The following is a 288358-nucleotide window of genomic DNA, read 5'->3' as shown; positions in this document are numbered from 1 at the left end:
CATGCAGAGGGGAAACAAGCAAACAAAACAACTGGACTGCCCTAATCTAATTTGGTGATAGGAAAAGAAATAGACATTGTTTGTGTGTTTAGTCATTGTTTACAATTACTGGCTGAGGCTGATGGGAGTTGTAGTTTTAAAACGTAACTTCTCCAAGCTCTGCCCCTGCCCAAGCAAGGTCAATACATGGATATCTGCTTGCAGATAGGCTTCCTACTGGGTAAGGGACGTCACATCTTCCCATTTCACTTGCCATCAGTTTCATATTTTCCCAATAGAGTTTCAGTTCATCACATTTCCACCTCAGTTTGTGATTTTTGAGGAAAAAAACTCCTCACAAAAATGTATGTGTTTTAATGCACATTTCTCCTAATTTATACATTTTGCATGCAATTTTTTGCAAGCAGTTTTCCCAATGTAATGCCCTTTTGAAATCTGTTTTCATTAAAATTTCCCCCAATACATTCAATTTATTTGTTGGAGAACTGCATCACAGAATTCAGAGAAGTGTTAATTTCAAAGGATAACTGTGTTTCAGTTGACCTATTCGTTTGGGAAGTGCAAATTAGGTAGGTTTGCTTTAAAATGCAAATCAAAATAAATTTCTATCTCCATCCCTACTAGAGGACAACCCTAAGGTCCCATATCCAACAGACATACAAAGGAGGTATGGTCTAAACATTATTCCCCATGTACTGTAATGGCTTACAACAACATAACAAATGCATCAAAATGATGATTTCCCCCCCAATAAAACCTCAGTTTCTCAATGCTTTACAAAAACCACTGTTCCATTTACAGCTAAGGTGGACATACCTGTCTATTTCCAGTCACATAGTTCTCTTCTGTTCAATTGTTCTGTATTTTTTTAAAAAGTCAAACTACATATTTAAGTACATATGCTTTCTCACAATGCACTTTAAATATGTATTCTGTCTCAAAATCTAATTTTAACTTGTGTTCTGATATTGTTAAAGTCAACTCCAAAGAAATGCATTTCTCTATATTGCATTTAGAGAAATGTGAAATCTCTTGGATAGTTAAGTGCCATCTATCTATCTATCTATCTATCTATCTATCTATCTATCTATCTATCTATCTATCTATCTATCTATCTATCTATCTATCTATCTATCTATCTATCTATCTATCTATCTACATCCCTTCCTCCCAGTGGGAATTATTATTATTACAATTTATATACCACTTATATTTATATACCACTTATATTTAACTGAAATTCTAAGTGGGTTACAACACAAGTTAAAACATCGTAAACATCAAATTCAAAAAACATTACAGTCTACAATCTATGAAACACAACTAATAACTGAACAGAACATCTTCTTTGTTATGAACAATTTAATACAAACATTGCAAAACAATTAAAACTTATTGCCCCTTTATAATAGCAAACAGACCTTCATCGAACTGCATTTGAAAACAGATATCATTCCATTTACTCAAGCACACTCTTACAAGATCAGCACACATTAATCAAACATATCAAATTGATCAACTTTCTAAAACAATGCACTCAAAATTGCTATTTTAGCAAGCACTCACATACTTCAGTCTCACATCCTAAAAACACTACTCTCATCTCCACACCATGAGAACCAGTCAAATCTAAATACATACAAACAACACACATTTGTATGTTAGCAGCTGATGAAGGCGGAAGCTGAAATGTTTTGTTAATATAATAAAAAACTCTGTTTTATTAATCACAATTATGTTTATATATATATATATATATATATATATATATATACATTCATACCAAGCATTCTCCCTCACCTCTCAAGAGGGCAGAAACTATCCCCTTCAGGTTCTCACCATGGACGTATAGAAACCATTTTTTCCAACATGGTAGGCAATGACACTTCCCTCATCTCGCACCTAACTATTCAAGTATCAAGCTTTCACCCTAAAAAGGGGAAGAGGCTTTCATTACAACAACCTGTCAATTTGCCTGTTTCTCTCCAGCACTTGCAAGGTGTAGTAATGATTTCTCTTGGATGGGAATGGATTCCAAACTGACTCCAAGACGATTCCAAGTGCAATGCCAAGTGTGCACTTGGCATCACACTTTCTGTGATGTCAAGGCACACGGTGAGGCACTGCCTCAGGCAGTGGCATTCCCTTTACATACCTTTTACATACTCCCTTTTACATACTGAGGCACTCCCTTTTACATACCTGGAGTAGAAAGAAGATGCGGCAAGGTGTAGGTCCAAAAGATGCAGATTTCAGGACATCTCAGAACATGAACCTTCCTACTTCTTGTCTATGTCAATTTCACATATATATCCAGGTCATGCCTCTTTAATCATAAACCTCTGCTTGCAATATATCTGGAACAATGCATGCATGGACAGTGGAGGACCAATTGCCTCTCTGCCTATGCATCCATCCAAACTGTATACTCATATGTGCATAGGCTCTGCTCACCAGTTTAGATCAAGACAAAAACAAGAAGGTAGGACCAATGGATTTGATCCTGCTTCCCTGCCCATGTGTTCATATCAGAGTTGTTGTTTTTTTCCTCTTTTCTCTTCCTCCTCTGACAGATTGGCATCACTGACATACACAAGAAAAGGAAGGGAATAAACACACACAGAGGACAGGGGAACTAGAAGAACAGAACTGAATCCTGGTTACTGAGTAGGCGTTTAGTCAAAACATTCTAAAACTGGATTGCAGATTTCTTCGAAATGATTGTGCAGAGTGGCAGGCTTTTGCAGTAATCAAGTGACAAAACCTGTGTGTGTAACAAAGGCATACTTTGAGATTTTTGTGGGTAGGATGAATGTGCCATCACATAGTGAGTCTTTCAGTGGGCTATACATTTTGATTCAAATACTGGCATTTCGTTGTTGCTTTTACATGGCAAAGTTGGTTCCTTCCTTTCTTCCTTTCACCCACCTCTTTTCTCAACTATTGTTATCACTAAGCCATTACTGTATATTTACTTTTCCTGGTACAACCAATATGGTGGAGGGGTTCAGCTGAAGGGGCATCACCCTTGTGTGGTGAGGACAGAATGTTCCTTCCTTCCATCACACACCTGCCATCAGGGGTGAACCATCTGAACACTCAACTGAATGGCAAAGCAATCTCCATCTCGTTTTTTCCAAAGGTGAATGTATCCATATATAGTAGTGCTGTGCTGAAATCCGCCCTCCAGTTTCTCAAATGTTTTCTTTCCCTGGGAAAGAAACTTCCAGTTTTCTGACTCATTCTCAAGGCATTTCAGCATTTCTTTAGAATTATGGTGGGTATGGTTTTTTGTGCTTTCCTTAATGTTGCAAGGTGGCCGAGGGTGGTGCAATATTTATGAAAATGCATATGTTTGGGGAAAGTGTGCATAAAATGAATATATGAGTGAAAATAACATACAAAGATGCATTGTATGAGAAATTGCTTGCAAAAATGTGCACATCAGTCAAAACCGCTGACAAAAATGTGTTTATTAGAATAAATTCACACTAAAAGGCTGGAGAATTTTCATGAGAATTTTTTTTTAAAAAAAATGCAAATTGCTGCAGAAATGTTAAATAAATTAAATTTTAAATTTTTATACCGCCCCACTAGCATAGCATAATGTGGAGAACTGAATTTAAGAAAACTTTCCATCCCTAGCGGGGAAGGCACAGTGCTTTGCAATCCCTGGCAATCTGCTGACATCAATTATTGACATAATTATTCTTTTTTAAAAAAATAAGGAGAAAAAATATAATAATAATAATAAATTTTATTTTTCAGCCGCCTATCTGTCCGGGTTAGGGACACTCTAGGCGACGAACAGCAAGAATAAAAACAATACATATAGATCAACATAATCAAATTTTAAGCTAAAAAACCATTCATTAATTCAGTTGTAACATAAATTAATCTGTCCCAATCTTGTAGGCCTGCCTGAACAGCCAGGTCTTCAAGGCTCGGCAATAGCTGGACAGGGAGGGAGCATGTCTGAGATCGAAAGGGAGAGAGTTCCAGAGGGTGGGGGCCACAACAGAGAAGGCCCTCTCTCTGGTCCGCACCAGCCTTGCTGTTCTCACCGGTGGGACCGAGAGAAGGTCTTGGGAGGCTGATCTCGTCAGGCGGCACAATCGGTGATTCTGGAGGCGTTCCTTCAGATATACTGGGCTGAAACCGTATAGGGTTTTAAAGATCAACACCAACACCTTGAATTGGGCCCGGTAGACAACTGGTAGCCAGTGAAGATCTAATAACACTGGGGTGATATGATCCCAGCGACAGCTATGCGTAATCAAGCGTGCCACCACGTTCTGTACCAGCTGTAATTTCCGGACCGTTTTCAAGGGTAACCCCACGTAGAGCGCATTGCAGTAGTCTAAGCGAGAGGAGACCAGGGCATGTATTACCTGAGGGAGCAGGTGAACAGGAAGATAGGGACGCAGTCTCCGTATCAGATGTAATTGATACCAAGCTGCCCGGCTCACTGCTGTAATCTGAGCCTCCATGGACAGCTGGGAGTCAAGTGTGACCCCAAGACTGCGGACCTGGTCCTTCAGGGGTAAACTTACCCCATCAAGCATCAGGTCAGTAATTCCTAACTTCCTTTTATCTTCCACAAGTAATACCTCAGTCTTGTCGGGGTTCAGCTTCAGCCTATTCTCTCCCATCCATCCACTTACGGATTCTAGGCACTTGGACATGGTATTCACAGCCAACTTCGGTGAGGACTTAAAGGAGAGATAGAGCTGAGTGTCGTCTGCGTACTGATGGCACTGCAACCCAAAACTCCTGATGATTGCCCCCAGCGGTTTCACATAGATGTTGAATAGCATGGGAGAAAGGATAGAACCCTGTGGCACTCCACAATGAAGAGGCCAAGGGTCTGAAACCTCATCTCCCAATGCCACCCGTTGCTGCCTATCCGAGAGATAGGAACGGAACCACTGCAAGACAGTGCCTCCTATTCCTAATCCCTCTAGGCGGTTTAAAAGGATACCGTGGTCAACGGTATCGAAAGCCGCTGAGAGGTCCAGGAGGACAAGGAAGGTGTATTCACCCCTATCCAATGCCCTCCGCATATCATCTACCAGAGCGACCAAGGCTGTTTCCGTACCATGACCAGTCCTAAAACCCGATTGGTATGGATCTAAATAATCTGTTTCCTCCAAGTGTGTCTGTAATTGCGCAGCCACCACCCTCTCAATCACCTTGCCCAAGAATGGTAAATTAGAGACTGGGCAAAAGTTGTTTAACTCTTGGGGATCCAAGGACGGTTTTTTTAAGATGGGCTTTATTACCGCTTCCTTGAGGGCTGATGGCATTGCACCCTCTTGCAAGGATGCATTCACCACCGCCTTGATCCCTTCACCCAGTCTCTCTTTACAGCTCATGATAAGCCATGATGGGCAAGGATCAACCAGACAGGTGGTCGGCTTCACAGTACAGAGCACCTTGTCCACTTCCTCAGAGAGAAGAGGCTGAAACCGATCCCAACAGACCGGAATGCAACTGGCCGACTCTGGCCCACTTCCTGTCTCCACGGCGAGCGGAAGCGTGCTCTTCAGACGTTCAATTTTATCGGCAAAGTGTTTAGCAAAAGTATCACAGGAGATTTTAGAATGTTCCATGGGTTCCTGAGCAACCGGACCGACCAGGCTTTGGACCACTTGGAACAATCTCCTGGGACAACACTCTGCCGATGCAATAGAGGCAGCAAAGAAATTTTTCTTTGCTGCCTTTGTTGCCACCTGGTAGGCAGCTATTGCTGCTCTAACCCGTGTCCGATCGTCTTCAGTGCAAGATTTCTGCCACCGGCGCTCAAGTCGTCTCACCTCCTGTCTCAGACCCCGCAGCCGTGGTGTATACCAAGGTGCTGTCTGAGTTCTGTTCAGGGGGAGAGGACGTTTCAGAGCCACCCGGTCCACCGCCCTGGCGATCTCCTTATTCCACTCCATCACCAGGGTTTCGACCGGGCAACCTTCAGTCAGCTCCATATCCCCCAGCGCACTCAGGAATCCTTTGGGCTCCATCAGGCGTCTGGGGCGGACCATTCTAATAGGTCCTTGTCCCCTGCGGAGGGCGTGCGGCATCGAGAGATCTATATTCACCAGATAGTGATCTGACCATGACACGGGGTTAGAAAAATGGTGGTAATCCTTCCCATTGAACCAGATGACATGAAACAACCACTGCATTCAGGAGATATTGAAACAGATCCCTACAGAATGTAAAGCTAATCCGGCATTGTACCTTCTGAAGCTCAGATCTTGAAGAGAGCTACAACTTCAATGTCCCCTTAAGCCAATGTCTGTTCACTTGTAAATATACTTAAGGGTCTTCCCTACCCCCTGTTCTTTTTTATTTTTTAAAGAAATTTCATTCTTCTCTGATGTGTTTCATCTCCATTTCAGTTTCCCATAAACGGAAATTAAAAGTAAATTGCACTTCTTTAAGTGGGCGCACTTGAACAGTTTTTGAAACCCTGAATTGCCTTGGAAACCAGAGCTTTGTCTAAGGGTTTTCCTCTTATTTGACAATGGAGCAATCTAATTATATAGAGTTCTGATTAGTTCCAAATTATGATTGGATAAGAATTTGAGGGATATGAATAGGCTGGTGATTAAATACAAAATTATCTGGGGGGGGTGTTTAAATGAAAGACCTTGTAAGTCCAGAAAATATATGAATGAGCTACAAAAGAAACTTCTCTGAAATTGTGCATTTAAAAAGTATGCATGTTGGCATAAGAGCATCAAGCAATTTCAAAGGTGTTCCATCATAGTCATATACTTTGTTCATATCTATTGCCACAGTGCATGATATTTTGAATAGGCATGGCTTATTCAGTTATCCACAGGACACAAGATAGGAAGCTGCCTCCTACCGTGTCAGACCATTTGTTCAATTAGTCCCACATCATCTACTCTGCTTAGTAGAGCTTCTTCTTAAACAGCGGAGTCTAGTCCATTAGGGCAAATGGGGCACTGTCCCACCAATCACAGCCTGTCCTCAGCCAACCTCCACCTGCCCACCTTCTGGTTTACAACTGGGGGTAGTATCAGCTGTTGGCTTCCTCCTGCTTAGTCTCAGTGTTGCTCCTGCTTAGCCTCAGCCAGGGCCCAACCTGGCTGCCTTTTGGTGCCAGCCCTGAAAGCTAGTAGCCACTGAATTGAGCCCAAACCAGTATGGCCAATGGTCAGGGATGATGGCAGTAGTAGCCCAATTGTCAGGATTGTTTGGGGTAAGTCATGTGCTTTAAATGTACGATGTGGATGTGACCTTGGATGGAGGTCTTTCATATCATTTGTTACCTGATGCTTCTTAACTGGATTGAACCTAGGATCTTTTGCATGCTGTTCCACTGATCTATGGCCCCTTTCCACATGAGAGCTACTATAGTGTAGTGTCTTAAGATAGGGATGGGGAACTCCATAGCTCTTGAGCCCCAGCCAGCATGGCCAGAGGTCAGAGATGAAGGGAGCAGTAGTCCAATAACACACCCCTAAAGAACTTGGGCCCAAAGTATCTTAAGGGCCACCTGGCTCCTTATGTTCTACCTCAGTCACTGAGATCTTCTGGTGGGGCATTTTTGATGGTTCCCCCATGCCAGCCTTTCCCAACTAGTGTGCCTCCAGATGTTGTTGGACCACAACTCCCATCTTTCCTGACCATTGGCAATGCTGGCTGAGGCTGATGGGAGTTGTGGTCCAACAACATCTGGAGGCACACTGGTTGGGAAAGGCTGCCCCATGCCCTTGAGATTTAGTTGGCCTTTGCAAGGGATTGAGCATTTACTGAGGCAGGCTGTGTCCTGTGGAACTCCTTGTCCAGTATGAGTCATCCCTACTTTCTCTTACTTTAACAACTGTGCTGCTCAGACAGTTCTTTGGAACCTAGGAAGCTGTGTTATACTACTGATTCAGACCACTGGCTCGTCTAGTTCAGTATCATCTGCACTTTTAAAAATAAATCATGAGAAAATGTTGGGGTTATTTTTTCCAGCAAGCCTCTTTAGTCACTCCCATAAAATGTTCCCAGTTTTTAGCCATAACCCTGTGAGTCACTACAAAGAGAAACCAAACTGATATATCGTCTCTACACTGACTGGCAGCAGCTCTCCAAGGTTTCAGAGAGAAGACACTCCCCACCTTCCTGCAAATGCTGGGGACTGAGCCTGGAACTCCCTGCCTGCAGAGCAGATGCTCTGCCGCTGAACTATGGTCCTTCCTCCTTCCAGTACCAGCTACTGAAATAGCAGCCAATCGAGTGGTGGACAGGTGACATGAAATTCAAACAAAAGGTAGGATTGAGCTTATGAGTTGTAAAACTCACTTCACATTAAATGAGAGAGTTGCTAAGTCACTGAGGTTTTATATTCTGAACCACACAGTCATGTACAGCTCCAGATTTTGGAGTGCCCTTCTGCAAGGCACCCTCCATGGGCACCCCTCCAAGAATATAGGAAGCTGCCTTATACTGAGTCAGACCATTGGTCCAGCTAGCTCAGTACTGTCCAATCTCTCCAAGTTTTCAGGCAGGGTGTCCCTCCCATCTGTACCAGATGCCGGGGATTGAACCTGGGACCTTTGCATGCAAAGCACGTGCTGTTCCTACTGGGCCCCCCTGCTAGGGCGTGGGCCTTTGGCAGATGCCTGGCCATGCTACCCTATTGACAGCAACTCTGCAAGCAATTATGAACTTTGTGATTCAAGGATATGATTTTTCCCCATGGTAAATAAGAGACAGTTTATTTTTCCCCTCTTCACTTAAGCTCCAATTCTCCTGACTCCATGGGAAATTTCCCTTTTACCCTGTTGCATCTGCTGGGGAAAATCATGAGCATAAAAAAAAGGAATGAATTTAAATGTTCCAAAATAGCTCTATGGTAAAATGAAGATTGCAATGAAACTCACAAAAGTGAGAAAATGGAAAGTGAATTTATGTTCTCTCCTGATATCTTTCTGTGGTGATCCCCCTCCTCCGTCCACCAACATGGGCCTCAGTGCATTCCCCCAATAAAACAGCAGAGTCAGCTGGCTCTTCAAAAGAGGAATAATATAAAACTTCCAGCCAGAAAATTAAAGGACAATTTCAACCCTATGGCAGCAAAGACAAACTGAGTGAAGACAAATGTAACATTTAAGACAGAGCAGAGATGCTTTGAGAATTTTTTTCAGACCATAAAGTGCATATTTTTAAAAAACCAAAACACCTCTGCACATACCCAGGAAAGCAACAGCTGTAGTGAGCATCTATTGCCTAGCACTACTACTACTACTACTACTACTACTACTACCACTACTACTACAACTTCCCATGAAAACATCTTGAAGCAATAAACAATAAAAACATCAACATCAACAACAAAATCAACAAAACAAATAATTTCAAATCCAACACAGATATTGACTAGGATGAAAATCAACATGTAAAAGGATTGTTGAAAAAGGAAAGTCTTTATTGGATACTGAAAACACAATAAAGCTTCCCATAGGCATTTGGTTGGCCACTGTGAGAACAGGACTTTGGACTAGATGGACCACTGGTCTGACCCAGCAAGCTCTTGTTACGTTCTTAGGTAGAAACAGTGCCTGTCTGATATAAAATGGGATGGAGTTCCAAACAGTAGGTGCCGCCTCCTTAAAGGTCTGATTCCTATGTCATATGAAATGGACCTTCTGTTGAGATGGAATCTGCAGGAGATCCTCCCTCCCGCAAAGTACAGTGACTAGTTGGGTAAAAAAGGGGTAAAATGGCCACCCCACCTCCCTGATCCTGGACCAGTTTTGCAAATTTTTTTAAAAAAAGTTGTGGATTTTTTTCTTTGTTAAGATAAAAAACATATACAGATGCATGGACATAAAGTGCTTTGAAATCATTCAACACAAAGGGGAACAGCCCATCTGAATCATGAGGAAAGGTGGGAGAGATGACCCAGTGTATGATGTGTGTAAAAGTGTGTGTAAGGGAGAAGACAGACATAGTGTATGGGGAAAGTGGTGTGCTTTTCCATTCACTGCATACCAAGGCATTTCTTTCCAAGGTAAAGAATGTACAAAACCTTTTTGCCATCCTTTGGGATGTCTGCTGAACCCTACTTGAGTGTTCTAATTCCCTGTGTGATCAAAATCCCATGAGGGAGAGCAGGAACAAGCTGGTTCCATGAGATGAAAGCAAGCATTTGCACAGAGGAACCTACTCCAGTCATGGACACTCCCTGTGTGATGTAGAACCCTAGAACTAGGGTGGGAGGCCTCAGGCTCAGAGGACAAATATGGCCCTCTAGGCCCCTTAGGACTCTCCCCAGGCCACACCCTTCCTCAGCCACACCCCTCACATCCCCAAATAATATCTCCCCCCAGGTAGTTTTGCCTGACTGAAATGTGTCCTTGAACACTACTTACATGGATAGGGGAGAAAGAGGTGTGTGTGTGTGGTGTGTGTGTGAGTGAAGTAACCTACTGTGCAAAGGTGAAACTGGCATTTGTTGTTCTGTCCACTTTTGTCTTTGGGCCTGTCCCACCAGTAGTGCATGCCCCCTGCCCGGACAGTTTCCCAGACAGGAATAGAACCATTGGGCTGAAATAGGCTCATCATCTATTATTCCCTAGAAGATCAGGGTTCTATATCATGTGAGATGTTTAGGCCCTCTTCAGGCCTTGGCATGTGAAGACAAACCTTTGCAGAGGGATGAGGGTGCATGTGTAGGACCCCTTGCAATCTCTCTGGGTACTCTGGGAATGCCCATTTCACCCCTCCTCTTTAGGGTGAAGGTCTGCTGGAGGCTTGCAAGTGCATTTGCCTGAATGCGCTGACCCACCTCCCCGTGGTCAGGAACCCTGATTGTGAGAAGGCTTGTAATTCAGACAAACATGCCTAAAGCCCCCTTCAGACCTTCATGACAAACAAGAAAGTGTGCAGTGGACGGGATGTGCCTGGTGAGATTAGGGTTGGGGCTGATTGCCCCCTCCTGAAGCCCTCCATACACTTTTTTGCCATCATGTGACTAGGCTGGATGCCTGCAGAGGTCTCTGTACAAATGGAAAAGGCTGCCTGCATCAGATGGTATCCCTCCAACTCATTGAGGTCAGTGGGAATGGCAACAGAGACACAGCTAGGAAACTTGCACCTCTCCCTCATCGCATGAGGGATTAGAACACCTGAATAGAGCTTTTGTTTCTAGCGAGGGAGGGAAGGATCTGTCCATTTCATTTATCTCAATTTTGCCAGACGTTTATTCAGTTCTCCATATTTCTGCAGCAATATGTGAACTGCCTTTTTTAAAAAAATCCTCAGGAAAATTCTTCAGCACTTTAGCACAATAAACACATTTTGGTATGCATTTTTGACAAATGTATACATTTTTGTGAACAATGTCTCTGAATATAATGCATTTTTGTGTGTCATTTTCACTAATATATTCATTTTATGCACACTTTCCCCTCATATACGCATTTTTAAACTACATCCAAAATTTGAAGATGTGCAAACTTCGACGTATGGCTGCATGACCATTCCCATTTGTTTTGGAAAGTGTGGACTTGATAAAAATGGCTTCAGATGTGATTCAAATTGCTCCCTCACCCCTATTCCACCTCAGGCAATTCGAGGATCCATGTCCACAGTGGGAACAAAGTGCTGTAAAGTTAAGAATGTTAACGTCCATCATAAAATCATAGTATACATAGTAGAGTTGGAAGGGGCATATAAGGCCATCAAGTCCAATCCCTTGCTCATTGCAGGAATCCAAATTAAAGCATATCTGATAGATGGCTGTCTAGCTGCCTCTTGAATGTTACCAGTGTTGGACAGCCTATCATCTCCCTAGGTAATTGGTTCCATTGTTGTAACCCTCTAACAGTTAAGAAGTTTTTCCTGATGTTCAGTTGAAATCTGGCTTCTGTTACGAGGCAGGGCCATGGAGCCTGCTAAATCTACAATTCCCACCCCACACCCCTTCTTACGAGACTCATCATGCAATCCAGAGGTAGTGTGCAAAGGATAACAAGGACAGCTGTTGAGACATAAAAGTAACTAACTGTAAAGGTTCTGCATAAATATTATCTCTTCCTTTGGCAAACTTCCCTCACCCACAGTGAATCCCATTGTTCGTTAGGAGCCTTAGTTTTCAGGGTCAGAGATACACACACATACATAAAATCACCAGATTTTCATACTCTCCTTGGCAGGAGGGAGAGAGAGGAAAAAGTCTTTTAAAACCGAGGCTCGAATCTAGAAGGAAAAAAGAGGAAGGGGGGCCGAGGAACATCAGAGCTCCCACACACGTGTACGACGCTCTCAAGGAACGCATCAAGGACTGCAGGGACAGAACCGGGGAGACTCTGGGTCTTGGTGCAAAACCTTGAGATCAAGAGTTTCCTTCCTGGTTTTGGATCAGAGCTCTTCCACATAGCTTCAGCTGTATTCAACCACCCACTCTGGGCATAGGATAGGTAATCTCTCCTACCTTTCTCCTCTTATAGTAATAGGGTCCTTTCATTTCTTTAGTTTAAAGTTATGAATGGGTTAGGATATTAATGATTAATGCTGCCATGCACCCAAAGAATTCTGTAATGCTTTTGTACTCTTTCTCTCAATAAAAGAAAGCTTTGGTTTATTTTGGTTTGGACCTGCACTTCTTGGGGAAAATATAGATACACCATTTAGGCACATTTCAGGGCAAAGCGCTTGTTTTATCCCTAGCAAAAGATCCCCTCCTCTCAAGGAGGTGTGTTTCATGGGACATGAGGATGGCAAGTTCACACACTTAGGTTCCCAAGGGCACGTGTTGTAACACTTCCTATCACTTGGGCTTATTATTCTGTATCCTGCACTCTGGAATGATCAAGAAGAGACCCTGCCCCTCTTTTGTGTGGCAACCTTTCAAGTACTTGAAGAGTGCTATCATATCTCCCCTCAGTCCTCTCTTCTCCAGGCTTAACATGCCCAGTTCCTTCAGTCTCTCCTCATAGGACTTTGTTTCCAGTCCCCTGATCATCCTCATTGCCCTCCTCTGAACCTGTTCTGGTTTGTCTGCTCCACTACTGGATCCCTGGTGTGGCCAAGAGGGAGATGCCCACAGTGACCCAAGATGAACTACCCCAGGTCCGCCGGTGTGGCAGCGATTCAATTGCAACAACACCAGGATGGAGTGGAGAGAGCTTGCGGAGTCTGGTGAGGCCAGTCACGATGGGTTCATTGCCATGGTTGTGAGGAATTACCAAGCAGAGGTTCAGATGTTTCGTGATGCTGAGAAAAACTCCTTTCCTGAAATCTTGGCAATCCATTGCCACTCACTATCAATAATACGGAGCCAGATGGACTGATGGTCTGACTCAATATAAAACCGCTTCCTGTGTTCCTACATTCTTCTCCAAACTGGATGCTTCTGCTATGCTTTTGTGTGATTCATGGCGGTGTTCTCATTTCCTTCTAGTCAGCATCCATTGGGGGTGGGGTGGCGGCGGCCATGTTCTTCACTGGGTGCAATTTGTAGATTTGTCCATCCTCCGAGGAGTCTCATCACCGGTCTCTGCTGTGAATTTCCATTCTTCCAAGTAAGAGCTGTGCCTACATAAGCAAATCATTGGCAACACAGGGGAGGTGGCAATCAGCATTACACATCAGAAGAAAATATTTTCAACTTTGTAAGCGAAGTGCATTCAGAACGGAGAAAAAAGTGCTGAAAAAAGTCAGAAATTTGGGGTGGGTGGAAGCTGAGCTAATAGTTTGCTATAGAGTTTGGAGCATTAGAACTTTCACTGTCAGTGGATGAGATTTCTAACTTGCATGCTCCGAATAACGAGCCAATCTTAATGCATTTTTAGTGCAGGAGAAAATGGATACACAAATAGGGATATTTATGGAAACTGCACGTGCCTGTATGATGATGAGCTGCTATAGGATATTATGGATAAACTGATCTTTTGGGAAGCTGAAAAGAAGCTAATCACCAGAGAAAAGAGCAGTCCATTGCATCTGTGTGATGTTAGCAAAACAATTTAGGATGTGCCTTCAATTGCAATTCCAGCTACATATCAGTGAGGCAGAGAACACGGAGGGTGTGACATCTTCAGATTCAGAGAAATTACTAATCAGGACTGAAAACCATGAAAATGGCAGACACAGTGACAATAAAACAGTTAATGTTCTGGAGAGGAGTGTCACACAACTCCCGAGGTGACTAAGGAGTTGTGTTGTGAAAGTGGAATATGAAGGAACACTAAGTCTGTGTGCCACATCTTGCTGAAGCCTGCATACTGAACTGAATCAACTGGATTTGGGCCAATCTGGGCTTCAGCGGAATCAGCTCAAGACAACCCTGGTGCACCCCAAGTCAGGTTGGCCCACCTGCAGTGATCCAGGGCTGTCAAAATGTGGGGTGGGAAGGTGGCAGTCAACAAGAAGGAGAGGCAGGGAGTCTCTGGAGGAAACATGCTGGCAACACAACACCTAGTAGGGTTTAAAAGCCTGATTCAACATGTGGTTGGGGGAGGGGAGGAAGGAGACTTAATGTTTCCTTCTCCCCTCACTCCATTACCAATAAGGTTTTAAAACCTTAATTAAACATTAGGCCTCCCTTGACCCTGAATCAATTCAAGTCATAGATCCGTGTTGGGCCCAGTCCGTCCCAAATCATTCAGGATTAGATTGGGGCCACTCCAAAGTGTTGGTTCAGGCCCCAAATTGGATCGGGGGGGCATACACAGCCCTAGGGTACACAACTCTGGGACTTTTAAAATTTATTTATCTTAGAGTAACAGCAATTATGTCATCTGCCAGAGAACCAAGGAAAGTCACGAATACTCCTTGGTCTGGCAAGTGAAGGAGGTGATAACGAGATTCTTTGTGTTTATAATTAAAAGCTAAAAGTTGTAGTTCAACCGGCTGAAGGTCTTTTGGTGAAGCTCAGTATGTTTTACAAACTGATCCCACCCACACACAAACATCTATTCTGTGACTGTGTATTGATCCTATCAACCCAGCGGGTTTCTGAAATTCTCTTTCTTGAATGAATGCATGCATGAGTTTAACAGCAGCCCCTATACTAAACAGAAAATGGATACTGAAACTCAAGTGGAAATTCAAATGTAAATTTGTGACACAGCATGACTATCTGCTGTTCCACAGGAGGAAAGCCACCATGGTAAGCAATGGGTCAAACAGGTTGAATAATGTGCATAAACAATGTCAGACATTTGAAGACCTTAGAGAGCCAGCTATGAGAGCAGACTGGGTTCTAGACAGAAGGAGAAAGTTTTGATGGATGTAAAGTTTAGGAAGTGGGTGGGAGCAGGGTGTAAGCTTAGTATAAAGGTACAGCATCAACGGAAACATTAAAGATGAATGGATCTTTAATCATTGTCCCTCAGGAAATATTTAAAGTTTAGAAATCAGGGCTCCATGCTCATTCAACAAAACAGCAGTTTGTATTACAAGCAAGTGGAGCTGGCCCTGTTATTAGACTGAATCTGGTGGTTGGTGCTGGGAGGTGCTGAGCAATGGAGAGATGTTCTGTGTCCCATGCAGGGCTGCTTGCACCCTCTGAGCTAGCATACTGCCCTCAGATGTGATGGAGGATGCTGATCCTTCACCACAGTTGATGCCCAGCCATTTGGGTTTTGTATGGCCATATCTGCACCTTACATTTAGAGCAGTGCTATGCCACTTTAATAATAATGGCTTCCTCCCAAAGAATCCTGGGAATGGAAGTTTGTTAAGGGTGTTGAGAGTTGTTAGGAGACTCACTATTCCCCTCACAGAGCTACAATTCCCAGAGTCCCCAGGAAGAAAGACTGACTGTTAAACCACTCTGGGAATTATAGTTCTGTGAGGGGAACAGAGCATCTCCTGACAACTTTCAGCACCCTTCACAAACTGCTGTTCCCAGGATTCCTTGGGGGGAAGCCATGACTGTGAAAGTGGTACAATACTGCTTCAAAAGTAAGGTGCAGATGTGGCCCATGTAGAATTGGGGTATAGCATTAGCATTGCAGATGAATATGGCTCTCAATTTGGCTACTGGGTTTACTTCCAGTTGCTGAAGAAAAAAAAGGGGGGGAGTATCAAGAACACTGATTATTTATCACCTCTGTGCAGAGAAGAAATATATATATTTGAGTGTTCCTGAAGACAATGATCACACACTCTGCAGACAAAAAGGGGAGGAGGAATAAGGTGGAAGAAAATGAAGAAAGTTATCACATCCCAATAAAATTATCCCCACTGCATTATTTATTATTATTGTTGTTGTTGTTGTTGTTATTTAAATTTATACCCCGTCTTATGGTCAAAAGGCCCTCAAGGCAGCTTACAGAAACACAAATATAGCAACATACATCAATAAAATAATGCAATTCTCAAAATTAAATAACATTATTAAAAGAAAAGAAAAAAAACATTTAAATGAGTCACAATGAGAGAACCGCATTCAACCAGATTTTTTATACTAGATATGCTCTGCTTTGGAGGTAGGACAGTCTCAATTTGAAAAAAACACAAATTGGCTCTTCTTCAGCTTTTTCTTATTATTTATAAGATTTATATCCCACCATTCCTTCCAGTAGGAGCCCATTACACATTACACAATTGTGCATTTACACATTAGACAAATATGTATTACACAAATGATTGCTATCATCAATAAATCCAAACAGGATTTCAGTGATATTCATCAACTTTGAAACTCCTGTGAGATGACTGCTAGAAACTGTAACTCACGTTGCTTCCATACACCAAAAATAATTAAAAAAAACTTTTTGGGAGGAGGAAAATAATCCTTCATTTTGCCCCGAAGTTCTTGTAACTTAAAATTATAGCTGCATCTTTCTGTCTCTCCAAAACCTTTCTCTCTCTCTCTCCATATCTGATGAATGGGAAATGAGGCAGTGTTCTGAACTTCTGTAGCGTTTATAGATGCAATGATTCACCCTTTGAGCCATTGCTGTGTGATAATAAAAGATAAATAGGAGATTGCAAGAAACAACAAAACAAGCAAATATATTTGAGAAGTAGTCATCTGCTTCAAGGCTCTTCTTAAAGTTTGTAATTTGAGCTTATTGTGCATCCAGGGTGGACTTATTTTTCCCATTCTTCCCCTATGGTAGCAGCAGCCAACCTTGTGCCCTCCAGATGTTGTTGGACTATAACCACCATCATCTCTGACCATTGGCAATGTCGGCTGAGGTGGGTGATGGGAGCTGCCATCCAGCAGCATCTAGAGGTTACCACACTGGCTATCTCTGGCCTCTGGTGTTGTCTGAGTGTGAGCCTTTGATCAGTGGGAATGAGGGCTGCCTGTAGACTAAGTTCTGTGACGGAGAATGCTGGCTGAATAAGACTCTGCTTGTGCTACAGGCATTGGGTTATACATCAGAGAATGTAAGATCAGGTCATTGGCCTATCTAGTCCAGCATCTTATTCTCACAGTGGCCAACCAGCTGTCCATGAGAAGGCTCCAAGCAGAACCTGAGTGTAATAGCACTCAGCTAGAAAAATATTGGGCAGGGAGGAACCAGTACGCCTTTGAGGTCTATTAATTTATTTATTACATTTATATCTCTCCTTTTCTCCAAGTGGCAACATGTGTGGCTCTTCCCCACTTTAGGAAACAACAACCAAAACCATTCTGTGAGATAGATTAGGCTAAAAAGTTATGACTGGTCCAAAGTTGTCCTGTGTACATTTATGACCATGGGGGGTATTGAATTTGAATCTTCCTGACCCAAGCCCAATGCTCTAACCACTGACTGTATCTCTGTTTCTGGACTGTACTATTTCCAACAGCTGAATGTTCCTGTATATGATCATCATCATCATCATATGTGCTAATGGAAAATAGATTTAATGCATTTAATGCATTAGAGTTCTGATTTAACCTGGCATGCAAGTTTTATTATCTACTGTTGGTGGAAAGGAAACTAGGCCCAGTGGCGTACTTACATAACTTTAAACTTAATGTTCTTGTGCTCCATTCCTCTCTGGACTTAATGTTCATACAAAGTCCTCTGTAGATAATAATGTGTGTAACTTCACTTCAACATGTGGCATGACAGTCTTGCTGCATTTGGGACCCTAGTGCTCATTCTTCTGAGTGGGCCACTCAATTTCTGCCCCAAAGTCCTGACCTGACAGCACCGTGGACTAGACCTGGATACTATATGCTGGAGACAAGCAACAAGAGTTGGCATCCCCTTTAAGTTATGCTTCTGAGCTGTCAAAGGCGATTGGCTTATGGCTGCTGGAACCCAAATGCTGGAGAGATAAGATGAATGGGACCTTGTGCTAGAGTTGCTACTGCACTTCCCCTAAAATTAAAAATGCAAGAATTTGAGTGTTCTCATTCAATCGGATGCTTGCATTTCCTGCTCAAGTTAGCTACCAACTTGGATGGCATTAACAGAGGATTGGACAAATTCATGGAAGATGAGGCTATCAATGACTACGAGCCATGGTGGCTATGTTCTGCCTTTTGTTCTCGAAGGCAATATACCTGTAAATACCAACTGATGGGAATCACAAGTAGGGAGAGTATTGTTTCAATCAAATCCTACTTGCAGGCTTCCAATGGCAGGCCGTTGTAAGAATAAGACATTGGACCAGATGAGCCTTTGGCCTGATCTGGCAAGTTACCAAATATACACATATACATATATACATATACATATATATAAAAGAGAGAGGAATTTCAAAATCCTTCTTTGGTCTGATCCAACAAGTGAGTTCTGATGTTCTTAATTTCTTCCTAACACAAAGCTAACACAAAGGCCCAAGAACAGCCATTCCAAACCACATGTTGACCACACTATTCTATACATCCAGATTGGTGGGGGAAACAGGAATGGTAATGATGCATGGACATCAATCAGGGATGGGAAAGAAATTAGATTCAGTTCACATTTAAAGCCAAATCTATTAAATTTGCACTTTCTGAAAAAATTCAAGGACTGAAACATCCATCCTTCAAAATTCACATCTGTCCAAATTTTGTGATGCAATTCTCCAGCCAAGTAAGGTTTCAAAAAATGCATACATTAGCGGAAAGCGTGCATAAGATGCATACATTCATGAAAATAATATACCAAATGCGTTATATCAGGAGAAAGTGCCTGCAAAAATGTTTACATTAGTCAAAATTGGATACAAAAATATGTTTATTAGGAGAAATTCACTCTAAAATGCTGAATAATTTTCATGAGGATTTTCTTAAAAAACTTGCAAATTGCTACAGAAATATGGGTAACTGGATTTAAAACTGTAAAAATGAGAAACTGAGATCAATGGATGTTTCTCCACTAGATTACTTCCTGCTTGGTGACTAGCAGTTGAATGTGTGAACCAACTCCACAGAGAAGCATTGGACTTGAACTGATATTGGTTGATGTTGTTGGAACTCGAGATGGTCCATTCACACAGGCAAGTCATCCCTTGAAGGGGCTGCTGTTGGTAGATGTCTTCTTGGGAAGTAATCCAAAAATATATTGAGTGATATTTTCATACTTTACAGAAGTTATGAGCAGTAGTGTAATGGCAAATTCAGAAGTGCAGGGTCCCTTCATTTATTTATTTATTTTATTTAATTAAGCTTATATACCGCCCGACTAGCAACAGCTCTCTGGGCGGTGAACATTAAAAATACAATAAAAATAACACAAAACTGTACACAAAACTGTACAGTCTAAAATCAAATAAATTATAATAATTTAGAATTAACGGGAATTAAAATGCCTCAGAGAAGAGAAAGGTTTTAACCTGGCGCCGAAAAGATGATAGTGTCGGCGCCAGGCGCACCTATGTTAGTCATAGCCACGCCCCTTCCCCTTTTTTGCTGCAGGGTTAAGTATGAGGTCCTTGTTAATGCCTTCTCTCACAACAGAAATCCCTAGGAGCCAATAAGCATGAAAGGGGACTGTGTTAGCTCCTCAGAAGAGTCTTCTCAGCGGCTGACTCACCTCCTTTCACTCTGATTGGCTCCAAATCAGAAAAAGGCAAGGAAGCATATTAGAAGATTCTTCTCAGTGGCTAAGACACTCCCCTTTTATGCTCACAGGATGCTGGAGACATAGGGGCAATGCTGGGACCATGGTCCTCAAAAAGTAAAGGGTCTAAGATCCCCTGAGACCCTGGATGACTGCACCCCTGGATATAAGATTAAACTTTGCCTCCAATGCTCAAATGATCTCTTCACAACTCTGATTCTGAGCACAAGGAAACTTTTGAAAGAATCTAAAGCCAAACTTGGCAGATCAGGGCTCTTTTACCTTACCCTCCCTTCTGGTCTGCCAATCAAGATAAAAGACAAGCTATAAACAGGCAATAAATAGGCTTTAAAATGGGAAATTCCTGAAAATTTTATGCTTCAGCTGTGTCAGGTAGTTTAGCACTAATTAAATTTTGCTCCAACCTGCCTGAGGTTATGCCAGTAATAGCGCTAACATATATCTAGATATAAATAAATACATCCTGGCACCCTAATGTGTAAGGAAAGCAAAAGTATTTTTGATGATACAATATAATCTAATTTATGCTCATTTATAAATACTTTAAGCTACATTAGATTGTTTGCTGTACTGAAATAGATTCTCAACAAAATGTTATATGAGCTCTCCCAAAGGTTTACTGCACAGCGGAAAAATGTTGAGCTCATTAACTATCACAAATACATTTTCTCTACCTTTCAAAGAACAACATTTGCAATTTGGTTCCATGCTTATCCGTACTATGGCAAGGTTCCCAAAGTACCAGACCAAAAAATGTCAATACAAAGGAGACAATTCACTAACATATCTATATAAAATTACTGACTGCAATATTATTAAGATTGTGATCTTTAAAACCTTTATAGTCCAGTCCTAACCCTGTCTATTCAGAAGTAAGTCCTATTTAATTCAATGGGACTTACTCCCAGGCAAGTGTGGTGTGGACTGCAGTGTTAGTTGGCAAATGAGTCAACTAAGGGAGCAATCCAAACCCAAGATCCACCAGGATGAGTGAGTAAGGATGTGGTGGATCTCTGACACAGCCAGCTGAACCTCAGCTGAACTGGAGCTACACTGGTGTAAGTCACTCATCATGGCTCAGCTGAAGCTGGCTCACCAAGGCTGGCACTGGGTCCAAAAAAGGGTGCATTCTGGGGGGGTGTCAGGTAGTGGAACTGACAGGGGGGGCTTATGCTAGATCCCAATGCTGTTCAGCTCAGTCATGTGACCTGGCAACCTGATGAAACTTACACAAAGGGTGGTGTAAGTCAAACTTGATTTTAAAGGTTTGTTTTCCCTCCGCCAGGCTTGGGCCAGTTCAGCTGCCAGTAGCCTTGCACCCAAACCTGCTGTGGATCTGGTGTAGTTTATGCTGACAGTTTAAGCTGGTTTGTGTTATGCTGCCTACCCATAGTCAAGATCACTCCTTTAAGCTGTAATTGATTGCGGCCAGGGTGTATGTATGATTTTCATAAAATGGGGGGAAATTTCTAATCAGCGGAACAGATGAGGCATGGGGTGGAAAATAAAAATGGACTTGGCTCGTGACAGTGACTGGAAGAAGTCTTACACAATGCAAATGAGAAAAAGGTAGTCAATGTATTGTCTGAGCACCGAAAACAACAGCAAATCCTGATTATATTTGGTGGATTGATTCCCATTCCAGATACAGGACAAATAAGGGAACAATGCCAATTTCCCCTCCCAATGTGTTTTTGTTGGAATTCTCCAACATTCCTCCTCACTATACCACACTGTTTCCCATGGCAGTTTTATACCTGGTAGAGAATCATCAAACTTTTTATTGACCCATGCATTTTTTTTCTCTGAATGACAAGACAGCAAAGTAAATAAATATGAGACGCCCCTTTCATGCCCAGCTTTACTGATTTGTTGAGTTAATTTCGATTCAAAGCACCTCTTACATGATAAATATCCTTGTTTCCCAAGAGCAAAGACCCCCAATAGCATCTTGTTGGTCCAGGAACCATTTTCCAGTGATTTACAGAAGTTACAGCCTGCATATCTGATAAACTCCTATTGCCTTAGCAGCATTCCTACTTAATCGAGTGACAGAAAGCTGGCAGATCTAAGATCCCCATTCATGGGAACTCAGCTAGAATAATAATTCAGGCTTCTGTAGCATTTAGCCTATCTTCTCCAGGACATGCTCTGAAAGCAGATGACACAGGAACTCTTGCTGAATCTGAGCAGGTTTAGGTCTTATAAGTCCTTCCATGGGAGACCGCCTGAGAATTTAATGCCACCTTTAGTGCCCCAGAGAAAAAATGAGATACAAATATATTCACATACTGTATCTATAAAGGGGAAAATAAACTCCAGATCTATTCTTGACATCTGACTGCATGATGAAACTGTATTGAAGAAGGTTTTATCTATCTATCTATCTATCTATCTATCTATCTATCTATCTATCTATCTATCTATCTATCTATCTATCTATCTATCTGTCTGTCTGTCTGTCTGTCTGTCTGTCTGTCTGTCTGTCTATCTGTCTGTCTGTCTGTCTGTCTGTCTGTCTGTCTGTCTGTCTGTCTATCTATCTATCTATCTATCTATCTATCTATCTATCTATCTATCTATCTATCTATCTATCTATCTATCTATCTATCTATCTATCTATCTATCTCCTGCTCTTTCTCTCAGAAGGAGCCCAGGATGGCAAACAAGCAAAACAAACAAAAAACACTAAAAACACTCTAAAACATCTTAAAAACAAAAGAATTTAAAACATGTTAAAACAAAACATATTTAAAAACATATTAAAACAAAAGATCTTTAAACACACATTAAAACAAAACTTCTTTTAAAATATCTTTAAAGGGGGGGAATCTTTAAAAACATATAAAAAAGTAATTCCAACACAGAGGCAGACTGGGATAAGGTCTCTATGTAAAAGGCTTGTTGAAAAAGGAAGGTCTTCAGTAGGTGCTGAAAAGATAATAGAGATGGCACCTGTCTAATATTTAAGGGGAGGGATGGTATCTGCAGGAGGCTCTCACCTGGAGAGCATAGTAATCAACTGAGTATATAAGGGGTAAGACAATTTTTCAAGTATGCTGGTCCCAAGCTGCATAGAGCTTTGCACATCAAAAACAGAATATTGGTCCAGTTACCAAATGGACCATCCATGGAGACTGCTGCAGCACTGTATAAAATGTATTAATTCCCATTTGTCTGTACATTTGATGGAGGAAACAGTACATCAGGTATTTAGTAAGATCTTTGTGATAGAAGTAGCCATATCTATAGGCTTTTGGATAAATACAAAGCTTATGCAGGCTTATAGAACAAGGGGGTGATGCCTAGACCAGGGGTAGCTAACTCATGGTTCTACCAAGTTTGTTGGACTCCCAACTACCATCAGACCCAGCCAGCATGGCCAACGGTCAGTGATGGTGGGAGCTGGAGTCCAACAATTAGACTCCAGCTCCCACCATCTGGGGATGCTAATGGTCAAATCCCCACTTAGTCATGAAGCTCATTGGACGTGAGCTGGTCATTTTCTCCCTCTCAGCCTTACCTACCTTATAGGGTTGTTGTAATGATAAAATGTATTCCACCTTGAGATCCTTGGATGTTGGCTGTAAGTATTAATTAATTAAGTATAATTAAGTAAGCAGAAAGCCAGTGTGGTGTAGTGGTTAAGGTGTCGGACTACGACCTGGGAGACCAGGATTTGAATCCCCACACAGCCATGAAGCTCACTGGGTGACCTTGGGCCAGTCACTGCCTCTCAGCCTCAGAGAAAGGCAATGGTAAAGCCACCTCTGAATACTGCTTACCATGAAAAACCTATTCATAGGGTCGCCATAAGTTGGAATCTACTTGAAGGCAGTCCATTTCATTTCAAGTAAGTAAGATTAACTTTCATATTCTAGAGATATGTATGTCAGTTGCAGCAATAAAAACCGGCTCATTAAAGTTCTATTTTTGAAAGAGGCTAATTGTGGGCCCAGGCATGATTGCATCCAAAGTGAAACTACGAGGCTGGAGACAGATATGGGAAAAAACAAGGCCAAAACTCTTTATTAATTACAGCAACTAGAGAGTTTGGCATGGCCGAGGGCAGGATCTCCCATCACCCAGCCCATCTGCTAGAGGATGTCTGAGCCACCGTCCCCCCAACCCTGAATGCCGGGTGAAGAATCCAGGGAGTTGGTTTTCCCCCATGGAAAGGGGAAAGAGGGGAGATTGGGGCCTTTCTCAGTGTGAACCAGTGATGGAGGCCCCTTGCCCACCAGGGTGCCTCCGCCCACCATGTCCCCTGAGCTGGGACACTGGGAATAAAGATCCACATCCCTTAAGGGGACCACCTGACAGGGAAGCTGGGGCCCATGTTCCTCGCTTTCCTAATTCCAGATTCTGCCTGATGCCAAATTTCTACTACAAAAGCCAGATGGATAACCAGCTGGCTTCTGCCAAATCCTAAAGTGATTGCAACCAACTGGATAGGACCTTGTGATAGGGCCTCAGTTATCCAGGCATCCATGCCAGAAGGGGAAGGTGGACCCCATCAAGCCTGTAGAGATCACAGTTCTTGTAGAAGGTGGCAGGATGTTGAACAATGCTTCCCTCTAGGGACCACGTGGAACGTCCCACCACCTTATTGATTTTTTGCTGGGCACTGTCCAGCCATGCGAGGTCCTCTGTGTTTCACCAGTGTATACATTCCAAGAGGTTGGACCAGATGATTCCCATGCATGGAAAGCAGGTATGGAGATGTGTGAGGTGCCATGGGGCAGATGCTGATGCCTGTTCATCCGCCCAGGTCATTCTCACCTAACGGCAAGACCAGAACATCCAGCAGGCCAGCCACTGAAACCTGCTCCTGGAATCGAGGCAAGAGCTCCCAGAGAATTAGAGAAGCCAAACCACTTGATATGAATGGGAGGTCCAAAGACTAGGTGATGGCACCAACCTGAAAGCTTTGCAGGCCAGCAGGCCCAGAAAACAATAACTTGTGACCTGGGTAGAAAGAGATGGAAAAGTGAGAACATGTTTGTGGAGACATAGAAGTAAGCATGGGCAGATATATGTGTGGAATGTGGCCGATCTCCACTTACCAGTGGCCCCAACACATTTCTGGGGCAACCCCCATTCAGTGGCCATTGTTGCCATTCCAATTCAAAAGGAGTGAGAACCAAAGCCAACTTCCCATCTTCATGGATTAGGAAGATACCTGGATGTTCTGGATGGATTGTCATGTAGGCCTGTGTATCTCATCTAGGGCATGGGCCTGGCAGTTGGGACATCTTGAGCTGCAATATGAAACTCTGGCCTTTTTAGTCAATTTTCAAATGCCTATTGCAAATTTGGGGGGGGGGGACCCATGCCACCATTGACTCATCTCAGATATGCAAACCCTGCTCCCCTAGGTCATTGCAAGATGCACTCCTGATTCTGCTTACTCTCAGAGTGCCCAAGAATGCTGGTGAGAAGGCAGCCCTGAAGAGCTGCCCCTTGAATTTTGGCCAGCATAGAGCGGGTAAAGCCTAACGCATTGCTCCAGGAAGGTGAGGTGCCAGCTGTGATGCATTGAGCTGGCCAGTGTTGCACACACCATTCGCCCCAAAAGAACACTCCAAACCACAGACTACCAGAAGCATCTGACTGGACCTGGTGATTGGTGCCAGCCAATAGGAGGTCTTCCCACAGAGATACCCCATTATAGGATGACAACAAAGGCAACCAAGACTGCATGTCTTCTTTCAGTGCCCTTGATCTTCTAATGTGGTGGTGAGGGGCAGGCATGCCAGCCATAGAGCATGCTAGATGGGCACAGAAGGCTCTGCCCAGGGAGACAGACCACTCTGCATGCAACGCTCAAATGCCCCAACAAGAAGCTGAAGCTGAACAGTAATGGCATCTGGCTGCTGCCCCCTCCAAAGAGGTGGGGGGATGGCTCCCATTGCCACTTGCTGTTGAAAGTTATGCTGCTGCATTGCTGCCAGGCGGTAATGGCATCCAGCTGTTGCAAACTCAGAAGTAGGGTGGGGTTGCCTCCCATAGTTGCCTGCTGTCCCAGTTCTTCAGTGATTTCAGCTTCTTCATTCCTCGAGGCCTTCACTCCTCAACGTCTTCGCTGGACTGGCTGGGAAGAGCAGGTGGCACGCCCGCTTAAATAGCCTAAGAGTGGCCATTGCCAGAGCAGTTCTCCCCTAGGCCTGCTCTGGTGCGATGCTCTTGCAAGAGCCAAACAACTAGCTGATTGGTTCCCACAATCCCCGCCTCCCCTTTCTGGTGCCACATAGTGGGATGCCCTCCTCCTTCCCCTGCCAAAGTCCATCACACCACAACTCAGACTCCTGGAGAGCCGGAACCTTGATTTAGGAAAGAAGGTGATTAGGTTACCTTCTTTCCATTTTTGTTCTTTCCACCTAATTGCAAGACTTTTTAAGCGATTTCCGGAAAGAAACCAGACATCCTCAGAATACATGATTTATTTAAGTTTGTGAAGTAGGCTGCTACCTGAGAATGTTACAGTGCATTATCGTGGGGCAAACGTCAGCAGCTGAACAGGCGTAAACGGCATGATGGGAGTTTTTTTTAAAAAATCCTGAAATGAATATAAAACACAGCAGTGCAATGCTCTATCTCTGAACAAAGATATTTCCCTTGATCTGTACACATGGAATTAAATTGTTATTAAAGAAAATGTGTTGAGATAGTCAAATTATATATACCTTGAGGGAACTGACTACATTTTTGAGATAAGGCACAGACTTGAGGTATATGTAAAAGTTAATCTGAATATAGTCAGCTCATTAAAGTTTATATTCTGAAAAAGACTAAAATACCCATATGGTTTCAACAACTCATTATATTTGTTAATGAAATTCTTATTTTTTTCCCCGTTCAATATTTCTGCCTAATGGGTTGCACATTTGTTTTTGTTGTTGTTGCTCAGTTCGCTTTGGTTTTGTTCTCCAAGCCGTGCAATCCAGTTTATCTGCAATGGGACTTTGGTGCTTTGATTCATCCTGATTAGAAGATATATGAGTTGGGAAGAGTCATGATCAACAACTGCAGACCAACCTTCCCCAAACTGGACCCCCCCTCAGATGCTTTGGATTGCACAGCTCCTCATCCCTCACCACTGGACATGCTAACTGCTGCTGATGGGACCTGTATTCCAAAATGTCTGAAGAGCACCAGGTTTGGGGGAGCAAGTGACAATGTTGCACACCTCTATGCCCTTGTGTATCTCAAGAGGACTCCAAGACCTGAGCGCATACATCCCTGGTCATGTCTGATGAAGCTGAAAAAGTAGAACAGAATTCTGTTATGGCTCACAGGGCAAGCAGACTATAGCAGAGTCCCCATTGGTAGGACAGAGTCATGTCAGCAAAAGCAGAGTCATGGAAGGTATGGCAGAGTGACACTAGGCAAGACAGAATCACATTCAGTATAGCAGTTGTGTCTAGGCAAATCAGAGGGTGTGTCAGCACCTTGGACACAGCACTGTGGGATGTTCTGACTGCAGCATTCTTACCCACACAAGGGGAAAGTGTTGTTGCAGCAAGATGCAGAGGCCATCTGGTCTTTCTGTTGACTCCCTCCATTTTGAGAAGCCTGCAGTCTTAAAGGCACATGTCCCAATTCTTCAGCTGTGAACCCTTTCAGTTTTTTGAGTCTGAGGTAGGGATGGGATCTGTTCAAAAGCATTCCGTCAACCTAGCAGGCTAGTATCAATTTGAGTTCATTCTTTATCCACAAGGCGCTGCTTTTACCAATCTGATTTTCTTCCCCCTCAGAAAAATATTGATAGTAATATCAATATTTTTAAAGGAAATATTGATATTTTAAAGGAAATATTGACAAATAACGATAAATGGAAGGAAACATCAATAAAATTATCAATATTAATATCTATATTTCAGACACCATTTTTTTTAAAAAAAAACTGTTTCCAAAAATAGCTGTGAAAAATCACTACATAAAAATCTGATCCACAACAATAGTGAACAAGGAAATTAATGGGAAATTTGGTCCCAAATCTGAATTGGGTGGAATTCTAGTCAAGTCAAGTGTCCTTTATTGTTTTAACCAATGGCCATGACAATATAAAACATGCAAGTAACATATTTGTAAACAATTATAAAATGTTGGATTTCAGTCCAATTTACATGAATAAAACCCTGAAACTTTAAAAGAAGAAACTAAAATGTTCTACATTCATTTACATTAGAAGCACAACCAAATGAGCTCCCCATTGTTTTAAAACTAGTGTGTTTAAGAAAAGCCATTCTGATCTTTGCTGCGGCTAATGCAAACAGAGCTACTCTGTAGGTGACAAAGTTGTCTGTATCTGCCAGCAGCCATCTGATCTTAATCTCGTCTGGCTGGCTTTCTAGGGAAGTCAGAAGAGGAAGGATGAACTTGACCCTTGGAGAATTATATAAAGGGCAATATAAAATATAATGTTCCATGCTTCAATTTGTCCTGATCCACATATACACAAGCGATCTTTTGATGGTTTTTTTGCATATCTACCAGCCAGATATTGAGTAGGCATTGACTGAAACCTGAGCTGAGTAAAAGCGCACCTTATAGGGAAGAAAGTTAACTCCCGCAAATAAGTAGCTCTTTCGTGGTCCAGTTTGATTTTAGCGTACCAAATGGCAGACTTACAGTTCTTTATATATTCAAGATCTTTTTTTTTTTTTTCAATAATTTTTATTCAGATTTTCATAAAACACACAAGACAAAATCATAAAACATTCGAAGACAAAAAACAAAATCAAAAATAATTAAACAAAAAGAAAAAAAGAAAAGAAGAAAAAAAAAAAAACAAAAATAAAAAATAAAGAGTAAAATATTGACTTCCCATTTGTCAAAGATCAAATCAGTTATAAGTCTATAATATATAGCAATCCTGTCTCTTAAGTCATATTATAAAATCACTTTCCTCCAGTAGTTATCTTACTTGATCATCAAATCTCATAAACATTACTTTATTCTTTCCACAAAAAGTCAAAGAGAGGTTTCAATTCTTTAAGAAATATATCTATCAATTTTTTTTTTCCAGATAAGCATATCGATTAATCCATCTCATTACTAATTATGATAATCTTATTGTCATAACCATAGTCAAAATAAACATTTCAATTAATCCATCACATCAGAATCTGTTAGGTTCAGTAATTTCAGTAGCCATTGTTCTATTATCTCTATTAGTTCCATTTTCCATCTTCCATCTTCAGTAGTCTTGTTAAGTCCAGTAATTTCAATATCCAATCTTCCATTATCAGTATTCCATAATAATCTTGCTGTCAAAGCCATAGTCATATAATAAGAGTCTGATGGGAATTACCTCTATCCCAAATATTTTCTTGCCATCCATTCTGAATAAGTTGCTGAAATACTGCTGTAAAATCATATCTCTGTTCTTTTTTTCAAAATACACTGGGTCATCTCTTAAAAGTTTTTCCATTGTCACATGGCTGCAGTTAATTCCATAGATTTTCTCTATATTGGGCTCCATCACATCATTCCAGTCCAGAAGATAATCCATGCCATTGATAACTTTATCTCTAGAGTCTTCATTAATTTCTTCAGAGATAACATTGAGTTCCAAACAATAGATTTTATTTCTAAAGTCCATAGACTCCAAATCTTGTTCCTGTTCCACGTTTGTTCCAATCTCCGGGATCTCCTCTCTCACAGGGACCCCTATTCCAGTCTCCAGGGTCTCCTCTCTCACAGGGACCCCTATTCCAATCTCCGGGGTCTCCTCTCTCACAGGGACCCCTTCCAGGGTCACCTCTCTCACAGGGACCCTTATATCTTTAATCTCCTGCTTCATTTTACTCAATTCAATTTTCGTTATCTCAATCTCATTCATTATTCTCTGAAACATAGTTATTTCCAGATTCTCAGCCACTTTCTTAATTGCCATTTTAAAAGAAAAATATAGGAAAACCACTTCTTATTTCAGCAACAATTGGGTTAATACTCCAAACTTGGTGACATCACAGTATAAACAGAGCAGACAGCCTTATCTCTCCAATAGTTAAGTAAACAAAATGCAGTTCCCAGGATCGAAGCAATTAATGGCAATCGTCAAGAAACAGATTCGTCAAAATAAAATAGACCAAAAAGAGAGTAGTCTCAAAACAGTATAATATTTTTCAAAATAAAAATCTGGAATAGAAATCCCTCTTCTGTGTGTATCTTTAGAATGCAAATCCAGGACAGCTTTTTGCAACAAAAACAGAGATAAGCTATTAATTAGTGCGTAGCAGAGAGAAGTTACGGCTCCCCAGTGAGATGTCAAAAACCGATCAATCTGGCAAATCTCTTTTAAACAGCAACAATTTAAGTCAAGTAAAAGAAAAATATAGAAAGAAGGGTGCTTGCCTGTTAGTGCGTTCTCTCTTAGAAGATAAGATGAACGTTCGCTTTAACAGATAGAGCTTGCTGTTGAAAATCCGTCCCACCTTCGTCGGCTGGACCTCGTCCCATAAATTAATGAGATCTGGTCGTCCCAACAAAAATAGGCTTTGAGGTTAATCTCTTCGTTTCTCCCTACCCGGGAGAAGTTTAATCAGTCAAAAAAAAAAGAAAAAACTGACTGATATATCTGAATAAGCTTCTTTTGAGGCAGGAGCCCGTCTCAAAAGCAGGCACAGGCTAAGTCACCCTTCCCGGAAGTCTATATATTCAAGATCTTTTTGAGCATCTTTACCAAAAACTAGATCCCAAATCTCATGTCTGGGTAAATTCTGCGTTATCACAGTTAAAGGGATCAAGTAACTGAGCATCAGGCCGCTACAATATTGTGCCCAACCTTCTCAGTTTTGTAGTTCCAAGAAGAAAATTTTTGCTAAATGATGTTCTGGCATCACTGATAACTTTTTCCAATACGATATAATGGATTTGTGTATGCGTGCTTTTAGGGAAGAAAGGCCTACCTCACTCCTTAACAGTACACTGGATGTACCATGTGGTACAGATAGGAGCAGGCGCAGAAACTTGTTTTGAATTACATCCAATTGGTCTCTGCAGTGTTCCTCCCAAATTGCAGCTCCATATAAAAGATGGGTGACAATCTTGGCCACAAAAAATTTCAACGTTGGTTCTACTAAACGGTAACCTACAGTATAATAAAGTTTCTTTATAGGCCCCAGTAAACGAGCAGCTGAAGATGTAATTGCCTCAAGATGGGTACGCCACAGGGTGTTTTCAGAAAAATGGAGCCCCGGGTATTTAAATGAGCGGCATTGTTCTATTATGTGCCCATCCAGAGACCATATATGCTGCTCATGCCTCTTAGCAAAAACAACTACTTTCATCTTATTATAATTAATAGATAACCCTTCATGCTTACAGTATGTTTCAAATCTGGTAAGCAATCTCCTCAGGCCCACACAAGTTAGAGAAATGAGGGCCATGTCATCTGCATAAAGCAGAACTGGGATCTTCTGTTTTGGTGGAATTCTAGCACATCAGCTAGTTTGCGGGGGCTGTCACGGCAGCATCTTCCAGCCTAGGAAGTCCAGAAGTGTGTGCTGATTGCTCTCCAGGCCTCCTCCCCATTTGTGTCTTCTTCTAAGCTTGAGGGGGTGAGGCTGAGAGTGGAAAACCTGGTAAGGACTGAATGGGTCCTTGTCTAATCCAGCAAGGGTGTTCTTATGGGTTTTATTATTATTATTATTATTGGCTAGTATCCATTATCACTAAAAATTGATACTTTCCATTCTGAGACAGTGTACCTCTCAGTATCAGAAACTGGGGATAAGAACAGTGGGTGACCATTGCCTTACAAGACCCTTACTCTTCAGAAGAGAATGATGGATGATCTTTGGTAAGATCTAGCAAGGATTTTTTTTCCCCTGCTGATATATAGTTATTTTCCACAAAACACCTAGGACTTTGATACAGTATTCCATTTTCATCCAAAATACACCTATGGAACAAGGATGAGAATAGACACTTCATGTTGAGGCTGGTGGGTCCAATTGCAGTGGAGCAGTGAATCCGTTCTGGATTTTAGTCCAAACTTTCAAGGAGCTGTCCAAGGCGCTCAGCATTGGAGGCTACCCTCCCCCAAATTTATTTCCACATGGTAAGTTTTTCACCTGTAAAACACCATGGAATGCAATTTAATTCAATCAAAGCCGCAACAGAATTATAACAAAAACGTGGTGCTAAGAAATTGAGTTTGTCAATTTTGATTACATGCAATTTGGCTCTAATTGATTCAGTGCTAATGTTGGGAGGCTTCGTGCAGAAATCCTGCTGAAATATTTCTGTTGCTTTTCTGTAACCTACTGAGAGTTTCCCTAGTATTTGAGATGTAAACATTTACATATATGCATACTATTTGTTTTTGCTCAAGTGGGTTGGCTAAGTGAGTCTTGCTTTATCGGCAACATATGGAATGCCATCTGATTGTCTGTACCTCACTTTCCTTAGCTGGATCTTTTTTATATAGAGAGAGTGGCCAGATAATTCAAATACCTCTGAGATCCCATTCAGAGCTGTCATAGCCCTTTGCAAGCAGGGAAGGGGGAAATGGATTTGCACCTGCTGTCCCTATGCCTAACAGTCATGCACTGATTGGCTCTTTGTAAGATCATGTCTCCCCCAATCCTTACTTCTGCATATAGAACTTGGGGGGTGGGGAGGAATCTTCTTTTCCTCAGGCAGCAAAACCTCTTGGGCCTGTTGTCAAAGCATCTGATAGGAGGACACAGGACACAGCTCTGGGGCTGTATTGGCCTTGCTCGGCTACAAGTTGCAAAAGTCTGCTGCATCATATATCATGGACGAGTGTTTGATAAAATGTGATGAGGAGTGTTGCTTCATTCCTCCTCACCCACCCCATTTGAATCTGAGCATCATGGCTGAAGGCAGGCAGCAGCTTAACGGACTGAAGGAGAAGCTTCATGAAACATTACAGAGACTCTCCACAAACTCCCCCAGTCCACTACTCTTTTTTCACTTTTATTGAATGACACTACATCACAATGAATTACGAGTGTGCTGCTTCTCACTGCAGTTATGGTGCGGTTAAAGTGAGCTGAGTTTTATGGGGGAAATAAGTCTAGTACTCTCTGCACCTGTGGACAATTATGTTGCTTACTTTTCATCCAGTGGATGCAGCACAAGCCAATCTTGAGACTTTACATCTGAAAGCAAAGTAAATCTACTTAAGGGAGAGGGCTATGCATCTAAGCTAGTCCCCAGAATTTCAGCAGTGTACTTGTATATATGACACTAAAGCATGACCAGCAAACTGCCTCCCCTCCCCAAATTTGCTGCCCCCTTTCTAAGTGGCAAAGTTTAAGCTTAATGAGGGTAAAAGAAGATAGACAGAGACAGCAATCTCATAGACATATGGAGTTTGTTTAGTCATTACAAGATCTAATAAACTCTCTGAAGGTAGACTATTGTTGTACTCAGTTCGAACTACTGTCCCCTTGAGGCTCCTGAAACATACATATAAAAAAGTTCTTATGGAAAAGGATTGGGTGGAATAATGAAGGATCATGGTGCATGATAGCTAAATGGAACCTCTATGTCCAGGGGCAATGCACCTCTGAAGAACAGGGGAGGGCTATCACCTTCAGGCCTGCTTCTGCACTTTTCTCAGAAGGTTCTTGTTGGCTCACTGGTAGGCCATCTGTTTCACATGCAGAAGGCCCCAGATCTGGTCCCCAGCATCACCAGGTAGGACTGGGAGAGACCGCTGCTAAAACTCCTGGAGAAACACTGCCAGTCAGTGTAGACAGTACTGAGCTAAAAGGGCCAGTGATCTCACCCATGCTGAGTGGCTTCCTATGTTCCACTGTGGATTCAGTGGCAGGAAGCTAGATTAGATGGATGTTGAGTCTCATGCAGCAAAGCTCTCCTTATGTCCTATAATGATGCTCTGGGTTTTTTCTATACCGGCTTCCACCAATGCAATCTGACTCATCTACACCTGTAAGCAATCTTTTAGCTACAATTTCAATTAAGGTGAATCATAAGAAAATGAAAGGCAGCAGAGAGCAATTAATGTGGCATCTCCAATACTGTGAATGATAGATTTATATGAGGAGCTTAAAACAGCTGTCTGACTGAACGAAGGTGCATTTCAACCAGGAGACTATGGTCAGGGTGGAAGGAAGCAACTAAAAGCACAGTCACTTCAAAGTGCATTTCCCAATAAATGTGTTCCCTTGATGCCTGTAGATGAGTCTGCTGCGGAGGAAACTGACTTCAATATGAGGTGGCTTGGGAGCTCTGAACATGCTCTTTCACGCCTTGATGTCCCTTCAGCATCAGTCTCAAGATGACAATATGGAAATCCCTATGCCGAAGAAAGAATCACAAACCACACCACTGTGGATCAAGGCTATTTTCTGTCTGTCAAATAATTCACAGCATGAGTTTGATAGTTTTGAAGACTACAGAAGCCTATATGAATAACAATGAATTGTATCCTTAGGTGAAAACAGTAGGAATCTTGAGTTACTGCTTTGTTTCCATTGAAGAAAATGTTTATTTTGATGGGCACTGAATCTCCTCTACATATTTATAGTGAAGGAGGAAGAATGAGGAGACGCAGGGGAAGGAGGAAGGTAAGGAGGAGGAGGAGGAAAGTGAAATCCAAATTATTGAGCTACAGAGTGGCAAGGTGCCAGTTTGCCTACATTCAGTGACTGAAGCCTCCTACCATCATGGTGGTTGTACATACATACATTTTTATTTGGGAAAAAACCCTATACCACCAACATATTTTTTGTTAAATATCATGGTGGTGAACCACTTACAATCAATGATAAAATTACATCAATAAAACAAAACCCATATACATCACAAATCAGTGGATCAAATTAATACATCAGCATGACTGCATCACCCTTTAGGAAAAGTTTGGAAGCACATCCCAAAGGCCAGATGCTACCACACTGAAGGTCTTGGTTTCAGTGGACATAAGGTGAACCCTGGGAGCATATGACTCTAGTAACAGAGCAATCCAAACTATAGGAAGCCAGGATAATTTCAGGAAGTAACCACAGCAAATAGCAATCATATTTCCATTCCAAGCATGGGACAAATAAGCGAACACTGGCAATTTCCCCTCCCATTTCTGTTTTCAGTTGGATCCTTCAACATCTCTAGTCAAGAAGAAAAGCATATTGGGAGGGGATGTAAGGGGTGGGGAGCGACAGCATGTGGAGAAGGGGTTAAGAACACCCCCGTCATTTTGCCTCCCCTACAAATGGTGCTTTTCCACCAGCCATTTTGCAGCTGTGTGGATCCACATATAGTTGCTGAATATCCAGTTCTGTTCAGGACCTGCATGTAATTATGGGAATAGGCAGCAGAAGTTGAGCATGTGCATGAACAGGGCAGGTGAGCGTTCTGTCTTTACCTGGGGGATATAAATACTGTGTGTAATGTGGTAAGATACCAGCCAGATAGCTGATGAATAGCTTGAAGGAACCTTCTGTCAAGCCATACCATCAAGCCATATGAGAGGGGAGGAGGTGAATGACTGGTGGTGGCAGAATCATTCAGGGCTCTGACGCTTGAAGTGCTGGTGGCAGCAGGCACCTGGAAGGGTCCTTTCGGTGGTACCCTGCCAAGGGCACACTGAAGTCTGGCTTTGTCCCTACTCAAAGCATCGCCCCACTTTCTGACTCACAGTGAAAACAAAACAGCCATGTGATTTGGATACAAGCCTGTCATAAGAACTTGCTGGATCAGGCCAATGGCCCATTTAGTCCAGCATCCTGTTGTCACCATGGCCAGCCAGATGCCCCAGTGGGAAGCCCAAAAGTAGGATCTGAGCACAACAGCACTCCCCCCACTTGTAATCCTCACCAGCAACTGGCATTCAGTGGCATACTGCCTCCAACAGTGGAGGTAGAACACGGCCAGCATGGTTAGTAGCCATTGATAGCTTTATCCTCAATGAATTTGTCTAATCCTTTTTAAAAAGTCATCCAAGTTGGTGGCCATCACTACTTCTTGTGGTAGTGAGTTCCTTAGTTTAACTGTGTGCTATGTGAAGAACTCCCTTTTGTCCGTCCTGAATCTTCCAACATTCAGCTTTATCAAATGATAGCCTGCTCATCCTAACTTTTCAGAGCTATGTATCGTGATGCATAGTAATCACCCAAAGTCTTCTTGATTTGGAAACACACACATTCTCTGACCAAAGAGGATGTGTTTGTTTTCACTTGAAGGAATACTTGGCTTTAATGCATTCATTGATTTTCCAATTGAGACTTATCAAATGGCTTTGCATCCCATAGTGGCAGTTGTTTGCTTTGAAGGACCACTTTGACATGGAGAAACATCATTTCTCATTCCAAGTTCTGATGCCACCACTCGCCAGCAATTAAGGTGAATCAGAATGTGTTTCCCCAGCTCCTGTTGTCACCATAGAAACCTCTGTTGAACATATATCTTGTAACATTGCATAATTAACGGGTTTTTAATTTTTTTTTTAAAAAAATCTCAATTTGGATATGGCTTGGTCAAAAGAATGCAATTTCTTGTCTCATTGCCACATGAATGTCATCCGTTGGCTTTTCATTTTCAATGTGAAGGAAGCAAGCCAGCTGACTTTAGAAAGAAAACATGTCAAATTTATATCCTTTTGACTTTTAGAACTGGCCATATTTATCCCAATTTAGAGCCAGTAACACAGATTGGATGTAAGCTCTAACTTTTTTCATTGGCCATTAAAATTTATCTCATTATCACAGGTTATTCAGGGAGAAATCAACAAACAAAGCCCACATTACAGATCTGTTGATTAATGCCATGAAGTAAAATATTCCCAATAATGCAAAATTATTTTTTAAAACAAGGCTATATCTATTTGTTATATTTATATCCCTTTGCCCTCACGCCCACAAAAAAAGACTCATGAGACACAACATTGGAATAAAGGTTATACAGTATTTGGAGGAACTGCAGAGAAACACAAACAATTTACCAAATTCAGAAAATATGGGCAGGTGAGGGTTTTAGTAATACAGGTGGAGAAGCATCTATCCAGAGCCCAGGGCATAAATTGTTAGCTGTGGTTCCCCAACAAAGGATAGGGAAGAAATTCCTCCCTCCTTGCTAGGTAAGCCTTGGGTATGGACTAGGGATGGGCAAATCTGTCGATTTTGGTTCTCTCAGTTTCTCATTTTTCTAATCTTAAATTCAGTTCTTCACATTTCTGCAACAATTTTCATTTTTTTAAAAAAATCCTCATGAAAATTCTCCAGCATTTTAGAGCAAGTTTCTAATTAAAACATTTTTATAGGCAATTTTGGCTCATGCATACATTTTTACAAGTCTTTTCTCGTATAATGCATTATTATGATATTTTCATTCATATATTCATTTTTATGCACGCTTTCCCCTAATATATGCATTTTTGTAAACATTAATTATTTGGTGAAATGCATCACAAAATTTGAGTAAGTGCAAATTTTGAAGGGTGGCTGTCTTTTGGTTCTTATATTGTTTCGGAATTTGAAAAAAATGGCTTCAAATGTGAACTGAATTTAAATTCTCATCCATCCCTAGTATGTATCCAACCCAACTTGTGCACCCAGGCCCACTGTACCCATGTTCAACCAAAATGATCATGTCAGGGCAATGGGCAACCCCCCAGGTCCTGGCAGGCATAGTAGACAGGCAGATCCCTAAAGGGTGCCCTTAACGCAATAATGACTCAGTATACCTAATGATTTTTCTCCTCACTTTCTTCACCTGCCTTGATATACATATATATCCTACTTGGCCCCTGCAACAGGCAACCAGCAATGACCACACTGTAAGTAGGAGAGTAGGGCACAGCAGAAACACCAAGGAGGAAGACTTGGGGGAGGAGCTGGTTTATAAACCCTGCTCCATCTTCCAATTGGCTTATAGGCCACCACATGTCCCTCTCCTCAATCCCCTCCCTTCAAAAGACAACATCTTGAGTCATGTTTGGAGAAGAGAGGGTTTAGGGCAAACCCACCCTCACTGGGAATGATATTCCTCCAAGAAGCTCAAAGCAGCATGCATACCCCCTGCCCCTGTTTTAATCTCATAGCAATCCTGTAAGGTGATCTTATGTCTACCAGACTCTATGTCTATTAATATGCACAATCTGTTGAATTCAGTGGGGTAAGTAGGGTCAGAATTGCAGCCTAAAATATTTTACAGAGATTCGGGGTCACTTTTCTCACATTCTTTCCCACTAGGCCAGAAACAGGCTCATCTGTCAACAGAAGGGGTTTTCCATGAGCAGAAGGACATCTTTGGAACTTAGCTGTGTATTGGGAGGGTTCAAAGAGGAGATGGTGCAATCTCTAGCAATATATACATTGACATCAGGTGAGGGAAACCTTTGGCCCTCCAGAAGTCACTGAATTGTAACTTCCATCAGCCCCAGCAAAGATAGAAGATGGCCATGTCTGATGGGAGTTGCAGTCGAGCAACATCTGGAGGTCCAAAGGTTCCCCACACCTGAACTACATGTAGATAGACTCAGAAACAATCACCAGGCAATCTGAAGCCCAGGAAGGAAAACATCTTTTATTTAAAAAAAAAATATTCGAAGTCAACTGCAACAGGATGATTATTGGGACAGCTATCTCTTAATTTGGTTCCTTGGGTCCCTTTACAGAAAAAGGAAAGGATCAATATGTGTTTAGAAAGGACTCAGTATGCACCAGCAAACTGATGATAAACTGGTAGAGAAACAACTTAGACAACATGTTGGATCTGTGTGTGTGAATGTGTGTTTTCCAAAAATATATTTATAGATTTATTTGTTTGGAAAAACAGTATATTATCTATCTCTGTCCTTGAGGCAATGCAAAAGGAAAAAAAAGGGGGGGAGAGAACAGTTTTATATTTTGTTTTCATTTAAAATATTCATATTCTGTTTTTACACAGTACTTTGTACAAGGCAGCTAGCTGAAATATCAGTGATATAATCCAGATTTTTTTTAAAAAAATGAAAACACCCCAAAAAGCAGATTAATGTAATTAAATCCACACAAGCAGCACATAGCAAATGAATGTATAACAGCAGCAAAAGGATCCTCAAGTTGCTGGACAAATAAAGCAGTTATAAACTTGGCACCAAAATTAGCAAAGAGCAAATACCAAGTAAATTTCTTTGAGGGCCTGGGAGCCACCGCCAAGAAGGTCATGTCACTGGTAACCACACATAACACATCCAAACTCAATGCCCATACCAAGGCCTCAAATGACAACCTCAGCAAGTTCAGATGGTGCACCCTAGACCATGTACCTTTAAAGCTTTACAATTCTATGCCTTCCTTTTTTCTGGAGTCATCTTTTTTCAGGAGAACCAAAGGCATGGTCCCAGAGAGCAGATAATTAAGCCCATTGGGTATGATCCAAAATACTGCTGGATGATCCAGTATGGAGAAATGTGAATTATTAAACAGCATATAAATATCTGCTATAATATATACCTAAGGATGTCATTACACAGCAATTCACTTGGCTGCCAACAGATGGTGCTGCAAACTACAGTGTAACAACAGACTTCTGAGTGCTGCTGGGCCAACATAGAAGGGAGATGGAGATGGATGTAGGCAGAAGATTGTTGGGGTGTAGGTGGGGTTGGTGAGCAAATAAATAAATGCAATGAATGAGAAAACATGGAGAGAGGAGACGAAGTGGAAAGAAGCCACAAAATTTATGAAGTCTGGCCATTGATTCAAAATATAACCAGCCACATTTTCTGGGTACCAGGTGTCTCCTTTACAGCTTCTAGAACTGTATTCCAATTTCATGAAATGTTTTGTTTAAAATAAAATATTTTTGACTGATGGGGGGGAATGGTATAGCTTTGGTTGGTTTCAAACAAAATCCTCTACAGTCTTGTTTCTTCAACTAGGTGCTGCTTTCCAGTCTCAAGTACGCAGCGGCAGAAAATGAATTTGTGCATACAGATCTGAAAAATAAAGTAAAATATAAGACCAGGAATTACACATCTAATTTTAAGGGATAAGTAAAATCTTGATTCTTTCAAATCCCATTACTTCAGGGGGGCAAGGTTAAGACCTCTTCCAAGTCACAAGTGAAAACTAATTTAGGCCAGGCCAAAAGTAATCTGTATTTGATATTTGCTTGACTTGTAATACTGTGTGAGTGACACCTTATCCCCATGTGCAGTTCAAGATGCTAAGCTTAATGATGGTGCAAGACTGGTAATTGGGAGAATTCAAAATGCACATTCGCCTTGCTCAAAATACCATGTCAGGGCCAGCTTTAAATGTGGTCTCCACCCAGCATTCATTGCACCCCTCCCCATGGGTTTACTTGCAGTGACAGTGGTGGTGCTACTGTGGCAGGTGGCATCTGCACCACCATGATCAGCCTGTGATCAGGATGCTTTTTTTTTACATTCCTACAATGGCCCAATATAGCATTACTCTAAAACCATTACGCTAATCCAGAGATAGCCAATGTGGTACCTTACAGATATTCTTGGATTCCATCTCCCATCAGCCCCAGCCAGCATGATTCAGGGATGATAATAATTGCAGTCCAACAACATGTGGAATGTATCACATTAGTTACTTCCTAACTGTGTGTCACTGCTGCTCGGCAAATGTTGATCTGTGGAGGTGGGTAGGTTGGAGGGGCCGATATAGTCATCAATGCTGGTGAGATATGTTGGAGTGCTGAGCGTCTACTTCTGTCAAAGAGTACCAAGAGGTGCTGCTGGCCCTAGAGATGGTCCTAGAGCTGACTTGAAATTGAGTTTTCACCATGCATCCTCCTCCCATTAACAAACAGGGGCAGAGGGCACTTAAGGCTTGCCCAAAAGAAGAAATGCATCATTAAAAAAAGAAGAGACAGATTTGCTGAGAATTTGGACATTCTGATGTATATGTATAGATGCACATCTGAAAATAATTCCTACAATTTAAAGAGGTTGATTGCAAAAAATATGTCCATTAGTCCAAAACTGTTTTTAAAAATGTGTTTTATTAGGAGAAATTTGCACTAAAATGCTGGAGAATTTTCATGAGGATTCTTTGAAAGAAAATTCCCAAGTTGCTGCAGAAATGTTAAGAACTGAATTTAAGATTGGAAAAATGGGAAACTGACAGAACTGAAACTGACAGATCTTCCCATCCCTACTGTGCACACATGCACATACACTCCTGTAGGGTTGCCACATCGCAGCTTTGCTCCTGGGACACACATGCATGCATGTACACAGGCATGTGAAACACTGCACAGCCCCCAGTGTATGAGTGATGTGCTGCATTCATCTTGTCACATCACAAATTGTGCACAGGCCTGGAATATCGACATACATAGAACATTTTGGTTTTTTTCCCACTGAGTGGACCTCTAGACACAGCTGAGGACTGGTTTCTTTACATTTAGTAGCACTGTGGTTCATTTAAGGGAGTCTCACTCTGCAAGGTGATCATTATTCAGTGTTGCCAATTAACCTACGTAAAGGTCACCCAGGTAATTGACACTAATCATGTCAAATTTCATTATTGGGATAATAATTTAATCATCCAGTCTATAGACAGAAGACCAGTGACTCTGAAGAGCTAATTGAACTGCAAAAGAAAACCAACATCTTAGCAAGGATAGCAACCAGACAACACCCTTCTTATACCATGCTATATAAAACCCAGATAAATTTAACATTTTGAAAGCAGCTAAATATCCAAATTAGGATCTGCCTAAAATTCAACAGGTGTACAACCTATGTACCTGTGTACACAATAGCTGAGCTGTACACTTATACAATTATTCACATGTAACAGTGAACAAGCATATAAACTGTGTGCACAATAGTAAAGCTATACAAATCAACAAGTGTACACTCTTTCACACAAATTATTGTACATGTGTAGAGACACTGTATACAGTATAATGAAGGAACAAGTCTATAATGTTGCAGTGTAGAGTGATCCTTCTCAGGCTTCCAGCCAGCCACACCCTCTTCCATGATACTCCATTCCATGGTTTCTCTCCCCCCCCCCAATTTAGGAATTGAGACTGGGAGAAAGAGGAAACCTTGGAGTTCTCCCAAGCCTGCCTGCTGATGGTGTCTTTTTGGTTACATTTGTGTGTAGATGGTGTCATTCTGGCTACATAAAAACCAGGCGCTTGGAGAACTGGTATTATTTATTTATTTATTAAATTTATATCCCACCCTTCCTCCCAGAAGGAGCCCAGAGTGGCACACAATAATCCTAAAACCACTCTAAAACATCTTAAAAACAAAATAATTTAAAACCTATTAAAACAAAACATCAATGTTAGTATATGCTGTTAATTCCTGTTACAATACTAAAGTAAGGGATTAGTGAGTGGAATAATAGTGGAATATATGCATGGTGTGAATGTGCTCTCTCTCTCTCTCTCTCTCTCAAAAATGTCCATCTTTTCTTCTTAGGCCCAACCTATATTTAAAAACAAACTAAAATAAGCAATTTACAACAAAATCTTCATACACATTGTATCATGGCAAACGATGACACCGGGTGATATTATTTCATTCACACACACAGAGAGACACAGACACAGACACACACACACACACACACACACACACACCCCGCTATGTAAGCATAGTTTGTGAATGGAAGAGAAGCGGAAACTGTAATGCCTAAAGACTCCACGGAGGCCAGCTAGTCGTCATCTGAATCTAATATCGTGAACCCTGCATGCGTTCCTCCTTTGACGAGGACTGGCAAGACCAGGCGGGTTCTGCAAAACCTCTCTGATGTGTGGAAGTGACTGTGAAGTTGGCAGAGATTCAAGAACCCTTGACTGCTGCTTTCCATATATGGGCATAGGCAAAGCATGTTTTCATGTATCCAGAGAGGCAGGAATCCAAGCACGATGGGAAACACGGCCAGCTATTTATACACTTGAATCAAGTGTAGGTGAACGAACTTGCGGTTGGCTGGATCTGAAAGCCCCTCAGCTACAGTGCCTCAGGCTATTATTTCCTTCCATTCCCAAACAAGATGTAAACATCTAAAAAATAAAATAAAATTCTCATTGAGCCCTGGAGTCATGCAACTACTGAGCTGTGACTTAAATAAAGAAATTTTTAAAATCACAGTGGACTGTACACTAATGCTTATTGGAAGTGGTGCATAATGCATTAGAAGACATGGTTGAATCTGATGACATTTGCATTTAATCTATAAGAATCTATAAGAACTACCATGCTATATTAGCCCCCAAAGTCCATCCAGTCTGGCATTCTCCTCCCAACAATAGATGCTTCTGAGACATTTAGAAGGGCATGAAAGGAATAGCCCTCCCCTGTTGTTTTCTTGGCAGCTAGGACTCAAGAGGTATGCTGCTCCTGAACTGGAGGCTCCATTGATAGACATATTGTCCTCTGTTAATTTGCAGACTGTTTACTTATTTTTACAAACCAATCTGGCTGGTCTAAACTAGCCATTTATGAAGATTAAGGTGATAAATTAAAATGATGAGGAAAACAAAAGGAAAAGAGAATGCAAAATACAGTTTTGTTTGTTTTAAAGTCAGAGATCAACTCTATTTAGGTTCTTAGGAGAATCTAATTAACGTCTCCAGGTCATTGAAATGCTACAGGGGAGAGGAATCTACAAAATGGTTAGCCATGTTCTGAACATGCTGTGTAAGTAGAACTATTTATTTTATTTTGTTTGTTTATTTTAAATATGTAATGAAATGAACTGCCTTCAAGTCAATTCCGACTTATGGCGACCCTGTCAATAGGGTTTCTGTGGTAAGCAGTATTCAGAGGTGTTTTACCATTGCCTTCCTCTGAGGCTGAGGCAGTGACTGGCCCAAGGTCACCCAGTGAGCTTCATGGTTGTATAGGGATTCGAACCCTGGTCTCCCAGGTCATAGTCCAACACTCTAACCACTATGCCACACTGGCTCTTTCAATGATTTACATGCCACTTAATTACAATGTCTCAAAGCGGTGTACAAGTAACTCAGTACAATGGAGATTAAAAAACAAGGAGATAAAACTGCAAAATCAGAATTCAGTTAACATGCTCGAATAAAAAAACGTCTTCAGTAGGTGCTGGAGTTTCACCAGGGAACTCATCTGGAAGGGAGTTCCAGAGGCTTGGGCCCACAATACCGTATGCATGGTTCCTGGTGGATATGAGTCATGCATCCAAGCCACAGGGGAACCACTAATAGTAACTCACTTTAAAATGTCTGTGATCAGGCAGTAACATAATGAATCAGGTGCCCCTTGAGGTATCCTGAAGCCATGCTGTTAAGGACGTGTTCATTAATATGAAAACCCTCCACTTGTCTTGATAACATATGATCATTTTATCCCCAAGCTACAGTTTGTGTCTAGCCCCAGGAAAGGCTGTGGCTCAGTAGCAGAGCATCTACTTTGCATACAGAAGGTCCCAGGTTCAATTCCCCAGCATCTTCAGGTAGGGCTGAGAACATACCCTGCCTGAAAACCTGGAGAGCTGCTGCCAGTCAGTGTAGACAATACTGAGCTACATGGACCAATGGACACAGCTTCCTATGTCCCTATGATGGACCTTGGGGTGGTACAGTTGATCCCACACACTCAAAGACTATAGATGGCTTCTTGGATGCTGCCTAGAAGCTTCTACAGCACACAGGGTTTCTGCAACTGAAAAGTCAACACACTAGTGTATTGTGCCAAAAATTTCTTTCACATTTTTCTCAACAATTCTCCATCAATTACACTAGCAATGTACATTCAAAGTTGAACATTTGTAGATATATATGAAAGAACATATGACCATCTACTGGAGAGGCAGCCAATGTTGTCCCCTCTGTATGTTGTGTGGGGCACCAATGACTAAACCCGTCTTGACTGGGGCTAAAGGAAGCTGCATTCCAACAACATTTGGAAGGCACTGGGTTTATCTACAGTATTTGAAGCTGCTTAGTCAGATCATCTAGTTCAGTATTGTCTATTCGGGATTTGCAGCAGAATTTTAGTCAGGAGTCTTTCTGAGCCTTAGCTGGAGATGCCTGAATATGAACCAGGAGTTGTCTGCATCAAAGAATGTGCTCTGCCACTGAACTATGGCCTCCCCCCAGTTTACTTGACCCATTGTGTCCCTCAAGTAACTAAAAGAAGTCCTCTTATATCGGCACAGGTGGCATCAGTTTGTTCAAGACATACCCGCCATTTGCAATCCTGGAGGTCACTTTCTCTCAATGACGTTGCCTGAGTCCATCCTTGAATGCCTTTCAAAAGGCTGTGAGATGAAAGAACGAGGCAATATGGAGAAAAGCCTCTGAAATATATTATTTATTTCATCCCATGTACGAATCACTTCCCATGAGGCATCCCAAAGTGGTTTACAAAATAACAACTTATATAAAACAGTAACATATATAGAAACAGTGAAAACAATTGCATATATAAAGACATTTTACAAATATATATAAAAAGTTTTAATTAAACAACAGCACAAACATACAATTAATTCAAATCTGAGACAGGCACTAGGATTTATATACAGGGTTTCCCTCTTCCCACCACCATCCCACCTGCAGATATAATAGCAGCATCACACCCTTAGGACATCCAGAACAGAAATTCAACTAACCACATCAATCCAGGGAGATCTTTTCAACGGATTGCCTGCACCCAGAGCATTGCCTCCCTGACCAGTCTTGACACATTCTAAGTTGCTTTAAAAAAAAAACACCACCACCCCCTCCTCAGTCTGCCTGCCAATTACCTCTGAACATCAAACAGATTTTGGTAGCCTACAAGAAATTAGAAATGAGATATGCTGCCACCTTGATGGAAGTCTAAGAAACTTACAGTCACTCACATCTCGTTTGGCAAAGGTTGTTGTTTGTTCTCGCTGACACTAAGCTGAAACATTCAGGTTCCAAAATATCCTCCTGGCCCATATTCATTCTGTTCCAGCCCAGATTATCTTGGTGTAACACCAAAACCTTATATAAAATCAGATGTGAATGGGCTTCTCCTCCCCCTCTCTCTTCCTTTAGGGCTACATCTTCTGCAATTGTGTATGTAAAGAATTCCTGCTATCACTTGTGGGAGCTCTGCAAGAGCGTTGATGGCATTTCATTAAATTCAGGTCAGGTTACCTGGGATATTTGGGTTTTCTTGTCTCTTAAACGCCTACCTGTTACTATTTTTGTCTGCCAGAGAGTTCCCTTCTAGAGGTTGTCCTAAAAAGTCGACACAGTGTCCCCTTACAGTGCTGAGCTCAATAAATCATAACCCGCCTTCTGTGTTTGGAGCAGGATCTAGATAGTGGGGCTGGCTTGGCTTTGTAAAGATTTTAGAGCTGCACAAACAAATTAATTCTTCAGAGATGTAGCAAGACCTCTTGGTCAGAAAAGACTGTATTTCAAAATTGTCGGGAACTATAGTATTGAGCACGGCACTTGCCTGTTGAAGCCAAGGTGGAAATTTCTCTCTGTGTGTCTGTGTGTACATACCAGAGGTGGAAAATTGGATTCAGCGGACCTGATCCTTACCTCCCTCACCCCAAGTCACAATGACATAATGCAATCTATTTATCATTTTATTTATTTATTAAATATATATCCTGCCCTTCCTCTCTGAAGGAACCAAGGCAGCAAACAATTGACAAAACACTAAAAACATCTTTAAAACATCTTTTAAAAAATGAAATCAAACCATGTAGGCAAAGGCACAGTGCTCTGCAAGTCCCAGCAATGACCAGCTGATCCTCAGCGCTTGCAAAGCCCCATGTGCAGCATTTTGCAATCCCTGATGATCAGGCTGCTCCTTGGCACTTGCAAAACCCATTGTACAAGCCTTTGCTGAAACTGCAGTTCAGCTGATGATCAGTGCCGGCAAACTACATCTTTACTTGATTCCCACCTAACGTTATGTGTCAGGGTAGAGCAGCAGGTGGCTGTGGCTTGGCTGGCACGCCCTTGCAGGCCCAGTGGGCAGGCCTGGTGGGCCTAATTAATTGTAGGCCTTAGGATCCTTCAGTGGAGGCTGGTGCCTCCGATGTCAGCGGAGGAGCAAATCTGATCTGGGTTTCAGTCTGAACTTTCAAAGAACTGTCCAAGGTGCTTTCAATGGCCCTTTGCACACACCGCCCATGGCTACTACTAACTGGATGGTTTAGTGAGGTCCTCAGATCCCTTGGACAGTGCCTTGAAAGTTCATACAAAAACCCGGAGTGGATTCACTGCCTTACTGACATTGGCATCACCAGGTTCCACAGGGATCCTTTGGAATGCCAGAGATGTCTCTGCTCAAAACTAACCCCCACTGAGCTCAACAGGATTTATTCCCCAGCTAAGGTTACATCCACACCATTCATTTAAAGTGCATTGCTTCCCCAAAAGAATCCTGGGAACGGTAGTTTATCCCTCACAGAGCTACCATTTCTAGCCCCCTTAGCAAATTACCATTCACAGGATTCTTTGGGGAAAACCATGTTCTTTAAATGTATGGTGTGAATGCAACCAAAGTGTGTATAGGATTTCATGCCTTTAATTGATTGAATGTAAGCCAGTGGCCAGAGTACCCAAAACTGCAAAACAGATTTTTGTGATAGCAAGAGAGAAACTCGGCAGTGTAATAAGGAAGGCATGTGTCAAAGACAGGAGAATAAAATGACTTTCAAAGATCATGTTCTGCTTTATTAAAATAACAAGTGAGACCTGCAACAAAATGTTGCAACATGGAGTACTCATGTTCAAGCTTCCAGCCAGCCAGTCATGCATGCCCTTTTCCAGCATACTCTATTTCATCCCCTTTCTTCCATTTTTTCCCACTCTCCCGCAATCTCCAGACACTCAGTATTCTATGGCCATGAAGCATGCTCAAGCTTGTTGGTCTGTTTGAATCATCATCATCATCATCATGATCACCCCCTGAAGTTTTTTCACCCCTGAAGATTTGTGTTGTTGTTTTTTTAGTTTCTGCAAACCTTGGCTCTCTTTTGAGGATTTCTCCCTCATGTGTATCTTTAGTGCTGTTTGTGCCACGCAACGATTATCAGTCAGAAAATGTGCTTGCTACTACTATATAGGATGGTTCCTTTCACAATGTTTTCAGTATGGAGTAAATTCAGTGAAAACAACAGTTGAAAAGCCTTACATGGGCTTGCAGAGGGCGCAGCAAAGGCCTCTGGCATTGTCACCAGAGAGCAGTGGCAGCTAGTGGCTCTATGTCAGTAGGGCAGTTTTAGCACCTTGGACAACTCCTTGAAAGTTCAGACTAAAAGCGGGACCAGATTCCACTGCCCCACTGGCAAACAGCCTCATGTCAAATGCTTCCCAATAATGCATTTCCTAAATGGGAGAGTGAAAACCCCCTTCATTGCAGTAGGGAGAGAGCGCACTCCCAGGGTCGGGTGAGTCGTCAGTCTCTGGTGAGTTGATGGATAGGATTAGCCGCTTCCGAGTTTCTGCCTCCACCCCTGGCGTCTCATCCAGGAGGAGCACATACATCCTGCAATGCGACCGCTGAGCGCCAGATGTTGTGACAAAAGCAAGGATTCAGTGGCATCAGCAGGCGAGGTGGGCATCCTGCCAGCTCTCTGCTCTCTTTGCCCTTCACGTCGCCTTTCACACACCCCTCCCGCTCTCCCAAAGGATGCCAGTGACAACAAGGTCCACCTCTCGCTCTCCACCCCCTTCTGTGCATTCAGACTGTGTGCCTTTCCTTCTGTCTGGCACAGAGCTTGCTCCGCTCTGTACAATTACACTGCAGGCTGTTTACAGCTAAATGCAGTAACTGTTGATTTTCTTAACAATCATGGTGGGTGAGGAATAAAAATATCTCACCGTGCAACAATGGCAATGCCACCTACAAAGGGAGATGGGCACGCAGGCTCCTGGAGATGGTGACAGCGGCAAGGCACGTCCTGCACCTTTGAAATATGGGAGGAAGTACTGGCTGAGCACACACAGAGAACTGGAGGGATGTGCAAACCACAGCAATATGCTACCAGTGACATGCACAGGCCATTAGAGGGACAAAATAGCAACATGGTTTTTCCAAACATACAGAGAGCAAGAGAGAGAGCGTGGTTGCACAATCAAACACCGAGTGCTGTTAACACTATTTATGTCCATAGTGCCCTACAAGTAATAGAAGTTACTTCATTAACAGAACTAAAAAAGAAGTCCCCTGCACACGGAGAACACGCAATTTAAAAGTTGACAATAGGGGGAGACAACAAAGGGTGAGAAAGGGAAGGAGAAGAGTGGAAAACATGGAGTGGTCACAGAGCTTGGAAAAGTTACTTTTTTGAACTACAACTCCCATCAGCCCAATCCAGTGGCCATGCTGGCTGGGGCTGATGGGAGTTGTAGTTCAAAAAAGTAACTTTTCCAGGCTCTGGTGGAGGTATATAAATGCAATGATGTACATTTAGGAACATAAGAACACAACTCGGGGCCCTCAAGTCAAGCTGAATGTTGGAAGATTTAGGACAGAAAGATTCACATTCCTGAAACATGCATACAGCCCAGAAACTCGGTCAATGTTTTTTGAAGCTTGCAAGTGCCTTGAAGCGCTGAACTTCTCTGCATGCCCTTGGATATGAGCACTCACAATACCCAATGTATTGTAATGCCCTTCCTTTAAAGCAGGGACAGGAAACCTTTAGTCATCAGAAGCTGCTGAACTACAACTCCCAACAGCTCTCGCAAGAATGGCCAATGGCCAGAGATGATGGGAGTTGCAGTTCAGCAACATCTCAAGGGCCAAATGTTCCCCACACCCGCTTTAAAGGAAGGTACATGCTGCAGCAGTCAAAGCTGCCTGTCAAAGGGCACAACAGAAACCTTAGGCTGCAGGCACAGGCTAAAGAGAAGCCCCTTGGATACTTTGTCTGACCTGCTGCCCTAACTAAGCCTCCAAACAAACTTATATCTGGCTTCAGAGTGTGAAGGTGAGCTCTCATTCCTTTGAGTTTAGCATGATCACACACGGAGAGCTTTTATCTGCTGCAAAGAAGGTTTGGCTTGCCATGTATGGGATGAGGAGAATATAAGCACTTGCTGAAATCCCCTTTTATACAATTATGTTTAAGTACCAACGTTCTATCTCCCTTTGCATATGGCCCTTGGGGACATGGGGATTCTCCTTTTCACCATAAAGCTAAACACCATATTGTTCTGAGCTCAGTGTGGGCAGTGCACCAAGCAAAGGGCAGCTGCCCCTTCTGGAGCTCCTATGCACCCCAGTTCAAGTCTTACCTCTGCTTGGAATTCTTTACATGGCCACAGCCTTTCATCTCCACTATGGAGAAGAGGATAATCTTGGCCTACTATACCGGGCTGCTGTTGTACAGAACCTTGAGCTAGCACAGGTGAAAGAGATACAGTTGCAGACTATTATGCTACTTATTAAACTGAGGCTCCAGTCTGAAACGACATCCCCTCTTGCTTTGCCTGTCAGAAGAGGGACCGTAGATCAGTGGTAGAGGACATGCTTTTTTGCATGCAGAATGCCCCAGAGTCTCAATCCCTGCAATCTCCAGGTTTAAAAAAGAAAGATCAGGGGGTGGGAAAATCATATGCCTAGAGAGCTAGCATGAGTCTGAATAGATAACACTGAGCCAGACTGGGGTGGGGAACCTCAATTCTGAGACCTCTCTATCCAACTCTCAGCACTCCGCCCAGGCCACACCCCTCATTGGCCTTGTCTCCACCATCCATCCATCCATCCATCCATCCATCCTCCCACAAGGAGCCCAGGGCGGCAAACAAAAACACTAAAAACACTTTAAAACAAAAGACTTTAAACCACATTAAAACAAAGCATCTTTAAAACACCTTTAAACAAATCTTTAAAAAATCTTAAAAGGCAATGCCTCCACGCAGGCCCTCCCTTAGCATGTGTGGGGCCCGGGGCAAAAGCATAGTTGGGGGCCCCCCACATTTGCTCCGGGTCACCGTCTTGGTCTTGGCCGAATCGCTGTAGGTGAGCAGGCACCAGTCCTGGAACTGCCAGCCCAGCTCACTGTCCCCGGGGCGGCTACCGCTTGCTGACCACAGCAGGAACAGCTGTGGTGGTGGCGGCTTTGGCATGGCAGGCGGGTGGGCAGGTGAGCGAGCCCATCCCGGGTGGAGAGAAAGAGAGCGAGTGAGTGCTGCGCCCTGCCTGGCATGGCAAAGGCGAGCAGGCAGACAGGGAGGAGCCAGCTGGTGAGCAGATTGCCAAGCACGGGGGGGGCAAACTGTGGGGCCCGGGGCAACTGCCCCACTTCTCGGTGCCTAGGGGCGGCTCTGCTTCCATGGACACAGACTGGGATAAGGCCTCTATTTAAAAGGCTTGTTGAAAGAGGAAGGTCTTTGGTAGGCACCAAAAAGATAACAGAGATGGTGCCTGTCTAATATTTAAGGAGGGGGAATTGTGAAGTGTTGGTGCCACAGCACTAAAGGTCCGCTTCCTATTTTTTGCAGAGTGGTCTTCCTGTTAAGAAGGTTGTCTAGCAAGGAATGTGGCCCTCACACTGAAAAAGATTTCCCATCCTGGGTTAGATGAACAAATGCTGAGGTAGATGAACTTACCTGGTATAAGGCAGTTGCCTGTGAATATCTCTCACCAGCTGAAAGCCTGCAACCTCTTCCATCTCTTCTCTTCTGATCTCACAGGGATTTGGTGCAGTGACTTCAGAAGTGACACTGAGCTCAATGGAAATGGCTACCTAGGAGGTCATAGGTTTGCAGCCTAAAGCTATGCTCCTCAAACTGCATTTCCACTCCACAGGGCCTAAAAAATGCTCTGGAAAAATGTAAATGGGACTATACTGACAACAACATAAGAGCCTCGCTAGATCAGACTGACTGAACGTCCATCTAGTCCAGTGTCCTGTTCCACAATATTCAACCAGGAACTCACAAACAGGGCTTGAAGACAATAGCCCTCTCCAGCTGTTGCTCCCCTGGTATTAGTCAGTGGTATGCTGCCCCGAATGTGGAGGTTCCACCTAGCCAACCCATCCTCTATTGATTTGTGTTGTCCCTTTTTGATGTCATCTAAGCAAGTTACATCTTGTAACTTAATAATGTGTCGTGAAGCATTTTCTCTTGCCTGTGCTGAATCTATCTGCCCATCAATTTAACTGGCTGGGCATAGGATTATGAGAAGTGGGGGCTCCTCTCTATCCACTTTCTCCACCCGAGGCATAATTGTATAAACCTCAATCATGTTCCCTTTTCTTCTAAGTTATAAAACTGCAAATGCATCAGTGTTTTTTTTCCCCTTGCAGGGATGCTAATTTTCCTGGTTGCCCTGTTCTGCATCTTTCTCAGGCAGCAGAGACTACAATTCACTAATAGGCAAAAAAAAAACACTTGCAGTTTACATACCTATAGCCAACAGATATTTCTATCAAATTTTAAAAAGCAGGGAAATTGGGCAGCTATGGTGAATGCACCAGGGGACCAGGAGTCCTGACCTCCTCTCTGACATATTGTGAAAGGTACTAAGATGCCCTAGTCCCTTCCCAGAGCTTCAGTCAGAGCCTCTGACTGTTAAAGCATTCTGGCCACTTAATGGCTGTACTTAGAATGATCCTCTGCCACATCCATCAGCCAAAAGGCTAGGGGCTGCTAGGTTGCATGTTTGTGTGTTTGTGCACGTGTGTGTGCATGAACTATCACAATCTATTGTAAACTGCCTTGGGGATCTTTAGAAGGAAAGGTGGGGATTAATTCTTCTAAATGAATGAATAAATGATGCAAGTGCGAACTGCCTCCTTTCAATAGCTTACAAAGATCTCCTATAGCCCAATTCATGCGCATGTGATACTTTAGCCCTGAAGTGATTGGCACTTACATGTGAACAATTCCTTCCAGTTAACAGTAGAACAGGAGCCATGGAGGAGGAAACAGAAAATAGAGATGGAAAATGAGAAGTGAGGAAAAGAACTAAGAGGGTGGTGGTGGCAGAAAGGTGCAGCAGAGCACCAGATAGTAACAAAATCAATCAACAGTAGTTTCAGGATAGACAAAAGAACAGACTGATCCATGCAATGCATAATTCAAGTATGGAATTCACTGAGATGTGGTGATAGGCTGTAAGGCACTGGCATAGAGGCCCCAAAAAGAATGTTAGACAAATGCACAGAAGACAGGCCTGCATCAGTGGCAATTAACAGCAACACTTTAATGGAGTCTCCAGTTTCAGTGGCAGCATACCACTGAGACCGAGGCACTGAGGGGCAGCAGCTACTGTCTTCAAGCCTTGATTGTAAGCTCATTGGAAGGGAGGGGCAGTAGTTCAGGGGTAGGACATCTGCCTTGTACACAGGAGGTCCCAAGTTCAATTTCTGGCATCTCCAGATTAAGGAAGGAAATTTCTATCAATGTTGGTCCTCTCAGTTTCTCATTTTTCCAGTCTTAAATCCTGTTCTCCACATTTCTGCAGCAATCTGCATTAAAAAAAAAAGAAAAAAAACCTCATGGAAATTCTCTAACATATTAGTGTGAATTTCTCCTAACAAACACAATTTTGTAGGCAGTTTTGACTAACGTACACATTTTTGCAAGCAATTTCTCATCATGTAAAATGTTATTTTCACTCATATATTCATTTTCATGCGCGCGCGCACACACACACACACCCAGGTCTTTTTGTAACCATTGCTTGGTTGGCGAACTGCACTGCAAAATTACTAAGCGCGAATTTCAAAAGATGGCTGTCTGTCGGTTCTCTTATTGTTCCGGAAAGTGCGAGTTTGATAGATTCAGCTTCAAAGGTGAACTCCATGGAATTTCTCGCCCATCCTCACTCCAGATGGGACTGGGAGAGGAACCTGCCTGAAACCCCGGAGTGCCGCTGCCAGTCAGAGTAGACAATATGGAGCTAGATGGGCCAGTGATCGGACTCGAGATAAGGAAGCTGCCTATTGCGCTTTCCTGGCTGGCCGCTGTAGGGAAAGAGCAGGCTGTGAGGCACCACAAGTTTAAAGCACATTTTGAAAAGCACATTCTCACTCCCTCAGGAGAACCCTGGGAACCGCAGCTTAACCCTCCCGGAGCTAAGTTTCCCGGCCCCCTTAAGAAAATACAGCTCCCAGCAGGGCGCTTCCGAAGGCTCTTTCAGAGCCGCCCCCGAATCCTACCAACCAAGCAGAACTGGCGTCGTAAGAGAGGTGGGCTGGGGTTTCTACCCCTCCCCCCATGCTCGGGACCCTTAATTGGCTTGCAGTACCTGTCTCCTCCCGCTCCCGGAGGAGCGATGGGGTGCGCACGACGAGGGTCTTCAAGAGGCGTGTAGGAGCGCCGGAGCAGGGAGACGTGCCGTCGTGTGCCAGCCCGGAAAAGCGGCCGCGACGAGAAGCCAGAGTTGATGTTTCTTTTTTCCAAAGAGTCTCCGCCCCGCGTTTCCCCCAGCTGCCCCAGCAATCCCACCCCCGCGCGTGACGTCAGCTCCCAGCTCGGTCCAAGGCGAGCCTGCCCAGAGGCTGCCCGTTCAAAGTGTTTGGGCAGCCGTCGGAGCCGGAGCAGGGCGAGAGGAGCCGGCGGCGCTGCCTACTCCCGGCGCCCACGCCTCGCCTCGCTTCCCCCCCTCCCCAGCCTTCCCTCGCGGCAGCTTCAGCCCGTGGGGTGGGCGGCTTTGCAAAGGTCCCGCCGAGCGGCTCTCGGAGGGAGAGAGAAGCGCGCGGGCGGCCGGGCGCGCGCCCCGAGGAGGCAGGAGGCTCCGGCTGGGGTCCTCTGGTCCTTCTCCGCGGCGCTCTTCTGCCTTCCTCGGGGGAGGATGCCGCTGAAGTCGTCGTCTTGGTGGTGGCTGCGCGCAGAGGCGACGGAGGGCAGCCTCCGCTCCTCCTGATGAGTGAGTACCGCATCCCTGGCGGGCTTGCCAGCCAGCCTGCCTGCCCCCTTCGAGCCTTCCCCCGCCCGGACTCTTTTCATCCCAAGCTCTGTGGGAGACGCGCTTTGGTAGTGGCGGGGAAGGACTAGCGCTGACCTTGCCCACCTTTTGGAGAAGGGCAACGGACAGGGACCTGAAGGAAGTGGTGGTTCTGGCGGGGGAGGGCTTTCATAGGGTTCCGTGGGGAGCGAAGAGGGTCTCGAGGCGTCGCTGATCTCTTCCCCGTAGAACCCCTCTTTTCCCAGCCCAAGAGGGTCCGAGCAAGGGCTCGGAGAAAGAGGAGTTCAGGGAGAGAAAGGGATGAATTTTTTTGGAGGGGGAGGGATGAGTCACAGTTCTGGATGCCTGGAGCAGACTTTGGTACATTGAGGTCTTCTCAACCCCCCCCCAAATTTGCTATGTTTAAATTGTCTAGGAATTGGGGGGCATAGGAGAGTTTAGGGGCACAATGATCGGAATTCCCAGATTGAGAGGGAGAGGAAATTCTAGTTGCGTTGGATCTTCCTTCCTTTTCTATCTTTTCCTCTCAGCTATCCCTGTCGAGCAAGGTGCAAAATATGAGACAGAGTGTATTCCCCCCCCCCAAAAAAATAACCCCACAACATTGAGCCAGACAGCAAAGAAGGTCAAAAGATTTACAGCGGCAAGGTCTACCGACATCAAAGGTGGGGTGGGGATGGAGAGGGGGAGAGACTTCAGTTCCCTTATGAATTCCCCCCTCCCCCCAACCCCAGCCTATCTCAGGCACAGTAAGACTGATTGGGATCATACTCCAAATGTGTGGGGGGGGGAGAGTGAAGATGTTCAAGGGACCTGAGCCTGCTAGGTTCATAGATTGTTTTTGTAAAAGTGTGTGTGAGAGAGACAGCATTAATTCCATTACACTCACGTACCCCCCCCCCGTCATCCTTCCCATTGGGCGAAACAGTAAGTGATTGAATTATACAGAAAGAAGGAGAGACGGAGAAAAAGAGGAGCGGGCGTCTCTCTTCTCCGATTCAGTGTTTTCTGCTCTTCTGGAAGATGACAGGACCCAACCGAGGCTTTGGTTACCACTCTTGATCCCTTGATGGGATCGGCAATGAGTGAGCGGGTGGAAAGCAGGGGGCAGCAGCAGTGCGGAGAGCATTGGATTACTGTGGAAAGGGAATGAGCTTAGCTCCTGACTTGGGCAAAAAAAAAGGCTGAGGTGGGTTGCCTAGATAGGGTTTCCATGGTAGGGGAGGGCAGGGGAAAAATGGGGCTGGGGGCAGGGGGAGAGACAGAGGTGAGCTCCAGAGATGAAGGGTCATGCAGGTCAGGCATGCAGGAGGACGGAGAGCAGGGATGCGAGAGGGAAGCGGGACATGGGCTGATGCTTCTTGCGTCTTTCCCCTCACCTTCCCAGGAGTTTAGGGGTGGCAGGCAGAGCAGGCGTTGAACAGGGAAGCTGGGTTGGGAAGAGGGAAGAGCGGAAGGAGCTGCTTGAGAGGGTGTGGGATCAAGGAGACGGAGTGAAGAAACCGAGTAGGAGATGACAGGGGAGATGTGAACAGTGGAGAAGGTCCTCTTGGAGGGCGGAGGCTCTGAGATGCATTCCAAGTGGGGCTGTGAGCATGTTTCTATCGCGCTGCGCGTCTTCAGCTTCTACCTTCTGGTTGTTTGTAACCAGGGTTCTGCTTTCCTCCCTCTGCACTTCCCTCCAGGTTTGACAGTCCCTGCAGGAGTTGGGCTGGACGGGGCATAAAGATGCTGAAGGGTGCTTGGCTGCTCAGTGTCTTTACAGTGGCTGGGATCTGGCCGACGGAGAGCCGCAAGCCTACCAAAGACATTTGCAGCAAAAGCCGCTGCCCTTGCGAGGAGAAGGAGAACGTGTTAAACATTAATTGCGAAAACAAGGGATTTACGACTGTCAGCCTCCTCGTGCCTCCGCCATCCAAGATCTGCCAGCTCTTCCTCAATGGCAATGCCTTCACCCGCCTCTACCCCAATGAATTTGTCAACTACTCCAATGCGGTGACCCTGCACTTGGGCAACAACGACATGCAGGAGATCCGAGCTGGGGCGTTCGTAGGCCTTCGGACCCTTAAGAGGTTGCACCTCAACAATAACAAGCTGGAGACCCTACGAGAGGACACTTTCCTAGGCTTGGAGAGCTTGGAGTACCTCCAGGCTGACTACAACTACATCAGTGCCATCGAGGCTGGAGCTTTCAGCAAGCTCAACAAACTGAAAGTGTTGATCCTCAATGACAATCTCCTGTTGTCGCTCCCTAGCAATGTGTTCCGTTTTGTCCTGCTCACTCATTTGGACCTCAGAGGGAACAGGCTGAAGATGATGCCTTTTGCTGGGGTCCTGGAGCACATTGGAGGCATCATGGAGATCCAGCTGGAGGAGAATCCGTGGAACTGTACCTGTGACCTTCTGCCTCTCAAGGCTTGGCTGGACACCATCACAGTCTTCGTTGGGGAGATAGTTTGTGAGACCCCTTTCAGGCTGCATGGCAAAGATGTCACGCAACTCACGAGGCAGGATCTCTGCCCACGGAAAAGTGCAGGAGACTCTGGCCAGAAGGAGAAGCACCCTTCCCACTCTGACACACATTTCCAGAGATTCCCCCCAACTGCTAACTCTGCTGTAGGTGCCACCAGACCCCCCAAATCCAGTCGCCCGCCCAAAACAAGGAACCGTCCAACCCCACGGGTCACAGTGTCTAAAGACAGACAGATTTTTGGGCCTATCATGGTTTACCAGACTAAGTCCCCTGTGCCATTCACTTGTCCAACCGTCTGTGTCTGCACCTCTCAAAGTGCCGACAATGGGCTGAATGTCAACTGCCAAGAGAAAAAAATAGTCAACATCTCTGATCTCCACCCCAGACCCACCAGTCCAAAGAAACTCTATCTCACAAGTAATTACTTGCAAACTGTCTATAAAACAGATCTCTTGGAATACAGCTCCTTGGATTTGTTGCATTTGGGAAACAACAGGATTGCAGTGATTCAGGAAGGTGCCTTCTCTAACCTCACTAGTTTACGGCGACTCTATCTCAATGGCAATTATCTTGAGATCCTGCACCCTTCTATGTTTGAAGGACTGCACAGCTTGCAGTACCTCTATTTAGAGTATAATGTGATTAAGGATATCATGCCACACACCTTTGATGCACTGGGAAACCTTCACCTGTTATTTCTGAACAACAACCTGCTGAGGTCCCTGCCTGACAATGTGTTTGGGGGCACGACTCTGACCAGACTCAACCTGAGGAACAACCATTTCTCCTACTTGCCTGTGCGAGGGGTCCTTGACCAGCTTTCGGCTCTGATCCAGATTGACCTTCAAGAAAACCCTTGGGATTGCACTTGTGACATCATGGGGCTGAGGAACTGGATTGAACGAGTCACAGAGCAAAACAACCAGCAGTCGGGGCCCCCTGTTGTTATCAATGAAGTAATCTGTGATTCTCCAGCCAAGCACGCTGGAGGACATCTCAAGACCCTGAGCAAGGAGGCAGTCTGCCCCGAGAACCCCAACCTCTTAGATTCTTCTTTCTTGTTGCCAAATCTGAACACAGATGTGCCACAGGCCTTCAGCATCTTTCCCAGCTCCTATCCAGAAATGCGCACCGAAGTCCCTCTTTCGGTCTTAATTTTGGGCCTGCTGGTTGTGTTTATTTTGTCTGTCTGTTTTGGGGCTGGTCTGTTTGTCTTTGTCCTCAAGCGTCGCAAGAGCATGCCAAGCGTGCCCAGCAGTGCCAACAACCTCGACGTAAGCTCCTTCCAGTTGCAGTACGGGTGCTACGACAGCGAGGCTCACGATAAAGCGGAAGGGCATGTGTATAATTACATCCCACCCCCTGTTGGCCAGATGTGCCAGAACCCCATCTACATGCAGAAAGAAGGAGACCCAGTGGCTTACTACAGGAATCTCCATGAGTACAGCTATAGCAATCTTGACCCTAAGAAGGAGGACTCTGCTGGCCTAGCATTTACAATCACGGCAGCCGAAATGCTGGAGAAACAAGCCTTTTCAAGGGAACCAGAGCTGTTGTATCAAAACATTGTGGAGAGGGTCAAAGAGCTGCCCAGCGGAAGCCTGGTCCATTATAACTTTTGTACCCTCCCCAAAAGGCAGTTCACCCCTTCCTTTGAGTCGAGGCGACAAAGCCAGGACAGGATAAATAAAACAGTTTTGTACGGGACTCCCCGGAAATATTTTTCAGAACAATCCAAACCGGAGCTTCCTTTATTGCAAGGGAAACTTCAGACTGAACCAGACTACCTCGAAGTTCTGGAAAAACAAACTGCAATTAGCCAGCTGTGAAGGGAGTGGAGAGGGCTGGGGGATTCATTTACTGGGGGAGAAGTTTTCTTTTTTTAAAACACACACACACACACAGAAAAACCCAATTCTGAACTTGACAAACCAATGCGATTTATTCAAGTTTACTCGAGTTTCCCCGTTTTGAATCCTCAGATCTCCTATGATGCCAGGGCTGTAATGGGTGCTTTTTGCTCTCTTTCCTTTAAGTTATTTCTTGCATTGCACATCCCATCGCTCAGCCCTTTAGGAATTGGGGCTGAACAAATGTTTCTACAAGAGCGTTTGTCTCATCCCCCCCCCTCGGGGTGGCACAGAGGGGAGTAGGACAGCGGAAGGATGTTAGGGAAATGGTTCTCCTCTCATCCACACTTATAAGGGAATAGATTATCTCCAGAAATTCTCTCCTCCCTCTCCTCAGAACCTCTCTCCGGCTCCCTGTTCCTCTTTTTTTCTTTTGTAAATATTGTCAGTCAGTACAGCTCTTTCAGTTACCAAGTGCAGCCACTGGGCGTCACTTTCCCTCCCTCCTTTGGCATTAAAGTGCCTTTGCACTTTAAGTAGCTTATTACTGAAGTGTTGCGCTTTGCTTTGAGAAATCTGAATCTATTTTAATGTATTGTATTTTTTTTTTTTTTGGAAATTGAAAAAAAAAAGAATTGTAAAATAGGTCTCCGTGTGTCAGCCGCATTCACTTGGAAGGGGCAGCTGCTACATTGACGGCAACAATCAGCCCACCTTTATGAAGGAGAGTCTAGCTGACTTTTTTTATAGACTGAATTGTAAATTGTATAAGTTTCACCCTTTCCCCTCCTCTCCTAGTCCCCATCTTCATCTTCTTCTACTCCATCCCCAACCCTAGCCTTTTTTTTTTTACATGAAATGTTGCAAAGGACTAAGAATTTAGCAGTGAATTGGGGTACTGAGCTGCCTCTGCTGGGATGTGATAGTTCATTAATAAAAAGGCATTTAACATGAAATCAAAGCAGCCTGATAATCCAATATCCCACCTTCGCTATGCTGCAACTCCTAACACCATCGTAATGCTCAGTGATATTTTTTTTCAGGTTATTTGCCTAATTAAGAGAACATGACTCTCTACCTGTAATATATTTTTTCTGCATTAAAATTAGATATTTTTATACGTTTAATGAGAAGAGCTTACCTTACTCATGCTGGAGGATAACAATGAAGGGGGGGCTTTCCCCCCCATTTTTTCCTCAGGCATAATATTTTATTTATGCCAAACAGATCTACTAATAGGATTTTCCATATATTGCCCTGAATAAGGAAAGTACTTGTTTAATCTTAAACAACCTTGCAGAGGACTTTGGAGTCTGGGCTAGAACTGAGTTAAAATCCTTCTCTCTGCAAAAAAACTATATAGGGTCTTGTATTTAATTCCCTTGTTTTAGATTTGAACAAATATAAATATTCCTATCCCCAACCCACAATCGTCAGAAAAAATGACAAGTGATAAACAGATATCCAAGGTGGCAATTCTGTATTCCCCGGGGGGGGGCGTGCGAGGGGCCAATAGGGTTATAACTAATGTTAGTCTTAGGAACATTGCAAGCTGCCTTATACTGAGTCAGTTCATCTATCTCAGTGCTGTCTACACTGACTGGCAGAAGCTCTCTAGAGTTTCAGGCAGGGGTCTTTTCTAACCTTGCTTGGAGATGCTGGGGATAGAACTTGCAACCATCTGCAGATGCTCAACCACTTCCCATTTTACCCTCTTACTTAGACTTAGGGTAGACCCCCTGAAAGCAACAAGCATGGCTAGCTTTAGTGCATTCCTTTCAGTGGGCCTACTCTAGCTCCGTTGGATACAACCCATAGGATGCTCTGAATTTCCCTCTCTGAGTGTGGAGTGAGAGGTCTGCTCACAGAGACAGAGATCACATCTCGTGAGGCCTCTCCTCACTGCTGCCAAATGCTGCAGATCGGTCTCTTGCCCTTACCAGCGCTGACGTTTGTAGAGGCCAAAAGGCCATATGTTTGGGGTGGTTCAGTGATCCTTTGGATCTGAAGCCTTCCCATTCTCCCAACATGCCCCCAAAATTGGAGGGGGGGGAGGTTATATCTATCCTGGAGCTGAAACATGTCTTTTCCCTCCTCTTAAAATGGAAGTCCTCCCTTCTGCTATGCTCCTGGGTGTATGGGTGGGAAATTTGGATCCTCTGTCTTATTTTTCCACCCACACACCCAGCAGCGGATTGGCCTTGGGCAGAGCAATCCAAATGCTGGGAAGACGGCAGACTGGGGGCTGGCAGAGGAGGAGCCGGCAGAAAGCTCTGTGGGATCTGAACCCTGGTTCTACCAGGAGTTGCACACACGAGCCGGCTGGGAAGCACTGGCTCCCACAAATCAGCCTCCCAGGGAGTAAGCACTCCCTGTAGAGGCCCATCACAATTTTTTTTTACTGTGTCGGCCTTTTGGCCGGCAGAGTGTCCAGATGGAGTAGGGCCCAGGGGAGGGCTCTGAATGCAAGGAGGATCTCGCATAAGTCCCCCACCACAACACCAAAACACCCCATTTTGGGGGCTTCTACTGGCCCTCCTTCTGCTGGGCTAGCCATGCCTGGTGGACTCTCAAAGGCACTGGTAGGCTCCTGGTGGCACCATGGCTCAGCCATGGCAGAGGGCTGCTGGTGGTAGAGCCCAGAGCAGCTGGTACCTTTCGGTGCAGCTGGGAATCTGCAGCATCTATTCCAGTCTGGCAGAAGGGTGAGTTGGATTGAGCCCTGAGGCTGCAATCCAATACATGTCTACTCAGAAGTAAGCTGCATCAGGTTCAATGGGGATTACTCCCAGATAAGTGTGTATAGGATTGCAGGCTAAGGCTGTAATCTTATACCCGCTTCTCTAGGACTAATTATTGTCGTTATTATTTTAATTTATTACCAGCACTTCACCCTGGAGTCCCAGGGTGGGTTACAACAGTTTAAAATACATCATTAAAAACAAAAGGCAACTTAAAATCACAAAAATTAGAGTGGGTCCTAAAAATGTGCACCTCAGGTGTCAAAGGGCCATATACTATGGGTTGTATTCAACTAAGTCCTACTTAGGATAGGCCCATTGAAATTAATGAACCTAAATTAGTAATGTTTATTAACTTCAGTGGGTGTACTCTGAGTACAACTAGCAATGAATACTACCCAGTGTTTTTAATAAGTAGGGGTGTGTGATCCAACCCAAAGTTCAGCATTTATAAAGTCCCATTGATTCCCACAGGAGGGAATCATACACTTTGCTTCATTCTCCCAATGACATCAAAGGATTCTATCAAAATCCAGTTGCTATCCACTCACGGCTAACACCGAAAAAAATGGTCATGGTGCTGCAGTCACTAGACAGAACAGAAAGCAGGTTTGCACCCTCTGGGTACTTAAAAGACTCGTCCCCCCTCATTCTTTTTCTCAACAAATTGCTCTTATTTACAACACAACCAGTTTTGTATTGGCCCATTGTAAATAGGGATGGCGGGGATGGATTCAGTTTACATTGAAAGGTGAATTTACCTAATTTGCACTTTTCAAAACAAGAAATGAACTGAAACGCAGCCAACCTCCAAAATGTGCCCTTCTCCATATTTTGCAGTGCAGTTATCCAGCCAAGGAATGTGTACAAAAATGCACAGATTCATGTAAATTGTGCATATAAATGCGTATATTAGTAAGAAATAAAATACGAGCATGCACTATTAGGCACAGGTGCACAGAAAAAATGTGTATATAAGGAGAAATTCACAGTAACATGCTGATGAACTTTCATGAGGATTTTTTTTTTTAATGCAGCTTGATGTAGAAATAATGGACAACTGAAGTTAAGATTTTTGGGGGGGGGGTGAGAAACAGAGAGAAACCAAAAATTGACGGATTTACCCAGCCCTAACTGTAAATTGGTTCATAGTAAATCCTCGATACAGATTTGTCCATGATACACAAATTGGCAAAAAATGTGCATATGCAACTATATATGCAAAGTAGGGCCCTGAGCAACCTGAGGTGGTGGGTGGGTGGGATCTCACTGACACTGCTTTTCATCATGCCCTGTAGCTTGATGATGATGCGTTCAGGAAGTGCAGCATATCTAGGGACCAGAGCCACACCCCGGCCACTCCTTAACAATTCCCCTCCCTTCCTCACATGCATGTGTTGTTGGGAGTGGCATCTGGTTGCCACCTCTTCCCCCTCCACATCCCTGGCGCTCCTCCTCCTTGTGACCAGAAGCCATGAACTCAAGCTGGTGAAGGGATCCTTGGGCCCTACGGATGTTGCAGAACCACAACTCCCAATGGCCAGGGATGATGGGAGTTGTAGTTCAGCAACATCTGGAGGGCCACATCAGGGCTCCTCCCCTGTCAGAGGCTGTGACTTCCTGGCCCAGCACATCTCAAGTCAGAGGGAAAGAAAGAGACAACACAGCAGGGAAGACGGGCACTCTCCCTGGCCCATTCATGCCTTCATCTCTGCATGCTCAAAACGGACTCCTAGAGAATCTGCAGGGAATGTGAAACAAACAGCCTGGAGGAAAGCATCTTGATGCAGGACAGAAAAGTTCGCCCCACATGTTCCATGCTTTCTGCTTCTTATCAAGGGCATTTTACTGGGCTATATCTTCCTTTGTACTCTCATCTGCCCTCACGTAAACAGTAACTCTATTTTCTGCAGTGCTTTTGGATTCCCCCCCCTCCTGTCAGCTCTTTTATTTCTGGAAATAACAACAGCAACAATACCCTGGCTAGCTCCAATGTTTTACAAACATATTTGCAGCAAACATGTTTTACAGATTCTTAATTTTATCTGGGACACATAAAAAATGCCCTATATCATAAAGTCTCTGTCTATCCCTTGCTATGTCTTAGTTTGTGTGTCTTTGCTGTAATCTTTACCCTGGCTGTCTCAAACACCTACTTTTTTCCCTAGAACATGGGATCTGATGCAATTGACAAAAGCTTGATAGATCCTTATTAGCCTCTAAATCATTTTCCCCCTTCCTAGGTGCAAACTTAATGATGGAAGGTTTTTTTCCCACTCCCCTTCTTTTTCCCAACAAATTGCTCTTATTTACAACAAAACCAGTTTTGTTTTGCTCCATTGTAAATCCTTATGCAACTGGAATGGTGCTCAGCATATAAAGTAGGGCAAGCTTTTCAGTTCCTTAAGCTTTTCAGTTCCTTATTAAAGCAATTGATGGCTTCTGAAAGGAGCACACTGTTTCCTTTTCATAAATAGGTTACCGGACATAATAATCCTTTTATTATCATGCGGGTAGAGAACTGGACCTTGTCGGATGGGATTTTCAAGCTTTTGCAGTTAGTGATGATACCTTATCTACCAATTGGAAGCAATCTTAAACCACAGGAATTTTTTTATTATTATAAATGCTTGCAGTCAAAGCTGTTTTAATTGGAGTTATGCCAACAGGAAATAGCCTTAGGTTAGGGTACAAAACTCAGGCCTCATCATAGGGTATGATTCTGCAAGTGATCTCATGACTTACGTGACAACTACATGAACATTCTCTCAGACATGTTGCTTCTCTGCATGTAGAGCCAATAACACCCTCCCCCTGCCCTTGCAGTCCGTTAGATCAGGTTGAATAAGTGAGGAACCTTTTGGAGAAACAGCTTTCCAAAACCAGCCTGGCTTCAAGAAGGAGAAACGGTACCCCCATGAGCAGAACTTGGAATGCTAAGCTGCAACAGCATCCGTCCTTGAGTGAGCTGCTTGTTTGAGAATTTCTGAAAGCATCTTATTAGAGATTCGGTCCTTGGGTTTAACAAAATGTATTTCTTGCTTAAATAGCTTGAGGAAAACAGGTGGAGGATGGTTTGTTTTATCAAAGGTATTGGGTGAGTCAGTATGCAATGTTTATTCTTTCCATGTTCATTCATATTTCTCTCTTACAAGAGTGGACCAATTCTACCTGGAGAGTGCTTCAAGTAAACATTTATTTTTGCCAGTTAAATATACACCGCTCTATTTATTATTTTACTTCTTAAAAATATAATCCCAATACTACTTTAAATCTTCACATCACTTGCCACTGTTTAAAGCCTGTTGAAGCCAACAGGACTTCTTTGGAGCAAGTGAAAATGTGGAATAAAGGAAAGCAGGAACATTTGATGAAGATCTTTTCTGTTTCTTCTGTTGCAATCCACTGGGGTTATAAAATGCTTTCTTTAAGTTATTCACACCACCACCACCACCACTTCCTTCTCTCTCTCTCTCAAATACACACACCAGCAACAGCTAACAATGCAGACAGAATAGTGGGAAAGACTAATAAATACCATCTTGTTTGTGAGACTTGGTTGATGGGTTCTGTTTGCACTCAAGCTCTAGTTAACACAAATGGCAGATAAAATAATAACTGTTCCTGGTCTGCTTCAGACTGCAGGTATGGAATCCTTAGTTGAATGTTTCCCCATAGGAAAAATAAAACAACAAATTCCCTGCACTTTGAAAACTAGCGTTTCAGGGAGAACGTTATACTGGAACTTCCTTCCTTCCTTCCTTCCTTTCTTTCTTTCTTTCTTTCTTCTTTCTTTCTTTCTTTCTTCTTTCTTTCTTTCTTTCTTTCTTTCTTTCTTTCTTTCTTTCTTTCTTTCTTTCTTTCTTTCTTCCTTTCTTTCTCTCTTTCTTTCTTTCTTTCTTTCTTTCTTTCTTTCTTCCTTTCTTTCTTTCTTTCTCTCTTTCTTTCTCTCTTTCTTTCTCTCTTTCTTTCTCTCTTTCTTTCTTTCTTTCTATATATGAAAATAAGTATGCATGCAGTGTTCACATTTAATGGGCACACATGTTGTCTACACTCTTGGAGGAAAATGGTCATGAATATGGATAGTACTATTAGATAGTTTAATCACTAGGTGACACTGCACATAGTCGTATCTGGGTGCAGTCAAGGTCTTGCTGTTGCAGTTCTGTTTAGGTTTAAGAGCAGCAATAAAATGATTGTCTAGCATCTTGATGGATGTGTCCTCTACAGCTCCTATGACATGGTGTCAGGAGCCAAGTTTTAAACAGGTTTCTACCAAAATAATGAAAACATTGGTTTCCTGCATCAGGAACCTTTATCTTTAGTATATTCCTGGAGTAAGGCCTGAATTAAAACAAAGATGTTTGCTTTCACCTGGCCACATAACTCCACAAGGAGGAAGGAAATTGTGCGAGTATATTGGTATTTTGGGGGGAATAAGCTAGCAGTGTTTATCAATCCTTTACTCCATGCCCAACGATGAGATTATTTGGCCAAGTAAGATGTCTTAATTCCTCCCCAAGAGGAATGTGGCTTATGAGAGAGTCTGATTTTATCAAAGAGCTCAAAAGCCCAGAGAAGCTGTCAAGTCGTTTGTTACAACCTTATAAGAACAAGCTGAATGCTGTGAGCCTGTTGCTGAAAAGGAGATGCACCTCAGAGACAGAATGGCACTTGGAATTCTGAACAAAGGGCTTTCAGAAAGAATGCAGCTAATAGAGGACTTAACCCTTCCCATGTCATGGAGATGACAAGGCATATTATTATTATTATTATTATTATTATTATTATTATTATTATTATTAAATGAACTTGCATCAGTGGAGGCTGGTGGCTCCAATGTCAGTGGGCCAGTGAATCTACTCCAGGTTTTAGTCCAAACTTTGGGTGCTGAAACCTTGGGCAGTTCCTTGAAGGTTCGGTCTAAAACCCACATTGGATTCACTGCCCGACTGATGTTGGACCCACCAACTTCCACTGCTGTGTTGTGACCAGCAATGAAACCCAATTTATGACAGCAGAATTAAGGTTGAGCCAGATGTTCTATCTCCACAGATTTTGTCCCTAAGGAAATTAAATTCTCTCTGGAGTTTCTGCAGAAGAAGCCAATTAATTTTGACCCCCTCTCTCCTGATCTTATACAGTAGCTGCTCTCCAAACTGCAGTATAAAATTACTTAAATATTTCTTTATAGACACAACATTGTTGTTGTTGTTTGAAAATACCTGCCAATGTTAAAATGGTTGCTTTGTGTTTACGGTATATGGGGGATGATGATAAACCCCCCAGCCATCCGACTCACAACAATGAATGCATGCAGCTCTGAGCAGGTTGTGGATCTAGCAAAAAGGTTTTGCCTCTGATCCTGGAGAGCTGCTGTCAGTCAGAGTAGACAGTCCTGGGGAAGATAGACCAATCAACTGATCTCATATAAGGAACAGGTTTAAGTTGTTTGACAATGGCCATAGCTGCATGGCAGAACACATGCAGAAGGTTGCAAGTTCAATTCTTGGGATCACCATTTGGAGCAGGGTTGGGGAATTTGATCTGGACAGCAGGCCATCCAGCTGGCAATCACTTGACGCCACAATGATGTCAGGTGACTCATTTTTGCCCATGCAGACATTCAGCTTGCAAAGCACCATGCATAGAGCTATGCAAGTCCTGATGATCAGCTCAAAACCCCCTTTGGCTCAGCCATGTCTTCCCCTATCCCTGACACCTCTGACATCAGGTGTATGTGACAACAGAAGTGTGGCTTACCCAAAATGTACTTGCAGCTCAAATAGAGAGGCTTAGCTGGCCTAACCGGGCCTGCATCTCAGAGGTTCCCCATCCATGATTTAAGTTTTCTTTGCTAGCAGGGCTAGGGTTAATCTGTGATTAATATATATGGTCAGGGATGATACCAGCTGATGTCTATGCGAAGTCAGAACAGCAGTACTGACCAATGATCTGACTGATTCAGGTTAATGCAGAAACATGTGTTCAAATATGTCTGAAAAAGAAAATATATAACCCCTGGCTCCATGAAAACCAATCCTCAGGAAGAACAACACTCTGCATTCTCAGGTTTTCTTGCTCAGCTTAGTCTTAAAAGTCAGACTTGTTTTTCATTAGTCACAGATGAGAAAGAAGAAAAAATATTCATTCCACACACAGAAACTCGCACCCTTCTCCATTCTTCATTTCTGGATGCAGAGACAGTTGAAGGCTCATGCTCTCATGCACATACTTGAGAATATTTTGCATAGAGACAGTTCAGATGTGACACCAAAACCGTGGTTTGTAATGATGCCTGAAACAATTACTTCATCCTGGAGACAGGCAGTTTTTCCAAAGCAGCCTCAGATGTGAATCTGGGGGGTTTGCAAAAGTCCGTCTCAGATTAGGAGTGATCTTTGAAGGTTTCTAAAGTCTTCTCCAAAATCCAAACCAAAGAAGAATCTGTGACTTCCCCCCTGCCCATCCATTCCAGCCCTAACTGTCTTGAAAAACCCTCCTATCTATCTAGTCCCCTGCTTGCAAATACACTCCTTTCCCATGCAAGTAACAGAGGCAATGAGAGTAGCAAATGAGGAGAGGAGAGGAGAGAGATACCATTCCTCCCTCCTGTCCATTATTCTGACATACTTAGCAATGCGCTAGGCAGTAATGTAGTGGCAAATTCAGAAAGGCAGGGTCCCTTCTTTTTTTTTTTTTACAATAATTTTTATTCAGATTTTCATAAAACATAGAAAACAAAATCATAAAACATTCAAAGACAAAAAACAAAACAAAACAAAAATGATTAAACAAAAAAAAATAAAATGTTGACTTCCCATTTGTCACATATCAAATCAGTTATAGGTCTACAATATATAACAATCCTGTCTCTTAAATCATATTATAAAATCACTTTCCTCCACTAGTTATCTTAATTAATCATCAAATCTCATAAACATTACTTTATTCTTTCCACAAAAAGTCAAAGAGAGGTTTCAATTCTTTAAGAAATATATCTATCAATTTTTCTCCAAATAAACATGTAAATTAATCCATCTCGTTAATAATTATAATAATCTTATTGTCATAACCATAGTCCAAATAAACATTTCGATTAATCCATCTCATCAGAATCTGTTAGGTCCAATAATTTCAATAGCCATTATTCCATTATCCCTATTAGTTCCATCTTCCATCTTCAATAGTCCTGTTAAGTCCAGTAATTTCAGTGTCCAATCTTCCATTATCAGTATTCCATAATAATCTTGCTGTTGTAGCCATAGTCATATAATAAGAGTCTGATGGGAATTTCCTCTATCCCAAATATTTTCTTGCCATCCATTCTGAATAAGTTGCTGAAATACTGTTGTAAAGTCATATCTGTGTTCTTCTTTTTTACAAAATGCACTGGCTCATCTCTTAAGAGTTTTTCCATTGTCACATGGCTGCAGTTAATTCCATAGATTTTCTCTATATCAAGCTCCATCACATCATTCCAGTCCAGAAGATTATCCAAGCCATTGATAACTTTATCTCTAATATCTTCATTAATTTCTTCAGAGATAACGTTAAATTCCAAACAGTAGATTTTATTTCTAAAATCCATAAACTCCAGATCTTTTTCCAATTCCACATTTGTTCCAATCTCCAGGGCTTGTATCTTCCCTTTATTTTTTCTTTTCTCATCTCTGATCTCATTCTCCTCTCTCACAGGATCCCCTATTTCTTTAAACTCCTGCGTCATTTTGCTCAGTTCAATTTTCAGCTCCTTACTACCCTGTCGCAGGGTTTGTTTCGTTATCTCAATCTCATCCATTATTTTCTGAAACATAGTTACTTCCAGATTCTCAGCCACTTTCTTGATTGCCATTTTTAAAACCACGAAAACAAAGCAAAACAAAAATAAAGAAAAACCACTTCTTATTTCAGCAACAATTGGGTTAATATTCCAGGCTTGATGACATCACAGTATAAACAGAGCAACCTGCCTTATCTCTCTATGTTCAAGAATGCAAAACAAATTTAGTTCCCAGCATCAAAACAGTTAGTGGCGTCGTGAAGAAGCAGATTCGTCAAAATAAAATAGACCAAAAAGAGAATAGTCCCAGACAATATAATATTCCTTGGAATAGAAATCAGGAATAGAAATCCCTCTTCTGTGTATATCTTTAGAATGCACTTCCAGGACAGCTTTTTGCGACAGAAACAGAGATAAGCTGTTAATTTCGTGGATAACAGAGAAGAGTTATAGCTCACCCAGAAGCTGTCCAAAGCCGATCAATCTGACAAATCTCCTTTTGCTGCAACAATTTAAACCAAGTAAAAAAAATAATAGAAAGAAGGGTACTTGCCTGTTAGTCCATTCTCTCTTTGAAGAAAAGATAAATGTATCGCTTAAGCAGATAGAGCTTGTTCGAAAGTCCGTCCGGCATTGTTGGCTGGACCTTATCTCATAAATTAATGAAATCCAGTCCTCCCAACAAAAACAGGCTTTTGAGGTTGATCTCTATGTTTCTCCCTGCCCAGGAGAAATTTCATCAGTCAAAAAAAAAATGTTCTGACTGATTTATATCTGAATAAGCTTCTTTTGAGGCAGGAGCCCGTCCCAAAAGCAGGCACAAGCGAAGTCACCCTTCCCGGAAGTCCAGGCAGGGTCCCTTCTTGATAATCACAGCTACATCCCCTTCCCCCTTTTTTTCTTTTGTTGCTAGAGGGAGATCCTAACAACAGACATGAAAACAGAGAGTGTTAGCTACTGAAAAGTGTATTCTCAGTGGCTGACTCACCTCCTTGCACTCTGATTGGCTCCAGTCAGCAGGAAAGGACAAGGAAGCAAGTCAAAAAACTCTTCTCAGTGGCTAACATGTTATGCTTTCATGCTGATTGCCTCGTAGGACACTGGAGACATAGGGACCCTGCTAGGACATTGCTCCCCCCCAAAAGTAGAAAGTCTAAGACCCCACTGAGATCCTGGACAACTATACCCTTGGTGCTAGGGCTCAAATCCCAGGAGGACCATGGGCGATGTAGTTCACCAGAGGGCTGCCCATGAAAAAGTATCTTGATACACTTCTCTTTTAAAAACAACATTCCAGAATGCAAGATCCTTTAAAGCAGGGGGAGCCAACATAGTTCCCCTCTCCCCCTGATGTTGCTGGAATCCAGTTATCATCCTTCCTGACCATTGGGCATATCGACTAGTTTCAGAACTTCGGACAGCTCCTTGAAAGTTTGGACTAAAATCGAGGGTGGATTCACTGCCCCACTGACATCAGAGCCACCAGTCTCCACTTCCCCAGTGTTGGAGGCAGAAGAGAACTATGGCAGAGGGGATGTCAAAGAGCAGCTCTGGGAGGAGAAGCAGTTTGTGCAGGGTGAGCTCCTACCAACCATCAGCTTATAGGCAGTTGAGACTGCACCTTGCTCTAACAACTGGAACTTCCAGGCAGCCACAGAAGAGGACTTACCATCATTGTCCTTCCCCAGCATTTCCTTTTTGCTGTTGTCAGTCTCCTCTGGAGGAGTGAAGAGCAAGCCAGCTGTAAGTCATCTAGCCTGGTGAGAGGCCCCCATCCCCTCTGGACTGTATCTAAGGCAGGCTGCAGAGGCTCCTTGGAGTGCAGCGAGACAAGCACCTGGAACTCTTGTGCCTGGTAGCTTTCTTTTTGCTTGGTGCTTGTGTATTTACATGTAGCTTATTTCTTTTGTCATATTGAATTTGCTCCATGTTTGCTAAACTGTTGTGGCCCTCTTTGCATGCATCGGTATGTTTTGTAGACTGACTTCTCTTCCTTTCCTCCATGCTTTGCATTTTGATATGTTGAATGTTTGTTGCAAGGCACTTTGACATAACTCACTGTGGAAAGGTGGCATATAAATAAGCTCAATCACTCAAAGGAACAATCAGGAGCTCACTTTAAGCTCCTGGTTGTTCCTTTGAAGACCCCTTTACCTTCCCTACCTTGGACATCATGTATGACATCAGGTGTAAGGCAGGTGGGCGTGGCTTCCCCAAAATGGTCTCATGGACCAAATAGGGAGACCTGGCGGGTCAAGTTAGGCCTGTCAGCTAGGCGTTCCTAATCCTGCAATAGGAGAAGTGGCTCTCACTGATCCAATCAGGTGTTGGGTAGGGACATTGTCAGCATTCAGGGCCATAGGTCTTAAAACCAAGTCTAACGGTTGAATAGACATTGTGCTGAGTTCTCCGTGCAAACTCAAAATGGCACAAATAAAAGCTTTCTTTCAAGAAAAATTGACCTTCCCTCAGAATACAAATGCTGGATTTTCAAACTCTTCATGAGTGAAATGAGATAGTAAAAATGTTAATGAAACTTTTTTGGAGTAATCACTGATACAGCTTGTGATTTTTTAAATTACCACTGCGGCACACTGCAAATGTCATTTAGCATTGAGGGCGGGGGAGGGTGGGGTGAGGGGAAAGCTCTTTTGTGTTGCAAAGTATACAAGAACACAAACCTCTCAGAATCTTGTTTTTCTGCATTGGTTCTGGGTTTTTTGGGGGGAGACAGTATGGGGTAGACAGAGAAAAACAATACTGTCAAAATGGGGTCATTAAGTTTATTTGGAGTCTTGATCTGAATGTTTTTTTTACATATATAAAAATAATAATCCTAGCTAACGAACAAAGTGGATTAATGAGGTGGATTTTGTGTGTATACATTTATTAATAGATGACTGATGTTCTTAGGATGAAAAACATACAACAACTTGACTTAGCCATAGTAAGTTGGAGATTCCAGAGTTGTGCAAGTGGCGATGCTGCTGCGTCTCCATTCCTGCTTGGCTACCACTTCTTCTGCCATCCCCCACCTGTTCAGAGTAGCACAGAAAGCAACTTGGAGCTACTGTGCTACTCTGGGTGAAGAAGGAAGGCAGAAGAAATAGAACAAAGACTCCCACCTGCACTACCCTGGCTTTCCTGCACCCATTTTAATAAAGAAATAAATTCTGATGCTGAACGAAGCACTGGGAAAGGTAAATAAGTACATAGAGATGTTTCAAAGTAGAGAACAGATGTGGGGAGATGGTACATATGGATCTACTGGAAGATTACCAGTTGATTTACAGTGGATCCACAAGGATTCCTGCCTCTCAACCATAGCAGCAACAACCCGACTCAGAGGTGGATTTTGTGTGTGGAAGGACTGTGAGCAATAGTCAGTTCTGTGACTGAGGCAGGAGTGGATTTTTGCATCTGAGAGGAGGACTGTGAGCTCTGTTCCGTACTGTGACTTCAAGCACATTCCCTTCTTAAAGTACAAGTATATGGCTTCTGCCACTGGGTCTGGTTGGTGGATCTTGGTGTTCTAATAAAAACAAAAGCCCAAACTCTCTCCTCCCCAGGCTTCAAGTACCTTAGGCAGTGATGCTCCTCCCATTTCCACCCACCCACAGAAGCATAACTGACACCTTCTCCACTGTCACCCACCAGAGCCCAGTAAAAGATGTAAGACTATCGGGGCAAAGCACGGAGGGCACCTCGGCCATGCCCCCTTTCATACCAGGAGATGACAGTTTTCATTGACAAGTCCTAAACCACCCAGAGAGCCCCATTGTTATTTCTATCTCCAATTTTTAAAGGAATTGTTACTGGGTGTCCACATGGAAGTCTCTTTACCATGTGCAAGCCCTGACATTTGGATTGAGGCGAAAGTGGTTCAAGCTAAAAACAAACGAACGGGGTGAATATAGCCTTTCAAATGCATTTAAACACATTAAAATTCTTACTAGCCTGTCCATCCACCAGTAAATACATGAATTAAAAAGCAAATTAAAAATAAAAACTGCTGCTTATGATGCACACCCTGCTGTAGCAGAATTCTCATGCAAAAAAGAATGAAGATACAGAGAAAAGACATCACAGTGTACGGGGGGAGAGATTTTGTTTCAAAGTTTTTCAGAAAGACTGGTGGTTTGTAATAACCCTAAGAATTATTGTGAAATGTGTCCCTATGCTTTACTGTTTCGGTTCAGTTTCACTAACACTTCATATCTCTAGTCAGTGTTTCAGCGGCTTCCAATCTGAATTAGTGTTCTTGGTTCATTGGTTAAATTTTATATGTCCATTTGTGTCCACTGGGTGTCCAAAAGCTTGGACTGATTGTCCATTTGGATACACAACTATGACTTTAAAAATGCCTTGCTATCTCCCATACGTTTCGGGGGGGGGGGTCTCAAACCACTAGGACTTGATTGTTGGCTATATAATAATATGGCTACTATTTTCTTCTCAGCTTTCTATAGATGGATGGTACATTTTTGCCCACTCTCTGATCCTGCTAATGGTCCTGGCTGCCTCTAGGGAAATGACACCAATCCGTAATATGCTGCTTGACCTTGAAAACTGAAGTCTTCTGCAGAAGCCAGTGGTGCCATTTGAGATGACTAAGATTAATTGCAGTTGTCTTTACGTGAAATTGCCTTTAAAAGTGATTATGAAATGTTTTTCGTGCCTGAGGCATATGGCACTGTGGCTAGTGTGGAGAAATAAATTTGGATTTGTGGCTTTGCAGAAACCAATGCTCATTTTGCATGCACCTTCCCTGGATCCTGTCTTCATCCTCATTCCCTTGGGTCTAGAAATAGTAGGTCTTAATTATAGTTTATAGTCTTCTTTAGAGAAGCTTCTTTTTATTTTTCCTTTTTCCTTTATAGAAACAGGTTTTTTAAAATAGACTTTCAGTGGATATTATTCTTTGGAGATTATTGTAGCTTCTCTCTCTCTCTCTCTCTCTCTCTCTCTCTCTCACACACACACACACACACACACACACTATGTTTTAGGAATGAACACAAATTCACAGACTTCATAGCTCTGATCCCAAACAATGAAAAGCAGGCCTCATTTTCAGCCATTTGGGGGCAGACCTGCAAGCAGGACTGCAACTGTTTGTCCTCCCTATCTAGGAGGATGTGGTGATTACCACAATAGCAACCCACCGGAGATGTGGCCCCTCCTCCTCCTCCTCACCCAACCACAATTCAGTATTTTTGCTCTCAGTTAGGCTGTTACAACAATACCAGAATAGGCTGTTTGGCATTCTTGTGACATCATCATGTTCACAAAATGACCCCTGATTGGCTGGGATCACATTGTAAGAAGGGAGAAGAGGAAGAAGATGAAACTCAGGTAGATAACACCAAAATGGTGAAACAGTTGTCCAGAGGAGAAGAGGGGTCTTTCAGAGAACATTGATCCACATGTGTTGGCCCCTGAAAGCTCTCTTTCCATGTCAAAAAACATATTTTTCTGTGAACCTTTGGTACAGGAAATATGAATACCCAACCCTTCCCATTTTCTTATAGTAAGCTTTTAGATAATGTCCCACAAAACATAAAATAGAATTTGAGGTAAGCCATTCTTAATAGACCTCCTCCAAAGTTTATTTTAAGAGTGCATAAGGATAATAATTGCCTGCTGAATTGCTGACCTAGTGGTGCCTCCTGATTTGGAAGAATCCAAGCCTGGAACAGCCATTTACCCAGAGACACAACAGAGAGCCTCCTCCGAGAGCTAAGAATGGTGCTACATCTTTGGTCTGATGCCAAAGCCCTGTCAGCATCAAGATGATTCTGATTTCAAGTTCATACAATCACAGAATTATAGAGTTGGAAGAGAGCTTGTTTGAGTCCCCTACAAGTACAGCATCCTCAACATCTCTGCAGAGAGCTCACCACCTCTGATGCAGGCTATTCCACTCTTGAAATTTACCATTAGGAAGTTTCTCCTAATGCTTCACCAAAATCCTCGTCATTTTTTAATCACCATTATCATTTTATTTGTGTGCCACTTTTCCACAAAAAAGACTGCTCAAAGTGTCTTACAACAAAGAGAACAGCAATACATCTCAAAATCAACAACTGCAAAAACTATTTCATGATAGCCAGAATAATAAAACCCACAGCTAGAAGATGTTGGAGGCACAATGCAGTGCACAGGCAGAATCATTTCCAAATCAATGGCTGTTTACCTGGGACCCCAGGAGAACACTGACACTCACTTATCTGAACCCTTCTCTGAGCACAGGAACCTGAACACTGCATAGCATGTCAAAAAACTGAATGTAAGAAATGAAAATGGATGTAAAGAAAAAGAAAAGGGCATGAGGGCAAAGGGAGGTAGGAGAGATGGGAAAGGGGGGGAGGAAAGAAAATAAGGGATCATACTGTTTTATTGTAATAATGTGAAAAGCCCAATAAATTACACATTAAAAATGTTATGTGCCTTCAAGCCAATTACGACTTATAGCGACCCTATGAATCAGCAACCTCCAGTACCATCTGTTGTGAACCACCCTGTTCAGATTTTGTAAATTTTGAAATGCAGTTTGCCAACCAAAAAAAAATGTTTATGAAAATCCATATGTTAGGGGAAATTGTGCATAAAAATGAATGCATGAGTGAAAATAACATACAAAAATGCATTAGAAGATGAGAAATAGCTTGCAAAAATGTGTTTGTTGTTATGTGCCTTCAAGTCGATTTCGACTTATGGCGACCCTATGAATCAGCGACCTCCAATAGCATCTGTTGTGAACCACCCTGTTCAGATCTTGTAAGTTCAGGTCTGTGGCTTCCTTTAGGGAATCAATCCTCTTGTTTGGCCTTCCTCTTTTTCTACTCCCTTCTGTTTTTCCCAGCATTATTGTCTTTTCTACTGAATCATGTCTTCTCATTATGTGTCCAAAGTACTATAACCTCCGTTTCATCATTTTAGCTTCTAGTGATAGTTCTGGTTTAATTTGTTCTAACACCCAAATATTTGTCTTTTTCGCAGTCCATGGTACCCGCAAAGCTCTCCTCCAACACCACATTTCAAATGAGTTGATTTTTCTCTTATCCACTTTTTCACTGTCCAAATTTCACACCCATACATAACAGCAATATAACAGCAAAGCCCTATGAGGAGAGATGGAAAGAACTGGGCATGTTTACTCTTGAGAAGAGAAGACTGAGGGGAGATATGATAGCACTCTTGAAGTACTTGAAAGGTTGCCATACAGAGGAGGGCCAGGAACTTTTCTCGATCATCCCAGAGTGAAGGACACGGAATAATGGGCTCAAGTTGCAGGAAGCCAGGTTTCGGCTGAACATCAGGAACAACTTCCTAAGTGTTAGAGCCGTACGACAATGGAACCAATGACCCAAGGAGCTGGTGGGCTCTCCAGCACAGGAGGTATTCAAGAGGCAGCTGGGCAACCAGCTGTCATGAATGCTTTAAGCTGGATTTCTGCATTGAGCAGGGGGTTGGACTGGATGGCCTCATAGGCCCTGTCTAACTCTACAATTCTATGAAACCAAAAAGAAAACCAGCTTTTCAGTACTATCAGTGTAACAGCATTACATCTGCTGGCAGGCAGCGCTGCACTTCCTGGCGACAGCAAAAATAAGAAGGGTGTTTGATCATTTCACTTTGGTCCGTTAAACTCACGTCCCATGAAGTTACTTGCAGTGCTTTTCCCTTGCAGAAACTTCTTACAAAGCTTCCAAAAGCAGAGGCCATGGAGGGTAACTGGAAACACCCTCCCATGCTGTTACTCAGTTTTCACACCATTTCCACCCATTGGTTGTAGTCCTGCCCTGTGGAGCAACACAGAGCATGTTTGCTCCATCTTCAGCATCACAGTCCTTTGGATATTCAAAGATGGCTAACATGTCTTTTCAAGTTCGGCATGCACAGGCAGGAAAGCGGAGATGAAGTTTCCTACTGACTGTTTCCTCTACACACCCACACACACCTCAAAAGGAAAAAAAGCCTCTATGAAAAAAAATAATCTCCTGATGGTTCAGAAAAAGCATGGGGAAATGTTTCAACTCCCACCTCCAATGCACACCATTCTACACATGATTTTCATTAAATTTTCCCCATCCTTCTTTAGAAAGTATAGGCAGGACCCAGGGTGAGATCTGCTGCCCTCATATATAGTTGCAATCGAATGAGGTCCTTCGGTTAAAACTTTTTTTTAAAAAAAATCTATCTTTAAGTGCCATCTTCAGAGATTCCTGATTATTTCACTGGGTGGGAAAAGTTCATTATGCTACGCCTGGACAAACCAGTTGATATGGTATGGTTATTTCATGTTGGCACTGAAATAAGGACCTCCAGGAGTTTGGGTGAGCAGGCTATTGGGTCTGCTTGCAGCACTTCCTTCACCCTGAAATTTCCAGCCAGTTCTCTGTTGCTCCAATGTTGCTCTCTCGCTCTCTCTTGCTCTCTGAGCTCTCCTTTTGCTTTTCACTAGATCTGGTTTATTACTCTTTCTTCATTGCCGCCCTGGGCTCCTGCTGGGAGGAAGGGCGCGATATAAATCAAATAACAAATAAATAAATGCATACATTTTGTTTTAAAGCAGAGCAGTGTCCAGTGTTACTATTACTTCCACCCTGGATGCTTCATTTGGTTGTTCAATTTGACTTCAAATGGAATGTATCCAGCACAATGATGGAGGAGGAACTGGTTTCCTCTGCTTTTTGCAGTGGACTCAGAGTCTCTAAGAGGCAGTACCTCCCCACCTCCACAATAATGCAGATTGGTCTATCAGCTCTAAAGAATGGACTGTTAAATCCCTTCAGGATCAAGAATGCCTTACTGAGTTTCCACTGGCCAAGCCCCAACAGCTCTAAGCCCCACTGCCTAGAAGAAGTCAGTGGCTGAAGCACTGGCCCTTCAATTGTCATTTGTAGCGCTGAGAATGAGGGGCTTCAGTCTTGATCCTCCAGGCTCTGACTGGCAGGTGCAGCAAGCCAGTGCTGAGGCAACATGTTCTTGTTGCTCGTGGCTGCAGGAGTGCTGCCCAAGGTCCTGAACTACTTGCCCCATATCTGACCTGGGCTGTGAAAGCCTTTCCATTAGCCACACCTGGAGGGGAAATGGGTTGATCTGCCGATCAGTTGCAAAATCTATTTCAGCTTTTTTTAAAAAAAAATGCACTCAAGTTGCTCCCACCAGGTTTTACAGCAAGAAGGTGCGGGGTTTGACCAGCGTCATGTGCCCCTGTTTTCAGAAGACAGAGGTGGAACCGACAGAACAGTGAGTATGTTTCTCCCCCCAGCATCTTGTTCCTATCCAGGGCCCTGACCTGTTCGGGGCAATCCTGGTTCTGCCTCCCACTGTCTCATTTAGGCCATTGTCTCTTCCTGGCAATGGAGATTGCTATGGATCACGGTGGGGAAAAGGGATCGCCCTGGGGTGGATCTGCGGGGGCCATGCCTCTCAGGGTTATTCCAAGCCCCTCTCTGTGAAACAACAGCATTCTTTTCTTTTCAAACTCTTTAGCCTTTTCATTTGTGGAGATATAAGGAAAAGCACACAGACAGTATTCTACTCAATTGCTCTCTAGCAATTAATGCAGTTGAATAACTTAAAACATATTAAGGCTACCGGTGCTGCAGTGATTCCCTGCCTCATTAGGCCAGCTCACAACAAGCTATCCAGCTGCAGCCCTGAAATGAAGCAGTGGTCTGTGATGGGAGAAGGGATTTACTAATCCTCACGAATGTCTCTTTTTTTTTCATCTCTGCAAAGTTGGGGGTTGGGGGAGGGGTTGACTCCAGTCACTGACAACTCCATTCATTTCCTCGTCTTCTTAATGGACAGTCTTCCCATTTCAGACCCATTCATAATTTCATGGGTTCATTTCCCCTGTGCCAGAATACTGGCCACTTGGAATCTGTTTCTTTCATTCTACCTCCTTTCAAAAGAAGGAATGCAGCAGAGTGTGTGAGTGTGAAGAGCGGGGGGGAGGGGCAGTCTCCCCCCCCATTCTGGAATTATATAAATGCAAGTCAGGAGTAATTGCAAATAGTTTGGATCATCCTTTGAAATCCTAGATTGAGCAGTTTTGCCACAGTCAAAGGTTTCCTCTGGAAACCTTTTGATTTTCTTCTGCATTTGCTTAGAAAGCTTCTTTTCTTCTGTGCCTTATAGGCTTTTTAACTGTGCCAGTGGATGTTTGTTCTCTGAGATGCATTTCCATGAATGAAAGGCTAGAGCTTTTTTTCCCCTTTCCCCCCACGTCTCTCCTTTTGACCAACATTTACTTAGTAAACATGCTGAATGGACTGCAGCCAGGTCTGTGTTAACCGCAACAAATATATTTATTTAGCATTTGTAGTGAAACTTAAAAAATGTTGGGTTTATTTTTTTAAAAGTGTGAACTTAAAAGCATTGTCAGTAGACTGCACACTGACAGCCTGTAGTTTTTTTTATTTTGTCTTTACAGAATATTATTTATTTATTAGTCACTTGATACCCAAAGGTCCCCAAGCGATTTACACAATGTTAAAACAAAAACAAATAAAACAGACTATAAAAACATAACAATAAACAACGCCAAAGTAATAGCAATAGCAAACAAAACACCATCTCAGTCTATCAAATGCCTGGGAGAAGAGGTACGCCTTTACCTGGCTGCAAAAAGATGACAATGAAGGGACCAGGCAGACGTCACTGGGGAGTGCATTCCACAGATGGGAAGCCACAACTGAAAAGGCCCTCTCCCTTGTCACCACACTCCAAGCCTCCCTCGGAGGAGGGACCTCTGTTTGTGCTAAGTATTTGTGCTAAACAAATTCTTCATAAAAAAGCTGAATTTTGTAATCTTTGTACATTTTGCAATTTGACTTAAGAAGAAATTGTTACTACTTGGTATAACTTATTTTGTAAGTCAAAACAGTCAAGATTTTAAGCTTGCACTGAAATCATCTCACTGACTATCAGGAATCTAATTTCATGACTTCTCCGGTTTCTGAGGGCACTTCTAGAGTGTTACAATTTTCAGGTGGGATTCACTCACACACCGGCAAAATTACAGTTCATGGGCAGCTCTTGCTCAACAGATCAACTGCTCAAAAAGATGAGATGTTTTGCTATAAGGAAAGTGATATGAAAGTGATGTCCCTGGAAAGGGTGGGACAATACTTGCTTGAGAGATGCAATGTCATTGAACTGTCCCGCAAAAAAATCACAATATATGCTCATTTAATAGGCAACATCGCTTAACCTCCCTGCTAGGAATGGAAGGATCTGTCCATTTCTGTCCTTTCCATTTCTCATGTTTCCAATCTTAAATTCAGTTCTTCACATCTCTGCAGCAATTTGCAGTTCTTTAAAAAAAATACATTTATGGATGTTATTTTCACTAATGTATTCATTTTTATGCACACTTTACCCTATTATATGCACCTCTGTACACATATGGCTGAGGAACTGCATCACACAATCTGGACATGTGCAAATTTCGAAGGCTGACTGTGTTTCAGTTCTCATATTGTTTTGGAAAGTGCAAATTCAATAGATTCTGGTTTAAACGCAAACTGAATCAAATTTCTTCACTGTCCCTAACCGCACCCAATACCTGCAGTGGAGTAACATTTTTATATCCTTGCTTGCACAGAAGAAGCTTTTCTAGATCAGGGCACATTTTTGAAGTGGTATCATTTGTATCTCTTGGCCCTGCTTGTCTGGAAGACAGTGTTCCTTGTGTGGCCATAACACAAAGAATAAAGTGCCTCCAACTGTGCCATTCAATTCAACTCCTGAATTTTTATATCCTTCATCTCGCAGCAGTGTTTCACTTTTGCAAAGGTGTCAGATTGTCTGGCTAAGATATATTTCACTCTGAAATTATTTTTCAGGGATAAATAAAAATCACACGGACACAAACCTGGACTTATATTCCACTGAGGTTTGGTCTATGAAGCAGATAGCACAAGATCAGACTGGAACATTTATTAGCCCAGTCAAACCAAACACCGTGTCCATGCAATCACTGGTCTGGAGTGTTTGCACCTTGTGCTGGGCCAGAGGGACAGACTGGGAATCCTTTTGGTGTACCGCCCACCTTGCTGCCCAATGGCTTCCCTAACTGAGCTGACGGAAGTGGTCTCGGAGATACTGTTGAGATCCCCCAGACTATTAGTACTGGGAGATCTCAACATTCATGCTGAGGCTACTTTGTCTGGGGCAGCTCAGGACTTCATAGCTGCCATGACAACCATGGGGCGGTCTCAATATGTTAGTGGCCCAACACATACATCGGGGCATACTCTTGACCTGGTCTTTGCTACTGGACATGGGGATAGTGATCTGGATGTGGGGAGTTTTACATCTCTCCCGTTGTCATGGACAGATCATTGCTTGCTGAAGTTTAGACTTTCAGTAGCCTTTTCCCTCTGCAAGGGTGGGGGACCTATTAAATTGGTCCGCCCCCGGAGACTAATGAATTCTGAAGGTTTTCAAAAGGCTCTGGGGGTTTTTCCGGCTGATAAGACTGGCGCTCCTGTTGAAGCCCTCGTCGATCTGTGGAATACAGAGATGACCCGGGCTGTTGACACGATCGCTCCTGCGCGCCCTCTCCTATGTAGAGCTCATACAGCTCCTTGGTATACTCCGGAGCTGAGAGCGATGAAACAAGACAGGAGGCGGCTTGAGCGGAGATGGAGACGAACTCCCGACGAATGCAATTATGAGCTGGTTCGTGCTTCTACTAAGCTCTATGTAGGAGCGGTGAGGGCGGCAAAAAAACAACATTTCGCCGCCACTATTCAGTCATCTCTCTCACGCCCACGGGAGCTTTTTAAAGTGGTTCGTGGCCTACTTCATCCAGGCCTACAAGATACGGCAGATACATCGGTAGCTCGATGTAATAAATTTGCTGAACACTTCCAGCATAAGATCTCATGCATTCGCCGGGACTTAGACTCCTATTTAATAGCAGTTAATCCTACTGAGGTGTCCAGAGCACAGTCTTGTCATGTTTTGTTGGATGAGTTTCAGTTGGTTCAGCTCGAGGACGTGGACAAGGTGCTTGGACAGGTTCATGCGACCACTTCGGTACTGGATCCTTGCCCCTCTTGGCTAATTAAAACTAGCAAGGAAGGAACAGTTGGCTGGGCCAAGGAAGTGATTAATGCCTCTTTACGAGAGGGAGTGGTCCCTGGCTGTCTGAAAGAGGCGGCAGTGAGACCACTCCTGAAAAAACCTTCCTTGGACCCAGAGGATGTCAGCAGCTACAGACCAGTAGCCAATGTTCCGTTCCAGGGCAAGATCCTGGAACGAGTGGTTGCTGACCAGCTCCAGGCGCTATTGGATGAAACCGATTATCTAGATCCATTTCAGTCGGGGTTCAGGCCTGGTTTTGGCACTGAGACTGCCTTGGTCGCCCTGTTTGATGACCTATGTCGGGAGAGAGACAGAGGGAGTGTAACTCTGTTGATTCTCCTTGACCTCTCAGCGGCTTTTGATACCATTGACCATGGTATCCTTCTGGGGAGGCTTGCGGAATTGGGAGTTGGAGGCACTGCTTGGCAGTGGTTCCGCTCCTACTTAGCGGGTCGTCTCCAGAAGATAGTGCTTGGGGAACATTGCTCGACACCGTGGGTTCTCCAATGTGGGGTCCCGCAGGGTTCGGTTCTGTCTCCCATGCTTTTTAACATTTATATGAAGCCGCTGGGGGCGGTCATCAGGAGTTTTGGAGTGCGTTGTCATCAGTATGCTGATGACACGCAGCTCTACTTCTCCTTTACATCTTCTTCAGGTGAGGCAGTCGACGTGCTGAACCGTTGCCTGGCTGCGACAATGTATTGGATGAAAACTAACAAACTGAGACTCAATCCTGACAAGACTGAGATGCTGTTGGTGGATGGTTTCTCTGATCGGATGGTGGATATATACCCTGTCCTGGATGGGGTTACACTCCCCCTAAAGGAACAGGTGCGTAGTCTGGGAGTCATCTTAGACTCTTCCCTCACACTTGAAGCTCACGTAGCCTCGGTGGCCCGGAATGCGTTCTACCAACTTCGGTTGGTAGCCCAGCTACGTCCCTATCTGAGTAAGGAGGACCTCTCATCAGTTGTACATGCTATGGTAACCTCGCGTCTGGACTACTGCAATGCGCTTTACGTAGGGCTACCTTTGAAGACGATTCGGAAGCTACAGCTAGTGCAAAATGCAGCAGCCAGACTGCTAACAAGAGCTAAGTGGTCTGATCATATAACACCTGTGCTAGCCCGTTTGCACTGGCTTCCAATATGCTTCCGGGCCAGATTCAAAGTGTTGGTACTTACCTATAAAGCCTTATACGGCGCGGGACCACGATATCTGTCAGAACGCCTCTCCCGATATGAACCGGCCCGTACACTACGGTCTACTACGAAGGCCCTCCTCCGGGTTCTGACTCATAGGGAAGCCCGGAGAGTGGTGACAAGATCTAGGGCCTTCTCAGTGGTGGCCCCCGAACTATGGAATGGTCTCCCCGAGGAGGTGCGCCTGGCGCCGACACTATCATCTTTTCGGCGCCAGGTTAAAACCTTTCTCTTCTCTGAGGCATTTTAATTCCTGTTAATTGTAAATTATTATATTTTGATTTTAGACTGTACAGTTTTGTGTACAGTTTTGTGTTATTTTTATTGTATTTTTAATGTTCACCGCCCAGAGAGCTGTTGCTAGTCGGGCGGTATATAAGCTTAATTAAATAAAATAAAATAAATAAATAAATTGTGTTTTTGGTTTCTTTTTAAAATAAATAATGAAATAAATTGCTACAAAAAAACCCAACACCTAGCATTTCTACAGCAAATTTCACATGTTCAAAGTACTTCGTTTACATCAATGGTAAGGAACCTCTGGCTCTCACAGAATCATAGAATCATAGAATAGTAGAGTTGGAAGGGGCCTATAATGTCATTGAGTCCAACCCCCTGCTCAATGCAGGAATCCAAATTAAAGCATTCCCAACAGATGGCTCTCCAGCTGCCTCTTCAATGCCTTCAGTGTCGGAGAGCCCACCACCTCTCTAGATAATTAGTTCCATTTATGAAGTTTTTCCTGATGTTCAGTTGGAATCTGGCTTCCTGCAACTTGAGCCTATTATTCCGTGTCCTGCACTCTGGGATGATCGAGAAGAGATCCCGCCCTCCTCTGTGTGCCAACCTTTCATATACTTGAAGAGTGCTGTCATATCTCCCCTCAGTCTTCTCTTCTCCAGGCTAAACATGCCCAGTTCTTTCATTATGTTGTTGGACTCCAATTCCCATCAGCCCCAGTCAGCTGGAGGGCCACAGATTCCCCACCACTGACATATATTAATCCTTTCAACCAGGGGAAGGGACAATCCTAGCCAGTCAAGGATCAGTTATGATAGAAGGCTGAAAGAGTTCAGGGTTGCCCAACACCCTGTAGATCTAGGTGTGGAGCCAATGGTTTTGAGTGGACCCAGTAAGTGAAAAGAAGCCCAAAAGCTGTTCACATGCAGTGCAGAATCACTTATTTCAAGGAGGGAAATCCCCTTGAAAATCCCTTTAATTCTATATTTTTGTCATGCTGTTCACTATTCATTGTGCAAACACCCCTACCATCTCTCTCATTTTCATCTTTAAGTGATACCATCCAATCACAGATAAAGTACTGCAGGGATGGGTCACTTGTACCCCTCCAAATGTTTTTGGACACCAGTTCCCATCAGCCCCAGCCAGCATGGCCAGTGGCCTGGGATGGTGAGAGCAACGTCTGGAAGGCCACAGTTCCTCATCCCATGATGATATGATGGTGCTTTGTAGCTAATCAAAAATAGCTATTTGTTGGCATTGCTGAGGGCAGATTAAGCCTATTAAGATTGACGCCCGTGTTCCTGTAAGGGAACCTAATCTAAGCTTGCCAGTCAGGAAATATAAATGCCCAAGGCTCATAAAACAAATACTTTGGCAGTCATTTCACAATGATCTCTCAAAATGGCTAAATGTGTCTGTGGGAGGGTTGGATCTTCCAATTCTAATGAAGATTTTCACAAACCAGGGTCTGCATTGTGGCTCATCCTACTATTAAGAACTTTTCACAAATTCTTCTTTAGGATTTATTTAGGAATGAATTGTTCTCATATTAGTTGCTCAGTTTCTATATGAGAAAGGAAAAATCCCAATATCCCTTAATAATAACAATAATAGTAGCAGTAGTCAAATAAATTTACTGAAGTTCTCTGTCACTGGAGTAACTGCTTTCACATCCTATCATGTTACACAAAGCAAATCCATGCTGAGATATTTTATGGGAAGTGATTCATAAATGGAAACAAACAAATTGTGTATTGCTCATTGAGTGTTGATTTTCAGAGAGTGTGTATGAAGAAGGTATGTATCCTAGAGATGGGACACTGAGAAGATGCAGAAAAGACTCTTCTACAGTTGCAGCTGAGCAGAGTGGATATAACTCAGCTCTGATTTGTGGCCCCAAAGCATACTAGCCGATGATCAGTTTTAATTGTCTTTACTGTACCGTCTTGCAACTCCAAAATCTGGTGTTTGGGTGGAGGTTGGGGGCAGAGTTCTCCTCGTCAAGGAATATAGCCCATGGAAGGCCTGGGGATGAAACCAGATGGAGAAACCCAATCATAATTAAGAATTATGGCAGCCACCTTGCTAAGTGGGTTTGGGTCTGATGAGTTGTTCCATACGAACATAAGAAAAGCTAGTGGCCAGTGGATCAGGCCAGTGGCTCATCTAGTCCAGCATCCTGTTTTTGCAGTGATCAACCAGTTGCATCTGGGAAGCAGGTCTTAAGTGCTACAGTGCTCTTCCTACTTGAACTTCCCAGCAACTGCTATTCTGAGGCATACTGTCTCCAACATTGGAGTAGAACATGATGTTATTGTATTAAGTTTATGGTTTGTTTTTAGTTTGCCTGATTTTTTTAAAACTCCCTGTGACTTGTGCAAAGGACTGTATATAAACCCTCCAAATAAATAAAGTCTCTCCCTCAGACCTGAAATCCTTGCCCCAGCCACATTTTTGTCCCACAGGGGTCCACACTTTTTTAAAAGGTGCCATACATTTCTTTGCTGTGAGTTTTTAAACACATTTCCCCAGAAGAATTCCAAGTGACTCTAACAGTCTTTTCAAACCTTCCCAAGATATGTTGCACAGAGAATGAAAAAGAAGAGAAAAGAAAAAAGCGTACCAGCCTCATTCTGTCATATTTGCTTGAAATGTGTACTTGTGTATGAAAGGGCTATATTTTGACTGATAAAATAAAATAAAAATAACAAGACCCTCTCAAATTGCTTCATTTCATTAATTCTTTGAGAGAACCACCATTGTCTCATAAATGGATATAATCATCTCAGATGCATGTTAATGTTGCTTTCGTTTATTATTTGTTTGAAAAGAAATTCTGCTTTGTTGGGTCAATAAAGCTTTTTGTGCTGTAGTGCTAATGGATTATTTCCCCAAAGAAATTCAAAGAAATTTTAAAAGCTAATAATTGACTGGCTCTCCAGAGGAAACGCTGTGCCATCTTACTCAACTCTGTCATTGTCAATCAACCACCCATCCACAAATCTATGAATTCAGTCTAAAAATCAGTTTATGTGAAACCCCCCCCCCCCCGAATCAAGTGGAGATGTTGCTCAGGTGCAAAGACTGATGGGCAAACCTCACCCCCAATTTGATTTAGTGATTGTGCTCATCAAACTAACCTCATCCCCATGTCCCAAATTGGAAACTTCTGAGCCATTCTAAGGAACACAACAGGGCGATTCCCAAATCCCATAGCAGGCAGTGATGGCAAATGTTTCGGTGGTGGTGGCTGGGGGCAAATATCCCAGATACGAGGGAAGGAGCGGTAGGAGATTAGGGGACTGGCTGCCCCCCCTTCATGCTGGTGTTGCAGTTGTTGCTGTAAGGCAGACATGGGGAACGTTTGGCCCTCTGGATGTTGCTGAACTACAACTCCCATCATCCTTGACCATTGACCCTGCTTGCTGGGGCTGGTGGAAGTTGTAGTTCAGCCACATCAGAAGGCCCAAAGGTACCCCACATCTGCTCTGCAGAGTTGTTTTGGGAGGAGGGGAAATGAAAAAGGACCCATTCATTCCCATTATGTATGAGGGAGATATGTGTTCATTTGACATTTAAAAGTGAAACTACCTAACTTACACTTCCCAAAATAATACACCAACTCAGACACAGCTACCCTTCAAACTGAGCACACCTCTGAATTTTACAATGCAGTTCCACAGCCAGGGAATGTGTGCAAAAATGCAGATATTGGGTGAAGTGTACATAAAAATCCATACATTAGTAAAAAAAAGAAAGCACACAAAAATGCATTATATTAGGGGAAATTGCTTTGCAAAAATGTGCATGTTGGCAAAATTCCATACAAATGTGCATATTTTAGGAGAAATTTGCATAAAGACTTTTTAAATAAGGATAATAATGGAATAAATATCACAAACCAGTTTGGAAATGTGGGGGAACTGAACTTAAGAGTGGAAAAATAAGGCAGCTTCCTATGTTCCTTTGATATTTTAAACACTAATAAGAGCTGATTCTCACAATCCACACTGCAAGGAACATATTTCAAACTCATGTTGAAAATGTTATTCTCTGTCTCATATATACATTTAGATCTGTGTCTGCGCGCACACATGCATATGAGTGATCCTTCTGTGTGTGGTATCTGTACACACAGTACTTGCACTTATTTCATTATTCTACCCTATGAGCTCTGTCTTTTTTCTTCTTTTTTTACCATCCTTATTTATTTTCTTTTGCTTGGGCCTTCACAGCAGCTTAGAATTCTACAAAACAAACCATTGCCAGAGGCTGGAAATGATACTCTAATTAAAACCAAATCTCTCAGCCCACAGCCAACATTTAATAGCATCAGAATCATTGCAGAACTATACTGCAACAGACAGTATAGACAATGTCATTATCCTTCAGCTATAGTGGCGGCTGGTATATTCGGGCAAGTGGGGCACTGCCCTCCAACCTCAGTATGCCATGCCTTCTTATTTACGTGCAGTCCAAAGTATGGCACTGGTTGCCAGCTTCCTCTTCCTTGATCTCAGTGTTGTCTTTGTAGAACTCAGCAGGGACGAGGATGGGCATGAAACTTTGGGCCAGGCTCTGGCTCCACCTACTCTTGGCCTCCCTAGGGATGAGAAAAGGCTCTTATGTGAAACCCTAGGGAGCAGCTGCTAAATAAAGTAGACATTACTGGGCCAGATGAACCAATGGTCTCACTTTGCTTAAGGCAGTTTCCTAGAACTGGCACCGCCAACAAAAACACCCTGCTCATTATGGTAATGGTATTTTGCCTCTTACAGTAAGGCTAGATAACTGAGAACCTGGAAAGACTCCTATAGGGTAATTCTGATTTTCCCTAGATAGACTATAACATTCCCAGGACTAGCTATGGCTGTAGACCATGGCTGGAGGTCATTTTTCTGCACAAAGGGCCACGTTACCTTCTGGACTACCTTCTGGAGACCACGTCCCAGAGGCAAAAGTGGGCAGAGAGAGAGAGAGAGAGAGCTAGTTTTGAAAGCAACAAACAGAATTTCACCCAAGCTTGCTATTTTCTCTTTGTCCAGTAGGCTAGTTTCTACACATATCTCTCTATCCTCGATCCAGACAACCAAAAAGACATTAGCACCATTCAAGCACACGTTCCAGTCAGGTAAAAACCCACAATGAAGGTGCAAACCAGAGCCAGTAAAGGATGTGACCTGAGGACAGTGGATGTGGCTGAGGAGGGGGTATGGCCTTGGGAGGCTGGATGGAGAGGCCTCGAGGACTGCATTTGGCTCCCGGGCCTGAGATCCCCCACTCATGCGATCTGGTCCCCGGAACTCTCCCCAAGCCACAGCCTTCATTTTGCAGCCGGAGTGCTTTGGCTTAGCTGGAATGTGCCCTTGCCCTCTCCTGATGTCTCTTACTTATCTGGGTGGAGGAGACAGAGGGGCAAGTGTGTGCAGAAAATACCCTTGTGTGCAAAGGCAACATTTGCATCAGTTGCTCTGCCACCGCTGGTCATGCCCACTACTAGCATGTGGCCCTTGCAAGGTTGCTTGTAAAGGATTATGGCCATCAGGCTGAAAAAAAAGGTTTCCCATCTCTGCTGTAGACCATGCCCAGTTGGGCATCAGTCCATCACCTTTGCATGGCAGTTTCTCATCCCTCCCCTCCCCCTGTTTTTAAACGCATAGCTAATTGGACAGCCGAACATGGAACAGCTTCACATAATTAGGTACCAATTGGCAGAATGGAATCAGAGGCAATTAAGAACAGATTTTGAATGGCAAAGATAAAAAGAAGGGGAGAACCCTAATGTCTTCATGGAATGAATATCTGCGCAGGCAGGTAGGTAGCAATCCTCGTATTTTAATCTGTGCAATAACCTTCTGCCGTTTATTGTGGCAGACTCATTTTCTTCCCATTCCATTCCCGTTTGCTCAAAGTGCTGCATCATTTGGCAACTGGATCGCCAATTCTCAGTTGGAAGCTAAATGGGTAAGATCATGCTACAGGTCCCCCCCCCCTTTTTTTAAATGCAAGTCAGGCATAACATCCGATGAGAAAATGATGGAATGATTTGATGACATGCTTCACAGTAAGATGCAGAAATTGTCTAGGGTTGCTTCCTGCCTCTCAAATAGGGGTGGAGAACCTGTGCCCCTCCAGAGGTTCTCCAGGGCATTCCAACTCTCACCAGGCACAGGCGGCATAGCCAATTGTCAGGGATGATTGGAGATGTAGACCAGCAGCATGGGTGGGGGAGTCTCCTTTACAAGTCAGGGGTGTGTTTATCTACTGTGCATATGAGTACTAGTTGTTGGTGAGTAGAAGCAAGAGAGACCTGTTGCTTCAAGGCCCTGATTGTAGGCATCCTGGAGGCATCTATCAGGACAATGCATGGAATGGGAATCTGGACTATATGGGCCTTTGATAACACAACAGGGTTTCTTCTTATAGAGGTCTGGCAATAAGGAGAAGGAGTGCATCTTCTTTGCATACAGAAGGTCCCAGGTGCAATCCCCGGCATCTCCAGTTAGCACTTGAAGTGAGAGACTCTTGTCTTAAACCCCAGAGAGCTGCTGCCAGTCAGTGTAGACAATACTGAGCTCCATATAAGGCAGCTTCCTATGTTTCTATGTCACTTCATATGGAGTAGGCTTTACCAACATGGTGTGCCCTCCAGATGTTTTAGCCTACACCTCACATTTTATTGGTTGGGCTGATGGGAGTTGTGTTCAGAAATATCTGGAGGGCACCAAACTGGTGAATTCTGATATGGAGCAACAGTCAGGCCATTCATCATCATCATCATCATCATCCTTCCTCCCAGAAAGAGCCCACAGCGGCAAACTAAAACACTAAAAGCACTTGAAAATGTCTTAAAAACAAAAGATTTTAAAACAAATTAAAACAAAACATCTTTAAAAACTTTTAAAAAACACTTTAAAAACATCTTTAAAAGTAATTCCAGTACAGACACAGACTGGGATAAGGTCTCTCCTTAAAAGGCTAGTTGGAAGAGGAAGGTCTTCAGTAGGTACCAGAAAGATAACAGATATGGCACCTGTCTAATATTTAAAGGGAGGGAATTCCAAAGTGTTGGTACCACAACACTGATGGTCCACTTAGCAGTGAATTGCCATCTGCCCTACAGCACGTCCCAGAATCCTCTCCAGCACTCATAGGTTGCAGAAACACAGAACCTTCTCAGCCAATATGGATCTCATTTTCAAAAGACATAAGAGTTTGATCACCATCGCAATGAACATTTCTCCAGAAATGTAAGAGTCAATAAACTCCAGGAAAAGTGCCTACAGGTGCCAGTTCAGCTGTAAGTTCATTCTTGTACATCTACTAGCACAGGAGTGAGGAACCTTTAGATGCTGCTGAGTTGCAGCTCTCATCAGCCCTAGCAAGAATGGCCAATGACCCACACCTGTACAAGCAGATGAAAATAGTCAAGGAAGACAGAAATTACATGTTCTGTTGACATTCTTTACTGAAAAGGGACATGTTCCATAATTAACCTCAGACCTAGGGGCTAACTGGCTTCTCCATCTGGCCATTGAGATTCTCCCCAGGCCAAACTTCCGGAAGGGTTGCTTTGCCTGTGCTGCCTCTGAGCGAGCTCTCGTCTCAGAAGAAGCTTTTTCAGCTTTAAAACTAGTCAGAACGCTCTTTTTGACTGATAAAGATTTTCTCCCGGGCAGGGAGAAACGTAGAGATCAACCTCAAAGCCTGTTTTTGTGGGGAGGACTGGATTTCATTTATTTATGAGAGAAAGTTCAAACTGCAATGCCGGACGGACTTTCATCAAGCTCTGGCTGATTACAGCGACACGTTTATCTTTTCTTTAAAGAAAAAACGGACTCTAACAGGGAGATAAGCATCCTTCTTTCTATCTTCTTTTTCCACTTGGCTTAAATTGGTGCAGCAAAAAAGAGATTTGTCAATGAATCAGCTGTGAAGAAATTCTAGGTGAGTTTTGGATTTTCTCTTTTACTAACGAAATTAAGGAGGAAAGAAATCGAAAAAGCTTATCTTTGTTTTTATCGCAAAAAGCTGTCCTGGAGGTGCATTCTAAAGATATCAACGGAAGAGGGATTTCTATTTCGAGGAGGGGGGGGGGATTTTTTTTGGTCTATTTCATTTTGACGAATTTGCTTGTTCACGACGCCACTAATTGTTTTGATGTTGGGAACTAAGTTTGTTTTGTATTCCTGAACACATAGAGATAAGGCAGGCTGTATTGTCTACACTGATACAAGCAAGCCTGAAATATTAACCCAATTGTGGCTGAAATAATTTTTGTCTCTGTGGTTTTAATAATGACAACCAGGAAAGTGAATGAGACCATGGAAGAAATTATGTTTCAGAAAATAATGGGTGAGATTGAGATAACGAAACAAACCCTGAGACAGGGTAGACAGGAGATGAAAATTGAACTTAACAAAATGACGCAGGAGCTTAAAGAAATAGTGGATTCTGTGAGAGAGGAGTTTGATGGGATAGGGAAGCTACAAGACCTGGAGATTGGAACAAATGTGAAATTTGAAAAAGATTTGGATTTTATGGATGTTAGAAATAAAGTTGACTGTTTGGAATTCAACGTTGTCTCTGAAGAAATTAATGAAGATTTTGGTGGTAAAGTTATCAATGTCTTGGATAATTTTCTGGACTGGAATGATGTGATGGAGTTTGACATAGAAAAAATCTATGGTGTTGGCTACAGATATGTGACAGTGGAGAAACTCTTAAGAGATGAGCCAGTGCATTTTGTAAAAAAGAAGAACAGAGATATGACTTTGCAGCAATACTTCAGCAACATATTCATAATTTTTGACTGGAATGATGTGATGGGGCTTGACATGGAAAAAAATTATGGAATTAACTACAAATATGTGACAGAGCAGAGATGCACCCAGAGCAGAGATGTGACTTTACAACAATATTTCAACAACATATTCAGAATTGATGGCAAAGACATATTTGTGATGGGGGAAATTCCCATCAGACTCTTGTTATATGACTATAGCTACGACAGCAAGATCATCACGGGATACTGATAATGGACGAATGGATACTGAAACCACTGGATTTAACAGGACTATTGAAGATGGAAGATGGAATTAATATTGATAATAGAAGAATGGTTATGGAAATTATTGGACTTAACAGATTTGAATTAGATGGATTAAGCGATATGTTTATTTGGAGTAAAATTGCAAGATATATCTTTCAAGGAATTGAAACCTTTCTTTGACTTTTTGTGGAAAGAATAAAATAATGTTTATGAGATTTGATGATTAATTAAGATAACTACTGGAGGAAAGTGATTTTATAATATAATTCTAGAGATAGGATTGTTATATATTCTAGACCTAGAACTGATCTGCGACAAATCGGAAGTCGACATTTTATTTTATTGTTTAATTGTTTTTGTTTTGTTTTGTTTTTTGTCTTTGAAAATTTGAATAAAAATTAATGATAAAAAAAAGAGATTCTCCCCAGGCCACAACCCTTACCTAGCCCACATTTACACTATACATTTATTCCAGTATTATTCCACTTTAAACAGTCACGGCTTCCTTCAAGGAATTCTGGGAAGGGTGATGAGAGTTGCGAGGAGAGCCCTCTTTCCTTCACAGAACTACATTTCTCAGAGTTTGCTCAGAAGAGGGATTGGCTGTTAAACCACTCTGACAATTGTAGCTCTGTGAGAGAAATGGGGAGGCCCTGAGCTTGGAAAAGTTACTTTTTTTAAACTACAACTCCCATCAGCCCCAGCCAGCATGGCCACTGGATTGGGCTGATGGGAGTTGTAGTTCAAAAAAGTCACTTTCCCAAGCTCTGCTGAAGTCCTAACAATTCTCAGCACCCGTCTCAAACTACAGGATTCTTTGGGGGAGGCCATGACTGTTAGTGGAATAACAGTGGAATAAATGTGTGGTGTGAATGTGGCCTTACTCTGGATTGCACCTCCCTTGAGTGTTCTTGCCTGGCTGGTATGTGTCTTTGAACTCCAATAGTGCTGCTTGGATGCAGGACAGAGGTGTCTTTGCAAAGGATTTAGAAAACTAGCCTGTCGTACAAAGGTAAAAGTCATATTCGTTGCTCTACTCACTTTTGCCTCTGGCCCCATCCACCACTAGCATGAAGCCTCTGGAAAGTTATCTAGACACACATGGGCTAAAAAGGGTTCTCCAGATCGCAAATATGACATTATCTTTTATGCTCCTGTTCAGCTAGCACCTAGAACAGGGACAGGGAACCTGTGACCCTCCAGATGTTATTAGACTCCATCAGCCTTAGGTTACATTACAGTCAAAAAGTATTGCTTGAGTTGACTTTGGCTATTGGTACGAAAGTACTGTTGCTGGTGATTAACCTGCAATTCTCACATACTAGGCATCATTTGTTGCTTGTGGCCAATGAGTGCCTGTGTGGAAATGCATGCCACCCATTAAAATACAGTATGCACAAATGCCCACTTCCTTCCTTTTCCCAACCTCATCTACTCCATTTTGGGATTAATATTATTGCCAGGAATTTCTACCAATGCATTGATAAAGGGCTAGTATCTACTGGAGGCAATATGCTGCTGAACACCAATTGCTGGAAACCACTGGAGGGGAGAGCACTGTTGCACTCATGTCCTGCTTGTGGGCTTCCCACAGGCATCTGGTTGGCCCCTGTGAGAAAAGAATGCTGGACTAGATAGACCTTTGATCTCAACCAACAGGGCTCTTCTGATGTTCACACTGGAGGATGTTTTTTAATGTCCCACTGTTGAATAGGATGCTGGACTAAGGCCTTTGGCCTGATCCAACAGACTCTTCTTACGTTCTTATAGGCTGCAACATCTCCCATGGAGAAGGCTGATTAAGGGCATAGGAAGCTGCTCTAAGCTAAATCAGACCATCTGTCTGTCTAGCTCAGGATGGCTTCTTTCTGCAATAGTTAGTTAATGATTTCTGATTCTAATTTTTTACATGATTTTGTTGTAAATATAGATATGATTGTTGTAAACTGCTTTGTTTTTTATGAATAGTAGTATGCAGTTTTTTTAAAAAATGAAATAAATAAATACATCACAAGCGGGGAGACTGCTGTAGCACTTAAGTTCTGCTTGCAGGCTTCCCATAGACATCTGGCTGGCTACTCTGAGCACAGGATGCTGGGCCAGATGGACTTTTGACCTGATCCAGCAGGCTGTTTTTGTGTTCTTCAATATCAATTGTTTGCAAGTTATGAGCATCTTTCAAATGTTCTCATGTTCCATTAAAACAACAACAAAACATCGATAATGATGGAATATCTCATCCAGCTACAGAATTATTTTCAAATCAGCACTATTGACATATGATCAATATTTTTGTAAATATAGCAGAAGAAAATGAGAATGGCAATGCCATTCCCCTGGATCCTGAGCTCCTCACTTGTTTTGCTTCTCGTTTAAAGGGCTTTTCATTGGTCAGCAAGCATAACCCCCCCGCCTCCCGTACAAGGTCAACAAGCATCCAACTTCGCCATGAATAATGGTAGCATCAGCGGAAAAGCGTTGATATGCATTCCTTTTGTTTTATCAACCGGCAAACTGTGTTTATGTTGCTTATCTATGGTAAATGATACTAAATCACTGGAAGATGTGATACAAGTGAAAGATTTGATAGCAAATAAGCCTGAGAAAAGAAAATAGAAGCCTGTTAAAATTCAGTTCGTGCTGACATTAAATGGAGGGGAGAAGGATATTGGAGTGCAATTGAATGCTCGTGTTCTCCCTCTATGGATTCTTTGGAGAGATAAATGATATTGCCACTGATGAATGGTTATTAACAATATCTATACATGAATGGCAGCTAGCTCAAAACCATCTTTTATTATGTTTTTGGTGCTCTCTGTTGTAATTTTTTTTAAAAAAAACAATCTCTTAGATGTGAATATTTCACGGGGTGAACCTTCCTGAATCAGGAAATTAAAATGATAAATGTTTTTGAACTTCACTGGGGTGACTAAAACAACAGATGTGAAGCTCATATTATTTATTATAATTAATTACATTATTTATAGGGCTGGATAGGTTGGAAAAGATGTTTCCTTGAACATGGGGGGGAGCTAGTAGTTGGTGATTCAACCCCACATAAATTCTTCCAGACTTCATGGTTGGGACTACAGAACCTCGCAAACCACCGTCTCACACTCAACGTTTTGGCCAAGCTATCAGATGAGGAGGCAGACCTGTTTCTCAGCTGTATCACTGTCCGACTGTACCATACTGGTAATAATCTTATATCCTTGAAAGTTTTACCAAAACTAAATAAATGAATCATTGCACATAGTTAAGTAGTGTGTCAGGGAGAAGCCTTTCCTAGAGCCATTTTCTTTATTATGTATTTTTCCTTATGCATGACTTTTGGGGGGGGGAGTTATGGAGGAACACTCAGTAATGTGAGTTACCACCTGCAGTTTGAAACAGTCCGGACTAGAAATGCCCATCTGCTTTTATACTTATCATTTGGCAACTATCCCGTTCAATCCAGTTTTTTTCTTGGTCAGTTGGAAGCCCTGCTGCTGACTCATGGTGTTCCTGATTGCAGCCACACAACCACACATCTCATTATAGCAGTTCTCATGGACTAGATCTTGAAACCAGAATAAAAGCTTTTCTTCTTTGGAATGAATGTATTTAAGGGAAACTCAGTCCAAGCTTCTAATTGTGTGAGATAATCCATGCAAACCTCCCCCAAAGGGTATTGGGAAGAAAGTCATTCTGGAGTGCAGTTAGTCACACTGAAGTTCCCAGAAAGGGCTGCTGATTATATCTTGTGTCCAAATTATTATTGCATGCCAAATGGATAGTCTCTGAAACTGGTCATGTGTGAATCTATTGCCCCAGGGTTGGTGTGGTTCTGCTTTTGAATGAGTGTTTCAATTGCCAGAACAATTCCTTTAAACCATTTCGTCACCTGTGAATATATGCCCTATTGAGGGCTGAAATTAAAATCCTCACTTTCTTTGTATTTTCAGTAGCATCACAAATCTCTCTCGTACACACCGTTCCACTTTTTGCCTACACAGGAAGCATTGCCCTCACTCAGAAGTGACTTTGTTTGCCCCCACTGATGCCAGCACATAGTCAAAAATGATTGGCTGTCTAATTCCATGGAGTCATCGTATTCAGATGAGCTGGAGAGCCAGTGTGGTGTAGTGGTTAGAGTGTTGGAGTAAGACCTGGGAGACCAGGGTTTGAATCCCCACTCAGCCACTGGGTGACCTTGGGTCCATCATGGCCTCTCAGCCTAACCTACCTCACAGGGTTGTTGTGGGAATTAAACCAGGAGAGGGAGAACCATATATGCCACCTTGAGCTCCTTGGAGAAAAGGTGGGATGTAAATGCAACAAACAAACAAACAAACAAACCCTGATTCTCTAGGATCATCTAACCCTGGACTCTGAGTTGGCTGTGTTTGCCCTTACTGATGTCAGCACATAGCCAAATCTGACTAGCTACATAGCATCATAGTGTTCATTATGTGATCCCTGATTGGCTAGACTCATCTATTTATTTTGAATTACCTATTCTTGTTTCTGAAGTGGAGCTGATGCGATAGGAATCTTCCCCTGTATCATTTTTCACCTCCTGATTTCATACAGAGTGCTCCATGTGTGTGGTATGCCACAGTTCTCAATTATGCTGGTGTTCTGATTATTGTTTTAGTGGAATATTTTCTCTTTCAAAAGATCTAAATAGTCTACAAAGTTCAGGATTTGTTTGAGCAGGGGGAAAAATAGAAAGAGGTCATCTGGCTTCTGATGAAAAGGTTATTTGAGTTGACATGGAGAGCAGGTGTCAAAGGATGGAGGATGGAATGATGATGTTGGTTACCTACAAGCCAAATAGATGCTGAGTACATGAAAACCCACAAGAGGATGAGGGAATAAACACTTCCTTGTCGGTAGAGGGAGCTCTACAAGAAAACACAATGAAGGGGAACCATTATTTATCTTATCCTGTGAATGAATCGATACCACTCCTTCACCAGGGAGAGGGGAGAATATAGGTCATTGATTTTAGTTTGGAAGGCCATGAAGGGAATTTGGCATCAAGTATAAGTTTTATGTCAGTGATCCCCAGTTGGATTTATGCTTTTTGCTAAAGGGAATAAATATGGAAGATCTGTAAAGCCATCTTGATAAATACAGGCACTTTTTGTGATGACACCAAGACATTAAGCATTTTCAGATCAGCAGTCACAGAAATAAATATTATATACATGGATGTAGAAAGAAAAATGTAACTAGTGGGGAAAGAGGGAAATGAAATGGAGAAAAAATGCAGACTGTGATAATTATGCTAAAACTTAAATCTATTTAAAATAATGCAGACATCAACACTATACTGTGAAAAATTGCTGTAAATATTTTACATCCATTCGGATTTCAATGGGTTGTATTCAACTTATTCGGAGCAGACCCATTGAAATTAATGAGCCTAAGTTAGTTGTGTCAATTAACTTTAATGGGTCTGCTCTGAGTTGACTAGCGCTGAATGCCACCCAATGTACATATCATAGTCTGTATTTTTCACATTGCATTTCTATGTGATCTCAATATTTATATACACACACATACCTTGGGCCAGTCACAGCCTCTCAGCCTCATGAAAACCCTATTCATAGGGTTGCCATAACTCGGAATCAACTTGAAGGCAGTACATTTACATTTTTATGGCTTATTTATGTACCACTTGTTTAGCTCAAAAACCCCCAAGCAATGAACATATTAATGCAAAAGTAAGAAACAAGAAAGGCATGATTAAATACAATCAATCAATCAATCAGCCAATAATAGCAAAATCACAAAATACATACTGATCACACTAGATATCTGTTCCTCAACTGTATTCATGCTGTCATCACAGATGCAGCTCTCCTCTCACATGGAAGCAAGGCTGACTAACACACTTCCACCATACAGTACCCAGCTAGTCCAAATCTCTCATCTAGAAGCAAGCTTATCCACAACCATTTGCCCATGAAGTCTTCATTCTTATCACACCCCAAAGAAGTGACCATACAGCTTGACACCCTTTAAGGACTCACCCCTAGAACTGTAGAGGATAGCAAAAACCTTTTAGTCTGAGGAATACATTTACTCTTAGCCAATGACCTGGAGTTGCATGCCAGTAGAGGGCGTGGCCAAGGCAAAAAAGGGTGTTGCAAAAGTGGCCACCTCTCTCACACACATCACGTGCAAGGCACACATACACAATCCATGTCACACTACACATACCCACAAACCGTGACCACATGCATCCCATCCAACTCATCCATAGGGGTCTCGGGCACCTACAACAGGTCCCAAAACATCCAAGCAGATTAGAATGCCCTCTTCATACAGTTAATACACTGGGGGCTTCCCGGTTGGTGATGACCTATGACAGGGCTTTCTCAGTGGTGGCCCCCCATTTGTGGAATGCCCTCCCTAGTCAAGTGCATCACTGCTAATTTTTAGGGGAAATGTAAAAACATTCTTGTTTGATGACCAAAGCATTTGATGGCTAAGTCCTATCTCTGGCAACTGTGAAATTATTAGTTTAAGAGTAGGTGATTGCTTTTAGAAGTTTTAAACTGTTTTTTAATGTACCACTGTGAGTAACCATGGAACAATTGCTATCTCTCTGCCTATTCTAACTCTGGGGGTCATTGTGAGGGAAAGTTGTCTGTTATGTATTATACTACTACCACCACCACCACCACTACTACTACTATATTATTATTAACAACAACAACAGCAGCAATGCTATCCGCAATCAGTGGGTGAGCATCTTTGTAAATACAAGGAAAAGAAAACCTTGTGGATTTTATCTCAGCTAGTCTGTTTGGGTCAGATATGTCAAGGCGACAGAGAATGGAGAAATATTTAAGGCAGAGAGGGGGGAGCAAGGAAGGAAAGGACTTCTTGTGCTTCACCTGATTCTGTTGAAAAGACAAGCATTAAAAACCAGCAGTGAAGGCCCCCTATAGGTTCTCATATACTCTGTGAAAGCCTGTAATGAGACCATCAGTGGCTGTTCTCCTTTCCGCTCATTCAATTACACAGAAGCAGCAAGGACCGAGAGAATGCTGCACTCCTTTGCATGCACATAGTTGTTTATCTGAAGCACAATACTTCATAGTTTCAGCTAGAGACATCTCTTGCCCTGAGGAGTTGCAGCTTGGTGGGGTGTGTGTGGAATCATTTCCAGTCACTCAGACCAGAGCTCAAGCAAGCCCTCCTAAAGTAAACTGGCTTGCAGAACAATTCATTAATTTTTTTAATGGACTCAAGATTTAATTTTGAGTTGGTGGACTGAAGATGGTATAAAGTAGTGTAAAGGTATAAAGTAATATAAAGTAGTATAAAGTTTCTATGTTCCTATGTAGCAGCTCCTCATCATGATAGCCAAGCAGAATCTCAATATGCCCAGACATATGTTTCTGAGAAGGTCATCATCACGGGATGGACAAGCAGCCGTCTCCTATTGTTTAACCACAATATTTGGTACTCAAATTATACCTGCTTCTGAACATGGAGGTTTTAGTTAACTTCTATGACTAATTGCTCTGCAATTTAATAGAATCTTTGGCCCTCCTTATGTTGTTGGAGTCCAACTCCTATCAGCCCCAGCCATTGTCAGCCATTGTGGACAATGATCAGGAATGACAGGAGTTGTAGTTCAGCAACATCTCAAGGGACGAAGATTTCCCAGTCCTTCAATAGACCTTCCATGAAGCTGTCTATGATGTCTTTCTGAACCCATCTAAACAAACACACATACTCACTTCATGGGGCAATGAGTTGCAGAAGCTCTGGATACATTGCACTAACTATGCTGGTTACCAGTTTGTTTATGGGCTCAGTTCAAGGTTTTGGAGTTAAAAGTCCGAAATGAAGGATGGGAAATCTGTGGCCCTCCAAATGTTATTGGATTCCAACTTCCATCTGCTCCAGCTAGCATGGCCAATGGTTGAGGAGGATGGGAGCTGTAGTGAAACAACATTGAGAGGACCACAGAGTCCCATCCCTGACCTAAACTAACTTGTTTATTAAAGATCATCTACAATCCAACACATTAAGTGTCCACAAGTGACCTAGTGGGTTCTAGGGTAAGATGTTTTTGGTGGTGGCCCTGTGGTTGTGGAACTCCCTTCCTATACAATTACAAAAGGCTCCTTCAGTACAGGCCTCCAAACATGTCTTGAAGCCTTATTTGTTCCAATCTGCCTTTTTAAAACATTGGTTTTTATGCTGCTCATTCTCGATACTTGGTGCTTCCTTATGACCACTGTTCATTTTATACCACTATTCAAATGTATCTCAGTTAATTTCCTTTCATTGCCTGATGTTTTGGGCCATAACAGGTAACATGAGAGGGAGTGTGGTATAGCGATTGGACTAGGGCCTGGGGGACCTGGTGTCAAATCCCCACTCAGCCATGAAACTCACTGGGTGATTTTGAACCAGCTACTATCTCTCAGTCTTATTAGAGTTTGGTATATATTGCAGCAGAGTGCAGAAATGAATAGTCTGGTAAGATTGTTGGCTGAAAGAATAAAGAAACAAGGTTTATTACTATTGGGAAATAAAGTCATTCTGACTACAGATACACATGTGGCCACTGTAGAGCCATGAGTCTCACCCTCACAGTCAGTATCTTTGACTGATGAGAAAGGAAGAGGAAAGGAGGAGGGGGAGAAACAAGGAGTTACTAAAAAAGGAATCAGCAAGGGGATAATAGGTTGGCCTTCTGTCTATCTCCCCCCCCCCCACTGGTTCAGGTTACACGTTACCAGCATTGGTGCTTTACTCCCAACAAGTCTAACGTACCTCACAGGATTGTTGTGAGGATAAAATGGACAGGTGAGAATCATGTATGCTACCTGAAACTCCTTGCAGAAAAGGTGGGATATAAATGTAATAAATTTTAAAAATAGAAAATAGAAATAAATAAATTGTGCATTGCATATTTTTCCTGGTAGACCAAGCCTAATGAAATGTTTCTTGTAAATAGTCCAGATAACTACCATTGCCACCTTAAAAAATAAATGCACACTTTTAAAAGTGCTTCAGGAGGCATCAGGAGGCCTATTTTCTGTCTTGCAGTGACTCTTTCTATTCTTCTTCTTCTTCTTGGTTTTCTTTTCTTTCTGAAATGCAAAGGAAGTTTCTCAATGGTAGAAGGAAATCAATGTCAAAGCTGGGATTTAGCTCCAGGTGCTCATTTGCAAACAGACAATCCATCATATGAACCAGAAAGGGGAATAGCTCCCGGTTTGTGTGTCATACAACTAAGATGTGAAATGTCATTCGGTGACATTCCTGTTAGACCTTGTTGTAAGGGGAGAGACCGAATTAAGGAAAACAACAACTAGGAAATTTCTTTCAAAGTTTTCTTCCAGCTCTTGGGGGTGGGGGTGGGGGCAGATCAAAATATTCAAACATTTTCTGTTTGTCAGAAGAGATCAGAGGCAAAATATGTTGCCAGCCAAGAAGAAAGAAAACTCAAGGAGATTCTTATTTACATGAACAGGAACGAAGGGGTGGGAAATGATAAATAAAGAGTAAGCACCAGAAAGTGGATTATCCACATGGTGCTGCACCAGTCCGCCAACAGGCTGGAAGAGAATGATAATCACACTATAATAATAATAAAAAATAATTTGGACCTGCAACAAAACATTGCATCCCCCTCCCCCCAGTATTCCTGCCTGCCAGCCATGCCCTCCTTCAGGATATGCCATTCCATTCCGGGGGCTCTTCATTTTATTTCTCCCTCCCACAACATTCAGTCAGCATTTTGTGGCAACTGAGCATGCTCAGTCCTCATAAGCCTATTTTATTTTGTTGGTTTGTTTCCCTGTTAGGGTCCACACACACACAAACACTAATTTTAAAAATTCTCAAATCTTGAGCTTCCTCTGAGGCTGCGGATGCCTTCCTCTTGTGCATGGATGGCACTGTTCTGGCTACATAAGGATTCACACATAGAGAATGAGGTTGCTAGGGAATCACAGGTGGGGAGAGTGCTGTAGCACTCAGGTTCTGCTTGCAGGCTTCCCACAGGCATCTAGTTGGCCACCAAGTACTAGATGGGTTTTCTTATGTGTATATATATAAATGCATAAACAAAACCTTTCCCATTTATCCTGGAGCTTCTGTTTCCCATTCCAGATCCCCATTTGTGATCTCATTGTGCATAAGCAGCCATGGAACATGAGTGTCACCACCCGGAGATCAATGTTAACTTTGAGAGCCATGAAGGAACCAGTCTCTGTGTGTACAAAAAACTTTTATAGCCCTTCCTAATGAGGAGAGTAAGAGCCAGTGTGGTGTAGTGGTTAGAGTGTTGGACTAGGACCTTGAAGACCAGGGTTCAAATCCCCACACAGTCATGAAGCTCACTGGGTGACCTTGGGCCAGTCACTGCCTCTCAGCCTGAGAGGGAGGCAATGGTAAACCCCCTCTGAATGCCACTTACCATGAAAACCCTCTTCCATAAGTCAGAATCGACTTGAAGGCAGTCCATTTCCATTTTTTTCAACGAGGAGAGTCAATGGCCAACCTGGGTGGGAGAAGTCACTCTAATACACAGGAACCCTTTACTGCCTGGGGAAAAGTCCAAGTGGGTTATCTCATAGGGGAACAGTACACAGAGCTGTGGGTTCCAGAATCTAGCTTCTGACAATGGGACTAACAGAGTGGATCCCTCCACACATCAAATGTTTGCACAAGGCCAAGCTCTTTAGAGTTCTGCCATCAGCAGCGCCATCTCCTGAGCATGGAAGTTAAAGAGGGAAAGGCCAGGGCCAACACTACTATTGGACAGAATCAGTGGAGATTGGTCCAAATGAGCAAATGGGGCACTGCCCCACCAATCTCAGTCTACTCTCAGCCAGCCCTGACATGCCTGACTTTTTATTTAGAACCAATCCAGGAGGTGGCTCTAGCTGTCAGTCTCCATCTCTTAGTCTCAGTTTTGCCTCTGTAGAACTCATCAGGGAAGAGGATGGGGACAGAACTGTAATTCGCTGGCTCTGCCTATCTTTGCTTCTGGTTCCACCTGCTGTTGGCCTCCCTAACTTCACATTTCAAGCCAAATCTATCAAATTTGCACTTTTCAAAACAATATGAGAACTGAAATTCAGTCATCCTTTAAAATTCACACTTATCCAAATTTTGTGATGAAATTCTCTGACCAAGCAATGTTTACAAAAATGCACATATATTAGGGGAAAGCGTGCACACAATGAATATAATGGTGAAAATAACATACCAAAATGCAATTATATTGGGAGAAATTGCTTGCAAACGTGTACATTAGTCAAAACTGCATACAAAAATATATTTATTAAGAGAAATTTGCACTAAAATGCTGGATTATTTTAATGAGGATATCTTTTTTTTAAAAATCCACAAATTGCTGCAGAAATTTTGAGAACCAAATTTAAGTTTAGAAAAATGAGAAATGGAGAGAACCAAAATTGACATATCTTTCCATCCTTACTACCAGCCATTACTGAGCACAGTGAAGTGGCTACCTCAGGCTGCAGATACAGGGAGTGGTGGCAAAGTGTCAGAAAACAGGGTGGTATGTGCCACACAGCCTGCCCTGCACCATGTAAGCTAGCCTGCTGTCCAAAGATGTGATGGAGGAGGGTGTCCTGTCTTCAGTGTTCAAGAAAGCTTCAGCTGCCAACCTGATCAGCTTCAGAATATGCGTGGGAGGAGGGAGCCATCTTTTCCTTTGCCTCCAGCAGCAAAATATCATTTCATTTCATTTCATTTATTTCATTTTTAAACCGCCCATAGCGAATAGCTCTCTGGGCGGTGAACAAAACAAGATTAAAATACAATATTACAATAAAATTACAATAAAATCAGCAACAAGTTAAACGGAAAAAAAAAATTAAATGAAACACATTGAACATTAAAATGCCTGGGAGTATAGCCAGGTCTTAACCTGGCGCCTAAAAGAAAGTACCGAAGGCGCCAGGCGTATCTCCACAGGTAGGCTGTTCCACAGTTCGGGGGCCACCACAGAAAAGGCCCTAGATCTAATAACAATCCTACGGGCATCCTGATGAGTTGGTACCCGGAGGAGGGCCTTGGATATTGAACGAAGTGAACGGGTAGGTTCATAGCGGGAGAGGCGTTCCACAAGGTATTGTGGTCCCACACCGTGGGTGAAATAGTTTGGAAGGGTCATTGCAGGAACTATTATAACTAAGGCCCAGAGTGGAACTTTCCTTTTGTATTCCTACACTTGCACACACCAGAATCATATTGTGTAGGGTTTTCTATGACCCCAGATACAGGTTCTATGCATCAGGATTACTTCATCATCTGTATTTACATTGCCATAGCCTGTAGTTTAAATTCCAACAAATTAAACAAAACAGGAAAATCTCCCCTTTGCAATTCCTAGCAGCATAAAATCTAGACAAAGTCCTGTCAAAGGGTAGTGTTTTGCAGGGGGGGGAAATATAACAGCAAAGGACTTGGCTTATAACTAATTTCTGTTTTGGCTTCCATGATGAGTTGTTCATTGCAAACAAACCTCTTAAGTTAAAGTACCATATATGTGTTTGTGTGTATGTACACACACTGAGGCTACTTATTGCTTGGAAGACTAACTATAAAGACGACCTCAATTGATATGGTGCTGGAGCCTGGTGCAATTTGTTATTAGATCATTTAATTTGTGAGTGGTTAATATTCACAGGCTAGACCCTGGCAAATTAAATCACATTTCAAGATCGCTCCAATTCGATTAGCCTTTCCGTTTATTAATAGAAGCTGTTATCCAGAATGTTAAGTGGCGTGACATGGCTGTAGCCTCTTTTCACCTGATCTGGAAGAGATATGGGTGCCCAGAAACTACAGCAATCCTGTGTAAAAATGAGCATACCCTTCTAAGACATGGGTATTTGTTTGAATATCATAGGTGAGGGCAAACAGTAATCCATTCTCTCTCTCTCTCTCTCTCTCACACACACACACACACACACACACACACACACACACTTTTGCTGCATTATTTTCTCACATCCCTACCAAGCCAACCTCTAACAGGGCCAGCCCTATTAAAAGGCAAAGTGAGGCGACAGCCTCCAGTGGCAGAGGGGAAGAAGTGGCAGCCCTGGTTATTCTTCCTGAGCCCCCCGCTATTCCCCTCTGTTAACATGTGGCCTCTCCCGTGCCCCCAGATCTGACCTGCTATCTCAGATGTGATGGAGGATGCTATCGCTGTTGGAAGTAAAACAGCAGGGATCATTCTGTTAGTACCTTAAGGGTTAATTCTGTTAGTGTAAAAGTCAAGATGGTGGATGGGTGAGTGGACGTGTTGCTTAGCAACTAGGCCAAGAGGCATTATCTTCAGTGAGCATGCCTTCTAATTGCCCATATTGTTCTGAGGGAAGGTTTTATTCTATACATTTGGTAAAATGTATCTTTGCCATGTATATAAAGTAATTTTATTGCATGAAGCTAGCAGTTCTAGAGGAGAATGTGCTCCAGTAATAACTAGTCTCAGTCTACCCTCAGCCAGCCCTGACCTGCCTGCCTACTTTCTTACAACCAGTCCAGGGTGGCCCTGGCTGTCAGTCTCCTCCTCCCTAGTCTCAGTTTTGCCCCTGTAGAACTTAGCAGAGAGGAGGGTGGGGAAAAACTAGAATTACTTGTCTTTGTCTATCATTGCTTCTGGCTCCACCTTCTATTGGCCTCCCTGCCTTTCACTCTACCCAAATATCTGCAGAGCTGTTACCTAGCAGATGGAACACTTTTGTTCTCCTTTGCTTCAGAGGGGCAGGAGCAGAGCCAATGGTTGGGAATTGCAGGGAAGCAGATTTTGGCTAAACATTAGGAGTTCTTTAATGGTAAGAACTGTTTGGCAGCTTGACTCAGGAGGTAGAGGACTGCCTTTTGCTGGAGGAATTTAAGCAGAGGCTTCAGAACCATCTGCCCGTGACGTTGCGGGTGCATTCTGCATTGGATATTGTTTAGTGCTGGCATCCTTGTCGTACCTGACATTGCTTAGAAATTCTAAGAAACCAAAAAGTCAGTGCAGTTTTGAATCATTGGTTAAAATTTAAAAGTTGAAAGGTTCAGCCCGTCATCATGATTCAAAATGGCATCCAACTGTACCCCAGCTCAGAGGAAAACCTGCTCCTTGATCTGAAGCCTCATTGTGCAAAATGTGGTTAAAATCTGTGAAGTTTTGAAAGGTACGATCCTCCTTGATTCAAAATGGTGCCCAATTATATCAAAACAGAGATGAAAACCTGCTCCATGATCTCAGGAACCATCATGCCAAATTTGGTTATGGTATCTCAAGATGTGTCCAAATGCATAGCAAACAAACAACTGTCCAAAATATATAGCAGATTATTATTTATTTGATTCCTTTCCTCCCCTTCACCATGAGGTCCCTGGGTAGTGAGAAGGGTTGGTGTCCTCCTTTCCTTGATGTTATTCCTCAGAGGCAGAGGGCACCATTTCCCAGTGGTCCTCCATCTACTGGCCAACTGCAGAAGCCAGAGTGTGCTTCCCTTCTGTTCTTTATTCCCTGTGCAATCCACAGTAACTTGGTGATCTCTATGGGTGAGGTAGACTTGAACCCAAGTCCACTGCTCTATCCATGCCACTCCTCTAGCTTTAGAAGACTTGGTTCTCTCATGAACCTCCCTTCCCCACCCCCAGTTCATTCTCCATTCCCTATGAAATCCTCAAAGGGATGGAAAGAAATGCTTCCTGAAATATACATCAAAACTGGTCAGCAGTGTATGCCAATCACAGTGTTATAAACAGTTTTTTTCTCCACGGCAGGGGATCTCTGTGGTCCAGAAAAGGAAATCCCCAGCCAATGAGCATAGAAGTCAAAGCTTTATCTCAAAATTGCTGTGTTTTCCCTAACTGTATGAAATGAAGTTGTGTGGTATTGTTTTTCTTCCAAAAAAAACCCCACACACAACTGCGATTACGAGAGCAGGCTTTCCATGAGCCTTGGCAGATGAAGCAGCATTCCAATTAAACCACTTGTTTATTTTGGACAGCATAATTCATATTTGCTCCTTTCCCTGTGTGCCGCTTATTAACAGATCATTCTGGCTTGTTTTATTATACCTGGCACACAGTTCCCCTTGATTAAAATATATTAAGATCAATTGCAGCGCACGGGGGCCAGAAGGAAGACTCGAGAGAAGGAGGAGATGGGGGCAGAGAAGGGGTTTCTCCTTTCTAATAACCTACTCTACCTTGCCGAGCTCTTAAGGACTGAGAGTACTAAATCACCTTTTGTTCCATTCATTCAAAGACTTCATGTGTCATTTATTGCTGAGTGTTGAAAGATCATATGTGTCCCATTGTTTCTTTTTGCTTTACAAAACCAGGCAATCCCTCCTCCTTTTTTTATTCATAATGTGCTTTTGGAGGGGGGTTAATGGTGTGTATATTTGCAATACACCAGAAGGCTAATCTTCCCTCTCCCCTTCCAGTCAAGGATAAAGTAGCAGAATTTCAGGGTATGAGGCAGGTTTGTGTTCTAATCCAAGAGGAAAGATTTGCAGATAAAAGCAAACTGTGGTGCATGGATCTTCTTGGTGAACTTCACAGACCCCAACTGTCTGCCAGTTAGCTACTGGCACTGGTATTCAAATATAGCTTGGGAGCAGGATACCTAAACAAATGTGTCATCTACCCAACTGAGCACTGCACTCCTGCAGAAGGAAGTCTTTGGCAGATACCATCTCATCAGGTGGACCATTCCATGTGATGTAGGAATTAAGTCTTTAGTGCAGAAGACGGAAGTACCTTCGGAACGCCCTCCTGTTGCGTATGAGGCGGACAATCTCTATTGTCTTTTTGGCCCTTGTGCCACCAGGACAGACTGTGGCCCCACTTAGCAGAATGAGCAGGATGACCCACAAATGGAGTAAGGCTGACTCATATTTGGGAGTAAGTGAGGAAAAACACAAGGTCATTGAAAGATGGTGAGACCATGAAGTCCAGAGTCTGAAATTACCTAACTGTGCCACTGTTTCTAGTCCTTGTCCGTTGTAGGTTGAATATAGATCATAGAAAGCTGCCTTATGCTAATTGAGACCATTGGCCCATGTCTATACTGATTGGTGGTGGGTCTCCAGGATGTCAGGCATGGACATCTCCTAGACCTACCTGGAAATGCCAGTGATTGAGACTGGGACATTTTGCATGCAAAGCAGATGTTCTACCACTGAGCTAGAGTCCTATGGTCTCAATATGATACAATGTCAATGGACCCAGGGAGGCGGTCATGGGAACCATACGACATCAATGTTCCAAACATCATTTAAAAGAGATTTTTAAACTGACCTGTAACTCGCTGCTGAGTGCAGAAGATTGTCTTGAAGTCTCTAGGAGAAGGACTAAAAGTCAGAACAAAGGGCAAGCATTGAGGAGTCAGTTTATTTATTTTTTATTGGCTTGAGAACTTTTCTTGTCATTCTAACATCCATCCTTGAGGCATCAGGCACAGCCAGGCTCTTCCTTTGACTCACTCATTGCTATGTACTGTGCCCACCAGGGATGACTAGGCACTATCTCCCTAATCCACCAGGTGACGTCTTTTTACTCCCAAGCTCCACTATCACCCCTTAAAGTCCAAGCTTTGGGAGAACTGACAACATCAGTCACTGTCAAGTAAAAAAGTAAAATAAATTGCATACAATGTATTTTGCCATCCATAGTGTTTTGCAATAACCATTTAGCTCAGAAGCATTTGGTTATTATTGTTGTATCAAATGGCCTTTCAAAATTCTCCACCAAATCTCTCCAACAGGAGGAAAAATTCTCTAGCAGATTCTCAAGGGAGGGCTCACCATCAACAGTATCAGTAACAGGCCTTTCTTTTTTCCTAGGTTTTTTTTTTAAAATGCTGTCACTATAAATAGAAGGAGAAGCAATTGGCATCCTGGCCACCCTTTTGTATTCTCCTTAATGTCTCAGACATAACAGCATTCCAGGCATTGGCAAGGGGCAAAGGCAGGATGATGGCAGAAAATAGTGTCAGAGAATATCTGAAGAGAATTCTGCAATGTTGCCTTCTTCTTCTAGGAGGCTGAGAAAAAGATTTTTTTCTCAGACGTTTTCTCAGAAAAAAGTATCTCCTATGACATTTTTGCTCAGCTCTAATTATTATATGCATCCAGCAAAAAAAATAAAAAACCTTTAAAATCCTTAATATTGCTTTCCATCACAAAGCAAATATTATTAAATATTCCCTCTCTTTCTCTCCTCTAAACAATTAGATGAGGGTTTTTTTTACCATGCGAGGAAAGATAATTTTTTACCCCTGTAAACTTTAAAGATTATCTGGTGGTTTGTGTACTGTACAAGTCTGTGTGAAATGCTTGACTTTGAAATCCCTTCACAGTTTCTAAGCCAAAACTCTGAATGGATTAATTGCTTGAAGCTGCTGATATTGTTAATTAGGGGTTTGGGAGGGTTATCTTGTGGAAATGTTTTTTAAAAACACAACCATTAAGTCTGGAGATGTGTGTTAACAGTAAAATTAGAGAATGTATATTAAAAGTTTCTATCTCACTTCAGCAGACAATCTCAGAGAGCCCTCACATCCAATTGTTTCAAGAGTCTGAACCACCGGCAGCTATTAGTGCCTTAGTATGAGGCAGAAGTTTTATTTTATTTATTTATTATTTACTTTATTTATTAAATTTATATCCTGCCCTTCCTCCCAGAAGCAGCCCAGGGCGGCAAACACAAACACTAAAAGCACTCTAAAACATCTTAAAAACAAAAGATTTTAAACATATTAAAACAAAACATCTTAAAGGCATCTTTTTTAAAAAACAACACCCGTTTAAAACATCTTAAAAAGCAATTCCAACACAGACGCAGACTGGGATAAGGCCTCAATTTAAAAGGCTTGTTGAAAGAGAAAGGTCTTCAGTAGGCATCGAAAAGATAACAGAGATGGTGCCTGTCTAATATTTAAGGGGAGGGCATTCCAAAGGGTAGGTGCCACTAACATGAGTTCCATTGTTTGGAGAAGAGATGAGAAAGGGTAAAATGCATTGTGCTGGTGAACCCAGTACAAAAGCTTCTTGAAATCCCTGTAATGATTATGATGTGGGGAAGTTGATTTTTCAAGATGACAGACAGCTGACGCAAGGAACATTTTGTGCAGAGAAACTCAGTTTGTATCTCATTTGCATTGATCAACAGCAGGACTGACCTTTTTTAAAATCCCAAATCCGAAGTTAGAATTTCTTCATAGAGGAATAGCATTCAAGGTATAAAAATGGATCTGTTGTCTTCCACAGAATTACTGTTTCTGTGGTACACATAGGCACAATGAATTGAAAGTAGCAGAACCCATGGTTTTGAGTTTCATCAGAAGCTCCTGATGTGAAAAAAAACCCTACATAGGCATAATGGCTGGAGGGGGGCACATTATTTATTTATTTATTTATATCCCACCCTTCTTCCCAATGGGAGCCTAGGGTGGCAAACAAAAGCACTGAAAACACTCTAAAAAGTCATAAAAACAGAATCCATCCAAAGCTTTGTTATAAAGAAGTATGAGTGTGCACCCTGGAACTTCATAAAATTTTGGATGACAGCTGTTGTAACGATAGATTAGCCAGTGTACTCTTGTTTGTGTAGAGATATAGCCTTTCTCTATGGAATCTTTTCTGAGGTACTTCCGAAACTACTGTATGTAAGAGATCTCTCTGAAAGATAAGGACTGGGATCCAAAGGTGTGCATGATTAGGAGATTTTAGGCTGTTGGAGTAACAAGATCCCCAAGCTTCTCGGCCAACCAGAATGGCTTCTCACAGAATAGGATTGCCAGGGTGACGGTCAGCGCTTGACATTCTTGGGCAGGGCCCATTGTTGAAGTTAGTCCATGGCTCCCCTTAAATATTCAGTGTCCAGCATTCTGAGTAGTTGAACATAGTTGAATCTAACCATGCTTTTAATTTCCCATGAGGCTTCTGACCTAGCACTGTTCTGGATGTTGTGGGAAATTAAAATGGTGGTTAGACATAAGTGTCCAGTGCTGATTGGAACACTGCCACCACAGCCAGATAAGCATACCAGTGCCCACTGAAAGGGGAGTTGGCCCACCAGAGGTCACTTTGATGAGGGGTCCTTCAAACCTGGATCTGGCTCGGAAGGTTGTGGTATGGTATGTTGGTCTACCATTCAAAGGGAAGGGGGAAAGTTAAAATGGATATACCCCAGATCTTAAATGTCTCTAAGGGAATTCTTTGGATCAAGATGAGGCCAGGACTGGGGAAAGCCATACCCAGATCCCAGGCCAGAGTGTATCTACCTGAACCCAGCCTTGGAACCAGAAATCAGTTACTGCTGCCTGAAGTCAAACCTCTACAAGTTACTGCAGTGTAAATCCTGGCAAAAGGTCTGGGTTCTAATATTTATTTCTGGTCTGACCAACCCAGAGGCTTCATGCTAGTGTGCTTTATACCTGGGTGACAGTATTATAGCAGAGGAATCCTATACATGTCCCGCTGAGTGCAATAGGGCTCCATGTATAGACCTGCAATCTAAGTGTATTAAGGGTACAATCATGTACAGACCTTGGACTGAGGCCCACTGAAATCAGTGGGATTTACTTTTGAGTTAACATGCATAGGGTTGATCTATCAAATGGCATTCTTTAACTCTTGCCTTCATAGATTTCACATATATGGTCATGTTTGGGGACAATCATGTTTTCCTAGTTGTTGTTGTTGCATACTCTAATGGATTCGGGCTGCATTTACACTGTACTTTTATTCCACTATTATTCCACTTGAAACAGTCATGGCTTCCCCAAAAGAATCCTGGGAAGTGTAGTTTGTGAAGGGGGCTGAGATTGTTAGGAGACTTCTGTTCACCTCACAGACCTGCAATTCCCAGAGTTCCCTGGGAAAAGGGATTGATTGTTAAACCACTCAGGGAATTGTAGCTCTGTGAGGAGAATTGGAGTCTCCTAACAACTCTCAGAACCCTTCACAAACTATAATTCCTATTCTGTTAAAGGAATCAACCCTTAACACTGCCTACAAAACTGTGCTTATTAGGAGAAGTTCGTACTAAAATGCTGGAGAATTTTCATGAGGATTTTCCCTCCCCCTCAAAAAAAACAAAAAACAAATTGCTGCAGAAATGTGAGCTGAATTTTACATATGAAAAATGAGAAACTGAGAGAACTGAAATTGACATCTTCCATCCCTAACACACACACACACACACACACTGATTTTTTTGAACCAATAATTTTGTGTCCAAATATTTAGGAAGTCTGAAATTTATAATGAAGTTGTAGTCCACACATTAGTCCAGGAAATTTGCATCAAATGTGCATCAAGTCAATTCAAACTGGAATCTGCAAAGACTGAACTACTCAAGCATCCCCATTTACAGCCTTTTGTTCTTTAACTACCTTCCCACTCCCTTGTCCAATTATTAACATCAATCTCATTTTCTAAGCTTCAGTTCAAATAGATATGTAATACTGAGCCATGCTGAGAAGTGAGCTGGCATATGAAGTAGCTTCTATTTAAGAGCCCAAATGAGGGTGTTGGTATAATTCATTGATTTTTCACATGCATCTGCTTGTGAGGGGAAAGGTTGGGAAAATAGAGATTTGCAACTGCAGGCATTGCATCTGTGATGCCAAGCTGATGTCAGGATTCCCAAGTCCAGTAGCAAAATTTCACCTAAAACACACACAAACACTCACACACACGAGAGAGAGAGAGAGAGAATGATTCATGCAGCAAAGGGCTAGTATATCTATCAGTCGAGTTTAACAGGACGAAGATCTGCAAGCATATGCTTGTGCTCTGGAACAGAAAACAGTTTTGCAAGACAGCCCATGTTGTAAGGATAATTCAGTGTGATGATCTTTAGAGGGGGAAAACAGGCTTGGACTCAGCTATTGCAGTTCAATGCTGGCAAATTCTTGAACGGTTTGTATAGTGAAATACATCAAGTCAGAGTGGCACAAGAATGAGACAATAGAGATTTCTGGGAACAATATCATCATAACATATACATTTGCAGGTAGGTTCAAGATCAGTTCTTTCCTCTGTTTGATTCCTTTCTTGTTTGATGGGATTGCTCTGTCCTGCAATCCACCAAGTGGTCGCATTACAGAGAAAGGGCACTTCCGGACAGTCACTATTTTCAGGTGGGATTCAATCACATACTGGCAAATTCAGGTCGTGCAGTTATAGTTGATTGGGAGGTCTTGTGTAACAAACCCATTTCCCCAAAAGACCAGACTTTTTGCAATAAGGAAAGTAATGGGGAAAATGCACTGGAAAGTGTGAGATAGCACTTCCTTTTAAATAACGTCACCTGGCCTCCCCGCACACACCTCAGAGGGAATGTTCATTAAAGAGCCAATGTCCTCTAATCTCCCTGCAAGCAAATCAGGAGGAATGCTCAATAAACAGCCTATCTGGAAGTATCCAAATATAGGGGTGCCTTTAAATGAAACCCAGAAATCCCTCCAACTCCTTCCTCCCACAATTTAGCCAAATAATGTCTCCTGCAGCCTTTTATTACCAGTAGGTGGGGGGGGGGAAGAGTCTGCAAAAGTAAAGGGACTGGAACCCATCTTTTCTGCCCCATTCATTCCACCCTCCTTTTCTGTTGTTATTATTATCCACTCTTCACCATAAGTCCCAAGGTAGGTTATAGCAATATGTAGTTGTGATTAACCAAACAGAAGTTTTCATTTTTCTAGCAAAATGTTTCGGCTTCCACCTTCAGCAGCTGCTAACATGCAAATGCTGCTACCAAGGTGGCCATGACAGAGCTTTGAGGATGGAGTGCTCCGAGGGGCTTCCTTTGCAGAAGCTAAGTAAGGGTTGTACTGTCCTCAAGGTTAAGGACGTGTGGTGCTAATGTGTCCAGAGAATATTTCCAAAAGTTCTCCCTCTTAGGCAGTTAATCCTGCTGGATCAGTCTGGTATATCTATAGCTGTTATTGATACAGTAAGTCCAACAGGCTGTGGTCCTCAGTGTTAAATGTTTTGCAACTGATTGCTCCACTCCCCCCCCCCAAGATTGCTGATTTGTGGTTTCTGAAGTATGTGTGTACGTCAGTTGTAGTTTTTCCTACATACTGTATATTGTATGACATCCTGGGTTTTTTTACATTCTATGACAAATTATATTTCAGGACCTGCAGGTGATGTTCAGTTTGATGTAATATGTTCTGCCTTTCTAGTGCTTTTGAAAGTAGTTGTCTCCATGAGATACGCATAGGTGATACAGCATTTGGAGTGACAGGGATGAGATCCAGGATTACTGATAGGTGGCTGAAGCATAGCTCTCATTAATAGTTTGCGTAAATTAGGAAGCTGGCAAAATGCTACAATAGGAGGCTTGTTGATGGCTCTAGCAGGACATTCAGAGTTTGCTATCAATGGGTAGCTCTCCCTGATTGCTAGGTGATAGTTAGAAGACGCAACAGATATATATCTCAAGTGTCAAAGGCCAGGGGAAAATAAAGAGATGTGGCTTCAGGAGAATTACTAAAACAAATTCTAGAATTAGAAGGGTTGGAGAGGAGGTTTTATAGGAAGTTTTGGAAGTGGTGCTCAACAAGATGTTCTCTCTTCACACCTCATGATTTGTTTTTCTCCCCACTGTGATTAGGCAGGTCTCAAGAGGGATCAATATGCCATAAATAATTCTATATGCACTAGCCTTCAATTGGGCAGGGATAAGATGCATTTCCTTTAATGAGGAAAAAGACAAGAGGTCCCTAGAGGAGAACAAGACTTAAACCAGGACTGCCTCCAGCCATCAGAACAAAATTATATACACCATGTTGATAAATAAGGCATGACAGATTTTGAGTCAAATGCAGAAGTACCAAATTCTCCTGTTCCTGTGATCAATTCTGGTGAAAAGTTTTACGGGGATTTGAAAAAAAAAAAATCAGTAATGAGCAAAGAAGAGAATTTCAATAATGTTAGAGTAACTACTTGAATCTTAGGAGGTGACACACAATCTTTGTCATACCCAGAGTACACCCATTGAAATCAGTGGGCTTAATTAACTTCAGCCCATTGAAAACAAAGGGACTGTGACAGGCATGACTCAGATCCCAGTCCATTTCTGAAAAATCATAGCTTGTTTCACTGACTCTTGTAGATGGATTCATACGTTATCGTGGGGCTGTTCTCAAGAGTTCCCTCTCATACATCTCAGTGTGGCTGAGGGGTTTTCTGGCTGTCCTTTCTTTCATTCCACAAGTCATTACTCTAGTGGTCCATTTCCTCAAGCCCATGCTTCATGAACACACATGCACACACTCTTCAGGTCCTGCTTGCAGGCTTCCCATTGACATCTGGTTGGCCACTGTGAAAACAGAGTACCCAGGTCTAAAGGCACATGAGGCCACCACCTTGCTGAAGCTAAGCAGGTCTGTGTGTGGACAGTGCCTGGATAGGAGACCACCTGGGAACCGCATGTATGCCGCGTTGAGTTCCTTGATGAAAGGAAGGTGGGATATACATGTAAGAAAATGAATGAATGAATGAATGATAGACAGGCCTTCGGCATTATCTAATAGGGTTCTTCCTGTGTTCTTATGTTCAGCAGTTGTGATTAGGTTGTGAGTGCAAGAAGTCCCACAACCTCCTTTCACTGTTCTCATGGTGACAAGGGGGGGAAGGTTGTCTGTTGCTACTTTTCATTAGCCTACAGTGAGGTGGCTGGGAGATAAGAAGTCATGAAGCCCTTGTCCTCCTCATAGCTCCCCTGAAGAAAGTAAAACTAACAGATCCATCTTTAGTCTCTCCAGTAGCCATGATGGCATGGCTGAACTTTGGCACCTCCTTTAAAAGGCGTCCCCCCCCACCAGGGACATAGTTTTTCCTGGAAATTAGACCCAGGATATAGCACATCTGACACAAGTATCACATTTCTAGACTGAGAAATCATTAAGTGCCAACGATGATGAACGGTTTTTTTGCTCATTTTAAAGCAAACCAACCAAACTCATCACCTACCTAGACCAATACATGGATCAGAACCAGTGGAAGCTAGTCCATTTGGGCAAGTGGGACATTGCCCCACCAACCTCAGTCTACCCTCAGCCTGCCCTCTTTTATTACTACCCCTGTAGGTCAATTTCTTCCTCCTCAATGTCAGTGTTGCCCATGTAGAACTCAGCAGGGAGGGCGCGCACAAAACTAGAATTAGTGGCTCCACCTGCCATTGGTTCTGGCTCTACCTACTGCTGGGCTCTCTGCCTTCCACCCTCCCAGTCCCACTGAACATCAGCCACCACTGATCAGAATTGCTTTTTAAGATGATTTTAAGCTTTTTCCTTAAAGATGTTTCAAAAGGTGTTTTGTTTTAATATATTTTAACATCTGTTTTGAGATTTCAGAGTGTTTTTTGTGTTTTTGTTTGCCGCCCTGGGCTCCTACTAGGAGGAAGCGTGGGATATAAATTTAATAAATAACAACCATCATCATCATTATCATCATCATCCTTTGGATTTTGCACTTCTGCAAATTGCGCAACATAGTTGTTATGCTAAAAATGTACCAAAATTAGGTTTGTTTTTTTTAAGTGTTTTAGGATGATACATTCAGAAATGCATACATATACATTATATATATATTGTTTTCTCTAGTTTTTGCAGACTAGATTGATTTGAGATTTGAGCCTGTTTTGTGATATTTTGTGGTACGCATTGATACTGTTGAAGTTTATCATTATTATTATGTTCTGAATTGTTTTTATTATATTGTTTTATTCTTGCTATGGAAGCCGCTTTGAGGTCACCCGGTGATGAAAAGTGGCATACAAATATACTAAATAAATAAATAAATAGATTAAGAGCAGATATATTTAAATATGTATTTTGTGGCCAATGTTGCTCTGCTGTCTTGCAGAAAGGGACACATTTGTCCCCTAATAAAGGAAGACACCTCAAGAGACTCAAGGACAGTAGAAGCTTTTGGTCCTGGAGGGCCAATCAGAAAGGAGCTGGTGTGGGCTTTTAATAGCTGGCACTGTTGCTATGTTGTCCCTCTTTTCTTCCCAGTGTCCCACTCACCTATGCTAGGGCAGTGTGGGTTTAGCCAATCACTCTCTGGGCACTAAGTAGGAATGTTTGGGGTATCCATCAATTGGCTGCTAGGACATCTCTCCCCCCCAACTCCACGCTGCATCAAGTTTAACTGGATTCTATGGGAGTTTGGGATTTGGATTGGCTGTCTGGATTTTAGTTTTCTGTCTGTCATTTAGTGCAGGCAGGAGTGTAGATTGGTCTAGATTTAGAGATGGGCAAGAAATTTGATTCAGTTCATATTTCAAGCTGAACCTATGAAATTTGCATTTTCTGAGACAATATGAGAACCATCCCTCGAAATTCACACTTTTTCAAATTTGCGATGCAGTTCACCAACCAAACAATGTTTACACAAATGCATATGTTAGGGGAAAGTGTGCATAAAAATAAATAGATGGGTGAAAATAACATACCAAAATACATTATATGATGAGAAATTGCTTGCAAAAATGTGTATATTAGCCAAAACTAAAATGCTGGAGAATTTTCATGAGGATTTAAAAAAAAAAAACTGCTGCAGAAATGTGGAGAACTTAATTTTAGATTAGGAGAATGAAAAACAAAGAGAACCTAAACTGACAGATCTTTCCTTCTCTAGTCTAGACATCATTGGCAATCACCCTGAGCCACTCTTGGGTGAAGGGTATTCCCCTAAACACCTTCTTTGCTGACTGGCCTGGTCTGGTGCTCTCAGGGCCTGGCATACATGCTTTGTTGAACACTAGACAGCAAGAGACGGGTCTTTGACCGCAAATAAACTAAACTAAACTAAACTAGACAGCAAGGTAGGGGTGCATATTTCAAGCCTTGCACATCCACTGCTCTCAGATATGGGGAGGTAAAAATAATCTGCTCTCATCTCTAAATTAATGGTTAATGAACTTAGCTGGGGTGGTATGCCCAACTCAAGTAGTTTGTAACTGCTGCAGATCTTCAAGTTACAATAAATATATTATAACTTTTAGACCACAACCTTGTCTGTTGGTTCTTCATTACGGAATGCACAGCAAATACACATTTAAATGCATTTTTAAATAAGAATTTTCATAATGATTTTTTTTAAAAAAAATAAACAAACCACAGATGATTGCAGAAATGGAATGGAACAGACTTATGAATGAAGACATGTGACATTGCCATGGAACAGAGATAGACTGATCCATCCATCCAAGTACCAAATAATAGTTTACATTTCATGAATTTTTGGTTGACTCAAAATTATTTGAGAGCAACAGAGATGAAACAAATTCTTTAAACATTCTTTAAAATTCCGATTTCTAGAGTGTCTCTACCTTAGAATGCTCATTTTAATAATAAAAAGGAAAAATACATAAACACAAATGCACTTTGGAGAAGCTTTGAACTGTGTTTCCAATCACTGTTGCTTTTGGAATTGAAGTAGTTCGCCAAGACTGATTGCTTTTGAAATAATACCAGACGTACTCCTAATTGATAATACTGCAGTGAATGGAATCTCTAGGTTTTAAAATGTTAATAAACTGGAGTTTATAAGAGAGGGCATTTATTTTTCCATTATTTGCTACATGAACTACATCTAATTCATGTAGCATTAAATCAAGGATTTGGGCCTTTTTGGTAAGCAATAACCATTACAGATGGTGATAACATAGTGTGAGCGGGTAAAATTGGTTTTCATCAGTTGCCATTAAAAATACTTAAGGAAGAATTATATAGCATTCCATTCCTGCAGCAGCCAGGAAGTGTATGATTTTAGAGAATGAGCAATCTAAACATAATCACATTTTATAGGAGGAAAAGAATTTTGCATTCTTTATGGAAATGTTGCTGGTATTCAAAGCGCAAGACTGTTATCCTGCTTTCTAAGCAAAGTTATCTTTCCAGGACATTCTTAAATATTCATGACATAGAGCAATGAATATGCATGAGAAGTTTGGTCAGAACTCCCATGCTTTGGGTCTTCAATGCGGTGGTTCAAGACAAAAGTGCTACATGTGAGGTTTATTTATTTATTTATTTGTTTTATTCGATTTCTATACCGCCCACAGCCCAAAGACTCTCAGGGCGGTGCACAACATAGGATAAAATAAAATAGAATCACAAAAACAGTAAAAGCATACATATTAAACAATTAAACGACCTGATATACATTAAAAGCTAAAAGATAGAATTAAAATGCCTGGGAGAATAAAAAGGTTTTAACCTGGCGCCGAAAAGATAAAAGTGTAGGCGCCAGGCGCACCTCATCAAAAAGACTGTTCCATAATTCGGGGGCAACCACCGAAAAGTAGGTGTAAAAATGAGTGCTGGAGTGAAACAAGGAGACTGAATCAGCAGCACAAGGAATGTGAACAAAATGTGAATCCAACAAATTGTCTCCTACATCCACTACAATGGGATATATAGGACATTGGAAAAGTATGTCTTCTCAATTACCGGGGCACATGTACGTATGAAGCTGCTATAGGTTTCATTTGGTCTAATATGAGAAAAGACGTCCAAGATGGGTGGGAGTTTCTAAAAAAGGAAACTCTAAATGCACAATGACAAACAATTCCAACAAGGAAAAAAAGAAGGAAGACAGCAGAAGAAGCCAATGGGGCTTCACAAAAAGCTGAGAACAAAAAATTCTGGGGTCAGTTTAGGGATGGATAAATCTATCAAATTTGGTTTCTCTCAGTTTCTATTTCCCCCCCAGTTTTAAATTCAGTTGACCATCTTTCCATATCAGTTTGTAACTTTAGTATGCATTTTAGTGTCACCATTTTCTTTTTTAAAAATGGCGTAATTAAACAAAATCAAATACAAAAATAACTACAGTTCAATAAAACAGTCATGGCTAGCAAAGCTTTTATAAAAAAGAAAGAAGCAATGAGATATAAATGTATGTTCAATCATATAATAATAATATATATATATATAATTTCTAGTAGGCACATTGGGTTATTTTATACATTTGGTTAACAAATACATTACAGATTAGATCTAGAAAAGAATTAGAAAAATATGAAGTTTGTAACATCTGTTCAAAGAGTTACCAAAATCTTATTCAAAAATACCATGTCACTGGCCACTCTGAACTCACAAATGGAAGAAAAGTGAACAGTACTTCAACAGTAGTGCAATTGTTAGGTGTCTTGCTGGAGCTTAGATAGATACTTGGGGAACTCATGGGAGGGTTTGGGGTTGGATTGGATCCCATTGCACTTCTGATAATGTTACAGGGAGTGACAGGGTATGATTTGGTTTAAAATTGGTCTTGGAATAAACTGAGTTATCCCTTTAATGTTTCAGGTGCCAAAGAGGGAAGAGAGACCCACCTTTCTACCTGTATCACTAGAGTAGCAGTCAGGTTATGGGAGAGAGAGAGTGTGGGATGAAGCAAGGAAAGGTTATATTCAACTGAGTCCTACTAGAGTGGATCCATAGAAATTAATGAACCTAATGTAGTCGTGCCCATCAAATTCAGTACGCTTACAATGAGCAGGGCTAACAGTAAATACCACCCAAATTCTTTTCAACCTCAGATTAAAATCCAAGTCAGAGAAGAACTCCAGGATCATGATGCTCATCTCATAAGAAGACCCTGCTGGATCAGGCCAGTGGCCCACCTAGTCTAACACCTTGTCACAGTGACCAACCAGATGCCTAAGGAAAAGCAAGCATTATGAGTGCACACTTTTTTGCTGTTTACCTTTATTAATGCCTCATTGCAAATAAATCCAGAAGGCAGCCTTTTGGACAGCAGCGCACAGTTGGATCTTTGTTTTTGCCAAAGCAAATACCTGAAAGATTATTTAAATCCAAGTGGGGTGCCTCACATTTCCCATTAACAAATATTTGAAGGAAAAGACAAAGTTATCTACTTCTGGTAAGACATCTGATGCATTTGTGACGGCACTGAATTTACTACATTTTCCACCAGAGGGTGTTTGGCAAGCTTTTGGCAGCCTTTCTTAGCAGGAACACAAGTAAATGGCTGTCTCTACTGCCCACTGTGGAATGTGGCGTTTTTGGGGGGCTATAAATTTCTTTCAAGATGCCCTGACTCAGAAACTGAAGGAAAATGAGAAAGGAATAGAGGTGGGAGGGAACCCACAATGAAATTTAGTGAGTATTGTAGGTGAAGGATGAAGGTAATTTCCGGAGGATGAAATCCTTCCAGTTCGCAGATAAAGCAGGTTATTAAACAGCAGCAACTTGACTAACTTCAAGATATGCCAGTAATCTGCAGTTGGTGTGCATAAATGGAAACTGTTCTTTTAAAATGAGGCCATATTTGCTTTATCAGTGAAAGCAATCTCATAGCAACCCCAAAGGGAAGATACAATTATTACTCTGGAAGTGCAACCTACTTAAGCTTCTTCTCTGAGCATTTTTGACAATTATGCAGAGCTATCCTCAGTGTCATAAAACCTAGCTTGTAAAACTGATCTTGCAGAGACCTAGAAAACATGATCATACTTCCTCATACACTGGCATTCAATGTTTGGGAGAGTTATTTGCAAAAGTGTGTTCCCCATTCAGAAATACAAGAGCAGGATAAATTAATGTGAATGTCACCTTGCACATATAATTAAGCTGTTTTCTTTCATGATCACACAGCAGCTACTAGGATATGTTTGAGTCTTGTGGTAAAGCCCAGAAGTGTTGGATAGCCCAGTTGTTTGCCCACCTTGTATTTAATTATTCAAGTTTCCAAAGAAAGCACCCAGGGAAGCAAGCTTTTTAAACTGTGTTCTATTTCCAAGGATATGTTTTGAGAGCCAGTGTCATGTTGGAACCTGTGCTGGAACACAACCAGATCCGCCTAGTCTTGTTGACATGGTTGAGTTCCTGATGGAGATATAGTAACCCAGTAAGCTCAAAGTCTTCATGCAGGCTAGAGGAAACATGCATGACAGTCCTTGGCTGGTCTGCTAGAAGGCTGTATCCAGTGGTGATTGGTTAATGGTAATTGGACTCGGAGTAGGGATGAAAAGATCTGACCATTTCTATTCTCTCAGTTTCTCATTTTTCCAATCTTAAATTGAGTTCTCCACATTTTTTCAGCAGCAATTTATGAATTTCTTTTTAAAAATATCCTCATGAAAATTCTCCAGCATTTTAGTCCGAAGTTCTCCTAATGAAAACATTTTTATGGGCACTTTTGACGAATGTACACATTCTGGACCAAGATGAAGGAGGTGTGAAAACTGGAGGGAGAAATATCTATAATTTAAGATATGCAGACGATACCATACTACTAGCAGAAACCAGTAATGATTTGAAACAAATACTAATGAAAGTTCAAGAGGAAAGCACAAAAGCAGGACTACAGCTGAACGTCAAGAAGACGAAAGTAATGACAACAGAAGATTTATGTAACTTTAAAGTTGACGAGGACATTGAACTTGTCAAGGATTATCAATACCTTGGCACAGTAATTAACCAAAGTGGAGACAATAGTCAAGAAATCAGAAGAAGGCTAGGACTGGGGAGGGCAGCTATGAGAGAACTAGAAAAGGTCTTCAAATGTAAAGATGCATCACTGAGCACTAAAGTCAGGATTATTCAGGCCATGGCATTCCTGATCTCTATGTATAGATGTGAAAGTTGGACAGTGAAAAAAGCGAATAAGAGAAAAATCAACTCATTCAGAATGTGGTGTTGGAGGAGAGCTTTGTGCATACCTTGGACTGCAAAAAAGACAAATAATTGGATGTTAGAACAAATTAAACCAGAACTATCACTAGAAGCTAAAATGATGAAACTGAGGTTATCATCCTTTGGACACATAATGAGAAGACATGATTCAGTAGAAAAGACAATAATGCTGGGAAAAACAGAAGGGAGTAGAAAAAGAGGAAGGCCAAACAAGAGGTGGATTGATTCCCTAAAGGAAGCCACAGACCTGAACTTACAAGATCTGAACAGGGTGGTTCACAACAGATGCTATTGGAGGTCGCTGATTCATAGGGTCGCCATAAGTCGAAATCGACTTGAAGGCACATAACAACAAACACATTTTTGCAAGCTATTTCTCATCTTCTAATGCATTTTTGTATGTTATTTTCACTCATGCATTCATTTTTATGCACAATTTCCCCTAACATATGGATTTTCATAAACATTTTTTTTTGGTTGGCGAACTGCATTTCAAAATTTGTGCAAGTTCAAATTTCGAAGGGTGGCTGTATTTCTATGCTCATATTGTTTCAGAAAGTGTGAATTTGATAGATTTGACTTAAAAGCATTTGTTTGGATTTGTTTACAGGGCAGTTATATGACAATGAGTATTTGTTCTCAATTTATCCTGGTTTGCTTATGGAGTGTTTACACCTCTTCCAGTTAATGATTTATTCATCCAACACTTTTCCATGCATTTCTCTATCACTGTCTGAACTGCAAAAACTCTGTTTTAAAAGTTTTATTGTTTTCAGATGTTTGTAAATGTTTAAATATTTTTTATTATTATTTTAATTGTATTTTTATTGCAGATGTGTTTGCCACCCTGGGCTCCTTTGAGAAGAAGAGCATGATATAATAATAACAACAACAACAACAACAATAATAATAGGATTTGTTGCACTAGGGCAATAATAGTGCATTTGTACTCAGCCGTCCACATACCAGTTCGCTTTATTAGTTCTTCTGCGATGCTTTCGCAGTGCTATCACATTATTGCCATCTATAACCCCCAAAAGTGGGACAACCCCCTCCCTCCATTTATATAACATTTGTTGTATAAAAATTATAGAATTTCGTCAGGAAGCTACAGAACATACACTGACTGGAATCAAAGCAGTATGTCCATACCAAAGCTTTTGCAAGAGCAAATGGTATCCAAAGTGAAATTATGTATAACTGCCCAGATATTATCATGAGCACAAATCATCATGACTGCACAATAAAAAGGATATCTGGAAGGACCCTTTTATTGCCCAAACCTAAAGTTCCGGTATGCATTTGAATCCCTCCTACACAATCATGACAGTCTGGAGGCATCCTTTTTTCGCCTGCAACAGATGATGATGATGATGATTTAACAAATGCAGTACTAATCAGGGACTCTACGTTATGTAATATGATCAGGCTCACACACAAAATCTAAATCCATTTAGAAAAATTGCTTGTTTCTAATCGCCATTGTTCGCTGCAACAGAGATGCCATCTCTTCTATTAATTATTCTGTCGTTGGGATTGTTCATTTTAAATAGGGGTATGTACTGAAAGGGGCATTAACACATTAGCTAAAGGTTAATGGTTTTAATGGTTGCCTATTCAAAACTGTGCTGCATGCAGAAGTGCCTTCCAGCCTCATTACCGCAGAAGGCCACAGTACTGGTCAAAAAGGTTAAATAACACAACCCAAAATGGGTCTAAGATTTTTATGTACAGGACATTGAAATAATTGGTTGCAAATGGGTTCTTCTTTTCCCACACCAATCCACTTGTCTAATCTGTTGGGCATCTGCCACTCTGCAGAGAAATGGTAAAATTCTGAAGTGAGTAAAAATACATTCTGTAAGTAAAGTTGTAAGATTTGGAGGGAATCATGGGACAATTCAAACCCAGTTTGGTGTAAGTGGATCTTGCTTCCAGGATTTCAAAAGATTGGGCTTTCCATATATTGGAAGACCCTAAGTAGAAGACAATTCAGCCATTACACTGGGCAGGATTATGGTGGTTCTGTAACACTTCCCTCTCAGCTACCCATTGCCTGTTGTTTACCTGTCTGAAGATCCTTCTCTCTCTCTCTTATATACACACATACAAAATAAGTAAAAAGAGTACAGGTGCGACTACAAAGTTTTGCTAGCTGACGTTGTGAATGTTCTAAAAGTGAGGGGAATGATCTGCTGGCTGCTTCACAGACTGAGCAACATCCACAGAAAGGATGCCTGGTTCTTACTAACTGGGGGTGGACTTCTGGCTCTGGGCAATCCAACCATTCTTTTTTGGCTTGTGTCCATTAGCTACTTAAGAGAAAACAGAGGGGAGGGGCAAATGGGCAGCCCCTTTAACCCCTTTTCTTCCTACCGCCTGGCCTAGCATCTTTCCAATGTAAGTGAGTAGTTGCTTTTTTAACTGTTTCCCTCCCAGGAGACCGGTGGAAACCTGCTTGCAGCGATTATGACTAAAGATAAGGAGAGAGCGGAGATGGCAGAAGCATCTAGGAAGCCTCTCAGTCAGCGCCAATGCATTAACATGACTGTGAGTGACAGGAGGAAGAGTGGGCTATGGCTTTGTGGTTTGGGGGCATCAGAATCTTGGGAGGGCACTGCACCACTTGGCCCAACAGAGAAGCCTCCCCTGCAGCTAACCAGATGTCCATGGGAAGCCCACAAGCAGAATCTCAGTGCAACAGCACTCCTTGCTATTTCCTGGCCCTGAAATCCTATGGTCCTGGTGAGGCTGTCCCTGGGGCCATTGGGATGTATCAGATCTCCCTCTCTGAAGGCAGATTAAGAATTCCAATGTCAGAGTGAGAGAGAAAGATTGGGTACTGGATGCTCCCCTCTTCATTGCTGTGGAGTCTTCTGCAGCCCTTTCCTTACTAATAGTGTGGTATAGTGGCTTGAGTACTTCACTAGGACCTGGGAAACTGTGATCCAGATCCCCACTCAACTAGACAGCTCATGGGGTGACCTTGAACCAGGGATAGTCTCTCCACCTAGCTTATCACATAGGATTGCCATGAGGATAATATGGAGAGGGGGAGAACCATATATAATAACGTGAACTCCATAAAGGGAAAGATGGGATATAAATGTAATACTGAATATTTACACATTGGAGCTCTGCAATGGCCCCAAATAGGAAGAAAACGACACCAGCCCTGGAATTCGGGTAGGGAAACTGAAGGGAATTGGTGTAGGTAAATGGGAGGGAAATTGTTGGGGGGAGGCTAGAAGAGGACAAAGGAATGCAAGGATGCTCATCTGACCTTATTTCCATCATGCTGCTCACAACAGCATCAAAAATGCATGATATATAAAAAAAATCAAATGACCTGTTCTTTAATGACAAAATCTTATGATATGAAATTCATTGGTTATATTTTTTCATTGTTTTTATAAGATCCAATGCCTTAGAAATGTTGTTACTCAATGTATAATGTTAATGACATTTCATCCCAGGCTTAGATTTTATTTTATTTTATTTTAAAAAGCTATTTGCTCCTATACAGTGGTGGCTGGTGGCTGAAGCACCTTGGACTGCTCCTTGAAAGTTTGGACTAAAACCTGGAGTTGACTCCACTGCCCCATTGACATGGAGCCACCAGCTGTCATTGCCCCTATATACAACTCAGAGTACTGCTAAGCTCATGCGGTCTTGACCCATAAGTCCCAGGGAAAGGAAAGCTATGGAAAAGACACATATAATAGATTTCTCCAACTGCAAAAAGTTCACACCTTCAAGAAAGCAATTTCAAAAGATTTTTCCCCCAGCAGGCTCTCTGTTAATCATGAAAAAGGTTCAAAAATTCAACCTTAGCTGAACTGAGCAAAGCTAGCTCTTGACTTTAAAGTAGGGTGTTTCTTTTAGAATCTACATTGTGGGTGCAGAGGATGAAAAGGGAATAACAACGTTGAAATAAACCTTAAACTTTGAAGAAACAAAAACAGAGGAATAATGTTTTCCCCTTTCTATTTGCAATTAAAATGTGGATTTTTTAAAAAAGATCAAATCTGACTTATGTCTTTTGAAGGGGGATACATGTTGGTCTGTTTTCATAATGCCTTATGGTAGAAACTGGTATGATACTGCTATAATTGCTGAAATATTCCAAAAACACCTTAGTAAGAGCTCATTTGCATTGGGTGGTGGCATTTCCTGTGCTTTTCTTCACATTCCCTGTACATTGTTGCTTTGCTTGTAAGTCGTGTAGTAGAAGAAGGGGAAAAAACTTTGAGATGTACCTTTAGAAGATCTCTGGGACACAGAGATGGGCATGGAATTGAACGAGTTGGGAGGCCTGTCATTCTTGATCATCTGCCTGGATTTTGTCACCTGGAAATCTTGCTGGAAATCAGATGTGAAATTGCTAATCTTCTAAAAAGATCTTCCAAGTTCAAGGTTCTGGTTTTGGTGGGACCAGGATACCTGAAGGATTGTCTTACCCCTTGTATACCCAGTCAATCACTGTGCTTGGCAGGTGAGGGCCTTCTGAAGATACCATCTCATCAAGAAGTCTCTTCTGCACAACATAGTATTGTGGACCTTTAGTGTTGTGGCACCAACACTTTGGAATTCCCTCCCCTTAAATATTAGACAGGTGTCATCTCTGTTATCTTTTCGGTGCCTACTGCAAGACCTTCTCCTTTCAAGAAGCCTTTCAGGTAGAGACCTTATCCCAGTCTGTGTCTGTGTTAGAATTGCTTTTTAAGATTTTTTAAAGCTTTTTTTAAAAAAGAAGTTTTGTTTTAATATGTTTTTAAAGATGTTTTAGGGTGTTTTTAGTGTTTTTCTTGCCACCCTGGGCTCCTTGTGGGAGGAAGGGTAGAATATAAATTTAATTAATTAATCCCAAGCGATGAGAGAAAATCCCCCTACAACACACTTTTACAGCCCCATTCACAGATTGCAAAGGGGGTGTTCATGCCACCAGTTTGTGAAGAGTGGTTTTGGATTTTTCTAATTTTAAGATGACTGTCATTAGCAGCTCTGGGCCTCAGTTTTGTACTTATTTATTTATTTATTGTATTTATATACCGCCCCATAGCCAAAGCACTCTGGGCAGTTTACAGTACCTAAAAACACATATACAAATTTAAAACATATCTTTTAAAAACAATTTAAAAAACAACATTTGGATATTTCAATGCTTAAAAATCTTTCAAATAAATATTGGTACTATTTAAAAGCCCTGATAGCATTGACACTGATTTTAGCCAGTTCACCTTTTCATTCTCAATATATTGGCCTCTTCTGCACAAGCCAGCTACTCTGATTTGAGGAATAAATAGGTTCCCATTATTGCATGCTCAAGCAGCTGTGCATAAGCCTTCTCTGGTGTATGGCAGATGGTACAGCAGAAAGGTAATGCAACATTTGTTTGGCTAATGCAAAAATATAATGTTTCAAAAACTGCTGACTTTGATGGAAATGTTAAGAGAGGGACTACTAATTGCAGCAATGGAAATGAGCATGGGGGGGCAGCCTTCCTTTTGCTGATTCACATATCGTCTCTCGCAAAGGGTCTCCTACCTAGATAATAAGCCTGACATAAGTAAGACTGACATAAGTAAGACTGACATTTCCATCGATCACGGATGAAACACAAGCATCAGGTTAGAGGGGACCAATTGTATATTGAAAAGGCCAATTCATCATTTCTTGCTAGAGTGGGAAAGTGTGGCCATTTCAGAGGGCTCTGCAGAAGCATGGAGAGAAATTGCCTTGATTTCACTCTCATACTCCAGCCTTCCTACGAACTCCACTGCTGGGCCATTTGCTGTTTTAGAGCTGTTTCTTTAGCTTGGGATTGACCTAATGTTTGTGAAGAATTTAAGAAAGAGACGCAAAGCTTGCCAAGGTGGAATTTTATCTATAATGAGCAAAATGACAGTCATTATGATGGGAAGAGATCAAGTATATTGCCAAGGATTCAGGGAGGTTGCAATGCATCTCTTTGCCCTCTCTATGGTGAGCCACGTTTTCCACCCCCATGGGGCCACAATCACCAACTGTGCTTGCCTTTCCATGCCTTGATCTTCAGGCTCTTTCGGTGTTCTGTTGTCACCATAGAAAAAAAGGAATTCCAATTAAGCTTTAAAGTTGAGACCTCCTCAAGGGTCAGGCAGATGAGTTAAGGAAGCGGTGAGTTGAAACCTCCACTTTGGCTTGGTTTCCCAGGAGACCAAGTTTTCTGCAAGGCTGGTTTAGTAGAGGAGTCAGTAGCTCACATATATATGCTCCCCTGGATTTGTCTTGGAAGTAAGGGGTGGGGAAAGTGGAAGGGAGCTTCAATTTTTAATATGTTTGGAGGCCAGGAATAGTGTGCATGAAGGGGGGGGTAAGAAGTTGGCCCCGAGTCTCCTTTCACAAAGTCAATGTAAGAATAGTGTCAGCAGCTTCTGTGAGATGGCTTTGATGTGCACCGAGGAATATCTTCCTCCCCAGTGCGTTTACTGCTGTGCTTTGTGGGGGTGGCATGGAAGATGCAAGAATGTTTGCATTTGAAGCAGTCTCTCATCACAGTTACATTAGGGAGGTGAAGCATCCCCCACAAACAACAGGAGGTGGTGCCAGTTCTAGACAGAAACAGGAGAGCACATGATGTAGAGTGAGGCCCACACTCCTGCCTGCCTCTCTTGTATGACACTGCCCCCTGGCTCAGCAAACTCTAGGCAACACTGCAGTGTCCATATATGCATATGGTTGAGATCTTGCTTCAGGGCAGCTATCAAGTTTCAAATGACTTGGGTCCTGAATCTCTAATCAGCCAAAATATAAGGCCAGACAAATAAATGCATAAATAAGTAAATGAGGACTACCTTGCAAATTGACTTTGGTTGACTTAGGTAATGTAAGCGGGACACACAGAAGGCTCTCCAGTTCTATATCAATGTGAAGCACAGTTAATAGTATCCACTGTAGTAGCAGATTAGTAGTTGCAGCATTCCGTTTGAGGTTCTGTAAGACAGTTCTCCCATCCCCCTTTAATAAGGCTTAATTTAAAATAGGCATTGTTGTGTGGAAAGCACATGCCAGTGCAGGCCTCTGTCTCATTTTAAAAGTGCTTACAGTGTGTACCTACAGTCCATCATGGGCAGCACTAATATGCCGGCAGTCTTTCACTCAGGAGTTGTCAGTGTGGTCATGGTATAGACTATGGCTTGAGCATAACTCTGTTCTCAGATGATCCCTTCTGTGGACATGCCCCATGCTCCTCCAACTCCACTCCTTATCATAGGAACATAGAAAGCTGCCTTACACTGAGTCAGACCATTGGTCCATCTAGCTCAGTATTGTCTACACTGACTGTCAGCAGCTGTCCATGATTTCAGACAGGGGACATTCCCAGCCCTTCCTGGATAAACCAGGAAGATTGAACAGGACCTTCTCCATGCAAAGCAGGTGCTGTGTCATTTAGCTATGCCCCCCTCTCTCTAAGTAAGGTTCTAGTCCTCATGGTTCTGATAAAAGACTAATTTAAAGAGGAACATAGGAAGCTGCCTCATATTGAGTCAAACCATTGGTTCATTTAGGTCATGAATGTCCACACTGACTGACAACAGCTCTCCATGGTTTCAGGTAGGGAACTTTCCCATCCCTACCTGGAGATGCCAAGGAATTTCTGCATGGAAAGCAGATGATCTGCCACTGAGCTACGGCCCTCCCTATCCTGCTGGGATTTACACTTCAGCTTCCCATGTGCTGCCTACAGCCCAGGAGAGAGATGAACAAAAGTACTGGCCAACAAAACATCTGACACAAGACAGCTAGGCGAGCTTGGGTGGAAGGTTGCAGGTTTAATGCCCATTTTAGCCAACCATCAGTTGTTTTAAATCTGTGCAACTCAACTCTATTAGAAGTCAATGAGCTCCATCGGTTGCTGACATACACCAGTGACTTCCGAGTCCAGGTGGTGTTATGTTTGCTGTGTGGCTGGATCTATCGAGGCCAATGAGGCGAACCTTTTAATGTAAAATTGACACAAACCTTTGAGAGTCAATACAATTAAACTGAAGTACACAAGCTGAGGCCCTAACTTTTGCTGCTTCTGTGCAAATGATAACCCATGTTCATTTCACTCTCTGCCAAACTCCACAGGTCAGCAATTTTTCCTGATGAGAGGATGAGTTGCCCATATAAAAAAGGAAAGATTTAATACAGGCTAAGAACATTGCACCGCATTACACTCCCAGAAACCAAGAAATTACTTTGGGCAGAGACTGAAGACCAGGGATAGGAGAGAAATTCAATTCAGTTTGCCAAATTTAAAGCCAAATCTATCAAATTTACAGTTTCCGAAACAATAGAACTGAAACAGCCATCCTTCAAAATTCGCAGTTATCCAAATTATGTGATGCAGTTCTCAAATCAAACCCTATGTACAAAAACTGCCTATGATACAGGAATATATGAGTGAAAATAACTTACAAAAATGCATTATATGATGATAAATTGCTCGCAGAAATGTATACATTAGTCAAAACTGCATAAAAATGTGTTCATTGCGAAACATTTGTACTAAAATGCTAGAGAATTTTCATGAAGGCTTTTTTAAACAAATAAAAACTCTCAAATTGCTGCCAAAATGTGGATAACTGAATTTAAGATTTGGAAAATGAGAAACTGAAAGAACCAAAATTGACCGATTCTTCCATCCCTATTGAGGACTAGGTTAAAAAAAAAGTTATTTATTTATTTAGCAAAATGTATATACTGCTTGATAATAAGAAAACCTCCAAGCAATTTACAAGAAACATTATCATTATCAATAAAAGAGACAAAAGCAAGTAATAAAAATGTTTAAAAGACAATTAAAACAGCAATAATCTAAAAAGAGATTAAAACACACCACCATCTATGTGTCTGGATAGGCTTGCCTAAACAGAGATTTTTAAACTGGCATCAAAAACAATACAGCAGAGGTGCCCATCTGATGTCAATAGGCAGGGAGTTCAATAGTGTAGGTGCTTCCACACTAAAGCAACACTTTCTTGTAAATGCAGAGCAAGTATAAGGTGGCACCTGTAACAGTGCAAGTTCTGCAGATTGAAGAGCTCAAAAAAGAAAGAAAAAAGTAAGGCAGGCAGGCAGGCAGGCAAACTGATGTGGAAATGTGGATAACCAGACTAAATATTGGGGGGGGGGATAACCAAATTAAAAATGGAAAATATGCGAAACTGAGAGAAACCACGACTGAAATGTTCACACAGGGAATGAATTTGGCACCATCTGTATGTGCCGCATGTGCTTTGCCACTGAGCAACAGGCCTCCCCTTAAGGAAGCTTATTGCTAGGTAACTCCTAAAAAATGTGACGTGTGAAGAGGCCCATTTTTTTTATGAATGTTGCTGCAGTTCCTCTGCATGAATGGTATTCCATCAGACAAAACAAGAGAAAAAGGAGTAAAGAGCTGTCTCTTCCTTTACCTTCTTTTTCAGAGAACATTATCTAAGAGATTTAAAGTGATCAATAAAACAGGAAAAACAGCAGAAGCGATAAATCACTTTGAGTATCCTTTCAGCGCCCAGAAGTGTGTGCTGCAGCGTATGACAACAGGGAAAAGGAACAAGAGGAGTGAGACTGACTTGAGCACACGGAAGTCTCCTTTCATGCTTCCGAAGGATTGCAGCACAGCGTTCTGACTCACAGTGTCCTTGTGTTACCTCATTATGCCTGGAAATTCCATCTGTCTCCGGAGAGTTGGTTTCTTCCTTCCACACCCTTTGGTGTTCCCCTTCCATTGCAACCTCCTCAAGTGTGCAATGCTGTTGTTTCTGGCACTTGGCCTCTGTCACCTCCCTTTTCAACTTCCCCATCAAACAGCTGTTGTCGGAGAAGGAAGAACAGCCTTGTGGTTCAAGGCGTCACATGCAATTAGGGTTCAGCTCTGGGAGATGCTATGTTGGATTCTCATCAAGACACCCGGAAGACAGAATGCAAATGAGGAACAGGTATGGCTTGGGAGACACTGCGAAAAGGCCAGTGTATCCAAAGTAAATGAATCATGCAACATGACACAGATTTATTCATTTTTCCCCTCACCCCAATTATTGGGAGGAAAGCCCATCTCTCCTGTTTTATTGGCAAGACCCAGCAGACATAAGGGATGAGGCAACCTGAAGGAAGCCTGAGATCTTCCATAGAGGACCTTCTCTTTATCACAGCCTTTCCCAACCTGGTGCCCCCCAAATGCTGTTGAACAATACTCACCATCCCTGGCCCTTGACCATGCTGGGTGAGGGAGCTGTAGTCCAAAACTTCTGGAGGGAATTAAGTTGGGGGAAGGCTAGGATAGCCCTGCTCAGGTATGTGTCTCCCCCAGGAGGAAGTGATGGTCACCAATCTGGATGACTTTAAAGAAGGATTAGACAGATGCATGAAGGGTAAGGCTACTAATGGCTACTAGCCATGTTGTCTATGTCTGCCTCCATAGTCAGAGGTTGTATGCTTTCAAATACTGGTTGTCGGAAACCACAGGAGGGGAGAGTGCTCTTGGGCTCAGGTCCTTCATGTAGGCCCCCCAGAGGTATCTAATTGGCCACTGTGAAAGCAGGATGATGGACTAGATGGACCACTGGCCTCATCCAGTAGGCTTGTCTAATGTTCTTATGAGTTCAAGGAGGAGAGGACACTCACATGATGGTCCAACCCCCCAGCACATCCCATCCTCAACATCCCCATCAGTCAATGTCTCAGATCTTTATGCACTGGATGGAAAATCTGAAGGGAGATTCTTAGCATAAGAGCATATTTTATTTTATTTTATTTATAAAAAGAGCAATGTTGGATCAGGCCAAACCTTGGCGAGCTGCTGCCAGTCAGTGCAGAAGAACCAATGGTCTGACTCAGTAGAAGGCACCTTTCTATGTTCATAAAAACAAACCAGCCAACGCGAATTTGGTGTATTGAACTGATTTGTTCCGTTCTGCTGATTTGTCATTTCATTTCAGCAGAATAGTCAGTGTCATTTTTCTACAATTGTTTTTGGAGTTTTTTAGTGTGTATTATGCAAAGTGTTGCTGTATTTCACATATTCACAGAAACAGAAGCAAAATAAAATAGTTTACTATATGAAAAGTCACTACAATTGCAAAGTAAATTAAACATATTAACTATATCAACTGTCTCAATATTGGTGCTTCCTCCCTGCTAAAACAAGGTCAGCACAGCACATGTCTTGTTTCTGTTATTTGGGCTAATTGTAGGTGTTGACACCGCTCACCATATGCTCAGAGACCCATGTTACCAAATTCTTCGAAGCTCCACAGGAACTGGATTAGACTGTGAAAGACCAACCCAAATTGTGTTTCCATTTTGACAAGTTTGTAGGGCAGTACAGTATCTCAGAGAGGAGGTCAGGTCTCCTGCTCCCCTGGTGCATTCACTGTACCTGCCCAATTCCCCTGCTTTTAAAGTTTGATAGAAATATCTGTTGGCTATATGTACATTCTTAAATTGCAAGCTTTTTTTTTTCCTATTAGTGAATAGTACATGAATGAACAGTATGGTGGTACAAACAATAGCAGAGAAAATAAAAGAAACATATAGTGGCAGAAAGAATTCATAAAGGCAATACTATTTAAGTTTGAGTGTTGTCTAATCCTCCAATAGGTCCAGGTCTCTATCAGTGAATCAGACCTGACCAGCATGATAGATCCCTGTCAGTAGGCCTATTTTTACATTTGCCTCAATTGGCAAATGTCAGAAGAGGCCACTAATTTTCTATAAAGTTTTCAGACTTGATGATCCCTCTATGTAATCAATGTTGCCGAGTCAATTTCTCAAGAAGTGCTAAATTCCTAATATGTTTTTTAACTGGATGACATTATCTGATTTTTTTTTTGGTCTGCTGTTATTTGATGGTTATATTGTTTTTGATGTGTTATTGTTCTGTGCATTAAATTGTTAGCCACCATAGGAATTCTACATGGAAAGGCAGGGCATACGTTAAAGGAATGAATGAACGAGCAAATGAACAAATAAGTATTAAAAAATAGGAATGCGTGTGTGTATAGGTGTATGAAAGCAAATCTCCAGGGATACTCAGTTCTCATTCTGATTTTCACCACAGCCATTAAAATACTACTCTCTCTCCCTTTCTGATCTCTACATTTTCTGCCATTGCTTTGTAGCTATAAGGGTTAGCAACTTGTATTTAATTACTGCACGTTGAGCTGGAGTGAAAGACACAGTCTTTTAGGCCAGCAACCTAGCTACTAACTGAGTAGATTCTGTATGACATGCTAGAGACCACAAGGGTGCCACAGTTCAGAAACTGCATATAGTTTGTAATTATATATTTTATTTTAAAATGGATTTCTCTTTTTATTAATTGACTGGAATGTAGTAATTCTTTGTGTGAGGTTTATAAAAGGATTTATCTAAATGTTCTTATTGTTACAGTGACAACCTTTTCTGTGTTACAATAAACAAACTCAATGCACAACTTTATGTATCTAACCTGTGACTTGTTTGCAAAGCACTTTGAGGATAAAATTGCTTTCATCTGTTGGGACCTCTACTCCACAGTTACAGCAGATGAATCTTAAGAGGCTTCCAGAGCACTGTCTAGTCCTGTTGTGTCGGATGAGTTTCAGTTAGTGAGGCTCAAGGATATGGGACAAGGTGCTTGTGCACTTGCTCATTGCCCCATGGCTGATAAAAACTAGCAAGAAAAGGATGGATGATTGAGTCATGGAGGTGATTAATGCCTCCTTATGAGAGGGGGTGATTCCTGCCTGCCTAAACCCTCCCTAAATTTGGAAAATTGAAATGATTATCAGCCAGTTACTAACATTTCCTTCTTGGGCAAGATTCTTGAGTGTGTGGTTGTGGGTCAGATCCAACCTCTCTTAGACGAAACCGATTCGGTAGAACCGATTGAATTGATTTCAATTGGGGTTGAGGCCTGATTCTGGCATCGAAACTGCCTTGGTTGCCCTATATGATGACCCTTGTTGGAAGAGAGACAGGGGGAGTATGTTAATCCTCTTTGATCTCTCAGTGGGTTTCAATACCATTGGCCATGGTATTCTTCTGGAACAGCTGTCTGAGTTGAGAGTGGCCAGTACTGTTTTACTGCAGTTCTGATCCTACTGTACAACCATCCTCAGAAGATGATGCTTAGGGAGTCTTATTCAGCCCCAGAGAGCCTTCAGTGTGGGGAAATACCAATCCTGCCATGACTGCATTGGCTATCAATTAATTTCTAGGCCCAATGCAAAGTGCTGGTTTTGGCCTATAAAGCCTTATACAGCTCTGGACCCCAATTCTTCAGGGACTGCCTCTTCTCACATGAACCAACCTGGACCCTTCATTTCTCATATATGTGTGTGCCTATGATAAATTTCTGTGTGCTATCTCCAAGGAAAGTGCAGTGGGTGGTGACACAAGAACAAGCCTTCTCAGTGGTTAAGGTTGCCAGGTCAGAAGCATCCCAAATCTGACATTTCAGGGGTGGGCATTAGTGATGTCACAGGGTGGGGCCCTAGTGATGTCATTAAGCATGATATGTTAACCATCAACCACAGCTGCTTGGAGCATACCACTCAAAGAAACAAAAAATTATCTGATTGGAAATCAATATAGAAATCTTAGATGAATGTATGTGGTCCAAGGTCCAGATAAAGTGAAGGGATCATTTCTTCTCACCTGTTTAGGGAGCCTGGGTAGGGAACATTTAATCTAGCCTACTTGCTTCTGTCAAGAAGGGTTTAAGTGCCCTCAGGCCAGACCAGTCACCCAAAGGCTGTTGTAGGAAAAAGGGAGCTAGAGTTGTAGAGATGTTCAACGGGAGCATTTAGGAGTAAAGATGGATGCCCCTGAAGGCTGAAATTCTAAACACCTTTACTAAGGGCTTAAGCCCCATAAAATTCAACAGGACTTACTTCTGAGTAGATATGGTTTGGATTGTGCTGTTGATAAGGCTTGACTAGGGATCCTCTGCAAAGATATTGATATCAAAACAGGGTTGGCAACTCCCTGCCTGTAATGCCCTGCCTACCTTTTAAAGTGGCTGCTCCAAACCTCTTTATAGACTTGACCCTTCACTGCAGAGAGAGGTTTGGGAAATGAGTAAGAGTTAAGAAGATTCTCTACCCTTTCCTGCCTATCATGTGGGCTGCTATAACCTCATTTTGACAGCCAACCCAATTCCAGTGAGTAATAATTGTCAGAGAGAAAACACACATGGTTTGGTCTACCTTCACAGACAGTAGCTTGGGAATAACAATTGCAGCCACATTTCCCAGTATGTGAATTCTCTTTCACCACTATTGGGCAAGAAGCAAACTGTCATGCAACCAACAAGGTGCATCATCAGTGGGTTTAAGGGGGTTGAGCTGAGTGCATGCAACCACTGTTGTTGCTTCTAAGGATGTACGGGAGTGAGGTTAAAGGTAAATGAAATGCAAATAGAAAAGAAAAACAAAAGATAGTGATGATTTCCTAAATGCAATACCATACCAACCACAACAAGATTCCTATGAGTAAGGCAGAAAACGCAGCATCCTACAACCAGTCAGGATTCATAACCAAAAAACAAAACTAAAAATATCCTGGCAGCCAGTCAGCCAAGATCACAGAAATCCCCATGCAGCACAACCTGACCCGGGGGCTGCAGTTAGTGCAGAATGCTGTGGCACGACTGCTGACATGAGTGATACCCTATCAGCACATAACCTCTGCTCTGAAATGTGCACTGGTTGCCAATTTGCTACCAGACTAAGTTCAAGGTGTGAGCTTGGAAAAGTTACTTTTTTGAACTACAACTCCCATCAGTCCAATCCAGTTGCCATGCCACTATCACAATGCAGCTATACGACTCTATAGTGAGACTGCACTTGGAATATTACACAGAGTTCTGGTCGCCTCACTTCAAAAAGGATGTTGTGGAGTGAGCCACAGTGGTTCTGGCATGAACATTGTGCCACTATGCTACTAATTGTGATGGATGTGTTCTTCACCTTCACTGTCGAAGGAAGCATGCCTCTCAGAACCGGTTACTGGGAATCACAGGTGGGAAAGTGCTGTGGTGCTGAGGTTCTGCTATTAGGCTTTTCATAAGAATCTGGATGGCTACTGTGAGAACAGGATGCTGGACCTGATGAACATTTGGCAGGAGTCCTCCTATGTTGTTATGATAAATACACAATAGTTTTATTTGAGCCAGCTCCCGTGTGTGTGTGTGTATGTATTCCTCTGATGATAATTATACACAGAAGAATATTCACACATTGTTTTAGTTTAAGTGGTCTGGATACAACACTTTAGGTATTGGGGATTTTTAATTAAAATTATGTATGTCTCTGAAAAACCATAAATTGTTCCTTTTGGGCTGTTTTAACTTTTGTAGAAACTCTGCCTCGGTTCACCAAACGCATGGGCCTAATTAGAGATTAATTAAAGCTTCTTGTTGCTGTGTGGAAATTGTCTCATATGTCTCTGTATGGGAGCAGCATCTTAAAGAGATAGTCAGAAAAAATACCCGAGTATCAGTTTCCCACAATCCTGGGCTGTTCCTACTCTCCTGCACCTTTATTTAAGTTAGATCTTTGCTTTCTTCTGTCATTTTGATATTTCAAGTCTTGTTTCACTTGATAGATTGACTCTTTTAAAGAAAATGACACACTTTTATTCTCTTTATCTCCATAGCAGCTGCTTCACAATTTTCAAGTAGGTAAGAAAAGGTTTTTGACAGAAAGGTAGTTTGACAACAACACTTTTTTATACCATTTTAAAAAACCAGTTGGAACTAGGTGGAACATTCCAATTTCCAAAGATCTATTACTTTGACAAGTTATAAGGAAAGGCTGCAGGGATGTTGGGAAAACATGAGTTTGGGTCTCTGCAAAGATGTCATACCTAAGTAAGGATGGCCAATTCTGTCAACTTCCATTTTTCATTTTTCTAAACTTAAGTTCAATGCTCCGCATTTCTGATATATTTTAAAAAGTGATCAAAATCATAAAAAAATAGTGCATGTTTCCTAATATTACATACTTTTAATGCAATTTTGGTTAATACACATACTTTACAAGGAATTTCCCTTAATATAATGAATGCTATATGTTATTTTCACTAATATATGTAATTTATGCACACTTTCCCATAGTATAGGCATTTTTGTACACGCTATTTGTTGGGTAGACCTGCATCAGAAAATTCAGAGGAATACAAATTTTGAAGCTATGTTTTGGATCATTTATGGTTTTAGGCAGGGGTGTACTCATCCGGGGTCTAAGGGGGGCTTAGACCCCTTACCTTTTTGAGAGCAGAGCCCTAGCAGGGTCCTTACGTCTCCATCATCCCACAAGCCAATCAGCATGAAAGGGGAGTGTGTTAGCCACTGTGAAGAGCCTCCTAACATGCCTCCTTGTCCTTTCCTGCTGATTGGAACCAATCAGAGTGAAAAGAGTTGAGTTAGCTATTGAGAAGACTCTTCTCAGTAGCTAACACTCTCTCCTTTCATGCTGATTGGCTCCTAGGGACATATGTTTTTGTTGGAGAAGGCTTTAACAAGGATCTAATTCTCACCCAACAGCAAAAAAAGGAATGGGGGCATGGCTGTGACTATTATGAAGGGACACTGCACTGAATCTGCCACTACACTACTGGTTTTAGGAAGGGAGAATTAGGAAGATTTGCACTTAAAGGCAAACTGAGGCCCCATTTGTACTATAGATTTAAAATAGCATCATATCACATTAAACAGTCACACCTCCCCCCAAAGAATCCTGGGCACTGTGCTGAAAGTTGTTAGGAGCCCCCTGTTCCTCTCAGAAAGCTTCTCCTCAGAAAGTTCCAAATTCCCTGGGAAGAGGGATTGACTGTTAAACCACTCTGGATATTGTAGCTCTGTGAAGGAAATAGAGGTTTCCTAACAACTCTTAGCACCCTTAACAAACTACAGTTCCCAGGATTATATGGGAGAGCTATGGCTGTTTAAAATAATATGATATTGCTTTAAATGTATAATGCAGATGGGACCTGAATTGGATTTGTCAATTTCTTTTGTGCGGGTTTTTTTTTACTAGAACCCCAAAAGCTACCAACCAGCTTCCCCCCTCCAAGATTTATTCATTTTACCAACCTATTTTTTTGGGAAGGGAGCATTTTTGTTGTTGCTATTGTGAAACAATTAGGAGTCCATAATCCTTGCTGATCTACAGTGAAGCACCCAGAGATATACCAATACATCCTAGAATCCTAGAATAGTAGAGTTACAATTCCAAGTCCAACCCCCTGCTCAATGCAGGAATCCTGGTCTATTTTCTGCTCATCTTTGGTATATAGTATGGCACTGTAAGTGTGCAACCTGTATGTACTTCCCTGGGACTATATTCTATGAAATCCTTTGGGGTTTATTTATAAGAAGACGTGAGTAGTATTTAAGGATGAAAAGTTCTCTCAGTTTCTTATTCTTTCAGTCTTCATTTTCTGCAGCAATTTGCATTTTTTTAAAATCCTGATGAAAATTCTCCAGCATTTTACTGTGAATTTCTCATAATAAAATATATTTTTGTATGCTGTTTTAACACATTTTGAAGCCATTTCTCATTGTATAATGCATATTGTATGTTATTTTCACTCATATATTCATTTGTATTCACACTTTCCTGTATCACATGCAGGTTTGTAAACATCATTTTTTTGGCAAACTGCACTGCAAAATTCAAATAAGAGCAAATTTCAAAGGATGGCTATGTTTTGGTTCTCATGTTGTTTCAGAAAGTGCAAATTTGATAGATTTGGCTTGAAATGCAAACTGAATCAAAATTCTTATCCATGTCTGATAGTATTGAATTGTAACTCCAATCTCCACATTAGTCTGGCAGATGAGGATCAGGTCAGTTCATACAGGAATCCAAAAAGCATGGATTCCTAAAGCATCTCTACTTTTGAATTAGTTCTCAGCTTCTGTCTCACCAAGATATTTCTGTTTGATTCTGGCCATGCTTTTTTAAAAAGGATGTGTTCTCATTATGATGCAATTCATGTGCATGTTACCCAGAATTCACCTTTCTTTTCCATGTGTACTGTTTTTTCCCTTTCCCCTTCACCCGCTGACCTATAGCTCAAGGGAAGAATGAGATATTGCTCACTGTATAAAATTAAGGATCAGCATGCTTTCTGCTGCATAGCTATGCAGAAAGACACAAAAGTCATCCCCCCCAAGACTTTGTATAGTGTAATGGCTAGAAGCCAGCTATGAATCAGGAAGCTTCTGCCTTGAATTTCACCAGGAACTGCCAGGAACTCAGTAGGTTCTTGTAGCCTCATCCCTCTAGTCTGCAATTATGGGGATGATTGTGGTCAAATTGAAATATGTGCACTCCTTTCCAGGTATAAAAATGTGTATTTCTGGTAAAATTGCATGTATCTGGAAAAATTGCATACAAACATTTATTTTTATTTGTTTAAAAGGATTTCTTAGATGCTTTATTTATTTTTTTTCAAAAAAATCTAAGTGGTATACACTATGTTCGATATAAAGGTAAAATCCATTAAAACAGAAATACAGCCTAAAAGCAATTAAAACAATAGGGAAAAAACATTAAAAAGATTCAAAGAATTCATATACATAAATCAGGGTCCAATCTTGTGGATCAGGGAAAGCCTGGCCCAAAATATAAGCCTTTTATCTGAAGATGTCTGAAGCAGGGGTGTAGTCGTCCGGGGACTTGGGGGGTGTCTTAGACCTTTTACTTTTTTGGGACCAGGGTCCCAGCAGAGTCCCTCTGTTTCCAGCATCCTATGAACTAATAAGCATGAAAGGGGAAGGTGTTAGCCACAGAGAAGAATCTTCTAACATGCTTCCTTCTCCTTTCCTGCTGCTTGGAGCCAATCAGAGTGAAAAGAGGTGAGTCAGCCACTGAAAAGACTCTTCTCAGTAGCTATCACTCTCTACTTTCATGCTTATTGGCTCCTAGAGATGTCTATTGTTGTGGGACAAGGATCTCATTCTCAACCTAGCAGGAGAAAAAAAAAGACTCTGTGTGTGTGTGGCTGTGACTGTCATAAAAGGACCCTGCAGTTCTGAATTTGCCACTACACTACTGATCTGAAGCAACCTATGGTGTATATGTGTATATTGTTGTGTATAAATGTGTATGTTAGAAGACATTTGCACTAAAATGCTGACACATTTTCCTGAAGAGTTTTTCTTTTTTAATGCAAACTGATGCATTCATGTGGAGAACTGAACTTATGCCTGGAAATGTGAGAAGTTGAGAGAAACCAAAATTGAGTGATTTGTCTTCCCTAGAGGGTACCGTCTTTTCTGTTGACTCAGGTATCAAAATGTCTGGGAGCAATCTTGGAGGGACATGAGTGGGACAAGGAAAGAAGGGAGCTGTGCAAAGAAAGGGGACTGGAATTGGGAAAGGTCAGGCAAAGTGCGGAACAGAGTGTTGGCTCTAATGGCTGATGGACCAGTTAGAGGATTAGTAAATTAGCAGAGCTTAGCTTAGTATAGCTTGCTCAGTGCTCTGGGCAGCATGCTTGTGTTTTTTTACCTAGGAGAAAGTAAGTTTTTTCCTTGCTTTGAATTTTATTTATTTATTTTATTTATTTTTTAAAACTTATATACCGCCCGACTAGCAATAGCTCTCTGGGCGGTGAACATAGATACAATAAAATACAATATAATACAAAAACATCAGTCTAAAATCAAATTTCACAATCTAAAAACAGCAAAGGCTAAAATCAAATTACAAACATTACAATCATTAACAAAAAATTAAAATGCCTCGGAATAGAGAAAGGTTTTAACCTGGTGCCGAAAGGATGATAGTGTCGGTGCCAGGCGAACCTCCTCGGGGAGACTATTCCATAGTTCGGGGGCCACCACTGAGAAGGCCCTTGATCTTGTCACTGCCCTCCGGGCCTCCCTATGAGTTGGGACCCGGAGGAGGGCCTTCATAGCAGACCGTAGTGTACGAGCCGGTTCATAGCGGGAGAGGCGTTCCGACAGATATTGAGGTCCCGCGCCATATAAGGCTTTATAGGTTAATACCAACACTTTGAATTTGGCCCGGAAGCGTATTGGAAGCCAGTGCAAGCGGGCCAAAACAGGTGTTATATGGTCAGACCGCTTCGTTCTTGTTAGCAGTCTGGCCGCCGCATTTTGCACCAGCTGTAGCTTCCGAACCGTCTTCAGAGGTAGCCCTACGTAGAGTGCATTACAGTAATCCAAACGTGAGGTTACCAGAGCATGTACTACTGATGTAAGATCCTCCTTACTCAGGTAGGGACGTAGCTGGGCTACCAATCGAAGTTGGTAGAACGCATTCCATGCCACCGAGGCTACATGAGCCTCAAGTGACAGGGAAGAGTCTAGAACGACTCCCAGACTACGAACCTGTTCCTTTAGGGGGAGTGTAACCCCATCCAGGACAGGATATGTATCCACCATCTGATTGGAAAAACCATCCACCAACAGCATCTCAGTCTTATCAGGATTGAGTCTCAGTTTGTTAGCTCTCATCCAGTCCATTGTCGCGTCCAGGCAACGGTTCAGCACATTGACCACCTCACCTGAGGAAGATGAAAAGGAGAAGTAGAGCTGCGTGTCATCAGCGTACTGGTGACAACGCACTCCAAAACTCCTGATGACCGCACCCAACGGCTTCATATAGATGTTAAAAAGCATGGGAGACAAAACCGAACCCTGCGGGACCCCACATTGGAGTACCCACGGTGTCGAGCAATGTTCCCCAAGCACTATCTTCTGGAGACGGCCTGCCAAGTAGGAGCGGAACCACTGCCACGCAGTGCCTCCAACTCCCAACTCCGCAAGCCTCTCCAGAAGGATACCATGGTCGATGGTATCAAAAGCCGCTGAGAGATCAAGGAGAATCAACAGAGTTACACTCCCTCTGTCTCTCTCCCGACATAGATCATCAAACAGGGCGACCAAGGCTGTCTCAGTGCCTGAAACCCGATTGAAATGGATCTAGATAATCGGTTTCATCCAATAGCGCCTGGAGCTGGTCAGCAACCACTCGTTCCAAGATCTTGCCGAGATATGGAACATTTGCCACTGGTCTGTAGCTGCTGAAATCCTCTGGGTCCAGGGAAGGCTTTTTCAGGAGTGGTCTCACTGCTGCCTCCTTCAGACAGCCAGGGACCACTGCCTCTTGCAAGGAGGCATTTATCACTTCCCTGGCCCAGCCAACTGTTCCCTCCTTGCCAGTTTTTATTAGCCAAGAGGGGCAAGGATCTAGTACCGAAGTGGTTGCACGTACCTGTCCAAGCACCTTGTCCACGTCCTCGAACTGAACCGACTGAAACTCATCCAACAAAACATGATAAGACTGTGCACCAGACACCTCACTAGGGTTAACTGCTATAAAATGAGAGTCTAGGTCCCGACGAATGCGTAAGATCTTATGCTGGAAGTGCTCAGCAAACTCATTGCAGCGGGCCACCGAAGTATCTACAGTGTCCTGAAGGCCTAGATGGAGTAGCCCTCGGACATCTCTAAAAAGTTCCGCTGGGCGGGAGAGAGATGCCTTAATAGTGGCGGCGAAATATTGTTTTTTCGCCGCCCTCACCGCTCCTGTATACCGCTTGGTGAAAGCACAAACCAGCGTATAGTTGCATTCATCAGGAGTTCGTCTCCATCTCCGCTCAAGCTGCCTCCTATCTTGCTTCATCGCCCTCAACTCTGGAGTATACCAAGGAGCTGAATGAGCTCTGCAAAGGAGAGGGCGCGCAGGAGCGATCGTGTCGACAGCCCGGGCCATCTCCGCATTCCACAGATTAACCAGGGCTTCAACAGGAGCGCCGGTCCTATCAGCCGGAAAATCCCCCAGAGCCCTTTGAAAACCTTCAGGATTCATTAGTCTCCGGGGGCGGACCAATTTAATAGGTCCCCCACCCTTGCAGAGGGAACAGGTCGCTGAAAGTCTAAACTTCAGCAAGCAGTGATCTGTCCATGACAAAGGGAGAGATGTAAAACTCCCCACATCCAGATCACTATCCCCATGTCCAGTAACAAAAATAAGGTCGAGTGTATGCCCCGATATATGTGTTGGGCCACTAACATATTGGGACAGCCCCATGGTTGTCATGGAATCCATGAAGTCCTGAGCCGCCCCAGACAAAGTAGCCTCGGCATGAATGTTGACATCCCCCAGTACTAATAGTCTAGGGGATCTCAACAATACCTCCGAGACCACTTCCGTCAACTCAGTCAAGGAAGCCACTGGGCAGCAAGGTGGGCGGTACACCAAAAGGATTCCTAGTCTGTCCCTCTGGCCCAACACAAGGTGCAAACATTCCAGACCAGTAGTTGTATGGACATGGTGCTTGGTGAGTGAGATGGAACTCTTATAGACCACAGCAACCCCACCTCCCCGACCCTCAGATCTACCATGATGCTGAACCAAATACCCCGGTGGGCAGATCTGGGAGAGACTAACTCCTCCCTGTTCGCCCACCCAGGTCTCGGTTATGCATGCCAGATCGGCTGCCTCGTCCATAATCAAATCATGGACGAGGGGTTTTTTATTATGAACCGATCTGGCATTAAAAAGCAGCAGCTGGATATCTGAGAGTTGGCTGAGAGGACAACCAACAACCCTGCGGGTATGAGAAGGACCGGAACAAGGCACAGCCACAACATGTCTGGGCCGCGTTCCCCTTACCTGGCACGTCCTACTCATAACACCATACCTCCCTCTACCCGTCACTACGGCAATTGGGGCCCCCTTATGTCTCCCCGCTAGATGGAAAGATCTCTTCCCCAGGCACATTATAAACTATAAATACAAAAAGAAAAATACGAAAAAAATACATAAAATACACACTCTCACAACATGCATTCATATAAGCACCCAGAAAGAAAGCAGCAAGAGCAGCAGCCTCTCCTTCCCTTGGGCGATGGTTTCTTCCTCCTGCAGGCACTGGGTTTCCCAGGCCACCTCAGCCAGCCAGCTTATGCATCCCTCCAAAGAGGGACAGGTGGTAAGAATCAGTCCTGGCTGGCTGGGTACCTGGGGCCTGGTCCTGCCAGGCAGAAGTCCCTCTGGGAAGGGTGGTGGAGGTGGTGGTCCCATGGCGGCAGCAGCAGCAGCAGCAGCAGCAGCACAGCAGCAGCAAGAGCAGCAGCCTCTCCTTCCCTTGGGCGATGGTTTCTTCCTCCTGCAGGCACTGGGTCTTAGTCACTGAGACTTAGACTTGGTTTCAAAATAAGAAAAGACTACTTTATTAATAGAAATACACACTGGATAGAAAAGGTGCTCCTTCTATCTAGCAAACTAAGTTGGAGGCTGCAATGGCCACACCTGGACATTGCCCCTCATGCTAGAGGAGAGGAGACAAAGGAAACATGGCTCCGTCTCCTCCGGTGGTCTGCAGAGAAGAGAAAACAGGAAGGTGAGTCAGAAGTGAGAACAGCTCCCTGAGACGTATCAGTTTACACTGAAGGAAGACAGACAGAAAAGATGAGTATAGGTCAGTGGCAGTCCAGCCAGCTCAGGGGACTACCTCTCTATCTCTCTCCCCGTGCAAAGAGGACCCAAAGGGAGTTGTTCTTGTCACAATTCTGACATAGAGGAAGCTAAAGAGAGGAAGCTGAAAGGGTAAAGAAAATCATGCAAGAGAATAAGGAGGAAAGGTCAGTGTTGTTTGGAGCTGCAGAAGTGAAGGATATTGAAGCTCCCAGACAAATCTAAGCGAATCTTTAATTCTTAATGACACGTAGGTATGGGGGATAAATTTGGTTGAGTTCACATTTGAAGACAAATTTACTTAATTCAGACTTCCTGAAACAATATGCAGTTATCCTTTAAAATCTGCACATCTCTGAATTTTGCAATGCAGTTCTCTAATCAAGTAATATGTACATAAATGCATTTACTAGGGTACATTGTGCATAAAAATGTATATATTGGTGAAAATATATGCACAATTCATTATTTTCAGGGGAATTTCTTGCAAAAAACTTGTATATTAGGGAAAATTGCACTTTAAAAGTATATTGGGAGAAATCTTCACTAAAATGCTGATTAATGTTTGTGAGGGCTTTTTTTAAAAAAGGGAAACAGATGTGGAAATGTGGAGAACCAAATTTAAGTCTGGAAAAATGAGAAAATGAGAGAAACTGGAATTGGCCGATTCACCCATCCCCAATAGCACACAAGCCAACAGGTGCAGCGTCTGTATGTAAAACAAAACCCACATTCAGCAGTAGATTTCTATTCTTGCCACATGCCTACACACTGCACATCACCACCTAATTATATTTTACATAAACATAATTCATTTCTATTGATTTGGGCATGATGGTGTCCTCGTTTCATGGCTCTTCAGGCTCAATGCACCCAGCAGTATTTTCTCTTACATGTTGCTTCTCATTTTTTCTGTAAGAGATATCCTCCCCACTCCATAAAATAAAATCTGGTTGTCACAGCAACACAAACATAACGAGCTGGCAAAATATTTCCTTCATACACCTTCCACTTCATCCATATTGAAGACTGAATTTAAAAGCTTGTATTTGTTCGAGATCAGCAATATGGGTCCCCCTCCCCTTCCCCCAGGTCTTAAATATCATTTTGATTTAATTTTAATGTTTTCAATGGCCAGGATTGCAACTACCACATGCAGTTTCCACTTGGACATGGGGCATTCTCACCTCACCATGTTCAGTGGCAGCTCCCCCCCCCCAATCCTCCTTATGAATGGCTTGCCATCGGGAAGTAAATATTTCTCATCCACATACACAAGCGGAAATAATAATAATAATAAATTTTATTTTTCAGCCGCCTATCTGTCCGGGTTAGGGACACTCTAGGCGACGAACAGCAAGAACAAAAACAATACATATAGATCAACATAATCAAATTTTAAGCTAAAAAACCATTCATTAATTCAGTTGTAACATAAATTAATCTGTCCCAATCTTGTAGGCCTGCCTGAACAGCCAGGTCTTCAAGGCTGGGCGATAGCTGGACAGGGAGGGAGCATGTCTGAGATCGAAAGGGAGAGAGTTCCAGAGGGTGGGGGCCACAACAGAGAAGGCCCTCTCTCTGGTCCGCACCAGCCTTGCTGTTCTCACCAGTGGGACCGAGAGAAGGTCTTGGGAGGCTGATCTCGTCAGGCGGCACAATCGGTGATTCTGGAGGCGTTCCTTCAGATATACTGGGCCGAAACTGGGAAGAATGTGTTGGTTGGATTCTACCCATTTAATGTTATTATACATCATTAGTAGTATAAGTTCATGTGGCAGGGGGCTTTGAGACAACACCCACAAGCATGGAGATCTGTGTTGTCCATTGTTGCAACTTTGGGGGAGGGCCATAGCTGAGTGGTAGAGCTTCTGCCTTTCATGCAGGAGGTTGCAGTTTGAATCCCTGGGATCTCCAAGTAGGGCTGGGAGCGTTTCCTGTCTGAACCCTGGAAAGTCATTGTCAGTCTGTGTAAATAATGAGCTAAATGGACTAAAAGTCTGACTCAGTATAAGACAGTTTTCTATGTCGATCACTCATTCAGTACTTTTCAAACTGTTGATGCCAGGGACTCTCTTTAGTTGCCACATAGGACCCAATAAAGCAAGTGGGAAGAAAAAAAGGGTGGATCAGGATTGAACGATGGACTATCAGAATACAAATGGATCAAAAGTAGGCTGCGAACCCCATCCCTAGTAGGCGCCAAAAAAATAACAGAGAATTTAACACTATTCTATCATATGTAGTGCAATGGCAAATTATTTTCATTAACCCAAATTATTATCATTATCATCATCAACAACAACACAGTGGTGGCTGGTGGCTCCATAACAGTAGGTTTCAGCACCTTGGACACTCCTTGAAAGATTGGACTAAAATCCAGAGCAGATTCCACTTCTCCACCGACATGGAGCTACCAACCACAACTGATTCTCAGGTATAGAAGTTTACTTAGGGACACGTCCTACTATGTTTAATGAGACATATTTCTAGGCAAGTGTGCATAAGACTGCAGCCTTATGAAAGTAAATATGCAATCAACTGTCAGATCCTCATTAAATAAATGCTAAAAAGTATATTTAATGAGTGTTTTCAATGGTCTGAGTTTGTGGCAAAGATAAATATATATAGTTAAGATGCGCAATGTGTTATGCATTAAGATAAGCAAAAAGGGGGCATCTGTCAGCATAAAGTAAACAGGTATTTAATCATGTAATACACATTCTTACAGACATTATTTACAATGTGTTGTATCTAACTAAGTTTTACTCAGAGTAGGCCCACTGAAATTACTGAACCTTAATTAGTCATGCCTATTAATTTCAATGGGTATACTTAACATAGGATAAAACTCAATATCTATCTATCTGTCTGCATCTACCTACCTACCTACTGTACCTTAAATTATATTCAATCACATACAACGACTTCTTTAGAACCTTAAAAGCCTTATAAATGGATGTTTTTAAAAACGATTTTCAAAAATAGGATCAGACATTATTTATTATTATTATTTAGGTTCATTAGTTGTTTGTTACCCAAAGGTGTCCAGCGACTTACAACATTGTTGAAAACAAAAGTAGATATGAAATGAAATGGACTGCCTTCAAATCAATTCTGACTTATGGCGACCCTATGAATAGGGTTTTCATGGTAAGCGGTATTCAGAGGGGGTTTACCATTGCCTCCCTCTGAGGCTGAGATGCAGTGGCTGGCCCAAGGTCATCCAGTGAGCTTTATGGCTGTGCGGGGATTCGAACCCTGGTCTCCCAGGTCATATTCCAACACCTTAACCACTACACCACTCTGGTAATTATATCATACAATACAAACAAATAATAAAACAATAATAGCCACCCCGAACAGTCACAGAAATCTTTGGCAGCACACTAGTACTACTCACCATATGCTCAGAGGTACATGTTACCAAATTCTTCCAAGCTACACAGGAATGGATTGGACTGCGAAAGACCATCCCAAATTGTATTTGCTTTTTGACAAATTTGTAGGGCAGTACAATATCTCAGAGAGTTCAGATCTCCCGCTTCCCCCGTGAATTCACTATAGCTGCCCAATTTCTGTTTTTTAAAGTTTGATAGAAATATCTGTTGGCTATAGGTACTTTCTTACACAGTAAGGATTTTTTGCCTGTTAGTGAATTTCTCTGGTTTATAATCTGGGAGGTAAGAAATAGGATGCCATGAAAGCTTCCTGAGAATGGATTGATCATTTGCATGCTTATTGAGTTCAATGGGATTTACTCCCCTGCAATCATTTATTACTATTTATTTATTTATTATTTAATTTGTATCCCGCCCTTCCTCCCAGCAGGAGCCCAGGGCAGCAAACAAAGCGCTAAAAACACTTTAAAACATCATAAACAATAGATCTTAAAATACATTAAAACAAAACAGCGTTAAAAACATTTTAAAAACAAGGTTAAAAAGGGTTTAAAACATTATTAAAAAACATATTAAGCAATTCTAACACAGATATAGACTGGGTTTGTTGAAAGAGGAAAGTCGAAAAGATAGCAGAGATTGTGCCTGCCTAATATTCAAAGGGAGGGAATTCCACAGGGTCGGTGCCGCCACACTAAAGGTCTGTTTCCTATATTGTGCAGAACGAACCTCCTGATAAGATGGTATCTGCAGGAGGCCCTCACCTGCAGAGCACAGTGATCGACTGGGTATAGAAGGGGTAAGACGGTCTTTCAGGTATCCTGGTCCCGAGCTGTATAAGGCTTTGTACACAAAAAGTAGAACCTTGAACTTGGCCCGGTAGCAAATGGGCAACCAGTGCAATTCTTTCAGCAGTGCAGTGACATGTTGGCGATACCCTGCTCCAGTGAGCAGTCTTGCCACCACATTTTGCACCAGCTGCAGCTTCCGGACCAACCTCAAGGGCAACCCCACAGAGAGCGCACTACAGTAATCCAGCCTGGAGGTTATAATATTATGTTACCTACCTACACTAGATGACTGCTGTTGATAACCTGTGAGCTTAGGTGACCTAACATTCAACATACAAGGACTCTGTGTAGATACAGGGGAAAGGAGAAAGCAAGAAACCTCGACCCTATACATACATTGGCAGGGGGTAGTCTTGCCGGTAGCAGACCCCATCTAGAGCAGGCCATGGATCACTCAGCCATTCTTCACCCCAGAATCCCTGGTAGCCTGATTTATGCCAGCACCTAACAGACACAAATTCAGTCTACAGCATCCTTTGCCAACCTGGTGCCCTCCAGATGTTTTGAACTACAACTTCTATCAACCTGAAGCGAGCTGAAGTCCAAAACATCTAGAGAGCAGTAGGCTGGTGAAGGCTAGTGTATAGCTGTCCTCTCTAGTTTGATTCTAAATTAATGTCTCAAGGCTTCAGGATCCAGCCTATACTGTATATTATTATTTTTTTAACTTTCTCCCCAATTCCCCCCCCCAACTTCTCCTTTGCATATAATCTTTGCTGATGAAAGTTCTGGAAAGCTTGTCTACAATCCTGCCACATTTTGGTTAGCCCTAATACAAGTAGTGTTTGACAGTGAATATTTGAGGTGTTTCTAAAATTAATTTTATGGACCAACATGGCTACCTGTACTTTTAAGAAATTTATTCCTAAAATAAATTCCTAAAACAAGCTTTCATGGGCTGGAGCCTACGTCACCAGATGCATGAAGCAGTCCCATATGTAGGAGTATATAGCCTGTGCACACAAAGAAGAGGACGGAATAATCTATGATGAAGTAAGGTCAGATAACATGTGACAATACTATGTGGACCCCAAAGGAGTACTACCTAATACAATCAAATGAATGCAATTCTAGCACATGTCAGTAACAATGTGCAGATGACTCATATAGTTCCTTATCAGCACTAAGTTCATATTGTCTTATGACACATTTCACAGAGAACTAAGTAGGGAAACGAATCCGTTAATAAGTTCAGAAATGACAGCTCCCATTTCTGGAGAAACTGGTATCAGACCTCATCGCAGAACATATGATGAACATTTTGTCTCATTAGAGCACAACACAGTACAAAAATTTGTTACAGGAAATTGCTCTGAAGTGGCATACATATGTTCTTCCATCTGCACAAATCAGTTAAAATCGCACACACAAGCCCTATTTGAGGAGCATGCGGTTATACTTAGTGAGTGAACCTGGAGAGCACTTACTTACCATGCCCCCTTCATCCCGCTCCATGCCAGATACTCTCCACCAGGGGCAGGGCTAGAGTGGTGTAGCCTGCTAAATATGCACAGGCTGTCCCATGAACTAGAGTTTCCAGCTCATGGGGGCAGCCTACATTTGTTCAGCAGGCTGCTGAATGAATATGAATGGCATATTCACTGAATGAAATGAATGAAATGTTTGAATAACATTGGGGAATGGCCAGGGTGAGGTGCAAGGTGTGTGCAACCTATAGTATAGGTATAGTCATATTGCGAAAAGGCCATAGCTCAGTGGTAGAGCATCTCTTTTGTATTCAGAAGGTCCCAGGTTCAGTCCCTGGCATCTCCAGGTCAGGCTGGGAGAGACCTCTGTCTAAAACCCTGGAGAGTTGCTGCCAGTCAGTGTAGACAATACTGAGATGGACCAATGTGTTTGACCCAATTTAAGATGTTCCTCTTTTCCTATTCTCCAACTGCAAACAGTTATAGATTTCTTCATGAGCTCAGATGGGACCAACTGCTCCAAATTTTAGTCTGAATTTTCAAGGAGCTATCCAAGGTGCTGAAACCTAGGCCACACCAGCCACCAATGATGCCAGTTCTGGAGTTCATCAATACCCAGAAATGTGGGTGGGAGCAATTTTGGTACATTTGTCCACAGCAGAAGTGGTGACATGATCTGCAGGATTTGCCACTGTTGTAAACTTGGGACGGGGGAGAATTGGGGAATAGGTTTGGCCTGACACATGATCCTTTTGTTAGGTAGGATAAGCTCAGACAGTGATTGGCCCAAGGTCACCCAATGAGCTACTTGCTTGATTAGGGATATGAACTCAGGTCTCCCTAGCCAAGATCCAAGATGCTGACCACTTTGCTTTTTTAAAAACTCTTTCTTTGGGGAAGTGGCTACAAGGTATGTTATGATAAACTTATGCACTTCAAACTAACATACCACTGTCTATGACCTTTTTATGGTGCCTCCTGAAAGAGATAACTTCATCCTGCTTCATGGCAGGTCCAGTGGTCCTTTCAGCAGACAGATGGGAGAGACAATGAACACCCTTCCACTGATGAAGCTGAAGCCTTCGTTGCTGCCCTCCTACAGGCCTTGCTTGTCTCCTCCTAGAACTGTAGCCATTCCACCTGGAGATACCAGAAAGAGAAAAGGGCCTCCTACCCTGCAGGGCTGGAGCATCTGTCAGTTTCAGTTCTTTCAGGTTCTCATTTTTCTAATCTTAAATTCAGTTTTCCACAGTAAGTTTGTATTAAGCAAAATGTACAGAGGCAGTACATCCCTCACTACCAGATCAGCCATGTAGCCAGCCTTCCTTGTTAGGTGAGGTAGCCACATTTCTAGGTGGGCATGGGAGAAGAGAGAGGCACATAGTGTCAGCTAATCCACACACACACACTGATGGAGAGGACGTGAGGGTCAGTCAACAATGAACATCTTTGGACATGTAGCTACTCCTCCACCCGTTCTGCACACACACATACTTACGTTCCCCCACGATTCACCTATGAAAAGGGTGGGAAAGAACTGAATATCACTCCAAGTTTCATCACTTCTCACAATTTTCTGGGTTAATGGGGTTGCAAATGGATTTTTTTTTTGAAGCAATTAACACAGAAATGAGCTTTACATTTCCACTAGATTCCACTAGATTTCCAGAAGTGGTTTTTACACTGTGTGAAAGATTTTTTTAAAATCTGTTATTGTTATACAAAAGTTTAACATAAATAATACAGCTAAATAAATGTGGAAATTATCAATGTTGGGGAAATGGACTAAACTGCTGTCTGAATGCAGCTCAATACTATGCACACATCTCTGTTTTCCCCATCTAGGGTTTTTTGTGTGTTTCGTCCTCCTGTGCCATTTCCTTTTGATGCAAAGGCATCAGCCTCTGTGATTTTCAATCTGCCATCCCTTTGCAGACATGGGCATTGCACAGACAACAGCACCACAGTCTCCCCTTGATTCTCTCTGTAGTTTAAAACATCCTTCCAGCATTTTCTTGAGAATATAGACACACAGAGTTCTTTCATGCCAGGAACACTGGAAGGGGGTGGGAAATGACAGCAGCTTGGAAACAGGTTGCCCCGCATCTTAAACATTTTCTATGCAGCGAGAGGCATGCCAGAGCAATAGAGCATGCTGGAAATATCAGAAAGGCACAGAGGTCAAACGAAGTATTCAGCTGAACTTACCTTTCCAAGGAATTGCAGGGGGAGAGCCTGTGCTATAAATATCTGGCCATCCACTTCAACACCCCTCTGTTGCTTGAAGATGTCCTGCAGTGAAGTAAGAAGATAAACCTTTTTGTTGGCTTGTTCTATGTGCATCCCAAACTTTATTAACATACATTTATTCCACCTGCCTTGCCCTCCAAATGCCTCAGGGTGTGGTCACAATAATTTCAAACTGTATTGCCCAGCATGAAGTCTGTCTAGTTTGAATGAGACTGAAACTGGCACGGGGTGGGAGAGGCAGTGGGGAATAATCCCAGGTAGCAAAGTGCCTGCCTCATTGGGAGAGATTTCCAATACGAAGCTCTCCATCCATCAGTAGACAGCAGATCTATGTGATGCAGCCTAGGAAAGCTCTATCAGGTGCACCTGCTGCATGTGTGAACCAAATCATTAGGCCACTGCAATTTGCAGTAAAGCTTGTCCTGCAAGTTCCAAAGATATCAGAAATCCGCTCCACTGTAACTCAGAGCAGGGCTTTTCGTCTGGCTGCCTCTGTTCTGCAGAACAGCATTCATGCTGAGGTATGACATGGGATGAATGGGGAATTTGATTCAGTGGGCATTTCAAGCCGAATCTTTCAAATTCACACTTTCCTAAACATTATGAAAACCAAAACATAGCCATCCTTTGGAAATGTGCACTTCTTTGAATTTTGCAATGCAGTTCACCAACCAACCAATGTTTACAAAAATGCATATGTTTGGGGAAAGTGTAGAAATGAATATATGAGTGAAACTAATATAACAAAATGCGTTAGATGAGGAGAAATTGCTTGAAAAATGTGTACATTAGTCAAAACTGCCTACAAAAATGTGTTTATTAAGGAAAATCTGCACTAAAATGCTGGAGAATTTTCATGTGTTTTTAAAAAGCAAATTGCTGCAGAAATGTGGACAACTGAATTTAACATTGGAAAAAATGGGAACCTGGAAGAACTGAAGTTGACAGATCTTTCCATTCCTAGATACAACAGGCATCCACTACCTGCACTTTCTAGAAACCATTGGAGACATTTTTTTGCTCTGACAAGCTTTCCCAGCTGGATAAATAGGACTCTGTCATGGCTGTCTACTGTGTATTAGTTTAAAATGTATCTGCTGTCATTTTTGTGCTGTTTTTAACTGTGTTTTCTTGTTGAGGGAGCTGTTTATTGTATTTTAAACATTGCCTTGAGACATACGTGTGGAAGATGATGAATAAATAAACATTTTTTTAAAAAAATAATACCGGATGGGAAAGCTGTGCAATTCTCTTCACAAAGAGATGTGCCTGTCACCTTCATTGTATAACCTTCATCACCATATGCACCTCTTTACCTTGGCCTATATGAATTTCCTATACTTCTGACTGTAAATCACTTAAATTGATTTCCATCATGTATTTTATATTTTTTGTAAGAAAATAACAACAATAACAACAGGCTCCTGCTGGGAGGAAGGGTGGGATATAAACGTAATAAATAAATAAATAAAATCAACAACAGGTGTGGACTACCAGCAGACAGTTCCAATAAGGAAAAAGTCCTCTTCAGCATTATTCTTCAAATTTCTCCTAAGACACACATTTTATATGTAATGTTGACTCATTTGCACATTTGTACAAAGTTTTCCCTAATGTAATGCATTTTAATGTTATTTTCATGAATATATGCATTTTATGCCCACTTTAGTATGTGCATTTTTGTACATGTTACTTGGCTGAAGAAATGTGAATTTTGACACATCATCCATAAGGTCGTCAAAGCATAACCATCATGTCCAGAGATAGCGTATGTCTGAACATCAGTGGCTAGTGATAGATAATGATACGGATTTTTTTTTTTTTTTAAAATAGCTACTGGGTGTCCATTTTTCTTTCATTTAAATGGCTTACATGTGGAAGCCTCTCTACCATATACTAGTCCTAACATTTGGATTGAGGCAAAAGTGATCCAAAGTAAAAACAAAAACAGAAAGAAAGGAAAAAACAGAATGAATACAGCCATGCAAATACATTTACACAAGTTACTAGCCTGGCAAAATTCTTACTAGTCTGCCCAACCTCCAGTAAATACACAAATTACGAAGTGAATTAAAATTAAAGACTGCTACTTATCATACCACCTTGCTGTAGCAGAATTCTTAAAAAAAGAAAGAATAAAGATACAGAGAACCAGACATCACACTGCACAAAGAGAGATATCTTGTTAAGAGGTTTGTCAGAAAGACTGGTGGTTTGTAATAACCCTAAGACTAATTGTGCAATGTGCCCCTATGTTCTATTGTTTCTGTTCAATTTCACTACAGTTTCATACCTCTAGATTAGCCTTTCCCAACCTTTGGGTCCCCAGATGTTGCTGGACTACAGTTCACATAATTCCTGACCATTGGCCAAGCTGGCTGGGGCCGATGGGAGTTGTAGTCCAACAACATCTGGGGACCCAACAGTTGAGAAAGGTTGCTCTAGACAGCATTTGAGTGACTCCCAATTTGAATTTGTGTCCTTGGTTCATTTATTACATTTTAAGTGTCCATTTGTGTCCACTGGGTGTCCAAAAGGTAGGAGTAGGTGCCCATTTGTATACACAACTATTACTTTAAAATGCTTTGGAGAATGAGGGGAGATTATTTATCTCCATGCCTTGCTTGTGGGCTTTCTGGACTCATTTGGAAACAGGATGCTGGAATAGATAGACCTAGGAGAGCTCTTATTGGACCCCTCCTGAACACAGGTATAATCTGAAGGCACAAGGAGCCACCAGCTTGCTGATACAAAACAGATCTGGCCCTGGCCAGTGTCTACATGGGAAACTGCCTGGAAACCACACATAAGCCTTCTTGGGTTCAATTATGAACATTTATTATTTAATTATTTATTTTATTTATTATTTGATTTATATCCCACCATTCTTCCCAGTAGGAGCCCAGGGCATCAAACAAAAGCACTAAAACACTTTAAAACATCTTAAAATAAAAGCTGGGTGCAGGATTTTTCTTTCGTGCTTGTCTTACTTTTGAGGTGGCCAAGAAGTGTTTATGAGCGTCCTGTCTTTTATTCTACAAATCATGTCACTAGTGGTCTGCACTCTGCAGCCTTCCTCAGAACCCTCACTTCAATTCAATCCCAGGGAAAACTATGAGGTAACTTATCCAATGGTGCTTTTTCCGACCAGGAAGTGTGGGTTTCCAAGTGCAGGTGAAATGTTTACTAGAAAGAAAAACACACATACCACCTCACAATAAAAGCATAGCACAGAGCTATTGTTCCCAGCACCCTTAACAAACTAAAGTTCCTAGGATTCTCCATGACAGTTAGAGTGGTATAATAGTGCTTTATATGTATGGTGTGTGACAGGTAATTATCCAGGCATTGTATTCATGATTAAGGAGAACTTGTGAGTAGAACACAGGGTCAGCTCAGGTCAAGCAGTCCCTCCCTAGTTTTCCCAGAGCTCGGAAAAGTTACTTTTTTAAACTACAGCTCCCATCAGCCCCAGCCACCTTGGCCACTGGATTGGGCTGATGGGAGTTGTAGTTCAAAAAAAGTAACTTTTCCAAGCTCTGGGTTTTCCCATGTACAACACATGTGTCAGAAAGCGAGCCTTCACTCATGCAGGCTTGCATGTAGTCAGGAACCCTGAGTGATCCTCAACTGCTGTATTTTAGGCAGTTGGCCAAAGTGACATTGGTGTACCAGGGCTTTGGGGCTTCTATAACTGGCCTGATTTTCTTCTGCATTTCTGCTGCTGTTGACAAAGATGCTGTTTTGAATTGTACTGCTATGCTGATTGTATTGCATGGATTCAGTGCTGGTGCCAGACATTGTACCACCTGGTGAAGGCAGATGCTGCTGCCACATTCACCTCCCCAAATTGCTGTTAAAATTGTTTTGAAGTTGCATTAGCAGCAGCAGCACTGACTATCTCAGCAGGAAGGGGTCATTTCTCACCGTGAGACATTGTGACTCTGGAGAGCACCTGCACAGCCGCAAGTTCCTTGCCTGAAATTTGAAGATAACTCTAACGTTTAAGGTAACTTGAAACAGCATTTACTGCCATTACATCCCCTAGTCCACTGATCATAAGAAGAGCCTGCTGGATCAGGCCAGTGGCCCAGATAGTTCAGCATCTTGTTCTCACAGTGGCCAACCAGGTGTCCTTGGGAAGCACACAAGCAGGACCTGAGCAAAACAGCACTCTCCCCTCCTGTGGTTTCCAGCAACTGGTATTCAGAAGCATACTGTCATCTGTTACCAGCTCTCCTTGCCAGGCCAGCAGACATTCTCCAGGGCCACCACACCCATAGTGCCTCACTTTGAGGAAGGATCTCTTCCTTGGAGTGAGGCATCAGAGTCTGAAAGGAGTCTCACTGGCTGTGGACAAGAAACAGCTGGCTGGCCAGTCAGTCAGGGAAGCATGGTGACTGGCTGCCCTGTGGATGGTGGATGACAGGGGATGCATGATCAGCCACCTCTTCAGGTCCACCATCTGAGCCATGTGGCTCAGCTTGACTCATGACAGCTGTGCTTGGGATATTATTGTTGTCTTTCATGTTTTGCACTGGTTCTCATGGTATTTTGCCACCTTGTGAATTTTTGGAATGGAAAGTCAAAATGCAAATGTAATCATCATCATTCTTTTTATACCATGCGGTATGAAAGGCTGTACAGGCATTGGGAAAAATAAAACCTAACTTAATTTGTCTTAATAAATCTATTATAAATATGTGAGATGATCGTACCCCCACTAATGATATTTATCAGCAATTAACATTTCTTCATCTCTTTATAATGCATGTCCTGGAAGATAAAAGAACACAATTAAGAAGCACAGGGAAACGGGCTTTTATTTACATCTAGTTAATATGAGTGTCACAGATAATTGCAGACCTTAATGAGAAGAATTTGATCCATTAAAGAAGTACAAAATAGATATTGTTGAAGTGTGGAGTAGACTTCATCTTTTGAAAGGGAAGCCCAGAAATCAATTAAGGGTGAGTACTTGAGTATACGATGGAAGAAATGTTTTGCTTGAAATCTCAGACAGCAATACTTTCAAGATAAGATTTGTAATATTTCAAAAGATGAAACTCCTCAGAACTCCTCAGAACCGTCTGAACTGAGCCTTCACAGGCAAATTTGGCATGAACATTTTAAAGGTCAGAGTCAATGTCTCCATTTGAACTTTGCTATAACTTAACTCCAATTAATTGGGATGGTGGAATTAATGCAGTAGAATTAAAGAGAGAATGATGACATGAAAATGGAGTTATCAATGATTGACACTTTGTTTACACCTCAGGTCTCAACAAGCTTCAGATTGCTGGAGTCTGAGGATCAAATTCTCTTGTCATGATTTACAACTATTTTACTCCCAAGAGGAAGCTCAGTGGTGGCTTCAAATCAACATGATTTCTCTCCATTATCTTTGTAACTGGCTCATATCTACCTCAGAACCATGCAGAAGAAATAAAATAACAAGGGGCATTTCTTCTCTCTCCCTTTCCCTGACTGGTTTGGGGTGTGGGAGGAGGAGGAATCTATGTATATACTTACACATAGGTACTTGCTTCTTTCGGAGGTTGTTTTTCCCCTTCCCTGTTTTCTACAAATCATTTCATTTTCTCTGATTTTTGGAACCAGCAAAAGGACATTTGTCTGAAAATCTAGTCTAGGCACACTGAGGGAGAAAAATATCTTTTGTTCGACGTAATGACATATCAGAAAATGAGAGAAAGAGCAAGAGAACACAGAGTGGAAAACATCCAAATTGGCTTCTGGGCATTAATTCTCTCTCTCTCTCAGGCCTACAGAAAAGAAGCCAATCAGCCAACATTCCCAAAGGTCAAAAACCATGAGGACTAACAATCACCACATTGGTCCAGCCCATTGCTAGCCCTGTCATCTATAATTAAAGTTTCTTAAAACTGCTGTATGCATTATCTTTTCACTCACGGGTAGCCAATGCACTTCCTTCCCAGTGTGTGTTTATTTATAAAAGCATTTATATGCTGCCTTCTTGCAAAACATCAGGGCATTGTACAGCAACATAAAAACATTTTGAAGCTATACAAAGCAATCATTAAAATGACTAGCTACTCAAAAGGCATTTTAAAAAGCTCCACAAAAAAAGGCCGTTGGGAGACACCTGAAAGTCAATAGCGAGGATGCCTGCCGAATCTCTGCCGGAGGAGTATTCCCAAGCAGCTGTGATGCTGATGATTGAAGGATATTGCTGCAGCTCTGCCCCTCCAGGCCAGCTGTTCTTGACAAAAATAACTTTGACTTCACACAATACAATTAATGTATGCTACAAGATGTGCTGATAGGGCCAGTAACCTGTAATCCTTTTACAGTGGAATATAGGAGTCAGACCATTGGTCCATCTTGCGCAATATTGTCAACATTGACCAGCAGCATCTCCCCAGTGTTTAAGTCAGGGAATCTTTCTCAGACCTACCTGGAGATGTTGGGGATTGAACCTGGGACCTTTTGCATACAAGTGAGATGTTCCTCCATTGAGCTATGACCCTTCCCCATAGGATTCACAGAGGAAAGGAATGGAAAGGTAGCCAGGGTGGGGACGATTTACTCTTCTCTCCCCATGTACTATGATCAGGACAACCCCCCTCCATTTTCTAAGCAATTAGGGTTGGGGGGAGAGCTATCATTCCAATGAAAATCCCTTTCCCCCTCCAGTGCAGACATTAGGGTTGGGGGACAACTTTCCATTGGCATCAATCAAAACTTTATTTTCCAAGCGTAACTGGTGTGGGAGAGGCAAGATTGCAAGTTACATTCAAAGGCACATCCAGTTACACACCCAAGGTTGCAAGTTATATCCAGTTCTGGCCCACAGGTTGGCAGTTCCCCGTACTAGCTATAAAGCATGGCCACTTATTTATTTATTTTTATTTATTATCTAATTTGTATCCCACCCTTCCTCCCAGCAGGAGCCCAGCACAGCAAACAAAGTGCTAAAAACACTTTAAAGCATCATAAAAACAGATCTTCAAATATATTAAAATAAAACAGTGTTAAAAACATTTAAAAATACAACTTTTAAAAAGGGTTAAAAACATTATTAAAAAATATATTAAGCAATTCTAACGCAGATGCAGACTGGGATAGGTCTGAAACTAAAAGGCTTGTTGCAAGAGGGAAGTCTTCAAAAGGCGCCAAAAAGTTAGCAGAGATGGCGCCTGCTTAATATTCAAAGGGAGGGAATTCCACAGGGTAGGTGCTGCCACACTAAAGGTCCGTTCTTCTTCTTTGAAACATTGATCCCAGGGATAGCCCAGTCATATGGCCCCAGCTTGCATAGCAACAAAAATGAGGACATGGATGAAAGAAACCGGATGGAGTCCTTTGAAGTTACAGTGGAGTTAATCTCATTGCACAAAACTCAGTTTCGTCTGGAGCTGCAAAGAATATTAGGGCTGATTGACAGATTAATCCAGTTCTGCAAAACCACTGAACAAAGTAATACAGTGGGCACTGTGTTCCCTCACCTGCCTCCAATAATAGGAGATTGAGAAGCCAGGAGTTAGTAAAGGTTGCAGAAAAGCGATGCATGAATGTACCAAAGGACTGGCCAGTGGCTCTGACCTCCAACAACAGGATTTTCCAGAATGCAAGTTTTAAAAACAGCTTTTGACATCCCTGCCATAGCAATAACTGCCCACATCCAACCTTTCAGAACTATTGAACTTTGTTCTATGTGAGATCTTGCCTTTGACAAAAGGCAGGGGGGAATCACAGAATGATTCAAGGGTGAATTGTTACCATGTGTCCACTAGTGATTTGTTCTAACTTTTCTGCTCTTTTTGTTTTTAATAATGACAGACTTTTACCTACAACCATAGACAACAATTACCTATAATGGAGCAGACAAGAGAATGCAGGAAGCTGCCTTATATTGAGTCGTACCATTGGTCGATCTAGCTCAGTATTGTCTACACTGACTGGTAGGGTCTGTCTAGGGTTTCAGGCAGGGAACATTCCCAGCCCTACCGGGAGGTGCTGGAGATTAACCCAGGGACCTTTTTCATGCAAAGCAAATGATCTTCTACTGAGCTGCCACCTTACTTTGAAGTTCTCTACACATCACCAACAATATCACATTGGATCTAAAAATGAATCCAAGTGGACAATGCTACTCTAGAATCATGACATTAAAAAAAGAAAAAAGAAATATAGGCAAGAGTCAGCTAATGTTGGGACTGAATAAGTCCCATTGACAGAAATGCGGCATATGTTGGAGTGCCATCCTATACATGTCTCTTTAGAGGTAAGCCCCATTGTGTTCAATGGGGTTTACTCCAAGGCAAATATATATAGGGCTGCAGACTTGTTGTTGTTGTTGTTGTTGTTATGTGCCTTCAAGTCGATTACAACTTATGATGACCCTATGAATCAGTGACCTCCAATAGCATCTGTCATGAACCATCCTGTTCAAATTTTGTAAGTTCAGGTCTGTGGTTTCCTTTATGGAATCAATCCATCTCTTGTTTGGTTTTCCTCTTTTTCTACTCCCTTCTGTTTTTCCCAGTATCATTGTCTTTTCTACTGAATCATGTCTTCTCATTATGTGTCCAAAATATAACCTCCGTTTCATCATTTTAGCTTCTAGTGATAGTTCTAGTTTAATTTGTTCTAACACCCAATTATTTGTCTTTTTCACAGTCCATGGTACCCGCAAAGCTCTCCTCCAACACCACATTGTTGATTTTTCTCTTATCCACTTTTTCACTGTCCAGATTTCACACCCACACATAACAGGAATATAACAGCAAAGCCCTATGAGGGGAGATGGAAAGAACTGGGCAAGACTGAGGGGAGATATGATAGCACTCTTGAAGTACTTGAAAGGTTGTCATACAGAGGAGGGCCAGGATCTTTTCTCGATCATCCCAGAGTGGAGCAACCAAGAGGTCTTCTGTATCTTTAAAAGTTGTGCAGGGGGGAGGCAGAATTCCACCTTGTGGTTTTTCTCATTACAGTGTTGCAAAAACACTTGCACTTGGCTGACTTTCTCTTCTCCTAAAGATACAGGATCAGTCTCATGCCATGAACCTGGCAACCCTAGCTGAGAGTTATTAGGAGATCCCTCTTCCCCTCACAGTGCTCAGAGCTCCCTTGGAAGAGGGATTGATTGATAAATCATTCTGGGAATTGTAGCTCTGTGAGGGGAAGAGGGATCTCCTAATAACTCTCAGCACCCTTAACAAACTACACTTCCAGGATTCTTTGGGGAAAGCCATGGCTGTTTAAACTGGCATGATATTGCTTTAAATGTATCGTGCAGTTGGGGCCTATGGCAGCCTGATAGAATACTGAATAAAATACAAACGACCCCTAAATATAACCTAATCACAAGCAATAAACTTCAGCCAATGGGGTGCAATCACATTAGATATTTGCCTATTTGTAGGAACAATGTACAATCAGGAATCAGCATATACAATAGCTCTGTGGGTGCCGGAAACCAGCAGAGGGCAGAAAGCATCACTACCTCTACCTGCCTGCCTCTTCATCAAAGGCTCAAGTTTCATTTATATATGGAGGTCCTACTGTCAGACATTGCAATCCTATGATCAGAAGTAAGTCTCTCGGCGTTCAATAGCGTTTATTTCCCTCTAAGTAGGGACGCGGGAGAAATTTGATTCAGTTGCATTTAAAAGTAAACCTACCTAATTTGCAGTTTCTGGAACAATACAAGAACCTGAATCTTCAAAATGCACACCTCCACAAATTTTGCAGTGCTGTTCTCTAGTCAAGAAATGTGTACAACATCATCACCAACAACAAACAACAACAACATGCCCCCCAAATTGTCCCAAAATTAGTGAAAATAGCATACAAAATGCATTATTTGAGGGAAAATCACTGAAAAAATGTGCATGTTGGGGAAAAGGGCATACAAGAATGTGTATTTTAAGAGAGGTTTGCATTAAAATTCTGATGCTTTTTCATGAGGACTTTTTCTTTAAAAAAATCTCAGACTCGTGGAAATGGGGGCTGGCACTGCTGAACTCCAGTTAAGCCGGGCTGACTTACACCGGTGTAGCCTGGCTGAGCTGGGACCCAGCCAGCTCAGTTGGAGATCCGTCGCATCGAACTCCCCCCAGCCCAGCATAAATGTGGGTTGGATTATACCCTAACTTACATAACTAACTGCCAGAAAATCAGATAAACTATGGTAGATGGTTAAACTATAGAATTTGCTCCTACAGGATGCAGTCATGACCACCAACTTGGAGGGCTATAAAAGGAGATTATATTCATAGAGGGCGAGGCTGTCAGTGCCCCCCAGTTGCAATTAGATATGGACAAGTCTGTCCATGTTTGTTCTCCAGGTTTCTCATTTTCCCAGTCGTAAATTCAGTTCTCCACATTTCTGCAACCATGTTTTTTTTAAAAAAAAAAATCCTTATTAAAATTCATCAGCCTTTTAGTGTGAATTTCTCCTAATAAACATTTTTGTATGCAGTTTCGTTACAAGACCTGAACAGGGTGGTTCATGACAGATGCTCTTGGAGGTCATGGATTCATAGGGTCACCATAAGACGTAGTCGACTTAGAGGCACATAACAACAACAACAAATGCAGTTTTGATTAACGAACACAGTTTTGCAAACACTTTTCCTATGTATTATGCATTTTTAAAGTTATTTTCACTAATATATGCATTTTATGCACACTTTACCCTCATATATAGGGCAGGATATGCATCTAATAAATAAATAAAAATAAAATAATAAATAAAATACTAATTTTTGTGCATGTCACTTGGCTGGGGAACTGCATTACAGAAGTGCAAATTTTGGAGAAGTGCAAATTTTGAAGAACGGCTACATTTCAGTTTGCATACTGTTTTGAAAAGTGCAAATTTAATAGATTAGGCTTTAGATGCAAACTGAATTGAAATTCCCCCCCCCATCTCTGCTCATGATGGCTGTGCAATATCCCAGTATCAGAGGCAAAATGCCTCTGAATACCAGTTACTGTTGCACGTATGTCCTGCTTATGGTCTTCTCATCTTCTCATTGGCACATGGTTGGTCACTGTGGCGACAGTGATGCTGGGCTAGACTCTTCCTACATCTCATGGAGTTGTCTGCTAGCTTCAGATGGGCTTCAGAAAAGTTTAGATAAATGTATGGAGGATAGGTTCTTTAACAGCTATTGTCCCCACACCCAAAGGAAGAGTCAGGACACCACATTAGATTTATGTTATATTTATTTAATTATAATAAATGTTTGGAAAACCTGCAGGCCAAATCAACCAAATTTAACCAAATTCAAATTGCCAGGGCAGGTGAAGTTCAATCTAACTCTGGTGGGAAAACATTCCACCAGACCCCTGGGCATGTGGCCAGCTGTAGGCTGTGGCTCCCCAGACAAGGATGAGGAGGAAATACTGTCCCTCCTCACTAAGCAAGCCTAGGGTGTGTACCCCCACCCATGCACCCAGGCCCCTCTGTACTGGTGTTCACCCAAAATGTGCAAGCAAGGGCACAAGGGACATCCCCCAGTCCCCACCTTAGGCACAAAGCACTGGGAGATCCCTAGAGGGTGCTCCTGACCCCATATTGTTTTAGTATACCTAATTTGACCCCCCCAAAACTGTTCACCTGCCTGGACTCCACACCAACAGGTAAGCAACCACATCACTCCAAGAGCCAAATAAATTAAGCCCCGAAGTACGGAGTCAGCAAAACAAGGGGGATGCAAAATGCCAATCTTCCCCCAAAAATCCTCCTCGGCCCCTAAAAGGCAACTGGCAAAGCCCATACTGAAAGTGCGGGAGGGTGGGGGCAGAAAAAGATGTGAAAAGGGAGTGTTGGGTTGGCCAAAGTGGCCATGTGATCTCTGCCCCTCCCTACAGGCCAAACCACCTTTGTCTCCCTCTTGAAGGTGGGGGGTGGAGGCAAATGCACCCCCCCTACAGTGGGAATGATATTAATAGTTTAATGGAACTTCCATATGCAGAGGCAGTATATCTCTGAAAACTAAATGTGTGTGTGGGGTGGGACACAAATGCAGATAGAAGCAAGTTCTGTAAAGGATGCAAAGCAAGAATGCTAAGAACTTTTTTTTTATATAAAAGATGTTCATTTCCTAAATCCAAACATAGCACTCTCAGGACAAATTCAGGAAAGCTGTCAAATTAAATCTGAGAGACACACATGCATTGATTGTAATTGTGCTTGAGGGTGGAAAAGCAGAGCTGAAAGTTCTTGGTAGCAGAAAAGATCCAAATGTGATAATCGATTTTCATCTGAAAACTATATTTTTCTCTTTGCAATTTGAATTTTATAAAAAATGCAACATAAACTCCTATAAAGAGAGAAAGTGGAAAGCATCTCTCTCTTTTTAGTGGAAAAAGTGTGTTCCAACTTTGGATCACATTCTACAGAAATCTGAAAACTGAATGCTTTCCAGCAAGGATGGGGATGGCAGGCATGTGTGTATAGTGCAGGCAGCATTCACTTCAAGGGAAAGGTAGGTAGGTGGCACATGTATGCATGCGGGTGCCAGGGGCCGGTGCAGGCTGGTGCCCAAGGGCCCTGACATGCCTGGTGCTGGCTCTGGTGCTACTAACAATAAAACCTCTCCATATTTCATAAAACAAACCATAGATGAGGCAATGAAAGCCCATTTCAATCCATGAAAAGGGGAGTCCCATAAAACAGTGAGCAGAATATATAGAATATCACTATTTTATTTTCTTTAGTCAGGCCAAGAAGACAATTCTGAATTTGGGTCCAGCTCAAAATGGCATTCATCTCTAGTTGTAGCCATGCATCTTCTGGGAGTCCCCCCTCCCCTCCTCAAAAAAGATAAGGAAATGGGGGCAGAGATTACTGTAGACCAGCAGTTCCCCAACTTGTTTTCCCTTGGACCACTTGAAATTCTTTTATGGTTTTGGTGGACCACTCAATGATTTCCCTGCATACTGCATATTGCAGTGCGCTGTACTAGACACTGTGTGGTTTTCAATTGTCTTTTTATTGCCGCTTTTATTTCTTAGGTTGTATTTTTAGTGTATTACAATTCACACTCCATAGAAGTCAAATACACTGTAAGAAATAAAAAAGAAGCAATAACATACAGTTAAAAATCAATAGAAATATTTCGTGCCAACATACCACGAGCCACCTGAATGAAGCTTATGGACAGATGCAGTTTGGGAAGCCCTGCTGTAGGCAACAGATGTTGGCTCTCCTTAGTTAGCAACGGTGGGGACAGAAGTGAAGTCCTTCTTAGCAGTGTATAGAAAAGTTAGAGAAAAGGGGGAGATTTTGAGGTGCGGACTGACCAACAGCCAATAGTCCCACACACAGGGGGAGGGGGCACACCTGCATTTTTCCTAGCCCCTTCTAATATACATCTGATATATTACTTAAAGCAAGGATAGAACCATAGAATAGTAGAGCTGGAAGGGGCCTAATAAGGCCATCAAGTCCAACCCCCTGCTCAATGAAGGAATCCAAATCAAAGCCACCTCAGGCCTACAGGTCAAATGTAAGCCTCCCTACCTGGCCCTTTGGACTCTCACACCCTCCAGAGCCACACCCCTCACTAGACCTGCTTTGCACCCTCTTGAGTTTTTTTGGGGGGGGAGGGGTTGGCCTGGTTGGAATATGTCCTTTAGCCCTCATAACACTTTTTCCTTGCCTGGACTTCTGATAGAGGAGGATGTGTGAATGGAAAGAAGCCAACCTACTGTACAAATGGAAATCTCACCCATTTTGCTCCACACGTTTTTGCTTCTGGCTCACCACTGGCATGTGGTGCTTGAAAGATTGCCCAGAAGAGAATGCGGCCCTTGGGCTGAGAATGCTTCCTCAGCCTCGATGGAATATCCTGTGTGCATGAATAACAAAAATATTATTACACGGTATTTATTTCAACTTTATTGAGCAAAATTCTTGATTCCCCAGGATAGCAGTTCTCCCCTTGCCTTCCCTCTTGCTGACAACCCCCAATGTAATTATTCCAGCTTTACTCCATAAACAAGGCTGCAACTCATTTAGAATCTGGCTTTGTCTTTCCCCTCAGCAGACCTTTCTCCCTTTATAAGCATTTCTCATTAGTGCATCTCCGTCTCTAGACTAATTAAGCAAACACAGATGTAAGCAAGAATATTAATTTGCTACAAAGTAGCTCCTTCTCTCTCCTTGCTACCCTGTTCCTGCCATCACGTAGCCAATCATATGCAATTTGGAGGTCTGTTTTTTCCAATGATAAGGAACAGGTTGAACTATGGTCTTTAGTTACACAACTAACCTTAGAACATTTTCATGTTCTTTAAAGAAACTTCGTAAGACAAAGCATTTTGTTTGCTCTTGAAGGACCCAGTAGTGTCACCATCTAGAAAAGCATAGAAACCTCCCTTATACTGAGTCAGGCCATTGGTCCATCTAGCTCAGTAGTGTATCCAATACGTTTGGCCCTCCAGATGTTGCTGAACTGCAACTCCTATCATCACAAACATGGCACCTAAAGGCAGAGTTCCCCCCCAATAAGCCCCCTGGTAGTCTACTAAATTGGCTCCTCAACTTCACACCCTGAAAATGGGGTGGTAAAAACTCTTCTGGGGGTGGACATTTGACTCACTGCTACCTTCACCTCTTTCCTTCTGTCTTTACAATTGACCCAGAATTCATTTCTATGACTTTCAAATTTCATAAACCACCCCTGTAACTGCACTATGGTCTCCCTTAAGGAGATGGGCAGTACCTTGGTCTTGCATGCAGAAGGCCCCGGGTTCAATCCCTGGCATCTCCAGGAAGGCCTGAGAGAGATCCTAATTTGAAACCCCTCAGAGAACCACAGCCAATCAGAGCAGGCTGTGCTGATGTAGATGGACCAATGGTCCAACTTGGTATAAGGCAGCTTCCTATGTTCCTAAGATCAGAAAGAGAGGTCCTTCTCTCTGTGTGATGAGGTTCATCCACATCTCTTCTGATCTGACTATTGTTTCAAAGCCCATTTCCTTATAGTCTCCCTTTCCACTGACAATGAAACAAAATAGCTTGTATGCAACTGATGGTAAGGCCCATTTTATTTCAACTGAACAAGATGACAAATTATGAATGATCTCTGGAGAGAGGTTTTGATGTCTTTGTTTTGCTGGGAGTTTCCATATATTAATCTCACAATGCACCATCCCTGTCTAATTCTGCCAATAATTAGCAGCAGGAAATGCGGGGGGGGGGGCTTTTGGGACTTCCCTTTTGAGAACTGTTTGTGACTGTGATGAAATTGAAAGGCATGGCTCTCTGCATGCTATTTGGATTGAAATGGACAATTTTGAACATACAACAGGCAACTTTAGAGTAGGAAACCAGAGACCATCTGTGGCCTTCCAGATGTTCCTGGACTCCAAATCCCATCAGCTCCAGCCAGCAGGGCCAGTGGTCAGAGATGATGGAAGTCTTAGTCCAACAACATCTGGAGAACCACAAGTGTCCCAGTCCTGGACACTTGGTGCAAGGATACCCCAAAACAAGGACTGTCACCCAATTAAAGACAACTTAATATGAATGATTATTGTTTCATTATCACCTATGTTATTAAATCTGCATCAGCTTGCATATTAGAAACAAATAGTTTTAAAGGCAAAAGATATTTATAGAAGAAGCATGTATTTTTCTAAGAAGAGATGCTTTAGAAGAAGCATCTTTTATTCAGGGGGGAATGTTTCTTCCAAGATGGCACTTCCCATTTGGTTTATAGTTACTTGCATTGAAATTATGTTATTAATTTTAACCCATTAATCAGGGCATCTTTTGGGTCACTCTTAATCAATTAATCTAATTGACTAAATATATCAGCTCTGCAAAAAGCTTGCCGTCAAACCCACTTTCCTTCTTCTTTGTCAACACAAGTGTGAAAATGATCAGTCTCCCATTGATTACCACCAAGCTTTGTTGGCCATCAATTATCAATTTATATTGGTTTATTTTTTTATAGTTTGTCACTTTCGATTCACTTTTGTGAAGAAAAGCGACAAATAAATATTTTATTTATTTATTAGATTTATATCCTGCCCTTTCTCCCAGTAGGAGAAATATTATTAAAAATGTGTCCTTGAAATGAGGACTATTCCCACTTAAAACCATCTGGATCTCAGAACAGAGGCCAGTGGCTGGGGCAGGGGGCAGGTCCTCAAATGGACCCCACTGCAAAAGCTGTTAATTCACTGAAAGTAATCAAATCGTCCCCTGCCCCCCCAAAAAAACCCTTACAGCAATGCAGCCTTTTAAAAAATCTAGAAACTTAGGAAGCTGTCTAATACTGACTCAGACCTACTTGTCCATCTACAGTAGCTTGGTATTGTTTACTCTAACTGACAGCAGCTTTCCAAGGTTCCAGGCAGGGAGTCTCTCCCAGCCCTACCTGGAGATGCCGGAGGTTGAACCTGGGACTTTCTGCATGCAAGGCAGATGCTCTACCACTGAGCTACAGTCTTTACCCCTGCTTGTATTATTAGTCATGATGATTGTATAAAACATTGAGAGGCAGCTTGCCTCTGAATACCAGTTGCTGGGGAACAACAGCATGAAGAGTTCTCTCACATGCATATCCTTCTTGTAGGCATCTGGTTGCCCCCTGTGAAAACAGAATGCTGGACTAGACAGGCCTTTGTTTTGAACCTGAAGGGATCTTCTTATGTTTTTATCTCTAGCCACACATTGTCTAGGCTTAATATTAGCCCTGTTCATGTGACATGTCCATGGATACACCAGGAGAACTGTGATTGTTCCTTTTGGCTCCAACGCCTCTGACCTCTAGGCATTCTCTGTAACTGTGAGGAGAACCTACTCACATATAAGTTTCAGGACAGGGTTTGAAGGCACATTAGGGCACCACCTTGCTGAAGCTAAGCAGGTCTGAGTTTGGTCAGTGCCTGGATAAGAGACTGCCTGGGAACTACTTGCATGCTGCCAGGAGTTCCATGATAGAAGAAAGATGGGGTATAAATGAAAGAAAAGAAATAAATAAAGGACGCTTGTGCACTTGTGGGCAGCTTTGGAAGAACACATAGAAATCAGGGGATGCATCCAATGGATGACTTCCTTTATCCAGTGGATGTTACCTTATTCCACACTCTACTCATTCATATCCATCTGAATTTGGCTCTTGACTAGGACAATAGTCTGCATTTTTTTTAAAAAGGAGAAATATCCATGGGTCAGAATTTCAACAGGATGACCTTCCAAACCCCACAAAGATGCACAGAAGTGCCAGTGATGGTTGGTGCTTATTGGGACTGGTAGGGTGGAAGGCAGGGAGACAACCAGTAGGCGGATCTAGTACCAATGACAGACAAAGCCAATTAATTCCAGCTGTGTTCTCCAGGGCAACACAGAGGTTAAGGAGGAGGATGGCAATGCCGCCCCCTGGACTGGTTGTAAGTAAGAAGGCAGGCAGCTGGAGGTTGAATGGGACAGAACCCCATTTGCCTAATGGACCAGCCTCCACTGCATAGAACCAAGTAAACTAAACTAATCACTCATTCCACTAGTGAAGGGGTGGGTGCTTGCACAGGAGAATTCCCCAGGTGATCATGCCAAAGGTTTCAAAGCTGGATTGTAACACTCTGTAACCATTAGGTTCTGTCAGTTTTGCTGTTATAGTTCAATGCCTTCACCTCAAGTTTTAATTAAAATTGGTCTTTGGCCTTTGCTCGGCTGTGTTATCTGCTGCCTCTTCAATTAGTGGATTCATTTTGGATGTATAAGATGAGATCATTTCTTGCAGCCTGTGGCAAATGAAAGCATTTAAAAAAAACCAAGCCCATTACTAATAATGACTGGATTATGCAAAATTTTATGTGCTGAAAATAACATTTATTTGAGTTTAATCAAGCAAGTAGTCAGCAGAACTGATCTGAAATGGCGCAGAAAGATAATATTTAAACTAAAGGGTTTATTTATTGAAATTCCAAACATTAATGCAGCAAGATACAGGTAATTATGTACACTCATGAAATATGGTGCCGTAAATATGCTGTAGTGTCTTATCGGTTCTACTCAAAGCTCTAAATTTACACCCCCTATTTAGAATTTAAAATTTATACCCCAATTTAGAATTGGTGAATACCCACAATCTCTACCCTATTTCTGGTCTATAACTTTCAGGCACACAGATTTAAAAGTGTGGGACACATAGTTATGAGACTGGACCCATTCACATTACCAAAAAGAGAAAATATATAATCAGAAATGAGGAAGAACTGATGCTACAATGATTTATATAACGTACTTAATATTTGCATGTTTAGAAATAATTGCTGTAAGTTAAATAGATATGCAATTCATCTCGCCATAGTTCAAAAGAATGTGACCAGGTGACCTGTCTGCCTTCTCAAGTGCTGACTGTTGATGGGCAACTTCTGGGCCCCTTTCTTAGGATCTTTTATTTATTATTTTTATTTATTTTATTCGATTTATTAGTCACTCATCTGGCTGGAAACCCAGCCACTCTGAGCGACGTACAAAATAAAGGTATATAAACATCAGACATAAAAGTATATAAACATCAAAAAAGAAGCAATAAAACTAAACAACAAAGTAGAAGCTATCCCCCAACCCACACAGCCCAACCCAAAGATCAGAAAGTCCTCCTAAAGAAGCTCCCTTTTGAAGGCTGGAGGGTGGGGCAAGGCAGGTGGAAGCAGCCTCCCCTGATGGCAACAGAGTCTCTCTCCCCTCATTGTCCTTCTCTTGAGGCAGCTCCCTTTTGAAGGCTGGAGGGTGGGGCAAGGCAGGTGGAAACAGCCTCCCCTGATGGCAACAGAGTCTCTCTCCCCTCATAGTCCTTCTCTTGAGGCAGCTTCCTTTTGAAGGCTGGAGGGTGGGGCAAGGCAGGTGGAAGCAGCCTCCCCTGATGGCAACAGAGTCTCTCTCCCCTGGTTTATCTTTAAACCAGACCTGGACTAGACACTCCTTCAAACTGAAACCTCCTTCAAATAGAAGACTGTCCTCTGAAATGTAGGACTTGTGATCGCAATATTCACATGCATCTCTTTCAACCGCACAATACATATCCAAGGCAACATTCTCATTGATTTTTAATCAGCTCTGGCTGGGTTGCATTAATAGATGTCATAGCATAGAAAAGTCATCATTGTATGGCAAAAATAATAATGGGTGCAGAAATCCCTACTACCCCAGAGCTGGCTGTGCCAAGGGTTTTGGGTGGTGAGTAAATGTATCCTCTCCTGTCATGGCTTTGCTCACTTTATCTCAAGGTGCTAGGTCCTGCACATCCTGCTGAACTACAACTCCCATCATCCCTGACCCTTGGCATTGTTGGCTCTCTTTCAATTAACTTGCCACTGAAATAGACTATTGGGTGTATTATTGCCTCTCCAATTCCTAGCTCCAATTCCTATTTCTGAATAATCAGTAGTTAATATGATTTCTCAGTATAAAGGAGCCATGAGAGTGAGAGCTTTGCACAGAGCTTGCTTCAGTTGTTCCAAAGACGGTTGACAAGCTTCAGACCATTTCACTTCCTCATTCCTTCTGCATGCAGCTGTTCTTATGGGAGGATGATTCCTGGTCTTGATAACATGGCTTATCAGATTGGTTCTCCTAGTTTTGGAACTAAAATGGTGTGAAATCTTTTCTAGGATTCCCCAAATAGCATTTTGGATCTCTTCAGGTGTATCTGTAGCCCACTTAACTTGATAAAGGCCTCCTTGCTCTTTGCTTCTGTGTAATAAATCTTCTTCTTTTCTATAATCATCTGAGGGTAAAATTGTAAGATGGTAAAAAGGAGCCTCTCTGCTGCAAAATGGTTTCGGCATATTCACATGTACCACTTTCTGCTTTCTTTGATCTACCTTTGAAACAGTAAAGGTGGTAAGGTAATATTTATCTTTGACCATATATGGCCCTTCCCATCCAGCTTCCAGTTTATTGTGTTTTCTAGGCTGGAAAACCATAACTTTGCCACCACTTTCAAAACTTCTTGTTCTGGGTTTTTGATCATACCACTGTTTATGCCTTTGATGTGCAGTGGCCAGATTTGCATGAGCCAGTTCTATTGTTTCCTTTAACCTTTGGTGAAGGTCCATAACATATTGCACTATAGTCACTCTCTCCTCAGAAACTACATCTTCCCAACTTTCTTTCAACAGGTCTGAAGGATTTCTTCCACTTCTCCCAAACATCAATTCAAAAGGTGAAAAACAGTTGAATCCTGGGGCACGTCACGAAAGGCATACAACAGACATGACTTTTTGGTCCCAATTATATGGGTGTCCTGCTACATATGATTTAATCATTTTTATTTTCCCATTATATCTCTCAACCAAGCCATTTGTTTGGGGATGATACACTGTTGATGTGAGATGCTTTATGCCACAACATCTCCACTTTGGACTATATCTGATAGGGATACAGTTCCCTATCAGATATTAATTCATGAGGAAATCCTAAACATGATAATATCTTTAACATAGCCTCTGAAAACTGTCATAGCATCAATATTTGTGAGAACTTCAGCATCTCGAAAGCGAGATGTGAAATCAGCCACTGTAAGCACAAAATGTTTTCCACTCTGAGTAGGTTTTATGGAAGGACATACTATGTCAGCCTGTAATGGTGCTTTCCAGTCCTTTCTCCACATGTTGGCATGTCTTACAGGATTTACAGTATTCTGTAACCTCTTTGGAGATATTTGGACGATAGAAATTGAGTGATAAATGTCTACATGTTTTCCCAAATCCCAAATGTCCAGCCACAGGTATATCATGGGCCAATTTCAACAGCTGAAGACTGTATGTCTTTGGACAGCCACAAAACACTTATCTCTGTTAGATGGCAGCCATTTTCTATACAGTAAGCCATTCTCACAGAAGATCTGTTCTGTTTGAGAAGCACTAAAAGAACTTTCTTCCTTCTGTGCTGGGGCTCTCAGAGATTCTAAGCTCTAATCATCTAAAGGAGCATTTTTAAACTCTATATCTCCCTGAGCTGCAATTCCAGAAGATGCCAAGTCACTTGAATCCCAAGCCTGTGCCTCTCCCTGATTGCTAGGCAACAGAGTCCACTTTGGATTTGCTTCTGTTACATTTTTGCAGGCCTCAATTTCCTCAGCCAACACTGAAACTTTCTTTCCTCTTTCCTTCTGGGACCTAGTGACAATGTATACCTGTCAATCATGAGGCATAATGTCTTTCCCCAGAATAAAAGATTTACTCTGCTCATTGTTAACCCATACCTCATATTGTCCCTGAAAATCTCTCCAGTTTACTTTAACTCTGGCCAATGGTATTTGAACAGGCTCTCTCCTTATACATTTGATGGTAATGGTTTTCTGGGGTAAAATATTTTCAGGATTAATCAGATCTGAGTGTATAAGTGATATTTTTGCCCCTGTGTCCAAAACGGCCAAGTAATTATTTTCATTCACAGTCACTATCTCTCTGAAAGTGTTGTCAAACTCAGGTACTTTATCCCATTTCGGCATTTAGCACTGTAACCCCTCAGGATTGTCTGACAAGGTGTTATTCTGAACCTGAACATGCCTCACTGAAGTAGTTTTTCTTTATTAATTCCCAGTTGGGGACATGCAGACTTAATATGCCCAATTAATCCACTGTGAAAATATGCTTTGCCTGTGTTGCCAAACAGAGATTTAACAGACAGCTGTTTCTCTGGACTGGATGGTGTTTGCTGATTTTTACCCTTGTCTGTGTCTTTTTGAAATCCCCCATTTTATTTTAGTGTTGGTAATCTTACTTGTTCTACTATGAATGTTAAAACCTCTATTCATAGAAAAATTGTCTACTAAACTAGCAGCTTCTCTGACATTCTTTGGATTCTGATCACTCACAAGCAATCTTATTTCCAGAGTTAACTGAAAAATGAACTGATTCAAAATCATAAGATCTCTAATGTCTTCTTTTGTTTTGGCATTGACACTATCAATCCATTTATCAAAACAGTAAGTTTAAAACCAAATTCCACATAGGATTTAGAAGAAGTTACTGTGGTATTTCTAAATTTCTTTCTAAAAAATTCTAGTCCAAACCTAAACCTTTGATAGACAACAGCCTTAAAGGTGTCAAAATCTACTGCCACTTCAGCTGAAAAACTATTATATATTTCAGATAATTCTCCTTTTAATAAATTTGAAATATACCTCATATATTCCCTAGGATTGAAATTCCACATTTGAACAGCTTTCTCAAAACTGTTAAAAAATATTTGGGGATCCTCCCCACATTTATAGGAAATGAAATCTTTAGGAGAAATTTTTGATAGGTCTGGCTGCCTCCTCCGCTCTCCTACTCTATTCCCTCAGCATTTTCTCTTTTTCAAATTCTGATTCTCTTTCCTTTTCCCTGTGTCTGATTTCATCTTCATTCTGTTTTAATCTTTCTAATTCAGTCTGTCTATCTCTCTTTGTTGCATTTCTGCCTTTAGTTTCTCTCTCTGGAACTCCAGATATTGAGGATTCATTTCCACAGGTGCGGATCTATCTGCCATTCCCTCAGCCTCCCCAGCACCTTTACCTCTGAGGTAATCTACAAGAATGAGCTTTAGCTCATCAGCTGATTTCACTCCATGAGGATGATTTAACTGTTTACATTTGTCAATCAAGCTCTCTTTCTTCATCGACATAATCTCCATCTTCCCAGTTTTTCGCCCTTTCCTTTTCTCTCTCAAACAATGTTTCAACTGCACTTTCACTAGTCTGGGTTAGAGATATTGTTTCACCAGTGTACTCCTTGTCTGTCACCACCTTGTGACTGATTCCTTTTTATTCAGTAGCCTTTAGCTGACCACGAAATAAAACCCTTTTATTTCAGATCCCACCGCTACTGCCACCACTTGTGATGTCCACCCCCATGCCTCTCCAGGATTCTACCTCCTGATACCCCGTGCTTATTTATTTTTATTTCATTTATTTATTTCATTAAACTTATAGACCGCCCCATAGCCGAAGCTCTCTGGGCGGTTCACAAGACAAGAAATAGCAAAATACAAGACATGTATCAATATAAAACATACAAAAAGTTAAAAATATTAAAAATTAAAACAATGTCAGCGTATACTAAACATAATAAATTAATTAAAAAGCCTGGGTGAAAAGAAAAGTTTTGACCTGGCGCCGAAAAGATATTAACGATGGCGCCAGGCGTATTTCTTCCGGGAGATCATTCCACAGTTCGGGGGCCACCACAGAAAAGGCCCTTTTCCGCGTTGCCATCCTCCGAGCTTCCCTATGAGTAGGAACTCGGAGGAGGGTCTTTGATGATGAACGTAGTGTACGGGCAGGTTCATAACGGGGGAGGCGTTCGAACAGGTATTGTGGTCCTATGCCGTGTAAGGCTTTATAGGTCAAAACTAGCACTTTGAACCGGGCCCGGAAACAAATAGGCAGCCAGTGCAAGCGGGCCAGAGTCAGTGTTATATGGTCGGACCGTCTGGTCCCCATTAACAATCTGGCCGCTGCATTCTGCACAAGCTGCAGTTTCCAAACCGTCTTCAGAGGCAGCCCCACGTAGAGCTCATTGCAGTAATCTAATTTCGAGGTTACCAGCGCATGAACTACTGAAGCGAGGTTCTCTCTGTCCAGATAGGGACACAGCTGGGCCACCAGCCGAAGCTGGTAGAAAGCACCCCGTGCCACAGAGGCTATCTGAGCCTCAAGTGACAGGGATGGATCTAAAAGTTTTGACCTGGCGCCGAAAAGATATTACAAAATATGGATATGGATATGGATCAGGAAATCCTCCACAGGACATCTGCCTCATCCTGTGTCAAATATACCCTCTGATCCACAAGCTTCTGCCCACCACCCTTTTCCTCAAAAGGTGAGCACTGGTGTACACTGATAGCAGGACTGGTATAAGTATAGGTATGGAATTGGACCCTGTTGTAGTAGCATATGTGACCAAGCTGACACACAGGATTTTGAACAAACAAAATAAATTTCATTAGTTACAAGATATTAAATGTTAGAAATAGTGTTGTTATAGTCCCTATCCAGCCAACCTACTCTGCCGCTCTAATTCTAATAAAATCTGGAGTTTTATGTTTTCAGTCTCTGCCATCAGTCAGCACATAGTTGCAATGAGACAACCTGAAATGTTTGAATAAATGCAGTTTTTAAAGAGATAACAAAGTATGTTGCAAGCCTAAGTCCATTAAACTGTGCAATTGTCTCAAAAAGCAAGATACAACCAACAGGCAAAGGGAAACCAAAGGATGTTAAGCCTCTTGCTCGTGCCCAGAATGTTTTGCAATCCAAAAATCCTTTGCAGAGCTAAGCTGCCTTATAATTGCTTCCATTATCTTAATCTTTATCCCTTAAAACACTGGATTGGCACAATTTTTCTTTCATCTTCCCAATATGTTTCCTTTTCCCTGTATATATATGTCTTGGGGGGGGGCCTAATATGGTATTTATTTCATAGCTGTCTTCTGATAGGTTGCTGTCTAGCAGCACTTACTTAGAGAAAGTGTTAAGCTCATTTGCTGTCACGACACTTGGTAGCTGAGTGATGTGGGTTCCTTTTTTCTGAATTTTTCAATCCTTGCGAATTATATTCAGATTGGCTTGAATAGGGATGGGCTAAATATTTCAATGGTGACCTTGAAAATAAAAACTCAGCTCAAAAAGTTGCTGCCCATTGAGTCTGGCTCTGGCATTGAAAAGATGTACAGTGTCCAGTTTGGCTGAAAAATCAATTCTGACTGATTATATCTGGAAATTTTATTTATTGCTATTATGTCACTATTATATCCTCCACTAGTGCAAGGTCCGTAGCTCAGTGGCAGAGCATCTGCCTTGAATACAGAAGGTCCTGAATTCCACCCCCAGCATCTCTAGGTAAGGCTGGGCAAGGGCCCTGTCAGAAATCCTGGAGAGCTGCTGCCAGGCAGTGTAGACCATACTGAACTGGTTGGACCAATGGTCTGACTTTGTATAAGGCAGCTTCCTATGTCCCAAACCCTTCAATTGATTGGTTTGTGGAACTGTATTTGTATTCCAGCATTTGGTGATCAAGATCTGAGCACTTACAGACATGTGCACGATCTGATCTTTTTTTCTAATCCATACTCACCCCACTGGGCTCCATTCCCTGACTCATATGAGGTACCATTCCAAAGTCTCATGTTTTAGCTGGCGTGACCATCATTCTGCAGGAATGTTATGGGACAGAATGTGCCTAATCCCTGAGAACAGTAGCTCTGTTATGAAGGCCCACCGACACCTTTGTGAATGCGACTTTTATCATAACAGTATTTCTTTTCTTGCTATGATTTTGCCAGTATCTCTCAAATAAAGATGTGAAATGATCACTTGGTTCTTTTAAATGCCTTATGCTGCTGAGAAAACCATAGGAATCTACCCTCCCATTTCATGACATGCCTCTTTCATGAACTACTGATCATCATTTTCTGTCATGCTGTTCATGCTGTTCCATTCATTTGAGTTCCATTTCCTCTCTTCCAAGGTCCTTCTGTCCTTAAGGCTCTGCTATGTCTTGATTAATCGCTGTGATAAAGGGAAATGTCCCTGCATGAGTTTATGTACTGAACAAACAGGTGTCCATCATCGTATCAGAGAAAAATAGTGCATTGGAAAATACTCCCATGGCTAAAAGTAAGTAGGGCTGGTGTATGATGTATATACATAGCCAATGCTGGTGGCAATGCTCACTTCCCAAAGTTCCCTGGGAAGAGGGATTAACTGTTAAAGCACTCAGAGAATTGTACCTCTGAAAGGGAAACAGGGATCTCCTAACAACTCTCAGCACCATTAACCAATTACAGCCCCCTTGATTCCTTGGGGGAAGCAATTACTGTTTAAAGTGGTATGATACTGCTTTAAACATATAGTGTAGATGGGCCCTATGCCCAGTCCTTATTGAGTATTCATTCTGATTTGTTTGTGGGGTTGTTATATGCCTATGAGCATTCACCCTGTTCATTAATTCATGTTTGAAAGCTGCCATGCATGGGCACCAAGAGCATGATCAACCTCCCCATTAAAATAACAAAAAATGCTTCTATTCGTTTTTGTAGGAGCAGAACACACACTCCACCATGTGAGAGGGGAAATTTGGTATACACTGTATGTGCTGAGTAAATCACCAGATAAAAAATAATATATTTTCACTAAGGTTAGCATGATGCTACCTGTGGGGCTCTTTCAGATGACCTATTTGCTCATCTGATTTGCTTGCACAAAGCTTACATGGAAGATAGACTATATCCTGTCTTTATTGCACATTTGTTTTGATTTGCTTGCAGGGAAGTTATACAACCATGAGCATTCATCCTGCATTCATCCTAATTTGCTTGTGCAGTGATTTTAAGAATGCCTGTTAATCATTCATTCATCCTATATTTTAGAGCACTTTCCTAACCGCAAAAAAATCTCTCTGTATTGTTGTTGTTTTTAAAAAAGTGGATTTGCTGCACTAGGATGATGGGATGCTTTAATCCACTTAAATTGCGCAAACCTAAATTTCCAGTATGCTCTTGAATCCCTCCTGCAAAACACTGACAGTCTGAAGGCACCATTATAGACTTATAGGCTACAATTTAGAGCCGGTATAGGAAACCTCTAGCCTTCCAGGTGTTGCTGGGCTACTCCTCTCATCATCCTTGCATTGGCCACGTTGGCTGGTGATGGAAAACATCCCTTCCTGAAATATGTTTCCATGTTGCTCCAGTTATGCTGTTGTCCCACCTCCCAGTGACTTCTCCCAGTGACTTCTCCCAGTCCCCAAGTGACTTCTTTTTGTCCCTCTGCCTATCCACAGGGACATTTCCTTCCCATTCCCCCAGAGAAGGTCACAAGCCCCATCATCATATTAAACAATGTCCAGTTAGTATCCAATGAAACATAGACTGACATTCACTTTGAGGCACGGCAAGGTTGTGGACACACACACCGGCATGGAGTGCAGTTTTACGCAACTTGTCCTGGCCTCTTGATTCATCCACAGGCTTAATTAAAAGCAACCTGTAAATTTTGGACTGTGGTCTCTCCTTTGTATGTTTATGCCAGTTTTAAGCACCAGTAACTGTGAAGCAGAGATATTATATACGCAACAAGGTTCCTCAAGCAGAAAGCTCAATTATTTCACTGGGATTACTTGTTTACAGGAAATGGATTTTTACATTTGAGTTAATACATTTGCAGGGAACAAATGTTTAACTCATACATACCAAAATGGGAAACACAGAACAAGCAGAACATGTTTCTTTGATATGTATCCTAATTTTCTCTGAGAATTCTCAGATGAGCTAAAAAGACTCTCACATACAGACACTAAACTGGTAAGACCTGTTGCTGTCAAGGCTTTAGCCCCAGCTCTCCTATGTCATGATTGCCTAGGGTTATAGTTTGATTTTCAGGGACAGACAATGTGGTGCCCCCCAGGTATTGAGGGACTACAGTTCTGATTGTCTCTGATCATTGGCCATACTGGATAGGGCTGATGGGATTTGTAGTCTAAAAATATCTGGAGGGCACCAGGTTGGCTATCCCTGCAGTTAAAACTTATTTACTGGGCAGTAAAGGATTACCAGGTACTGAAGTGACTCCTCTCACTTAATCTGGCCATTGATTCTCCTCAAACAGGAAGGGCTGTTACGGCTTTCTGTTCAAACTGGGACTTTTCCTGGACAATGGTACTCAGTTACAGTCTTCCCCAGTTTGGTGCCTTTCAAATACTGTTGGGCTACAACTCCGATCAGCCAGTAATTCCCAGACAGCATGATCAACAGCCAGGAATGATGGGTAATGGGGGTGTAACTGAAGGATAACATAACGTAAGAAGTTAAGAAGAGCCTACAGGATCAGGCCAGTGGACCATTTAATCCAGCTTACTGTTCACACAGTGGCCAACCAGATGCCCATGGGAAGCCCACAAGCAGGATCTGAGTGCAACAGCATTCTCCCTCAAGTGATTTCCAGCAATTGGTATTCAGAAGCATACTGCCTTCGACTATGGAGGCAGAACATAGCCATCATGGCTAGGAGCTAATGGGACAAGGAGTATTCCTACTTGGGACTGTGCAACTGATTCAGATGAATCCTGAGGGTTCCTTAGAGATATTTTTGGCATGTTAGAGGCAAATCTGGATCTGTACAGAGTGGCATGTGTCAAGTCAGGGACCCCTGAAGTACTGCATAGCATCTCAGTGATCCAGACATCAAAATAATGCTGCAGACAATTGTCTGCTAAAAGTAAAAGTATTGTTTCCAAGTTTGCCATAATGCCATAATAATGGGGAATAGAGGAGAAAACACAAAAGTGAGGGGAGGGTGCAAAGGAAGAGCTCCTAGCTTATAATCAGAGGGAATAATTATACAAACACTCTCCAGTTCCACTACTTTGGAAGAGACAGCAGCTTTGTAAGAATGAAACTTCTGTCTCTAAGCTTAAGGAAGATGCCAGAATAGGAAGGGTGAGAGTTCTTTTGTGATTAACAAGTGTAGCTTGTAATCAGAGGGAATTATTTTACCCAGGAAGTTAATCCCTTTTAGTTCTCATCCCTCAAAATCAATGTTAAAGGTCCCTAGAATAAAATATTTGTTTGGAATTTGCAGGTTTCCAGGGGCATCTCTATTGTGTCTGTAATTTTCAGTCCAACTGCCCACAAACCTCTAACGGAGATTAAGTGATTCCCATTGTTACCCATCCTAAAAATGTCCTGGCAGGAAAGCCACTGCAGTTATCCCTCAAAAGGGGGGCAATATTTGTGTTCTCAGAATAGGCAAGCTAGCCTGCAAATTTCATCCGATGCTTCACAAATATTAAAAAAGTTATATAAGTTGCCATTTTGAAAAAAAATCTGATTGTTATGGTGCAAGGCACAAAAGCTGCCAGATATATTTGCCTGTAATTTGTCATACTTTAACTACTCTGGAGGGGCTACTATACCTGAAAGTTTCATTTCTGTCAACAAGGAAAAAGTTATAGCCATTATTTCATTTAGCAAAAATGAATGGGGGTGGCAGAAATGAAGCAGTCTTGGAAAGATTGTGTGCCAGACTGGGGCAGCCTACAAACTGCCTTGCATCAAGGCAGGCTGTATCCTAAAATGGCAAACTAATGGGTTCAAACCAAATCTTGTTGTCACTGCACCCCACACCCCACACCTATTCCTAATGCATTTCTTCAATTTGGAAACAGATTCTTTGGAGCTCCAAAACCCAGCGAGAAATTCAGATGTTGAAAAATTGGTAAGTGTTCCTATTTAGTTAGGTTATTAATTAGTTACTTTATATTATGCATATTTCTTAGTCACTCATTAAAATTCCTCTAGGTAATACAGTATAAAATATGTTGAACCTCTTGATGATTTGTAATTTATTGGATTCACATTGCAGTCTTCCTTTGAAATGTTGCTCCAGTATGACCCTATCCCTCATAATATGTAAAGCTAGTTACAGTGGTTCAGTGCTATTAGTTGTGGATAGAGTCAGGAGAATGGATTTTTTAAAAAAACTACAAATGTGATTTGTGTCACCATCACCAGAATGTCTGTGTTATCAACCATTTTTCTTTTCTCCTCCATTTTCTTTTTAATGTAATTATCAATGTGTGTAGTTTTCTGCATTTTGCCATTGCAAACCACCATCACCCAACCATGTGCCTACACCTGCAGCTCAGGGTAACGATTCACACTTTTGATGGATAAGGTTTATGTGATAATAAATTCGACAGACTTATAGGTGCCACAAAACTCCTTGGTGTTATCCCCTTACTTACATCCCTGGGAGAATGACGTTCCTGTAAGGGGCGTAATTTGCCTTCACCCTATTTAAGGAAGACGCGGGAAGGTTCTCGAAAGTAAGGCAGGGCACCACGTGAGATTGATCATCCAATGGTAAGGGCGCAGGAGCAGCAGTTATAAAGCTGCTCCTTCCCCCAAGCGCGTGCCTTTTTCGCCTTGCGGCACCCACCCTCCCTCCCTTGTCAGTATGGGCTTCGCTGGTCGCCAAAATGGGGCTGAGTAGGAATTTTTTGGGGGGGATCCTGATTTCAGAATCCCTTTGGTTTTGCCTACTCCATACTGCTTGGGTTTAATTCAATTGGCTTCCCGGGTTGGGTGCGGTGTGTCTGCTTTGGCTGGCATAGATTTCGGGCAGGTGAGGTATTCGGGGGTTAAATTGAGGTGATTAAGGCAGTCTGGAAAAGGAACACACCCTAAGGAACCATCAGGGCTTCAGGTCTGGTGGGGATCTGGGTAGTGTCCTTGTGGGACCAGCTTGCGCATCATGGTGAATGCCTATACGGCGGGGCCATGGTGTGGAGGTTGGAACCACATAACTGGCTCTAAGAGCAAGGAGGGAGGAATTCACCCACGTCCTTGACTCTGGAGTTACAGATTGAGGAGAATTGTTGCCTTTAGATGGCAAGGGTGTAATCCCTCATAGTTAGGCTTAGCCTCACCTGCCCGAAGTATTTTGAGATGAATAATTGGCTGTATTCCATTTGATTTAGTATGTTATATTTAATAAATATAACATTATTCCAGTTTTGTGTCACGAGTCTTCCTTGGTGTGGGGGCAAAGCCCCATTGAACTCTGTTGAGCTTACTTCCGAGTAGACATATCTGGTTTGCACTCTCCCAAGTGCCAAGAAAGAAAGCAACTCTGGTGGCTCTTTATCCATCCCTGAGAACCAAGAAGAATTGGAACGTGATATTGATTCTCAGACTCTTCTGAAATGAAGGCAAAAACTTCTCCCGTAGTTTGTACAGCCTTAATATATGGGCCATTTCATCAAAACAGAATGTTTGCACCTTATTTGGGAAGAGAGAAAGAAATGCTGCAAATAAAATTTTGTTTCTTTTCCTACAGCAACTTCAAGCTGATGAAGTAATCTAGCATTATTCAGATCAATTTTTCCCCTGGAGTCAGAAGAAACCCATTTATTGAATGTCATTTCCTCTCTGTTATTTGTCCCTCTCCCATCCAAACATATTTGATCAGTTCTACCACATTTGCTCCAAGTGTTGGTTCTTCTGGTGCCATTTCCTTCCAAACAGAAATGGATATACAAAGTGCCTGCCATTAATGCCCTGTTTTGCTGTCTGTGTTCTGCCAGATGGAAGGACCTCATTCATATATTTCAACTTTTTTATTTTATTTTATTTCACAGAATGGCTTCTGTCTCCCAAGCCACATACCCAAATGAGAAATGAAACACTGTGTTCAGGTGTTCTGAATGCCACACTCCTAGACATTTTTATAGATCATTTGTATACCCCAAAGTCATATACAACTACATCTATGTGGTGTACAAAACCTCAGTTTTGCGTTTTTCACACATGCACACACAGAACATCCAGAAGAGTTTCCTTGGAACATCTTAAGGCTTGGCTTGGTCTGTACTGGGGAACGTGGTCTGCTAGGTTTCCTGGTCCCAAGTTGTTTAGGGCTTAAATAAATAGCTGGACCTTGAACCTGGCTTGGTAGCTGATAGGCAGCCAGTGTTTGCAGGATGTGTGATGTGGGGGAGGGGGTTAAGGATTGGCAAGTGGGTAAATTTGAGTTCTAATAGCTTGCCACACAGGGCAAGGTTTGCCAGTTTAAGCCCCAGCAACTTTTGAATGTGACACACACATACACACACACACACACACAGAGGGAGAGAGAGAGAGAGAGAGAGAGAGAGAGAGAGAGATTTGGAGGGATTTGGAGTGCAACGTCATCAACATACTGATGACACTCAGTTATGTGTATCCATTCCATTTTAATCAGGAGAGGTTGTGCAAGTGCTGGACCAAAGCGTTTGGTAATGTTGGGCTGGATGGCTTGGAGACGGGGATAAACTAATGATGAATCCTGGTAAGACAAAAGTGCCATGGGTTGGTGGTTTGCGTATTCAAGAACAAGGGACAAGGCCTATTCTAAGTGAGGTTGATCTCCCCCTGATGGAGCAGGTGTACAGCTTGGGGGTACTGTTCGATTCCAAGCTGTCACATGAGGCCCACGTGGTTTCAATGGCGAGGAATGCCTATGCCCAGCTCCAGTTGGTTCACCAGTTATGGACATTCATGGACTGAAATAGCTTGCTATGGTAGAACGTGCTCTAATAACCTTGAGTTGGACTACTGCAATGTGCTGTATGTGGGTTATCCTTCACAACTGTCCAAAAGCTGCACTTTGTGGAGAATGTGGCTGCTAAGCAATTAAGCAGGGCAACAAGGGAGAACCATGTGCCACCAGTCCTATGTACAAATGTGTACAAAAAAAAATTAATGTGCAAACAAATGCATGTATTTGTGAAAATAACATACAAAAAGGCATTATATTCAGGAAAATTGCAAAAATGCTTGCATTGAAGGAAAACAAATGTGAATATTAGGAGAAATGCACATACATTTTCATGTAGATTATTTTTTAAAAAATGTGCAAATAGAAGGGAAGTGGAGCAAAGTAAATTCAAGATCAGCAAAACAAGAATCTGAGAGAAAGGAAAATCATCCATCTCTAGCATTAAGCCCCGTTTTTAAAAGAAGATATTCACAGTACTACCCATAAATGAAGCAAGGGTTTCACATTTGTCTATGTTTGGGAAACGGTACCCAGGTGTGGCATTCTGGATGTACTGACAAGAAAAGGAGTTTTTGACCAAGGCCACAGTACAATTTTTCTCCCCTTTGAGCATTACAAAGGGAGCTCAAGGACTTAGAACAAACAGTCCTTGGAAGAATTCTGTGGCTTTTAATCAAAGCTAAAATCAGTTCCAAGTCATGTGCTCCCCATACTGAGACACACTTTTTTTAAAAAAAAAATACAGCTTCTGGGTTTACTTCCTGTGTGTGTCATAAGGAAAATATGTATTTTCCTCCTTTCTTTCCCAATGTCAATGTCACATAACTGAATAGTTTTCATTTGTTTTGCTTTACCTCTTTACATTTGCCTCTTGTTTGTAGAGACAACAGCCTCCTTCGGTGCAGTGAGGGACCCTAAATAACATGAACCAGGTTTCTGGATCGTACCAAAGCCTCATCTAGTCCAGCATCCTGTTCTCACAGTGGCTAACCAGATGCCTATGGGAAGCCTGCAAGCAGGACCTGAGTACAAAAGCTCTCTCCCCCTTGCATTTTCCATCAGCTGGTATCCATAACCATACTGTCTCCAACAAAGGAAGTAGAACATAGCCAGCAGTGGTAGCACCAATCGGTAACCTTGTCTTCCATGAATTTGTCTAATCCTCTTTCATAGCCATCCAGTTTGGTGGCCATCATTGCCTCTTGTAGGGGCACAGCTTGGAAAAGTTACTTTTTTGAACTACAACTCCCATCAGCTCCACCCAGCATGGCCACTGGATTGGCCTGATGAGAGTTGTAGTTCAAAAAAGTAACTTTTCCAAGCTCTGTAAATTCCATAGTTTAACTATAGGCTGTGTGAAGAAGGATTTTCTTTTGTCTGCCTTGAATCTTCAAACATGCAGCTTCATTAATGTCCCCAAGTTCTAGTGTTATGAGGGAGGGAGAATATTTTATCTCTATTTTCTCCACCCCATGCATAACTTTATACACGTCTATCATGTTGCTTGTTACTCACCTGCTCTCTAAACTAAAAAGGCCCGAATGTAGCAATGTTTGGTTGCTCCTGTCTAGTCAGTGGTAGACTGTGCCTCAGATGCTCTGTGTCAAGCTTGAGCCAGGACAAGTGTGGAAGCAACTGTGGGATCCAGGATGCAGGAGTTCAGTCAGTCTGTAGCCATGTATACTCAGAAGTAAGCCCCTTGAATTCAATGGGTCCTTAATGCTGGTAAATACATAGAAGACTGAGTTAGATCCAAATAACACAGAGAAGCAGACTAAGGACAGAATAGGGTGACCATGTGCCATACTTTACAAAGGGCAGTCCTCTGTTTGAATGAGTCCTCTGTTTGGAGACCTGCCTGGTTTAATGACAAATAATTTTATGAAGAAGGGACTTTGAAGTTTCTTATTAATAATCAGAACCTGGACAGCAGCCTGAGAAGGCCTCTCCCCAGCCTACCCCTGAGCACAGTCTTCCCCATTATTGGGCCAAGTTCAAGGTTCTAGTCTTGGTGTACAAAACCCTATATAGCTTGGGACCAGGATACCCTATCCCTTATATACCTAGTCAATCACTGTGCTCTGCAGGTGAGGGCCTCCTGCAGATACCATCTTATCAGGAGGTCTGTTCCGCACAACATAGGAAATAGACCTTTAGTGTTGGAAGACGGGCAAGAGCAACTCCTGTTTGGGTTCTTTTGTTTGTATTTCAGAAGGAAGATAGAGTCAGAGTCCTCCAGCTGGCTCAGCTTTCCTACCTTTAGCTGTGCTCTTCTCTACCTAACTTCCTTCCATTCTAAACTGATACACTCAGGGAAGCTTATCTGCCCCTCCTTCCTTTGTCATCTTCTTCGACCATCTGAGGAGAGAGGAGACACCTTTGTCTCTGCTCTCTCCCCTGAGCCAGGAGGGCACCTCCAACTTAGGTAGTTAGTTAGAACTAGGTATGCCTTTCCTATCTACTATGTATTTCTATAAATAAAGTAGCTTTTCTTATTTTACTAAGTCTTAAGTCTCAGTGATCTAAATGAAGACTAAAAGTCTGCTTCTTAGGTAAATACACACACTGGCACACATAGCTCAGACCATGAAACACTCTGCACATACATATTTCAATAACACCTTCCTCCCAGAAGGAGCCCACAGTGGCAAACAAAACACTAAAAGCACTCTAAAACATCTTAAAAATAGAGTTTAAAATATATTAAAACAAAACAACTTTAAAAACAGATTAAAGCAAAGCATCTTTAAAAATATATTTTAAAAAAGCTTTACAAATACCTTTAAAAGAAATTCTGACACAGATGCAGACTGGGATAAGGTCTCTACTTAAAAGGCTTGTTGAATGAGGAAGATCTTCAGTAGGCACCGAAAAGATAACAGAGTGCCTGTCTAGGAGAGGGAATTCCAAAGTGTAGGTGCCACAATACTAAATTTCCGCTTCCTATATTGTGAAGAACGGATCTCCTGATAAGATGGTATCTGCAGGAGGCCCTCACCTGCATAGAGTGCAGTGATCGACTGGGAATGTAATGGGTACAACAATTTTTCAGGTACCCTGGTCCCAAACTGCGTAGTGCTTGAACTTAGCTCTGTAGCTAATAGGTAGCCAATGCAATTCTTTCAGCAGTGGGGTGACATGCTGGTGATACCCTGCCCCAGTGAGCTGTCACACTGCTGCATTTTGCACCTGTTGCAGCTTGTGGACTAACTTCAAGGGCAGCCCCACATAGAGTGCATCACAGTAATCCAACCTGGAGGTTACCAGTGCATGGACAACAGTGGTCAGGCTATCCCAGTCCAGAAATAGCAGTAGCTGTCTTACCAGCCAAAGCTGGTAAAAGGCACTCCTACCCACTGAGGTCACCTCAACTCCAGTGACAAAGATGGATCCAGGAGCACCCTCAGACTATGGACGTGCTCTTTCAGAGAGAATAAGACTCTATCCAAAGTAGGTAGCTGACCAATTATCCAAACGCGGGAACCACCAACCCACAACACCTCTATTTTGCTAGAATTCAGACTCAATTTATTAGCCTTCATCCAATCCACCACCGAGTCCAGGCACTGGTACTGATGACACCTTGCCCCCATTCTCCTGATGACCACTCCCAAGGGCTTCATATAGATGATAAACAGCACTGGGGTCAGGATGGTACCTTGAAGCACTCCACAGCACAACTCCCTGGAGGCTGAAAGACAATCACCCAATACTATTATCTGAAAAGGACACTGAAGGTCAGACTGGAACCACTGTAAAACAGTACCTCTGATACCCATCTCACCAAGTCAGCCCAGAAGGATACCATGGTCAATGGTATCAAAAAGTGCTGAGACATCAAGTAAGAATAACAGGGTCACACTCCCCTTGTCCTTCTCCCGATAAAGGTCATCCATCAGGGCGACCAAGGCCAAATCAGTCCCATAACCAGGCCTGAACCCAGACTGGAATGGGTCAAGACAACCTGTTTCATCCCAGAGTACTTGCAATTGCTGTGCTACAATCCACACAATCACTTTCCCTAAAAAGGGGGTATTTGCAACCAGGCAGTAGTTGTCACAAACCAATGGGTCCAGGATGGGCTTCTTCAGGAGCTGTTGGATCACCTCACCTCCTCTTTCAAGGCGACTTCAAACAGTGAATAAAAAGGAGTCTGCAAATAAGCTGTTAGAGAAATGATTCATAAGGGCACAGAAAATATTCTGGAGTTTAAAACAGTACAAAAGTATAATATACTAAGGAAGTATCTTATCAACAGAGAGAGAGAGAAAATGACAGTTTGGAAACCATCCAGAGAAAATGAGAACACTTGGCATTGCAGAATGTTCCATGGTAGAATTTATTCCATCTCCGCTTAAATATTTGGCATCTATTAAAAGTCGTGAATAAGGAAAAGAAATGATCTTATTTTCTTGACTTATAGAAGAAATCTGGCACAGTACAATATCATTAGCAGTCATTGTAAAATGTTTTGTTTGGGGGAGGGAAAGAATGTATTGAAAGGAAAAGTCATTGCTGTCATTGCCTTAGACTGTCCAGTTGTGGGCAAATACAACCTTTATGGCTGGCTTCAGCTGGATTCTCACACCTGTACAGTATAACTTCCTAGGATCAGCTTGAGATCTTTGGTGTGAGCCACCAGCATAGGCAGGGGTAGAATTCTAAGTCAAGAAGAAGACAAGCCTTACACAGTTGATCAGGCATCCATCAAATTGACATTCCTGTTGGACCATCATTCAGCATGAAGCACCCAGGCCAAGGGACAAGCACCAAACAAGCATGCAACGAAGAAATCATAGGGTAAGATCCAACACAGCACAAGTGCAACATCTGCTGCACAACGGGGCTTCTTCTTGTTCTCCTCCCCCTGTACACTGATGCACGTGCACACACGCACACCCCCATCACAAAATTTGCTTCCAAAGGTTGGAGAAATCTCCAAAACAGATTTAGAGAGGCACAGGAGGGAGAAAAAGCAGGACTACAGTTGGATGTCAAGAAGACTAAAGTAATGACAACAGAAGATTTATGTAACTTTAAAGTTGACAATGAGGACATTGAACTTGTCAAGGATTATAAATACCTTGGCACAGTCATCAACCAAAATGGAAACAATAGTCAAGAAATCAGAAGAAGGCTAGGACTGGGGAGGGCAGCTGTGAGAGAACTGGAAAAGGTCCTCAAATGTAAAGATGTGTCACTGAACACTAAAGTCAGGATCATTCAGACCATAATATTCCTGATCTCTATGTATGGATGTGAAAGTTGGACAGTGAAAAAGTGGATAAGAGAAAAATCAACTCATTTGAAATGTGGTGTTGGAGGAGAGCTTTGCGCATACCATGGACTGAGAAAAAGACAAATAATTGGGTGTTAGAACAAATTAAACCAGAACTGTCACTAGAAGCTAAAATGATGAAACTGAGGTTATCATACTTTGGAGACAAAATTGGAAGACATGATTCACTAGAAAAGATAATAATGTTGGGAAAAACAGAAGGAAAAAAGAGAAAGGCCAAACAAGAGATTCCATAAAGGAAGCCACAGACCTGAACTTACAAGATCTGAACAGGGTGGTTTGTGACAGATGCTGATTCATTCATTTATTTATTTTATTTTATTTGTTTCATTTTTAAACTGCCCATAGCGAGTAGCTCTCTGGGCGGTGTACAAAAGATTAAAAATACAAAAATACAAAATATCACAATAAATAAACAGTAAACAAAGAGATTTAAAATTGTAACATTAAACGCTTTAAAATGCCTGGGAGCATAGCCAGGTCTTAACCTGGTGCCAAAAAGATAGAAGCGTAGGCGCCAGGCGTACTCCTTCGGGGAGGCTATTCCACAGTTCGGGGGCCACTACAGAAAAGGCCCTAGATCGAGTAACTGTCCTCCGGGCTTCCTGATGGGTTGGTACCCGGAGGAGGGCCTTAGATGCTGAGCGAAGTGACCGGGTCGGTTCATAGCGGGAGAGGCGTTCCACAAGATACTGCGGTCCCACGCCGTGTAAGGCTTTATAGGTCAAAACCAGCACCTTGAATCTGGCTCGGAAGCAAATGGGTCGCCAGTGCAAACGGGCCAGAACAGGTGTTATATGCGCTGACCGGCTGGTCCTTGTCAGCAGTCTGGCTGCTGCGTTTTGCACTAGCTGAAGCTTCCGAACTGTCTTCAAGAGCAGCCCTACGTAGAGCGCATTACAGTAATCCAACCTAGAAGTTACCAGAGCATGAACAACTGAGGCGAGGTCATCCCTGTCCAGATAGGGGCGTAGCTGGGCTACCAACCGAAGGTGGTAGAATGCATTCCTTGCCACCATGGCCACTTGCACCTCAAGAGACAAGGAACGATTGAAAAGAACCCCCAGACTACGAACCAGTTCCTTCAAGGGGAGTGTAACCCCATCTAGAACAGGGTAAACATCCACCATCTGGGCAGGGAAGGCATTCACCAACAGTGTCTCAGTCTTGTCTGGATTGAGTCTCAGTTTATTAGCTCTCATCCAGTCCATTATCGCGGTCAGGCAGTGATTCAGCACATCCATAGACTCACCTGTAGAAGATGAAAAGGAGAAATAGAGCTGCGTGTCATCAGCGTACTGGTGGCAACGCACTCCAAAACTCCTGATGACTGCACCCAGAGGCTGCATGTAGATGTTAAAAAGCATGGGGGACAAAACCGACCCCTGAGGGACTCCACAATGGAGAGTCCAAGGTGTCGAGCAATGTTCCCCAAGTACTACCTTCTGGCGACGATCCGCTAAGTAGGAGCGGAACCACTGCCAAACAGTGCCTCCAACTCCCAACTCTGCGAGTCTCCCCAGAAGGATGCCATGGTCGAATCAACAGGGTCACACCCCCCCTGTCCCTCTCCCGACAAAGGTCATCATACAGGGCGACCAAGGCTGTTTCGGTACCAAAACCAGGCCTAAAACCGGATTGAAATGGATCCAGATAATCGGTCTCATCCAAGAGCACCTGGAGTTGACCGGCGACCACCCGCTCCAGAACCTTGCCCAAAAAGGGGACATTCGCCACCAGTCTATAATTGTTCAAGTTATCTGGGTCTAAGGAAGGTTTCTTTAAAAGAGGTCTCACTACTGCCTCCGTGAGACTACTAGGGATTACTCCCTCACTCAAGGAGGCATTTATCACTTCCTTGGCCCAGCCGGTGGTACTAGTCCTGCTAGCCTTCACTAGCCAAGATGGACAAGGATCTACAGCAGACGTGGTCGTCCGCACCAATCCAAGCACCTTATCCACTTCCTCAAGCTGCACCAACTGAAACTCATCCAATAATGAAAGACAAGGCCGTGTTCTGGACACTTCAATGGATTCGTCTGTCATAACATCGGTCCCTACGGATGCATGCGATTTTATTTTGGAAGTGCCCTGCGATGTCGTTACAGCGAGCTTCAGATGTTTCAATAGTATCTCGAGGACCAGAATGTAAGAGTCCTCGTACAACCCTAAAAAGCTCTGCAGGGCGGCAGAGAGATGTCCTGATAGAGGCAGCGAAGTGGAACTTCTTCGCCGCCCTTACCGCTTTTATATACGACTTAGTAGAGGCACTTACCAAAGCATAACTGCATCCGTCTGGAGTTCGTCTCCATCTGCACTCCAGCCTCCTTCTCTCTTGCTTCATCACTCTCAGCTCCGGGGTATACCACGGAGCTGTATGAGCTCTGCATCGAAGAGGGCGCGCGGGAGCAATCATGTCGATCACCCGGGCCATCTCCGTATTCCACAGTTCGACCAAGGCCTCGACAGGAGCGCCAGTACTATCAGCTGGAAAAACTCCCAGAGCCGTCTGAAAACCAATAGGATCCATAAGCCTCCGAGAGCGGACCAACTTAATAGGTCCCCCACCCTTGCAGAGGGAAAGAGTCGTCGTAATTTTTCATCTACCCCATTGTCATGGACAGATCACCGCTTACTGAGGTTTAGGCTTACGGCGACCCTTTCCCTCTGCAAGGGTGGAGGACCTATTAAATTGGTCCGCCCCCGGAGACTAATGGATCCTGAGGGTTTCCAAAGGGCTCTAGGGGATTTTCCGACTGAGAAGACTGGCGCTCCTGTTGAAGCCCTGGTTGAACTGTGGAATACGGAGATGACCCGGCGGTTGACACGATCGCTCCCATGCGCCCCCTCCTATGTAGAGCTCATACAGCCCCATGGTATACCCCGGAGCTGAGAGCAATGAAGCAAGAGAGGAGGAGGCTTGAGTGCAGATGGAGGCAGACTCCTGACGAATGCAATTATGCCTTCGTGAGTGCCTGCTCTAAGCGATATACAGCAGCGGTGAGGGCAGCAAAAAAGAGTTATTTTGCTGTCAGTATTAAGGCATCACTCTCCCGCCCAGCGGAGTTTTTTAAAACTGTACGAGGGCTTTTACATCTTGGCCCTCGGTATACTATAGATTCATCTGTAGCCCGTTGTGATGAGTTCGCTGGACACTTCCAAACTAAGATCGCTTGCATTCGTCGGGACTTAGACTCCAATATTATAGCAGTTGGATTCAATGAAGCATCCAGACCACGGTCTTGTCCTCATTTATTGGATGAGTTTCAGTTGGTGCAGCTTGAGGATGTTGACAAGATCCTTGGACTGGTGCGGGCGACCACGTCTGTGCTGGATCCTTGCCCCTCTTGGCTGGTGAAAGCTGGCAGGACCAGAACCGCCGGCTGGGCCAAGGAGGTAATCAATGCCTCTTTGCGAGAGGGTGTGGTCCCTGACTGCCTAAAAGCGGCGGTAGTGAGACCGCTCCTGAAGAAACCCTCCTTGGACCCAGATAACTTGAACAACTATAGACCTGTGGCGAATGTTCCGTTCCTGGGCAAGGTTCTGGAACGGGTGGTGGCCGGCCAGCTCCAGGGACTCTTGGATGACACTGATTATCTTGATCCGTTTCAATCCGGTTTTAGGCCTGGGTTTGGTACCGAAACAGCCTTGGTCGCCCTGTATGATGACCTTTGTCGGGAGAGGGACAGGGGGAGTGTGACCCTGTTGATTCTCCTTGATCTCTCAGCGGCGTTTGATACCATCGACCATGGTATCCTTCTGGGAAGGCCCACAGAGTTGGGAGTTGGGGGTATTGCTTGGCAGTGGCTCCGCTCCTACTTGGTGGGTCATCAACAGAAGGTAGTGCTTGAGGAACATTGCTCGACACCCTGGACTCTCCATTGTGGAGTCCCACAGGGATCGGTACTGTCCCCCATGCTTTTCAACATCTATATGAAGCCACTGGGTGCGGTCATCAGGAGTTTTGAAGTGCGTTGTCACCAGTACGCTGATGACACGCAACTCTATTTCTCCTTTGCATCTTCCTCAGGTGAGGCTGTTAACGTACTAAACCGTTGCCTGGCCGCGATAATGGATTGGATGGGAGCTAAGAGACTGAAACTTAATCCAGACAAGACCGAGACGCTGTTAGTGAGTGCCTTCTCTGCCCAGATGGTGGATGTTCACCCTGTTCTGGATGGGGTTACACTCCCCTTGAAAGAACAGGTTCGTAGCTTGGGAGTTCTTTTCGACCCTTCCCTGTCTCTTGAGGCTCAGGTAGCCTCAGTGGCACGGAATGCTTTCTACCATCTCTGATTGGTAGCCCAGCTACGTCCCTATCTGGACAGTGACGACCTCGCCTCAGTCGTTCATGCTCTGGTAACTTCTAGATTGGACTATTGCAATGTGCTCTATGTTGGGCTGCCCTTGAAGATAGTTCGGAAACTACAGTTAGTCCAGAATGCAGCGGCCAGATTGTTGATGCGGACCAGAAGGTCCGTTCATATAACACCTGTTTTGGCCCGTCTGCACTGGCTTCCTATTTGTTTCCGGGCTAAATTCAAAGTGCTGGTTTTGACCTATAAAGCCTTACACGGCATGGGACTGCAATACCTGGTGGAGCGCCTCTCCCAATATGAAACTACCTGTACACTGCGCTCAACATCTAAGGCCCTCCTCCGAGTACCATCCCATCAAGAAGCTCGGAGGATGGTGACTAGAAATAGGGCCTTTTCGGTTGTGGCTCCCGAACTGTGGAATGGTCTCTCCGATGAGGTGCGCCTGGCGCCGACGCTGCTATCTTTTCGGCGCCAGGTGAAAACCTTTTTATACTCCCAGGCATTTTAAAGTGTATTTTTACAGTATTTTATTACTATGTTGTATTCTGGATGTTGTTTGGTTCTCGTATTGTTTGTGTGTTTTTGTTTTTTGAGTTATTATATTTATTGTATTTATATATTGTGCCTGCTTTTACCTTTTATGTACACCGCCCAGAGAGCCTTCGGGCTTAGGGCGGTATATAAATAAAATAAAATAAAATAAATAAATGGGAAGCATTCTCGTGTCCCTCATGAGTTTTCTTTCTCTCTCCATGACTAGGTGGACTGATCTGAAAGTAGGATGCATTTTCTTCCCCTTCTATGTCCTTAACACAGAACATCCTGCCTGAGTTGTCCACATTTCCAACTCAAGTTTCTAAGTTTCCAACATTCACACAATTTTCAAAATGCCCATTTGTTAATTAATCAGGGAATTATTGAGACACTGGAATAGTTCAACTACTGTCACCATTTTCAAGCATGTTAGTGGTATTTATTCTGCTTTTTTATCTCACAGCAAAGTATTCACAAGGCTTACTCATCAGTGCAGGGATGACGTAAATATTATTTCAACACTTAATGGGTTTTAACCAACGACTTTCTTTGTTTTCATTACACTAGAATTTGAAGGGGTGAAAAAAGCTATTTACCCTCTGGGTGACATGACTGTATCTAACTGTCTAAACTCTTAGTGGCTCACTGGGATAAAAGATTCAGCAGAGAATTGTAATTATACAGTACATTTAGAAGTTGGAAAACTGCAAACCTGGGCAATGTTCATGGTTTATTGACTTTTCAAATGAGTGGCTCTACCAAATGTGAGGACTGATTTTAAAAGGTTGCATTTGACATAATTGTTTTAATTCTGTGACTAATGAAACTGACATAATTGATACCTCCTCTTAGCTTCAAGGCTGCCTCTATTCTTCCATTGCATTGTGATCTATTGCATCTGCAAAAAAAAAAGACTTTTGAAATATTCTTTCTGAGTTTGAAAAGAAATGACATAGAAAGGTGCTGTTACAACAGGGATTCATGAATCTGCCAATTTTGGTTTATCTCTGGTTCTCATTTTACCAGTTCAGTTCTCCTTCTTTCCACATCAGTCTGTGATTTTTTTCAAAAAAATCTCCTAATAAATTTTTTACCATAATTTAAGTGGCAATTTTCCCTAACATACATTTTTGCAGAACATCCCTGATATAATGCATTGTATATGTTATTTTCACTAATGTATGCATTTTTATACACACTTTACCCTAGAATATGCAATTTAATACACACATATATTCGGGTGGAGAACTGCATTGAATGACATTGCCCCTGACATTTCCTTATCTGTTAATTTTTTCATTTTGTGTGATTTTTCACACAATGTAAAAGCCACTTCTGCAAATCTAGCGGAATCAAGCAGAGGTTTAGCTCTCATTTTTGTGTTAATCAGGGATGGAATGATCTGTCACTTTCAGTTCTCTCAGTTTCTCATCTTTCCAGTCTTAAATTCATTATTTCTGCAGCAATTTGCAATTTCTTTTTTAAAAAAAATCCTCATGAAAATTCTCCAGCATTTTAGTACAAATTTCTCCTAATAAACACATTTTGTAGGCATTTTTGACTGATGAATTCATTTCTGCAAGCAATTTCTCATCATATAATGCATTTTCTGTTATTTTCACCCATATATTCATTTTCATGTACACTTTCCTCTAACATAAGTATTTTTGTGAACACTGTTTGGTTGGCAAACTGCACTGCAATATGCAAATAAGTGTGAATTTTGGGGGATGGCCATGTTTCGGTTCTCATATTGTTTCAGAAAGCGTGAATTTGATAGATTTGGCTTGGAATGCAAACTGAATCAAATTTCTCCCCCATACCTAGTGTTAATTGCTTCTAGAAAAAAATCTGTTAACAACTCTGTTAACCCAGAAAATTGTGGGAATTTGGCATTTTATATTTCTCATAGTTTTCTTTGGATCATGGCACTGCTACTCATGCAACAAAATTTGGGATGGTATTCCAACATGCAGAAGTATGCATGAGCATAAAATGTGGAGGGGGTGACATGCCCATTGATGTCCACTGTTGTTGTGTCCCACTGGTGTGAATGAAATTCAGCATGGCATGGAGGTCTATTGATGGGAAAAAAACAGTTTCACTACATGACAGGTATTGCAGTGTGAAGGGAACATCAGAAATTGGGACATTCGAGATATCATTATAATCAGAAAAAATAACACCATAACCACCATGACTCTATACAGCCTTCCTCTTTCTCCTTGAAGAAGACTAGGAGATTCTTCAGGTGGCCAGGTACCAGTTAAAACAATGATGCATAAAAAAACAATAAAAGCAATTGCATATATAAAAACAACTTTCATATCCAATACAGATGCCACTGGGATAAAAAAAATCTCCACTTAGAGATTTCACCTCAGTCTGATACAGAACAAGGAGGAGTTCCAAAGGGTAGGTGCCACCATACTAATGGTCCAGTCCAAGATTGTGCAGAATGGAACTTCTGTTGAGATTGCATCTGCTGCAGGCACTCTGTTTCAAACTGCAGTGATTGGTTGGTTATATAAGGAGTAGGACAATCATTTATGTATCCTGGTCCAAACCTGTAGGGCTTGGTATACCAGTACCAGCTCCTTTCCCCATAAAACCTTCCCACAAGTTTGACCAAGCCAGATCCCAGGCTTCATTCACACCACACATTTATTCCACTTTTGGTCCACTTTAAACCATCATGGCTTCCCTCAAATAATCCTGGTAATTGTAGTTTGTGAAGGGTGCTGAAAGTTGTTAGGGGACCCCTATTCACCTCACAGAGCAACAATTCCCAGAGTGAAAACTCTGAGAATTGCCACTCTGTGGAAAACAGGAATAGGTGTCCCTTAACATCTCTTAGCACCCTTAGCAAACTGTATTTCCCAGGATTATTTGGGGGAAGACTGACTGAAATAAAAGTGGAATAAATGTATGGTGTGAATGTAGACCCAGTCTGTTGTGACCTAAGTTGAGAGGGGAGGAATCGACGAGGGCAACACCAACTTTGAGGACTGGGGCGATGAGCTGGGGAAGGAACTAACAGTGAGGAAAGTTCACAGTGCACCCAGACCCCTATCACTGACAGTTCAACTTCCCCTGATCCTGCCCCCCCCGTTGGAGTGCAACCTGAACTGTCAGAGACTGCCGCATTAGACACTGCTCCATTAGACATGCCCCCCTCACCCATGCTGGAGGTGCTGCCTTGTCAACCTGACGTTTCCCAGCCGAGCACCCCACAGCTTCCCACACTTGAGCAGGGAGTCAGCCCCTACTAGTCAGAGATGGCAGCTGAGATCTAACCTCCATTGCCCCATGCTCACAGGCATCAGGGGCGAGAAATTCAATGGATAGAGTTAAGAAGAAGCTTTTGTTTATGTGCGAAAGCCAAGCCTACTTAAGATGCTGAGTCAACATCTAAGCGCCACATTAGCATGCTTAGTCAGTGTTAGCTTAGGGCCAAAGTTCCTAGCAAGCAATGTTAGGTCAATGAGGTGCACTGCTTTTGATGTATCTATAACTTTAATAAAGAGGGGGGGAACACATATGAGTCTGCGACTGAGTCCTTCAACGATGGGCAGGACACAGTATGGCTGAGTACTTTTCACTTTGAGAGAAGTTTTTCTCTGCCTTGATATAAAAAAATCTTTGAGGGTTACCCTATTACATCAGCAAAATCTTTTCATCCTCAATTGGAATGCATGCTAACAGGAGAAAGGTGCCCTTTTTATATGATAATACATCCCTCACCAAAAATTGTTAAGCCCATTGTCCTTTGATCAGTGGTTAACACACATAGAACTGTCTGTGAAGCTGTCTCCTCTGTAAAATATTGTTTGATTATATTCTCTCTCTTCTTGCTATTAACTCTGTGTGAGTGTGTGTAAATTCCCTCTTAATCCTCCAGAAGTCCCCCCCCATTTGCTCACATCAAAATAATCTGGGATGCCAAGATATTTCATCAAAGGTGGTTCCAGCACTTTGGATCTGACATACTTTATGTCAGTTTAAATTAAATTATGCTGCCTTCCCATCTTTAGGATTGCTCCCGCAGTGGAGGCTGGTGGCTCCAATGTCAGTGTTGCAGTGAAACCACTTCGGGTTTTAGCTTGAACTTTGAAGCGGTTGTCCAAGGTGCTGAACCAATTTTAGGACTATGTTTCAGCACCTTGGACAGCCCCTTGAAAGCTCTTAACAAAATCGAGAGTGGATTTACTGCCCCACTGACATCAGGGCCACCAGTCTCCACTTTCCAGCCTTTGTGGAAACTTGAGGAAAATGTGCAGGTGCTATTCTTCTCTTCTTTTTTGTGAGAAACTAGTCTGCTTCAGTGTTTTACTTACACCCCTGAGGGAAAAAAACCTGCAGACCGGCAAGCAAAGAGACACACCAAATGGGCATCTTTGTTCTTGGTCAAAATCTGGGACTCACAAATTCCTAACCCTGTTAACCTCTGCCACTGCCATTGAGTGGATTTGTCAAAGAACATGTAGATCCATCTGCACACCAATCAGGAGTTCACAGGTTTCCTTTTTCAGGTACGAAGTGTAACGCTGATCTGTAAATTCTCAGGACAGAACTTGAGGCATAAATTGGGGTGGGGTGGATATTAAAGTTGAAAAAAAGGGGGAAGTGGTTTTCCAGGGGATTTCTGATGGGGCCAAACTCACCAGTGTGGGGGTACTACTGATGGTACATTCATTCATTTTAAGATTCCACACAATACATTTAAAGTACCTGGGTTCTCTCCAAAGAATCCGGGGAACTTGTTTGTTAAGGGCGCTGGAAATTGTAGCTCTGTGATGGGTAAACTACAGTTCCCAGAACCTTCACCAAAGAGCTACTCCAAGTGGCTCCTATTTGACAGCATTTCCCACACAGCAGTAAGTGTGTGTGTGATTGTTGGAAGCAGCTTACAATACACTTTCTGTTCCAGGTTATTCAAAGGAACTCTTCGTACCATAATCTCTGCAATAGTGAAACAGCTGAATTGCAGTTCATCAAATAGTTCAATGCTGTCACTTGTAGGCTTAATTGAGATTTTTTTTAAAAAAAAATCACACTACATGTGCTTTCTGGCTCACCAGTGTCAGGATATATCTGGTGTTGACAACTGGGCCCCATCTGCGCTATACATTTAAAGCATGATACTGTTTTAACAGCCACAGCTTCCCACAAAGAACCCCGAGAATTGTAGTTTGTTAAGGGTGCTGAGAGTTATTAAGAGGTCCCTTTTCCCCTCACAGAGGTAAAATTCCCTGAGTGGTTTAACAATCAATCCCTCTTCCCAGGAAACTCTGGGAATTGTGGCTCTGTGAGGGGAACATGGGATTGCCTAACAACTCACAGCACCGTTAAAAAGCTAGTTTGCCAGTCTTTAAGGTGACACAAGACTAGTTATTGTTGCTGCTTCTACCACACGTTTCCCCTAAAGTCTTACAAACTATGTGTCATTATTTTGCATTAGCCAGATGGTAGCAGTGAAGTCTAGAATGGGGGAATGATCCATAGGCCCAGAAGCCCAATGTGGCTCTCTAGAACTCTGTACCTGGCCCTTGGAACTCTCCAGAGACCATACCCTTCACTGGCCCTGTTTGACACCCTTCTTCAGCATTTTTTGCTTGGCTGGAATGCATCCTTGAACTTGGCCAATCACTTTTGAGGACACTTCTCTGGTTTCACACTATGCTTCTTGCTTCTTAGGAAAAGGTATAGAGAGAGGTTATGGGTATGTGTAGACAGCAGTTTACTGTACAAAGGTAAAATTTAAATTTGTTGCTCTACTCGCTTTTCCCTTTGATCCCTCCCACCACTGGCATGTGGCCCTCAGAAGGTTGTCTAGAAGGGAATGTGGCCCTCAAGGTGGAAAATGCTCCCTATCTGTGATTTCTGCCTTTCTTGGTATTGCAGTGCCCTTCCTTGAAATTGCCTTCCAAGAGGAATGTGTTTGGTTCACTCGCAAGCATTAAAAAGGTGGTTCCAAGTTGATTCTGCTTAGAAATACAATACACAATATACAAATTTTATTATATGGTAACACACCCGATAATTCTGTTTAGAAAGCCTTTTGTTCCTTGAAGACGTTTGTATGGATTTCTGTTGTGCTCTTCCTTTTATTTATTTAGAGAATTTCTAGCCCGCTGTTCATTAAAATAATCCCAGAGAGCAGGATGCAATATACAAAACAAATACAAAATAAACCCAGTTTCATATAACCAATATAACATTAAAACTCATCATCACATACAACAAATCAACAAGTCAATGAAGGCAGACTACTCAACTCCAGTTGTGCCCGAGGCCTAAGTGATAGGGGTGTTTTCAACTGGCACTGAAAACTCATTGGGGTCCGTGCCAGTTGAATCTGAGAGGAGAACATAGGAACATAGGAAGTTGCCTTATACTGAGTCAGACCATTGGTCCATGTAGCTCAGTATTGTCTTCACTGACCGGCAGTGGCTCTCCAGGGTTTCAGGTCTCTGAGCCCTACCTGAAGATGCCATGGATAGCACCTGGGACCTTCTGCATGCCAAGCAGATGCTGTACCACTTAGCTATGGTCCTTCACTATAGGGATTGGAGAAGTCATTCCACAACCAGGGAACTGATACTGAGAACACCCTTTCACATGTTGTTGCATAATGAACACTTGACAATTGTGGCATGGTTAGGAGGGCTTCCCCACCAGACTGCAATATCCAGGTGGGTGTATATGAGATCAGCTGGTCCATCAAGGTGAACACACCAGTGGACACGTGCACACACACACACATCCCTCCATTGAGGCATACAAGAGGCATTCATGCAGCTCAGGAACACATCCCAGTGAAGCTAGAGCCTGGGGCAGAACCTAGCGAGAGCACTAGCCTGTGGAGAGGGTGTGTGGCCTGGGAAGGGGTGTGGCCTGGGCAGAGCCCAATATGCCAGATAAAGAGGTCTCTCTGAAGGGCTGCGGTTGGCCCAGGGCCTCCCCATCCCTGTCCAAAGCAGTGTTGGGCTTTGTAAAAGCACACATCTTGAACTTGGCGCATTAGCAAACTGGCAGCCAGTACCAGCTACTGCTATTGTTTTATGATCTTATTGATGCTGATCCATTTGTCTATTGATACTCTTCCATCAGCCAGTTTGAGAGACTGCTATCAGGCTTGCAGGTGGGATATCAGTTTTCAGATGAATGGAAATGGCTGGTTGGATGGCCTTAGTCTGGAACAGGACTTCACACCGGGGACCAGGAATCATGTTTTCTGCAGACATTACAGGATCCATTCTAACCATTGTTCCTGCCACTTCGTGCATAAATTTCTCCATCAAAGAGCTGGTGTTTACTCTGCCCTCTTTGAAATTCCAATCACTTGTATACACACCTCCTCAGGCCAATCTGTCCCTTTGAAATTGGGATTCCTCACAATTGGTACATTCATAAGTATTGGGCAGTACAGTGTGGTTTGCCACTCATTTACCAGTCTATGCTAATCAAACATCCTTATCAAAAACAAATTGAGAATAATTCTCATGATATCTACCTTTAGTGAAGAAAAACACTTGGACCACAGCAGTTGCATTTTGGCGGCAAGCAGCACACACAGCTATCTGTTTTGATGCCAAATGCACTTCATAGAAATGTTCTCAAGCAAGGGAGCCAGGAGAATTAGTACCACTAAGGGGAAAAAAGCATGCAGGAAATGAAATACAACTAATCCACTGCCACAAAACTGAGTCAGGTCCCAAAACGGGACAGTCCAACAGCGCTGGGGAAGATTCAGACGGTTGTTTATTTACCGAGTGGTCACTTAGTGTGCAGCAGAACACTCGGCCAACTGGTTGTGTTTGTGCTTACCCAGCAGCGATGCCAAATTTCTGATCAGCATAATAAAATTCTCTTCACAGTTTGCCAAGATGATGCAGTTGCTGAGGTTGAGCAGGAGCACACAGAAGCCCTATTCAGAACTGGGCCGTGTTCAAGGCCTTGCAACTTGCTACAAACATATAAAACTGTGACAACTCAGGATCAGGATTGTATAAGAAGGGCCCTACAGCTGGATCAGGCCAATGGCCCATCTAGACCTGTTCTCACAATGGCTATCTTTCCAGGTGTCCCAATGAGAAGCCCACAAGCAGGACCTGAGTGCCATTGCACTCTCCCCCATTGGGGAGGGGACTGGAAACAAAGCCTTCTGAGGACAGATTGAAAGAACTGGGCATGTTTAGCCTTGAGAAGGCAAATCTGAGCATTCTTTAAGTATTTGAAAGGTTGTCGCACAGAGGAAGGTCAGGATCTCTTGTCGATTGTCACAGAGTGCAGGACATGGAATAATGGGATCTAATTATAGGAAGCCAGAGTTCAGCTGAACATCACAAAAACACTGTTTGAGCGGCAGAACAATGGAACCAATTACCTTTGGAAGTGGTGGGCTCTGCAACACTGGAGCATTCAAGAGGCAGGTGGACAGCCACCTGTCAGGTATACTGTAATTTGGATTCCTGCATTGAGCAGGGGGTTGGACTTGATGGCCTTATAGGCTCCTTCCAACTCTACAATTATTTGATTCTGCCATTCTATTAAATTCTTTATTTGCTGGAGACCTGCCTTCCCCAACCTGGTGCCTTCCAAATGTTGTTGGACTCGAACTCCCATTACCCCTGACCATTGGCCATGCCACCTGGAGTGGATGGGATTTATAGTCGAAAGATCTGGAGGGCACCAGCATGATGAAGGCTGCTGTAGAAAGACACTTCAGGTGTTTGAAGAGTATTAGGGGAAAAGAATGTCAACTTGATGATTACTTATGCAAAAGTGAGTTTTCACAGGACACTGACGTATATTGATCTTTAACATCTATCTTATATTTTTATTGGTGCTTCATAAATTGGGGCATTACACAGCAGATTAAACAAGGCAACAATGAAGTCGTATCATCATCATCATCATTATCATCATCATCATTAGAGTGTCTTAAACAGCACTGCCATTAGCAGCCTAATGTAATGTGAACTCATTATGCATAGTGAAATTCCAACCAAATACTATGCATATACCTGTACACACAGAGACACACATGGATGAATAGCGTTTATTCTCTTGGTGGTTAAATTTATTGCATACATATATATTTAACAGAAGGGAAAAATGTTTTAGGAATCTAGAACAAGTGCTTCTCCAATGCTGTAAAGTTCAGTTTGTGTCATGATAGAGGAATTTAACTTGTTGATCCCTGTAGCGCTAACAATGTAGCAGTTTCACAAATTGCCTGTAACCCATTTTGAACCCCACACATTCCAGACTAGGAAGTATGACCCCAGAGACCTTCACAGCAGAAGAACTGACATAGTACAATGTGCTGGAGAAACATGACATCATGTCAAAGACACTTCTATGGCGCATGTGCATAGGCAACCTCTCTGATTGATTGCTACTGTTCGCCTTGTGAGGCAGTTCCTACATGTGCTACAACTCTCTCTATTTGTCAGAGACAGTCCCTGTTTTCTGATCCTTTGCCCTGGGATATCAGCTCCCCAGATTTCTTTTCTTTTCCCTAATGGGAGATGCTTTGTTAAAATTAAATTACTTCAGCTTCATACTGTTGTCATTCAACAAGGTTAAGCTCTTTCATCAGGATCTCTTCACATTGAATCACTGAGTTACATTTTGTCCCTAGCGCACATCTTTACTTATTTGTTGGTATGTTTTATGGTTATTATTTATGAATTTATGGATGTCACCTATACCCTGCTCTTTCATCAAAAAGGTTCTTGGAAGAGTTGGAAAATCAGTCCTTGCCCTCCAGCTCACAATCGAAAAAGACATAGCACACAAGGAATAAGGAATTGAAAGGAGGTGGGGAAAGCAAACTCAAGGACAAACTTATCAAGTTTACAGTACTTATAAAGCCGTTATGTAAGCCCTGGCCACCTTGCCCTTTATCGAGAGCAGTTCCACCCAGGGATGGAGGAGAAATTCAATTTAGTTTGCATTTCCTGGCAAATCTATCACACTTTCTGAAATACTACAAAACCTGAATATTGCGAGCACAGCCATCCTTCCAAATTCGCACTTATCTGAAATTTGCAATGCAGTTCTCCAACCAATGTTTAAAAATATGTCTATGTCAGAGGAAAGAGTGCATAAAATTAGCAAAAATAGCATACAACAATGCATTAAATTAAGGGGGAACTGCAGGCAAAAATGTGTCCAATGGTCAAAACTGGATACAAAACTGTATTAGGGGGAAAAATCACACTAAAATGCTGAAGAATTTTTCCAGGAGGATTTATTTTGGTTTTTTTTAAAAGCACAAATTGCTGTGGAAATGCAAAGAACTGAGTTTAAGGTTGGAAAAATGAGAAGCGAGAGAAGTGAACATTGAGAGATCCTTCCATCCCTAGTTCCATCCCAGAAGAGCTCCCCCCACCCAGATCAGATCCAGGAGCAGAGCTGCTGACAACATCCAAGTGGCTCCTCCCACACAGTCCTCGCCTTAGATAGCTGAGCTGATGGCAGGTAAAATCCTTCCAGGAGCGCATCGTCCTGGGTGGGGGTTTGATGGAATTCCCTTCCTCCCTTTCTGACTTCACTTGTGGTTCACACGGGTAAATTCATGCTGGGATAGCTCCTGGTTTGAAGTGAGTTTGGTCTGGTAGCTTTCCCCCAAATCCATGGCCCTTTGGCAGCTTTAACTGGCAGCAGAGACAGCGGCACACTGTACAGTACCAGGAACAGTACCAGTTGGAGTTTGGAACCACCACTTTAATTCCCTACAATGCCATGCAATGATACTATGCAAAGAGCCCAGAGCATGTATCAGTGATGGGCCTTTCTATAGTTGTGGGCTCCTGGTCAATGCCTGAGAATGCTGACTGTTGATGCCAGGCCTAAATGCATATGGATGGATACTAAGACACCAAGGGTTGTACAGATTTCCATTTCATATACTGCCGCTGTTCATAGATGTTCTGAACTGTTGACAACCTATTGTAAGACATTTACATGTTCTAGATCTAGATTATCTCTAACTGGAAAAGAAAAACCGACATCCTCGTGGCTCTCAAATCAGTGAAGGATCAACAAAGTAAAGGAACGCAGCATTCAGCTGGTGCAGTAGATCCTTCGGCAATGTGTAAAACTGGTTGCTGTAGTCGAGTGCATGTGTCAAGAAGTCATTCTTGGTATGACAGTAGGGGTGTTCCAAGCACATGTTAGAGGTTTTGAATTCCTTCCTCACTGACAGGAGGATCAAAATTGTTAAAGTGTTTCCACAACAACCCTGGTGCAAATCTCTGCTTAGCCACGAAGCTTGTTGCTACTTATTCACTCCCAGTTTGGGCTCCTCTTGGGCATCTGGTGGTCCACTGTGAGAACAGGGTGTTGGACTAGATGGACCATTGGCCTGATTTAGCAGGCTCTTGTTATGCTCTTATAAGTTCTAATCCAGCAATATCTTGAGGGCCACAGGTTCCACATCCCTAAAGTACACAATTACAGATAGCTTGCGAAGCTAGGTCTCAGCCTGGTTCAAACTGCAGAGTCCCTGACACAAGCCTACCTGCCAGGATCATTGTGAGGATAAAATGGGATAAAACCCATGAATACACACACACACACACGTTTCTTGGAAGGAGGGTAAATAATAACTGGTGCTGTTCTTGTTGCTAACTATAATTTGCATGGGTGGAAATAATTAGTGTTATATTACCATGGAGAATATAAAACCTGACGATTCAGAGACACTAACTACTAATTGTTGGGGAACAATAACTAGAGACGGCTATCACTTGTATGGAACACAGGAAGCTGTCTTATACCAAGTTGTCAGAACACTGGTCTATCTAGCTCAGTATTCTCTACACTGCCTGGCAGCAGCTCTTTAGGCTTTCAGATGGAGACATTCCCAGCCCTTCCTGCAGATGCTGGGGATCAAACCTGGGACCTTCCGCAGGCAAAACAGATGCTCTGTCACCAAGCCACAAATTAAGAGTAACTTCAGTTTAGATAGCCTAGAAGATAGTTGATATATGAAAGAGAGGGGGTTTGTGTAAAACTGTACAGTTCACAATTTGCCCTTTCACAATTTTTGCTTTCTCATCAGAATTTTCCAATCAATCAATCAATCAATCAGTCAATCCCTTCTCAATTCAGTCATTATTGAATCATAGTGAGCTGAAAGATCCAGGTGGGTTTTCTTCTTTCTCTATTGCACATAATTGCATTTTAATGAGTACTGAAGGTGATTAGAAATGAAGATCAGAATTGCATGGCATTCTGGTCAACGGTTTCACCCACATTCATTCCGGGAGATAAACTGGATCAACATAGGAACATAATCAGCATATCAAATCAGATCATTGGTCCATCTGGCTCACTCTGACTCTGACTGGAAGCAGCACTTTATGGCTTCAGGCAGGAACTCTTTCCCAACCTTACCTGGAGACACCAGTGTTTGAACCTGATATCTTTTGCATGCAAAGCATGTGCTCTACTACCGCAGAGCTACAGCCCTTCTGCACATTGAACAGAGTACAGTAGCAGAATTCTAAAGTGATAAAAGAAATAATGCCATTTCATCTTGCAGACGGGGAGACCCTTTTTAAATGTGTTCCATGTTTTGCTTTGAACTCACCACAAGTAAAGAACAAACATAGCATGAGAATGCGTTCTACTTGCGGATTTGTTTGTTTCTTTGCTTGTTTTACACAGAAAGTATATAAAACATGTTATTTCTCCCACCTGTAGTCTGAAGGAGAGGCAGAGGAGAAATGCATTCGGTCTTCATTTCAAAGCGACCTGACCTCATTCTCCAGTGCCAGACTCATACACGGATCAGAGTTCAGCTGTCAACTGGATTCTGAACTTCAGCAAATTTTGAAATGCAATTTTGCTCCCCCTAAAGGACACAAAATGTGTACTTTATGAGAGAATGCATACACAGGGAATGATGCATTGAAAAGCTTACAAATAAAATTCATATTTTAGAAGAAGGAAGCATACAAAATGCGTACAATTTAAATTAAATAGATAATAATAATAATAAAGATGATTTTGCACGGTTTTTTTTAATCATTAAAGAATGTGATGAGACATGTTGGAAGTGGGGCAAGAGCAACTCCTGTTTGGATTCTTCTGTTTGGATTCCAGAAAGAATAGAGTTAGGGTTCTACAGCTGGCTAGGCTAGCCTACCTTTACCTGTGCTCTTCTCTAACTTCCTTCTATTCCCTAACTTCCTTCCTTTGTAAACTCAGGGATGTGCTCAGGGAAGCTGGCCTGCCCCTCCTTCCTTTGTCGTCTTCTTCAACTGTCTGTGGAGAGAGGAGACATCTCTGTCTTTGTTCTCTCTCCTGAACCATGAAGGGAATACCCAAGCCTGGCCGTTGCTCCTCCAACTTAGTCAGTTAGTCAGAACTAGGTATGCCTTTCCTATCCACTATGTATTTCTATAAATAAACTAGGTTTTTCTTATTTTACTAAGTCTTAACTCTCAGTGATATAAATGCAGGGTAAAAGCCTGCTTCCTAAGTAAATACACACACTGGCACATGCAGCTCAGACCACTGAGTAACTATATGCATAACAGGACAGACCTATGATTGAATGCATTTGAAATTGACCTGGAGCATAAATAGGCTGATCCATGCACCTCTAGCCTGAAGTGGTATCGTCCATTTCACCTCCTTAGGACAATATCATTTCATTCTGTTCCAAGTGTAGGTCTAGAACAGTGGTTCCCTAAGTCCCCCTGACCCATGGACCCCTTGAAAATTGCTGATGGTCTTGGCAGACCACTTCATGATTTTTCTGCCTGCTGTAGTGATTGTAATGTGCTGTGCTAGAAGCTGTATGATTTTTAATTTTATTTTATTGGTTCTTCAATTTGTTATATTGCATTTTATTGGATTCCAGAAAAAAAACTGTAATGTAATAAAATACAATAAAAAATAAAAGACGCAATAAAAATACAGTTAAAAATCAATATTAATATTTAATGATAGTGGATCACCTGAATGAAGCTCACAGACCACAGGTGGTCACAGACCATAGTTTGAGAACTCCTGATCTAGGACATCAAGGGAATTCCATTTTTTAAAAAATAAACACCATTAGAACATCTCCAACAGTCCACAGCAGTTGTGTGTCTGTAATAAATAAAATTTCAGGGAAATTTGTCCATCATCATTGATTTTCTAATCAAGGAACTACTGATAACGTTCTATGAGTTGAATGCTTTTGAAGTTTTAAAAAAGTGCACAATATCCCATGTTTTCAGATTGCAGACATGTAACTGATGCTCTGTCTACTACTTTTCTTCCAATTCAAAGTCTACAGAATATATCTACATGTTTTTAAATGTATGGGATAATTAGATGCATCATTTATGCAGACTGGGCAGGAAGTGATTATGCCACTTTATATTAGGAGTTATTCTCAAATATATATTACTATTAAAAATTAAAATCTCTGCAGGAACTAATGGCCTATCGTAATGACAAGTATGGTGAAGTACTGCTTTGGTGTATATAACATATGATGGAAACTTATGATGAAATCTTCAGTTTGGGGCAAATGAAAAGCGTGCATCATAAAATGAACAGTATGTGGAACTTTGAGGAATCTATCTTAACATATTCTGGATGTTAAGGAAAAGATCCAGGTCAAAAGCCACTTTGAGAGTGAGAGGCTTGGAACCACAGGTGATGTTGACCATGAAGAAGTCACTTCTGCTTGTGCAGTTGTTAGTGTGTGTCCAACCCCCCCCCCTAGTTATCATAATGCCCCCTTCCCACTGCAGATCCCCATACCACACGCAGCTGTGTTCTGGAGGATTTCCCTAAGCCTCAGGACAGATTTTCAGGAGGCACAGGGACTTCAGAGGGAAATGGACATGGGAAAGCCGTATTCCATTAACACAGGGGAAGCTGATTTGATGCACTCCAGATCCTATTGGACTCCAACTCCCATCAGTGCCAGTCAGCAAGACCAATGTTCGGGGATAACGGGAGTTGCATTAATGGAACATCAGTTGGGATCCAGAGCATTGCATATCACAGAGATGAGGAACCTGTAGCCCTCCAGATGCTGTTGGACTCCAACTCCCAAACACCTCAACAAGCATGGTCAATGGTCAAGCATGATGAGGGATATTGCCTAACAACCTCTGGAGGGCACTGCTGCATCAGTGAAACAGGTGTGAGGAAACAGACCACTGCATATAATATAACAGGGATGAACAACCTGTCTCCTATGGGAAGTTGTACAGCTTGGGTCCAGGGAAAGAAAGCAAAAGGGGAACATTGAGGGCATCTTACCCAAGGACGCTCCAGAATTGGTCTGCCCTCATTCCTTATCTTGGAAGTGTCAATTCTGGTTTAAGCAATGCAGAGGTGAGGTGAGAATGTTACCCTGGACAGATCCATGCAGGACTGAGGCTGGAGCCTCCACAAGAACAGAGCTCAGATGTTGCTTCAGCAGCAGTCATCCACAGATTGAGCATTATATGGAACCTGCAGCTCTATTTCAATTTCATTCTTCACCTCCATCATAAAAAAGAGAGAAGGAAACAGGTGAATGCATCATTAACCCCTGCAAATGGCAGTTAGCATGAAACCTGAGGATTCACCAGGGGCTAGTGTAAATACTGTGGGTCTGCCCTTCTGCCTGGTCAGCAAAATATCATCTTCTATGCTTTCTGCACTTCCAGCTCTAGCTCTTGATCTTAGGGAATGCAGAACTGAAGAAAGTGCCCTCTACATCTAGATTCAGGTATTTCATGACCTGATGAGGACTTTACTTCCTCCAGTAGAGAACACCCAAACTTTGGAAAGTCTTCCATAAACAACCCAAGGCATCCATTGCCTGACTCCATAAGGGATAAAAAGGGAAATGTCAGTTTAGAGACATTATTTTGCCTATAAAGTATCACATTTCTTCTGTGTTTACCAAGATGGAGGAGCTGTTTTGGCTGGTTATTTTGTGATGAATCCCTAGTGAAGTATTAAGTGAACCCACATGTCCTTGTGTTTATTGAACTTTTTATGGGGGACAGATTGCCCCTCAATGGTAGCCAGCAAATGGAACAGATGGGAGGCAGTCTGCTATTGATTATATCGACATGTTTGCATCAGTAGATGTTGCAGTAATTAAGGTCATGCTGTTGATATGTGCAGCGGAGACCCTTCTTTTCCAGGGGTCAGTAATTTCACTGAGAAATCTCAGTGGACTAAAACTTCAAAGAAGAATTATTTAATCTGTTCTAAACAATAACCACAGTATCATTTCCTTAAAAGAAAACATTGAGTTCCAGGGTAAGATTTCAGCGACCTGATAATGGCATTTGAGCAGACTCACTGACCACCATGCACAGTACCCCAGTGAGAAAGCACCCGCAGAAAGTCCCACGTTCAATCCCTGTAGGGCTGGAAAATATTTTTGGCTGAAACTGTGGAGGGTCATTGCCAGTCAGTGTGTGACAATACTAAACTACATGGACCAATTGTCTGATACCTATGAATGACCATGGCTTATAAAAGTCACATGCATTGTGTAGAAATTGCCTGCACTCAGTTTCTACTTAGATTTCACTGGCTTAGGGAGAAGAATTATGGAAATCAGGTCAATGGTGAACTTGTTTGTATACACAGGATCCAATGTATGACTTGGCACACTTGCTTAAGCCATTTGGAGCTCTTCCCTATAGTAGGCACCTGGATCATGAAATGATGGTGCACATTGCTCATTGAAAGTATTTGCTTATGCCTGGTCCAGGATCAGCTCCAGGTTTGAGGAGCCCTCAGCAAAGTGCCCTGCATTGGTTCTCCCTATGTGGCTTGTCCCTCTTAACATTTGTGGGTATGTAGGGGTGGGCGGGTGCTTTTCAGTACAACACAGCAGCATCTTTTCCTTTTATTTTAAATTGCAAGGAGCAGCAAAGTACCTTTTAATTATATTGACATGTTTGCATCAGTAGCTGTTTATTTATTTATTTATTAAATTTCTATACCGCCCCATAGCCGAAGCTCTCTGGGCGGTTCACAACAAACAAGCAAAACATCAAAATACAATTAAAACCAATATTAAACAATTTAAACACATTAAAAATACCAATATACTAGCATACTAAATAGTAAAATGTAATAGGATGTTAAATGTTAAAATGTTAAAAATGCATTAAAATGCATTAAAATGCTTAAAATGCCTGGGAGAAGAAGAATGTTTTAACCTGGCGCCGGAAAGATAATAATGTTGGCGCCAGGCGTGCCTCAGCAGGGAGATCATTCCATGCAGTAATTAAGGCCATGCTGTTGATATGTGCAGTGGAAACCCTTCTTTTCCAGTGCCCTCCCAGTGGCTGCCATTTTGTTTGTTTGTTTCCACAATGCACCAGATGTTGTGTCAGGCAGGTGCATAGTGGGGAAAACAAAATGGTATCTGTTAGCTGAATTGCAGCCACCAAACTCAGTCTTCCTAGTTTGTGTGAAAGAGGTGATGTAGACATCAGTGCTGTGGGCACTGCTGGTGGCCCTCAGTGGTGCTGGTGTGGATTGGGACTGGTGAAGGTGAAGGCAGGGAGGCCAATGATAGCTGGAGCCATCTAATTCTAGTTTTGTTCCAGTCTCCTCCCTGTTGAGTTCTATGAGGTCAACACTGAGACTAAGGACAAGGAAGCTGACAGGAATTGCTCCCCTAGACTTGTCATAAGTTAGAAGGTTGGCGGGCTAGGGCTGGCTGAGGGCAGACTGCGGTTGGTTGGGCAGTGTCCCATTTGCCCTAATGGACCAGCCCCCACTGGTGTCCATGTCAAGTGTCTGAGAATACCACATGCTGACACCAGGCCTGCTGTGATATAAAATATCTGGATTAATCTATGGGAACTATTTATGGAATCTCCCTTGTGCCTCCCCTTGAGGAGTTTCTGGCTCCTTCTAGTTCTGTGTTCCTAAGCATCTCAGCTGGAAGTAGGAGCAGCTTTAACTGACATTGCTGAAGCTGTATCATTTTTACACCCTGTTCTCACATACTGAAAATCAGTTGGAGATGAACTTCGGGCATTGGGCACCTTCAGAACTGCATGTGCCAGAAGTTGCCAATGGGTAAAAAGTTGGACTGTCATTGGAGTTGTCTTTGCAGAACTGTGGTGACTGAGAGATATAGCAGATGGTGTCCTCTAGGGCCATATGTACTTCCACTGTGATGAGCAAGAAGAAATTAGAAGTGTGTGTGATATTTTTAGATTTGCCATGAGGTGTTTCAAAAGCTTATCTTCCTGTATGAATTAAGGCGAAAGTTCCAGATATCAATCTACAAGGGGCAAAGAGGGTATGACTGTTGTTGAAGGACAGGATATTGTATTGGGTGAGCTATCCATTCTAGTTTTTTCTTCCCAGACAGAATGAGTCAGATGTGCTGTCCTAACATGATGGTCTAGGTCATAAACATTTTTTAATTATTATTACTTTCTGCCAAATGATTCATGCTGTTGGATCAATACTTTTTAATGATAGTGTTCTGAACTTTTTGCAGACATACAATGCCTACTTCTGTTTTGCAAGGTCTGCTGTGTGCAATGTTTTGAAAATGTACACCTCTACTCCTGCACGTTGGCAAAATGCCACACAAAGCACATCTTGATGCAAGTGTATGTACAGTCCTATCAAAATTGCATTCTGTGTCTTATCGCTGCACACATGCATTTAAATAATGTGTGACTGACTGAAGAAACACAAATGAATAGAAGGAATTAATAAGTGCTCTGTAAAAAAATGCAACAAAACTACATATTTGTGGTCAGTTGTTGTTGTTATGTGCCTTCAAGTCAATTACAACTTTTGGCAACCCTATGAATCAGAGACCTCCCATAGCATCTGTCATGAACCACCCTGTTCAGATCTTGTAAGTTCAGGTCCTTTATGGAATCAATCCATCTCTTCTTTGGCCTTCTTCTTTTTCTACTCCCTTCTGTTTTTCCCAGCATTATTGTCTTTTCTAGTGACTCATGTCTTCTCATTATGTGTCCAAAGTATGATAACCTCAGTTTCATCATTTTAGCTTCTACTGATAGTTCTGGTTTAATTTGTTCTAACACCCAATTATTTGTCTTTTTTGCAGTCCATGGTATGCACAAAGCTCTCCTCCAACACCACATTCTGAATGAGTTGATTTTTCTCTTATCCGCCTTTTTCACTGTCCAACTTCCACATCCATACATAGAGATCGGGAATACCATGGTCTAAATGATCCTAGTGTTCAGTGATACATCTTTACATTTGAGGACCTTTTCTAGTTCTCTCACAGCTGCCCTCCCCAGTCCTAGCCTTCTTCTGCTTTCTTGACTATTGTCTCCATTTTGGTTAATGATTGTGCCAAGGTATTGATAATCCTTGACAAGTTCAATGTCCTCATTGTCAACTGTAAAGTTACATAAATCTTCTGTTGTCATTACTTTAGTCTTTTTTACATTCAGCTGTAGTCCTGCTTTTGTGCTTTCCTCTTTAACTTTCATCAGCGTTCATTTCAAATCATTACTGGTTTCTGCTAAGAGTATGGTATCGTCTGCATATCTTAAATTATTGATATTTCTCCCTCCAATTTTCCCACCTCCTTCATCTTGGATTTGTGGTCGGTACACAACCCTAATTTTGGTTTGGACTCAATTTGATGCCCACCTCTATCCCAGGTGCTTTGTAGATGCCTGGTTTACCCCAGGCTCCCGCTCTGCTCCATTCACTATTGGGAGATTTTTACTGATCACAGAGTGGGTGAAATTTGCAGACATATTGGCCCATCTAGAGCGGGTAAAAGTCTGTCAGTTTACAGGGAAATCGGTCAAAGGGGGTATATAGCCATTGGCTAGATAGGCGGCCTATAAATTAAAGTTTATTTATTATTATTATTATTATAACTGTTAGGAAGAAATTTGAAGACAAGACAGCACATTCTGCGGGCATGCATTCTGCCAAATTACAAAAGTATAGCTCCAATGGTTCTTTTGCAGGAACAGCTTTGCAGCTGTGTGTGTATGTGCAGGGGAGGCTGAGTAGAAAAGGAATAATTTAATCTCTCCTAATGATTTGTGGGTAATTGGTCTGAACATTGCAGACACGTTCTGGGTTATAAACCTGACAAAATGATGATGATGATGATGATGATTGATGATGATGATTGATGATGATGATGATTTACCTCCCTTCACCCAGAGGTCCAAGGGTGGGTTACAACAAATTTAAAACACAGAGATGCTAGGCAACTTTAAAATTAATTTTGGGTTGGGAAGAACTAAAAGGGATTAATTTTCTAGGTAAAAATCTTTCCCTCAGATTACAAACTGACCTGTCTGTCACAACTGAGCTCTCCCTCCACCTTCTCCCATCCCCATCATGACATCTTTATTAACCTGCTCTCTCCCACAAAGACAATGGGATTAGAGAGCATTCACAACATCATTCCTTCTGATTAGAAGGTTGATCTGTCAGTCACAAAGGAGCTTCTTTTCCTCTTCCTGGCACTTCTATAAGTCAGAGACAATAATTTCAATTTTGCAAACCTGCTCCTTCTCCCTCTCCCCCCTCCCTCCCACACACCCTGCCATTCTCCTTACATTCTCTTTACTTTCCTTACGCTTAATGAATGCATGTCTACAGTATATTTTTGATGTCTGGATCCCTGAGGTGCCACAAAGTGCTTCGGGGGTCTCTGCTCTGACTTGTGTAGCCTTGTATAGATCCTTCCTCATCTCAAATAAGCCTCAGATCCATTTGAGGTGGCCCACCTTGACTCAGGATTCATCCAAATCCAATGAATGCCCTGTGCTCTGTACAAAAAGTGGAACTAAAAAGTCATGCCTTTTAAAAAGTGGGACAAAGGAAGGTCACTGTTAGGAGTTATTAGATCTAAGTGCAAATCCCCATGTGATGAACCACTGAACTACAGATGGCAGTTTCTCATTGAAGGACCTTCAGACCCTGTACCGACTCTGCCCACCCATGCTGCCTATTGGATCCTGCTGGAGTATTAGCTGGCTTTCTTTTCCAGCTGAGCCTTTCTTGAGCAATGAGACATTCTTGAGCTCTGGTGTGTATTTCTGCATTATTCTTTGGCAGTGGTGATTGGTTCCCATTGGGCCTGTAGGGTGTAAGACAGGGAGAGCAACAGCAGGTGGACCCTGAGGTGATGACAGATTGAACTGACTGGTTGTAAGTATGAAGGCAGGCAGGAGGCAGCTGGTAATTCACACTTTCTGAAACAATTTCTTAATTTCTCATTTTTCCAGTTTTAAATCATTCTCCAAATTTCTGTAGCATTCTGCAATTTTTTAAAATAAAATCCTCATGAATATTCTTAAGCATTTTAATGTGCACTTCTCCTAATAAACACACTTTTATATGCCATTTTGACTACACATTTTTGCAAAACAATTTCCCCTTATTTTGTAAACTGCTTGGAGAACTGCATTGCAAAATTTGAAGAAGTGCAAATTTTTTATTTATTCTTTTGTTTAATCTGTTAGTCGCTTTTCCACACAAATGTGTGCACTCAAAGCAATTTACAGTTAATAAATATTAAAAGTAAAGGTAATACACACGCACATATAGGGTTTGTTTGTTTGTTTAGTATAGAAGGCTGTGGCACAACCCTTCTTAGGAAGGCTATACAACAGAAGCCGTCCAAAAGCCTCCCAGAGTTAAGAAGCAAATGCCTAGGTCAGCCTTTCCCAACCAGTGTGCCTCCAGATGTTGTTGGTCTACAACTCCCATCTTCCTGACCATTGGCAATGCTAGCTGAGGCTGATGGGAGTTGTGGTCCAACAACATCTGGAGGCACACTGGTTGGGAAAGGCTGGCCTAGGTGAAGAGAAATGTTTTTGCCTGGTACCTAAAGATGGATAATGATGGGGAGAGTGTTCCACAAACAAATCTCAAAGGATGCCTGTGTTTTAGGTCTCATATTGTTTCAGAAAATGCAAATTTGATTGATTCAGCTTTAAATGTAAACTGAATCGTATTTCTCCCCATTCCTAGGTCAGACTGAGGCTGGTAGAGCAGTGCCCCATTTACATAATCATCATCATCATTTTATTTGTATGCCGCCTTTCCACATAAAATTTTGCTCAAGGCGGCTTACAACAAGGTGAACAAAAATACATGTCAAAAACAATTGCAAAAACAATTTCCTAATAACAAAAAATAATAAAACAGTGACATAACAAATATAATAACCAAAAACAACTTTTCAACATTATGAACATAATAAAACAATTATTTAAAAACAAAAAAGTAACCATTAACACCCCAAACCCCTAAAGAAAACCATTTACTGTATCTCCTACAAAACTTCATTATTCAGAGGGGAGGCTTGTTTTGTATCAGCACATGTCTACTCAGAAGTACCACCTCCACTGGTCTTTGCTTGTGCCTTCTTCCTCATCCTTGCGGTCTGGTTCATCTTGTGAGTTGTGACCTATTCTTAAGTCCTAACTACTGATAGGCCCCATGCTCCTTGTGCCTGGCTCATGCCAGCCCTGACAATCCCTGATATATTGATACCACTTCAGAGACACAAGATCATGTAATTCTTCACTCCAAAACCTGTGCAGAGAACTATGGATATGGAGAATTTCAGAAAGGATGCCTTGCTATTGTTCCTCAGTGTTGTAGACCTATGTAACCGTCGCATTACCTTATCCATGAATTCCATTAGGTGAGCATCTTGCTAGTTCATCAATATTTTCTCGAGGAGGGTGTGATGCTCTCTCTGCCTGAATCTTTTAACAGTTTAGCACTATTATGCTAGTTTTCCCAAGAGCCATGACCATTTGCAAATGCTGCTATAGAGACAGACATGATGGTCCAACGAGCCCTCAAAAATCTATTAGTTTTAGTCATTTTTATCTGGATCCTGTTCTAAACACTAAGTGCTTTATGCATTAAAAATCAATTACAGTGTGACAAAAAATGACAAGCCAGGCCATTTAGAAAAATCAATGGTACATATTAAGTTAGAACCCAATTAGTCGATATAACCCACTTCATCTAAAAGGAGCATGTTCCAAATTGATTAATTGACCATTTTTCAAAGCCAGTTGCAGCAAATTAACTTTACAGATCTGCCAAGTTTACTGGAAACAATTCATTTACCAAGCAATGCCATTATGAACTGGCCCATCATTGAACAAGCCAAACAAATGCACTGTAACCATCTACATACTGCAAATGAAGGTAGGCCAGGAATCACATCCACAGTGCCCAGTTATTTGGGGATCTGGTTTTGTGAGACTTACTGAAGTGTGGAAGTCTTGGTGAAATTCCTCAGTGAGAAATGTTATTTCCACAACTGTTTTTTTTTCAGAATGGAAAATGGAATATTAGATACAGTTAGATAGGGGAAAGAGGTAAATCAGAGTTGGCTTTTCAAAGGGAAGAGAATTTGACAGAATACTTGACATATGTCAAACATGTCAGATGTATCTATATCTTTTAAAAAAAAAAAACACCACAATATTTTAAATGCTGGGCTTACTTTTAAGGAGAAAGTCTCAGGGCATGGTCCAAAGGCACATGAGCATTTGACTTTCAGCCTGAATTTTCAAAGGAGGGTGCATTGGGGTGCACAATCTGGAGTGAGAAATTCCTCTAGCTTCCTGAAACTCCAGTTGGCTGATGGACTCCTCCTGATTTTTCCCAGAAAGTCCCTATGGCCATTTTCACCCAACTCTTATCCAAACTAAGCAGGTCTGGTAGTCAACACCTGAACACAAGATGACTTGGAAACACCTTGTGTTCTACTGAAAATGAGGTACAAATTTTAAAAAAAGAAACAAAAAAAACCTTGCCTTTTTTTAAAAAAAAGAAAGAAAATGTTTGAATTGAGTCCCACCATTACATAGAAGTTGTGTCCTGCAAATGTTCTGAAGGCACATGAGTCCACCATTTTGCTGAAGCTAAGAAAGTTTGGGTCTGGTCAGTGCCTGGATGGGAGGCCTCCTGGGAACCGCAAATATGCCACTTTGGGTCCCACGGTGGAAGAAAAGTGGGATTTAAATGTAAGGAAATATACTAAATTTGAAAGAGAGAGAAAAAGCTCCACAAAAGTACTGGATCTGGACAGTAACTATCAGTAACATCCTCAATCCAGCCCTTGTGTACAAGATTATGAAAGGGGGAAATAGCAAAGAGGGTTGAAATGTCACTGTGGCACCAAGGAAGGCGTGTTGCCCCTAGTGCCTAAGATGACACAATTCCAGTCCATCTAGACACCAGAATCTCTGCCCACTTTTATCGGTTGTCTGATCTCCTTACAGTTTTGTTTCTTCCTGAAGGAGGTGAGCTGGTCAAGAGCATGTATTTTCTACTATGGCTCAACATTTTCTGATTATTTGGGCATCCCTTCCGGCAAGGGAGTGGGCTCCTCCTGTGCTCTCTTTGCTTACCTGACCCCTTTGTTTCCTCTTTCAGTTTTCTCCTTGCATGTGCTGGGTGAGTGCTTAAGATTCCCTTGTTTACTTCCAGTTGAGTTGGCAGTGGCACAGAGCCAATGACAGACCCTCAAGCAGTATGGTGCCCAACAGTCGCTCATATGCATTTGGATAGTCAGGGGCAGCCTTGAACCATCTTGCAGTTATGGATGGGGAAGAAGTTTTATGATGGCATCTTAATGTAAACTTTCACATCTTAATGCCAACTTACCCTTCCCAAGGCAAACCGTAAACCAAAACACAGTTCTTGTTTGAAACTGGCACTTCTCTGAATTTTCCAGTGCTGTTCTCTGCACACAGAAAGTGCACACAGAAAAAGCATATATTAGGGCAGTGGCTCTCAAACATTTTCCCCCACAGACCACTTGAAAATTGCTGAAGGTCTTCCTGGACCACTGAATGTCTTTTTCTGTAATTCCAAAGAATTCGAATTGTAATACAGTGAAATACAGCATAAGAAGTTAAAGAAGAAATAAAATGCAATTAAAATGAATAGGAATATCCAGTGTGATGGATGTGCTGTCTCACATTTTCAACCACAAACCCAAAGATATTCTGCAGACAAGCTGAATGAAGCTCACAAACCATAGTTTGGGAACCCCTGTATTAGTACCTCACATGCCTGTATTAAGTGGAATGCTTTATATTAGGGGAAAGTGCTTGCAAAAATATGTGTGTTAGGCAAAATTGCAGACAAAATGTGTATATAAGGAGGAAAGTGCACTAACATGTTGCCGAATTTTCATGTGCATACTTAAATAAATAAATAAATTGCAAGTGAATGTGAAAAATCCAGAAAATGGACTGTAAGATTGTAAAAATGAGAGATGGTAAAAAAACGGAACTGACAGATGTGTCCATCCCTACTTACAGTGCAATCCTTGCACATCTACTCAGAATTAAGCCCCAGTGATTTCAATGGGATTTACTCCTGAGTATATGTAAACAGAATTGCACCCTTAGGGATCAATCCAAACCCAAGATCTGCCCGGATCAACGAGTTAATATCTGGCTGATATCCAGCTCTACTGGCTGAAACTCAGCCGCTGGGCCAATGTCAGTGTACATTCCTCATCCTGGCTCAGCCGGGGCTCAGCTGGCTAAACTAAAGCTGGCACAGGCAACGCTAGTGTAAGTCCAAAAAAGGGGGTATTCTGGAGGCATGGCAGGGGCAGGACTGAGTGGGGGGGCATTTACAATGGATCCCAACAGAAATTACACTGGTAAAATTGGTGGTACAAGCCAAACTCTATGTAAAGGCTTGTTTTCCCTCCACCAGGATTGGGGTGGCTCAGCGGACAGTATTCTCGCTCCTGAACAGGTTTTGGATCTGGTACACTTTACACCATTTTAATTTAAAATGGCATAAATTATGCTGGCTTCCCATAGCTAGGATTACTACCCTAAATGTGCTAAAGTGCCTGCAGCATAAGACCATTGAAGCCATAACGAAAGAACTTGCTTTCGCCAACCTTCTTCCACAAATGCTTGCATTTATTGTTTCACACATACTTTTGGTTCATCTCAAGAAGGGCTTGTTTTTAAATTGTGTGTTTTTTTTCCTGCTGCAAAGCCCCTTGAATTCCAGTGGAGTTTTTGGAACAATCCCAGTGTGCTTTGCAGTACAAAATGGGGAAAAGGTGTTTAAGGCTACTCTGAAAGTGGAATTGTAATTCCCATGGGGGGGGGGAGTTCTTTTGAAAGGCATAAATAAAGACTAACTTCATCTCCCTCATTTTCCCTTTTTTGGGGTCTTACTCAAATTATTCTACACTGAAAAACAACGTATACATGGAAAATGGCCACTTCTGTTACCCACCCCTGGCGATCTGCAGGGAAATGCATGCCTTGACCCAGAAATCAGGTCTCCTGCACTCATAGCATCTGCCACTGGCTCAGAGAACTATTCACTTTCTAAAAATATTGAAACTTGTCCTTTCCTTCAAAGGCTTCCTGTTTTATTTACACAGCAGTTATGGTGTTTCCCTCGAAGTGACATTTGATTTTCAGTCCCAAGACTCTGGGGGGGGGGGTAATAAGCCAGCTCAAATTCCTCTCTGTGTTAGGCTCTCTGTAGATTATTTCCCCAAGGATTCAGCACAGCTGTCATTTCAGCCTTCAGAACAAGATTCACACCCTTTTAGAGGTTTAGAGAATGTATGTTGCTGTAACAAAGTAACTTAATACAGTCAGTTTAGAACAGTACCATTTCTATTGCACAGTAGAGCAGATCCATAAACTGAGCTGGGGAGGAATTGCAGATAAGTTCTCACCATTCCCTGGGGTGTAGTTATCTGGGGTCATGAGGGATTTGTAGACCCCTTACACTTTTGGGAGCAGGGTCCCAGCCAGGTCCCTATGTATGAGTCAATCAGCATGAAAGGAGAACATGTTAACCACTGAAGAGTGGTTCAGAGTGAAAGGTGGCAGTCAGCCACTGAGAAAACTCTTCTCAGTAGCTAACACACAACCAGTAGCTAATACCCAGCCAGTGAAGAAAAAAGTTAGACACCTAGAAATTTCGCATTTCTATGAATCAGCATCAGTTTTTCATTTCAGCTTATACCCAGAGAGATGGACAGCAAGGACTTCAGGGAATCTCTCACTGACAGAAAATAATGAACATTGAGACACAAGACTGCTGGTCTAGTCTATAGCTTTGGATTTTGAGGTGCAGAAAAAAATAATGTTAGGGCTCTGTCCCACCTTGCCCTAGTGACCAGCCTCTCCTGGCTGGGACTGATGAGAGTTGGAGTCCAGTGACATTAAGAGGGGCACAGGTTCCTGATGCCTGGTTTTTCACACAAATGCTAGTCACTGGTTGATAAAAACAATCAAGTGATCACTTGCATGTACGAATGGATCATAACTGTGAAGGTGCCAGAGGCAGAACTTTCATGCTCCCTCCATATTTTTCATTGGAGCCAAGAAGGCCTAGCATCATTGCATGACTTCTTTGGGTAGATAACAAGGCCCCAATAGGGCTTCTACAATGACTACATTAATCCAGCTTCTTATCATTTTTTCCTCAAGGACTCAGTAATGGTGGTTGCCATTTTAATTTTCCCCCATTGCCCCTACATAGTGGGAGGTGCCATATCTTACTGCTAGATGATCTGCTTTCCATGCTGAAGGACATCTGCTTTGCATGCAACAAAGTCTTGTGTTTAATCCCTGGCATCTCCAAGTAATGCCACGAGAAACTCCCTGTCTGAAACACTAGACAGCCACTGCCAGTCAATGTTAACAACAGTAGGCTAGAGGGACCAATGGTCTACCATGGCATAAGACAGCTCCCTATGTTCCTACAGTGATGTCACTTCAAGGATCACTTTGATAAATGGAAATGGTAGGAACCTAGAACTGCTGGAGTGTCACCACTATTGACCAGAGGAGAGTTACTGCTAGCTAAAGCCATGGGGAGTGGCACTGGCACAGGTGGAGGCACACTTGAGCACTATGCTGAGGGTCACCTCTAATCTAGAGCAAACCCTCTGACAGGTGCACCAGTTAAGCACGGAGAAAGAGATGCACCTGCATACGTGAAGAGCACACCTATGTATATCTTAGGGAGGAGGCGATCTCTCCCATTCTGTCCCTTTATTGCTTTGGAATTTCATTCTGTGCTGGATCTCACATCATCTCATGAAACTGAGTGTTAAATCATAAAGTGGTGCAGTGATTAGAGTTCTGGACTAGGACCTGGGAGACCAGGATTCAAATCCCCACTCAGCCACAACGTTTACTGGATGACCATGAGCCAGTCATCATCTCTCTTCCTAACCCACCTCACAGGGTTATTATGAGGATAATATGGAGGGACAGGGTGGAAATTTAGTATGCAACCTTGAGGTCCTTGAAGAGAAAGATGACATATAACTGTAATAATAAATAAATAAATTGTATGCCAGTCCCTCTACACCATCTGGCTGCAAAGATTCTGCAAGGATATGCCCTCCATTCACCAGTCTGTGGTACCTGAAGATATTAGGGGAGACATCTTGGGAGTTGAAGAAGATAAACCACAGATGAACAGGGTGATGATGCTCCAAAAAAAACCTGGAAACAACCAAGAAGTACCTCCTGCTTCACATTCTCTCACTGTGCCCTGCAAGCTTCATTGCCAGGTCATCATTTTGCAGGTGACCGTGGCAATTTTGATATGTGTCAGTTTGCATCAGTTTGAGCCGTAGTCCTGCAGGGCAGCCACTGTAATTACCACTACTTGAACGCTGACCTTCTCAATAATGTCACACCAGGAACAAAGCACCACAGCAGGGCAAGAACGGAATGCTGAGAAAAGTTTTAAAAAATAGACCCATCTCCTGATGAAATAGAGAGAAGTCTGACAAAGTTGGCTTTGGCTTCCAGCTACAGAGAAGCAGAGCAACTCACCTGGACTGGAAGGAAAATATTGAGGGGGAAATTCATTACTGTAGCAAAATAGATTTTATTGGGTGTTGTGGTGATGGCCACCATCTTGGATGGCTTTAAAAGAGGATTAGTCAAATTAATGGAGGGCAAGGCTATCAATTGATGGCTATGTTCTGTCCCCACAGTCAACAGCATTATGCCTCTGAATACCAGCTGCTGGGAATCACAAGAGGAGAGAGTGCTGTTGCACTCAGGTCTTTCTTGTGAGCTTCCCATAAGCATCTGGTGGCCACTGTGAGAACAGGATGCTGGACTAGATGGGGATCTATTTATTTAAAAACATTTATAAACTGCTTAATATTTAAAAAAAATCTGTAAGAAGCTTACAAATAATATCATGAAAAATGCAGCCTAAACTCAATAAAACAGCAATGTAAAAGCATGTAATGGAGATAAAATAGGGATTATAAAAGGCATAAAACAGGATCTTATGGATCAGGTGAAGCCTGGGCAAAAATAAAAGTATTTACAAGACATCTCTTGCTATTGATGGTTGTTGCTTCATGTATGGCAGAGGGAAGGCCTCCCATAATACGGACGAAATAGCAGAAAAGGCCTGTCTCTGGGTCACCACTCTATGATATTCTGTAGGGGGTGGTGTCAAAAGCAGAATTTCCCCAGATGATCTAATTGATCTTACAGGTCTTTGGCCTAATCCAGCAGGGTTCTTCTTATGTTCTTATATTCCAGGAATTGGGCCTTTGTTTTTTTACTAGAACCCAAGATCCACCAACCGGAATCTGGTGCAAAAGCCATGCACTTTGAATTAAAGAATTCTGGGCCAAAGCATTGTGCTAAGTACCACAACTGAATGGCGCTCAGTATACTTCTACATGAAAAAACACTTCTGCTTACCATAAGCTTTTTTCCCCCATTTCAATAATATAATTAAGGCCATATATGTGTGCGTGTTTGTGTGTGGGGGTCATTTTCTTGTTGCCAGTGTCAGAAATCAGGGGTGAGGAATGTCAGGCCTGAGGTCCAAATGCAGGCTTCAGGGCCTCTCTGTGTAGTCCTTAGGAATCTTCCTAGCATTGGTGGCTGGTGTCAGTGGAATCTGCTCCATATTTTGGCTGAACTTTCAAGGAGCTGTCCAAGGTGATGAAACCTATTTTCAGCACCTTGGATAGCTCATTGAAAGTTCAGACCAAAACCCAGAGTGGATTCCACTGACATGGAGCCACCACCTACCACTGCTTCCTAGACCATGCCTTTTCCCTAGGCCACACCACTCACCAGTTCTGCCCCATGTTCTCCTTAAATACATTTGCCTGGCTGTGTCCTTGAACCATGATAATGCCTTTTCCTTCCATGGGTACAGGATGAAAAGATGGTTTTGTATAGAAACCTCTGATTTGTGTGTGGCAGGAATGTAGTTTACTATACAAAGGTAAGATGATGGAGGGAAAAAAGGATACTTCATAAGGCTCTATTGGTTTCCTTTTTCATTGCAGCCCATATGGTGGTGGCCCCAAACTTGAAATTAATAACACCTAATCTGATAGAGGAGTGGCACTCTCAGATTTGGTTGGTGGCCCTTACAGAAAAACTTACATATCAATTGAGGGAAAGAAAGAATCCAAAGAGGGAAAAATATGTCTGCATGAAATGGTTTTCTTTTATTAAATATATGAGTCTCAAAGAACATGGTTGGCTTTGTCCATTGACACATTTATTTATTTATTTATTTATTTATTTATTTATGTGTTTATGTGATTATTTATTTATTTATTTATTATTTGATTTATATCCTGCCCTTCCTCCCAGCAGGAGCCCAGGGCGGCAAACACAACGGTGCCTGTCTAGTATTTAAATGAATCATGTCACCTCACCTTTTCTATAACCTTTCCTCATAGGGGAGTTCTGTTCTTCCCATAGAGTTTATTGAGTCCATACAAATTGCCTTCCAGGATTTAACATCTGCGTCCAGCACTTAAGTCCACCACAGGGGGAGCCAACATACCCTCCAAATGTTGTGGACTACAACTCCCATCATCCCTGACTGTTCAGCATGCTGAAGGGGGCTGATGGGAGTTTTAAAAGATGTGGAGCTCACCAAAGTTGGGGATGACTAGGCTAGCATTTTCCAACTCTGAAAGTCCAAAACACAAGCAAGGATAAATTTGGAAATTACCCCTGATTTTTTATGGATTACTTATTATGAGTGTATAATCAAGAACCGGATAAAATCCTAAAGGGGCCATCTTTGATCAATCTTATACTCCAACATCAGTCTGTTCACCTAAGAGAAAAAGAGGCTGATTGTCAAGTGGATGTAATGCAAAGTAATCCCTAATTACAAGCAATTTGTAGTTTCGTTCAGAAGTACTGAACACCAGAATGATATCTCGGTAATTTTAGTATGTAAAATAAACATGCTTCAGTTTTACATTCTGATGCCAAAGGTCAGGTCCAGAATGTATTCCAAACCAAAGCACTTATCTTCATCTGCATTTCATTCACGTTTGGCATGATATACTGTTCTTCCTTCTCTTTCATTTTAACACTCTCTGTTCTTGGTTAATAGTTGGAGGTGTGTAAAATCCCTACCTTCTTCTAAAGTAACAACCACTTTATCAGTAATATTTGACATTATTTTGGAATTCTTACAGGATTCTCCATATACCCCCACCTTGATAACTTTCATATCTGATTACTACAATAGCCCTGTTCATTACTTACATGCAGGGCAACTGCGTGTTGACTGAGGAACAGAACCATTGTTTTAAACCTACCTCTGATTTAACATCTGCTTCATGGGACAGCTTGCACATTTCATGCGGTTGCCTGTAGGGAAACCTCTATGCGTGAGCTCCCACTTGAGGGTAGGGGCTTCATCATCAATGAAGCAGCTCCACAGGTGGTCTTAAGTTTTAATGTTCTATATGACTTGAGATGGGATATGACCCACCCTGATGTTTTGTAACAGGGTAGTAGGTAAATAAATAAATAAATGTTATAGATATTATTAAATAGCAGTGAGAGGGTTATATATAGAATTCTTTTAAATTGTTTAATTGTTAATGTTGATGGAACGGAGTGTCTAGAATCTGAGCAGGGGAATTTGACACTTCAACATCAGTTTTTCCAGAGGTTCCACTTGTAAATAGATAAAGTAAGCTTGAACTCCAGGGGCAGCTCTACTTATAAGTATTTCTTTCACAGGGGAAGGGAAAACAAAGATTTTGTCTGCTCACCACCACCACCACCACCCCATAAGTTTTTCACATTATAGAACTATATTAACAATGTTCGGTATTAGATACTAGAATGGAATCATTATATTCAAGTAGTACTTGAAAATTCATTTCAAAGCATCTGCAGGGTTGCAATGTCTAAATAAAGGTTATTTGTGGATTAATTATCATGCAAATCTTTCAGGTATTAATTTTTATTGAATATTCCACGCATGATGCATTCAGCATCTCCTCTTTAAATGGAGACATGAATTTGTCATATTTGCACTCTCCAATTATGGCATTTTGAAAACACTCCAAGTAAAAGCTGACAATGTTACCAGAGGGCAGGTTGCCATTTTATTAAATTTAAGTGTTTGCACATAATCCAAATTGTTGCATTTGTTTAGTGTCTCACTGAGTAGCTAATGTGTAGGGGAAGGTGTGATAGGAATATTTGAAATAAAGACAATGGCACTCTGCAAAATATTCCCATTGTGTTGTGTTAACATCTTCTTAATTTTATTCTCAGTCAACAACATTTGATATAAAGAGCCCCCTGAGCAAGTGGAAGACATTTCTGACCATGCAAGGGGAGTCTCAGATTTCCAACTTCAACTGAAGCCCTGCCTCACACCATTCCATTCTAAGGATGGACAGATCTGTCAGTTTTGGTTTCTCTCAGTTTCTCATTTTTGGCTTGGTTCACTCCATTTCCTCCTATGTTTGCAATTTATTTATTTATTAAAAAGTATACCCAAATATCATCCACATGTCCATCTGCCTTACTCTGAATATACACATTTTTGAATGCGGTTTTGCCTGGTATGTCCATTTCTGCAAGCAATTTCCCCAAAATAGAATGCATGTTTGCATGTTGTTTTCACTAATTCACACATTTTTAACAGGCATTACTATATCATTATACAGAGGTTAGTACACATTTTGGGAGGTTGCAGAACTGCATTTTATGCTTACAACAGCCCTGTGAGGTAGGTTAGGCTGAGATAGTGACTGGCCCAAGGTCACCCAGCGAGCTTCATGGTGGAGTGGGGATTTGAATCATTGTCTCCAAGGTCCTAGTCCAACACTCTAACCATTACACCACCACTGGCTCCCATTCTAATGTTTAGTGTAAGTAGTGGCTTCTTTTTGCCTCTTCCTCTCTCCAAATGTTTATAAAGTGGCAGCAGTAAAACTGAAGGCAGAAGATTGTCTTGACTTCTTGCCTTTCATTCAAGGGCAAAGACTCGTCTAGTCTGTTATGTTGCTTCCAGCTATAGAGGATGCTTGAGTGAAGCCCAGCAATCAGTACTGCCACTGGTGTGATACTTTCTACCCATACTGTTGTTCAAAAGGCGTGAACTGCTTGCTAATGTTTCAGTGTGAAATTTCTACTGTGGGGAAACACGATGCCTGAATCAAAGTTACAGAGAGGAAATGTTCCTTGCTGTTTCATTGGCTTTGAAAATAACAATGGGAAAGCTGTTTTAAAAAAAATTGGTCAGTTGCATTCACCATCTCGAAGCAAGAAAAGATAGCCATTGTTTTTGTACTCGGTGTACATTTGGTATACCTCCTTGTGTCTCCTGACAAACCTATAAAGCAGATGCTTGTACAAATTAAAAACAAAGTTAGTCATGGAATTCAGATGGCTTCATCTCTTTGGAATACCTGTTGTACTTACCCTGTCTCATCCCATTTTATCTTTAGAAAAATGCACACAACCACTTTGCATCATCATTATCATCATCATCGTTGTTGTTATCAGTGCAAGGGGTTCCACTTGCACGATGGGACTGTGCACACACACACACGCTCTGTGCCCTCTCCACATCTGCTCCAGAGGGTTGGGGGAATCCCTAGAACAGATTTGGAAGTGCCCAGGAGAAGGAGAGGGAGAGAACATTTCACTGCATAAGCAGAAATCTTTGTGCTGATGGAATGTTCATGTAGCGCTATGTTAGATATAAATTATTATTATTATTACTACTACTACTACAAGTACTAGTTATAAAACGTGTTAGTCTCTGGTTATACAGAGCTCTCCAAGTGACTTACAACATATTTAAAAACATAAATATATTTAAAAAGATATGCCTTCGGTTAATGTTCAAAGTGTAATAAATAGGCGAACAGTCCAATCAAATATTGTAAGCATGCCCAAGGTTAGCATATGCTCCTCTTAGGCATGATCAGTGGTGATCCTGACTTCTTCTTCTTTTCACCGTATCTCATGCTTTCTCACAAGGGCAAGTCCTGTTGGAAGTGGGGCAAGAGCAACTCCTGTTTGGGTTCTTTTGTTTGTATTCCAGAAGGAAGATAGAGTCAGGGTCCTCCCAACTGGCTAGGCTTGCCTACCTTTACCTGTGCTTTTCTCTGCCTAACTTCCTTCCGTTCTAAACTGATATGCTCAGGGAAGCTTATCTGCCCTTCCTTCCTTTGTCATCTTCTTCAACAGTCCAAGGAGACAGGAGACACCTTTGTCTCTGCTCTCTCCCTCCTGAGCCAGGAGGGCAACTCCCAAACCTGGGTGTTGCACCTCTAAAGTTAGAACTAGGTATGCATTTCCTATGTACTATGTATTTCCAGAAATAAATTACCTGTTCTTGTTTCACTAAGTCTTAAGTCTTAGTGATCTACATGCAGGGTAAAAGCCTGCTTCTTAGGTAAATACGCACACTGGCACACAGAGCTCAAACCACTGAATTACGGTGCATAAATATTTCCATAACAAGCCCTGCCATGAGCCAGAGTGAGGCAATTGCCTTAGGTGGCAGCTGATGGAGGCCAGAAGTGGCAGCCTCCCCATCCAATCTTCCAGAGTTCCTCAGTCATTTCTCTCTGTTGGAAATCAGAGCTATGTGGATCACACTCCTGTCATAAACCGCCCTGGGCTCCTTCTAGGAGGAAAGGCGAGATATAAATAAATAAATAAACAAACAAACAAACAAATCCCTGAACTAGCCTGCTGCTCTCAGGTGACACTACAAAGGTAAAATTGACATTTGTTGTCACATCCACTTTTGTCTCTGGCCCTGCCCACCACTGGCTGATGGACCCCAGAAGGTTGCCCAGAAGAGAATGTATCCTTTTGGCTGAAAAAGCCTCCCCACCTCTTTAGTGTTAGATGGACCTGACTTGGTAGAAGACAACAGAACACATGTTCCTGTATACTGGAAGTTCTTCTATATGCTCATAAGCAACACCATCACACACAATGGGGAAGTCACAATATTTTTTTGCCAGATCTGCTTCATACTTGTGCCTATAACTTTATTCAGGACAGACGAAAGGAAATACTTCTTCACAATGTGCATAGTTAAACTATGGAATTCCCTCCCACAAGAGACAGTGATGGCCACCAACTTGGGTGGCTTTAAAAGAGGATTAGACAAATTCATGGAGGATAAGACTATCCATGGCTACTAGCCATGATGGGTATGTTCTGCCTCTATAGTTGGAAGTGGTGTGCTTCCTAATAGCTGTTGGTGGAAACCGCAGGCAGGGACAGTTGCTCTTGCACTCAGGTCCTGCTTGCGGGCTTTCCATGGGCATCTGGTTGGCCACTGTGAGAACATGATGCAAGACTAGGTTGGCCACTGGTCTGATCCAGCAGGCTCTTCTTATGTGTTTATGCTCATATGTTTATATCTTTTACTTCCAGTCCTCTTATGTAGTGACATGATGAAGAAGAAATTCACTTCAAGGAGAACTACTGCAGCAAAAGACTTTGAGGAGCAACTCATCTGGCACAGTGATTATGACCGCTATAATTAAGTTGCTGGTCATATTGAATTGAACACGGAACAGAACAACCCAGACAATAATTGTTGTAATTCTAAACCATTTAGGGATTTGTTTTTGTTTTTTCTAATATTAGGCTGGTTAGTGTCAATAAAATCCATTTCCACTGAGTTGAACAGGAAATTGTGTTGCTGTTCACGTCCCTTCACACCCTTCTAAAATTGGATACATTACGTGTATTGGATTTGATTTAAGGGAAAACAAGATTAGGGCTCTTAACTATGCAAGAGAACACAAACTGAGTGTGATGGTACAATGGGAAATATACATTACTTTGTCCTAGATCAAAATATGATTCATTGAACGGCAGTGTCACCTTCATAGGTACAACCTGTTTGCAATAGGCCTAGAGTTGAAAATGATCAGCAAAATTGCAAATATAAGATGCACTTCACCATATGCATAGTGTAGCACAATAAGCAAAAGCTCATTTCCACCTCAGGGCTAGGTCAAGTTTAAAGCCTGGTTCCGTAACGAAATGTAGCAAGAGCCGTATTTCATTCCTCTGACATTGATACATGGCATGGCTCCAGGCAGACTCTTTGTGTTGTCAACCTCAATCGCTGTCCTTTACAATTTATTTTAAAATTTAACTCTTTCCCTCCAATAACACTTCACATACCAATGGATCTGAAGGTTGAACTACAGTATTTTAATAACTCCATGACACATTGTGGCTACATGATGATGACGATGGACTGCCTTCAAGTCGATTCTGACTTATGGAGACCCTATGAATAGGGTTTTCATGGTAAGCAGTATTCAGAGGGGGTTTACCATCGCCTTCCTCTGAGGCTGAGAGGCAGTGACTGGCCCAAGGTCACCCAGTGAGCTTCATGACTGTGTGGGGATTCAAACCCTGGTATCCCAGGTCATAGTCCAACACTCACAACAATTAAAGAACATTTTCTCTCCAAAGGATCCTGGGAACTGTAGTTTGTTAAGAGCAGAGCTTGGAAAAGTTACCTTTTTGAACTACAACTCCCATCAGCCCCAGCCAGCATGGCCACTGGATTGGGCTGATGTGACTTAAATGTATGGTGAATGCACAGCCATTGTGTGAACAAATAGATACTATCCAAGGATTAATATCAAGGGCACATTTCAGACAGGCCAAAACAGTCCAGTTGCAAAGCAGGGCATGTGGGGAGTGTGGCCTGGGGGAGAGTTCTGAGGACCAGATAGAAAAACCTGGAGAGACACATTTAGATCCAAGGCCTGAGGTTCCCCACTCCTGAAATAGATGATTATGCCCTGTAAATTGTAGGCCTGTCTCATGCAATGGCTATGCAAATTACCTCAATTTTCATGTTTTCGTCTTCCCTCTCTGTGCCTTTTCCTCTTTTGTAATCAGTGGATACTGGTTCATTGGGGCCACTGGGGCACAGCCCTTCCAATGAGAAAGTCAAGCAATTAAAAAAAAATCTCCCTCAAATCTCAAAGCCACCCACACTTTCTGGTCCACACACATTTTAAACTTCTATTTATTTAATTTACTTATTTATTACATTTCTACCCCGCCTTTCTTTTTCATGATTGAAACCCAAGGCGGTTTACATATGGTTCCCAGACCTGACCCTGCTTAGCTTCAGCAGGGAGCTGGCCACATGCACCTTCAGACCATAGCCTGGGACTAATTTAGAGAAGCACTGCACACATTTCTGTCAATCTACTGTTCTCTGGCCAATCAGCATCTTTTCCCCTGGCCAATCAGCTCTCTGTGCCACTCAGCCAATCCTAATCCAAAAGTGTAGCTATGGCAAAGAGGTCCCTCCCCACGGTCTGCCTGCTTGTCAGCCATCTTAGGATGGCTCCTACTCCATCTGTTGTTATGAGGCCTATCTAAGGGTACGGACAGACTTTCTGTTCTGCCAGTTGCAGTGCGTCTCCACCTCTCTTCTGAAAACAGGGGCACATGACACTAGTCAAACCTCACCCCTTTTTACTGCAAAATCTGGTGGAAGCAGTGTGGGGTTTTTTTCGCAACTGATCAGCAGATCAACCCATTCTCTCTCCAGGTGTGGTCAATGGAAATGCTTTGCTGTAGGTGACTAGTGTACTCACAGCCTAACACAGCCAATATATCACATTAAAGAGGAGTCAGAGAGGAATCCAGGCTGCTTCAAGAGCAGTCCCCATAGCCTATATCAGAATCATGCATTGGTTCTGAGCATGCTCAGACCTGTGAGATTCAAACACTGGACATAGCATGAGTGTTTTTTTAAATATATATATATTTGCATTTATTTGGAGGATAGGGAAACAATTGAGAGGAGAAATTTCAGCCTGACTCTCTCTGTGTGTGCTTTGCTGCACAGCTTGCTTTGCCTACAGGACTGGGGTGGGGAGTGAGTGAGTGAGGGCTTAAAAACATCATAGCAAGGCTGAGAGTTGGTAAACTGACCCAAGGCTGGAAATGAGCAAAAACAAAAGTTAAGTGAGTTAAAAATGTTAAACTGCACATGCTCAGAGTATCTTTTGTAGCCCATGAAATCTTATACCATAATAAATTTGGGTGTGTGTGTGTGTTCATGTAATGGGAGACACCATGAGCCCACTAGCAGAAAAGTGGTATCTAAGCATGGCAAATGCACATGAGATGCCACACCCACAATCTGAATTGGTGTAATCCCAGAAGGACTCCACCAGCTGATTTTTTAGAACATGTAGATCACTGCTTTGAACCTTAGCTAGATTCTTAGAATAACCAAGGGCTGCTGAAAATCTGATCAGGCCTCAAAGGATTTCCAGTTTCCTCCAGCAGCCATTAACTGAAGATTTTTTTCGCACTGTGAACACAGTTTCCACCAATGCTATTTACCCTTGCATTCACTGAACAGTTTTCCATTGGAGAACAGCAGATGCTTGTGGCAGATGACCATAGCAAATTAGTCACTAATGACTCTTATGGAGGGGAACATATGAGATGGGATGAATCCCTGTGTCTGTGCTCCACTGCTTGAGGACATGAATGAAGCCAGCCACAAAGCAGAGAACAGCTTGAGGAGTGATCAGCCCAGAAGGTGGTCATCATGCCAGGCAAGCAAACTCATTTTGAGCAGAATTAGAATGGCCAGTGACTGCTGGTAAGGGAGCTGATCAAATTTGGTGTGGATTCCGGGAACAACATATTTGATGACATGCTATGAAATCGCCATTCCTGCCGCCTTGCAATTGCATTGATAACAGAGTGGAATTCTAGCAAGAAAGGACTGTGATAGATACAGACTAGTTTAAACTTCAGTGTTTTGCCAGTGGAGGAAAAAATCTGTTACATCTCATTCATTCTTTATTTTCTTCCTTTTTCCATTACTGAGAAGATACTATTTGTTGGAAACCGCAGGAGGGGAGAATTTCCACTGAAAGAGCTGATATGTAGTCCGGGGGTAGTAGACTGCCTACTACCAGGTATGGCTGGTTCACCAGCTATAGCCGTTCCTGGACTAACATAGCACAACCACAGTCACCCACACTCTGGTAACTTCATGCTTGGATAACTGTAATGTACACTATATGGGACGTGGGCAACCCTTTATGACAGTAGGAAGGCTACCGCTAGTACAAAGTGCAATGGCCAGGTTAGTAGTGAGTCGGCCAGCCAGGATCATATTATTCTGATTCTGTGGGTACTGTACTGGCTGATGATATGCCTAATATTGGGTCTAATTACAGGTGTTGCTGTATAAAGCCCTGTATAGCTCAGAACCCAGAAAGCTGAAGGCACACTTCATTCGCCTCAATTGTTTAAAGGTTGAAGGAGAGACCTTTCCTGAAGTCCTGCATCCAGTGGTGGTGCATTATGCAGTTAATGTGAGTGATCTGCCAGACAAGTTCTAGAGCAATGGACTTTATTTGTGGTGTACTGGAATGATAAACTTCAAGGTAACGTGTGAGTTACTGTAATTATAAAGAACCCCCTTTTGTAATTATATATGTATAGAATGTTCTCCAATTATATTTATGTATACATTATTTAATTAAAAAGAACACCATGCAATAAATAATGAAAATCCAGGATTCCCCCCTCCTTATTTAATGTTAATAGATGCATGCTAACAGCAGTCAAGACAAATAATGAAGACTAAGAGCAGCGCCTGGAGGCATCTGCTGATGAACAAAGGGGGCTTTCTGAGACTAGCATCTTATTTTGCCTTGGGGGAAAATAGGGAAGAAGCCCTCTTGGGTCCCTCATCCATGAAACCACCAATAATCATGGGGGAAAGCCACTGTGGGAACTCACTCCTGATTGGTTGTGATATCAGATGAAAACTCCTGCATAATTAGTCCAGGTCAATTCCTTCCTGGTTCCACCCCCAGGAGGGCCTTCCTGTCACAAAAAAGCCCTACACTTCCTCAAAGTATCCACCTCATGGGGGGTAGATAGACATCCCTCAACACCACTTATAATACACTAGCTATGAGGAGACTATCACAGTACTAGTGACTAACAGCTCAAGGGTTCTGAACCACAGACAGTGTGAAGGTTTTTGTCTTTTGTTTTTTGCAAATTCCTATACACAATGTCTCAATCCACATCTATTGAACCAACGTGCAGATGTGGAACATACAGTGCAATCCTAACCATGTCTATCCAGAAATTAGTTCTACTGAATGCAATGGCACTTACTCCCAGGTAACTGCGGTTAGGGTTGCAGCCTTAGCTATCCCAGAGACTCGCTGTCCTCCAAAGGTTGTGGCAGACTGTTCTCAACTATTAACAATGTATCAAAATACTTCATTTGAGAGAGACACTTTGAAATTCTTGTTTTGAGAGCATTTAAATATGTATTTTGATTAACTGGGAACAGAATGGACTGTTGGGTAAAAATATGTCATATTGACACAAACCATAAATAAACACTTGTCCATTCCTAAACTAGGATATGGCTTCCGAGATGAGCATTTCCCAAATAGATCCAACCCATGCGCTTAAATATCTTTCACATACCACAACAATTGCCTCCATTTCAATAGAAGCTCCTTTGGTTGTTCTGCTAAAAAAAATCCTAGTTGAGCAACGTTTACTTAAAAAGGCAAACAAGCTATCCACCATCATAAACAATTTACAGGAAAAAGACAGAGAGAGAACCCTGATACATTTCCATAGGATACTGTTTCACTGGAATAGGATGGGGTGGAAATTGCTGACGTCCATGTTTACCTTGTTTTGTAACAAACACTTGTTTGGGTTTCGTTTTTTTTAATACTCTGCATTATACTTAAACTGACATTCTTTTTCACTTATGCAGCACCAGAAGGATGCCGAATCAGCTAAAAGACGGATATATTCCTAGCAATTGCTTAGCAGGCAAAATAAGTCAGAACAGCTGGACAAACAAGTTAGATGCATGGAGTTTTAGAACACCAACAAAAAAAAAATTAGAGAGAAAGAATATAATGACCATGCAGAAGTTAGAAAATGGGAGGAACCAAATCATCTATGTTCTCTTGGGAGAAGAGCCATGGCTCAGGCAGAGCATCTGCTTTGCATGCAGAAGGTCCGAAATTCAATCCCTGGAATCTCCAGGTAGGGCTGAAAAATAATCCTGCCTACAATCCTGGGGAGTGGAAGGATTTGTCAGTTTCAGTTCTCTCGGTTTCTCATTTATCCAATGTTAAATTCAGTTCACATTTCTGCAGCAATTTGCACTTAAAAAAAAATCTTCACAAAAATTCTCCAGCATTATGTTGCACATTTCTCCTAATAAACACATTTTTGTAGACAGTTTTGACAAAGGTACACATTTTTGCAAGCCATTTCTCATCACAGGATCCATGTTTGTGTTGTTTTCACTCATGTATTCATTTCTATGCACACTTTCCCCTAAGATACGCATTTTTGTAAACATTGTTTGGTTGGCAAACTGCATTGCAAAATTTGTGTAAATTTTGAAGGATGGCTGTGTTCCAGTTCTCATATTGTTTCAGAAACTGCTGATTTGATCGATTCAGCCTGAAATGCAAACTGGGTCGAAATCCTCGCCCATCCCGAGCATAAGCAATACTGAGCTAGATGGACCAAGCATCTAACTTAGTGTCAGTATTATTTCTGTGAGATTTTATAATACCAGCATTTTGTTCATCACACTCATGCTTTTTTGTAAGCATTTTTGGTTGGAAAACAGCATCACACAATTGGGAGAAGTGAAAATCTCAAAGGATAGCCATGCTTCACTTTGCATATTGGTTTGGGAAAGGTGAATTAAGTCGCTTTACAATCATCTCTCCCCCATCCCTACAACATCAACACTTCATCTACTGATTTGATATTATAAAGCAACCTGAGGGATCAGGCCAAGTCATTTTACAGAATGTAAACATGAAAAATAAACAAGAGAGGAACAAGGAAAGATGTCAGACTTTGCAAGTATGGCCCCTATACTAGTGGTGATGAAAGTATGCATACACACCCACACTACAGTTGATATAGGAAGCTGCCTCAGACCTTTGGTCCACCTAGTTCAGTATTGTCATTGATTGGAAGCACCTCCCAGGGTTGCAGACCAGAGACTTTTCTAGACCTACTTGAAGATGCTAAGGTTGAATTTAGGACATTCTGCAATCAAAGCAAATGCCCTACCATTGAGACATGGTCCTTCTCCCATATCATTTTTTTAAAAGCTATTAAATATCTGGCCATTAAAAATTCATGAAATCTAACCCTCTCCTCCCGAAAAGCTAAATCAACATGAAACATGTCACATTTGCCATTTCCTAAACTGCAAACAAAGAAACAAAAAAACCCTCTTTATCAGTGGGGGAAGAGTGGTGAAGCCATTAGACTGCAGACAGCCAAATACTGATAACCAACCTAATAGGATGAATCAGCTTTAACAACCTCCCTCATGTTGATTCCTTCCAGTGAGTTAAGCAATTTGAACTGCTGCCCTAGCATCTTAGCTGCTAGCATTTAATTTGAGATTAAAAAAAACACCACATGTGTAAACATCCTGTTAACTGATGTAGACTTAAAACTTCGCCACAACAGCAGCAGCAACAACAACAAAGCTTTGCAAATTCAATGAGTGGGCTGCTCATTAATTCCAGCCAACAACAGGGACACTTTTTTAGCAGTCTGTTTTGTGGGATTTCTTACAAGCAGTTCAGCGTATTGGTGCAGATTATTTTCAAGCTAGCAACTGTTAGAACAGGCAGGAAAATCATTAAGTTGATCATTGATGCCAAGACCATCATCAATTTTTAAGTGCTCCATGAGGGAACCACTTACCAAAATAAATAAATAACTAAATAAAAATGGCAAGGAAGCTGCTGCCACTGGCCTCCAACACCTGCTGTCTGAAACAGTTGTCTCATTTTGCCTAACAATAGGTCTGGTTTTGTCTCCTGCTTTCTACCCAGTATGAATGTCTAATATGGGCTAGTATAAAGCAACAGAATGTGTTCATGTGACCAAGATTACATACATATGGTCAGATCTGTTCATGCTATGTTACTTTGTCCAGAGCAGCAACTCAACTCTGATTTTATCCTTTGCTGAAGCAGAGAAGAATCCTGACTCTACCCTACTCTTGTAGTGTTTAAATGAGGAGTGGGAAAACCGTATGGCCTGACAGGTCAGATCTTTATCTCATATCCACCTGTCCAAGCTGTTCCCCACAGGGAACAAGCTGGCAAAACAGCACTCAGCAGGACTGCACTTGCCACTCATCTGCTGATGAGCACAGGGTTCAATCCTGTTTGCCGCAGGGGCTTAGTTGGCCAAAGCATTCCCCACAGAGCTGGCAAAGCACTGCCCAGGATTGAAACCTGCCCCTGCCCATCAGCTGACATTACCCAGTGATGTCAGCTGATGGACAGGTGGGTGTGGTTTGGGGAAATGTCCTCCCAGGTCAAATTGGACACCTCCTGGTGTGCCAAGATTGCCCCACAGGCCAGAGGTTCTCGACCACTGGTTTAAATGAATGAAAAGAACCATGTGCACACTCAGCAGGAGCTGGTCACAGCATCTTCTATACAGCTTTCCTTTTCCAGCTGAACAATATTGGCACAATCTAGGCAAAGTTAAGCACTTGTCATTCATCGTGGATCTCTATAGAATAGTTAAATGCATACTTGGCAGAACTGTGCACTGGACTGCAGCCAGTATTATTCACCCTGTAACAGAATTAAATTGCAAAAATGATAGAAACCCTTTGAGGGGCACCAAGCATAGTATACAGCTGTTTTCCCTCATTTATTTCTGTTTTGAAATTAATGCTGGGATTTTTAGATCTTGACTTATTTTCCCACTGAGGCTGTAACAGTAAGAAACCAGCTTGAATGCTCATTTCCCACCAAAGAAGAAGAAGAAAAGATTTCATTCACCTTCCATAGAGAGGAGAAAACAACACATTTCAGAGAAGTAGGTATGGAAGAATTGCAAGGAAAGGTTGGCTACCTTATTAGACGTCTTTGACCATAAAGAGAGCAAAAAAAAAGCTTTCATTACACACATCAGAACAAATGTTATTATCCTTTGATTTCGCATATGTTTATGAAGAGCATTACAGTGGCGGAGTCCCTCTATACGTGAAAGAAGGCATTGAATCCAGCAAGCTCGAAACCCCAAAAGAGGCAGACTCCTCCACAGAATCGTTGTGGGTGGTGATACCATGCCCCAGGAGGGACTTAATACTGGGAACGATCTATCGTCCCCCTGATCAAAATGCTCAGGGAGACCTGGAGATGAGATATGAAATTGAGGAAGCATCCAAACTAGGAAATGTGGTAGTAATGGGTGACTTCAACTACCCGGACATAGACTGGCCGCATATGTGTTCCAGTCATGACAAAGAAGCAAAGTTTCTAGATATTCTAAATGACTATTCCCTAGATCAGTTGGTCATGGAACCGACCAGAGGGATGGCAACCCTGGACTTAATCCTCAGTGGGGACCGGGACCTGGTGCGAGATGTAAGTGTTGTTGAACCGATTGGGAGCAGTGACCACAGTGCTATTAAATTAAACATACATGTAACTGGCCAATTGCCAAGAAAATCCAACACGGTCACATTTGACTTCAAAATAGGAAACTTCACAAAAATGAGGGGATTGGTAAAAAGAAAGCTGAAAAACAAAGTCCAGAGGGTTACACATCACTCGAAAATGCTTGGAAGTTGTTTAAAAACACTATATTAGAAGCTCAACTGGAGTGCATACCGCAGATCAGAAAAGGTACCGCCAGGGCCAAGAAGATGCCAGCATGGTTAACGAGCAAAGTCAAGGAAGCTCTTAGAGGCAAAAAGTCTTCCTTCAGAAAATGGAAGTCTTGTCCGAATGAAGAAAATAAAAAAGAACACAAACTCTGGCAAAAGAAATGCAAGAAGACAATAAGGGATGCTAAAAAAGAATTTGAGGAGCACATTGCTAAGAACATAAAAACCAACAACAAAAAATTATATAAATACATTCAAAGCAGGAGACCATCTAGGGAGACAATTGGACCCTTGGATGATAAGGGAGTCAAAGGTGTACTAAAGAACGATAAGGAGATTGCAGAGAAGCCAAATGAATTCTTTGCATCTGTCTTCACAGTGGAAGATATAGGGCAGATCCCTGAACCTGAACTAACATTTGCAGGAAGGGATTCTGAGGAACTAAGACAAATAGTGGTAACGAGAGAGGAAGTTCTAAGCTTAATGGACAATATAAAAACTGACAAATCACCGGGCCCGGATGGCATCCACCCGAGAGTTCTCAAAGAACTCAAAGGTGAAATTGCTGATCTGCTAACTAAAATATGTAACTTGTCCCTCGGGTCCTCCTCCGTGCCTGAGGACTGGAAAGTGGCAAATGTAACACCAATCTTCAAAACGGGATCCAGAGGGGATCCCGGAAATTACAGGCCAGTTAGCTTAACTTCTGTCCCTGGAAAACTGGTAGAAAGTATTATTAAAGCTAGATTAACCAAGCACATAGAAGAACAAGCCTTGCTGAAGCAGAGCCAGCATGGCTTCTGCAAGGGAAAGTCCTGTCTCAGTAACCTATTAGAATTCTTTGAGAGTGTCAACAAGCATATAGATAGAGGTGATCCAGTGGACATAGTGTACTTAGACTTTCAAAAAGCATTTGACAAGGTACCTCACCAAAGGCTTCTGAGGAAGCTTAGCAGTCATGGAATAAGAGGAGAGGTCCTCTTGTGGATAAGGAATTGGTTAAGAAGCAGAAAGCAGAGAGTAGGAATAAACGGACAGTTCTCCCAATGGAGGGCTGTAGAAAGTGGAGTCCCTCAAGGATCGGTATTGGGACCTGTACTTTTCAACTTGTTCATTAATGACCTAGAATTAGGAGTGAGCAGTGAAGTGGCCAAGTTTGCTGACGACACTAAATTGTTCAGGGTTGTTAAAACAAAAAGGGATTGCGAAGAGCTCCAAAAAGACCTCTCCAAACTGAGTGAATGGGCGGAAAAATGGCAAATGCAATTCAATATAAACAAGTGTAAAATTATGCATATTGGAGCAAAAAATCTGAATTTCACATATACGCTCATGGGGTCTGAACTGGCGGTGACCGACCAGGAGAGAGACCTCGGGGTTGTAGTGGACAGCACAATGAAAATGTCGACCCAGTGTGCAGCAGCTGTGAAAAAGGCAAATTCCATGCTAGCAATAATTAGGAAAGGTATTGAAAATAAAACAGCCGATATCATAATGCCGTTGTATAAATCTATGGTGCGGCCGCATTTGGAATACTGTGTACAGTTCTGGTCGCCTCATCTCAAAAAGGATATTATAGAGTTGGAAAAGGTTCAGAAGAGGGCAACCAGAATGATCAAGGGGATGGAGCGACTCCCTTATGAGGAAAGGTTGCAGCATTTGGGGCTTTTTAGTTTAGAGAAAAGGCGGGTCAGAGGAGACATGATAGAAGTGTATAAAATTATGCATGGCATGGAGAAAGTGGATAGAGAAAAGTTCTTCTCTCTCTCTCATAATACTAGAACTCGTGGACATTCAAAGAAGCTGAATGTTGGAAGATTCAGGACAGACAAAAGGAAGTACTTCTTTACTCAGCGCATAGTTAAACTATGGAATTTGCTCCCACAAGATGCAGTAATGGCCACCAGCTTGGATGGCTTTAAAAGAAGATTAGACAAATTCATGGAGGACAGGGCTATCAATGGCTACTAGCCATGATGGCTGTGCTCTGCCACCCTAGTCAGAGGCAGCATGCTTCTGAAAACCAGTTGCCGGAAGCCTCAGGAGGGGAGAGTGTTCTTGCACTCGGGTCCTGCTTGCGGGCTTCCCCCAGGCACCTGGTTGGCCACTGAGAGAACAGGATGCTGGACTAGATAGGCCACTGGCCTGATCCAGCAGGCTCTTCTTATGTTCTTATGTTCTTATCATCAAATAAAGTTATCTAGAAATTTCCATTAGTATCCTTTATTACATCAGGCCTCTGCATAATTACTATTTTTATTTTTATTTTTTGTAATTGCAATGGGCGGGCAGGCAGGGGGAAGATTATGGTTTTGCTTTCAGTGGATGCTTGCCTGCAATACAATTTCAAGCTTGCAGATGAAAAGATGGTTAAAGCATCCCATGCAATTATCAGACTCAAAAACTCTGGGAAAGTAATGTGTATCTGTGTATTTTCTGTTTGGAAGGCTAGCTGACAATGCCAGTGGCCAAGAAGTTGCAATTCAAGCCCATATGAGCCTCCCACCTACCCACCCGCACACACATTTGGAAGGAAGGCTACCAAGGGTGAGGACACTTTTTCAGCCTGATTGCCTCATCCCCTTTCGGGCAACCTTCTGAATAGGGATGGGGGAGAAATTTGATTCATTTCTCATTTAAAGATGAATCTATCAAATTCACACTTCCCCAAATCATATGAGAACCAAAACACAGCCATCCTTCAACATTTGCACTTACCCAAATTTTGCAATGCAGTTCACCAACCAACCAATGTCTACAACAATGCATATATGAGGAGAAAGTGTACATTCAAGAAATGAGTATCTTAGTGAAAGTAACATACAAAAATAGATTATATTAGGAGAAATTGCTTACATTAGTCAAAGCTTCATGAAAAAATGTGCCTATTGAAATGCTGAAGAATTTTCATGAGGACATTTTTTTAAAAAAAATCTGCAAGTTGTGGCAGAAATGTGGAGATGCTGGTTTTGGTGTATTAAACCTGATACACTTAAGGACCAGGATACTTGAAAGACCATCTTATTCCTTATATACCCAGTCAGTCACTGCCCTGTACAGGTGAGGGCCTCCTGCAGATACCATCGTATCAGGAAGTCCATTCCTCACCACATAGGAAGTGGACCTTTAGTGTTGTGGCACATACCCTTTGGAATTTCCTCTCCTTAAATATTAGACAGGCACCATCTCTCCTATCTTTTCTATGCCTACTGAAGATCTTGCTGTTCTGCCCAGAGTACAAGACACGAGACGGAGGTAAGACTGGAATTAATTCTTGTTTTATTAGAGTAACAGTTATGTCAAAAGCAGTGCGCTTTATAGACTTGACTATGCTAACTCACTACTGTCCCTAACTAAGCTGCCAAGGCATTCTCTGCGGTATGTGAAGAAAGTTGACTCAGCACCCCAATTAGGGGGGCGCCGCCTTAAGCAGGGAAGATCTTTGCTTGTAATCTCTGACTCCTTCGAAGTTCCACCTTCTGGCCGACCCACTTCTCAAGGCATCTCACTTGGGGCGAGGGGGGGGTGAGCCTCTGCCTGCTCATCTGACAGTACTGGCTCAATAGGTGCCGGCTCGGCTTCAGGAGGTGGGGAAGCGTTTGAAATGCCAGGTGGGGAGTCCTGGATGGGTAGAGTTGGCACGCATGCCAGTTCATCTCCCAACAGCTCTGTTGGGGTGCCTGCAGGTGGAGAGAGGTCTGCTTTGGCAGGAGGAAGGTCCATGAGAACTGGCGTGCTGTCGAGTGCACCCCCTCCCTCACTGTCCTCAAAAACCTCATCTAGCTCTGATTCCTCTCCCTGCTCTATCTGGGGAAGCTTGGGCTCGACTGACTCCCCTCCCCGATCCTCCTGGAAGAGCTGGGGCCCAACATTCCTCTTTCAACAAGCCTTTTAAGTAGAGACTTTATCCCAATCCACATCTGTGTTAGAATTGTTTTTAAAGATTTCTAAATATTTTCCTTTAAAATATGTTTCATTTTTAAAGATGTTTTTAAATAGTGTAGTTTTTAAGATATTTTATAGTTGTTTTTAGTATTTTATCACCGGTTTGCTGCCCTAGGCTCCTTCTGGGAGGAAGGGCAGGATGTAAATTTAATTAAACAACAACAACAATAATACAACTGCCAGCATCCCCAGTCATGGATAGCAGTGGATGGTGTGGTGGGGCAGAGACACCTGACTTCCCAGCAGGTGAGTTGCTGCTGCTTACTGGGAGGGGGAGGGGTGAAATAGAGATGAGTTTGGCATGGTCCAAACACACCAGCTGAGCCAATTGTGCCTTTGCACCATATCACCCTCCCCACTGCCTTGCCCCTACCAGTAAGTAGCAGAGCCCTACCTGGCAGGGGTCAGGTAAGCATTTTCACCCCATCGCACAGACTGCTACTGGTTGGTATGGAGGGCATCAGATTGCAGTAGGCTATGTTAAAGCTTTGGAAATTAGGTGATCTCCCCCCACCAAAAAAACCCCAACAAACCCTAATTTAGAAAGCTACAGTTAATGGATCTAGCAATGAAAGAGGTTTTGGCCCTTGCTTCTCCAGCCTTAATAGCACAAAAGGATGCCAGATGATAAATGTTGATAGAAAGACATCTAGGGGATAGTCAAGAAAGAGCTGGCAGTACACCAAGCGACTACTACTTTGACATCAGAATGGATTAGCATTGCCACTTGTGCTAATTCCAGTTCACTGTATCATGCAGCGAGCTGGAAAGCTCTTTGTGTAATCAATATGTAATGACAGGCAATGGAAGGATGGCTTGAAATTTAAGCAGCTACAGCCAAGCAAGCAGATCTGCCTTGCTGTGAATACTCATCAGGCAGCACACTAGAAAAGAAACAAGTTGGGCAAAAGTGACGTTGCAACAGGAAAAACCTGAGTAAGAATAAAGGGTTTGTCACGTAGTCTCCAGTTTCGATTATTGGGATGAAAACTCTACTTTTGATGTGGGAGAAATATTTTCCCCAGACACATTGATTAATGAAATGTGCACTTGCTTCTGACCACTGGCTGTTGCTGCTCTGGCACTGCCTCCTCCTCTTTGATTTATTCTTTCCTAGACTTGTAAAATGGCTGATCCCAGCCAATCAGGGATCACATGCTAAATGAGATGGCATGATGTTAGTTGAGAATGAAAGCGGGGTCATATCCACACCATACATTTAAAACACATTTAAAGTCCATGGCTTCCTCCAATGAATCCTAGGAACAGTAGCTTGCTAAGGTTGCTGGCTCTGTGAGGGGTAAACTACTGATCCCAGGATTCTTATGGGAAGCCATGGGCTTTAAATGTATGGTGTGGATGTGATTCAATAGAGTAAATGAATGGGGTTAGGAGATAACTCAGATGCAGACAAGTTCCCAAGTGGCAACTTTAGATCTGACTCTTTTCTTTTTTAAAAAAATGGCATTCCTTTCAAGTCCTGTTTCCATCCCACACCCAAACAGATGGCCTTTCCAGAAAGATGGAGTCTGGTGGCATTTAATAAGACTGAACTGAATTATTGGGGGGTGGAGTGAAAAGGGTATTTGCCCTCCTAACAAGTCCCATATTATCTTAGTTCTCCAATGGCTATTCAAACCCCACAGAAGTACATACCCCAGTGTCACCTCTGGCACCAGTGTATTTTTCTCCTCATTTAGTGATCCTAATCAATCCGTAATCGTGTAGGCAATCATTATGAGCCAATAAGATTCTGGTGTGAAGAGGGGGAGCACTACCTGGTTTTCTAGGCAACACAGGGATGTGTTCCATTCCTTCTTCATCCGTATCTAGGCTCCCCCACCCCAAAGCATCATCAAAAAGAGATGCTCTTTTCAAAGCTTGCACATGGGGGGGAGGAGATAGTGAAAGGCTGTTGCAATTCAGCTTTAGAATTAAAAATCTCAGCGGGATGTCTTCAACTAAGTCCTACTCTGAGTAGACCCATTTACATTAATGAACCAAAGTTAGTCATACCTATTAACATTAATGCTAGTCCTACTCAGAGAACATCCAGTGCATGCTGTTTCAACAAGCCTTTTAAGTAGAGACCTTACCCCAGTCTCTGTGTCCGTTTTGGAATTGCTTTTTAAGATGTTTTTAAATATTTTTTTATGTTTTATTTTTAAAATGTTTTTAAGCTGTTTTGTTTTTGAGATGTTTTAGGATGTTTTTAATATTTTGTCCTGTGTTTACCACTCTGGACTCCTTCTGGGAGGAAGGGCGGGATAGAAGTTTAATAAATAAAATAAATGATGCTGGTCTGTATCACCAGATAAGCGTCTGACTTTCTTGAAAGGTTCTAGGTGTATCCCAGGCTTTATTGTCCCAAAATTAGAATCTTGGACCTCACCCATTCATCTCCTTATGATCTGCCCAGTACACATACCACAGAGCTAACGAAGGTGGTGGTGTGGCTTTGGCTTTTCCTCTCCACATAACAGGGATACAAACTTCCTTTGTCACGATGAATCCGCCCCAGAACAAAGTAACCCTTCCCGTGCACACACAGTCCCAGTTCTTCTGTTTCCTCTTCTCCAGCCGTGAGCAAACTACGAGCGGAATCTTCTCCAGGGAAGTTCCAGAGATGTTGTCTCTCAGGAACTCAGATCAACTTGAGAAGAAAACAAACTGCCTCTGAAGTAACCGAGGGCAATGAAAAGAGACCAAAAGAAATGGTAAAATACAAAATCAATACAAATAAGTCTGAAAATAGGTCTCCCAGTTCTGTTCTCCCCCCTCCAAATGGTAGATTTGTATTTACTGTGGAATTAATGAACATTGTTGATTTATAACATCAATATGTATGATAATTATATTATGTATAGAGAGAGAGTGGAAAAAACTATGTATATTCTGACTTCACAAGGCAGGAGGTAAGGACACAACAACAATATGTGAAATGTCAAAGTGCCTGGATGGGAGACCTCCTGGGAACCACATGTAAGCCACCTTGGGTTTCTATTGTGAAAAGAAAGGTGGGGTATAAATGTAATACATAAATAACTAGGTAAAAAAGAAAACATTTTTGGGTTGCAAACACACATAAGATTCTGGCTGCACTGAAGCATGGAGTTTATTGTGTTAGCGTTACTGATTATAACAGCAGTGCTTCTGTCCCAATGTCTAACATTCCTTTCACACTGCAGGACCTGTTGCCTTAGGGAACTGTGCTTTTTGCTTGATATACCACCATGTCACACTAAATTTCACTTATGACAGTGGCCGTGGTGTGACACAACTATGAACGTCATTGGACATGTTGCTAATCCCACACCCTTTCCGCAAATGCGCACTTCCATCCCCCCACCCCTTGGATTCCCCCATGAAAACTGCAGGAAAGAACCATATGCCAGTATACCGCCCCAAATTTCATCACTTTACTCCAACAATTTTCTGGGTTGTTGAGGTTGCAAACATATTTTTTCTAGAAGCAATTAATATGGAAACTGTTATATATTCCCAACAGAATCAGCTAGTACAGCTTGTCCAAGAGGAGAAGAGATTCTCCAATAGTATCTGAAGAGTGGGATTCACCATTAGCAGTGGCAGCAACACAAGTTCTTTCTTTCTTTCTTTCTTTCTTTCTTTCTTTCTTTCTTTCTTTCTTTCTTTCTTTCTTTCTTTCTTTCTTTCTTTCTTTCTTTCTTTCTTTCTTTCTACATCTGCACTGTCCATTTGAAGTCCTGTTAAAAACAGCCATGGCTTTCCCCAAAGAATCCTTGCAACTATAGCTTGTTAAGGGTCCTGAGAGTTGTTAGGAGACCCACTCACAGAATTACAATTCCCAGAATGGTTTAATTTTCTCAGAAATCTCTGGAAACTGTAGCTCTGTGAGAACAGGGGTCTCCTAACAATTCTCAGCACCCTTAACAAACTACAGTTCCCAGGATCTCTTAGGGGAAACCATGACTGCTTTTAAAGTGGTATCTTAGTGCTTTAAATGTACGATGTAGATTTTTCTTTCTTTCTGCTGCCTCTACTGGACTAGATAGACCTTTGGTCTGCCCCAGCAGGGTTTTTATTCTTGACTAGGTGATGCCCACAAGAAGTCATTAATTGGCCACCACCCATGTAGACCTTTATAGCTATATGTATCTTGCTGGCAAGCACTATCGTCTGATCATTTCATTTGGCCAGGTGTATATTGAGAATGAAGTTGACTCTGTGCACCTTTGATAAGAGTGGGTTAAATGACTTAGATCACAGAAGGTCTCTTTGCCTGACATTAATTATGGAAGGCTTGGTCTTAGAGCAAGGATTTTTCATAGAAGGAAGGCTGTCTCCAAGGGAGAAAGTTAATTAGCTCTGCATTAGAAGACATCACTTAGCAGATTCTGTAGCAGTTGTGCTGACAGTACAGATACAATAGGAGGGAAGGCAGCACGTTCAAAGGCAGGGAGAAGCGATAGCATCCATAAAATAAGGCAAGAGGTTATCTGTGATGTGTGAAGTTCCAAACTAATCACTACAGCAACATTTCAGCACATTATGGAACTGATTGCTAGAAGCAGCTTCAGGAAGAAGCCACATATTCCAGTTATATAACTACTGTGAGATAACTTGTCTGTTTGCATTTTTTTTCTTTTTACACATTTGAAAAATCAAATAGTCCCAGCATCAATATGTGAATAAACCAACACATGCATAAACACAGATATAAATATTATAGCATTTAAGAATTACTCCCAACTAGGGATGGATGACAATTTTGATTCAGTTCTCATTTAAAGCCAAATTTATCAAATTTGCACTTTCTGAAACAATATGAGAACTGAAACGCAGCAATTCTTTGAAATTCGCACGTAATCAAATTTTGCAATGTTGTTCGTCAACCAAACAATGTTTACAAAAATGCATATGTTCAGAGAAAATGTGCATAAAAATGAATATATGTGAAAATAACATGCAAAGGAGCATTATGTGATGAGAAATGACTTGCAAACGTGTACATTAGTCAAAACTGCATACAAAAATGTGTTCATTAAGAGACATTGAGCTAAAGTGTTAGAGAATTTTCATGAGGATTTTTTTAAAAAAAAAATCCACAAATTGCTCCAGCAATGTGGAGAACTGGATTTAAGATTGGAAAAAAGAGAAACTGAGAGAACTGTAATGGACAGATCTTTCCATCCCTACTCCCAACATAGTAAAAGGTGCCAGTGTATCCTGTATCTTTGGATTCCTGTACATTATGTAACTACTCATTTTTTCTACCACTTTCTCGTGTGCCTGTTGGCTTCCATTCATTCTAATAAAGTATCTTAACTTAGCCATATACATCAGGGCTGTGGAACCTATGGCCCTCAAGATATTGTTGGACTACAACTCCCAACATCCACAACAATTGGCCAAGCTGACGGGAATTAAAGTCCAACTATATTTGGAGGGCCACAGGTTCCCTATCCCTGATGTTCCAGGTTTTTAATAGCTATTCTGTTTCTGATGGATCCTTTCTTCCCCTCCCCAATGTTGAGATTCATGTAACATCATTCCTCTATCCTCTGCTAAATTAATGATTTAACATGGAAAAATAATACGGTTATGGGATCTAACAGGAATATATGTTTGCTTGGGTTTTAGTACTGATTCACCAGGATCGATATCACATGAATGACATACTCACCCAACCTATTCGAAATGAAATGAAATTAAAAAAAGGTTTATTGATCTATTGACTAATTCAACCAAGCAGAAAAAAATATTATAACACCAAGATCACCATGAATTAATTAATGATCTTGGAGCAGACCCACTGAAATTAATGGACTTAAGAGCACTGATTTCAATGGACTCAGAGTATGCCTAATGTTTGATACCACCCATTATTTTCCCATTGCATTTTCAGAGAAGGAAAATAGCAACAACAAAACAAAATGGGATAAAAAGAGCTATACCTCTCCATATGTCATACATTCTCCTTCCATGTTATCTATGAATTAAAGAAGAAGATTGGATTTTTTTCCTTGTTTATTTAGAGCAGGGGCAGCCAACCTGCCCTCCATATGTTGCTGGACTACTTCTCCCATCAGTCCCATCTAGGATTGATGGGAATGGGGTTTTAAGAACATCTGGATGATGTCACATTGGCTACCTCTGGTTTAGAGGCTGGTTCCTTTGTTAAATGGGTTCCATAAAAGCATCGGGATTGCCTTGGTGGATCAGACCAAGAATCCATCTGGTTTGGTGTTCTGTTGTCAATAGCAACCACCCAGATGCTTCTGGAAAGCTCACAGTCATGGGAACAAAGTATGGAAAGTATTACCCACCTGTGCAGAAACACCCACCTGTGCTTCAGACCCACAGGCAGTGATTCTGAATGAGCACCTAGATCTCTGAGCATGATGTGGTGTAAAAAGCAGCAACACATGCAAAATGCATGCATCTGTTAATCATGCAGTGACTCTTCTCCCAAAATGCTATCCTGTGCATTCCAACTATCTGTATTTATCAGGAACATTCTATAATTTTCTTATTTCTGTCCCAGGTAAATCCTTATGAATTATTTTGGGGGGAGCTTGGGGGACACTCTTTCTCCCTGCTCTCTGCCATCTAGCCCTAAACCCTTTAATGTAGGCAAGCATTTAACAGGTGTTGTACTTGCCAGGTTAAGATTTTGAACGTCTGGACCTCTTGTTTTATTTGACAAACTTCTCTCTGGTTTTGAAATGGTTCTGGTCACAGGCACCAGAGACCGTTCCCATCACCTGCTACTTGAACATTTAAAAAAAAAAAAAAAAACTGGAGATGGAACCTGGGCCCCTGGGCCAATCGGATGCTTTACCACTGAGTGATGGCCCTACCCTTAGGAAAGTCCCAAGAAAACACTGGGGGAGCCTTCCACCCAAAACTGATTGCATGAAAGCCAAAGTTGCACCACACCTCTCCAACCCCCCCATCCCTCTTCAAAACTGTGCCATTGCTTTTTATAATCCTTCACCCTCTTGCTCTCTGTTTTTCAAGTGGGCTTGTGCCATTCCGTGAACCCCACTCCATCGACTGGCTTGTTGTTTTCCCCTCTGACGGTTGCCCAAGCAAACGGCGTGTTTTCTTAAATTGCGCTCTGACATTAGGCTCCCCTGCCAGCTGTTCTAGTTGTTCCCTTCTCCTGATAGCTGTTGACAGTAGCTATAAAAAGCATAATATATTCCTTTTCAAAACTCGACTTGAACATCAGGCTCCCACGACAGCTGGGCAAGTCATTCTCCTGTCCTAATTGCAGTGTGTTTAAGGGAAGGAGGGAAATTCGCTTTTGTTCAGCCTTGCAGTTTTAGCTCCACCACCATCTGATCGTGCATTGCCTTGATGGTTTTTCTTTAGCACTGTTGCATTTCCTTCAAAGCCACTAATGAAGGAGGCAGGCCAACAATTGCATCACCTGCCTCTTGTTAAAGGAATGGGGGCAACGATTAGCAAAAACAGACAATATGGAAAAATTGGAAGGGCTTCTTGTGCTTCTCTCCTCGTGTGTGTGTTTTTCCTTCTTTCATATGGGAAAGAGAGGGACAAGTCCATCACTGAAAGCTGGCCTAGGGATGGAAGGTCCTCTCAATTCCAGTTCTCTCAATTTCTCATTTTTCCAGTCTTAAATTCAGTTCTCCACATTCTTGCAGCAATTTATTGGATTTTTTTTAAAGAATCCTCCTGAAAATTTCTCAGTGTTTTAGGGTGAATTTCTCCTAATAATTTCTCCTAAAATATACAGCTGGTATAGCACAGTGGGGAGGAGAGCCTGGCTGGGAGTCCAGAGTCTGTGAGTTCAAATCCCCACTTGTGTCTCCTGGGTGTCAAGGGCCAGCTAAAGATCACCCCCACAGTGAGTGGCTCAGGGGTTACGTGCCCTGCCCCCTGTGCAGCCGTGGGCAAGTGGCATAGTCCCAAGGAGCCCAGTTGCCCCCCAGCTGGCAGTTGCAGACAAGGAAGGGGCTGGCTTGTGCAGCTGTGGTAAGCTGAGCAGGCCCTAGCCAGCTGGGGAGGACTAGCTTCAGAGGGAGGCAATGGTAAACCCCCTCTGAATACCGCTTGCCATGAAAACCCTATCCGTAGGGTCGCCATAAGTCAGGATCGACTTGAAGGCAGTCCATTTCCATTTTCTCCTAATAAACGTATGTTTGCAAGCTGTTTCTTTTAATATCGTGCATTTTTGTATGTTACTTTCATGAGCATATTCATTTTCATGCAGACGTTTACCCAACATCTTGCATTTGTGCAAACATTGGTTGGAGAACTGCATTGCAAAATTTGGCTATGTGAGCATTTTGAAGGATGGCTGTGTTTCAGTTTTCAAAACATTTCAGAAAGTGCAGATTTGATGCATTCAGCTTTCAGTGTGACCTGATGTATATTTCTGCCCAGGACGTCAAAGTAGTTATATTCTGCTCCCAATTACATATTCAAATATATTCAATATACTCAGGCTTTAACTACTATTCCTTTCTGCTTTGACTTTAAGCCAGGGTTGGCTAATTCCCAAGCTGGGGAGCTGATCAAATCCCAAGCAAACTTTTCTGCACCCCAAGACCTTCCTAGTATAACTGCTTTAAAATGAGCCATATAATTTGTCCATCTTCCTCTGTCTTGTCTGTTCCATGTGTGGGGAACCTTTTGCCCTCCAGATGTAGCTGAACTACGACGTCCCCATCTTCCCTACCCATTGGGCATGTTTTCTGGGGCTGATGGGAGTTGTAGTTCAGCAACATCTGGAGGTCCAAGAATCCCCACAGCTGGTCTACACTGTCTGGCAGAAGTTCCCCAGGATTTCAGGCAAGAGTCTCTCCCAAACCTACTGCGGATGGGAACTGCATGTAAAACAGATGCTCCACCACTGAGCTGCAGTCCTTTCGCAATTTTTCTGATTTTGGCAGCAGCAGCAGCAATAATAATATCAATATAAACAGCACTGGAGTCCAGTGACCTGATTGGGATGCAAATCATCTCTCCCGTCATCATTTGATAAGCAGAAGGTGGGTGATAGCCCACCTCTTTAGCTGATTAGCATGGATCATCTGCGGAGCAGGGCTGTGTGCTCGTGTGTGTCCTGTGTGTGTCCATGTGAGAGTGTGTGTTGTCACACCCACTGCTAGCATGAGGTCCCCGGAGGATTACCCAAGCATGAGTCCTCTGCAATCCCATAATCCCTTTTCTGAAAACAGAAATCTGAAATATCCTGTCTTTGAAAAGGCTGCTGTAGCCAACTATTTCTGCCCAAGGAGGACCAACAGTCACTCTATGCTCCCAAGCCATCTGTGCCAACTCTCCTTTCAAGGAAAACCACACTAAATGACAACTAGTACTTATTTTTTTTTCAACACATCCCACAATCTCTAGGAAACCATTTGGGAAGCTTCAGCTGGGAGATAGGTTGTAAGTCTGAGAAACAATTAAAGAAACAGATCCTTCCACATTTCAGCTAGTTGGATCATTATCCTTGGGATGGCACATGAATACATTATGGTCCCTCCCATATAACACAGCGGAGGTCTGAGCTTCTAAATTAATGGCTTGTAATGAATCCAGTGTTACCTCCCTAACTGGATTCTCTCTCTCTCTCTCTCTCTCTCTCTCTCTCAGAGGTAGGGGGCTGGTATTATGATTTATATTATTTTATGTTCTTGCATTCTGGGTGAAAAATCTGTGTGCCGAAGAGACAGAGAAAGATCCCCTCCTAGAACCAGAATGTGGAGAAGCAGTCAAAAAGTCATTATGCAGTCCCAGTTGCCTTGCTAATTCCTAAGCTATAAAGGGACTATGAAGAATGTGCAGGCTTCTTCAATCCCACCAGGGGACTGGGATACACTTAAAAAGAATTGCAGATGCAGACCTGAGACTTTCCTTGGGCAGCTGTGAATATATTTAGAGGAGAGGGGAAGGAGGAGGAGGTGGAAAGCTGCAAAAGTGCTGCCTCACCAGACCGGAGATTGCCGTAGCAACCGCTGAGGCTTCGCTCGCAGAAGTGCTGAAAGGGGCTTCTCCTCATTCTGGGGAAGATTAGATTATGCAGTTGAAACATATTGCAAAATCGGAAGTAATTGCTTCCCTTCCATTTTCCACGCTACTTGCAAAGTTGAACAGCCACTGAAGTTTAATGGGCAACTGTTATTGATTCTACTTATTTTCGGAGGTGTATGTGTGTATGTGTGAGAGAGAGAGACAGGCAGGCAGGCAGAGCTGTAGATTTTGACAAGCCCTTGGACAAGATGCCCTCACCTTCCTATCCTCTCCCTGACTATCCCACCTCCTCATTTTTAAATTTTATTATTATATTCAGATCCCACCTTATCTCCAAGGAGGTCAAGGGGGCCTACAAAGTTCTCCCCAAACCCATTTTATCCTCGCAATGACCCTAAATCTGTTCTGGGTTCTCTGGAGCAGAGTTTGGGAGGGCATGGGGGGTGGAGGAGGGAAGTTTCACTGCACAAGCATAAATCTTGGTGCTGATGGAATGAGTGAGCTGGGTACTGCCCATAGTTCAGGAGTAGAGTACATACTTTGCAAATTTCATGTAGAAGATCCTGCATCATCCAATAACTGGTATCTCCAGTTGAAAGGATGAGGTAACAGGTGGTGGGAAAGACCCCTGCCTGAGACTTGTTGCCAGTCATGTACGCAGTGCTGTTCTAAATGGACAAATGGCCCAACCTGTTATAAAGTAGCTTTCCATGTTCCTAATATGAGGATGTGACTTCACCTTGTGTGATAGACAAGTAACCCATTGGTTTGTCTTATTTATACTTGGAAAGAGCTGGCCCATTGCTTTGCTAACCTGGGGAAGCTCACAAGGACAAAGCTGGCACACATCTGAAGCTGGGTTATTTATATTTTTGTGCAAATGCTTTGTAAATTTTGCCAGCTGTATGGTTCAACTTAGCCTTGGCTGGTTGGATGATTTATCTCTGGCCAGTTAATCCTCTCTCCATTCCTCTGTACCTGTAAAAATCATTGAGGCAATGGCATTCAACACAGATTACAAAAGCACAAGGAACTAAAATGTCACCATTCTTTGTGCTTCTGTGCACCCGAGATAAGGCGGGTAAAATTGTACATGAATTAACGCATTGCTCTTTTACCAGAATAGGTGTTTCCACACCACACTTAAGGAAACAGAAATGCAAACTGTGTGTATGAGAGGTGTGAGGCTTGAAAAGGCCAGAGATAATATGCCAGGAATAAGACTTGCCATTACTGTAGCTATTTTGTTTGCAATAGGGATAATTTATGCTGGTCTAAGTGACACCAGTTTCCTATAGTCAGGATTGCTCTGCTAGATTCCCCATTGTATAGTCCACATTTTAATCTGTCGATTTCACTGCTCACCTCTCTTCCTCCCTCTAACCTTTGTTTTGCTGTTCCAGAATGTATCACTTTCTCATCCCAAGAGAATCTAATAATAAAAAAACCAAAGCAATGGGAAACTAATGGATCTTTCATTTGGAATTTATTCATTTGATTTCAGTTCATTTTCATAAGTAAAACTCATGAAATGAATGAGATTCATTGATTTAGAATGCTGTGTAAAAAAACAGAAAAGAGCTGCTGCTATGGAAGGCTGTATACTATGAAGAAGTGTGAATAGGTTTGCTATTGATAAAGCATCACTCAAAGATTAATCATTGTGCAGTCTAGAGGCCATAACCTTATTGATCTGAAACAGATCACTCAAATGACAGCAAAGCATTTAGTGAGTGACTATTTCTAGCAAATAGTTAATTCATAGTACAATAATGTTTGCCTTCAAAAATGTCCACCATTAGATGTCCTTGTTGCTGCTGCTTAAAATCAGAGTCTATGAGGTGGGGGAATCATGTTGTTGAACCCTTTTCGTGCACTGGAATGAGGGATTTAAAAAACACTGACATTGATTGATAGATTTACTCAAATCCTTAGCAGAAATGAGATCAAAGAGTGGGCTTTTTCAAAGCAGCATGTGTTGTTTGTATGTATGTTTGTTTAAAAATGCCATTTTCCCCCATGTAAAAGCCACCAATGAAATAAGTGTGATCTGTATCCAACATTGTACTAGTTTATAGTCACTAAGCAGTAGGGATGGAGGAAAAAATCAATTCAGTTTGCATTTAAAGCTGAATCAATCAAATCTGCACTCTTCTGAACAATGTAAGAACCAAAACACAGCCACCCTTCGAAATTTACACTTACCTGAATTTTGCGGTGCAGTTTTCCAACCAACATAAGTTTACAAAAAGCCATATATTGGGGGAAAGTGTTCATGAATATTTTATTTATTTATTTATTTATTGCACTTGTATACCGCCCCATAGCTGCAGCTCTCTGGGCGGTTTACAGCAATCAAAAACATTAAAACAAATATACAATTTAAAAGACATATTTTAAAAACAATTTAAAACACAATTTTAAAATTTAAAACAATATAAAAACAATTTAAAACACATGCTAAAACACATGCAAAATGCCTGGGAGAAGAGGAAAGTCTTGACCTGGCACCGAAAAGATAACAGTGTTGGCACCAGGTGCACCTCATCAGGGAGATAATTCCATAATTTGGGGGCCACTACTGAGAAGGCCCTCTCCCTTGTTGCCACCCTCCAAGCTTCCCTTGGAATAGGCACCCGAAGGAGGGCCTTTGATCTTGAACGTAGTGTACGGGTGGGTTCGTATCGGAAGAGGCGTTCCATCAGGTATTGTGGTCCCAAGCCGTGTAAGGCTTTATAGGTCAAAACCAGCACCTTGAATTGAGCTCAGAAACATACAGGCAGCCAATGCAAGCGGGCCAGAATCGGTTTTATATAAGTGAAAATGTAGTCTATATGGAGAGATTGCTTGCAAACGTGTACATTAGTCAAAACTGCATACAAAAATGTGTTTTGTTTGGAGAAATTTACATTAAAATGCTGGGGAAAAAATCATGAGGATTTCTTAAAAACAAAAAAACCACAAATTGCTGCAGAAATGTGGAGACCGGAAGTTAAGATTGGAAAAATGAGAAACTGAGAGAACCAAAACTGACAGGCCTATGGCCATCCCTAATTACTGGTAACTTTGTTGCATTACAGATTGTATAATCTGTTGTGCAACAAGTTTCCGCTAGTGCAGTTGTTGCATTGGATTCCTCTGCTGCGCAGTATAAAAATTCACCCATCCACCCATCCACATTATTATCTGTATTATTTTAAATTTTTAGATTTTTAACTGCCTTTTACAGTTTTAAGGCTGTGCATAGTTTAATTGTATTTTAATTGTATGTTTTTCTATGTTTTTAACTACATGTAGTTTTATTTCTAAGCCGCCCTGAGTTCCAGTTTGGAAAAAGGGCGGGGTAAAAATAAAGTTTCAATCAATCAATCAATAAGAGCCCTTGTGCTAGGAGACAGAGAATGTGGGATACAGCCCTGTGTGTATGATGAGGATAACAAGAGCCCTGCAGAACAGAAGCACACCTAGTCTAGCATACTGTCTGCTAGATGGGAATGGACCATGCAGAGCAATCTGAGGTCAGCCATGAGCTGAGAACTAGAAGCCATGAGTCAAGCAAGTAGTCAGGACCAAAGACCAAGTCAGAATCAATGAACAAACCAGACAGGAGAGAGGAACGAGTTAGAACCAGAAGAAAGACCAGGAGGCAGGACTGAAGAATAACTCAGAACTCAGGGAGACTGGTGCTCAAGCAAGGCTCAGCCAAAACAGGGGGGGAAAGCTCTTCATCATCTCACCAGGAAGGATCCCATGGCTGGTCTCTGTGGGTGGAGTTAATCAAGTCCTTCACGAGAAGCTCGCCCACCTGCAGTTCTGTTGTTCGCCACATGGGGGAGCCACAAACATATCCAGCAGTTCCTGATACCCACAAGCAGAATTTAAACACAGCACACACACACTTGCTGTTTTGAGTCCAACAACTGTATTCTGTGGTTAGCCTGTCTCTCGTGGCAATGTGATGATCTCCTGCACTTCCCAACCTATGTATATAAGGGCTGGATTATGCCCAAGGCCTTGCAGAATGGAATGAGATAGAAAGAAAGCCCAAACCCTCATAAAGCTATACTGTCCGACTGGCCTAGATATTGTCACCTGCTCTGCTCCTGGATCCCAGCAGATCTAGAGCATTTCCAGAGGGGGGCAGGAACCTGTATTCATCAAGAACAAGACACCCAGAATGCCCACTGATATCTATGAGATGTTGCTGCTCTTAACTGTGTTATGGGAAATGGAACTTAAGAACTTGTCCTTGAGCTTGCTTCCCCCCCCTCCCACAAATCCTATTTTCCTCTTGTGCCATGTCGTTTATTAGATCACCAGTCTGAGGGCAGGGACTCATTTTTGTAAACTACCCTGAGAGCCTTTTGGCTAAAGAGTCGGGTATAGAAGCTACAAATAAATAATATATTACATGAACAGAAATAAGGACAGGTTTGTAGCACTACCATTCTCTTACCAAGGATCACTTTGCAGGTTCCACTCTACCTATTAACACACAACCGGTGAAAGGCTTACTCCTGTTTCTACGTGCTGCATCCATTTATTCTGCTATAGCCTCTCCTCTACTGATTTGAAAGCCAGACCTTTGCTCCTTTGGTTAGAGATATACCGGAGCATAATTTGTCATAGAACAGCTCATCAAGGGTTTGAATTAAACCTCAGCAGCTGCAGGGTTAGAGTGGCCACTTACACACACACACACACACACACACACACACACACATAGAGGAAATGCATAACCAAAGATGAAAGTGGACACCGGTTTGTACAAAATGCCCTTTTTAAATATATAAGTATAGATGAAGATTTAGAAATTAGTGTAATATAAACAGGAATAGAATACATTGCAGCATAATGAGGAGGTCTGTGATCAGGTGACCTATGTGCCCACTCAGCCTGTTGCCTGGGTATTAACTGGTGATGGATAACTTCAGGATGGACTCGCTCTCCCTGCTTAGGGTTCTTTATCTTTAAACTGGACTTGGACTGGACAGCCCTTCAAAGTATGGGCTCTTCTCTGACAGCCTGTCAAAAAGGGGATTTTACCTCTGTAAAACTGGACACATGGACACACACCCTATGCAGGGTGTGAAAGAGCAGGCTGTTTTACTCCATTTGCCTGTGTGTGCTCTCAAGGCAAGATATACCCACCCTCCCACTCAGAGGTTTAGCTTCTAGAAAAATCTGCAAGTGGGGACAAATCCTGAAGAATAGTTCTAGCATTCTAGCTCCTTCTGGGCTGTACGTTTAAAGCAATATCATACCGCTTTAAACAGCCATGGCTTGCCCCCAAGAATCCTGGGAAGTGTAGTTTGTTAAGGGTGCTGGGAGTTGTTAGGAGACTCCTCTCCCCCTCACAGAGCTACAGTTCTTAGAGTGCTTTAACAGTTAATCCTCCTTCCCAAGGAACTCTGGGAATTGTAGCTCTGCGAAGGGAAGAGGAGTCTGCTAACATCCCTGAGCACCCTTAAAGAGCTACAGTTCCCAGCATTCTTTGGGGGAAGCCATGACTGTTTAAAGTCTGCTTTAAATGTATCGTGTAGATGGGGCCTTAACAAACTTCGGACAAGACATCCCAAAAGGCAAATGCAGGAACAAAATTAAGGGCAGTTATTTATATTTACCAGGCATCAGAAAACACGGGCTGGAACATATGAAAAAAAATTATGGAGCATCAGGGATCGGAATCATCGGGTCTGTGCCAAGGCCAACAGCCCTGGAGGGGCCCACTGCCAATCCTGTTGCTACCTCTTCTCCTTGGTGTTCACCTGCCTCCTTCAAGGAAGTGAACAGTGACCAGATCGAGAAGGGGAGGTGTAGCATCTGCTTGCCTCACCCTCTTCCTTTTGGTAGTGGTGTGACTTGGGGCCCAGAGGAACAGGGCAAGTGAATAACACAAGCAAAGCCCTCCCAGATCAGGCCAATAGCCATCTACTTCAGCATCCTCTTCTCTTAGTAGCCAGCCGGCTGCTTATTGGAAGCTCACATACAGGACATGAGCACAACAGCACTGCTCCCATTCATGTTCCCAAGCTTTATTGACAGATATACTGCCACCAAAACAGCCATCATGGCTAGCAGCAATTAATAGCTTTATTCTCCATGAATTGGTCGAATAGCCAATGGGCAGCAACAACAGGGATGAGGAAGTAGGGCTAATCAGAGAGGGCATCTTAACTCCCCCCCCAAAAAAAACCTGAAGCTGACACTGTGGAAGACCAAACTTGTGGAAGACCAAAACCCTTGAAAATTGGGAATTCTTGGTCATTTACATTAGCCCACTGAGCAATAAGGGGTATTTTTACTTGTGCATCTGTTGCAGCTGTGTGGTAAAATGGCGATCTGTCTGCATTCTATGGACTGTATTCAACTAAGTCCTACTCAGAGTAGACACATTAATTTAAGGAATCTAAATTAGTCATGCCCATTAATTTCGATGGATCTACTCTGAGTTTGAATAGCATTGAATGCCATCCTTTATTCATATGGCAACCCTGCAATGCCTTACCAGCCTTCCGCAGAATGTTTCTGAGTCTTCACCTCTACAGTGTGCTGCTTGCTCCTTCCCCTTGAAGTTATTCAGGTGTCTTAAGTTATTTAGATGAATATGATGACCTTGTTCCTTTGTCTCAGAAGCTAATAAAGAAGGACATTTTGATTCTCTGACCCATGGAGCGAGATAAGAGGCACTCTTGATCTTCAAACAGCTGCGGAATTTGGCTGTATATTTCTATAAATATTTCAGTAAGGCATTGATCATTCTTGCTCTTTTCTTCTCGCACACCTGGCCAGAAAAGAAAAGAAAAGATACCTGGTGTAATTTAGTGTTTGCGTCTCCCCTTCCGTCCATATTTTTCCCAATCTTTTGGGATCCCTTTTATTAAATCACTGCTACTTTTCTGTTTAATATTTTTTAAAAAATACTCTTTTTAAGATTGTATAGGCAGTACAGTAATCTTTAAAATTAAATACTGGCATTCAAAAACAGAAAATAATTGGTACACTCGTGTGTAATTACATTACAGTGGTTCCTATGTTTTGTAGACCACCAGTGGCCCACAAGCTTCATTCAGGTGGTCCCCAGCACATACTGGTGGTTGAAAACAGGAGATGGTCCATCAGTCACATGAAATATTCATATTGATTTCTGATAACATTTTATTGCTTTTTTATTTCTTACGTTGCACTTTATTGTATTGCAATTTGAATCCTATGGAATTCAAATTTTAATATGATAAAGAAGAAATACGATACGATGAAGAAATGAAAGAAGAATAAAATGCAATTTAAAATCATGCAGCATTTAGCCCCGCGCATTACAATAGCTGCAACAGACAGAAAAAACCATTAAATGGTCTGCCAAGACCCTCAGCAATTTTCAACTAAAAATGAAAGATAGCTGTATAGGGCTTTGTACACCAAATCTAGAACCTTGAACTTGGCCTGGTAGTTATGCCGGGCTGACGAGATTCAGGATGTTGTGTAGCTGTGGAGGAGGAAGGAAGATGTCAGCATAGCTGGGGTGCACCAACAGAAATCCCCCACCTGAGTACGGTTCAGCAGGGGAACTCCACCCCAACTAGGGTTGCCAGGTTCATGACCTGAGACTGATCCTGTATCTTTAGGAGAAGAGAAAGGCAGCCAAGTGCAGGTGTTCTTGCAACTCTGTAATGGGAAAAGCCACAAGGTGGAATTCTCCCTTCCTTCTGCACAACTTTTAAAGATACAGAAGACGTCTTGGAGGCCGAGCAAACACTGATCAGTCTCAGGCCATGAACCTGGCAACCCTAAACCCAACCCAGGTGCAACTGAGGCTTTGCCGCTGCAGCCGAGGTCGCCACAAGCCCAAAAAAGGGATGTTCTTGGGGGGGTGTCAGGTGTGGAACCGAGGGGAGGGGGACTCACACCGCATCCTGACCCCATTCAGCTCTGCCTTGCGGGTCCATCTCAGTAGATGCTACACCAGGAGAAAGGGTAGTGGAAGGAAATATGCATTTCTTTTCCTTCTACCAAGCTCTGCCAGCCTAGCCAGCGTGCTCCCCTCCCCAGGGATCCTGAATGGAGGTAGGAAGTTGCAGCCCATTCCGCCTCCTTCCCTTCCACCAGCTCCACTCCCCCTGACCTCCTCCATGTTAGATTGCTCCTTTAATGACAAACTTCTTCGACGGTGTCAACTTTTTTGTTGTTTAAGGTCCGTCCATACGGAAGAGTAAGCTGAAATTTGAAACAAGGACAGGCCCACGAATTTTGATCACTAGAAAAGTAAAAAAAGACTCCCTCTCTCCCTTGGTTGTCTACCTAAAAATATCAACCACTACAGGGTGAGCCAAAGCACATATGGGGCAGAATGGTGGACAGATGGCATCCTGTTGAACTGTGCTAGTCCAAGGCATTTTGCTAAAACAGAGAAAGCTCCCTTCTTATACCATTCACTGAGTCATCTCCTACAATTCTGTCTCCAACAATGACTGGCACTCTCCAGAGTTTCCTCCTTTGGGGAAGAAAGGCAGGATATACATTTAAATGTTATTACTGTCTAATAACAATAATAGTTCATGCATCAGTAATAACTGCCTACAACATCAATTTACAACTATATCTATAGGAATGTAGAACTCATGACAATTGCTTGATCTTTTGTACTTTATATATATATATACTCTCTCTGCCCCCTGCTTGCTGTGTTTGCCAACCCCCCACTTGCTCCACCAGCCACTCCCCCACTTGCCAACCCTGCCCCCAGGCAACGCCACTCCCCTCACCAACCCGCTTGCCTTGCCTGTTCCTCTGCTGCTGCCCTGCACTGCCCCAGACAAACACTGCTGCCACACAGCACACCTAGGCCCACACTGGACTCCCAGCCACCCACCCAGGCTGCTGCTACCCCACCCCTCCACTGCCCTATGCTGCCACCTTCCCTGGAGAAACTCTGCCAGCATGTAGGCCACACACTGGCCTCCCACCTGCCAGCCATGGAGGCAGGCTACTGCCACCACTGCATAGCCATTGCACGTAGCTGCACGCTCCACTTGCTTACCAAGGCTGCCGCCACTTGAATCAGTGACAAAACACTCCCTCCCTTTCAACAGCAAAATGTGAATTTAAATTTCACCTTTGCCAGTGTGGTGTAGTGGTTAAGGTGCTGGACTACGACCTGGGAGACCAGGGTTCGAATTCCCATGCAGCCATGAAGCTCACTGGGTGACCTTGGGCCAGTCACTGCCTCTCAGCCTTAGAGGAAGGCAATGGGAAACCACCCCTGAATACCGCTTTCCATGAAAACCCTATTCATAGGGTCGCCCATAAGTCGGGATTGACTTGAAGGCAGTCCATTTTTTGTGCTGTAGGTTGGTTTCGACACACACCCTTCCCTGTCAGGCAAGCAAGAGTAATGATCAGAGTTCAAAGGTTAAAAGGAAAAAGGAAAAGCACAAGGAGCAATTTCAGTGATGGCTGTGGGCTCGGAAGAGTTTCAAGGGCCTGGAATAAGGAGGTTGTCCCCTGTATTTGAGGTTCCTCACCTCTACTGTATTGCCTTATGAAAGATCTGAGTTGACCCTGGCCTGCTTGTTGCTGATATCAATAGATAACTCATTCTCTAGCTAGCTACTGAATCTGTCTCTCTATCTACACACACACACACAAGATTATATATATATATATATATATATATATATATATATATATATATTCTCTCTCTAGATAGTCAGCAATATTGGAAAAATGTTTTACAAATGTAAATGCAGTCTTTTAATCTATAATATATCAAGGGAGGCGGGAAGCAAAGAAATTCAGGGTCAGCTTCACACCATGTTAAAAACCAAGAGAAAATATCCGTTGGGCTTTAATGCACTGGATCTCGCATCCACGGATCAAAACTCCCTTTGAGGTTGTTGGCAGGTTAGTGTCGAGCACCACACAAGTGTAGGCTGCATATTTTATTTAAGGAACTACAAAATATTGATCCAGTAGGAAAAATAAAGAGGGAAGATGAGAGTTCATAGTCACTCGCACCAGAAAAAGGAACAAGCTATGGTTGTGGCCAGTTTGGCTGCTTGAATTGGCTCTTGTGAATCTTCATAATGAAACATAGGAAACTAGCCCATCTAGCTTAGTATTGCCTACACTGACTGGCAGCACCTCTCCAGCGTTTCAGATGGGAGCTTTCCCTCACCCTACCTGGAGATGGCAGGGAATGAACCTGGGACTTTCTGCTTCCCAGGCGGGTGCTCTACCACTGAACTACAGCCCACATTTGAAAATGATGGGAGACATCTAGGCAAAGGCACTCTCATGAGCATTCCGGTTTTCCTAAAGAATGCCTGTTTCAATGGAAGAAATGTGAACAATTTAGGGTGCAATTCTATATCCACTTAACTGTGAGTAAGTCCTACTGAACTCAACAGAACTTCTTTATTCGTAGGGTTGCAGAGTTACTCAGAAAAGAAACTGTTGGGGCAAGGCTTTAGTTTGCTGCGTTTCACCGCCACCAATTTCTGCATTTCACTTGCAATGAAACTGGGGGCACGGGATTCATTTTGGCCTGCCTTACAACCAGATTTACCACATCAGCTGTTATGGATAGCTGGTTCCCCACAACTCATCATCAAGAAACTTTTTCTTGGTGTATCAAACCACTTTTTGCTTCTTTCCAAACTTCTAGAATGTCTTACTCTAGCACAGGTGTGGGGAATTGCTTCGCTGAGGGCAGGACTCGGCCCTTCCCAATTTCTTGCAGTCCTGAGGCATTTCCAGACAGTTGTGCCCCCTTCACCCACTGAGATGAGCCAGAGTGGCCAATCAGGTACTACTTTTTCAAGGTGGTCCAAGGACCTTATTTTATATACTTATTATTACATTTATGTCCTACCTTTCCTCCAAGGAGCTCGAGGTGGCATACATTGTTCTCCTCCCTCTCCATTTTATCCTCACAACAACCCTGTGAGGCAGGCTAGGCTGAGAGACTGTAACTGGTCCAAGGTCACCCTGCAAGCTTCATGGCTGAGTAGGGATTTGAACCCTGGTCTCCCAGGTCCTAGCCCAATGCTCTAACCATTACATCATGCTGGCTCTCTTCCAGAAGCAGCATTCAACTCTCCCTTCCTTACTTGTCCTGCCTTGGCCAAAATATTCTGTGATAGAAGGAGCAGGTGTGTCTCCCTCTCCAACAGAGATAGGGAACCTGTGTCCCTCCTGATGTTTCTGGATTCAAACTCCCATCAGTCCTAGCCAGCATGGTCAATGGTCAGGAAGTATGGGAGTTGTAGTCCAAGAATATCTGGAGAGCTGCCACTTTCTCAGTCCTCCTTTCCAGGGATAGTCGTGCTACTGCGTTAGAAACTGAATAGATCACAATCTGCGTAATGAGATCTTTCTGATATGGTAACAACCCAGCACTATCTCTGTAAGCACATTGCAATATTTATTTAATTTTAAATTACATTTTGAATGTAATTAGCAGCATATAATACAATTTGTGGTCTAATGCAATTGGTTTAATTAGTTACTTGTGTGTGGGCCCCAGATGCATTTTTCTGGGGGGCAATGGTCCTTGGTCGTGATTAGGGATGGGATCTGTTGGCCAGTGCCGGTTCAAAAGCATTCCATCAACCTAATAGGCTGACCTTGATTTGAGTTCCTTCTTTATCTGCTAGCCGCTGCTTTTACCGATTTGTGGTGTGCATTTTTCGCTTGGAAAAATATTGATATTAATATAGATATCTTAAAAGGAAATATCAATATTTTAAAATATTGATATTTTGAAGGAAATCAATTAAGTATCATTTTTACAATCCATGTTTTAGAGGCGGGTTTTTTTTTTAAAGACCATTTTCAAAAATAGCTGCAGAAATTTACTACATTAAAATCTGATCCTCAACGAATGAGAATAAGCTAATTAATGGGAAATCCAGATTGGGCAGAATTCTACCACACCCCTAGAGGTGGTTAGGAACTCCTTCACCTTAGCGCACAGGTGGGGACTTCTTGTCAGCTGGAGGACCCCATTTTCTTCCGGGAAACCTTTAGGGAAACACAAGCAATTGATGGGCAGGGCCAGAGGCAATCGTGGGTGGATCAATTAATGTAAGTGTTACCTCTGCACAGTAGCCTAGTCTCTCTAGACACATGGATACACACTGACCTTCATCCACACAAGCAAGAGGCATCATCAGAATTCAAGGATGCACTCAAGTCAACTAAAAGGTGAATTAAGGCCAGTGAGGACTGTGTCTGGAGGCAATGTGTGGCCTGGGGACAGTCCCAAGAGTCCGAAAAAGAGGCATGGAGGACCTTATTTGATTCCTGGGCGTGAGGTTCCCCACCAATGAGACAGAAGCCCCATCTTCATCCTGATGTAGCTTAGTGTCCACAGAAGAACATGCAGACCCCACCTGCAGAAATGGTAGTCCTTGCATCTCACAAATCTTTCATTTTTATTTATTTATTTATTTATTAGATTTTTATACCGCCCCATAGCCGAAGCTGTCTGGGCGGTTCACAACATGTAAACATCCAATACAATTAAAACATTATTAAACAACTAAAAATGCAGAAAAATTATACCAAAAACCAAAACATAATTAAACACAAACGAGTACAAAACTCAATACTAAAATATTAACTGTTAAAAAAGTATTAAACTGGTTAAGATGTTAAGATGTTAAATATTAAAATAATTATATATTAAATGTTAAGATGTTAAAATGTTAAAATGTCTGGGAGAAGAGGAAGGTTTTTACCTGACGCCGAAAAGATAGTAACGTTGGCGCCAGGCGTACCTCATCAGGGAGAGAATTCCATAGTTCGGGGGCCACCACTGAAAAAGCCCTTTTTCTCGTTGTCACCTTCCGGGCTTCTCTCTGGGTCGGCACCCGGTGGAGGGCCTTTGATGTTGATCGCAGCATACGGGTAGGTTCGTATCGGGAGAGGCGTTCCAACAGGTATTGTGGTCCCAGGCCGTGTAAGGCTTTATAGGTTAAAACCAGCACCTTGAATCGAGCCCGGAAGCATATAGGCAGCCAGTGCAAGCGGGCCAGAATCGGTGTTATATGATCGGATCTCTGAGTCCCTGTTAACATTCTAGCCGCTGCATTTTGCACGAGCTGTAGCTTCCGAACCGTCTTCAAAGGCAGCCCCATGTAGAGTGCATTGCAGTAGTCTAATCTAGAGGTTACCAGTGTGTGGACAACTGAAGCAAGGTTGTCCCTGTCCAAATAGGGGCGTAGTTGGGCCACCAACCGAAGTTGATAGAAAGCACTCCGTGCCACCGAGGCTACCTGTGCCTCTAATGACAGGGATGGTTCTAAAAGAACTCCCAAACTACGAACCTGCTCCTTCAGAGGGAGTGCAACCCCATCCAGGACTGGTTGAACATCCACCATCTGGTCAGGAGAACCACCTACTAACAGCATCTCAGTCTTGTCTGGATTAAGCCTCAATTTGTTCGCTCTCATCCAGTCCATTATCGCAGCCAGGCGTCAGTTCAGCACCTTGACGGCCTCACCTGAAAAAGATGAACAGGAGAAGTAGAGCTGCGTGTCATCAGCATACTTGTGGCAACGCACTCCAAAACTCCTGATGACGGCACCCAGTGGCTTCATGTAGATGTTAAAAAGCATGGGGGATAGTACTGACCCCTGTGGAACTCCGTATTGGAGGGCCCAGGGTGCCGAGCAAAACTCCCCAAGCACTACCTTCTGGAGATGACCCACCAAGTAGGAGCAGAACCACTGCCAAGCAGTACCTCCAACTCCCAGATCAGCGAGTCTCCCCAGAAGGATACCATGGTCGATGGTATCAAAAGCCGCTGAGAGATTGAGGAGAATCAACAGAGTTACACTCCCCCTGTCTTTCTCCTGACAAAGGTCATCATACAGGGCGACCAAGGCCGTCTCCGTGCCAAAACCGGGCCTGAAACCCGATTGAAATGAATCTAGATAATCGGTCTCATCCAAGAGCATCTGGAGGAACATCAATATTTACATGCCTTTCTGCTCCCTTTCTTTTTTCTTCTTCCTTTGCAATCATTCCAATTCTGAAAAGGAGAGTAATCGCAAAAGGATGGAGGCATCATCAGTTACTTCCCCCCCGTCCCTTTGAAGAAGAGAACCAAAGAGAAACACAAGGCAACTGAAGAGCAAACTGGTGATTTGTCTACATAGAAGGAGGTTCTGAGGAATGCAAATTGAGGTACTTGAACATTCCAAGAATCAGAAAGCTAAGGTGGCTTTCCAGTATTACATCTCTTTTGTGGCAAGATTCTTTGACTCCCTTGCATCCATTTGTGAACAGGCAAAATCAATATGTATGAGAAACTTTTACTTCTTCTCCTTTGACCTACCAGAACTGCAGAAGAAATACAAGAAGAAAGAAAGGAAACATCTGCTATAAGCTCCAGCATTCAATAATACCAACAGTATATATATTGTAATGTTTCTTTACCACTACTATAGTGCAATCCTACACATTGTTGTCAATTTACTGTAGAGGTCTCCCCAACCCCAGGACATTCCCTTTCCCCAGGGTTCACCTGGCACGTCTCTAATGCTCCAAGGCAGTAGAGACTCGTATCATCTCAGAACTCTTTGGGTCAGCTAGCTCACCACTGAGCCGCCTGCTCAGAAAAAAAATAAGTACACATAAACGGACAACAGATTAACAGCCTTCTGTCCAGAGGCTCTTATGGAGGCTATCTATGGAACTCATTCCCACAAGAGGCAGTGATGGCCGTCAACTTGGGTGGCTTTAAAAGAGGACTAGACTTATTCATGGGGGAAAAGACTATCAGTGGCTACCAGCTCCGATGGCTATGTTCTACCTCCACTCATGGTCAGAGGCAGTAAGCTTCTGAATTGCAGTTGTGCTCTGGTCCTGCTGGGAGGCTTCCTAAAGATATCTGTTTGGCCACTATGGGAACAGGATGCTGGACTAGATGGGGGACTGGTCTTATCCAGCAGGATCTTCTTATGTTCATACATAATGGGATCTTCTTATGTTCATTCATGCGGGCAGCGATAGCTCTGGTCATACACAGTCTTATCCTGCTCCCCAGTTATCACTTCACAATACCTTTGGTTTGCTGTTCTGTTCATTCATCCTATCCTATCCTTCTCCTCCACTCTCTCATTAGCTCCCTCACATTCAGTCATCCTTCCTTTCCACTCTCAGCCTCTCTGTCCGTCTCTTTGACACTCGCACTTCATCATTAGCTCTGTCCAAATAGCATTCGCAAGTAGTGCTCCAAGCTGCCCTTCCTCCACCATGCTCGCTGGCCAGGTTTTAAACTGGTGCGGTGCATCGGCGAGTTTTTGCCAATACCCACTGTCACCATGCTGATGACCTCTTGGCTCACCTGTTTTTGCATCTGGGGTTCCTCAAAGAGCACAGAGCTGGCTGGCAGCATACTTTCTGGACACCTTCTCTCCCTCATCAGCCTGCGGGAATCAACCACAGCAGTCAGACTTGCTTGCTGATCTGTCCACAGCTCCCTCTTCACACACACATTCATTACATGTCTATATACAAACATACATTCTTAACTAGGCTTTCCTCCAAGTACCTAAGAGAAGTTTCTGTGCAAATATTTCATAATTCATAAATATTACAAAAAAATAAAAATAAACAGATGATTAAAGTCACATTTTGTCTTTCCGTACATCACTGATGTCACATTTACATAAAATCTTCTCCTAGCTATTCCCAGTTCTCTTTTTATATATTGCACAACCAGTTTCCATCCAATCCTTCTTTGTTTATTGCCACTCTAAAGAACTGCCTTCTTTAGCATTATTGCCAACTTAACAATTGCCATCTGCTCCCATAAGCTCTTTAACTAATTGTCTTAGCAACTAACTTTCCAAGACTTTGCAAATCCCTGGACATACTGTATCCACTCAAAAGTTCATACTTAATGAGGCTTGCTCCCAGGTTGGTGGGTATAGGGTTGCAACCTTAGGAAGATATTATATAGCCACGAGAGTGGCTGTATACTATAATCAGCATGGATGTTTCACATTCCACCATGTTAAATTGAAAATGCCCCCATGCCACTTTGATGCTTCCCATAAGCTCATTTCAAAACAAAATCTTACAAAATGTATAGTCCTGAACTCAAACATGCTTTCATGGTGATACACAAAACATTCAGAGAGAATCCAGAATTCCAAGTGTAAAACAAGAGAAAAAAATCTAGACCCCTGTTGGACTTTTATGTCAGTGGTCTCATAATTTATTGAAATTAATTAAAATCAGCCATGCTCACAGAGTAAATTACTGACCTTGCCCCATTCTCTGACCTTCATCTTCTGCAGTTTAAAAGTTTTTTTAAAAAATGCATGGCTGATTTTAATTAATTTAAGAAATTTAACATTGGAGTCTGTGATAGCTCAGGCATGCTCAGTAAGAACCAACTGTCAGTGTTCTAAAAGCCAGACTCACAGGTGATTGGCTTGGCTAATCAGGGGGTCACACCCATGCCAGACATTTTTTCCACTTTAAACAGTCATGGCTTCCCCAAGGAATTCTGGGAAGTGTAGTTTGTGAAGGGTGCTGAGAGCTGTTAGGAGACTCCTATTCCCCTGACAGAGCTCCAGTGGCCAGAGTAGTTTAACAGCTAGCCCCTCTTCTGGGGATTGTAGCTCTGTGAGGGGAATATGGGGTCTTCTAGCAGCTCTCAGCACCCTTAACCCTTCACACTCCCTAGGATTCTTTGGGAGGATTGATGACTGTCTAAAGTGGAATAAAGGTCTCATGTTTATGTGGCCAGGGACAGCTTGGGTTTAAATTTGGGTGGGAGGCTACATGTGTTGGCTGTACAATAAAAAGGTGGGGGAAATGCTGAAAAAGAATAATACTGTTAACAATGTTTTCATTTTAGAAAGGAAAAAGGCTGGCCCTCTGTCCAGTGCCCACCCACCCAATCTCCTCCCTTCCCTTTCTCTCCCTCTCCCTCTCCCCTACCTGCTCTTCCCTAGGGTCAGTTTCATATATTCTAAGCCTGAGTAAAATCCCACTGAACTCAATAAGCATGCAAATAATCAATCCTACCCTTCCCTCCTCCTCCCTCCTATCCCCTCCCTCCTTGCCCTCCCCTTCTCCCTTCCCACCTCCTGCCCCATCACCCCTCCCATTCCAGTCCCTCCTCTTCTCCCCTCCCTTCCTCTTCCCTCCCTCTTCCTCCTCCCCCGTGGTCAGTTTCACCTATCTTAAGCATGGTTGCATGGAAGTAAATCCTACTGAACTCAATAAGCATGCAAATTATCAATCCCACCCTCCTCGTCCCCTCCCCCTCCTGCCTGCTGCTCTCAAATGCCGCCAGTGTTGGAGAGCCCACCAGCTCCCTGGGTCATTGGTTCCATTGTTGTACTGCTCTAATAGTTAGGAAGTTTTTCCTGATGTGTAGTCGAAATCTGGCTTCCTGCAACTTGAGCCCATTATTCCGTGTCCTACACTGGGATGATCGAGAAGAGATCCTGGCCCTCCTCTGTGTGGCAACCTTTCAAGAGTGCTATCATATCCAGAGCTTGGAAAAGATACTTTTTTGAACTACAACTCCCATCAGCCCCAGCCAGCATGGCCACTGGATTGGGCTGATGGGAGTTGTAGTTCAAAAAAGTAACTTTTCCAAGCTCTGATCATATCTCCCCTCAGTCTTCTCTTCTCAAGGCTTAACGTGCCCAGTTTTTTCAGTCTCATAGGGCTTTGTTTCCAGGCCCCTGATCATCCTCATTGCCCTCCGCTGAACCTGTTTAAAAACAAAAACCACATGATGAACCTATTATAAGTGCAACATCTAAGAAAGCTCCATAGTTCAGTGGTAGAGCACACGCTTTGCCACCCTGGGAGGAAAGGCAGGATATAAATCTAATAAATAAATGAATGACTGAACAATCTAATATAATACAAAAGGTTCCCAGCAACTAGACAAACGCTCCTGTTTGAAACCATGGTGAGCTGATGCCAGTTGCTGTAGACCGTACTGAGCTAGCTGGACCGATAGTCTGACTCACATTAAGGCTGCTTCCAATCTTTCTATAATTTAGAACATTTTCCCTTTGCATGGAAATGTATGCAGATGCAATACATTTATTAATTAACTAAAAGGTCCGTGATTCATTAACAAGAGCCAAACTTGGATAATCAACAGAGGCTATGAGCTATCTTCTTGTGAAATTGCACACATGTTTACTCAGAAGGAAGTCCCTCTGAGCTTAACGGGGCTTACTCCTGAGAAGGCAGGGTTAGGATTGCAGCCTTGCTGTGCAATCCTGGGAATGCCTGCTCTGAAGTAAGTCCCACTGAGTTGAATGGGACTTATTTCCAGGTAAGTGTGTGAAAGATTTCAGCTGGAATGTGTCAGAATGACAACAGTAAATCCACTGCTATGTCTGCCTCTTCCTAGGGACAAGAATCCTTACAATCTGCATATGAACTGCTATCCCCCACCCCACCTCTGCCCTGTTTGTTTTCTTTTTTCATATCATTCTTTCAAAATATGGCAAAACAAGAAGCAGAAAGCAATGCAAAAGAGCAACATATAATGGGCTGTCTCTGCACATAGCAGCTTCTATCCCTGTTAAATGGGGAGGGGGCAATAGGTTTGCTGCAGTGAGAAAATGTGGTTTCTTCTCAGCTCTTGTCAGTGACTGGGTCCCAACAGCATTCTAGAAATTAGATTGTTCCTCACCTCGAGTCATTACTGATAAATTAAATATAACATTAAGCAACAGCCTCCTTTGTCTGGGATATTAAAAAATAAAATGAAGGCAAGGGAGATGAAGAGCAGCCTGCATTAGCCTCTGATTAGAAGACCTGCGAATCTCAGGACGGTAATCTAACAGTGCCGTTAATAGAAGCGAAGAGATAACAGAAAGACGAATGAAACAGCAGGAAGGAGAAGAATTGCTTAAGGAAACTGGCAGCTCTAGAATTGTTATTAAAGCGATGCCATGGAAAGACATTCTATAAAATGTTGCATTCTGGTGCTGAGAGGTGGCCACAAGATGCGAATCAGAAGCAGGGGTGGCATTGGCGACAAGATGAGGTTTAGACCTCAATTCAGCACTTCTGTAAGCCGTCTGATGTGGCTTATACCAACTGAGAGCTTGCCTGATTAGGTTCTGCGGTCTGAGTTCAATTTGTTTTCCCATGTCTAATCCCTATAGGGTTTAACTTTTTCAAAAATAAAGACTACAATCCCCTGCTCTTTCTGATTTGGGGGTAAAAACAAATATTAGATCATGTGCCTCAGTTGTTGTTGTTTTATGCGTTTAATAGGTTTTATGCGTAGGAATTCCCCAAGCATAACAATAGGAAGGTGTTGTTTTAAACACACATTGCCTGAGGTCCATGTATAAATCATAAGATCATGAGAGAAGCCCCCTGGATCAGGCCAATGGCCCATTTAGTCCAGCATTTTGCTAGTGGTCAACCAGACGCCTATGGGAAGCCCATAAGCAGGACCTGAGGGTAAGAGCACTCTCTCCTCCTGCGGTTTCCGGCAACTGGTATTCAAAAGCATATTGCCTCTAATTATGGAGAAACAGCACAGCCAAAATGGCTAGTAGACTCATTGAAAAACATTGGTTTGGATCCATACTTCTCTTCATGCTTAAAGCAGATCCATTGAGATTAAAGGGGCACTAGCCATTGCTAAGGTCTCATTGAGTTCAACGATGATAAAGTCTAGATGCAACTTGTTATGGTGATGTTGAGTGAGAGGAAAGCTCTACCTGTGATTACTGTGATTTCACAAGTGCAAGTCACCATTGGGTCTGATGGGATGAGCGTGCATATGCAAATGAGCCCAAAGTGACTGTTTGCAAGTAGCAAATTTCAGAGAATGGGATTAATGGGATACAAGGCAATAAACTTGTCTAAGACAAAATACTTAAATCTGGTTAATTTCCATTGCTCTGGGAAATAAGCCACAGCAAAAGGAGTCTATTGCCAGCAAGATTAATGAGCATTTCCACATGAAAGCTTGTAATTTTTAACTTGTTGTATAATTACAGGTAACATCAGGGTCAGTTTCTTTCTCATTTTTATTCAAGGAGATGGGTAGGCAGAACAGATATTCAAAATTCAATTGAAAAGAGAAGGTGAAAATGCATGGAATGTCAGCCAAGTTGTAGCAATACCAAAACCAACATGATGGTTATTATTCAGAATAACACCTTTAAGAATAAAACCCTCAAGCATAAGGATGGGGAGCTTTAAGTGCAACCAGAACTGGTCTACATACATATAATACATTGGAGTTTTTTCAGTCTCACCTAGCAAGGCCTCTTCATTTGCTCCTGGCAAAACATTAAAAAAATATATAGTGAATTCTGTTGTCTCCTCTCATTAATCGAGAGGGAACACTTTAGCAGTTCCTACTTAGCTCTTGTGTCATAAGCAGGTGGCAACCAACAAAGGGCTAAGGAGAAGAAAATGCCAAAGGTGCTTCTCCTGGTCATTTCCTTTGGGGAAATATTGTTTTTCCAGGGGCAAGTATGTAATAAGATTTACTTGCAATGGTGGCGATAGTTCCAGTGACAGCTGAAAACAAGGAGGGCATTTTGCTGGACTGCAAAGCAGCCTAGATGTCAGACGGAGAGACAGTCCGCTGGGCTTACATATGCAAGGCACAACAATTGTGTATTAGCATGTGGCTTCCTGTCCTTTAAGGGAGTGTTCATGAAGTTTCAATGGGTGCCTACTGGTTGTACTGCTGGGGGCTAGAGGGCCGTACCTCAGTGGTAGAGCATGCGCATGGGCTTTGCCTGCAGAAGAGCCCAGCTTCAATAAGAACATAAGAACATAAGAAGAGCCTGCCATGTCCATGAAGGGCTGGGAATGCTTCCTGCTTGAAACCCTGGAGAGCCACTGCTAGTCAGCATAGGTAATACTGAGCCAGCAGGACCAATGGTTTGACCCAGTATAAGGCAGCTTCCTTGGTTGCTAGATATAATTTCTATTTCACTCTGTGTTTCTGTGGGGTGTTGGGCATCTGGTGCAGCATGCCAACCCCTTCTACTGAGGCTGCAGACTCATAGCAGATGTCTGTGTCACAAGAATACTGAAGGTGGGGGGAAACAGACACAGCCCCTACAAGCTAGTTTGAAGAATTGCAAGCTTGGGAAATGGGAAGTCTTTGTTCCAGCAAACGTCTTTAGCAGTGAATCAAACAGGGCTAAGCCAAAGAACTCAGTTCATCCTGATAAGCTGCTCCTCCTCAAACACATTTATCTCTCCCCTCTATCGTGTGGTTGATCTACACATGCATCTGAATGAAATCATAGTCCTATGGTGCTCGGGAAGATTGTACAACATGAGTGTGTTTTAAAGGAATGCTGTTTTGTATGTTGACCCAAGTTGGGGATGATGAACTAACTACAAATAGAAACCTTGTATAAAAAGCTTCAAGGAGAAGTCATCTGACCCCTCTCTCTCCTTGCTAAGCTCGCTTTATCCTTCCAGGGAGATTTTTTTTTTTTACTTATTTGAGGATTCAAAAATTGAACCATTGTTGAATGATTGCATATTGATCTTTTAAATGAAATAAATTAATTAAAATACAAAAATGTCACCCAACTCCTGCAATCTGAAATGGTATCAAGCACCTATAGTTTATATAACCATCTCAATCTGAGATTGTTTTTTTTTACCCCTAATAAAAAGAAGACAAGTTTGCAGATTTTTTTCTGAAAGGTCCCCAATAGTTTTAGTGGTGGCTGCCATCCTCCGTCCCTTCCCACGATGGCCTGGAATGATGCTAGTTCCAAGGTATTGTGGAAGACACAAAATGGTGGTCAGGCTGCCAACACAATAGCTGCTGTTTGTGTTACCACCATCATCATCAACAGAAACAAACCTTGGAAGAGGGGAGAACATCGTGCTAATGGTGACTGAGCCCCACAACTAAGAAACTGTTGGAGAAAGTACCCCTGTTCCACCACACAAAGGAATGTAGTAAAATTGTTTTGCCAGTTTCTCTGCCTACATATGGCGTAGGGAATTTCGAGAGGCCATTTGCTCCAGCTTGTGTGTGCACATGAGTGCACGTGTGCAAGATGCAAGAGAGAGCGTGTACAAGCATGAGGGTGAATACCAAATCATTTCCATGATGTTTTCTATGGCTCTGCTAGAGACAGAGAGGAATTGGCTTGGCCTACCTTTCAGAGCAGACCAGAGGTTTGAAAAGTTACTTCTTTGAACTATAACTCCCATCAGCCCAATCCAGTGGCCATGCTGGCTGGGGCTGATGGGAGTTGTAGTTCAAAAAAGTAACTTTTCCAAGCTCTGCAGCAGACTGGCCCATTCTGACCCTCCTGAATGTCCTTGCAGATCAGAATGCAACTTCCAAATGGATTTTTCAATGTAATTTTGGTGTGTAAAAAGTGTGCACAAAAAAATGTATGCTACATAAAGAATGCATACAAGACATCCATTTTACTGTTGGATGCACTGAACGGTGTTTGAAAGTGTGTATTTTATATTATGTAAAAAGTACCCATAGAATGTGCACAATGGGAAGGATCTATGGAACGGAGCTGCATACAATCGGACAGATCAGGATGGGATGGGATAATGACTAAGTGCCAGAGAAATCAAGCTGGGATGGAATTACCTGCTCAGCATATCCCAGCTTGGAATAAAGGAATTTAAACAGCCAGATTTGCGAATCTGAAATTGGAAGTCTATTATAGTGCCTGTAAAAGAAGTAGTATCCTCTGCTTGGCCATTGACCAAGAAAAAATAAGTTTGTCTTTCACTAAACCTTCAAAGGCTACTTAATGACTTTAATAACAACAGAGATACTAGGAAAGTATCCTAAGGGATACCTCAATAGAAAGTAAAGCAAAATGTTGAATTGTTTCCCCCTGTTTATTTTTTTTTTTAACCACATCTTCCCGCAGAACAGAGTATATCTATAATGACTATATAGCTGTGTGGTGGTGTGTTGTTGTTTTTAATGTAAGGCTTCAATCTCAAAAGTTCTACACACATCTCAAAGTTTTCTGAATATTTCTGCCTCTACAACTCTGCAGAACCAGGGCTGACTCTGTTGTTAGATTGCCAACACACCCTGAAAGAAGAGTTGTGGCAGACACAGTTATTGGTGGAAAGGTTATATTTATTTAAATCTAACACTGAGAAGATCTGCAAAGCAATAAGGCAATTCGATAAGGGCAGATAGGTGGAGTCATATCAATGTGTATGGAGAAAGTATCTCTCTACACCTCTGGGCATGTAAGCATTGTTGGCTTCCCAGGCAAGGATTGGGAGAAAATTGTCCCTCCTTGCTAAGGCAACAAGGGAGAGGGCCTTCTCAGTGGTGGCCCCCAAATTATGGAATGATCTCCCTGACGAGGTGTGCCTGGCTCCAACACTGTTATCTTTTCGGTGCCAGCTCAAGACTTTCCTCTTCTCCCAGGCATTTTAGCATGTGTTTTATATTGTTTTAAATTTTTAAATTGTGTTTTAAATTGTTTTTTAAAAGATGTATTTTAAATTGCATTTGTTTACTGTATTTGTTACTGTAAACCGCCCAGAGAGCTTCGGCTATGGGGCGGTATACAAGTATAATAAATAAAATAAACAAATAAATAAAATAAATAAGTGAGCCTTAGGTATCCTAACCGTGCTGTCCAGCATTCACTAACGTGTGTATGCCAGGGCATTCCTAACTATTGCCATGACTCAGAGTGTGGGTGATGACTCAAGAGTGCCCCGTAACCCAAATACTTTCTTACTTGCCTACACTGAAATGCCAAATGGACCAAATGGGCAAAACCAATACATACAATGTCCTACAGTGTGAAGTAGGTGAAAAAAGGCAGTTCCCCAAATATCCTATTCAGTTCAGTAAAAGGCAAGTAGACAAAGCCCACACTGTGGAGGGAGGGAGGGCATTGCAATGGGAGAGGAGGAGGAAGAGCGGGCGGAGCAGCCCTATATGCTAAGCTGAATCACCCCTTCCAGTTGGGCACTCCTGCCCGCGTGGTCTGCCACCCCCCTCCCCCTGAGGCAAAAGAGGTGAGACCAATCTGGGAAGATCATTTGTGAAAATGTGTGTGCAGCATTAGAGGACAGCAAAAACATTAATGATGCTCAGGGCAGTCCTATGTGTGCTTATATGGAAGTAATTCTCATTGAGACTGATGGGACGCTGCCTAAAGGGGCTTCACGTGCCACTCACTGTACAACCTGCATACCTGTGTACACAAATAGTTCAGCTGTACAATTGTGCAGTTATTCACATGAAATGTGCAATGAGTGTACAGTCTGGGTACCTATGGGCATAAAAAATCAACAAGTGCCTGGGGGCAAAATGCACCCTATTCTCTCTCTTCATTTCTCTCTCACGTGTACACTGTGGGTAGTATCCAGTGAAATGGTTCCACTAATGTAAGGACTTTTGTCTACAATGGAACTTCCCCTCCCTCTCCTCTCCCCATACATCCCCTGTGTACCCCTAAATTTATTCTGAGTTTTCCCCCAACCTTGTGTAACAGATTTGGGGAGGGCACAGGGCTATCCTATCTGACTGAGGCCAGGCTATCCCAGTCCAGCAATGGTCATAGCTAGTAAATCAACCTAAGCTGGGCCCAAGTATTAGTAGCCACAGAAGCCACTTAAGAATCCCATGACAAGTTAGAATTCAGAATCACAGACTGTGAGCCTGCTTTTCCAGGAGGGGGTGCAACCCTTACCAGAACAGGCCATATACCTAATTTCCAAACACATGAACCACCCATCCAAATCACTTATCAGGATTCAGCCTTTTTATTGACTCCATCCAGTCCATCACTGCTTCCAGATACCTGTTCAGCAACTTCACAATCTCTCCTGATTCTGCTGGAATGGAGAGATGGAACTGCACGTCATCAGCATACTAATGAGATTATGCTCCAAATACCTGGACGACAGCTCCCAACAGTTTCATATAGATGTAAAGTAGCATAGTGAACAGGATAGTAGTTCAAAAGCCATGGAACTAGCATCAGTCTCCTGTTACTGGGAGATATTACTTCCTGGTAATGACCCTACAAGTAGGAGCAGAACCACTGTCCTACAATACCTCCAGCTCCCACCTTCTTGAGACACTCTGGAAGAACATCATGGGCAATGGTGTCAAAATCCATTGAGAGGTCCATGAGAACCAAAAGGGTTGCACTCCCCCATCTTTCTCTTGATAAAGGTCATCAATCAGGACTAATGTCTCTGCTTACGCCCAGGAATATTGGCAGTCACTCTGACCTGCATATGGAGATGGTGCCATCCAGTACATCAGTTCCACCACTAAGCAAAGCCAAATACCTACTGAGACAAAACACAATTTGCTCTCATTACCTGATGTATCATCACGTCACATCAGGAAGAAGGAAGATTTCTGAAAGTGATGGCATGTACCAGGTTTTTTTTTTTAATTTGCTCAACACTGTTTGAGTTAAAAAGTCTTCAGATGCATTTGATTAGTTTGTCCACAAGCTGTAGCAATGTTGCTGTTGTTTGATATGGTGCTTACTACTAGAGCAGGCTTTTAAGCAATTGACAGAATATAAAAACCAGAATGAATAGAATCATTAACATATAAACATCCACGGTGAACATGCAGGATTAAAACAACAACATTAAAACAATACAGCAGACACAAAAGGCAGTAAGTCCAGATCACAAATTCAAGGCAATGCCTGTGGAAACAGGTACATCAAAAATCGGCAGAATGCCAAAGGTGTAAGAGCTTTGTGTTTGCCACATTGTGAATAAAGATGAAAGATGCTTCATAATAAGTTATACTTTTCTTTCTTCCTAACAGTAAGAACAGGGAAGGAGTGTAGCTCAGTGGTAGAGCAAATGCTTTCCATGCAAAAAGTCCCAGGTTCAATCCCAACGTAGGGCTGGGAGAGACTAGGGATAGATGAACCTGCTCATTTCAGTTCTTTCCGTTTCTCATTTTTCAGATCTCAGATTCAGTTCTCCACATTTCCACAGCAATTTTCAATTTTTTTTACAAAAAATGCTCTTGAAAATTCATCAGCATTTTGCTGCAAACCTCTCATAAGAAGCACATTCTGTACAGTTTTGACCAATGCACACATTTTTTTCCAAGCATCTTTCCCTAAAATAATGCAGGTTATGTTCACTAATATATGCATTGTTGTGCACATTTTTCCTGAACAGGTGCAATTTTGTACACATTATTTGCTTGGAGAACTGCATCACAAATTTTGGAAAAGGGTGAATTTTGAAAGATAGCTGTGTATCGTGTATTGGTCTGAGAAACAAAATCAAATATATCCCCATTCCTAGAAGAGACTGAAAACTCTGAAGAGTTGATGTCAGTCAGCACAGGCAGTAATTGGCTAGACAGACCAATGCTCTGATGCAGTATGAGCCAGCTTCCTATGTTCCTTATTATTTTGCTATCTGTACTATATGTTGGGGGGGATGAAATAAAATGTGGCTCCCACTGTAGATTTGCACCCATCTATACATAAAAAGCTTGTCTGGATGTTGCAATGCTTTTACTTCTTGATACTCCCTTTGCCACATTTAAACATTGGTTGGGTGGATAATTGGACATTTTCTATTTGTATTCTGCAAACAAACCCAGGGAGAGACCCCAGAAGATGCAAATTAACTGCTATCACGGCTGCTCAACCAGGCAAAGCAAGCAGAGACTGACCAGATCTGCTTTTGTTTTTGTTAAAGTTAAAGGTTCACAGTTGCTTTCCTTAAGGGATTCGAGAAGTACAAGCAAAGAGCACAGTCTGCCATCTGGCACTTCCACAAGTGCAGCCCATCAACAACCAACACAAGAGTGTTGTGTTTTCCTATATCATCCCATTCCCTCTACTTCAAGAGAGCACAAAGTAAGATATGGAGGACGAGAAGAAATGAGAGATTGCCAGAATAATGCACACATTGTTCTTGTCTCCCTATCTCTATCCTGTCTCTATCCCCCATCCAGGCAAACTTGAGGCCGATGAGGTGTGCATCTGGTGAGGGTGTGGCTGCCTGGCAATCGTCTCAGGGGCTAGAGAGAGAGGCCTGGAGGGGTGGGTTTCTGTTCAAACTTTCACAGAGCTGTCCAAGATGCTGGACCTATTTGGGACTAGGTTTCAGCACCCTGGGCAGCTCATTGAAAGTTCAGACTAAAACCCAGAGTGGATTCACTGCACCACTGGCATTTATTTATTATTTGATTTATATCCCACCCTTGCTCCCAGGGTGGCAAACAAACACATTAAAAAACACTTTACAACATCATAAAAACAGACTTTAAAATACATTAAAACAAAACATCTTTAAAAACATTTTTTTTAAAAAAAAAAAGCTTTCAAAACATTTTTCCCCCAGTCTCCACTAAGTAGAGGTGAAGTTGATAGTGACTGCATACAGTAAGTCCTTCAGCCTCTTCTGCTGAGCAAGCACCTCCCTTTGAGATCCTTAATATTGAGAGCTCTCCGGCTCAGTTCCTTCTCCAGCTTTGACTCTGGCTGCAGCTCCAATCTCAGCCTCCATACCAGATGCTGGTCATGGACCATATGAAAGTCACAGAATTGTTATTACTAAGTACAAGTAAACTCTTTAAAGAAATAAAATCCTACATTTGTATTCTGCCATTCTTCTATCAAGGAACTTAAAGCAGTATCCATGTGGTTCCCAGACACTGCAAGCACTTGCTTGGGTCCAGCAGGCAGTGGCCTCATGTGCCTTCAAACCATTCTCAACATGACAGCCATCTGACCAGGAAAGAATGGTGCTCTGATCAAGCGTGGGACAACAAACTTTCCATAAACTGTCAGCAATGCAGTTAGTCTCCAGACTCTGTTGAGTTTCTAACTCTACTAACTATACTCCCTTTCAATGTCTTCCATTAACACACTATGTGGAACACTCTCCCGAGAGGGGACCACCTGACATCCATGTTATTATTATCACCTATATTGTTTAGTCACCAGGGGAGAACACATTGCTGTTTTCTTGGGCTTTTAAAAGATCTGAGCAGATTCTCATTTCTGTTCTTGTATCTGAATGGGCTTGTTGCTGTTTTAATTTTTGTAAGCACTCATTATTTTGAAGTGTTGTGTTCAGATTGTATAAATTGTACATACCACTTACTCGTCATAATAAGCAGTTCACAAGTTTATGTTCTTCAAACTCTACCTAGTGAGGTGGGGATGGTGCTCAAAATGTGACCACTCTCCTTGCCTGAGAAAGGATCCCTGGGAGGCTTTCTGAAGGCACAGACTGGGTCAGCTGCATAGCTTCAATTGTAGATACATCAGCTGCATTCAGACAGCAGTTTATTCCATTTTTCTGACATTTCCTTATCTGATAATTAGGCATGTTATTTGACCTTTCAGTTGATGTAAAAGCCACTTCTGAAAATCTAGCAGAATATAGTGGAAGTTTAGCACTCATTTCCATGTTAATTGCTTCCAGGAAAAAAATCAATTTGCAACCCCATTAACCCAGAAAATCATGGGAGTGAAGTGATGAAATTTGGGGTGGTATACCAGCATACAGTTCTTTCCTGCCTTTTTCATGGTGGAATCACAGGGGAACAGAAATGTGCATGTGCAGGGAGGGTGAGGGAGCAGCATGTCCAATGACATTCATTGTTGTGTAACACCACACCCACTGGTGGGAATGAAATGTAGTGTGATGTGGTATATCGGTCAAAAAGCCACCGTTCCATAAGGCAACAGGTACTGCATTGAAAAGAATGCGAGAAATTGAGACAGAAGCACTGCTGTTATAATCAGTAAAACTAGCACAGTAAACGCCATGTCTGAATGCAGATTCATGCGTCTGTTCCAGTGAACAGCCAAATCTAGGACTTAGGTCTGCCCCTCTGCAACTGACAACCATCTAGCTCCAACATAATGGTGAAGCTTGAATCAACCACAGCATAGGATATCTTACCATTGTCATATTGCCTAAATGGCAATGGCCTTTAACAACTGCAATTTTCTGGCATTTTGGAGCTTGAGTGAACATAGATAACCCATGATGCACCATGTTAAAACAGAAAGGGTGGTGCTCAGTGCTAATTCTACTCAGAGTAGACCCATTGAAGTTAATAAACACGGCTAACTTATCATTTATTAATGTCAATGGGTCTACTGTGAGTATGACTTAGTGGTATACACAATCCAAGAGTGGTGATTGTTAATTGAATTAATTGATTGGGCTACCTCTTCCTGCAAGTTTACTCACTGCTTTGAGCTGAGAACTGTATCATAACATTCAGAAAAGTGCATAAACTGGATGATGATGGTGATCATCATTTATTTGCATGCCACCTTTCCATAGCTAAGCCATGCTCAATGCAACTTACAACATAGAAAAATGCACAGTTCATTGTAACAGTTACAAAAGTAAAACAAAATATAGTCAGACAATAGCTATAAACAATAAATGCATAAAAACATCTCAGTAAATATACAATAAAATTAAACAACCCCTGCATACTTCATAATAATGTCTAACAATAAAAATACAAAGCCATAGTCCCAACAGCAAAAATGTGTCTCTAAAATTAAGAACATAGAAGAACCTGCTTGATCAGGCCAATGGCCCATCTAGTCCAGCATCCTGTTCTCACAGTGGCCAACCAGATGCCTGTGGGAAGCCCACAAGTAGGACCTGAGCACAAAAGCGCTCCCCTCTTCTGCAGTTTCCAGCAACTGATATTCAGAAGCATGCTGCCCCTGACTATGAAAGCAGAGCATAGCCATCATGGCTAGTAGCCACTAATAGCCTTATCCTCCATTAAATTAAATTAAATTAAATCTTCATGGAGGATAAGAAATTAAAATAAAATATTAACCCCCAAAAGATCTCCCAAAAATCATCCCACCCAAATAGCCTATAGACATCCCGAGCAGCAGGTTTTTCAGAACTAGTAATGAGATGGTTCCTCACCGCTTCAGCAGTTGTTGCTTTGTTAGCTGGAGTGAGTCAGGGTCTTGTCCTCCCAGGCCAGGTAGAAGTTAGCGAGCAATGCAGGGAGCAGGTCTTGTGGGACTCACGTGGGTAATATGGTTGGAGATATTGGTCTGAATGATAACTATGTTCTAATCCGTTTATTAGTCGAGGAAGTGCAAATCACATTAGCTCATTTAAAAATGTAGACTGAACCAAAACCCTCACCATCTCCAATTTCAAAGGCATTTTTGCAGAGGGTATCAACAGATTGCAGATTTAGAAGTATTTGCCTGAAACATTAGCATGGTGCTGGCAACGTGCAACATGCAGTTGGCTCTGGCTGATAGTTTTCTTCCCCCTCTGCTCTTCTTTTTCCTTAACTTGTCAAGAAGTGTTTGCGATTTCACAGGAAGTCACAAAGAAGGAAAGAATAACAAACCCCAGTCAATATGGTTGCATATTTATACAACAGATTGCTTGTGTTCGGACCATATGTGTTGAATGCCACAGTTTCATGAAGCTCTTCCCCACCTCCAAAAAGGCTGGAGGTGGAAACTGCTAAAGACAGGATGGGCGATGCATGGATCACCATGAATAAAGCTTCAGCACTGCACTTCCCTCTGCTGTAGTTAAGCTTTTCAAAGCGCTTGCAGCATGAGTAGTTTATAAGCCATTGTGCTTTTTATAGCCACTGTTCCTTTCTGGCATCAAAGATGAGAAAAAGCACACAGACAGAAGCTGTCGTTTTGGAATGGTGGCGAGCAGATGGTGTCAGGAGCCAAATAGGTTTTTTGTTTATACTAGAGGCACAAGTAGAACAATAACCTCACAACTTTTATGTGGCAAGTATTATTATTATTATTATTAAGTAGCACAAGGCAGTGTACAAAAATGCACTAAAATTACATTAAAATTTACTCACAGAATAAAAATAGCAGCCAAAATTAAGCCAAGATAGCCATATCCAATGAGGGACTGGGGAGACATGTGATTCAGTTTGCATTTAAAGCCAAATCCATCAAATTTACCCTTTCCAAAACAATATTAGAACTGAAATACAGCCATCCTTTCAAATTCACACTTATCTGAATTTTGCAGAGCAGTTCTCCAACAAAACAATGGTTGCAAAAATGCATATAGTACCGGGAAGCTGTTCATAAAAAATAAATATACTAGTGAAACATACAAAATGCATTATATTAGGAGAAAATGCTTCCAAAAATAAGTTGCGAAAAACAGGATTTTCAGGAAGTTTAAAAAAAAAAACACAGATGACTGCAGAAATGTGAACTGAATTCAAGATTGGAATAACGAGAAGCAGAAAGAACCAAAACTGACTGATTTTTCCACCCCTGTATTCAATTAACTTTTATTCTGAGTGAACCCATTAATATTAATTGGCTTAAGTTAGTCATGGCTATTCATTTCAATGAGTTAAATCTGAGTTTAAATTAGTTAAATAGAACCCATTAGCTTATTGCAGCCAACTGGTATTAATGGTCTGAGAGACTAATATCTTTTTTAGTAGACACCAAAATGCCATCAGTGCTGGCATCCACCTTAATTTAGATGCTGCCCAAATAATTACAGAGATTTCATCTACACTTTTTGGTGTACACCGTATTTATCCTTTAGCTGTCCATAATCTCAAATACTGGCAACAATATCCTCTAAATTTCTATAGAAAGAAGATATTGATTTTCTCAGAGCACACCACTTCCCTTTGTGAATCTATAGATCTCTTTTTGTTCCACCCAATATGGCTGAACCTGGGACCCAAATGATGGCCTAGGAGTGCCTAAAATGGCAGCATTACCAGATCCAACTCCATCAGAGAGCATCCCTGAGCAGCTTCCAAGGGTTCACTGCAGATAATGTCGCAATATTGAGCCTAACCGTTGCTGTGACTTCTGGGGGTTCCAAGGGTGGGATGGAGGTGAGAAAAA

At 42.4% G+C, this 288358-nt stretch overlaps 1 protein-coding gene across 1 annotated transcript; it reads left to right on the top strand.

The window, feature by feature from the left end:
- Nucleotides 1-54113: 54113 nt before the first annotated feature.
- SLITRK2 (SLIT and NTRK like family member 2) lies at nt 54114-60251 on the top strand. The gene is made up of 2 exons (XM_061598779.1): nt 54114-54762; nt 56487-60251. The coding sequence occupies exon 2, from the start codon at nt 56530-56532 to the stop codon at nt 59101-59103; it is 2574 nt and encodes an 857-aa protein (XP_061454763.1). The 5' UTR covers nt 54114-54762; nt 56487-56529; the 3' UTR covers nt 59104-60251.
- The last annotated feature ends 228107 nt before the right edge of the window (nt 60252-288358 follow it).

This window comes from Rhineura floridana, chromosome 16 (assembly GCF_030035675.1).
Source record: "Rhineura floridana isolate rRhiFlo1 chromosome 16, rRhiFlo1.hap2, whole genome shotgun sequence".
NCBI lineage: Eukaryota > Metazoa > Chordata > Lepidosauria > Squamata > Rhineuridae > Rhineura > Rhineura floridana.
The sequence above is the reverse complement of the archived record's forward strand: the minus strand, read 5'-3'. Positions and strand labels throughout refer to the sequence as shown.

Bases quoted from the DNA above. Each gene is read 5' to 3' on its own strand.
- SLITRK2 (XM_061598779.1), top strand. From the start codon at position 56,530: ATGCTGAAGGGTGCTTGGCTGCTCAGTGTCTTTACAGTGGCTGGGATC.